Source organism: Adelges cooleyi, unplaced genomic scaffold (assembly GCF_023614345.1).
Source record: "Adelges cooleyi isolate 19-005CV unplaced genomic scaffold, UGA_ACOO_1.1 ACOO_flye_CR_arks_rails_tigmint_CR_PRNA_574, whole genome shotgun sequence".
Classification (NCBI taxonomy): Eukaryota; Metazoa; Arthropoda; class Insecta; order Hemiptera; family Adelgidae; genus Adelges; species Adelges cooleyi.
Genome location: NW_026096268.1, coordinates 2,506,665 through 2,783,519, shown reverse-complemented (window position 1 = coordinate 2,783,519; position 276,855 = coordinate 2,506,665). Strand labels below are relative to the sequence as shown.

Below are 276,855 nucleotides of genomic sequence, written 5' to 3'. Positions count from 1 at the left end.
TGTGAAAAAGTTAAACGATTTCTAACAATATCTTACGTTTTTGCCCAAGTATAAAAACTAGATAAAAAAGAAATCATACTTCGCAAAGGCACAACAAGGGACTAAACATTTTTTTGGTTCTATACCTAGTGGGATGTGCCTGTCAAAAACACGTTAAGGACTCTAAATAAAAAAATTACGAGTCAAGTTTAGAGAATATATTATAGTTATTATAAATATAGATTACCCGTAGGTGTGATATATAGCTTAATAAGCTGCTGTATATGCCTACAATACGTCCCAAATAATGTTTAACGTTGTCATTTTTTTTTCTAAGAAACCCATTTTTTTTATATATATAAAGAGAAAGCTAACAATTTGTCCATTTTGCATAAAATCTATAAACGGTGTTCCAAAAATAACTACATTTCATTATCTTTTTTCATCATCTTTACGGAAGTATAGTAATTTCTTTTAATTTTATCTATGGCAATACTTAATACAATGGATTGGATTATGGGTATTTTCCAACTATATAAACACCGAAAATGGAAAAAAGTCAACACAGAAATAATATTTGAACAGAAAAAATCAATTTATAGACGTACTATCATCAATTTTGAATAGATATTTGTAACTAGCAGGAACCATTTCTGAACAAATATTCGTTACAGAGTTGTTAGGTAAGTCTAGAATCTATCTATAAATTACAGATCACTAAAACGCCCGCCAACAACGAGAGTCGCAATTGTATATATAACAAGTTCTAATTAAAAATGAGCATGGATATATTTATTTTAAAAAAAAAGTACTTACGTCTTTATCGTCAAATCTAAAAACCACAACGATTTTTTTGTGCTAAACTGTTAAGTATATACATAAATATCTGACAAGTTTTTTTTTAACAAGTTCTCTGTCGCAAACGAATGACCATTTAGTAACTCAATTTCACAGTCCGAAGGTTCTATCCATTAAAGTTCAAATAGTAATTCAATTATTCATCCCGTGTCGGTACACTCGTTGCCGAAAAATTCCGGTTTTGTTTTTTCCTAAGGCCAAATGTCCAATACAGCACTGGCGGTAACTGTCTCTTGTGAAAAGACTAATGCGATTACCAAGATAAGCAACCAACAGATAAGTCATGATGGAAAATTATTCTTTTGTATTTTTTTTTATCTTAAAATGAGTTTTTAGGTTTTTCCTTGCATTCTTAAATACATTAATAATAATGGGTTTTTTTTACGGTAATAAACATTTTTTTTTTATATTCTAGTAATCGTAGTAGAAAACTAATTAGTAGTAGATATTGACAATATGAAAATTGTAAAACTAATTTGAATAAACAATAATACCGTATATTTAATTCAATAGGGAAATTAAGTTGAAGATGATAGCTTATCGTAGAATAAACTTTTTTATAATATTCCATTAGCTTGCAAATGTTTTCATAATAATTTGCCTTTGCGGTATGTATCTTTTTGTAAAAAAAAATCCAGACAGGGGATTCAATGCGATCAATAAGTAAATTCTTTCAAAATGAATCAAATCACTTTTTAACAAAGGTTTTCATGTAACATGAAAAAATGAAGTACTTATCTGGACCAACCTAAATGCTAGACTTTTTTCTTTTGTGATAAGATATCAATGGTAACAGGATCTTGTAAAAAAACAAAAATGTTTTAAGATAAGGGGTAAAAACTTTTTTATCATATAGAGTACCAATCGCTTAACAATGTTGACTTGTTTTTTCTTTTGTGTAGCCTTACTACTTGTGTAGTCCTACTATTTACTTCACTATCGCATACAAGCTAGTATATGTTAGTTCATCTCTTTGTATTATTACTCTATGGGTAAAAGTGATAAAATGATTAAACTTGGTACATTACATTATTCATTTTAAAAAGTCGAACGAGTTAATTAAAAGTTGAATAATTAAATGCGGGTTTAATTCAGTTTTCGTGTGTTAGCCCACCGGACGCGTCGTACCCGAACTTGGGTTAGTCTTCTAAATTGACAAGAGCGTGTATAGGTTTAATGATGGAAGTACAAGTTTTTGTAGGAAAACAACATATAAATAACACTCGGTCATTACTAGACGGGCAAAATTATGAAAATTTCCACATGAGAAAACTATGTAGTCGACCGACGTGTACCTCGTTGTATAATGAAAACAGAGTAATAATACTGACTTAATACATTCTCGGGTTAAAACTGCCACTAGTTTTGACAGGGGTATCCCAGGCGTCTGGCTTACATGCACTTTAATATACAGGGCGTATCCCAAAGATTCATATTATTCTAATGACATTGATTAACAAGACTAGTTGCAATTAGACCACTGTGTTATAAGAAATCAGCTTCACCATTTAGAGTTATCAATCTCTGAATACAAGTGCGATGCTATTTTTTTCTTTCTTTTTGAAACTGAAGTCGTTTTATCCTAAAATATAACAAGAGCTATAAATGAGCAAAAAATTAATAAACTATTATACGCTGATATAGAATGCATTATGTTTTGTTACCAGTACGGGTAATGCTTATAAAGGTTGTCTCATAAAAGCATAGTCGTGTCACTAAAAAATTACCAAAAGCGTCTCTTTGAAATATTATAATCCATACTTTTCTCGGTGTGACTTAATAGAGGAAAAGTCTAATCATTAAACGATACATTACTAACAAAAGCACTTTAATGTTAACTACCGACAATCAATTTAGGAAAAATAACCATCTTCCGTGTCTTTAGTGAAAATGAGTTTGAAATAGTTATCGTCTGCACAATTTATAATGGAGTGATATGATTTTTTTTTAATAGAAATAAAACGTTTTATTTAAATGATTAAAAACTGGAACGTTAACTTATGAGCTACGGTGTATTTAATAGTAAGTAAAAAACATGTACCAGACATTGGTTCTTCAGACAATAAGTATTTAACCTTAGAAAATGACAATTACTTTACGACAATTCCTTTATTCTTCGTGTACTACAAAATGTGATGCAACAATCTCATCCAAAACCGAGTGGATACTTTTAAAATACTTATATGTAAAAAGTTTCTCTCCGCCAATACGTACAATTTGTTAATATGTGTTTTTATTATTTAATCAAATTATTATTTGTCTGTAAAAAAAATATGTGTGTACATCTTTAAATATTTTATCTTATAGCTTTCGTAAAGTAACATAAATAACAAATTATATTTATTTATTCATCCGTTAAAACATAATTTTCTTTGTGGTAAACTTTTAAGTTGTTTATTTTTACGTTTTTCTCGTTTTAATTAGTTCTCAAAAGTTGACAAATTATTCTTTTTCTTTTTATGTTTACTTCCGCATCTCTGTGCTTCAACGCTACTAAATTAAATGCATTCCAAATTGAATTATTTTTAGGTCAAAGTTTTTTTTTCTCCTATAAAACGTAATTAATGAAGTTGTTATTTTATGTAAATCACAAAGAAAAAACATTTTATCATAATTATTTCAAAGTTTTACCACATTTTTTTTTATTGACCTTGTGTTAACATATTTCGACTATAATTAGTGATTACTTTTTTTTTAAAAATGATTTTGTAACACAAATTAGATAATTTACTATAATTAATTATACAGTTTATTATATTACAATGAATTTAAACAACACTGCTTGTACATAGTATTATATTATGTACTATACCTTTGGATGTAAAATCAATAAAATGTATTTCATTAGCCGGAAAATGACTTGCTGGTCAAAAATAATTATAATTGTTATTTGTTATACGAAAAAAATATCATTAAACGCTAAGTATGCCTGTATTATATTAGTTTTCTTGGCTATGTTGAAGATAAGATATTGTATTCCGTAGTTATTACTTTTTTTGTCCTAGCAATACACACTATATAAACTACAATAGATTTATGATTTCAGATGATGAATTAGGATTCTTTTAATGCGAACCCCAGCATTGTTGAGACTGTATTATTAATAATATCATTTATTTTTTTAAATATATTAATGTCTCGTGGTTCATTTTTGGACTGGGCAAACATAAACTTTGAGCCAATGAAACATTTAGAATTCCATAATCCATTTTTTCTTTGAAACGTGATGTGAAAAATAAATATAAAACACTGGCTGAACTTAAGCTTCTAGCTAGGTAGTAAAAACGGTCATTTTTCCTACTTCACGGAAGTCTCAACTTTATTTTCGCAATTTTTTTTTATAATTTTTTGGCGCCTTGGCAATTTAACAAATAAACGACGTCATTACTTATTTCTATCGTCTCATCTCCATCCGTAAACAACCGCGAAATGATAGTAAATTAATAGCAGTTACATTTTGTTCTAAAAATGATATATTATCATCTCAGCGTAGGTATATTAAAGGGTAGATCGGTGTCTCCGTTCTGTATCCGGTCGACAGAACGATTATTAATGTACAGTGTACACATTCATCGTGGAAGACAATATCATATTGTACGGGAGATAATGATTGCAATCGTGTCGCTCAACGCTTTTAGTGTCGGTGCTCGAATGACCAGCTCAAATGACTGTCTTCTACAAAATGTATTACTTATCTCGAATTAAACTCTAGCACACCAAGTGTAACGGCCGCAAATAGAGCCTGTGCATATAAATTAAGAAACAAAAAAAAGTTTAACGCAACGTTCAGGGACCTAATGCGGCTAATATAAATTATACAGAACCACTCCGAAACACTTTTAGATATCTCCAGAAAATTCATTATGTATGAAATATACCTAACCTTTTAGGCTGGTGATCTTTTTCCCGGCCGTACACTTTAATATTAAACCCTCATAACCGCATAATCATTGAAGTCAGGATACTTCAACCGTAATGCTCTTGCATCTGTATTAAATATTTTAATACAACTAATGGCTCGGGCATTGAAGATTATAAAAATAATATAAATGTTTATCCTTGTCATAGTGTCTTGTGTCGCAGATGGTTTATGGAAGGATAAAACCGTGTGGATTAACCTCTGTATTATACGTATACTTTATTGTACCACCACAAATCATAATCGTAATGTTAATAATATCGCCCGGTTATAAATCACTATAAGTCGATATTGCATAAATATACAGAATGCCGGAAAATGTAGCCGTTATTAACATGATTTAATTTCAGACCTAAGGTAATGGAAGTAGAATTTTTAATACAACACCATTTTCCGGCGTGATTTAGTGTAGGGCCGTTAGGAAACAAACTACTCTTGGGGTTTAATTTCGGCCTTGGAGGCAATAGGGTTTTATTGCAGTATCGCATTATCCTGACAAGATACCGGCGTTATGTAGACAAATCTCGTTGATCGATTTTCCCGGCGAATAAACTATATATTTGTTGAGCTTGTAAAATGCCCGTTTGCCTAAGACAGCACCACACCGCACGGTCGTAATATATAGTGTCAGAAAAAATGGCTTTACACAACAAATGCGAGGTAATAACAAACCGCAGTTGATTTAACTTCTAACGCGGAGGCAAATATGTACCAGAATCTATCTATGTACGCTATTGTTCGAATTTTATGACCTTTCGTTAAAATTGCTTTAAGAAAACTATATCTTACGTTTAAAGCAACGCAGAACCGTTGCCGTTCTGGCTGCCAAAATATAACCCTTAAAATAAATCCACAAGAATGGATCTACCGAATTCGCTTATGACCATATGAAAAAAAAAATCAAAAATATGTTATGACTTAACATGGTTGTGTCATCAAGCAAGCTATTCAATAGATGCGCCAACACACAGTTATTACACAGAGTGTAACTACTACCCCTAAATAATTCACACATATTGTTGTCATACATTTATATATGGAACAACAAAAATAACAAATAAAAAAACAATAAATACTAGGTATGATAAATCTTTAGGGAAATAACCAAATAAATATAAATCACAAGATCGTAGTCAAACAAGAGGGGTTGACCACATGACCCTGATTTTACTAATTATAGCTACATAAATCTTAACACGATATTTCAATATCTTAATCTCTTATATTTATTCAAAAAATCCTAGAAATCTATTCTAGTCATAACACTAAAAGTAAAAGTTGGATAGCAATTATTGAAAGACATAGAACGTTTTGTAAAATAAAACATATTTTTATAACTTTAACTATTTAAGTTAATCAGAGTCAACCGAGTAATTAAACATATACTTACTAATTCATTCAAAAAAACTTAAGCACTACTTGTGGTTTTAAATAGTAAAGAAACTTATATTGTATTTACTAGTTACTACTGCTATTACAGTTTGCTCCAACTAATGTGTTTTGCACATCATAACATATGTAAGTATAACATATTATGATATATTTTGTGAAATATAATAACCAAATTCGAAAACAATATCACCCAAAATAGAACTTAAGCTAAAAAGTATTTTTTATTATTTCTGATTCGCCGGGATTTCTCATTGAATAAAAATCAACCATAAAACAAGAACTTTTTTAAATTGTCTGTGGGTAAATATTAACGATGCTTATCATGTTATTTGCAAGTCAAAGGTTTTTTATTTTATAGAAAGATAGCAAATTTAATGAGATTTCAGTAAGTAAACTTTGTCAAACAATTTTTTTTGTCAAAGAATACGAAAACACGACCGAAAAAGCTCACTTAATGATAAAAAAATCTAAATACGTTTATATATTATATATATAATTTCTTTTGACAAATGACCATAAGCATCACAACTCTAATTCTAAGTATATTTTTATATTTAATTGTCAAAAGATGAAGAGAGTACAAAAAATAATGTTTCACTTTTGGTACTTGGAGCTAAAATTCAACATTATTATTGTTATAAAAAGTAGAGTATTATTATATAAATTATTATTTTATAATACATAGGTATAATATAATAAAACATTTTTAAAAAAAAAACAATATAATAAATAAATAAATTGTAACTCAAAGAAAATGAGAAAAATCCCATTTATTGTACTGAATCGCACACGTGTTATTTTCATCTGATTATGATAAATTGTCTCTTTTAATCATCCAGGACAAGTCAGTTGAGACAATTTGATGACCATAACTGCTAGAGTGCTATAGTGCTACAGTAAATTTATTATTAGAAAAACAAGTGTCAACACACCTTTATATTTTCTAAATCTATATTAGAAGGAAAACCTGGATAGCTAGTTTAAATTTGTTTTTACACTTAAATAAACTGTTATTGTACTAAGTATTATTTTCATGATGACTTTTAATTTGTTAGGTAACGTTTAAACGAGCACAGATGTATAGTAATCCTAAATCAGCTACACAGCAAACGTTAAGACAAATATAACTGCATGAGATTTTGGCGTATTCTGTTTCAAAGCGAACAAAAATGAAACAACAGCATGACAATAATTAATGAGGAAAAGTTAAAGAGCTTTGAAAAAACTGTTACGCCAGATTTACAGTACAAAACGAGACCAAATTACAAATGTGTTTAAGGTAGCAAAAATGTAAGGTAGCATAAATAAAATGCTGGCCTCACAATTAGTAAAGTCTAACCATAAAATAGGAGAAAAATACTAAAAAACAAAATATAAATCTAATAACTTCGTCGTTGAAGCGTTAACTCCATAAAAAACAAAAATACAAAATATGTAAATAATTATATTATTATTTATTTATATATAAAGTGGAATCTTTGATACCTACCTTATAATCTACAACCATGTCATGCAATTTAACTTAATGCGAATTATTTATTCAAATGGATTACTCAAATATAATTAACTGCGCATACTCATATATGAACACAGCATGGTAAATATAGTAATATCAAAGATGTATGTATATTATGCACATCTTAATATGTTTTTTCCAACAGAATTAATATAAAACAATAATGTTAAAGCAATTGTTTACAAATTATAACATCCGAACTAATGTTCTTATTAAGTTTAATATTATTCACTACATAATACTGTATAATAACTGTATTGCATAAAAACCCGAAATACTTTCATTATCTTAAATATATTTTGTTCATACTGAATAATATTGGTTATTATGGTTTTAGGTGAATATTGTTTTTTCGTTTAATGGAACTTAAAGGATTAAAACTGTTGACCAACAGGGCGTAGGTACCGGTAAAAGTACATTAAGGGTTCAAGGTTAAGTAGAGAGTAGAGACCCAAACAATAATTATAATATTCTAGATAGATACTTTTTACGTAGCAACTTTGCATACCAGAATTGCCTCTTTGTAAAAAAAGTATAATATACATCATAGGGTAAGAGTATTCAAATTGCATGAGCTAGTCTATTTATTTAAACAAAAAAATGGCATGGAGAAAGTCTTTTGTTATTATGTTGACGCTAAAAATATTCTTGTAATAGTTATTTTCAAGAATAAGATGACTTTTAAAATTAAAATACTAATAACTTGTGTATTATACTTTGTTAGGTTTATGATGACTAATCGATTACAAAGTTTTGATAAATATATCCCGAGTTGAAGACATAAGCGAAGGAAACACTGAATATTGTAAGAATATTATTATCATACTTTCAAGTTTTAACCATATACGGGATACTCGTAAATGGACTATACAATACGGTAAAAAATAATGTATTCAATTATAGACCATAATAAAATCATAAGTACTTCTTAACAGTTTTTGTTAGAAACAAATGTACTTCAGAGTCTTTATTAAATCATTTATTTATTGAAACCCAAATCTTTAATTCATATTCTCGAAGAGCCATATATAATTGTTAACTGATGTTGTTAACAACATATTATATGCAATTATTTGTAGATGCTGTAATGCTGTTTTTCGTTTGATACTTAAAGGTATTTAATCTTCCAATGCCAATGTTCCTTTGAGATTCTCAATTTTAATTCAACTTGTTTTCATCAATCAAAGCTGTAGCAATAAGTCAACATTGCAACGGAAAGTCGGGTGGTACTTTTCAATACAGCAGTAATCTCATCCATCACAAAGTCCATGATTTTATCACCGTCTATAAAACCCATTTCTATGCACCTATATTTGTTTTACAAATACCCGTACTTACTCTACTTATTTGAACTCTACTTAAACTATTATTAGACATTTAACTAACTATTCTGTTACCGTTAATCAAAATCATAACATAAAATACATTTTGTTAGATAGTCGTAAAATTACCTAACTCAAAGTTCAAGAAAAACATTTCTTTAAATATACCTACTTCCTCAGCTTTATATTCTATATAATTTTTTCATTATTTTGTTAGATACATCAAAATTCATAAAAAAGTACTAAATTATGTATTTGTTTTTTGGTCATTAAGCAATTTTTTTGCATAGTAGTAGAAGAAAACTTCATAAAACATAAAATATTTATTTTTCCTAGCAAAAAATACCTAACAGTTATACAAACTAACTATACAAACAGTTTAGTTTTTTCCAATTTCATTTTAATTTCTAATTTACTTTAAATAATATTGACTAATAATAAAAAAAAATTAAATTTTAAATTTTGATATTGATTTGTTTTGTACATATAAGATAGCACAAGAGTTGAAAAGAGGTATTTTTACGATTACGTTGTAAGAAAATGTGTACCTTATTATCTTGTAAACATCTCATTGCCATTTTTATAATTTTTTTTATATTTATATTATATTAATGAATATTAATTGAATGAATTCAATACATTTTCAAGAAATAGGTAGGATAACACTGAAACATGTAAACGCAAATTACACTTTTTATTATTGTACTAATACTCATAAAAATCTATTTATTTGATCCTAAATTGATTTGCAGAGCGAATGCATGTAATCCATAATTGTACATCGCGTATCTTTACAAACAGTACAAGAATATATTAGTCTTTAAATGTAATTAAGTTTAAAAATGATTAGCTTGTTTTTTTTATAAAATTCTTAACTATTAATTTTTTTTAAATACATTAATTATATCCATAAAAAATGTACAAAATAAAAGATGTTTAACAATTTATTCTCTTCTCGGGTTTTGATTTATAAACGGCTAAACCTCATTTATTTTATTTAGCTGAATAACCTTTTTTTTTTAGCATGTAGTCAAAATAATTCAGTGCCAACTATATTAAATTTCAATTGTAATCGAACGTAAAGGGAAAAATACAGTGTTCTGGAATTCGGCAAACCCATGTAATTAGTAATTTTCAAACCGATATTTTTGCCGATAAACTCGAACACTTTTTCAAAGCCAAAAGACAGGGTAAAAAAACTGCCGTTTGGCAATACATTTTTGGCATATCTTTGCATTTAGATTTTGTTTTTTTATCGTAAATGGGTCGTATAAAGTAATTAACGCCTATAAAAAAGAATGACATTGTGTGACTTTAAATTCAGAAGCTCTTATTGAATCCTTTGAAAATATTAACGTCCAAAATATTATTGTAGATGTCTAAATAACTGTATAACCGCTCAATTAACAAAGAATCCGTCACTTACAAAGCCTATTATTTTTGTAAATTTTATATAAGGGATTACTTTTTATGCTGTCCAAGAAATTACCAAGAATTAAATACTATAATCAATAAACCAGAGCCGTAAATTGACGTGGATGTTTGGAAACTTCTTAAAAGACGTCCGAAAACTAAAGCTTATTTCACTTGTTTAAAAGAACTAAGAAGTATGTATGTACAGTTTGACATATTTTATTTTAATCTTTTCCATTAAAAGCTTCAACGGTTAAATTAATACAACTGCCTGTTGCCGAGTGCGGAAATTCAAAATTCAATGGAAAATTTAGTAAACTAAATTAGTAAGTACCAGAAAATATTTCTTCCACTATATAATTCATTTTAAACGACGGCTTCCTCGTTTAAATACATGTAAATTATAAACACTGTTATTATACCCTGTATACTGTGTATACTGTGTATAAGTGCTATATTGTCTTTTGCCAAAATGCAATAATAATAAAAAAAAATAGAACCAAAATGTACACATCAATATAATCTACTATAGTTGTTTACTTATAATACTTGGACTAGTTGAATTCGAATACAACCCTAGTATGTACAAAGATGTATGAAACAAATATCACACACTCGTTTATCCGTGTTCAAAATAAGTGAGGAGGATAAGAAACTGTGAAAAAAAGAGTGGCAGACCGTGAAAGCCTTGGTGCAAACGAAACATATTTAACTAATGTAATAGGAACTTTTCCTATCTGTACATCTGTGACAGAAACATAATCGCTAGAAAATCTTAAGGTTTTAAAAGATAACTTAATTAGAATCACCGTTAATAAATGAATGTAAATTAATTGATAACTCATGTCCCAAGTATTAATGTATTGGAAAATTAATTCTATAGCATAATCACAGAATAGATTAAATAGTCTATTCTATGGCATAATAGTAGAATAATAAAAAATAAAAATAAACTTATCAATAAGTAGGTACAAAGTAATAATGATATTCATGAAAAGTCGAGATAATTTATAAACTACATATTAAGCGAATGTCTTTTTGATTATCATATTATGGCGCATAATTTTTGAAAACATTTTTTAATTAGCAAAAAGTTTGTGCATAATAAAGTAAGTTCTGTCCATTGTGTTGCAAATTATATATTAGTCACATAAGATTCAATATCTTTATATACATTTACATTTTTTTTGTTTTTTTTTTTTTATTAAAAGTTAATTAAAAAGTTAATTAATGATGATAAACTCGAAAAACGTCAAAACGAAAGTACACTAGTACTATAGTATGATTAATTTATAATCTACTACGCAAAAGTATAAAATTATAACGCACATAGGATCATGTAAGCTGTTATCCATTAAGAAACATCCTAACCTTAAAAATCACATAACGCCCCCAAAATTGTTCCATAGTAAATTTTTCATACATCTCTATTTTAATGTATGTCTTCTATTAGTTCTTTATATACTATAACGCTTTGATACCTAGATTTTTTAACTTTATTTATTTATTCGATACTCATATGTGTAAAATAAGAATTTCGTGGTCGTTCCACTATTCTTTTATTCACTATTCATTCTAAAATATTCTGTATGATTCAACCTTTCCGGAGACCAAGAACATTAGGTATTGTTCAGCCATTTTCTGACTATAAATAGTATCCATAAACGTACGATTCACGATTCTCTTCGATGATGTCCAGCTCTTCCTAAAATAATATGTCGGTCTTTCACTGTCAACAATGTTTAACCATCATACGTCTCCAACACAACCTGACACATTACAAATGATTTTAAAGTAATAATATCCATTCCTTTAGAGACAATGATTTACAGCTGTTATAATGATATGCTACTTTGCTCCAATCGTAGGTTTTGACAAGTCAATTTTTTATGTCGAGGTTTAATTTTTTTTTAAGTGAACACTTTTTTTTCTTTATTGAAGAATGATATTATTGGACAACTATACATTGTATATAATCATTAACTATTTTACTTAACTATATCAATGTTACGATTTAGTTTTTAATAACTGAGGTCCAAAGTATATGTCAGCTTTGAATTACTGGTACAAACCATACAATCATTTACTTTCTGCTTTAATCTTAATTTTGGACGCATAAAAGTTATTGTCAACTTTGTTTTGTGTTATTTGTAGAAGTCTTGTCTATAATAGGTTTTTATTTTTAATAAATATAGCTAAAGTAGGAACCAGAGAACAAAGTAACCATGTCAGAGTACAAAAAAGGCTAGTATAAAACATCCCCAGCTCTTGGGCTTAAATAATAATAACCTAGAATTGTCTATCTCAGAAATAGTACTCCAAGGATGTGGACCATCTTACGTTTATTTTATTTCGTTAAGCTCCTCGGCGCTAATAAAAATTCTGTAATAAAATCTCTACACATAACATCCACAACATATTATAATTTTATAGTGACCGCGTGATATAGCCACCAAGTAAGATTAGACAGCAACGTTATTACACACATTGCTGATTCGACTCTTGGTCACTGTCAATTTTTTTTACCGAGGAAAGACGATTGACAACTGACGATAAAAAAAATGTCATATAACCATAGCAACGCATATTCTTTATTATTGGCTATCTAAGACATTTTTTTTTTACATATTTAATAAAGTGAAAACTCTATCTTAGTTCTCTAGTCGGCTTATTTTTAGGATTTACCCAACATTTACAATTTATATTTTAATTTTGATATTTTTTCACTTTTTTAAGTGCTTATATTTAAGTTTTCTAAAAAAAACCGACCAGATAACCTAGTTAAAGTTCTTCTCTTATTAACGGTATCAAATTTTCAGTAAACACTTTTTTAACATTATTTTTAAACGGTATAATGTTCTCTTAACGTGTAGCACGATGCAACGAATGAATGTGACAACCTCTCAAATACTCGAGGCCGATACTCTAAACCTGATGTTAAGTGATCACGTTAGGGTGAAATGACAGGAGAATTCTAATAGTTACATTCCGTGGTACAATAGCAATCGAATAGAACGCCTGTGGGAATAGAGACAAAGGGGGGAAAACAATATAGTATCTAGAACGCCAAAAAGGGGCGAAGTATGTCCACGTTTGACACGCGGTCATCGAACGACTAAAGCTGTTACAGACAAAGCGGCGTCAGTGAAATATGTTGGTCGCCAATTCAAACAGATTTCCATTAGCTGTCATCTATTTCGATTTTGCGGCCGAGTTTGAAATGTCTGACCGCTCATAAACTAATCAGAAATCCCTAAATAATTTTCGGATATTGTGAAACGGAATATTTGGAGCTTAAATGTAGGTAACCCTGTTAGCAAATCGTCTTTTTGAACGCAACATCCATTATTAATTCTATTTTTATACTTATTTTTTCCGATTGAAGCAAAGATGAATCGTTTATTTACCAAAGGCAATAAAGTCACAATTTTGTTGAAAATTACTTTTTCTAATAAATATGACGTTCTGTGTCTATAGATGGATCGTTTACTTTTAAAAGAGTCAAATTCGTATGATAGTTCATTTTTATTTTTTCTAGAAAAGAAAGAAAGAAAGAAAGAAAGAAAGAAAGAAAAGAACCTCTTTTGAAAGAGGTTCTTTCTTTCTTTCTTTCTCTCTCTCTCTTTCTCTCTCTCTTTCTTTCTTTCTTTCTTTCTTTCTTTCTTCTTCTTTCTTCTTCTGAAAACCGTGATACATAGCTCGATAAAAATATGATTTTACTATGCTTTACTATACCTAAAACGCTTGTAGCGATTTTAAATAACTCGGATATATGTTAATATATATATTAAATATATAATATATTTAATATATATAAAGACTACATTCGATTTTATTCATTGTACTTAGCTGTCCAAATATTGAAAAATGTATAATATCCAAATATATAAAAATATTTTATATAGGTCAAATATTATTATGTCATCACTTACCTGGCAATACGAAGTAAATAAAAAATATTAGGCTTTCTTCATTTAGTTGGGCTTAGTTTAACGTAGTTTCAGTAATCAGGGTCGAAGAAAACAGTTTTACTGGTTAATGGAATAAATTAATAGCATTTAAGAGAAAGGATTCTACATTAAATGTTAATTATCTATATAGCCCATAACCTATTATAATCTTACTAATTCGAACTCAAGACCTAATTTACCGTTATTTATTTGTTAGCTCGGGACGATTAAATTATTATACTAAACAATCAGATAAACAAAGTGACCCGAGAGGATATGATAAGCATTTTAATCCTACATCATAGAATTATAATCTTAATTATTAGTTGTAGGAGCGCACGAAAAAAAAATTAAGTTTTATTTTAGTTCTTTAAAAACACCGTTTTATATTTAATAATAATTCCTTTTTGTTTGTTTCCATTGAAACAATTTTCTCTGTAATTTTTCAACCAGTTATCAAAACTTTAACAATGAAAATAAAGATAATAATATAATAAAGATAAAATTCCTAATTCATTCGAAAAGTAAACGAATTTCCCTAAAACAAGGTTAGGTTAGACAATAAAAAAAAGGGATTTCATTTGTCTCTGAATTATAATACAATACTATATTATATTGGTTTTATTTTAAACCGTAAAAATCGTACAGCCGTCGGTGGTGGTAAATCGTGCATAATATAGGTCGTTGGCCCTAGTATAATATCTAGTGCTTTAAAAATATTAAATAAAGTCAACGATATTGAGCACGGCCAGCTCGACAACGACCGGCTAATGGACTAGGGTGGAGAATAAGATAAAACCAACTAAATACACAAATTTTCAGTCAAGTTGTCATCATGACAAACGCCCAACATTTTGAATTCATTTTCAAAATCGAAATACTGCTTTTGCGTTTCGGTTGCACCTATTTGGACGTGGCGTATTTATTTTTGGTTGATAGTTGGTACTACTAAGGTGGAATAATATTGGATTTAGAGATCTTCCTCGACTGTATACTTGCAAATTAAACCGTTACTGTTGTTTATGTTATTGTCTCGTGTTTTGCCTGTTAAACAGAGCTACTGGTGTACAAGCATAGTGTCCGTGAGCGGAAGGTCAATTCAATTAGGTCGGTCATACCTATAATGCTACCGTCACTAGCGAACAACAAAAACGGAGCTCATTTTAATATTAGTCTTATCTTATCGATGCTCGTGCAAATACGGTGGTCGTTCAGATTTTGAACATTTTCAACTCGCTATTGCAATTAAATATAACTGCTTTATACTTTTGTCGGGTAGTCCACATCGTCATGTTCGAAAGGGTATAATACAACTGACAGAGAAGCCGAGTGCCGTGCATACTTACAACGGTTCAATACTACTTGTATACAATACACTTAAAACTCAAGCTTTCGGTTGTAGTTTTATCGCAACACTCCGTGTAAGATAAGACAACAAAAAAAGGGATATTGTTTCCTCAGTATTGATTTATCAAAAAATATACTCCTTTATTCGCTTGAAATGATACTTGCCCATTGTATAATAAATATAATACAAAAGCTAACGAGACGAGTTTGCATAATTTTTTTGTTTTTCGCAGTAACTAGTAAGTTTTATAAAAAATATTGGTGGGTGGTGGTGATGGGGATGTTAAATTTTTTTAATTTATTCGGTACTTCAACGAGACATGAAAATGCTCTTTCGTGGTTGCAGCTCGTCTGAAAAATTGTCTTTTTATTTTTAATAAAAATTAAATACTAAATAATTCTATTTTATGTTGTTGCAACGAAAATGAGTAATAATCTAAACAATTTAGTCTTGTGCGTGTGGTATAAAATGCTAAAAACAGTTATGCCAGTCAATTTTTAACAAAAAAAATTGTATAAAATCTCGTGTGTGTCTTCGTGCATACGCGGATTATTGAAAAACGCAACCCAATAAAATATATTTTAAGATTTAACACAACTTAAATAAAAATCCTAAATTATGTGCATGAAATATTAAATAGCACTTACAAAAAAAAAAAAACGTTATCCAATTGTAAAAAACAGTAAACTTAAAATTATTTTATGTCGTTATCACGCTGTTTTTTTTTCTTGAATGGTTCTTGCTTTAACAGCTTATTTTGCACACCAGTCAGAATAAAAACAGAACCGCCAATTTAATGTTGACGTTCATTATGTATAATGTCGGACTGCAATGTCAATAAAAAATGTATTTATGTACAGAGTTCTTTGAAAGTTTTCGTTAAACGCGTGTCCCTCTGTATGATTGATTATTATTTTTTTTTTTTTTTAGATGACTATAATAATTTTTGTATTTATTGCATAACAAATAAATTTGATGCAATCGTCAAAAAAACAATTAATATTAGACCATACTCAATATTATTACATCACCTCGATATGCTGTTTTATTTGTTTCTCTTAATTTATTTAAAAATAAAATATGTATTCTGAGTTAACCTATATGTTTTGTAGTGAAAGGGTTTTCAAATAAACCGAAATCGCTTGTAACGTTTTACCAACAATTTTAATTGTTGTTAATTTTATTTGTTTCTCAAATTTTCCCTTGTCCAACTACATCGTAACATTGACGTGTTAATAAACATTAAGAAATATAATTTTAAAATTATACTGCAAGTACAAAACGACCCAAGTATTATCATAATTAAAAAAACCTATCGCCTAGGGCCTAATGTCACACATAAACGCTTCGTTTCTAACTCGACAGACATGACGAGTCAACAATATTTTACATTTCAAAACAACATAGTTCACAACATACTAAGTACACACATATTTAGACGAGTTTGTAAATTCAACTTAGATTGGTGTTAGCTTATACGAGCATATATTATACGCTGTTATTAACGACTATATCTGATAATCTAATTCATGTCATCGTACATCATGGTTGAAGGAACTCATCTGTGGCGCTTTCATAAGTGCAAACGTTCAAAATCATAACCATTTATAACAGATGTGCTCTTCCGCATGCGATAGTAACTTACATTTACTACCTGCTTGAGATTGTGTATAATAATAACGTTCTGTTAATTTTAGGACTAAATATGAATTGTTGTTTGTACAAGTTAACCATAAAATTCACTAATCTCAAAATGTTGTAATAATACACACTTGACGGACAAAATAAATAACGTACCACGGGCGGATCCAGGGGGGGGGGCACTGGGGGGCAAGTGCCACCCCCGTTGGCAAAAAATAATATTTAAAATATTAGTATACGCTTATGCTCAGCTATATGATATAATTTCTCCTATTAAGTGCCCAGACCGTAAACTGATGCTGAATCCGCCTTTGTAACGGATAGAATTAAGAATGACGATGAAAAATTAAGACTTATGTTAGATTTGGAAAAATAAACAAACTTATCTTACAATAGTATAGTGATCGGGAGTGGAATAAGATGCTGTTCTAGAAATATAAACACAAAAACTGATATATCCGCAAATGGAGATGATTGAAGTTAAATACAGTGTATAACATACAGCTAACTTTGCTCTGAATTTATTAAACTGTCCGTCCCAAACCGGAAAATATTTTTCATGTAAAGCTCATAATAACTGTCGCTTAAAAACATTAAGTATATGCAAGTATGGATATATCGTTTGCGCGGTAATCGTTTTAGCGAAACGAACTACTTTAATTCCGGTTACGGTATAATAAATTACACGATGGATGAAAAGGATCTATTTTTCCGTCAGATACGGTACATATTATAATATATGTATATACATTATTATTATATTATAACGACGACGTTTTCGCCGGACAGAATACAGACGATAGGTACATACATAGATACACACACAATACATGTTGTTGCATCTACACGGATTTCAGTCGTGTATTATTAGAAAAGGAAATTGCGTTTACAGACATCCTTTTATATACAAACACATATAATATATTATGAAAATATATATATTTTGTACCCTCGACGGTCCCGAAGCGCATATACTCATCGTTTAAAACATAATATACCGGTCCGGGAAAGGGTGAATCGCATAGCTTTAGGGCCAATCTTGCTAGAACAAATATATGGATGCGAACCGAGGTGGTAACGTTAAAAGATAAACGTCGGGCGCCGTAGAAATGTTCAAAGGTCAAGAACGTCGTTTGGTGGTGTCATCCTTTGGTGGGCCAAGCCTTTCGCTAAATGTACCGGAACGAAAACGGTTTCTAATCGGATCTCTAGGCCTATGTGTTCTCTATACTCTTGTTTTAGATTTCTATTTAAATATCCTTTGCCTGTCCTCCCTGTTTGAGCAAGTTATGTCCCCAAACCATTTTTTCATCTATAAATGTAGGTATTTTTCTACGTTAAAGAAGATAGTAAAGTCAGATTTAGTCGGTCAAACTAACTTTCAAAATTAATAAAACGCCATATTAGATACCTACTAAATTCAAGACGAATTATAGGCATTTTGGATAAAAAAAAAAACGGATTTTCTACGATCATAACAGAAATAATAATTTTTTTCCATGATAGTTGAGCGGTAACGTATTTTGCGATTGTTTTTTTGGGAGGTACTTGTTAATATTTAATTTTCTGGTAATAGCAATTATCAATTATTCCCAAAATTGTAACTACTAAAATAATTCAACGAGTACATGCAAATTGAGGGGAGACGTTTAACTCACATGACACCCTCCCCTCTAAATACGACAATGGTTTTGGGGGTTTGAAAGCGACCATGTTTAATTCGCTAAACAACGTAAAGCTACCTAAACACTACAATATGTATGTATACTATACCCAGCGGTACTATACACAGTTTTGACACGTTTATACGTTACATAAAAACCAATATATATCTAGTTTGCATAATAAAACGAAGAGCGCGGATCACTTGGATTCATAAATGGCACATAAAAGTATACAACCAAACAATACCTGCTCGTATCCGCTTTGGTAAACACCCGAGCGGACTCGATTTCAAAAGAATAAATCTCCAAGTCGTTACTTGTTCGTGTGTCTTAAAAAAAAAAAATTCGCTTTATCGCCATTTCGCATTGGTTTTTTATTCCGAGATTGCTCGTAAACTAAACAGAAAATATAAAATAATACACTAGTAGGTTGTCCTGCCTTGACAATACATAACTTTTTTTTTTATGTAGTCTCGTTTTATAACAATACACGCGGATTGTTTTATGTATTTTTGAATATGGAGTTTGAATTTGCTAGACAATCTAACAATGAGTATCTGAATGCATGAGTATATGAATTCAATAGACAATGATATATAAAAGTAAAATAAATGAATCAGAAAATCAAATAAAAATATACTTTATTAGCTAGAGTTTAAGTTTAAAAAAATATTTTGTACTTATTTTTTGAGTTGGATACACCTAATGAAGCCCAAGCAAACAACTGGCTCGGTCATTGTGATTTGTGACAACAATGAATTGGGCTCTCACAGACGAGACGGAATAATAGTTTACAAACGCCGGCAAATTCAATTATATATTTAGCTAAATTTTTTTTAAAAAATGCTACCTTTCATTTCAGAGGATAAATAAAAAAATACTGTATTTGTAATTGGTCTTTACTTTTATCGTTACTTAAAATATGTCTCACAGCTTATTAGATGTTATCGTCAACAGTTAACTAAATAAATGACAATATTTCATTTATAAACTCACATCGTTATTAAAAAAAACTAGTATCGAGCACAACTTGTTTAATATGTAAACATGAAATAGTAACAACAAAATATGGTATAGGTAAGTAATTTATTTCTTTTTCTTCTTGGTGAGTTTATTGATTTCATGTGCTTGATTTGCACCCCAACTGAAAATCTGTTTGACTTTCTTTCGTCTCTCCGTATCACTAGAAAAAAAAAGACCCAATCGTTTAAAACCAAAACAAAGTTTATAGAATAAAAAATATATATATATTGAACACAAACCTTTTAGCTTGTTCATGGTACTTCAATTTAGACAAGAAACTGTTATCCTTTCTTATTTCCCGAACGGCCGATTTCATCTCACGTTTATAACATTTTACTAGTTTGGTTCGCTCAGCCTTCTCCTTAGATTCTACTTTAAACGTTCGACCATCATACCTAAATAAACCATTATTTACATTTTAAAACAGTACTCAAACGATTTAACAAAAGCAAGTAAATACATACACTTTTTGAATTCTAGGTTCATAAAGTCGCAATGCTTTAGGCCTATCTGACAGAGTTTGAACTTTTTCTAATTTTTTATTGATTACCGTTTCCAAATCTTTTTTAACTCTATCAATTTGTTGATTTATAATATCTGATTGAATCTAAATAACAACAATTTAAATTTTCAAATAAAAAAAAAATTACCAACGCTAAACAAAAAAAAAAACAATAACTACTGTCAATTTTTTGTGTTAGTGTTACTGAAACATTTTTTAACTTTGATGCTGTTCTGTAGATATTGTTTTTATAACAATGTGTGCATTTTCACATTTTTTTCTTTCTAGACCATAATATCTTACATCTGAACCGATTTCTATATAGAGCAAGACTATAGATCAGAAATTGTGGCCAAAATAAAAATTAAAAAAGTTCACCTTTTATATTCTAAAATCGAGAAAATCCTACAAATGGAGGCATACTCTACTTAAAATTACTGTGCAATACAAATTTTAGAACATTTTTCGAATTTGTTTACAAACATGTATAGGTATTCTTTTAACACGATTCTGCCGATGTATAGTAAAAAAACCAAGAAAATATCATTAACTATTTTTCCTAGAAGGGCTAGTAACTTTACCTTCAATAATTTATAGACGATTTTTTTTACTAAGGAAATAATTCTTATAAAATATTATGTTTTTACCTGTCACATTTTTTAAATTTGTTTTATCTTATTTTTTTATGAGAAAAACTTAAAAAGTTAAACAACTTAATTGCACAATTTTTACAATCTACAGTTTCACATCAAAGTGATTTTGTCACTGTGCAAGCTTTTTGAAGTTGTAAAAATTCAAAATTAATAATTACTTTAAGATTGTTAATGGTTTTTAGATGTGGAGACCAAATTTCTCTGGTACTTTGTATGTTATCACACAATTGGCTAAATCTCCCAATCAAGTCTAATGTTACATATATTGCTGTAAGTTTAAATTCAGTGTCAATGTCGTTTTCATTATATATTTCTTTTATCGCCAATTTGGTTGGCCAGTTAGCCGGCAATACGGCATCACCAACTAGTAAATATTTCATATTTGGCTTAAACTGCTGTACATAACTAATTGGCTGTTCATCAATCACCGCCATTCCGACAACACCTCTTAATACATTAACAACTTCTGGAATAAACCTTTTTGATAGTTGAACATACTAAAAAAATCAAATGTAGTTATAAATATAGTTTTGTTAGATTTTACGGGCTTAAAAACAAAAATTATACACACTTCTAATAAAATTGTCGTTAGTAACAAGCTTGAAGAAATGTCAGATCGAGTCTTTATTCGGCAAAGAAACAGTAATTCACACGCTATCATTACGGCATAAGTACAAACGGGATGGTAGTAGTCTGACGATGGAAATAATAGAGGCACCAGTTTTAGAAAAATTAACTAAAATAAAATTTACATATTAAAAATAACACAGATTAATAAATACTAAACTATAATATGCAGATAAATATTACAGTGTCTGAATTTATCTGCTTTGGTTTCGATTCGATAAAATCAGTATGTTTTTCTTTTAATACATCGATAAAACATTTGGCAGCATATTCAGGGAAAAATTGAGTAAGATCATAAAAATGTGGTGCCAATGAATTAAGCAGTTTCCAACCTTCCTAAAAACATACAACACATTATATTTTGCAAAATAAATTATTAATTTGTAATTAGAAAATAAATACTTACAATTGAACACGACGTATCATTTAAATGTTGTAATAAATAAGGATAAAGTCTCTTTAAATTTGACGTATTATTGTTTCCTAAGCTCGGATGGTTGACTTTTATCATACGTTCAACAATAACAACTTGATCGACAATTGATTTGTTTTCTAACACTTCTTGGAAGCCGTCATATTCCTCTGGCACTAAAAACAACATAATAATAATAATTAATAAGGCAATAATACTCAATTATTGAATTATACTTGTGGACATGCTAAATGTTCTCATTAATTGCTGTAGCTAATAACTGTTTCCATATTTTATTTTTTATCAAACTTTATAATATACAGATATTTGACATGAAAAAAGAAATTCTAACTTTTTTTAAAATTAACAAAACTTTTTTTACATCATTATTTAAAAAAAAAATTAAGTAAATATAGTAATATCACAGTAAGAAAAAGTGTAATGGGGCCAAAGTAGTTAATAAATTGTTGGCAACCTTTAAAAGTAATACATTTATTAAAAAGCATGTTGATGTTGCTACTATGACTACTTAAGAATTAACAAATAAACAAATTTAGTGGGAATTGCTTAATTAATATTTTATTTTAAATTCAATTTTATCAAAACTATTGTCAGTGAAACAATTTTTAATTAGATTAGTTCGTTATTTTAGTTTCGATGCAAAGCTGTGAAGATTTTACTTTTTTAACTTCAAGCAATACATTTTTCATACTTTGCTTAATTATTAACATACATATAGATTAAACTAACCTATAACTAAGTTTGTAAATCATAAAAATAATGCATTACCATTAAATGTAAACGGTAGTTGTTTTCTTGCTTCATCCATTATAGCTTTTTTTTCTTTTAACTTTTCAACAAATTGTTTGGATGTTTTATTTTTATCATCAATAGTTTTAGAACCATTTATTTTCACTTCACAGTTTTCATCATCATCTTCTTTGAGATCACTCAAATCATTCAAATTACTTTCTTCTTCGTCTGACATTGCTTCTTCGCTAGACCCTTCCTCATCACCATCTTTACTTCCTTCTTCATCTACATTCTCATTGAGGTCATCATTTTCTTCATCTTCGTCAACATTTTCTGCAAGCAAAGAATAAATTAACATAACAATTGATAAAAATACATAAATATATTTTAATATTAATAACTATTAGTTACCTTCATTGTTTACACTGATAAGATCTCCACAGTTCAAAGGTTTACCTTCAGAATTATAAGCTAATGGCTTAACGTCATCATCACCAAAATCAAAACTATAATAATATTAAACTGGTTAAAACAAAGAATAAATAATAAATGCACTTTATTTTTTATTGCTTACCCATCATCTAAATCGTCCGCACTCTTGTGTTTAGCAACTTCGTTCTCATCAATACCTTTCATTCTCTTTAACCGATCAGCCTCTAATTTTTCTAATCGTTCTTTTTCTTCTTTAGCGATCACTTCTTCAGATTTCAATTTATCACTAGCCTAAAATAAATGTAAAAAGTGGTTAATTAATATCAAAATCCTTATTTTCTAGTATGTTTGTGTATGTCGGGTAAGAATGAAACGTGTGATAAAGGACAAGTGCCACTAAAATCCCAAGTTACCCATTCAGTAATTTTGTTTGCTACCAAAACTAGCATCTTTCACGGTTTATTGCGAAAAGTAATATTTAAGTTTAGAAGGCAAAACATACTACTTTTAAACAGCAAAATTTAAACTACATACTTGTACTACGTAATACGTCATACTACATAATTGTACTACGTCGTACGACAAAAACATACTGTTTTTTTGTATAGCCTCATCTACACTAGCAAGCTGAACCAATAACTGCAACAACACACAAGATGTGTTATAGCTAAATGTTATATGGCAATGCATTAAATGTCAGTATTTTGATAAACCTTTTTGAAAATTTTGCTGCAACATATAGTTGTAAAATATTTGTATTGCAGTTCGGGGCTTGGCTCGCTAGTATAGATGAAGCTTAAGGAAAATGAAAAGTAATACTTTTATAATATTTGTAATATTTTGAATAATAAAGTAATTTTTGTTTACCGTTCCTCTGGCATCAAACTTTAATGATCGCATAAGGACATCATAAGAGTTTTTATCAACTTTTTTCTTTGCAGGAGGTTCGTCTTCTGGATCTTGTTCTCCACGATTTTTAGTAGGAACAACTGGCATTAATTCTTTCCAGTCGTTATCCAACTGTTCAGTTAGCTCATTAGTTTCTTGTTTAAGTTGTTTCTTTTCATACTTGCGTAATTTTGATTCAGCTATCAGTTTGTCAATTAAATCACGATGACTAGATTCTCCATCACCAGCTCTACTCAAAACGCCTCCACCAAAATGAGCTTTATCGACAAAATCAGCTGAAAAACAATAGTTAACAAATGAGTATGATTTGTTAGTGGTGAAATTACCTAAATACCTATAACACTTTAGTTTATAAAATATTGTTTTAAATATTATGTTATGGCAAAGTGATAAATTCGAGCATTGTAAACAATATGACGTAAAATTCCACAACACTGACAAATTTGAAATACAATTGTAATTTAAGAATAATACTCTCAAAGTAGATGTATATACCTCCTAGTTTTCCTCCAGTACGATCATCGTCGGAATCGTCATCATCGTCACTTATTGGTTTTTCAAATTTTTCAATGCTAGAAAGTGATTGTCCATGATGAGTGAGGTCATCTTCTTCTCCCAAATTATATTTCATTTTCTGTGGAAACAAAAATTCAATTAACAAATGCAAGAAGACTAGAGTAGCATAAAAACATCATACCTTCTGCGCTTTAACTCTATTAGCAGTAAATCTTGCAATTACACGGTCTTCAGCTGTCATCGCACGATTCTTTTCGCCTATTCTACGATCGACAAATTTATTCGATTTTCCTTTAAGCTGATACTCAATGAGCAATGATTTTTTTCTCTGAAAGTCAAAATTATAATTTATAACTAAATTGAATACATTTATTAATAACTGTATCACATACCTTCTGAATAGCTTTTGATCTGGCAATACCAGGCTTGCCCACTTCATTTTTTGACTTACGACCAAGAACATTGAACTTTTTATTGTTTATGTGTAGTTCGAAAGGATTAAGTTCTTTCTCTTTATTCTTTTTCACTTTCATACTGAATTATTATCGTATTCAAAATAGAAAATAACAATCAAATGTTTTAATTCAAAACTAATGACTTCAAGCTGGAAATCATTGCCTATTCGCAGCTTATACTTCAAACGACTGCTCACTTCTATTTTCACGTGTTTTTGTTTTGTTTTGATTACAGATAACACCTTCATTGGCTAACGGTGATAAGACATAGATTGATAAGGACATCAAATCTCATGGAAGAGACGCAGTACAAAGTACTCAACGGAATAACAATAATAATATGCGCTATGGATAATAGATATTGTAATTTTAAATAGTAAAAATTAAAATAATACCATAATACTATGTATGTAATATAATTATAGTATAATGATATACTGAATATCATAATATAAATACAAAATCATAGTTATTAATATTATATATATATATATATATATATCATTGAATTTATGGAAGTCCTAAAAATTATTTTGAGTTGATAGTACTTATTAAATTATAACCAATTAAGTCATTGGAATAATCGCATAGACTGTGTAGGTAATCTACAATTTTAAACAAATATCCATTCACTAATCAAAATGTATTACAATGCAATATCAGTTACATATATTATTTATTTTATTATAATAAACCTAACACGCATGGTTTCACCGATTCTAACACAGAAAAAATAATATATAATTCACTTTACTGTTATTTTCAACGATTCGATTATCCATGAAAATATTTATTAGTTCTACGAAAAAAAAAACTAGTGTAATACATCAAGTAAAATTCAGTACTATAACCTCTATTATGTACTAGTTGTATAGCAAAATATTAAAAAATATTAAATACATTGTACACAACAAGACTTTGAATACAACAATTATACTTTTAAAAAGTATACAAAGGGAAGACTAAGAGTACAAGAGGACATAATATTAACATATTTTAAACAAATTTGGATGACACATATATAAATTGAAAATTATTTTATATGAGGTACATATAAATATATTTGTTTGAATTTCTAAAACTTTTTTAACGTTTCTGTAACAATGTTTTGTCTAACCACATTGTATAAATCTTTATAAATAAACAAATGGATTTATTTTTATCGCTATCAAGAGAAAATTGAAATGATTAATAGGTAAATTAGGTAAAATATTATTAGTATTGTTTGTATTCTAGAAATTGGAGTATAAAGATAATTTGGAATTACTTGTTAGTCGTTTGTGATTAGTACTCTTATATTTAATAGGTAGGTAAATACTAAACATGTACTTCTTCTGTAATAAAGACTATTTTTATATAAAGACATTATTTTATTTGCCTAAAATTTATTTTGAGATTTTTGTTAATTTTTTTGGTAATAAACTCAATGAAACCCGTATTTCCTGGCAAAAGCTAGAATACACTGAATGCGTATAAAACAATAAAAAACGTAATTAGTAGGCTAGTTAGAAATTGTAAAAAAAAATGTATATTATTTCTACCTTTTATTAGAAAATCTAAAAATATTGTAAAACGCAGCAAAGAATCCTTTAAATGTTGATAAAATACTTATTTAATTATTTTCGAACTAGTGAGAAAAATTTTCACTGGAGATTTAGATAGCCAAATATTTGTAATAATTGACCTAGGTGAATTATATTGGCCTGAATTTTGTTGTTACTCCGCTCTTGGTGTTTTATGTATATTTATACAGTTCAATATTATAATATTTATTTCCATGATATTGTCTTACAAAACCTGTAAAGTGTTCTCTGTTGAGATTCTGGAATCCAGTGACTTGAATTTTTTTGTTGGTCGTAAAATTATAATTAATTTAAATTAATTAATATATCTATATTTAGTGTAATTCTATATGATAGGTAATTATTTCCCTTTACTCGTTATCTGCCGAACTAACCCATCGCAATCGGCGTAGATCAGAAAGTAAACGCCAGCTTTAGGTTGTCTATAATTTACGGTTGACGCTTTCAACCCGATTGGCGATTAGTATTATTTCAATTTCAATTCTCTATTATCGTTGGTCTAAACACAGAATAACCAGAAGAGAAACTTTAAAAAAAATTAAATGGGTTCATATGAACCGTCGAAAAAAGGCAACTGCCATATTGTTTTTGCGGCTGGAGCCAGCTAATATAATAAATTGCCTATAAGATAAGTCTAGGAAAAATGGTGATAATTGTACTTAATCTGCAAAAACATCATGTCTGACACTTATCTGTCCCGGCTTAGGTTTCCCTTCTGGTTATTTCTGTGGTCTATAAATGGTTATTTTTTTTTTGTTATCGACCTTGAATTTATTTTGTAAATAATCTCCGAGTACGCGTTGACCTAATAATATCTAATAAGCGCACAGCTACCTGCTGTAACATAGTAATGTAATTATTATTGTGTGGACTAAATTTACACCAGGGAATTTTCCGTATAAACTACATACAGCTGGTGCGCTCGTGCTTGTGCGTTGTGCTCGGTCGACTTAACTCCCGACGCGATTAAGTCAAGAGGTAGAATAGGTATACTATAATATCAATAATTATACGGGTATTTAAAGAGTCGTTTGGTGGGCACATTATTAATTTGTTGTCTCCGTTTATTTATATTTTTATACTCCCGGCTCGAGTCAATTGTTATTATGACCAAACGCTTGCCACCGATCAGTTCCAATATAGCAGCTAAGCCGGTGTTGAAATTGGCGCGAACTTAAAGTGACGTGAACCAGTTTTCGATTTTACAATATTTGTTAATAATACGTAGTTTTGCGTGTGTATTTGTATTAAGAGGTTTTCAAATTAACGTTCACAATCAATACGACTAGTGTCTAGTATCTTTTCGGTTGTCGTCATTTCACAAGTCGGACGCGTTGTTCTCGGATGGGTGACCAACGCCCGTGTATATTTTAATACGCGTTACGCTGTACCGCTAACCGCAAACGCCGAATCTGGCGTGGACGAGTCAAAATGAGAACAAAAATTGCAAAACGCAACGGGGGGAGGTGCGGTGAAGTCGGTGGCGGTGGCGGCGGCGGCGGTGGAATATCGATACTTATTCTGTTATATGTATTTTACACGGTGCGGAACACTCGGTGGTATTTGGCGTGAGGCGAGTTTGCGCCTTGGCCGAGACCGTGTACTCGCGCGCATCGCACACTAAACGCAGTCGACCAACGGTGCTCGTATCCCTCTCTCCCGGCCTGTTCGCGTGCGATCCTCTTTAATTGAGTAAAAAAAAAAAAAATACAAAAATTTGGTAAAAAAAATTAAAATAAAATAATAACCGTCTTATTGTACCGCTACTCGTCGTCCGAGATAACCGGCGTCACCCGAAAAGCCGCGACAGTCGCAGCCGCATAGACATTTTCGGACGCAAGTCAAAAAGGTAAAAACAAATAAATAAGCAATATAATAATACTATCGATCGATAGCTTAAGTTTTTTTTTTTTTGTTATTCATAAATACCGTCGATTGTACGAAATCTCTTATGATCGTCGAGGGCTCTCGGCGTGGACCGATAAACGTCTCCGGCAGGGTAGTTTTTTGCCGTTGTTGTTGTTGGTTGTATGAACGCTTTAATTGGTTTGCACACCGTCTTCTCCGTTGCCGTCGCTGACAGGTGTCGGACCCTATTACGGGCCGGATGACGGTAAATGAAAGGAGCTTATTTCGCGCACGAAATTACCGGCAGTGCATAATAATAATATAGTCTCTCTCATTAACGAAGACAAACACGGTAATAAGCCTCTCGGATTTCTCTTTCGGGTTTTTTACCTCGACCTACCCGCCAACGGAGTCTGTACAATTATAATTCCTCTGGGATTATGTGCGCTTTTCGGCCAAAAACCAGCGTGTGTGTTAGCTGTGACCTCTCCTTCATCTCGCCCGTCCGACTTCCTGAACTTTCCGCCACAGCAGCTGTTGTGCCGTCGTCACGTTGTACAGTCGACGATTTTAATAACGCGATATTAATTAGTAATTACATAATAATATTGTTAATGATGTAGTACCGCTAATATTATAATATAATAGTAAACCTATTATACGAGTATGGGTTTATAGTATACGGTTGGTTGCTATAATGATTATCCGGCAAAAACAATACGGGCGGTGGCCACGCGAATCGGACAATAGGGGTGGGTCGACCTCGGCAGTGTTTTAGATCTGAATTAACGATAATATCGCCACGCTTAATTTTACCGTCGATATTGGCTTTTTTTCGCCCAATATTGGACCGCATAATAAACCACTGTCTGGTCGTCAGTATCGCGCTGATGGGTCTCGTTTTTTTTTTTTTTTAAAGTTAAGTAAAAACGCCTTGTGTACTGTGTGTACGCAATGACACTATTGGGTGATTATTACTGTTTAGTTAGATTTTAAAATTAAGAATTGGAGTGGAGTGCGGCTGAGAAATGTGCGCATATAAAAATAACTCTACTCTCCACCCTTTCTCCCATCCTAAATTTTAAACTCTAATAACTTTAAAACTATTCAAAAATGGTTATCGACCAGTCAACATTTTCAGCAAATTATTGTTTATTTAAAAACTTAAAAGTATATAAACGTTACCATTTAAATTAAAAAAGTTGATAAAGCTCGAGAAAATACTAAAAAATAAAAAATAAATAAATATTGTCTCACTAATATTTTAAAAAAGAAACACTACAAAATTGCAATTATTTTAAGAGTTAACTAGTGTAGGGCATTAAAATAATCACCCGGTAGATTTATATATATATATATTATATACATAAACAGAGTTTCTCTCATATATATATACAGAGGGAGAGAGAGAAAGAGAGAGAGATGGAGCAAAGTCGAGCGAGACAGTAGACACATATAGACAGTAGCGAATACAGTTGGAATCGATAAGAACTTTCGGAGGCGTATGTATACATATATATAAATATATATATACTTGTGTCTATATACATGGCCGTTAATAAAACCCTTGTCGCGGCTTAATTTTCAATCGTATTCGGGTTGGCTTACAAAAACTTAACAGAATAATATAATAAAATAGGTATTATACAACCGAAATGAACCGAGGACGGACCACTTTTATGTAGCCGACCGTTTCCATTAATAATTTAATTATTCGAAAACACTGTCGTTTAATTTTCTCACTCGCCTCTTCTCCCAAATGAGATCAACAACCTTAGTCCTCGACCTCACTCACTCCGTACCGCGTCCGTCACAATTTTAATATTCATCTTATTTAATAATTCTAATTTATACGTATTATTTATTATTCATTTTATAAAATATAATTAACGCGAACGATTTAAAAATATTACTATTAAAATATTCATTTAAAAATTATAAGAAACTGCTGCATTTCAAATGTATTCGGTAAACAAATGGTATCGTTCCTGTGCGGTTGTTGATTGCCGTATAATTTTATAAAATATTTAAAATTTCTTATAGAGATCGATATTGTGTTGTGTTCGTATTGTAATGCAGCTTATTAACAAAGGCAAATGGCTTGTCGATTAACTTGTTTCGTTAAATTCCCATACAACGTCTCAACCCTTGCAAATCGTATTATGTCAATAAAATTGTCGGAATGCTGAATACCACGAGGGTTATACGTGATTCCTATAAACCCCTTGTTATTTTTTATGCCAGTTCGGCGAATGGGCATTCTTTGGGCTTGTAAAATGTCAAGCGCGCTGCAGCAAACCGTACTATTAGTATGTTTCCTCACCCTGTCGAACAGCTAAAGAATGTCAAACGACTACGAGTTTTGTTAGAGAGCTTTAAATCGATGGAAGAAATAAATAATAAAATGCTATGTACAATAAAACTATACAGTCAAGTACCTATTATAGTGTTTAATCATATTCATCTCGTTATTTTAATAAAGCAATAGAAATAAACATTATACATGCGGATTCATATCTCTTGACGAACATAACTTGCTTTAAAATCTGTTATTTGTCCTAGTTATAATATAATGATTTATTTTCTTTATGATAGCATAATACGTTATCATTGATATTAATTTAATTCTGTGCGTAAGATTGATAGTCAATATAATAGAACAACATTATTCGTTAAATTACTATTGGAGGATCTAAAGAATGTATACCGACACAATTTTTAAAACAAAATTTGATTGACTTACAACTATTCATATTCAATTTTTTTTTTCATTTATGTGAGTTATGACTCTCTGTGTGATAGGCTATAACTGTTACTGATATGATAACGAAAATATTTCTAAATCTAAGTATACCGTTTGAGAAATAAACCGTTATTTCGGTTCGAAGAGATTGGCTAGAGGTGTAAAATTGTTCTATTATAATTGAAATGGTTATTTAATCAAGTAATACGGGTTTCACTAATTATTGGTTCACTAATTACAATCATTTAACAAATTGTCCCACGCCCCCTAAAAGTTTCCTGGGTGTTCTAATGAGTTTACAAGATAATTCGATAAAGTACTTTTGTTAATTCTGTTGAGTTTTCCCGTGGGTTCAAACCGCCTAAGCAATTTACGTTATGTTCACTTGTAAAAAGTTGTGTAACACTTTTTTGTTTTGTTATTTTGGTTTTGCAAGTCTGAATAGGTCAGTAGTATTAAATAGAAAATACATTTAGTATAAATTGCAATCTTTTATGACTTAGGATAAAAGTGCGCTAATGACGTAACCATTTATTTGGTCGATTGTTTTTTTAATTATAAAATAATAATTATAGCAAAACCGTTCTTTGCAAGAAATGTTTAAATTATTATAAATAAAGCCTCTACAACAAAGGTCATAAGTGTTTTGTAAGAAATAAACGTTAAGACGAATCCTTTGAAGTTAAACCTATTCAAACAGGTAAATTCTTGTATTTTAAAGGCTTCTCATAAATTACGATTTTTCTATTTTCTTTTACAATGCGTAATTTTAAAAACATCAAAGAAGTAAAACTTTGAATTTAGGTTTGAATACAAAATTCAATACATTAATACTTTGTCTTTTTTAGTAGTTGCTAAATACATGTTCCGTAAATCAGGTCATTATTTATTACCTTAATTATATTTTTACTTAACTCTGATTAGTGTAAGACTTTGTAAATTATTTGAAAAAGAATAATAAAACATTTTATTATGTTTTTATTGATTTCAGAGCACACTTATTTTTCGTCCTATGATTAGACAAAGGAGGCCCAGCAGATCATGTTCAATTCTACTATGGGGAGGGTTTCTGTTGCTGTATGCTGGACTTACCGCTATCATAGACTGCACTATGAGCACAGGACCTAGTGACAGTACCGTTCCGTTGTCCCAAGAAACACAATGGTCGTCATCGCCACTTCCCCAGTATTCAGATAGTCCTGCACCCGATGACCTGCAAGCAACCACAACGTCAAAAAAAGATATCTCGACATCACAATATACTACTCCGGTAATTTATCCTATAAAAATCTGCTTGTAAAATGTTTGGGAAATAATATACTGTAGACCATAGAACTGTGCAATTTTGGAGATATTTTTTAACCTTAGAGATTAAAAAATATACTTCAAAGTATAATTTTTTGGTGTACGGGGGCACCAAAGTAAAATATTTTACAAGTTAAAAGAGTATTTTTATATTTGGTTAAAGTATTAACTATTATCAACTGACAACTACCCACTATGTTCAATTGACACGTCAGTGTATGACGTCGATAAAACATAAAAATAAAATTGCTAATTGCTAATTGCATCATAACGATAATTTAATTTTATAGCGTTATAACATTTTAACGTGCCATTACTATACAAAATGTATAGGTCATACATTAAAAATCATACCTACCTATAATCATTTTTAGTTTATAATAAGTTTCATAACTTTCTGAAAATACATCCACAAGCAAGATATCATAAAAGTTTTATTATGTTATAATATTATATTTATAGTAGGTAATTTTATACCTTGAGCTAATGTGTTCGATTGGAATTAAAAACATTCCACCAAAAATGTATGCGAATAATAAATACATTTTTTATGAGTATACATTTTATTCTAAAAGCCATAATATTTTCTGAACAAAATTCAAAAAGTGAAATTTCCATTGATAAAATAATTTACATTACACAATAGCAATGTTTGAAAATGTCAATTCTCTTAAGGATTGATGAGTATATAAAAATGCTTGGTATTTAAATATACAAAAACTTTAATTGAAAAAGTAATTAAATCTTAAGTTTTAAATTATCCTTTTATTTTTAAAAACGCTTAAATATTTTCATGCACTCTTTTTATTAAGCTAATAATTCTACTGAACTATAATGGATTTGTATATAATATGTTGTTTATTGTTAAACAATACACAGCGTAATGCCGATTCAGTTAATTGCCCCCAAACTAGTCATAAGTTTTATATGGTGTCATTATTAACGACTGAAATAAAATATAATATTCTGTTTATTTACATGTACAAAATATTCAATACTAAGCTGACTTGACAGCTATTTTTTTTTAATGTAAAATATTATATTCTAATAAATAATAAACGAATGAAGTGTAATTGATAATTTATTTATATTATTTTTACCTTTTTAGGTGGGATCGACCCAGCTGATTGATACGACAACTGCCAATACCACTATCCCAGAGACTACTGAAAAATGCACACCACCTGCGATCAAACAGTTTCCACGACCGTTTATGAGACCTCACGTTAGACGACGAGGAGGCGTTCTACTTCACATCATTGTGTGCATCTATAGCTTCTTAGGTTTAGCGATTGTTTGCGATCATTACTTCGTCAAATCGTTGGACAGGATCTGCGAAGGTAATATATATTAAGCTGTACTGACATTTGAGAGAAATAACATTGTAATCCAAGAAAACAAAAATTATGAATACCTAAGAGTAGTCAAGTGCAAATTAGTTCGCCGCGTTTTCGGGCGGCGACCTGTATAGGCAATTCCGCTACACGCATGTTACATACTGAACATTAACGTTAGAAAAATGTAGTACTTATAGTATAAGTAAAACATATTATACTGATGATTACTAGACTTGGGCATTGTAGAAGTACAATTTTTATCTTAACTAAAGTATATTATTCGTATAGTTATTGGTATGAAAATTTGCCCAACACGTTTTTATATGGTTTATAATGGTTTTTACACGGTTATTATAGATTGGCCAAAATATAGACAGTGTTACGCCTTCGATGGGTTTTATTCATTAGTTCGTAAATCATCAGAGCAGTTCCGGTTTTTTCAGCACGCGTTTCAGGTCATAGACCTATCAGTGTTCCGTCGTTTCACATGCCCACATAGCGGTACGACCTTTAACGGCCGACGGTAACCCTTGGGGTTTAAAATGGGTCGTCAGAATATAATTGTGTTTGTTGCCAGTGGTTGTTAATCCAGGCGCAGTGTACGCAAACTATTTTCGGTTGACTGAATAAAGTCCTTTCCTATATTCGAGCACGTTCGATTCATACAGATTTATGTATACATTTTGGAAAAATACCGCGCCAAATAATGCTAACTTGCACTTGTATAATGTCCCGTTTCCGCTATAGCAATATAAATATATATATATATATGTACAATTTTTGTTTAAGAACTAAGAGTAAGTCCTGATGTGGCGGGTGCGACATTCATGGCGGCCGGAAGTTCTGCGCCAGAATTGGCTACGGTAATAATAGGCGTTTTCCTAGCCAAAGACGATATCGGCGTTAGTGGTGTCATCGGGTCTGCCGTATTCAACATAATGTTCGTCATAGCTGTTTGTGGTCTGGCCTCGTCCACCGTCACTTATCTCAACTGGTGGCCGCTATGCAGAGACTCTTTTTTCTATACCATCAGCATACTCATCATGTTGTTCGCCATCTACAACGAAACGATATCATGGTAATTGAACGTGATAGAATATTAGTAACAAAAACGAGTAGAACATGTTTAATTAGTTAATCGATTCATTGGTCGTTTGTAGGGTGGAGAGTTCTCTGTTGTTGCTGGCTTACGTGGTGTACTGTGTGGCTCTATATTACAATTTGTATTTGGAAGCCTGGGCTAACACTTGGAATTTACCGTTCCCGCCCAGAAATCATGGTCAGGTAAGTCATCATCTTAGCCTACAATTGTAGAAAAGTTAAACATTACACAACAAAATATAATGAGGGAACCGTTTGGTGTAGATCAACGATTTGTTCGCGGAAAAACAAATAGGAGAAGACGGACAAAAAATTCAAGAGCAAATCCAATTGACGGGTACCAAAAGTCCCACAGGATACGACTCGACAGGCGTGGACCAACAGGAATCGAACCAAGTACCGAAAACCAGGCAACAGAATCCCGACTATTACATTCCCAAAGAATATCAAGAGGGTGCCGAGGTGAATCAAGTTATTATTTAAATCGTCTATGCATGTTTATATTATGTGTGTGCATGCGTTACATGCACTTATTACATTTATGAAATCCTAAAAAAAAACACATGTAAATCATAATAAAAACAATTTGAAAATGTTCAATAGTGATATAAATAGTATTAATTATCGATATATTTATACAACATAACTGCAACATTTCGTTGTTTATACTTCAGAAGTATTGTAATTCATTTTAAGATTTAATTTCTCATCATACTAACACAAAAAAGCTGAAAAAGTTCTAGTAATAACTACATTTTGTTGAACATTTTTATAAATAATATTAATCTAGACGCTGTTTGTGTTGGATATAAACCTTTTGCTAATAAATTTAGTTTCGACGCAGGCGGTTTAAAAAAATGTTTAAATAGGAAACGTTTTCAAGAGAAGATTCCATTTTATAGCCAATAAAGAATAATAGAAATTATAAATGCATTTATTCATAGAAATAATTAATAACTTTTATTTTTATTAAACTTTGTAACACGCTAACATCACATAATTAAAATTCAAACGTTTTGATTTTTTCTTTAAAAAATATATATCCATCTGCTTTATTTTCATAAAACGATTGTAAAAAATTTGTTTATAAAGTTAAACGGGCGGGTATGACTTTATGACATAATGTATCAAATATATTTTATACACTCGCTATACTGTACCAAATTAAAAAAATAACGAGAATTGTTTTTACTTAAAATAATTAGACTGATCCACTGGTAAAACCGGAAAACGGAACCATCCTCGATCAAATCCAATGGGCCATAATGTTTCCTATATACTACACATGTCACTACACGATGCCAGATTGTCGCAAAGAACAATTCAAGAGTTGGTACGGTCTCACGTTTGTCATATCAATGCTTTGGATATCAGTGTATTCGTATATAATGGTTTGGATGATCACAGTTATAGGTCAGTAAAAATACATTTGTTTTTATTGTTTATCATTACAAAATCAAACTAAAGCAAATTCATTTTGTGTGCACAGGCAATACGCTTGGAATTCCTGATACAGTCATGGGTCTTACATTTGTCGCAGCCGGAGTGAGCGTGCCGGATGCGTTGTCAAGTCTCGCCGTCGTAAAAGAAGGTAATATAATGTTATGTGATTCACAATAAGTATTATATAGTGATATATTGTATTATTAAAATGTACTACAAACACTATAGAGGACTAATGTAGCGGGTGTTTTAACAATAATAATTGTTTATAGGCAAGCCCGTTCTCTAACTCATTTTGAAATAAGCGTAAATAAAACCATAATAGGGTCAGGTGGGTAATTACTTATTATAAACAAAAGGACAAATGTATCGTATTTTTTTTATAAAAACAACACATTTTTTTTATTATTACATGAAAAAAATTAAACCGTAAGATGTTAAGAGGATATGACATACCCTTTAAAAACGATCGTAAAAACGTGTTTACGAAAAAGCGTGTAAGTAAAAACGAAATGGTCATGGAAAAAACTCTTAACTAGGTGCTCTCGTCGGTTTTTTAGAAAACTTAAATTTTACCTTAAATACAAGCACATATTATAAAAGTGAAAAATGTCAGAATTCAAATATAAATTGCGAATGATGGGTTAATAATATAAAAAAAACGATGAGAGACCTTAAATAAAGTTCTCGGTTTATTAAATATGTAAAATAAAAATGTCTACGATAGATATTATTTAGTCAATAAATAATAATAAAAAATATGCGTACCTAGCTATGTTAAGATGTCATTTTTTTTTTAAATTGCTGTCAAGGATGCCGTGATAGTCCGAAAAATAAACTAACTAAAAAAAAAAATCATCCTAATTATTGAACTAATTATACATCATAGTTTACCTGTAAATTAAGATTTTGCTAAAAATTGCCTATACCTAACTCCTAAAAAAGGGGTGTTTGAGTCCTCTTAATGCATCGTGAAATTAAATTAAAAAAACTGTTGATTTTTGTCTGTAAAAAAATAAAATGATTTTACATTTGCTGCCCGATTTGTTAAAAAAAATCCCCACTTGACCTTACTCATTTTTTTCTAATAAAACAAAATAAAAATTTAGTTTGAAGCCACTTGTTGATGTATTTATAAAATAAAGTTCGCACAGAGAGAAAAAGGGCTAGTAATACATATTCCACTCTATTTCGTGGATTCGCGCATTGTTCAAAAAGGTCGAGGTTTCAAGAAGTAGTGAAGATATTATGACGTAATTATTCGGAGAAAATACCACTTGTGAATGATATCTAAACGACTCTAAACCCTTTGGTGAACAATACCAGGATTGAACGGTCTTTGTATTTTATCACTAAACCTAGCTTTCACGTAAACCGTACACTTACCCGGCTTAACATAATATCTAAATACCAATTCAATAACTACCGTCAATAGGAAAAAAATTCATCTATTAGTAAAATTAATTACGCATAACTTACTTGCGCTGATCTACATTATGGATGCGTTCTGTGGCGTAGCCAAAAAGTGGTCAAGGAGGGAGTTCGCCAATATATAAATTTGTGTGTACTTATAAAATAAATATATATGGGGTGATTCTTTTATCACGGACAACTCATTATCTCACTAGGTTTAATTAATAATTGAATTTTCTCTATTCATAGTGTTTTTATATGATGCGATCTCAATTTTCCACAAATTATTATGTTTCTACCCCCACCCAAACTAGTTTTTTTCATAGCAACTTTAACTTTATAAATTAGGAATATTTTAGTAACAATTTTGACTGGTTGATAACCAGATTTGGGTAATTATTTTTAAAGTTTATAAGAGTTTAAAAGTTAGGACGGAGGGGGGGGGAATGCGATTGGGAAGTGCGTGAAAATAAAAGTAATACTACATTCACCTTTCCACCAGCCCAAAACTAGAAACTTCAATAACTTCATAAATAATTTCCAAAAATGGTTATCAAGGGGAGGGGTTAAATCCTCAAATTCTCACTATAGTTCACTATAGCCACTGTTAACGTTTAACTATAGTGTTGGACTCATACCTATTACCCTAAAAGCAAAATCGTTTTGTGTTTTTTTTTAGGATATGGTGACATGGCTGTTTCGAATGCAGTGGGCAGCAACGTTTTTGACATATTAGTATGTTTGGGACTACCGTGGTTTTTGCAAACTGCAGTGTTTAATCCGGGCAGCACCGTAAAAGTATACAGCAAAGGTAAGGACGGGGTCTACTTTTTACTAAGATCTGTTTAGCTAAATCCGATGGCAAAACTAATTTCTTGCTATAGGAACTCGCAAATTGCAATTGAATTGTTCCCCTTGTAAAAGGGAATGCCTCTGCGGGTTTTATTTTTTAAATTTCGAGAGAGCTCCAGATAACTCATAGATGCTTTGCCCATCCACCTCCCTCTTCCAATTTTAATTAAACCACTGATAATGAAATCAATCGATCTTCAAAATTCTATACAGAATAATTCAATTATTCATGAGAATTGTTTCGTGTGGTTTTGCGAAATTGAATTCATGGTAAATCATAGTCTACTTGATACTTATCTATATAATTTCTATAAAACTCCAAGTACGACGAAAATACTTTATTGTTATCCGCTACATTATGTTAAGTCGTAGTAATGGACGTCTGCAAAAGTAACAAAAGCATAGAATATTTGAAAAAGATTACACATTAGCCGGAAACCTTAAAAAAAAAAATTCCCTGAACTATTTTGTTTAAATCCGAAACTGAAAAATATTTAAACATTTTAATCTATGAAACTGAAAAAATAGTTTTTGGCCATATTCAAAATTGTGTTTTTTTTAACAAGTTAACTTACAATATTATAACTATTTTAAAATGATTTCAGACTTTTTTTTTTGTTACAATATTATCATAATTTATCATTTACTTTTGGCATATTTTTCTCTAGGTTTGACGTATTGTACCCTCACACTTTTGTCGACCGTAGTGTTCTTGTTGGTGGCCACTCACATGAACGGATGGAAGTTGGACAGGAAATTCGGAGCAGTGCTCATGTTATGGTATTTGATTTTCATTGCGATTGCCAGCTTTTATGAACTGAACGGCACAATGAATCCGCCTAGTTGCTTAACCGATTACTAATATGTACCAAAGTTAGAATTCCCATAAAACATTTATAATAAAATCATAGTTACATAATTTTATTATTATTTATAACTGTTTTTTAATTTTTTATGAGTTTGTTTATTATGTTTTGTTCAAACTAACGTTATTCTCCTGTCGTGCCCGACAGTTCAGCAACCTGTGATTATTTGTATATTAAGTAATAATATTATAAACAAATATTGAAATTTAATAGCATTATATTATACATTACTTAGTACACGCACTTGAACAGTTGATATTTCCGACACTACTTTAAACCAAACGAATCGAGGTTTGTCATCAATGTTAGTACATAAAAATTAATAATGATAAAACCAAAATTAGCTACAATTTTTGTCAACAAATTTTGTCTAACTTTATTTAACCATAGCTATCGTCTTGTTAATTCTGTAATTTTTTTTTTCTAGTTTCATGCTTTATAATTCGCTCAAATCAATTGTGACGGGTTAGTGCAAATCAATATTAAAATTGAACAATTAACGCTACATTATTTTTTCGTTCTTAATAATTTAATAAGTTAGTTGAAACAATATCCTAAAATTATTTTTTTTATAATTGGAAACTAATTTTTCAGTTAAGAATTTCCAATAATAAAACGTATTAGATAAAATATTATTGTTTCGAGGTAAATTTTAAAACCAAATTGTTACTAAGTAAAATATACTTTATAAAACGTTCTTTTATAAATTTAACCTGTTGATAACATTATAAAAGAAAATATTTTCTATCTTTTGCTAAACTACGGTAAATAAGCTTTATTAATGAATTGCTGCCATTGTTGCACTTTATTGAATACCTCTACCGTTACAATTATTATATTAAATTATAGTACATGTTTACTAAATAATAAGCGAGACAATAATTAGCGCGGTAAGATATTAAAGTAATTTCATTTTTGTATATTAATTTATAATAATAAACTTAATTATAAGGTAACTTTTGATCTTAAATTAGGTATAATATTAAATTATCTAAAAACCATAATGTATGTTAAATACATAGATACAAAATACACAAATTAATACACTTGATCATTCAAAGCCCAATTTTTGAAACTATAAAACATAGTTAACCTTGTTGCGGAAATTGTTCATAAAGTCCTCTTTCTCAGTGTTGTCAGATATAATGTTTTTTTAAAATTTGTATGACCTATTATGTTATTATACATGTCATAAAAACCATATTAAGCGTTTGATTGTTTTTTGTCTTAATATGTGTATATATATATATATATATATAGTTAACGAAAGTGGTTATAAAACATAATAGGACGTCTTGCGTAAGGCTATAAAGCTCATAATTAAATAATTACAATTACAAAATAAAACTTGGTTATAAAATATAATATAAGTTAAATGATGTAACGATTGTTGTTTCTGAGGTTATCGGTCTATCATTGCTATATTGTAAATTATTTCGTTAATAACTAATGAAACCAATGATAAATTATATTATTATTTAGCCCAATTATATTAATATATTATACTTGGGTAATTATTAGTGACTGACACGCTTAGTAATTGATATACTGTATTATTATTATTATTATTGGTATTATAAGTTTATTATTCCTAACTGTATTTATATAAAACAATACACTGAACAATAATTTTAATGATAGTGGTGTTTACTTAATCGACTATGGCGTAGGATATTAATTTTAGTCAAAACGACATTCTAGTCAATTTAAAATTGTAGAAAACGCTATATACTAATAATTTAAAGTATATATTAGATATTATATAATATAAATATTAGTTATTATATACTATAAATATTAGATATTATATACTATAAATATTAAATACGAACAAAAATATTTATTTTACAATATATTATACATTTTTCGAATTGATCTTAATTGTAACTCTTTTACCTTGTCAAATTAAATATACACATATATATATATATATATATATATTATAAACGTATATCACAATTAATATTCCTTACTCTATGAAATATAATATGACTTGTTACGTTGATATGAAAATGTTTTTTGAATCCTACAATTATTGCTATCTTAAATTATTATAAATATTATTATTATTATATTATTATAGACACGTGTTGTTGTTATTACGAAAATAAAAACTTATATGTACGTTGAAAATATTTAATTAAATTGTTCGTCTTCGTCCTACAATTCGTATATTTAAGAGATAAACTCACGCTTACCTTGCGCTAACAGCAATGACGCTTTATTATAGAATAATAACCAATACTAGTTAAGTTCTAATCGGTTTATGATATTTTTGCTTTTTATAAAACAGAGAGACTTCTATATTTAGAACTATATTTAGCACCTTAAAAAGTGACTAAGTCTGTCGTTAGCGCTGAAGAAGACAACATTGTTGCCGAAATACGTATACTCATACAGTGAATTTTTTTTATGGGTAAGAGTTTAAATAATAATTTCTTAACTATAAAAAAAAAAATGTTTATCAAACTTAACATACATTCATACACCAAACTGACTAAATACTGATAAAATCAAGCTTGGTTTATTTTTATGGATGCTAGGGAAAAGTGACATCAACTTGTGTTGATAAACCACGGATATAATGAAATAATATGATGCTGAATAAAACTGATTAGGTTACAATATGATATTATGATGACTGTAAGTAATACTATGAGTAATACAGACTTCAACAAAAGCGTCACGTCGATGAGAAAAACTTGAGTGGGTGAGTGAGTGATTATATTGAATACTAGTGTATGGGTTCATAATTTTATATTAAAAATTTTCATTCATAAGACAAAATGTTAACTTTAATCATTTTTTGGCATCTCATTATAATAATTCACCTGTATCACAAGGTGCAAATGTATTAGTTTTTTTTTAAGAAACGATGTTAAAAAATTATAATTAATATTCTAAAAAAACAAAAGAATTAGTCGTTTTTAACATTTTTTATATATTTTTTATAGTCTTTATTGGGTAATTGTGATGGCTCGACAATTACATACTCATTTATTATATTTGGTTTCCCAATAAAACATAACCTCGAGTACGAAATATACATTTATTTAATTTTTAAATTTTACTTGTTACTTAAGATGTAATAGGTATGTATCCAAAACCATATTATGCTATTTAAATATTGACATTAATTAGTTATTGAATGACTTTATTTAAAGTAGTAAAAAATTATAATTTAATAGCTGTTTTGAACTATTATTATAAAATCGATAAGGCTATGTAGATAGATAGATAGATAGATAAGTTATATAGGTTTTTTTTACTAGAAAATGGTATTATTTGCATAATGTTTGATGTTTTCCGAACTATATATTTTAATGAGAATATCAGGTTCGAATTCGATTTTAATTAATTTCTATTAAATGAATTACGTATATATGTTCGCTAAAAACCCAATAGTTTTACACAATATAGTTCTATTAAAATTGTGTGTTTTAATTTCTACGAAGTCACAATAAATTTAAGTAAAGCGCGTGCATATACATATAACACGTGGTAAACTAATTATATTTGATAATTTAAAAAAAGCATTTGCCATTTCTTGTTTGAGATGACAAGGATGGTTTCGCCAAACACATGCAAAAATTAATATGTAGATTATCATGTAATCAATTATCATGAATATAAGGCAATTATCTATTTGACATGATTTGATTTTCAAGAATAATTACTGCATAATTTTGTTACAATTTCTTTTGTACATGTATTCGTTATCTAGAATTTTAGTGAGGTGTAATGTACTTATGACAAATTTTGAACGACATAATTTTTTTTTAAATAATACTCAAATAATTCTACAAGGCAATTTTTTAAATTTGCACGATGTCTTACAGTATCATTATTCATTACTATATACTCAATAGTCAATCACTTCTATTCTAGAAGTTTTCATTACATTGCAATTTTTGTACATTTAATATATTTTGTTGTTATTACAAGTTATGTTGTATTTTATATTTTATAAATATTAATATTATTTATAAATAATAATATTAACAGCAGTTATTTGTACTCAACAATTGATCAATCTTTAATATTAAGAAGAATACAATCTTTTAACTGTTAATTTTTAATATAAGTAACGTAATATTATAGTATAATATGCAGGTTCTTACATAAAGTGAGAAGTATTGATAGTTATTATTTCATCATTAATATTTTAAATAATAAACTTCCGTCCTAAATGTTTAAAAATGAATTTTCTGTATAAATACACTGGGACCTTCACAATAATAGTTTTGCGATGGTATATTATATGGCAATATAATTAAAACTCTGTGCTATTGTTATATGCAACGAGCAATTAATAACTATAGTGTTGTAAATACTAATAAGACATTTATAACTGCTTGCTAACTGAATAAATAAATCCAACCCAAGGGCGGATATCACGAAAATCAATGTACGACAACGTGATGTAAATTTAATTTCAAAGATCAGTTGGTTTGACTGTTGCTGGTGTTTTTTTTTTTTTTGAAAATTAAGTTGACAGACATTATTTATTAAATGTTTAGTGGTTCGTAAGACCGATTTGTATACGACTTACGAATGTCCCAGCTAATGCAAATATTTAATTTTGAATTTATATTGTATACCTACATTAAAGATTTATTCGCATACAAAAAGCTTTAGCTACGGATTTTTATTATTTTTTCGAGTCTTGAAACTTCCGTTATTTATAATATAGTGGTTGATTTTATTGACAATTTGATTTACATTATTATTCACATACAAATGTTTTTATATTTTTAACTTCTAAAATATAATCGAGGTTTACTGAATAAATATTTAAAAATGTGATCATGCAAAAAAAAAAGAGATTTATTTAGCTAACTATATTGTTGCGGTATTTAAGCCACGTAAAAGTGATAAAAGTACTTAGCTAGATGAAATTTGTTAATAAAATGTACAAATTTACCTAATAAAAACTGATAATGTATATTTAGCAAAATTTTTCAATAGAAAATTAACATTTTTTCTCGTATTTTAATGAATTTTATTCTTTAACAGTAGGTAATAATACCTACTTAAGTAAACTATGGTTTTAAATAACAAATGCTTAGTGTAATGTTTACACTTCGACAAAAGCTTGTCTTTTTCTTTCTTTTTAATTTAAATAATACTTATGTGTGCCATTAGTGGTTTAAAGAGTGGACACTAAGATATTTGAACTTTTAATTTTATTATATTCCAAATAGTCTAGATTGATCAACTTATAGTTAATATCCCGTAAATAGTACCACTTATAATTATTGTGCGTAGTTGTACATAATAATGTATATGTATCATGGGATTTTTAGGAAGTAATTATTTACAATGTTTTTCATACAGATTTCGAATCATGGGAACTATATCAATTTCGATTCAGCGAGCTGCGTATACCGTGTAATTTAGTAAGGCTTAATTTATTTCAGTAATTGGAAGGACCTGTTCATAGAAACTCGTTTTAGCGTGAAGGAACCTACTGCAGTTATGTTCAATGTTTTATGGAACGTTAACGTTTTTTTCGTTAGTTTTTTGTGAAATACAAAAGAAAAATACATTTTTTTTTAAAAATTTGTTTTAATACATTGCATGTACCAGCAGAAAAAAAAGAATTATCAATTATCTTTTTTTATTTTATTTTAAAATACTGTTTGGGGGGGGGGGGGTTGAATAAAGTTTAACTATTTTCTCGATGAATGAAATCGAATTTTGAATTTTAACATTTTAAGCAAACTGCTGTCACTGTATAACAAAATTTGACCTTTTTTTTCGATAAAACCCAAAATACATATTTTTTTTCGTTTTATGTATATATAATTTTAAAACGTTTATGAAATTATAATTAAAATATATTTATTTTGCTGCCATAGATTTTGTTTAGTAAGTAATAAGCTTAGGGTCCCGTTCTAAAACTAGGCCGTCGTGTCATCGGGAGGAAGTGGTAACGGTAAAATCTTGGTTGTTTTCTTACATATATACGACCATGTTTGAAAATTATTGTTATATATTTTTTAATATTTTCGACCATTCAAAATGCATGTAGTTCGTATCCGATGCAAGTGTAGATACTTTCTAGGTTCTTTTTGTACAGTTGGCTAAATCAAAATAAAATTTTGTTAATCATTGTTTATTATTTTTTTTTTTTGTATTACATATTATTAACTTTTACGTTTAAGTACATGGATTTCTATCATGGTATTATTTATATAATGTTATCAAATTAATAACAAAATAATATTGTTAGTATAATACTTATTTGTTTGTTTTACTTTCTTTAAAATAATATTTTTTTTTCCAGCCAGGTCCCTATTCAAATGTAATTTAATTAATTAAAGTTGTGGTAAGAGCGAGAAAATATTTATTTATAAAACTAAGCAATAAATGTAGGCCAAATGGCAAACAGTATAATAGAACCGAAAATTGTATTCCCGCGTCAGGCTTAACTGTGTGTGTTTACTGTGCGTATACTTGTACCTATCGGCTTACGGTTTCTGATGAATTTATTATAATAATCGAATTTACAAAACCCAGGATGTTGTGTTTGAAAATAGGTATGAATATCCAACTAATAATCTTTGTTTGAAAAATAGTCCATACTTTAATTAATTGTATGGCGTATGTTATAACAATGTTGCTTTTCATACGATTTATAGTTATTAATAACCGAATTATTAATCTCTGTTTTAAAAATTTGTATAATTTTACCAACTATATTGTTACGTTGTACAATAAAATATGTATGTTTTATAAATTATTATATTTGCAGCCTTTGAAATACTATAGTTTCATTGAACATTGAACAATTAACTGTTTTTCATCTATCAATTATATATTTTTATAATTATAGTGTTTTTTTATCGAACCAAAATTGATTCATGGGAGATACAATAAGGAAAATTGAATCGACAAGAATAAGCACAGTAAATATTATTGGAACATTGTTTTAAATTTAAACTATTATCGTAATAAATGATAATGATTGAATTGGATATGATTTTTCTTACTTGCTATCGACATATTTTTTTATTAGTAGTTTATTTTTTTTATATTTAAAGTTATACTATGTTCAGGGTGAGTGTATCCGATCAATATATTAAGATAACAAAAAAAATTTATAAAATATTATTTGTTATTACTTATTAGTTTTCTTCTTTTCCGCATAACCATGTGCATACCAATGGGCCAGCCATATCCTTTCGGCTTTCCACAGATTAATTGATCACACAAAGAAAATAAATTTAATAAGCTAGTCATTATTTCTGCTTTTCCGCACAATCGTATTTATACAAATGGCCGATTAGATAACAGCGGCTGCGGGCGGATGGGATATTTGCGGTTGCCCGGAGTGGCAACACTGCATCGACCAAGTGTAGCTGCTGTTGTTACCGTAGCCTCGGATTATTGATAAGTGGGGGATAGATAATAGGGTCCCGTCCTGACTCGGACGTCGTCGGGAGGAAGTGGCAACGGTAAAATCGTGATGGTTTTTTTACACGGACTACTTAGTTAATTATCGCGACCCATCTGGTGTTGGGTGTATTTGTTTGTGTACACCGTCGGCGGCGCGAGATAACGTTTGAAAATTATTGTTATACATTTTTATACATCAACACCGAGTGTTGTTTCAATCCATCGCATTCAACCGATCAACATGCATGTAGTTCTTATGCAAAGCGAGTGTAGATATTTCCTCGGTTCTTTTTGTTCAGTGGGCTAAATCAAAATACAATTTTAATTTTTTTATCTACCGTTTATTATTATTTTTATTTTTATATTCAATTCGGTTTAGCCAAGTCAATACGGAACTTGATGCATATTCAACGGTCAAAAAGTAGTTGACAATGGTTTATCGGACACTGCCCGTAGTTGTCAGAGCGTTGCGACTTACAGTCTTTGTTTTTGCTAGTATTCAATATACACTCTGTAAGTATTTTATAATATTTTATACTAGATGTAAGCTGCAGTGTGAATAACATAGGGATAGGGTCATTAAAACAATGAGACAAATAACTGCAGGTGCTAAACCGACTGGGGTGTGCGAGAGTGTTCGATCACCCTACAATCATTCCCCACGTTCAACTGCACTTAAGAAAATTAGTACGCTGTTCACCAATCCTCTAAATCTATACTGTTTATGCTTCACATAGCTACAAGTTGAAAAAATTAGTTATTTAATGTGTATTTTCTGTTTTTACCGGCTTGTTTGATAATTGTTATTATATAATTAGTTTGGCACCTATAATATTAAAACCTGAGAAGTGTCAGACATCAAACCTTAAACATTTCTGATGATATTTTTTGTTTAATGTACCCAGCCAATTTTGAATTTAGCACTTCAAGCATTTAAGTCACTTCCAATCATATAGTAGCGGCCAATTTTAACACCGTTGAATCTGCCGTTAGGGCAGACTTAAAATAATAGTAATTTATGCGTTTAAGCACATGGATTTCTATCATGGTATAATGATATCAAATGAATAATAAAATATGATTGTTAGTAGAGTAATTATTTTAATACAAACAATGATTTTACCACACATAATTATGTTTTATTTCAATTGTCATAATAACTTTTTACGAATGTTATTCATAATATGTTATTTACTCTGTAAAAAATGTAAATGATTGATGGCATACTGCCAACAAAACATATTTTTACTAATTTCTGATAATTTGTATATTACTCATTGATAACAGTTTTTGTTCTATTTAAAAAAAAAAATTTTAAATAGAAGATTTTTTTTTTAATTTACATTTTACACTGTAATACATAAAGTGTATTCGAGATCAGTAGGCTTAATATATGTAGTTACTACTTATTTTATTGGATTTATATGCATGCTCAAAAAACTTGACTGAATTAAGTTATAGCATTTTGAATATAAAAATGATTAAAATATAATTAATGGCAATGGGTAGAATAGTAAAAGTATAGCCAATTGCTATTTTTTTAAATTCAATAGTAAATAATTACCACTTGTTTTTAAACAGTTTTATCATTTGGTGTATCACTTGTAATTTCTTTGTTTTTAATGTTGACATTTTTTATTATTAAAATTAATTATGCAGAGAAAATAACATCATTTTTCACTGACACCTGACGGTACCTAGTTGGGAATTATCGCCCCATCTGCAAATGGGGCAGGTGAACGTTTTAAACGAGGACAGTTTTTAAAATAAAAATAAACATATAATACCTAAGTAAAAATTGCTAAAACTCGTTTGCCATGTGCTCGTTGTTATAATTGTGTATGCCATCTGCGAAATTATAAATTAATCTTAACTCGGTCGACATGTGGGCAGAGTCCAGCAGATGCATTTCTTCCAAAGCATTTGTTTTTTTTTTAAATTTTATTTTGTTTCCAATACCTCCTACACCGATCAGTTACACTGTGGAAACTCGTTTTCATTTAAGTTTGCACGAACCTACTCGTATTCCGTTTGTATTTGCTTATTAAAAATGTGTCTTTGTACAGTCGAAACCAGCGTGATAATATTGTCAAGGTATGGCACAAATAACAAACCTACATAATACATAATATCTTGTCGTGGCAACATAATGTATGCGTTGGCGATTTGCATAATTCTTTGTCAAGCAAAACGATCTGGTTGCACTTTCGATTTTCAGACTCAAACTTTATTTTCTGACCTGTCGAATAGTTACGGTTTGAGTATAATATATTCTTCGTCGATTATCGTTTATATTTTGCTTTTGCACAATATTCCTGCGCGTGTAGTGTGTCGCACGTTCTTTAGATGATAATGTTATATCCTCGACTTCTCGTATTTCAAAGAAAAAATAAATAACCAAGAGGGTTGTTTATAATCCGACTAAAAGACGACGGTTGTCCTATATGGATTACTCATCCCGCATTATCGTGTACAGGATATACAAAATGAACGCGATACACCTACGTAAGCAGTCGTTAGTAACTTAAATCTAAACAATTACAACATGTGGGTGCGTTAACCTTTTTTTTTTTTTAGTCGAACAATATTTTAAAAATATGATCGTGGATAAACGTCAAAGATTTTATAAAAAAAGTATTAGGACCACACGATAATAACGCACACTATAAATTACTCGTCGGCCGTTTGAAATCGAGTGATGATTAAAAATAAATCTTTTAATTGAAAAAAAAACTATTGGTGTGAACAAAGTTTGACGGAAACAAAAAAAAAACGCCGTTAACAAGTGTTCACTTAAATTTTCTCATCACTTTCTTTGGATTCAAGCACATGGTTATTACTTTTTTAATTCAATTTTTTTATTACTCGTATTCGTTGTCGCACTCTACATAATTACACTTCCTCCTACTCACATGTGAGATTCTCTATACGGTTTGTATTTATTTAACAATACTCAAAGAATAATAATAAAACCGCCGTCGCATTATTATGATTTAAACAAGTTGCTTTCTGAACATAATAATATTATAGTCTCATAATATTTATTTAGGTTATTTTAATTATTAAACATTTGTTTTTGAATCACGTCCCGCGACTTTAGTATTTTACTCGAATTATATTATTGTTTTTATTATGGTTAATTTTTTGTTAGCCGTGATGATCGCATAATAATTATGCCAGTAGTGTCAACCTCGTAATTATTTGATTAGCACATTAAATCTATATCGGTAAAACCGTTATGTTTTTTTTTAACAAACCTTATCATTAAAAATGATATCATTAATCTGGGTAATACTAATGTCGTTAATTTAAAATTACAAGTTAGATTACCTAAGTCGTAAAACTATATCCGACGGCGGATGGGATCGCATTACAAAATTTACCATCACAGAGCAACATACACGGTCGAGCCAATGTCGTTAAATAATTAAAGTTTGTATCGAACATATCGTATAACAAATGTAATGTAAAACTGCATTTATTTTTAACAATGTGACTAACTGTTATGAAAGTAGTGTCATATTAGATTTTACATCATTTTGCCACATTATTCGTTCCGTTCTGTTTATTTTTTAAAAACATCCAACATTAAATCTGTAATTGCAAACATGTCGTGGGCAAAACAATTTAGTATTTAGTAATAATATTATTACCCCTCTGGTAAATTATGTGTTTTTTAAATGTCCAAAACAATATAGAAATAGTATGTAAAATAGTCGTTGTACTTAAGTATACTAGGTTTCACATAAAAAGCGCTTTGTATTTTGTTCACCCCGGGGGTTTTTTTTACTGCAAAGAGCTATGAAGTATTCATATGGAAAACATATGCAACGTGTGCCCAAACTGTTAATAGCTTTTGTCGGTTAGTTGATATCACATAACAGTGCATTAATTATATCCCAACCGATAAGTGAATATCAGACGTGGTATTATATTGTGTTATGGTTTATGCACGAATAGGCTTTTATTATGACAGTTTAATTCTCTATTGTATTTGCGATAATTGATTGGTTCAGCATAAAAGAAAGAAGAAAGAGAGAGTTCGAAAAGTGTGATGTATATCAATTATATACGAACCTGAGAAGTGAGACGATATTGTTTTTTTTATCAACCGCGTCTGTAAGAGTTAGAGTTACAATAAATTTAGTTAAACTGAACCAAAAAAATTGTTAATTTTGAAGGATTTTTTCGCTAAATCCGAGTCTGGTCCCAAAATATATCTAGCATGTCTATTTGTTTTTTTAATCGCCTCCAAAGTTGTAAATAACTTAAAAAATTAGAAATTTCTTTTGTCAAAAAAAAATTGTCCATTAATCCTGAGACTAGTTTTGAATTCAGCAAAAAAAAATTGAATAGAAAACGGCTTTGTAAATGAATCGTAGAAAATTTTCAGCGAATATAGTTAATACATTTTTTGTATTTTGGTTCTTGTTCCTAAATCGTGTTATACAGTGTTATTTAATAATTAATTGTTTGGTACATTTCAACATACAAATGTTTCTGCGTTGCTCAGAACAATTTTTTACAGGAACCAAACGTATTTCTATGATGTTATTGTAGGAGATAAAATCCAAGACTCCTCTCTCTCATTCAACTTATTCGGAAATCAATTAGTCGCCACTGATATTGAGTTGGGTTTTTTTTTTACTCAGAATTTGTTTCTTGAAATATAATCATGTGTGCATTTTGAGTCGTACGTGTTGTATGTTGCTCTACGAAAGTCTTGTCCGGTTATGCGTAATAACAACAATAAATAATAATAGTGTATAATATAATATAAACCAACGCCTCAATGGATACTAGCCAGATTCGCTCGTATTTTATATACACACGGTTTTTGTATAATAATTGACTGATGATTTATGCGATGATTGTCAAATTGGATTTTCTAATCTCAGTACATCTTTCGCTAGGCTTAATTTTATGTTTCGTTAGGTTAAAGAAAAAAGTCTCACTAGTAGGCCGTCTTGTTCCAATCGGTGCGTTCTAATTTTAAAATAGCTGTCGCCTGAGTAATAGTAAAATATATTATGGCATATAGGTAGATACTATATAGTAATAAAATAATTATTATTCATCGACTATATTATTATACTGCGTGTCGGAAATTCGCGCGGTCTAATGACAAAACGGCATAATTATTCAAAAGTATTTTGTGAGTCATTTTATTCATTAGGTTAAATTATAAAATTTTAAAAATGTGTCATCGGATACTAAGCGCTGTAACAATAATTACGTGATTGGCCTTCCGTTTTTGTTTCTTACAGGGTTTTTCGGTAGCGTATACTGATTTGTATCATAGCCGTATAATAATATTAATTACTGATAATAATTTTTTATACTAGACCTTAATCGGTCGTAGGCTTTTGTCTGGGTCGTCACTACCGCATGACATCGATTGTTGGGTTAGCAGTAAACCTGTTTAAACAATTAATGTTGTTTACACTAATATATTATATGTGTGTTTTATTATTTTTTTTTTTGTGTAGTAATAATTATTTATATGTTCAAATAGTCTCGCGGCATTCAAATGTATACTTAATTTAAATTAGGTACGACTTAACCATAGCCGGGAGATGATTAATTGGATAACGTGTAGTCTGTCTGAAAAAAATCTATGTTATCACCTCCTTATTTATTAATATAAGTTAATAAACAAAACAAATTAAATTACTAAATAAAATGTAATTATAAATTAATAATAAACACAAATAGTTAAATTATCGTCACTAATAGTTTATTTTTAACTTTAATTAAAAAATATAATCATTTAATAAGTATAATTAAATCGTCAATAGGTAATTTAAAAATTTTAAACAATATAAGATATTCCTTTAAGAAAATGTATTTTATTTGCTTTTTTTGTTTTGTGACGCGTCTTAAGATAAGTTCGTTCTTGAGTTTTTCAAATGAATTTTCTGTTTTATTTTCAATTTTTTAATTTGCTAACAATATATTTTGATACTTTAACTGGTTTGGTAAAAATAGTATTTAATTAAAAGATTTGTTTTCGAATATTAATATTAATCAATCAAACACTTGTTTCCTATGTCTATTTTTTTCCCCAAAGAATAATAGAAAATAAAATAAATCGTTTAGCTTCTTCGGTTGTCTCGACACTTTTGGGACATGCTGTGTATGTATTATTATATTATAAAATATGTGAAACCCATCCGCCCGCAACGCGTTTCCTAAAACGCGGTTTTGTATATTTTGTGTTCGTTGTTTGTACCACGTTTGTTTTGGATTGTAAAAATAATCGCTTAATCGGCCTTATTGTTTATGGGTCGTTAACCATAGTGTTGTCCAAAAAATTAAAAAAAAAATCGGCTTAAACACGGTTTAAGGCCAAGTCGACTACCCGTTTGGGAACGTCGTATAATCATTTAAACGCGTAGTCCGCTTATAAACAAAATCAGCGCTGTGAAATCTAAACAAAGGTGTGTATGTGTATGTGTAGAGAGCACACACGGGTTGCATTTTGTCAAAGTGTTGTACCACGAGCCAAAGGGATATACTCTACTACGTGCGTTGTATTATTTAGGATTATGCTGTGCCATATGGGATTGCTATAAATAAAATGTGCCCTGTGCACCGTCGACATGTAAACATTCCGCGTGTCCCGGCCGAGGGCGATCCTTGTGTTTCACGCTAACACTTTTCGAAAATTAATTTCTTGTTAAAATTGTCTTTTCCCTACTGTCTTTAGACCGGGTTTGGAGGCGTTAGATAAATGGACGTGACCGCTTCTAGAAATGTTGCCAAAAGAAAAAAAAAACTCGTAGACCTTTGATCCTCTCGTGCGGACACCCAACAAATTGTTTTAAGAAGAAAAAAACAAAAAATGTTTTGTTTTCGTGTCGTTTGTTGCGAGCACGTCGTGTTGACCGGTTAAGGAGGGTACGCGAACTGTTGGCTCCAAAATAGTAAATAGGAAATAAAAAAACATCATACCTATTTACATGGAATCCCGCTCGGTGTATGCGCGATATTCTGAATTTCGACCTTGAACTGAACTTTAAAAAAAAAACCAGTTTCGTGTTGTCTGACTCGATTATAAAACATAACTAGAAATAAAATGTAATTACGTAACCCGCGGACTCCAAGCACTATTGTTATGTATTACAATCAGACTATTGTTTTACACACAGTCTGATGGAATAGTATTATCCCACAACTGTCCGAACACCTTGTTATTGTGACTTAAATGAATAATAATGAAAAATTAACTGTTCAAGACTCAATTCATGATTATAAGTTTTTTACCATGGAAGTCAAACATAATATTTATGATATGCCTGCACAAAGGAAATAGAACCCGTTTGTTATGTTTGAAAAAAAAAGAAGCGCATATCATCGACAATATAATATTTTATTCTAGCGCAGTTGGCGCCTGGTGTTAGTTGTATGACAATTGTTTAAATAAGTAGTTACAATTACGCATTTTTCCTTTTTAACATTAAAACGTAATAGAATATAATGCTGTTACATAAATAATGTTCGCTAGCTTTAAAAACGATTCTGTGTCATACTAGCGCTGTTGTAAATAAAATTACTAATGAACACGATGTGGCATGACGACTAATTAGCGTAATTAAAAGTTGTTCAATTCAAATCAGTCAACAGTTTGTTTTGTTTAAGCGTATGACTGATTTTATTGTTTTTTTTTCGCCCAGTGCGTATTATGCATAGAGTTAAACCCGCATACTTATTATTTAACCTAATTGTTTGTCATAATTTCAAATATATAATACTGTAAATTCCAGTGTGCAAATAGTTATTGATAAGCTGTTAAATTTGTATTTATTTGTACAATTAGTCACGTCTAAAAATATGTAATATATATTTTGCAAATTCCAGTGAAATTTCTAGTGTTCTCTCGGTGGGTCTAGACTCTAGAGTATCCATTTTATAAAAAAAGGAGAATCTTACTGAAAGAAACAGAAAGAGATTTTACAAAGAGGCATAAAATAAATACTATTTTTTTATGAGCTAAATGTCCGATTTTTGGTTTAGTTATAAGAAAAAATATATTCATATTATTATAAAATAGACGAATAGGGATACTATTAAAAAGTGTAATGTATACTATGATATGTATGCTATAACTTAATTTTAAATACATTTTGACTTTTTAACAGCAATAAAGAAGTATTAATACTTTTTGAACTTTTTTTTTTTTGAGGTTTGTAATTATAGCATTTATTTAAGGTTTTTGATTGTAAACCTGATTTGTAATTTTTGTTCTATTGACAGAACATTTTGCGATTCGCCATAAGACTAAAAATATGCATGGTTCCGTTAGTTAATTTTGTAGAGTTTTTATATCACAGAGCCATTGCTCACACTCGTACATACAAAGAAGACCTTTTAATAGTTCATTATAGTTTATAATATGTGCAATTCATTAAAACGAATTTGGTTTAATTTAAAAAACGACACGTCTGCCCGCTGCCGGCGTCAATGGTAGTATATATTGTTTTCTATCAATGGGAACGGTAGAAGTGGAATGACACATCTTCTTTAATTTCGACGCCGTTTAAGATCTGTACAGAAATAAAGCCTCTTGATAAACTGATAGGTATAATTGAAAACGGAAGTAGCCACTATTGACGTCGATGAGATGATTATACCTTATGGAAAGCAAGAATAATCAATGATAATTAGGCCACTAATTATGGTACGTGTACAATAGTACAATAGTATGCTAATGGATAGATTTATTAACATTACAGCTCTATCTATAAAAAATATTTAAATTATTTACGAATTCAGATCAACAACATGTTTTCCTCCATATTTACTACATTACTATATTTTATAATAAATTTATAATTGCTTATTTTGTTTTTTATCTATACATGATTCAGCACTAGGTAGTCCAAAATAATACATACAACTTGGAATGATAATTACATTGATTGCAAAATAATAATGTTTATGTATACACCTATAATAGTAAATAATTATTTATTATTATTCTGATAATACAATAATAATAACACATGTACTAATATTAAGATAACATTCTTTAGTTTATTTAACTTGTTCAATGTTATTTTTTTACTGAGAAAAATGATCGGTTCTACAATTATTATATTATTCTTGTATTAATGAAAAATTATTTATTTAAAAGCCAATTGCTGACACATGCTATGGAAAAATATACTCTACTTGAAACGGCAGCTGGATATATTTCCGGTACATTGAGATTTTTTTTCTTTTCTTTGTGGTCTGCATAATATTATACATTCATAATTTTTACTTATTACAATGCACGGTCATGTTTACTCTCATAAGTAATTTCTTTTTATTTTACTATAAAGATAACGTCAAACATATACCTATCGGTTAGCTGTTTCTTGTGAATTCAAAATAAGTACCTATAGTACCTATAGAATTACTATTTTTATTTTTTGCTGTTCCTTTCTATATGTCATTTTTTTATTTTTTATTTATTTCACAGTTATAATAAATTTATTCCGTTCTAAAAGGATTTTTAAAACCCGTTGTTATGTTTTAAAACATAATAACCGACAATAAATCTCTCTTTGTAAAAAAAAAACTATGTATTTTTGAAAAAATTCGATTTTTGTTAACCGTGTGCCAAACAAATTTTGCCATTGATTTGATTTATAACTATTAGTAGCTTAATTATGAACTACAATTTGTATTATTTTACTAGGTTGTTACACTATAAAATAAATATATGCTTTATAAATTATTATATTTGCAGCCTTTGAAACACCATAGTTTCATTGAACAATTAACTGTTTATTGTTCTTTTATTATACATTTTTGTAATTATTGTGTTTTTTGTATAGGCTTAAAAACTGATGAAATTGCTCCAGATTTCAATAGTCACACGTTTATCGAACCGAAATTGATTCATGCGAGACACAAAAGGGAAATTGAATCGACAAGAATAAGCTCGGTAAATATTATTGGAACATTGTTTTAAATTTGTACTATTTATAATGATACATGATAATGATTGAATGGTTATGATAGTTGTTACTTGTTATCAACATATTTTTTTTATTAGTATAAAACAAATATTGCAAATGTTCTTTATTACGCACGCTCAATTTACCGTTAATCGCAGTTATAATGTATAAAAAACCTTCATTTTGTTAATAACTTTATTTAATATTAGCAAAAAAAGTAGTAATAATAATAATAGTTAGCTTTGCTTGACGGTGCTTTACGACTCGGCTATTATATTATTATTGAATTATTTCAATTATTTCTAGGTATTATAAAATAAATACAATTACTTTCTTTGTACATTTATAGTTCGTTATGTTTAATTAGGTTACTAACAGTAGTATGTACTTGAACTAGAACTATAGTGCAGATATGTGGTGTTGTATGGAAAATATAGTATTTTGATCATTCTGGCTATTTTTTACAACAGTATAATTTTCATTTCACCTCCACCTGCAGGATGGATAATATACAACAATAGCATAGCACCACATGTATAACCTTACGGTCATGTAGGTGAAGGATATCTCTCCCGGTACAATATAGGTACACCACCTAGTCACTGCAATATAATGCGTTCAAATGATAATTTGATGATGAACCTCTATTATACTATTGCGGTATAAAATAACCGCCGTGAGTCATTTCCAGTTGAAGACTTGACTGTGATCACATATAAGTGTATTCGGCCTGTAGGTACATTCACATTTAAGTATCATGTATAGTAATATAATATTTATATACATATATGCCAAAACGTTGTATCGTGTTAAGCTGTTGGCGCGTTTAAGTCGATTGTATCAAGTGTTTTCTAAACTATATGCGTTTTGTATGGCGTTTTTTATCTAAAGAAAAAAAAGGATACTTGTGTGTGAGTTTACTGTTTAGGTACCTACAATACGTTATTAACATAATATTATTTTGTGCCTATGTGTGAGTGTGCGTTGTACGATCCCAGACGATTTTACCCTGGGTGCGGTTTCCGGTCCCCCATCCGAAACCCTTGTTCGGAATGTCTTAACAATATATAATTTAAACAAATACTGTAACATAAGATAATAGCATATTTTTTTGTAATCGTTGTGTATTTTTAAAATTTTGCCTATGAAATGTTAACCTTTCGATTAGTAGATTTGTTGACAAAAAGTAATTGATGATATTGTAAAAATCTAAAGTATACAAGTGGCTCTTATAGAATTTATTACAGGAGAGCAAAATAAAAATTGTACTCCCATTGTGTGTTGTTATGGCTCGCTGGTTTTTTCGCCAACTCTGTAAAGGTTTCGTTGACAAACAACGTTTGATCAAAAACTCGTTTAAAAAAAAAACCAACTTGTCCCCTCTCTTTTTAGTTAACATCACTTTAGTTAGTACCGCTCAATAAAAGAAGTTACGATGGTTTTGGCGGACTTTCATTGCTGTCGTTGTCAAAAATATATAAAATATTATACAATTTATGATGACGACGGCTTTTGATCTGGTTAATGAATAGATACATTAATTCTCTAGTAGATGCGCATAATCTGTGTTCTTTTATCCGTTTAGAAAATTCGTTGCTAATATCTTTTGTATCTCGACTTGGCGTTTTCTCTGCTGGCTCGGTGTTTTTATACACACATTAGGTACACACACTATATCTGTTTTTTTGTGCGTCCTGTGACGGTTCTAATAATAATATAAAGAACAAAGTAGCAAAAAAATTGCAAGGAAATATATAAAATATAATAATAGTACCTAATGATGAGGCAGATAAAACAAAGACAGTGATCTCATTCTCCCGTCAGTGACAAGTTAATTCTTAGTAAAAGAAACTTGGCAACATGTTTTTACATAATAAAATAAGTACACTTGACTAACATAAGTACGGACATTTATGTTATTGTTATTTAATATAAAAAAAAACGACCGTAGACAATACAAATAAAGTGTTAATGGGTAGTACCAAATGGCGATTTAAAGTATAAAAAAAAACCCTTGTTATTAAATCTGTTAGTGTGTCTGCTGTGAAGTGCTTAAATTAATGGTGATGAGATTTTTATACAATTTCGTGTCTCGTTAGCTTTTTGATCAGAGTTGTCAATGATAAGTTTTTTTTGGTATGCATCAGCTTTATAAAACCTATATTTGATGTGATCAAAACTAAAAGGGTGCAGATAACCATATTTTCAATAATGCGTTTTTGTTCACACATTCGTCAATGTGCATTATTTTTTCTACTTGTACTGGTTTTACAATTAGGCTTAAATTTCTGAAGGAGGTATTCGGAAGAGATAATAAACATTTTACCCGTAACAACAACATTTTCACTTTGCTCGCCTGCAAATTGTCATGAGAATTATTTGCACTCTATTTGTATTCTTAGCGCTTCATTTTTTGGTGAATATTAAACATTTGATGAGCTTAACTAGATTATTTTTTGCCGACTTGGGAGATTTGATTTCTTTTTGCACACTTTCAGAATATTGTTACAGGTTCAATTAAAAAGCAGTTTCGCGTCGAAGCTAAAAAACTAAATTTTTATTACGCGGTCGGCCGGGTTTTTTCTTCTCGTACTCGTATATACCTCATCCAAGGTCTTTGATCGTGTGTGTATTTGTGCATTATTAACAATGTATTAAACACAACACGATACGTCTCCTCTCCTGTACGTTCAAGGAAATCGTTGGCCGGCCATGCGTCATGCCTCGTGTCTTTCTTGTAGGCCGACGATTTTATTTCCTGAAATTGTAAACAAATTCTTCCAGGAGGACGCTCGTATAATGATTTCTCAATATACACGCTAACCGTTAGATTTTGGGATAACGCTATACAAGAGGGATTCCTATAAATATTGGAAATCTCTGCGCGTGCGGGACGTAAGAAGAATCACTCGAGATAATCTCGCGCTTGTCAAATGTTTTTTTTTTTTTTGTCATTAGTATTAAGTAATTTGCCTTCATTACCGCTTCTCTGTTCAATATTCGTCGCTGTTGTCCGTATAAAATTAACGGAATAACGCGAAAAAATGTGTCCCGCCGCCACAGACCGGATATCCCACAACTTGAATTTTGATTGCGCGAGGCCATTGTACTTTATTCTAACGTGAAATCATAATAATATATGATCCGCCATGTAATATTATAACAGCGCAGTAGCACACACCAGCCGTCATAGACGATAATGATAGTTATAATGTTACACAACGATTAAAAAAAAAAAAAAAATTGATATTTTCTTTCCCGTTTACATAATAACATTATATGTAATGTCATTGAAATTGTACTGCACGTGTGTCTGTGTCCGACCGAACCTACCTGTGCTGTTTAATTATGCGAATTTTGTACTTTAATTTACAATTTAACCCGGTGTAAATACATACAAGCACTAAGTCACGCGACAGAGCATGCTATTATAATGATGTTAATATTTGTCTCTGTGGTTTATTACGCGCGTTGAAACAAAACGAATAGTCATTAATCCTGATGGGCTCTTAACTTCTGTTATATTAAAATCATAACAAACAATAATCGTAGTTTATTATTATTTATTGTAGTTTCAGTTTAAATGATAATATCATATATAAACATATTATTATGTTTAGAAAATAATAGTCACACAACCACAAACTCGGGCATTATTGAATTAATGTTTCAGCATCAGTTATGTCCTATTGTTCATGATATTAAAATGCAGAATAATTATAATACGGAACTAGTACATAATCATCGAATGTTCCATAATTTGGAGCATTATGAAAGATAGGGTTGCAAGCATGCACTTAGTTATATTGCATCCGTATAAGTGCATTAATTGATAATAACTGGCAACACTTATAATATACTGCGATATCTATTATAGTACTATAATTATTTTCGGTGTTATTTATTTTTATTGTTATCTGTATTGATTGTGTATGCACTTATAATAATAATTATAAAACATTTTATTGCAGCTTTTGCTATCGGCTCTTATGTTCGAAACTACTTTAAACAAGTCCCCGATTAAGCTCCAACTTTGTGGAGACGATTTTTTATTAACCCGTCGACATTTATTTCTATGTAAAATAATACAACTATTGACTTACACAATAACGGTCGTCACTGGATATCGTTAGTTTTCACTTACCTTTTTTAGTATTTATGTGTTATGGTTAAGTTATTATTATTAAGCAGAAGTAGATGTAGGGCTGACTATATTATTATGTGGTTTTCTGTGCACTTTGTTTGAGAAATATATTGTGTCAACACGTTCAGTACTACTACTGTTATTATTATTATTATTATTATTCTATGAAATATATATTTTAATAATAATCGACCGAGTTTCACTACGCCTGTACTGTATTGTTTTGCTTTAAAGCACACAACCTAATTTTGTTTTGGTTTTACAGGATGGTCTGGAACATGTCCACGACATCACGTTGCATTTTGTTGACGACGGAAAAGACTATATTCTCGATCTCAGTCTCAACAGGTATAGTTTATACCGCTGTAAAAAAAAAATAATAATAATAATAATAATAAGAATTTTAAACACAAGCTATCATGTAAAACACATCGTGTCTTTCTAGTGATCTTATACCGGCCAAATATTTCGAAAAACACCAACACAACGGGACATACGTGGTGAACAAGCCGAACGCCAATGTAATGATGTGGTTCATATATTGTTACTGTCCACTTGAACGGAAGTCTGATTATTATATTTATTTTTTTATTTTGTCAATAGGAAATCGAGTTGTGTCACTACAATGGCAAAGTACGCGGTTTGCCCGACTCTTGGGCGGCCATTTCCACTTGCGACGGCATTAGGTGCGTGCTTTGAAATTAAAAAAAATAAACTTAATTGGTGGTGTTACAAAATCACTTTCGAAAAACGCCGCGATTTAAATCTGTACACTGGAAAACGATTAAATATCAATAAGCAAACTATTGTATACACATTAATTGTGTTTGTCACGGTGTTATTATCTGGCCACAAACTTGTCAAACAATTTTTCATTTAACAGACATTTAAGTCCAAAAACTAGTCGAAAAAATTGTCCACGGGTTTTTGACAGTAGTTTTATTTAAACCCATTTGGTACTATTTCGGAAAGTTCCATCGTGAAATTAAAACATATATCGTTATTGAGGTGTTTTATGGATTTTGAAACAAAGAAGTGAACTTTTTAAATGTTTAATGACAGTACTTTCTATAGAGTACTTATAATTTATAGACTGTAAATCTAAAAAGTTCTCAAGGATCCAGAGTTGGCAATATAAAAAAATCACCCGGATTTTTTTCGTTTTAGCCGGGAAAGTGGGTTTTTATCGGGCATGCGAGAAAAACTTAACAGTCGGTTAAAAAAAAAAATCCGGGTTATTGCCGACTCTGTCATTATTTTTTAAAACAACTACCTTCACTACTGCATATCGGAGCAACTAAATTATACTTATTTTTTGCTTTGTTTTTTAACTCTATTAATTTTGTTTTGTACAGAGGAATGTTTTCGGACGGGCAATCATTCCATTACATCGAAAACATTAGCCCAGATTTCGGTGATAAATATCACGTGCTGTACAAACACAACGATTACAACAGTAATCGTAATTGCGGTAAGACTTATAAAGATGACCGGCGTTACTCGATAATTGCTGCGAGGCGGCGCTGAGTTGAGACATGGTGGTATTGGGTAAGAGAAGGGAGGAGAGGGGGGGGGGTTAGCGCCACATACGAATTTGATTTTGCCCAATCTTGATTAAACGAATTAATTATCAACGGAAAAACACATCTATTTTTATACAATTATAGCCATGGTATTAAAAGTACAGTTATCATCGTAGTGACCGCGTATCGGGTAAAATTTCTGTACGACTTTGCCACGCACCGGTTATTGAAGAAAAAAAAATGCTTTGCGTCGCCAGTGCACTTAAGCGTCGTTTACGGTGACGGTATTTTTTTTTTTTAATTACACAGTTTTTGTTTTGGTTTAGGTTTTACGGATTCGCCGCAAGAAATCAATCAAAATACAACTAAACGCGTGAGTCTCGCACATTTTCGTATTGTCCTTAATGGAGTCTTATTTACACTTATTGACTGTTGTTTCGATTTGTTCAGTGGAAAAGAGACACCAAGAAGGCCGTTAGAGGACCGTACAACGAAAACGACAATTCGCGGTACATCGAGCTGGTGCTGGTCATCGACCAAGAGGAATACAAGGCGTATAACAGCAACTTGTCGGAAGTGCACAAGCACGCCAAAGACATTGCCAACATCATCAATTCGGTGAGTTCAGAGTTGACTCGCCGTTACTTACTCGGCACGCACTCGATTTCAGAAATATTACTATATGTATAACAATTACACGTTCTCGGGTAACCACCAATAATAACTGTGTTATTATTTTGTTTTACAGCTGTACATGCCGTTGAACCTGTTCGTCGCGTTGGTCGGCGTAGTCGTGTGGACCGATTACAACGAAATCACAGTGGCCCGAAACGGCGACACTACTCTGACCAACTTTTTGCACTATCGTCGCGAACACCTGGTCAAGGAACATCCCAACGACAACGCTCAACTGCTCACGTAATGACTTTTCCAGCGTTATCATATGTGTATAGCGGTTTCCCGAACAGAATTTCACCCCCCCCCCCTTCCAATTAGGTCACCCCGTGCCCCTGCCCCCGTCGTTCAATCTACTTAAACGACGACGGTTTAGCTCTACGCTCGGTAATATCTCGGTTGTTATTTCAGCAACGTACAATTCGAACACGGAATCGTCGGCAAAGGTTTAAAAGGACCGATTTGCACGTTCGAGTACAGCGGCGGCGTCAATAGCGACCATAGTTCCGTGGTGGGTCTAGTGGCCACCACGATAGCCCACGAAATGGGTCACAACTTGGGTATGGAACACGACACGGACACCTGCGACTGTCCGGACGAGCGATGCGTGATGGCACCGTCTTCGGGGTGAGTAGTGTTTTTTTAGGCAATATGTCTATTTAATAGCCGTTCTCGCAGATGTGATATAGACAAAAAGAAAATACTTAAAAAAATGGTTGAAACCTAGAGCACACTGTTTTTTTTTTTTATACTTATCATTTGTTATCATTCAACTAAACATTGCTTTATTTTTAATCTTGACGGAAACCCAGTTTATTTCGCACAACTCCCGTCGCCGTTCAGTTATCGCCCGCCGTCGTCGTAATAGAAATCAAATAAAATAGGTTTATATTAATTTCAATTCTCTTATCGCCCTTTATTGTAATTTTTATTTTATATTTTTCTGTATTTTTTTTTCTCAATTGGGGAAATGTTTAAAATTATTATTTATTAGTAGTAAATACTATTGGTTGAACACTTGCGCATATTTTCATGCTTTGAGTAACATACGTCATGTAGAAAAAGCGTACTGAGAAAAGAGCCTACCGGAATTTGCCTGGTGTAGGCTCATCTGCCTGTGAGCACATTATTATAACAGAACATATTTTTTTTCCTTTAGTTCCATGAGTCCGACGCATTGGAGCTCTTGCAGTATGGAATATCTGGCTTTTGCGTTCCAACGCGGCATGGACTATTGTTTGAGAAACAAACCGGAAAAGTAAAATTCATTTTTATTTGTTTTTCCATTGTTTTGTTATTAATCGTGTTCATCAATGTTATCCAGGCTGTTCGAAAGTCCGGTGTGCGGAAACAATTTCGTGGAACCCGGAGAGCAGTGCGATTGCGGTTTGAAGGAAAACTGTAAAAATCCTTGCTGTAACCCCGAAACGTGCATGCTTTTCGCTAACGCCACTTGCGCCACTGGAAAATGCTGTGATTTAAACGTGAGTTTCGGGCGCAAAACAGTTGTAAACCACGTTATGGCGTACTTACGGAGAACCGGGTTTTTTTTTTTAGACTTGCCGTCCGAGGCCTGCGGGCGTTGAATGTCGAGCGGCACCGCACGAATGTGATCTACCCGAATACTGCGACGGCGACTCCGAATACTGCCCGGACAACGTTTACAAAATCGACGGATCTACCTGTGACAATACAAATGTAATAGCCGTCGGAAAATCCGTTTGGATTTGTCGTTGATTGACACGGGTTTTGTTTCGTTCTAGGCGTACTGCTATCAGGGAACTTGTCGTTCGCACACGGACCAGTGTCGCCTACTGTGGGGTCCGACGGGATTGTCGTCGCCGATCCAGTGTTACAAGATGAATAACAAGGGGACGAAACAGGGTAACTGCGGTTACAACCGGTTGAACAAAACGTTTTCAAAATGCGAAAACAAGTACGTTGGTGACCAAAACGTAAACGCGTACACATTGGCGCAACTAGAGAGGGAGAAGGGGGGGAGCTACAGGAGTAAAAATCCTTTTAAACCGCTCCAGGCTCTTTAAAAAATGTCAGCATACAATCAGACGGAGCTTTCGAGTAACGTTTTTACTTTTTACCGACATTCTGGGCAGTTTTAAGAGTCTTTAAAAGGTTTGAACTTCCTGCCTCCCTCTAGTTTTGCAAATGTACCGGTTAGATATTTTTCTGTTAATCTATTGATTGGTTTTTTTTTTTGCCGTTCCCAGCGATATTTTTTGTGGCATGTTACACTGTATACACGCGAACGAGAAATTGGAATTTGGTATGGAAACGGTGGCTTTAATTTCGCATTCGTACATCAACAGCCCTACGGGAGGGCTTATACCCTGCAGGACGGCTATCGTCGACTTGGGACTCAACAATGTCGATCCCGGTCTGACGCCAGATGGTGCCAAATGTGGAGAAAATATGGTTTGTTTTCTTCAAACTTTTATGTAACTTGTTTAAATTTTAACCTAACCTAAATGATTATATGTTTTAAATGTTCTTCCTCGCTTTATCCCTTATAAACGGAGTCGTCTGGTAGAATGTTCTTTCTTTTTATAAAGTTTAACACTCTCACTGTCTTTTATTATATCTAGTATGTACCGGAAATTTTAAACTTCAATATTTTGTTTTTGTGTTGTAGATGTGTGTGAATCAAAAATGCATGGCCGTGGCTGACGTTAGAGCCCAGAACAAACAGTGTCCGTTCAATTGCCATGGAAACGGCATTTGCAACAGCAAAGGAAACTGCCATTGTAGGGCCGGATACGCTCCGCCTTATTGCGATCAACCCGGACCCGGAGGAAGCGATGACTCAGGCCCGGCGTCCAGTCCGAACAGTAAGTGACCGACTAGAATCCTGACCAAATGGTTTTTAATTCTTTTGTTTTTTAAATTTCAGCCTCAAAGGGAGTTGTGACGGGATTGTACGTGCTCACCTTAGGCACTATACCGCTATTGCTGGCCGTTGTGTTGTTCGCTTACTGTTCCAAACGACAGCGGGCCCCGATCGATTGGAATAAGAGTAGCCGGAAGAAGTTACCGTATGTATTTAGACACTTTGCGTTTGCACGACGTTTGCGACCTCTGGTCGGTGGTGGTAATGGAGGTGGTAGTATTAATGATGGTAGTAGCACCACTTGCACGGCTAGGTCGACCAGACCCTTGCACAGCGTAAACACAGTGTCGTCGTTGGTCTCGAATTACGACCAGGACGACATTTACGATGTGTACTCCATGCCTTCCGAAGCCAGTAGTTATTACCATTGCGCCGTACCCGAGCCCATTTACGACACCATTCCGGAAAACGCTTATGTCAACAGCGCATGCACCGAACCGCAGACGACTCCATATGCATCGGATACGATCAAGTCTAGGTTAACAAAGAGTGATATTGTCATTACCAACTTGGCGTACACCACCAATCCTCAAGTCAACAGTTATTTGCAAGACGGCGTCTGGGGATCCCAAAACCAATAATCTATCAAAGCCGGAGTCGTTTCTTTTACAATTCTTCCTTTAACGGATATCTGTCGTATTTTAATTTTACCTAAAGATCTTCTTGACTTTCGTATTCCCATTAAAAAAAAAAAATCTCACTCTGGGTTTCTCAAAACTTAATTGGTTCAGTTGTCCATTACCGGGTGAATGCAACCAATACAGTTCGGTCTATTGATGTTAATATTTTCTCTAGTTACTCGACTGTAAACGTACTCTTAACGGGAATCTAATAATACTGTTGCACATCGTTTTCTTGTCTTGTCAATCTTATTTTTGGTAAATTATGAAGTGTCATGGCGTACACCATAATAGTTTTCCGATGTCTAAATTCTAACTACAAAAACTAACAAAAAAATGGCTAGAGTTATGGGCAGCCGCATTTAATTTATGCCCGAGACAATCATAAACTATGGCATAGCCTCAGGGCCGTGCTAAGGGGGGGGGAGGCAAGTAACCTAGGGCCCCATTTTCTTCTTGATGGCGAAAACACGTAACCGAAGGGTAGGTTAGGTTAACAATAATGGTTAGAACGGCAATGGGCGTAGCTTTATTAACAGTGTAAAACTTTTTCTTTGTCTCATACTGAATTTATGGCTCAATTAACGTTACGCATAACACTATATATTTTGTTACAACACTATGTATTCCATCTTGGCGAAACGGTTGTCTTGATTTACACAGTTTGCATGAAACTAACATTAAATTATTATATGTAGACTAACAAGCATGGTGATTTTTACAGTGTTGTTTAATGTGCATATGCATTTTCATAGCTTTTCTGGGTACTGTTCATCTTAACTGCGGGTTCTTCATTTTGTAAACGTCTCTTTTTTCAATAGTACTGATCCGGAAGTTGGTAGCAAGAAGCCGAACGGAACAGTTTCGCCTTCGAGCACGCCACTCGTGAACGATCAATCGGTGTTCCGAAACGATTTTCTTGGAAACTACAAAGGTTTTACCATCAAACCGTTGGCGCCTCCTCCGCCAAAACCGATTATTACGCCTTCGCTGACGCCCGTCCGACCGGCACCGACAGCGCCTTCACTCAAGCCAGCGACGAGTGAAAAACTTCAAATTGGCCTTCCCGTGTTGGACGCCACCACTTCGTCGGCCGTACGCCAGTTGGTGTCTATGCCGTTGAAGCCGGCCCCGTCCGTTCCCAGTCCGGGCCGTAGGCCATCGTCGGCGGCTGCCGTACACGTGGACACCAAAGCGGCGGGCGGCAGTGGGGGTTACCCCACGTTGCGCAGGATCACGTCGTTCATGAAAAATCATAAACCTGACGAGAAAAAGTCGGCGCCGCCGGCGGTCAAAGCCAACGCCAAATTTAACAAGGAACTGTTGAAAAACTTAGAAATATCGCAGCCCATACTACAGAACGAAATCAACGTGCCCTCCGAATCACTGCCATTGGAGGCAGACCAGCATAAGGCGGTCGTCCTGAGAGCTCAGAGTTTGCGTTACAACGCCGCGAAGCAGAGACCGTCCATTCCCAACTTCGGGTCGATGCGGTCGTCGAAGAGGCCTGCCAGCGTGGTAACGGTTCGGCCCTCGGCGCCACCGCCCCAACCGCCTCCGGCCTCCAACGGCGAGTACCAGGTGCCATCCAACAGAACCTGCGCGGACGAAGGACACGGCGAGAACATCTACTCGGTAATCGACGAGACTGCGCTACCACCTACGCAGGCCGAAGAGAACGTGTACAAGGTCCCCAGACCGTTGGAGAGCTCGCTGCTTGGCGAAATCGTGTCGGCCATACAAGAACGCAACCAAGAGTCGATATACACCAGCAAGGCCGACGGCGACCATAACCAGCTGTACGAGAACACCAGACGGCCAGCGAAATCCAACTTCGTCGGTACCGTCAACCAACCGCCGAATGTCGTTTACAACCGACCGGATTTAGTAAAAAATTGCGACGACAACCGTTACGCGATAAACCGCTCACCGGACGTGCTGGACGCCAAGCCAGTGGACAAACCGGCCATAATCAAACCCAAACCCGTAGTGGCGGTGGCCGCTAAACCGACAACGGCCACGGCCACGGTCGGGCTGAAGAAAAAGCTCAACGAAAGGCCGTCGAAGGTGGCGAGCATGCAGCAGAAATTCGAAAACGGAAATGTCGCCAAAATGCAAAATGGCCCAAAAGCGCCTACTGCCAAAATTATCCGTACCGCTGGCAACAGGTAGCGAGCGTGCGCCCAATTAGTCAATTAGCTACTTGTTCACTGTTAGTTGTTACCGATGGTAGTTAATGTAAGTCCATTTGGTTCATAAAAAAAATATATATCTGTCCATATATTATGGTAAATACGACTGTTCATTAAGCGATCATTATTATGATTTTTTTTACATCTATGGAATTATTATACATAACATGTGGTGCTTATAATTATTATTTTCAATTTAATTTCGGAATATTATGTAACTATAGCGTGTGTTGTAAATAACTAGGTGTACATAATATTTATGGTATAATTTACACGTTTAAAAAAAAAAATTAATTGTTTTGACACGACAATATAATGTCAAAAAGAAAAAATGTGATAAAATTCAAAAATTTATTTTTTATTGTTTTGTGTTCAATATAAGTGTTAGTTCCTTCGACAAGTACGGTAAACATTGGCTTTACACTAACACGTTATTGTTTTATTTATTTTTATTTTTAAGTTCTAGTATTCTTTAGTCGTTTCAAATCCAACGACCGAACAGTAGTCTCATTATATATGTTTATCTCATAATCGCTTCATCGCTTTAATCTCGTATTCACTAAAACGCTTCCATAAATTTACTATAATACTAGTCATTATTTTTATTACGAAATTGCATTTATTTTAAATGTACCAAGTGTTCATTTTTTATACAAATATGATTTGATTTTTTATCACTTTCCTTGGACAGTTAAACCGGGGTACTTTTTTTGTACAATTTTACATGCTGTTTTATGCAATACTTTTTTAGATAAACATACATATTTGTACTTTTTGCAATGTTAACAAGACGTTCTGAGGGAAATGGAATTTTTTTAAAAAAGACACTTAAAGAATAGTTTTATTAATTACGCCAAACGCTCACGTTCCTTATAGTTTATTAATTATTATTTATTATGATTTTTATATTTGTACATTTTTTATAAATATTATTATTATTATTATTATTATGTATGTATAATTTTATTATACCAAGTAACCTAAAGATATTTATGTTATTTTATGTGTTATGAAATTTATAAAGACAACGTTGTTTGTGATATGAACAATATTCTTGTAATATAAATTGTACACTTTTATTGATACCTTTTGAATGCGTTTTTATTTTTGTTCAGGTTTTTAACAGTTAATATTACTTATGTATTTTCACTTTTTACCTAGTTTGTGTGTCCTGTATCAATGCCCTGCACTACTGATTTAAGTGACTCTCAATAATTCTAGTAGTCGACTTCGATAACTTATACAACAATGTCAGATGTTACTTATCAAAACCTTACACAGGTGCTTTTTTTGTCAAGATATTCTATTGCAATTCAACTGGCGGATCGTCGAAGATCAAAATTGAACGTTAAATTTGGTCAAGTGATGGGTCATAATATTTTGGTAGTAGTCAAGTGTAATATCTATTATTTATTAATATTATTTAACTATTTTTGTATCTTGTTTTGTATTAAGTAACATATTCATGTACTATCCACTTGTATACAAACTAATTAAAAATAGCGTGTTGACACATGTATAGTAAAATTTATATTTTCCTTAAATATCAACAATAGTTAATACTATTGGATAATGGTAGTATATTATTTAATTTTCACATTTTCGGTAAGATAACTTTTCAAAACTTAAAAAAAAAATTTTTTTTTAATCTTATCTTGTCAGTTATAACTGTTGATCAACAAAAATAAATAAATCGGCAGCAAATGTCTTTTATTGTTGGTAAATAAATATGTATGGATTTCATCAACTATAATCACTATTATTATAAACTATAGTTATCAAAAATAGACTATCGGTTTTTATGTTTAATCATTAAAATATATCGTTTGTCTCATCAGTATACAAAATATATCGCAGTGATCTTTGTCAAATCACCGTGATAAAAATATATATACATGAACTATACTATCAAATACAAATTAGGTAAACGTGTTCAAGAAAACATAAATTAAATTTTACAAATATTAAAAAAAAAAAAAAAAAAATATAAAGAACTTCCTAATACTAAATAATATAATATATCAAGTACAAACTTAAATAAAGGCACCAGTAACGCTTCATTTTCAAAGCAAATATTATTTGTTAATACAATATGGATTTAAATCACATGAAATTCAAATTTGTTGGCTCTCAATATAAAACAATCTATAAAAATTATACATACATAATATATCATTAATAATATTATTAAATCAGTACAATTATAAGACAAAAATAAATAAAATGTTTGTCATAAACTATATTGGTCCGCTAAACGCTGTACTTCCCACAGTTCGGGGATTAAAATTGTTTTTTCTGTTCTTAATCCTAATTAGTGATAATTATATAATACATGCGATATTTTGTTCACAACGCTACGTCGGCCGGGGCGGTTTTAAAGCTGTCCCTTCTCTTAGGGTTCCGCCGTAATGTCCCGAGCACGTTCATCATTTCGTTGACCACCGGAGGTTCTTGCTTCCTTACCGCAGTCTTCACCTGTAATCAAAACAAGAACGAAATCATTTAACACTGAAATCTCCATAGTCGCTCAACGCTCTTAACGCTCCTCCACTTACTTCTTTGTCGGTGGCTTTCAGAGTGAACCGCCCTCCTTTAATCTGATTTACAATTGCATCTATCGCTCCTGTAAACAACGACAGTAAATGCATATTGCATAGTTTTATTTTGACATAATGATGCTGTTACTGACCCGACTGCACTTGCGCCGGCTTGGGCGTTATCGGCAAGCCTAGGTAATTGCTCATCTCCTGGATGGCATCGGAGTCGCCGCCGCCGCCGCTGTTGTTGGTGTGGTTCAACGTGCTGGCGGTTTTCAACTTGATGGTCTGCAGGCTGTTGGACGTCAGTGCCATTGGTGGCGGGGGCGGCACGGGTGGCAAGAACATTGGGGGCGGAGGCGGTGGAGGTGGTGCACAAGGAGGCGCAGCGACCGCAGGTTTGGCGCATTCTAGTTTCTTTCTCAGGTCTGCGACTTTGGAGAGTGCAAAATACCAACGCGGTCAGTACAAAATTGCAGTAAAAAAAAATTGTTCACTACTTACTCTGAGATTCAGCGATTTCGGCTCTCTGCTGCGAGCACATCAATTCGGCTTCGGTCAGCTTCAGTTTCTCTTCGTAGAGTTCTATCTGTTCGGATTCCGTTTGGCACTCCAGTTTTTCCTGTAAGTGCACTACCGTTAAAAAGCGAGCGAACAATGTTTTGTACCGTGGCTTTTATCGAGGAAATACGATTTTCGGATTGGAAGGTATATGGGTTTTGGTTTGGAAACGCTCAACACTACACACGGCTACGGCTGTACTTACTTGTAGCTCACGTAACTGCTCATTGTGATCTTGCCGCTCTTGGCTCAGAGTCCTCTGTAATTGCTCCACCTCGAATAGCAGTTTCATTATTTTTTCATCGGATGCCGCGTCCATCATGAGCAGTTGACTTTGACGGGCAAGCACGTCTCTTTCGGACTTGACCTGTACAAAACCGATCGGAACGACTTATGGATTATTCAAATTGAGTTGACATCATGAAAACCATACCTTGTTGGCGTCGTTTCTGATTTTCACTCCTTGTTCTTTCTCTCGCTTGTATCTCTCGTGCAAATCCGTGGTCTCCTCCACGACTTTGCGGCTCACGCTCTCCAAGTTGTTGTGCTTCATGCTAAGCTCCTGTAAAATGTAATTAAACGCACCGATGTAGTAGAACCTTTGTCGGGTGTAACGTCAACGGTAGAGGGATAACCAAGATTATGCTAGCGTAGTACATACCTTGAGTTCTTGTTCGGCGCGTTTCCTCGCCCTCCGTTCTTCTTCCAGCTCGGAAGTCAAGTCCACCGTTTGCTCTTGAGCTTCGAACTCTTGAAGTTTGATTTTGTTTAGCTCAGCTTGTAGACGGGAAACTTCTTGGGTAAGCTCTGCAACATGATTCGGAAATTAAAACTGAGACTGGTAAAAAAAGAAAATTTAACCGCCGTAGTGGCAAGTTGATTTTACGTTCTAGCTTGCTCGAAAACACCAAATGGTGGACCTGACAAGCCCTCTCTGTCATCAATTAATGACGTTTCTCCTTCTATAATATTTCTCTTTTAATTCAATGGCACCTTTAGTCCAGCTTTTAGCTTATTTCTCAAAAAATGATTTTATAGCTATGATAAAATTTACCTTTGACGGTCTTTCGGAGTTCTTCGAATTCTGTGTCGTCATTGCCGTCAGTGTCATCTTCCAGATCTTCCAACGTGGCAGGTGCTACCGACATGACTTTTTGCATAAGAGCCGAACTCCTTCTCTTCAGTTCTCGGTTTTGTTTATACCACTATAAACAATCACCAGAAGCGTGCTCCAATTATTTACAACCATAATAATATATTTATAGGATATATTCCTTATTGGCACTTAGAACTGTTTAATTGTTTGTCCGGCTTGCTTACCTGCGAAGCTCGTTCTATTGCCTTGTTAAGCTGGCCCGTTTCGATTTCGTACTGTTGTTTTAATTGATCGTACTCCTTGTACACACCCTCGGACACTGTGTATCAGTATAATTGTTTTCTAATAAGAGTTGCACAATAAAAACCAACTAAACGAGTACTCACGTTTCCTTAGTTGGTCGAGCTGTGCCGTTCTCTGCGTTAGTTCGTTCTTGGTGGATTCGAGCTCCGTACTGATTTTGGCTATTTGCCGTTCCCCGTCTGATTTTTCTCTCAAAACTAAAAGAAAAAACATAAATTAAGCGACACTTAAATACGACGCCCGTAGCTCCTTTAAACAACTACACAAAGTCCAGAGGTTTGGCCAACTGATTCATACAGATATACATACGTCGTGTACATTGCCAGTGCTTAGGAAGGTGGTGTTGGGTGTATGGGAAGTGACAATGCAAAAATCTGCTGTCAATAACACTGATTTTGGGGGTTTACCGATTGAAAATGGAAGAAGCATGGTTTATTGTAAATTTGTTTGAATTTTATATCAGAACTTGAAATAGAGAAGGAGTGGTGACTGGAAAGTTTTCTGAAGGGCCTATGGCCGAATCTAGCACTACACCGTTTATCACGCTAAGGGACCTCTTCACTAGGGAGTGAAGTCCGCATACTTATATACTAACTTAACGGCTAGATCGAGTAGGATGTTAGTAGTGTACTACTAACATGCTAGTGTAGTCTACTACCAATACATAGTGAAATGAGTTGCTTAACACCATATAGGCATCGCAACAAATTAGCCTTCGGAATTGGGGAAATTGTTCAATTTTCTCCTCTAAAAGAAAGAGAATAAAGATGACCCGGGTGAAATATAAAGTTAATACCTCATATTGTTATACTCACGTTTTTGGGACTGCGTCAAGAGGTTCTTTCGTTTGGCTTCGGTTTCTTCGTACTTGGCTTTCCATCTGTCATCGTTACCGGGCGACGCGAGGTGTCCTACGCCATTCGACTTGGGAGAGAAGTCCGTTTTCGCGGGCGGCGGCGATTTGATTCCGTACTTGGACATCACGTCCGTCGGTATAGGCGGAGGCGGAGGTTTTATGATGTACTTGGAAGTCAAATTCGAGATGGTGTGTTTGCCGCCGTCGGCGGGTATGGAAGGTGGCGGAGACTTGTTGGCCAAAAGCTTAAAGTCGTTGTTATAGTCTTTTAGCGGCGCCGCAAGGCAACTCGTGGATGACGTCGAATTACTTTCTAAAACTGGCGATTTGGCCGGCAACTTGGGAAACGACTCGGTCGACGGTTTGGAAACGTATCTCGACACAACGGGTATGTTGGTCATGCCGTTGACCATGTTCGTGGGGGGGTTGCTCTTGGTCGTCTCGCCGGCTAAATAGTTTTGCAGGAAACTGTTGTTCTTGATCGCCGGTCTGTTTTCTATGTCCGGCTCCTCGCGAATGGTCTTGAACCGGCCGAAGCCGTTGTGCTGACCGTTCATAATGTTATTGTTGTTGTTGTTCAACGTCTGAGCCGACGGTTTGGCGTAGCTAAGTCCGGGCGGTTTGTAAGGTACCGACCCATTGTTCTGGCTGAATTTATTTCTAAGATTCTGCACGCTCATCGTGACCAACGGTGAATAATGTCATGAAATTAATTCTGAAACAGAAATCGTAACGTATAAATATTAGGAAAATGATTAAGTTAAATGTTTTTATCTTCAGCCGTCTAGCGTAATAAGCAAACGTACCTGTAGCGTGTATCGGTTTAAACCAAGTGCAGTCTAGACCATACACTACCTACTGTATACAACAATGCAAACACTTATGCTAATTTTATACACGTGTACACAATATATATATATATATATATGCTATAATATCATATCTAATCCAAACAAAGAATCGAACAGCTTTGAGAATTAATTTACAACGGGCAATGCGACGCTCGAATAAGTACGTGTAGACACAGTTGAATTCGCTAGAGACATCGATACATATATTTGTCATTATTGCCTGATGCCATAAATTAATGATTTTTCTTTTTTGGAAGATAAGTCCAATAACACGAGTGTATTAAGTTTTAACGACATTTATCAAACGAGTAAGTACAATACTTATGTGTGTACGTTTTTTTTTTTTTGTTACCATCATAACTAATAAATGAATAAGTTAAGCAAGTCATAAAAACATATATCTCGTGGAAATTTCAAATTCTAGGTGCTATTTCAGTTTAAATCGAAGAAATGTTGGTACGTTTACACTTCAACGTTACAACAGACATTACCGTTGTAAATAAGGTCACAGATTGCGAATGTTTTTAACCGTTTGTAAGCTGTTCTGTTCTATAGCCACCACAAAAATAGCTGTTGTCCGGAATTCAGTAAACAGTATATAAGTTTATACAAAGATTTCAATAACAATAGTATTGTAACATATAAAATACAATACAATATTAATATTGATCAATAGTTACAGTATTTTGATTTAAGGCAAAAACACACAATATATCGCGTCGTTTTATTAAAAGAGAAAAATAATAGAAATGGTTATGAGAATTTGTTTTCTTTAAGAATTTAGTCCGTGCGTATTTTGATTGGCCAACATCAAACAACTGAAAATTAAGCGAGAGTCGTTAATATATACATATGATCATTTTCCTTTACTCTCGAGCACAAAGAAGTGGAAGTGGGCAGATGAATAACGACATATTATACTTTTAAATGTATATTTTCAAAAACGAATTATACGCGGTGTTGTGTGTGTGTGTGTATTTATATTATATTTTACACAATATAATGTCTTATACAGGTACCTACCTCTTGTTCGATACTCGCATAAAAACACAAACGAGTCCTTTAGCGCTATTGATGCTGCGGCGGTCGTTTGCTATAAAGGAAAAGGCAAGTATTTTTTTTTTTTTTTTAATGTATCTGCCGTTGTCTCCGGCCCACGCGTCACGCAGTTCACAACAATAACCTTCGTGATTGCCAACAGGTTTTCCATTAGAGAAAAAGGACCCGGCCGTGCACGACCGCGTCAAGGGGCGAGTCAACGGAAGGTGTACAATTAAATACTATTTAACATATTATGGCCTATTATAGGAACAAATAGGTATGTTATAATGGTAGGATAGAGCACAACACACTGAAAACACCTGCGGCGTGAATATCTAGTGAAATACAAAGCTGACGTAGTGCCATTTTTCGGAAAAACAAAATTTAATACCCAACTGGTCGTTGTAACAACTCATAATAATAATTACAGGTGTAAATAGTTTAAGGTATTCATCATAGACTAGGTTACGTCGAAAGCATCAACAATTTGGAATAATACTACAATTACCTTGAGACGATTTGTACAAAATGTTAACCTGTCGGATAACGATTTGCTAGTCTGTTAAAAATAAATGCAAAGAACTGACCCGGAATGTAAAACATAATATAGTAGACTAATTGACAATCTAGCCACGTAACTCACGTTTAATACAAATACATAACACACAATTGTATTTGGCTACGACCGGCGTGATTTCGGTCTGGTAAAATATGTTAAGATCACGCCATTACCGGTAGTGACTGGCAGGCACGACAATAATTATCGTTATTACTGAAGACATGGTATTATCCAGAAGGACATCTCGGGGCGGTTCATAGAAACTATAATGTATGTATATGCCGTATGTGTTTTTATTATCGTTTTTAATTATCGTCTTGTGAGATGCAAATTACGATTTGCGCTCTAAAACGTTACCTTAAACGGAATCGGCTTGTTCGACAAACACACTCGAACTTAAGTCGCCAATAATATTGAGTATTTGCAACCTTGAAGAAGAACCGACTGACCGCGTTGCCAGGCTGGCCACAATATAAGTGTCGCAAAGGAATTGTTTTTCATCCATCGAACTAAGTCACTGTGAAGAGGGGGAGGGGGTTACTTACCTACCAGCGGGTGGTTATTGCAAAAAAGATTATTAATATTAAATATGATCATATTGTGCGAGGCGTACCGAGACAACGTGGGGTGGCGCCATATGTTTTATAGGGGCGTCGGATAAGATAGCGTGGATGAAATTGATCAGTGGGCGACCCGACGGTGTTCGAGGAAATAACGTAAGAAATAATAAAATGAACCGACGTGCATTATTAAAGCGAAGGCGACTCGGAAGAAAATTTAAATAAACCGCACATTATCCACCTATCCATTTGAATACTTACCGGGCCTGGCAGACTCTAAGCCGACATTGTTACCAAAAGCTAACATTGTTGCAACAATATTATACTTTATTAAAGCTGTTATACTATTGAATATAGGTACACTGCGAGCCACGACGATAGCGATTATAGTTTAGGACTTTCTAGTGAACCCTGTGGTGTACATTGTATACGACCGGCCTAGGCTATAATCTCATGCGTGGGTCATACTAATAATGACAACGTGAGTCATTGGAAAATAGCTGCCGATAAAATATAGGTATTTTATATTTATATTTTATGTTTTAATAAAACGAATGTTAAAAAAAATTCCCATTAAACACATCAAAAATTCAACTTATATGCATAGTTGGGCAAAATGTAATTCAATAGCGAAAAACAAATTGAAAAAAGTGTATTAGTTATTATATGAAAAAAAAAAAACAAATTTTTCGATAATTTTTAAAAAAAATTATTAGAAGAGTTGATATTGGTACCTGAGAAAATGTTGGTTTTAACTTTTACAATAATGTTTTATTTTTGTGTCCAACACTGCTTGTATACGTGATTTTAAAATGTAAAACCATTGTAACTATAAGCGTCAACGCGTTCCAACATATAATAATTTTATACTACCGACTTCCTTTAGACTGTAAACCGTGTAATTATTTTTAAATGTCTCTACAGACTAAAAATGTACGCGTGTAATGGAGCATAAGACCCGCAGAAAGGGTTTATGTCAAGCTTAGAAACTTGGTGTCATCGTAAAAAATGTTGACCTTTTAGTTTACCCTCAGGTGTGTTTGTCGTTAAATTGTTTTTAATAGGTCACATTATTATAGTGAAATTAACTCGAAAATACCGCACTCGTAGCTGTTTATATATAACAAAATATAATTATTTCAACTCCTGTAGTATGACATGAAAGGCAAAAAAAGTGCACTTAACCAACCTCGACGACGTTTGTCTATTATTATAATATTATATACCGTGTTAACCGCAGCAGTCGTTAATCGTTATTAACAGCTTTTCTAAATTGTGTTAAACGACATTGTTTTTTTTTTTTAGTCGCACTTTTACTAAGTGTACTTACTTATTGACAAAGCCGCGAAAGTGTTCAAAGCAATTACTCGAGTACATGATAATACAATTATTGTGGGCGATTTGCGGTCAAGCCGATTTGGTTTGTACAATACCTAATTAAAAATATAAGCACTACTTATATTAACACTAGTGTTATAATAACCGGATTGTCTTTTTATTTGTATTCTATTATTACCACACGATTCCGTACTTTTTTTTTTTATAATTTTATCTAAATCGTGATTCGAACCGACTTAAGTTGTGAACCGAACAAAGTAGTATTGATGCAAATCGATTCGGTTCAGTGTTCCGTAAGCTTCCGCACGAGGCAACCGTTTTTAGCCGCAAATGAACAGCTGAAATTGTAATGCCGGATTCGTTAAGTCGGCAGAACCAATTTAGACCTTAACCGAATTGCGAGAAACCTTTTGAGTTCATCGAGAAGATTATCGCACGTGTTTGAAATGTCTTTTATTATTGCCTGCCGAGTAGTAAAGGCAATATCGTTTGAAATTTAGATTAGACAGACGACGGACTTTCAATAATGAGTTTCGACAAACTTTTATGAAAATTAATGAACGATTTCAATTATTAATACAGTCGACACGGCGGTTCTTATTTTCTCCCAGCTGTCCTTATTTAAATCTTAACCTCTTGGCCGGACTAAATAACGTGAACCATATTTTTTTCCTTTGCTGTCTGCGTTCACTGTCTGTCAAGTTTCAATTGGAAAAAAATTAATTTTGTATCTATTTTTAAAAGTTTGAAGAAAAGAAACGTTTTCAAAAAAATGTGTTCGTTAGGTGAAAAAATAAACAATACAATTGAAGTTACTATTCTTTTATTATAAAAAATAGTATAATATAATAATTTACCTAATATTGTAACGAAATGATTTTTTTTTTTTGTTACATTTCGTACAAAACTTATATGATAACAAAAAAAGTTTTCTAATTTACAAAATATAGTTATGTATAATATATTTAAAAAAAAATAGTACTCTGGGTGTTGATATATTATCACCCTGATCGACCAATGCAAATAGCCACTAAAATAGAATAACGTATAAATTGATATAAAAAAAAAAATTATATTTTATTTAAAAAAATCTATTTATTCGAATAATGCGCAACTCTGACCGTGACTTTGTAATTTTGTACCGAGCCCGGTGCAACTGTCAAACGTCAACACGGTAGTTGAGCTCGGCTGGCGTTTGGCACAGCAAGCAAACCATTACATTTTTTTTTTTTTGTTCTTTATATTTTTTATTGTCGCCGTTTGGGTACTTAACGCAATGACGGGTATAAAATTACTGTTACCGATATACTCCACTGAATTGCCCGGATAAGCCTGTGCCGATCACACGTATTGGATACGCGCATTTTAGCTCTGCCGAGATGACTCAGAACGGAATAATTTATGGTTCACGTTTACTGCGGCGAGCACAACAACCGATAAAATATATTATTATTGGTATAATGTAATAATATATTCTGACCATAAGAACTCGTTTATTATTTACACGTTTCGAACACGTCTTTATCCCAAGTTTCAGCGCGCGCGACATGACAAATTGTTTATGAAATAAAAAAAATTAACCACAACCTTTGGTCGCTTTGAATTACAAAGAATCTATTGCGCATTTCGTAATAACGATTACGGCCAACACAAACGAATAATATGTAATTATTCGCCAACCGAAAAATAAATAATATAAAACTTCACAAAGTTCAATAAACATTGTTGACATTTCAATCGACCGCAACTGCAGCATTTCAATATTTTTTTACTGGGTTTTTTTTTTGGACATAAAAGTCAAGTGGAATCCTATCGCGCCGTTACTCGCCTGATCGTTTTTTAAATATTCTATTTACAAGTACGTAAAATTGAATATTTAAAAAGAAAATTCGAATTTCCAATACGTTTTGAAATAATTTAATGCGGTATTAAATATATTTTGAGGATAAAATATGAACGTTAGCACAATGAACGTCTACCTACCTCTGAGATGGTATAAACAAATGCTTAATAAATGTCAATGGTTTTATGTAAAATAGTATTAAGTTTTATTATTTTTGTATTTATAGCAATTTGAAATTGTTGGCTAAAATATTTAAATATTTTCATTATTTTGAAAAGTATAATTACCATGTTTGCAATTTAATCCATCGTTTCTTAAAAAGGTACTGCGATTGGCGACGGTAATTATCGCATGCTTATATTACATTTAAATCGTTTGCTGAACATATATAGCATACAAACGCAATAATAATAATAGTGATTTTTAATAGAAATTTAAATACACTATTATGACTTCATAGTTATCATACAGTATGTTCCAAAATGACAGTTGCAGTGTTGTTGTTAACAGCCATTGTTGTTGATTGAGGCATTTTTTAAGAATTTTAAGGAAATAAAAATGTCGATGCACCATTTTATACGAACGCCAGTCAGTTTATAATAGTTTAACTACGGTTTGATTTATAATTACCTATTCTTTATTATGGCAAACGGTCGGTCTGGGGAGCATACTGTATACCATTATGTAAATATCGTTACACGGTATACTGTACGACGGTACCTATAGTGTGTATACATACACTAATAATACAAACAAGTATTTATCTATATGGTATTGTTTCGTCGCGTTGTCCGATTGGCGAGACTTCATTTCTTCGTGTATATCCTTTCGACCTTGGTTCTATACAGCACCGCATTATTTTACAGTCAATAACTTCTGTCACGTATGAAGCAGTAGAAAAAAAAAACGCAATATATAATATTATAAACAGCTTTTCCTACTACAATGGTCTTTAAACAAAAGAATCGGTAGGTACTATAGGTATTGGCGAACAATAATTACAAACTATTAGCCCGTTTATACGTCTTATAGATAACGCTGTCGGTTTTATGCGATGGTGTATTAAAAAAATAAACAAATCAATTTCGGGCTATTTGAACGTTTAAGCTCCAGCCAAAAAAAAATGATTTAAAAATATGAACAAACTTTTTTGCAATATTAATCGTTCGGGTAAATAAAAAAACAACAGAACCTAATTCGTCAATGTCGTCATCGCCTGCTGGCAACTTTCGTTTAACGTGAAAGCCAAATAAGATACATTGCTATACCTATAGTATTTTTTTTAAAACGAGATCCCTACCAATTACGGAAGACAGAAGGCCGTCGTTGATTATTCTATGGGAATGAACGCCGACAAGGGAAGAAATGTCGTGAATCCGAGTATTAATATATTATGTTATATTCATTTAGGTCACGAACGCATACAAATTTATTATTATGAGTTATGACGTACTTGACCGTCAGTTTTTTTTTTTTAAGCACCATACCTAAAGTGTGCGATAATGCACAAACAAAAGCATCGCACGCGTTAAAAAACACACACATTTGTGAGAATACCTAGACACACACACTTGACATTATAATTATTATTTTAAAATTATTACATGTTATAATATATACTTTTGCCTTGGGTCTAGTAAAGCCAGTATGAATTTGTTTTGCATTTTAAGCAATAGCTACTTTTAAACGTGAGACTTGTTGAAGACAAATAGCATTTGATCTAAAGAATCAGTGCAATAGCGTTTCACTCTTCGAAAATTGAACCCTTTCAATATATTATTACAGCTACCAATGCCAATATTATTTGCCAATTCTGTAAAATATTATATTATTTTCCATCTCAGGGATCATTACCATTTTTGAACTACTCGGTTTTATAGCTTAGCGTTAACACTGTTTTTTATGCGTTCTACCGTGTGCGGTATGTATATCCGTTCGTGGAGTAATTCAACAACACACGAATTCCGCCAACGCGTTCCGGCTCAACCTAATACTATATGCATATAATATATTATAATAATATAATATTAATTTTTTTGTTTTGGACAATGCGAAGGAGACTGAATGTTTGTTTTTTGCGTTTTTTAAGAATACATTAATTAGTCGTAAACGTTCTAGGCACTAACAAGTTGTACAGACCAATTCTAAATACTAAATTTAAATGGTTTCGATTTGGCCAAAATGTCTATAAATTAATTTTTATTTTTTACCGACCGAGATTTATTGCTCCATTGGCTCATTGTTATTCAAACCATGTTATGTGTACTAATACATTTTGTGCGTTTAAATTACATTACATCATAAATCATAATCCTACGCACGTCGAATTCAACATGGTTCTTAGACGGTCTTTAGATGTCTTAACCAAGTGTTTGTTTACCCGTTCAATTAAACACATGTAACACAATACGGTAAGGAATATTGTAAACATACACTTTTCTTATACCGCTAAGACGGCTAAGACGACTACCGACGGTTATTTTAACGAATTACAATGGGTTACAAGTAAATTAAACGTATACTCGACACTCGAATAGGACTATAGTTGACTTTTTTTTTTAAATTATTATAAAATTACGTTGGTTTTGGTCATTAGTGTGATTGACGTATGATAGACCATAATTAAAGTTGAGCAAATTTTAATTTTATAACGAATAGCAACTAAAATAAATCAAATAACTTATAAACCAAAATAAAAGGATAATTTTTAAATAATATCTACCGTATAGATGCTTGAAAAATCAAGTAAAATATTTTACTATGTTTGGAAATAGTTATATTTTCATGTCGAACGAATTGTTCCATGTTTTGTACATAATACATATTATATAGTTGTACTTCAACAACTGCAGTGTGTCAACGCACTCGTTTTATTGTCGCAGTCGGCAAATAGAACCAGCCGCCTTCAATAGTAGTAATAATAATAAATACTTTAACTGCGCACAGATCCTCCGGGCCAAGATATTTTTCTAATTTCTATTTTCGGCCAACCTCCCCACATGTGCCAGTCTCATTGACTCGTTTCCGTTTTGCCGCCGTTGAAATAATGCTTTTCGCCGATCGCCTATAGGATTTAGTATTATTATTTAATACACTATTATTTTAGTTGTGCTACCTTCTGTTTATGTATTTCGTTTTTAACCGGTGAAAGCCATCTCGAGGTAGGTACCGGTTCCAGGGATATTTATCGTTTGCTATAACTCGACGGTATAGTGCGTCCCCATATATTATAAGAAGTATATTATTATTACTATTTTTATATGTGCTATGTTTAAGATAATCAATTACTCATATATTTGACGTTAACGCATACTCGGAGTAGCATCTTTCACCGACGATGCAAATTTCACCGATCAGACAACACGGGTTCTTGGGTTTAACGCATAATTAATTCCGGTAGCAATAATAGTCTAAAACTCCTTTGGCTAGTGTTATAGATTGACCGAATCAATTTTGAGAAAATTATATCTATAATAAAAACCGACAGTTAAACGACCATAATAATAATGTTATAAACACTTTTTATTATTTGAATACGGCAGTCGTTTCGAACGATTAAAATCAATTTAACCCATATTACGATTCATTAAATTGCGAGCGCATCATTTGTTAATTAGACCAAGTACAGGCGTTATAGTTCTGAAAAACAGACATTTTTTCGCGTATAGTTATCGTTGTGCACATTTGTTGTCATATTTTATCACAGTTTATAATATAATCAAAACTTTAAACAAAATAAAATATTGAAGCTAGACGAAAATCTCGCGATAACGTGTTCAATGTTTAAATGGAATACTCAACGAAATAATTATTGCCGATTGTCTGCTAAACAAAAAATGACGTATGGCTAATAGGTTTTTTTGCGTCAATGTTATTTCGCCTTCAGATTATAATCGTCCGGCGAAAAAACCGAGTTCGTATTATTTCCGGCTTTATTGTATAGCGTACACTACCAGCAACGATTTCAAATAAACTACCAACAAACGCCGCCACAAAAATATAATATGTATTCGAAGTAAACAACTAAAACTGCCACAATTTCCAGGAGCGAATATAATGGTGATTTTCTATTGTACTATTTAACTACAAGATAATATTAGATTTAAAATGTTTAACTTGTATGCAAATTTGAAAACGAATTTAAAACAATGCACGTTATTTTGAGGAAAGAATTTAGTAAAAAAAAATGGTACTAATAATAATTTCACCAAAAATTAAAATTATTGTCATTGTTGACAAACACACACAATATTATAATTGTTAAACAGCTTTAGTTTTTAAAGTGCTAACTGATCGCTTCAGTAAATGATAATTATGGACAGCTAATAATTTCATGTTCTAACTAGAAAATCTTCCACACAAGCGATCACTTTACTGCTGAACGTCAATTTTGAATTTACATTCTTCAATTTTCAAATCTGTCGTACAAGTAAACTGTAAACTGTAATATGCGTCTTATAAATGTTGTATAGACAATTAATATTCAATATAATGTAGTCTTAATAAGCCACGTCCACAACTAGTCCGTGATTTTAATACATTTCTCTTTATTATGGTTCAATAAATGTCAATGTCAGCTTAAACTTGAAGGGAACAACTCACTTTTATGATTAAATTCCAAAAAATAAATGTTCTATGGAAATATTGGCTAAGTACCTACAGTATTTTTTCGTAGATAGTAAAACATTTGAAATTTATTTGTCAAAAGTAGTTACCAAAAAATCATATGGCCGCAGTCTTGTACTAATACAACTGGCTTAAGGTTTATGTTTATTTCCTGTACGAGGCTACGACTCTGCACAAAAAAGTACCGACTTACAAAGAGAAAAAAAAATCGAAATTAGATTATGTCTGTCGCTAAATCATTTATTATCCTCGATACATACTGCGGTCCACTACACACAATACGAATGCTGCAGTAGAAATATATTTTTTTGTACTCCCAACAACAGTATAATATAATGTTTTTTATTCTGCGCATGCAACGTGCGATCAAAGCGCGTTTCATAACACAACCTCGGCAACCTATTTATATTGTTATAACTCTTAAGTAAGTATTATTCCATCGACGATAATTTTAATCGAATACCATGCACTTCGTACACTTCATAAAGACGGCAAAAAATAACACAATATAGGTAAAACACACGTATAGACATATTTAGACATGAGTTATATTTAGCAAAGGATTGATTGCCGTTACAATCATAATACACTCCGGCTATTAACTACGTTGAGCTGTCGCAGATTGACTTGGGTTTAATTGGAAAAAAAACCTAGTAGAATATTTTGTTGGAAATAATTTTGCATACTAGGAACGTCAACCACGACGGAGTTCTGGTCGTTACGCAATTATTATTATTTTTTTTGCTATTAACGTTTACACACCCAAACAGCCAACACGAATGCATTGAATGGGCGCCGCTACATTATTAAATCGGCACATTGAAAAGTGACCCGACACAAAAAAAGTATACAAATATAAATAAGGTTGGCCGGCCAAGTCTATTGACAACAAATAGTTGTATTTTTTTTAGCATTGTAACAACACAACACGAGCGATGCATTAGTTATGGACAAAATATTATGGCAACCAACTGTTGTTATTCTCGATGAGTTAAAGAAATGAAATCCCAGGAACCAGTCTGTAAACAATTTTTAACAAAACTTTTATAACTATGTTAACTTACTGTTTCCCGCCCCACTGTGTATATGCAACATATTTACTTGTAACATATTTATTTATTTTTTTTAGTTTTGACACGAATCTGAATAGGTATTTTATTATTGAAAGATTTTTAATTGCTAGGTACGTCCCGTTATAATATTAAACTATTAACTCGTACGGAGCTGGTAAAATTTCGAAATAAATTTAATACAGTTGGCCTCGTTAATTGTAACCATTTAAACGCGAGAGTACATAATTTTGTTTTTTTTATTATTAAATGTTTTCCAAGTAATTAATTAATAATGTATCTTTTTTTAATCTTATCCCATTCAAAAATGATAGGTCCGTCAAATTTTCTCTCTTCACGTTAATGTACGGATAAGAATGTAAATAAGGCACAGTCAAGTTGTTCAATGCAAAAACAAAACTGATCAAATTGTTTAAAAATTAAATAAATATTAAGAATTAAAATATTTAGATTAGGCCAATAAAAATTATATAATGATAAATTAAAAAAAAAATAAGAATGAAAAATCGACTTGTATTAATTTTACACTATTATAAGACTAATATTATTATATAAATGTCGATATCCGTATTTAAAAATTGTAAAAAGTAGTTTGTTAATCATATTTTAAAATCAACCGTGATTAACCGACCAAAAACAAATTCAACCATAAAATGTTGATTTGTTATTTATTTTAAACAAAATGAATCGAGAAAATTTGCATTTAAACGTTGACGAAAATATTCGAACAATCATCGTTTTCAATGGAATTTTGTTTGCTATGGCCTATGGTCAATCCATAATATTATTATCGCCATTAGAGCTTCAGGTGTTAAATACAACAGCGCACTATATTTTCACAGTTTTACCTACGCACCGACTAGACGTATCACATATAATGCAACATTGACACTTTAGCCGCGAGGCATTCACGCTTGTGTATACACACTATTTACATATTTGATACTATCATATAAAAGTCTTCCATAAAGTCTTTAGTGCATACAAAAAAAAATAATCGAGTGCCAGAGAATTGCATAATAATAAATTAAACAAAACTTGATTCGCTACAGCTAGAGTACACTTATACGTTTTAGATATGAGCAATAAGTTTGATTGTCTGTAAATCAGTACTTAAAAATGTCAAACGACATGTTTGACTAAACAATCCTTCAGAACAGTAGCACAAGTTTACATACCATCTCTTTCGTGTTGTTGTAGATATCAACCCGAGGCTAGTGTGCATAACATGTAATTTGGTAAAAATAATGAAACTTGTCTTTATTGAAAACCAGTAGCGATACACAATTCATCCAAGCTAGCCGAGGATTAATAATTAATCTTTCGAACGTGTTATCCGTTCACCAGATCTCTAACATTCTATACCCACTTGCTTATGTCGTCGAGACGCAAAAACAACAAATTATCGCAGACAATTTGGCGGTTAAAAAAAAAAAAAATTGTTTAGTCACAGAAATGACAAGATTATTGAACCATGTTGTGGAAAGGTAATATTCGGACGATGATAAATGCACCTGTAACACACATTTATTTGTGGCCAGTTATAAAACAATAATAACAGGTGTCGTTGCGCATGTTAAACGATATCCGAAAACGTGAGTCATTGGCGAATATTATCGCGCACGTTCGCGTGAGTCACAAGAGGAGAACTCTTTCTCGATTATACCGCAGAATTGTTGCTGGCTGATTTAACAACGTGCTTCCAACACAGAAACTACGTAGAAGAACATCTGATACCTTTTTGACATTCCAGAGTCCTATCCGGATCCTTCGTTCTTTGTAATTTGAACAATGGAAAATATTAATCATCCTTAATCAGAATTTGAATTGGGTTTTTTACTTTTTCAATGTTATGTTTTGATTTATTTACAAACAATATTAGAAAATACTGCTGAATACATCGCCAAGACAAGTTAAAACAATACACACGGGGTACTTGTTTGTAAACTGAAAAATGTGCATATAATATAAACCAAAGGTAGTCTATTACTATTTTTAAACGGAGAGAAAACTGGCGTACTTATGAATTTCCGGCCGATGAATTAAGGATTGTCCTATTGGATAGCGAGTATCGAATTAAACCCGCTGCTCCTCGTAATGTGCAGTTTCAAAAAAAAAAAAAAATTAACGAGTAGACACCTAATAACAAACATAGTTACTCGTTTAGATCTACCAAATCAGAAGTAATGGCTGATTCATTTTTCTTTGCAGCAAATTCCGCTAACCGTTGTGTGGACCAGACTGGCTTATATTTTACATTAGTTTAGGTTAAATCAAACTAGACTGAAGAGTGGATGAATAGTAGATGATGGTGCACGTCGGATTGTGGTGACCAAGATAACATTACCGACTTTTGTTATGAATTAGGAAATTAAATTTAGTCAACTGCCTATTTTGTAAAAATGTACAGACTGCTTATAATCGACATAATATGTAAGGTATACAAAATATTTAGAATGTTTTGATTTTACTTTTTTGTTTTTTTTTTGGTAGTCGCTGACCTTCTCACGTTAATATGATATTGTATTGTTTCCGTGTAGGGTATTAGTATTTGACATTAACATCATGCCTAATGTCACGGATGGCATTAAACGTTAAACTCGGGCGATTTTATTTTATTATTAACTAACAGATTTATTTTAATCGACTTGACAATGTTGTATTATGATAATATTATCTCAGTGGTGAAATTTCACCACAGGCAATCCCGTTTTTCGACGTTGAATCACTGATTAATCACAACAAAATGATTCACCGACAAATTATTGACAACGATAATTATTATTATGTGTGGTATCCCATTAGACAGAGAATCACCTAGCTTGGCCTGCAGTAAATATTATTGTGAGAGTATAAAAAATTTGAATAAGAACAGCTGTTGTTTTTTTTTTTGTACTTAATTTGTGTTAATTGAACTTGAAATGGTCATTATTTTTGAATTTACCTAATTAAAAGTGTTTTTAATTAATAAATACTAGAATAAAAAAAAGTAGAATTAATTATTTTATTATCTCAGATTGGTTGTGCATTTCCATTAGACAACTGAATACGACCCAACAAGATACAACGTAGTGTTATACAGGTGTTTTGTAGATGATTGACCCTCGACGACCTAGTTATTATCTAAAATCGGTTTTGAGGTTTTCCCTTTTTGTCCAATACGTTATGATACGCAAAAAGAAACCATAGATTACATTTCTTTTGTTTGATCAAATTCTTTTGTTTAATTTCACGTTTTTTTATACTTGCACGGCGGCCAGTAATGTTTTTGCCAAGTGTAAACTATATAATAATATTATCAACGTTCCGATTATTATAAAGACTACTATAGACCGTCACACAAAATGCACTCTTCACACCTATTCATTGTGTTGATCTATGTGTGTGTGTGTGTGTGGAGTATAATATAAATACGTATGTAAAAGATAATAGTTATTTAGATATGCCTCGCCTCATCGCGAAAACTATGGGTTAATGTTTTTTAATGCATTGTTTTTTTCTTATTAAATTAAAAAAAAACAATGTGTACCTTATGACTTTGTAAATTATATTTTGGTGTTAATTATAAAACTACAAAAACGCATGCTTTTCAATTGCAGTGCTCGGTGCACTTAAATAAATTATAACACTATTTTTAAGTATAATTTTGTCATTTTAAAATGCAGTCAACCGTAACATTAGCGCTTAAACATTTGGACAAATATACGGTGTATTAAATTAATAACTAAACTACTCACTATCAAAACTTTGGTTGATTGCGATTTATCTGTCGTGTAATAGTTATTTTGTTATCAAATGAAAATTATTCAGTGGTCGCTATACACAAAAATATTTTAATATAGGTTATAACCATTTCCAGATAACATAATATTTATAGCTACCGCGTATTTACCCAGTAGTCTCAGATAAAACGATCCGGTACTTGAGCAATATTTACATTTAAATATGTAGTACGTTTTTAAAATTCCCAAGTAATTAAAAACCTAATTTAACCGCAAAAATAACGTAGTGGCCTAATTTTTATTAGAAAATAACCTAAAGAGATACAGATTTCAAATTTATACTATGCACTAATGCAATAAAAATACTTGAAATTAAATCTTAACTACTACTACATTCAATGTCACAGGACTTTTGATGCATGCTATAGGTACATAATAATAGGTGCAGATTATCTCAAAAACAGTTGTTGTATTCATTTTACTCTCAAAATTACACACATTTCTTTAAAATTAAACTAAAACTAGAAGACAATATATTTTTACAATTTCATCAAATAATGATTTTGAGCCTTGTACACTGCGCCCTGACCAGTCATTCTCAGCGGTTAATAATAATTATTAAAAATTAATTTATCGGTACAAAATTTGACAGTGCATCATCTGATCGCCCGAAGAATACAAATATTTGTAAGTATTCATTTTAAAAAAGCCGACTTCGGTAAAATGTGCTTTAATATTTTTTTAGAATTGTAAAAATCGAATGTTGCAACCTTAAGATAAACATTTAACATTTCAATACGAATCTTTGATCTTGCCTTGCAACATCACAAACGAGCAAATAATAACATAGAAGACGTCAAATAGAAATCAAACAAACAACAACCTGTTTTTTACCTAAATATTGTATTTCACTCACTCGTGGTCTGTGTGTTATGGTGTATTTATTATAATATAATATAACGTATACTACATAGTAAATCTTATACAAACAGTAAACATCAGTTGGGTGTTAATCTTATTCCCCATAACCATATGGTCAAAATCGAAAACTGGTTTCCAATCGCGGATAAAAACGTGTTTTACTACCCCTTCATAAATTCCAATTACCATTTCTTTTTCAAAAGTATCAGGACTTGGCCTGGTCGTTTCATTCCATATACAAATATGTTTTTAAATTCGTGTCGATAATAATCGAAAGTATTATTTTTTTAACTGTATACAAATTATTAGCTTACAAATTATTATTACATAGTACATACCTATCCAATTCAACAGCGTTTTCGTTGTTTACCTGTGTTGGTATACAACGTTCTGTTCCCGAGGTTCATCGCATTCCACTGTCACTGGGAAAAAAACCGAATTCGTTTGTTTTCACGCAAAATATCACGATAACAACCACCTATGATAAGTTATTGTGGAAAATAATAATACACACCAAGTAAGTTATTGGTACTCGCACGAGTCAAAAAATACTTCGGTACACGGTTCCGTCACTCACGGTCTGTCACTTTACAACTACTGATAAAGAGTCATTAACGAAGGCCAGCCATACACACTGGTTGCTCCCACCACCACCACTGCAGTACAGCACCGCAACAGCACCAGCACGTACAAAAATATTTTTCCACAACTTGTTTTTTTATATATATATATATATATAATATATATATATATACGTATTATTACATTATACTCGTTGCCTTTCCTTGGGGCTCGACGACACCATGTGTATTGGAGGTGCTGGTGGACGCCCTACTCCACATATGACTCGACTCACCCGGCTAATAACGATCGTAACAATAATAATTTATTTAAATCGTTTTACTTTCATTCCACGAAGTTACCATAACGGTGCAGCCGTGTACTTACCTCGAACGCCTTATTCGTACAGATCGTACTTAATGGCAAATAGCGTAAAACACATATTATTATTTAAGAATAATAATAATATTGACAAACGACGTCCAAGGACTTTCAAGTCTACCGACTGTACGGGTATACGATTACAGACACCCGTCCTTACTGTGCTACTCCATAGGGAAATTTTGTCAATGGACGGTTGTTTTTGGCCCAGTGCTAGCAAAAATAAATCAAAACCAAAAATAACCAGCAGAATTTTTCTGTTCAGAAAATGTTTGGTGTTTACCCAAAAATAATTGGTTTCATTGGGTTTGTGGGTACTTGGAAAAACTTAACTGGGTCATTTAGATAAAAAAAAAATCCTGGTTATTGACAAATCTGTTTTGGTTAACTTGAATGTACTTTTGTCGGTTTGAAGTTAAAATGTATTTAATTTAATTCCATTCCCAAAATCAACAACTTCGGTTCATTGGAACGAGCAATAGCCGTTTTAGCGATTCTCGGAACCGATTGTTGATACTAAAATATATGGAATTTTGATTGGTATTAAATTATACAATTATTTTTCGCTTCTCGTTAATTGAAACGCGTTACTTGTTTGTGTTTCTTCGATACACAAAGTTGGCCTTGAAAAAAAAAAACATTTACAACTTTCCCCTCTTTCTTTTTTGTATTTCTAGTAAATCAAATCGGGTAAATTAGCAAAAGAAAAACTAAAGTTTAACTGCGTATTATTGTATATAATTATGTTTATTTTCGCTATACTATAATGTTTAAAGTACAATAATGTATTTTTTTAAAACGCTAAGTCTAAAGATTAGGGTAAAATATGGTTCAAGACAAAAAAATATCAATAAATAATTTCGCTGAATTTATAAGTTTACCTAGAATTACAATACAAACTGTTTTGAATAGGTAAACATGCGCCACGTTTATAAGTACATGATTTGTGTTAGTAAATAAGTAACATTTAAACCATATAGTCTTTAAATTGTTTTGTAAAATGTGAAGTACAAAGCTTATTTCCTAGAAGGATAAAATATAAACAATATAATTTTACATTAATAGTAATTAAATTTACCGCACTTAACTCTAATTATCTCCTTAGACATATTAATTAAAAATACTTACTAAATTTATATAATAATTTTACAATATCCAATTATTGTCTTAAGTTCAGTTTCAAACCGTATGTTTATTTAATACAAATAAATAGTATGAGATAATATATAGATTTGTAAAAAAAAAAGTGTTCATAGTATATAAATAAAAAATGTATATTAATAATATAACGTATGGTATATTCAATTAGGTATTATGGTTAAGACTAATAACTAAAGTATACTTATTAATATATTCTTAACACTTAAACAAAATTATTGTCTTTGTTTACAAGAAATTCAAGCCTTAATATGTATTGTAAGGTCACAGTAAACGTTAAAAAAACACTTACATAATATACTAATCTTAATAGCGAAAATTATTGTCGCAGAAAACACAGATCGTTTTATTTTTGTTCACACGTTGATCGAACATGTCTTATTTTCTAATTATTAGAAATTCGGACGACCGGCAAGCACATTTTTTTCTTTACCTCTGGTAAATTACTAAATCCCAGCTCTATATTTTTTTGTTCTACAGTTTTTCATGACAACTTAAAATAAGAATATATCCCTTTTTTATTTTAGTTATTCTTAACGAAAAACTATTAACACAAGTACACAATAGGTTTTTAAAATGTTTAACCGAAAACGATTACATCTTATCAAACTTTTTATCTTGCATATATATATTATTTATGTATGTATTATATACTTGCATGACGTCCGTTTTTCCTATTACTGGTAAAATTAGTGAGAGTATTTACATTTTATTAAATACTTAAAAATACACTTCTATAAAACAGTAATACATATATATATTCTAAAATGCATCGTTGTTGTATTTTTATTGTAACAAAAAAAGTATTTTACAAAAAAGATATCGTTTGGAAATTTATTCGTTTAAAGCTCTGAAATTGTTAATGAATTCAACAAACAAAACATTATATATATATTTTATTTTGTTTTTTTAATATCTAAAAACGAAAATAACCGCTTGAATTGATATTTATTAGTTACTCTATAACTCATTTAATAACGATTGTTAGGATGAAATTTGTAAAAAGAAAATCTAGTAATTTAGCAATGAAAAATAAATTAATAGGCAAAGATGGTTTTGCTTATCAAAAAATGCTTACCAACTCATTTCTTTGCAATATAACTGCACAACATAAAAGCTTTAACTTAAACAAAATAAGAATAAAAAACAAAATATTGTATAAACATAAAATTAACAAATCAAATCATTCAACGATCGTAATACAACAACGTTACTTATAAAACATGTAATTTTATACATTTAATTAGTTTTTTAAAAATATCATACAAAACACTTAACATTAAAAATAACCACGAAGAATATTTAAATATTATTGTCATTAGTTTTACTATCGTTGCCTTAAATCTATACGTCTTAAATTAAAATATATTATTGTCATTATTTTCATTAACATTCATTTATTTGTATTCCATTAAAAAAACGAATGTTTCCAATGAGTAATTATTGTCGGTTATATCATTAAAACTATTTTAAAAATACAATCTTTTTATTATTTGAGCAATTTGCAATTCCGTCAAAACTAAAATCAACAATATTAGTATACTATATATCTCTTGTTAATATCATGATGTTTAAAAATTTGGTACAGAGGTTAATTGCTGACATCAAATAGAAGTTCACGGTAAAAAACAGTGTTTAAAAAATTTTAATTGCATAATCACTTGGTTGGTATAATGAAAGGTATACTTGTTCATTATCTTGATGATTTTTTAGGAATATATAATTTATTTTATATTATATTCGATATACTTTTGTACTACTCAAATTAATTATGGGTATAAAATCGCTATTCAGACTAACAATTTTAACTGAAAACTTAGAAACTTTAGTTTTTTTTAAGGGGATTGAAAGCCAACGGGTTTTAAGGAGTTTTATAATGGCAATAGTTTTGTATCAGTGTTTTAAATTGTATTTTAACGTTAAGGTATCTATAAAATTTAAATTTATAACAAATACTTTTATATAGTATTGGATAAAATAATTTAACGACAAAGTGTGTTTTCAAAATATACTTATTTAAAAAATCAACGAGATAATGTTTGCTGACATTGGTTTTAATCTTGTTTATGAAATTTAAATCTCGTTTATCCATTTAATGAGCATAAACAAATTATCTTGTATAATATATTATCATATCTATATTTACGGTAAGGTAACGATTGTTTACAAGTTGTTTAAATATTTTTAGTTTTGACGGTGACTTGGTACAATTACGTATTACGTTGACGTCTAAAAGACCACAATGGTTTTCACGGACTTAAGTTTTTTTAAATTTTGCGCGTTGGTTTTGAATAGTATATCTTATGATCATATGGATTCGTTTTACTTGTTTAACATACTTAACGCTAGTTTATTATCTAAGCTTACCACTTAACATGCATATTTCTTAACACACGAATAGTGCTTTTATTCATAAGACTTAATTTACTATGTGCCATAACACCTTAAATATTTTTTACACAATATTATGATATGTTTTGTTTTTACTTGATATTCTTAATGTTGGGTATAGAACCTTAATTTTGTTTTTCAAGCAATGTGTTTCTGAAAGCCAGCATAGCAATATTATGTGCTTGTGATTTTACGCTATCTTTGAGAAAAAATCCATAATTTTTTTAGAGGAAAAAACTGAAAACTATTATTTTTAATTTTTATATTTACTGCTTTTATTTAAAAAATATCGGGTTGGCTAATATGTTAGTTAGCCAAAATTAAAACTCGTGTGTTTTAAATTAAGTTTATTTTATTTATTATTTTTTTTTTTGCATAAATTAACAAAAAGTGACTTTATTTGAATAAAATGTTTTACAGTAGGATGGTAATTGTAGAACTTAAATTTTCCTCAAACAAGCCTATGCTGGTCTCGTTACACAAACCAAATTAATCGATATACGGTTCATTAAGCCATTATAATATCAATTAAAAATTTAACGATGGTAGAAACTACTCGGAAATGATGACTAAAATATATATTTGCACAACAGCCGAGAATTGTTGGCAACATTTAAAACTGAAAACAGACATTTATTTATTTTAAGGAATTTTTTACTGATAGGTTTTTTTTGTTAACTGTTTGGAAATATTAATCCTTTTAATTATTTTTTGGTTTATTTCTTTAATTGTGTATTGTATTGTTATTTTTTTTTAAGAAATGAACATTCGTTTTGCATCATTGACATGAACTTCATCACAGCAAATTAAGTCTGTTCATCTGGTCGATAAGAAATATGCATATCAGTGGTAGGTTACTGATAATAATATTAACATTATTAATTAGTCCGGAGGCTGCGTTTTTGTCATCGTTCCACTTATAACCGGCGTCGACCACGTGGATTTTCCAGCCGACATTTGCCTGAGAATAGCTCTAAAATAATAATTTAATATGATTAACAAGATGCTCTTTGCTGTTCTGGAAAATATATTTACTACACCCGATCATTTTTAACTCTATCAGTGACATAATAAGTATTGTTTTCTAACAATTATAAATAAATCTTTAGACAGTTTTAGAAAATACATATTCAATTATAAGGATTAATGAATCTATAGGGAAAACGCATAGTTTTTAACAGAAATTTTGTGGTATATTTCAAGTATTTCAATGGATTGTTAACATTGTGTTTAAAAAGTGTTTCTATTGATAATAATTTTGTTTTTAACTTCCAAATATTCTAATATTCTAATATCAATTATGATCACTGTTATTGTACGTGGGTGGTACTTATTGAGTGTGTCCCAGCGGCCTCTATTCTATTACGCGTAGTTTTCAGATGTCAATGAACAATAAACGTGTAGAGATGAATTTATTTCAATTTGTGCGATAGTACGTTCCCACGTACACAATTGTTATTTTAAATTTTATATGAATTAATCACTTTAAAACATAGCCGAGACAATTTTGAAGACGACACAAAATGAAATACCATGACTCAATATAAATAAAACGTTTTAATCGACAACAATAATACAAATGTTGTAAGTATGTGCTAGCGGATTATTGATAAAAGGCTTTGACTGTATTTAGATTTTAATAGTTTCTTATATACTTATGATACCGTTTGAAATGTATCCAAATTCAATAAATAAAAGTTTTAGTAAGTTAATTAGCGAGAATTGAAAACTTAAATAATTAATTTAATTTTTTTAAATTTGTATTTTGTATCTTTCCGACAAGCTATTTTTAATGAGTTTAAAATCAACTATCTATGTCTTATAGTTTATTAAAAAATTAAAAATTAAATGTTATAAGATTGTAACATGCTGACTTTTTTCAAATTCAAATCATTATACCGCTTAGGTTACAATCCGATCTACATGTATATTATCTTATATTAAAGCAAGACAAATATCTATCGTCTCATTTTTAGTATGTAGCATTTTGTTTATGTTCCTATTCCCAACAAGCTCTTAAAGTTACAGAGGTTCGATTTGTCTTCATTTCAATTACCATAGTTACTAATTGATTTTTTTAAATCATTTTAATTTATTAAATGTAAAATTTGTTTCCTATTAAATGAGTATAGTCAGTTTTTTAGAATATCTTTTCAACTTACAATATATATTTTTTATTACTCATACATTACCAATAAACGTTTATTTTAAGGAGTCGCGTATAGGCAATTTTTTAACAAAATTGCTTAGAAACGTATTTTGATTTGTTGTTTATGTGTAAAAATTCCAAAATGATTTTTACTTCTTTTAAGTTAATTATATATTACGAAACTAATCAAATATCTATTTTTCAAGGGTTTTAAAATAGTACCATCTCTCTTTTTTTTGTAAATTAGAATTTCAGTGGTTCTACCACTTAGTTTGAACTTTGAGAGTGATTTTCTTTTCAACTTTTCTATATTTTAAAATTTTATAATTTATTGAATACATATATATATATATATATATATATATATATATATCATTGAGAGTTATCTGCCATCTGGTAATTACTAATATTAGGTACCTGATAGTATACAGTGTCTGGCGTTTCTTCAGCAACTGTCCAGTTTAGCACGCCAACTGCGCCTTCTTCGCAAGACAGTTTCAACGAGTCGAAAAACGCATTGAACGTTTCCATTTCGGACGAACGGTCGTACGACCTAAACTTATACTCGCAATACCGACCGGCTAAAACACATTACAATGCACGTTTTGGATAATTATAAAAGTGTTTGGGGTCCACACTACAGATCTGTCTTATACAATTACTGTCATACACACCTGCAGGTGCCAACGGATACCCTTCGGAATCGTAGTGGATCCCAGCAAACACCCTTTGCTTTTTCTGTTCCGAATCGTCAATATCTCCAAAGCCCCCTTCAGGGTTGTCCGTAATGTAAAACGGGTGATAGTGTCCTGGTTTATTCGGCTTGTCCCCTAATCATATAAAAAACGACCTTTAATTTTATCCACATCAACTTATATTCTACACTAATGTGAATAATGACAAAAGGACAATGACTAATGGCCACCGAAAGTACACTCATTTCTAATAGTAACACGATATTCATAGATTAGTCGAGATAATAACAATACTATGCGGATATAACTTCCGTATAGTAATCGATCAATAAGTGTGATATAATTTTTTTTAGTGGAGTCATCGAACGTATAAACTATTCCAACTACATTTGCATGTTTTAGCGTCCTATAAAGATTGATTAAATCGCAAAAATAAATGTATGCCATTTTAAGCTCGTTAGGATGATCAGCCACAAAGGTAGGGAGCCGCACGTTAAGAGCATTTGAAGCTCTCTCATACTTGTTTGAAGTATGATTTATGGTTTTGTACTTTAATGTCACTTATTATTGCAATGCAAATTTAAACTAATAAATTTACAATATTATAGTGTATATTTACTAATATAGTGTAGGTATATCTACTACTTATTAAGTGACAACGTTAATCATTAAATAAGAAAAATAATACCTACCTCCTTCGATGTAGAAAGTGTATGTTTGTTTTCTCTCCACGTAAATTTCTGGAATTAGCTTGTCGTTAATGTACCAGACAACGTCGCCGGTAGGAACGCCTAAATCAATTTTAGTAATAGTAATTCAAATGTTTAAAGTTGCATTAGGGGTGAGGGTTAAAAAATTAGAGATGTTACAAAAATCGTCTTTTAATAATTGCTTATTTTATAGTTACAGTTGTAGATATTTATATCTAAATAAAACATATTTGCTAAAAAATACACTAAAAAGTCAAAACTAAATAAAAAAAATAGTACCGTTATCTTTTTTGTAAATACAAATTTTCGAAACTCTACTCCTAGTTACATTATGAGAACTGATGTTAATTAAAAATTACTTGACGTACCTGTAATACCCATGTAACCCCTAACACCACCGGAAGGCCCTAGCCTGGCGGTAAACTTGTGTTCACCGATAATAACATTCGGAGGCCACGGCGATAATGACATTTCGTCGTCCATATTGAATAGGGACATGGCACATGTATAATCGTCTTTAGAGTTGAAATTTATTCGTATTTCCTCTGAAAAACAAACAATAATTATTAATTATAATTACAGCCAAATAATAATTGTTTTTTGTCTGATACAATTAGCTAAATCATTAGGTATATCAAATTGCAATTTTGTGTCTTTCGGTATCAGATTAATAAACAAGTAATAATAAACGAAATTATATATAATGTAAAAATGCAAGACGAAAAATAATTTTCACTTCTAAAAGATAAAGAAACTACATCAATCACTGTTACAAGTTAATTGGTGAAGAAATAAAAATAAATCAATAACTCGCACAACTTTTGTCGAGTTTCCTGACATCGTGGACATTATTTGCATATCTTTTAAAAGAACGCATATCGCTATGTATAACGTTACTAAAAAAGAACGAAATCTTATTATGCAAACACTTTTTCTTAATAACACGCAGAAATGATTAACGCAAGTATAAAACATTCCGTAAAACGTTTGAAATTATCTTACAAAAGTCCATACTGAGTATAAGTCTCATGATCATAATAACACAATATCAAAGTACTCCTTGAATAATTAAATATTATATTTTATCCAAGTAGGAATTAGCATTAATATCATTATAGTTATATTAAGTTTTCACACTATAATTGTTTCAATGGTTATAATCAATAGATAGAAAATCCATAAGATGTCATTGCAATGTTTCATTTCAAAGGGTAATCCTTCGTGCCTCACAATGTTGTCTTTACCTTATCCCACTCGAGTTGGATCGATCGCCCAAGCCCCTCTAGAGGCGAGGCCCTCTACTTTTCTCTATCCTACCCAATTTAATCCACTTCAAAAACCCCCGTATTTCCCTTAATAGCATTTTCCCACTTCTTTGATGTTTCCCTCCAGCCCTCCCATTTGGTCTTCTTTAAACTCTCATCCCTTTTCAATACCTATTTTCATTATTTTGTCCCTTTCATTCAACACATATTATAATGCGTAATTGTAATTGGTTTTTTTATTATTAATTGTTTAAATGCGACTAATTTTTTTTTTCAAGATTGAAAATATTCAAGTTTTACCGAAAGTTATATCCTTGGGCGCGTAAGCACTCAGCTGATCCGACTTTCCAAGTGGTCCAATGGCCGCCACAATTAAAGCTGGTGAATCCATCGGCATCGGTTGGTCGTTGATCGCTTCGTTTGTCTGAACTGGTCGACGATACACAACACACGTTATCCCATTCCTTCTGGTGCCTGTTACAAGAACCGCATCGTTCCTACCGCCAAGACGTTCGTCAGGGCACATCCCGCTGTTATCGTCGCATTCCATTGTGGCCGATACGTAATAGTCTTCTGCTTTGAAAGAATTTTTGACCTTGTCGTAAAACACCACCACCACGTCACTGCCCAACAGGGTAACGCTGAAAATCATAATTCATAAGCAAATTTTGTCAACGGGAAGCCCTTTTAATGTTGCCGTCGGATAAGTTGTCACCTATAGCCGATATACCAACCCAAGCGTCTATTATTTTTTTTTTGTACCAAACCCGAATATTTGATACAACAAAATAGTACTTATAATATGTGTACATCGTGGTAACTAAGTACTGAGCTAATAGTGCGCCAGTTTTATATTTCTAAAGAATTAACTAGTTATTCAATTTATGTAAGTTTTTGTTGAACATTTTAAAAGCCAATAAGAGCTGAATGGTCTAATAAAATAAATATATTGTGTAACGTGTTCTGAGAAATTATAACTTGGGTGAAAATAGCAATTTTACAGTAAGATAAAAAAATATGTTAAACTCTTAAAGTTTTCATTTTTGCGCTTTGAAAAAGTTTATAATGCTGCCCATTATAGCATTTGAGCTTAAAAATAAATATACCACAATATATGTTATATTGCGATACATTTGTCGAATATTCAATTTTTAATATTCATCTGTGTCTATGAGTTTAAAAAAAAGCAACGGTGATTACGTCATTTTATTCAGCATCAATTTTTTTGTTAAAAAATATGAAGAGAAACTTAAATAGTAAATTTTCCTTCGGGTATGATTTTTAAAAACGCGTCACACAAATCAACACAAAATAAGCTTTTCCACGTGTTTTGTAGATGTTACTCTAAAGATCTCTTTTCATAATACATAGAATACTACACTGTATTAAAATGTTTCAAAATCTATTCACGATATCTTTGGAATATATATATTTTATACTTTGCTGATACTGACCTGTCCGGATTACCACTAAGGCCAAACGCCATGTACTGATCATCGCGAATTTTGCCAGTCAGTTGCACTTGCACCCAATCGCCTTGGACTTCCCACTGCACTTGTAACCGAGCGGGTAGCAGCTCTCGGCAGTTGTTCATCTCCCAGTGACTTCCCGGATCCGACGTGGTGCTGCTTGTCTTTATATGGATATACAGACACACACACGTTACGCGTATTAATATTAACACTTGTACAACAGTTAAGAAAATTGTAGTAATAAACGTTCTCAGTCGTCGATAACTTAGCTTTGCGCAAAAATGTGGGTTTTTAATTTATCTAACAATCAGACAATGTTAACTCGACGTTACACTAAGTTAGCCCGACTTATCCCTTACTGCTGTATATTTACAATCATAACCAAATATTAAGAACAAAATGTGTTGTTACTCAATATAAATATGGGTATTAAATAAATAAAAGTTAACATAAGTAAACAACTCTTGAGGACGTTTTTCCAACAAAACCGCATAATTATATTTTTTTTTTTGTATAGATTCAAAATTAATAAGTATTATAGGATAACAGTATACTTACAGGGTTGTACCACCACGATGGCTGCAATTCCACGCAAAGCACAAACAATTAAGTATAACAAAACATTAACTGTAATAACTCTTATGTACGACTAATTAAACGTATATTATGTTATAATTAATCTTATATCCAATTATCAACTCTTAATAATAACTTTGTTTAATTATTTTATTCGGTTGTAAGGATTCATCAGTTTTCGTGTAATTATTTTTCTATGGAACTGACTTTCAGAAAAATAATTAGTTTCGAATACATAATGTTTGTCGGTATACGGCGAATAATTATGTATTACACTATTTCAAAGTTGTCCAATGAAGTCGGATTCGTTTAACAAAACGTATTAAATGTTAAAGAAAACATAGGATTTCAATAGAAACGAAACAATACAGTTCTATATAATTATTACAAGACACCGAACAAAAAACTACAACAACATATACAAAATAATGATAAAAAATAATATTAAAAATAAACAATAGTAAAATAAAATAAAAAAATAGAAAAAATATTTTTCTTGTTCAAATTTAGATTCCGTTTCAGTTCCACCGTAGGAACTGAAGGCTGAAAAACCACGGGAAACCGATGCCGAAATGCGGTATTTTTGGCTGTGTGGGTTTACTCACGGTCAGCTTGGTCTGCCCCAACGCCGGTGGCACGTCCAAGTCGTCCGGGATGTTGACATGGCCAAAATTGTGCGTATATTGCACACACCAAACAGCCAGCCAATCGATCGCGTGCACCGTTAGGCTTCCGGGCAATTGGATTTCTATGTCTTCTCCCTGGTAGCCCTTCAATGGTTCCAGACTGGAAATCGCAAAAAAAAAACAGTAAAAATTATATTAAAAAAAAAAAACTCCAAAGACATACTGCGCAGCTTGCGCGTTACCAAGGACTTTAGTTAATCGACGGGCTCGTTGCTAAGAGCATTAACAACTCGGGATATTTCATGTTACAAAAAGTATACACGCAACAATGGAACTGTTCCCAGCGATTTCATTGGCCAACGCGAATCATGTATCATACATGGAAAAGCACAGAGTGTACGAAATGTTCAACGTAAGTATACTCAACTTTTACACATAAGCAATTAAACCCAGATGAAAAAGCAGCATTATTTTTATCAAAGCTCTTTTATAAATTCAACGTCGACTTTTTGTATGGGTTTTTTCCTTCGAATTTACCAAGGACTATTATTCACAATTCTACTAATAATGTTAGACAGCTGACGACCACCGACTCAGTTACAACATCCTTTAAACTCTTACACACTCGAAATTATAACTTTATGGTTAGTTTTCGAACTACATCAAATATTGTGTGCAGCTGTTTAACATATACATTTTATTTTAACGTATCATTTGTTTTTCTACAAGTAAAAACACTGGGAAAAATTTAACAGCAACGTTATATTACTATCGTAAATTGTTGAATGAAGATAAGTTTGAAAAGCTCCATTTACGATTATAAAGAACATTCTTCTTAATAATATTTTTCATAATCGTGGTTCTATTCGAATCTATCGCGATTAACGAACCAGTACAATTATTTTACACAGAATATGGTTAAGATGCTCGTCATCCACCAGCCGGCTGATCATATGAAATTTTTACTGTGGTATTTGAAGAACAAATTACACGTGGATTTACCAAAAATAATATTCATCGCTCCACCGCAATACACGAGTAAGCTACGGGCCGGGGCTAAGTCGAGGACGGGAGTTCAAATATTGACTATTTGATTTCGTTTAGATAAAGTGTACATTGCTCTCAACATAGCCAAAAGCACCGGCGCAATAACCATCGATCGACAGAATGTATTACATAGACACTGGAGGAAAAAAGTAAACGCATACACCGTCTAATCGAAAATGCTCCTAATAACATATATTTCAGGGTACGTGCCCGGAGGACTTCCCAACTATGCTAGTCGATTACATGAAAGCCAAAGGCACTTGGAAAAAGGGATGGATACTCTTGGGTAAATAATAAAATACATATTACCGCTGTATTATTATAATATAGATGCGTATGTGATTTCGGGAGCTAGTAAAAGTTTTTGCGTAGATATACCTAAAAACAAGGACGAAGCCAACAAATTGATCGGAATGGGCATCATACCGACTCATACAATAGTTTTAGAAGGTAAACTATTGTTATTACGTTATTTTTCGCGTGATAATATAATATTATGCGCAATACAAGATGTTATAAACAACTGTTTGATAGATCATCATGGTTTCACAAATTGGTCCAAGTACGACGCGTTCGACAAACAATACAAGCAAATGGAATTTGAACTGAAAACAGTGTTTAGTAATTCATTGAAAGTTTGTATTTTAATAAATATCGGTAGCCGAGAAGTTTGTTTTAAATATCTGTAACGTAGTAATAACACAGAGATGACGAAATTAATATTTGTATAAGGATAGTAAACTAGTCAAATATGGCCTTTGCGTTTTTAGTTAGATGTGTCCGTTTTAATTTTATCCACTCTGTGCTGTTGTAAACCTATTACAGAGATATTGTTATTTTGTCAAACGGTAATAATGATAAACATAATAATAAATGATCATAATGTTTTCAATTGGCAGCTCATTGATATATTTGGCAAATCATTTGAAACCGTACTGGATCTGTGCCTCGAACAAGTTTTATATCAAAAACCATTGGCTGCGCCGTTTATTCCAAGAATAGTTCTCATAGGTCCAATTGGCTCTAGACGGTTTTCCATAGCTAAATCGTTATCCGAAAAGCTCAAAATCGTCCATAGTACGTAACCAATCGTGATGTGTACACGGCTAGGCAATAACTGGTGCACACGCTGTTATTTCATTATATTTATACATGTTTTCAGTCGACGCCAATCAAATTTCTTCGCAGAAAATACTCGGACACTCAAAAATGGATAGTGTATTTTCTCGTGACAGCATACCTATAGAAACCATTTACGGTTGGATTAAAGTAGGTGTATGGTCTAACAATGCTGCTTTCCGTTTATTTAATAGCTACTTCGTCCCCTGTGCAGTCAAAGATTACCACGAACAAAGCTTGTTTGACTAGAGGATATGTATTGACTGGATTCCCTCGTTCTAGAAATGACTTGGAGTGGCTGGACTCAATCGAATTTCCACCCAATCGGTGAGCTATATATATTTGTATTTGCCCGAAATCAACACTCAAGTAGTACTCGGTCTGATCAGTTGTTAGACTGTCTGCCATACATGACACATTATGTACATACCTTAACTACGCTTAATCGGAGGTTGTAAACATTTTCACGCGTTATTTATTTGCTTCTATTATTTCGGACATAAATATTTACCAGCGGAAATAAAACCTTCAATCGCAAATCTTCCAGAATTTTCAATAAAGTTTCTACCTATTGGTACTAGGAACTAGGAGATTTTACAATTAGTAAATATTTTTATGGGGTTTTAACACAAATATCTGTATTAGCTAATTTTTGAAAGAATAAATTATGAACTTGATAATGAAAAGGAATAATGTTTGTTTTTTAGACGTCTTTAATGTTGATGTAAAAGTTTTTAGTATAACGTTTTCAGAATTATATTTCTGGGGATAGATTTGAAACAGCTGTTCGACCATTTGGAGAATAGATGCATCGATAAAAACACCGGGACTTTTATGAGCTTAGAGAAGGCCGCTAGAGATGTAAAAAAAGGCATTCTGAAATTAGATCAGCTACAAAGGCAACCCATGCAATTGGTCAAGCTATTCAACGAGTACAAAATGTACGGTGAACAACTAAAAGTTAGTGAGCGCGGATGTGTACATTTGGGTAATTTACATATAATGAAATACACAATTTACAGGACATGTTACATTACTGCGGTGACGACTGTTTCATAGTGTATGGCGACGGATCGTTATACGACCGGATAGTGCATTGCGTGATGTCTGGCAGTCCTGCCACGAAACACAGACCTCAAAACCGATTTTCGTCTCGACTGACGATGAATTTGTTCAAGAAAATGGCCATGTCCTATCGGGATATTTGCGAGACAAGGCACTTGTCGGAGGAAGCTCATAAGTTAGCGTTAGCGTTAGGTCAAAACTGTACGCAAATTGAATAATAAAACGTGCAATTGCATAACGCCTGTGGTTATTTATATTACCTTCCGATTTCGTTGGGGACTTTGACGCCGTACGGCGATGGTTCTGAGCCGTTGCCCACGAAGAAGTAAGCATCGGGTCCTAATCCGTCGTAATGTAAATTCGGTATGTAGAAAGTCCGGGCGTCCAAAATACTGATGTTACCTGACCGCAGTCCGTGCGCAAAACGTTTGAACTCGGGCAAAAGCCGAGGTTTAGGTGGATCTATAGTGTTTGGTATGTACACTTCGCCAAAGTTTACCTGAAAATCACAAACGGAAAACGTTACAAACATGTTTATTGTATATATCGACCATATGGAAAATAACAAAACTATAATAGAATTTATTATTATTATTTTTACAATGAAAGCTGCGTGTATTCTCAGCGTCGTCGTTACAGCATATAATAACTGATCCCTACGATTGGACGAATGGACACATCGACTATCCATTTTATCCAATGAGGACGTGTCTGGATATTTTTTAATAGTTTTTTTAACGGGAGAAGAAACTGGAGTAGTAGCCCGGGTAAGGTACAGGGTCGTCGACGAAAAACCCTATCTAAGGTCATCTGCTGGTAGGGAAATGTGTTAAACGTGACGAATAATATAATATATTTCAAAAGAGGGATAATCATTTATTATTACATAAGCTCTTCTCTTCTCCAACACTCACAAATCACAATTAAGTGTTAATTAAATAACGCGATGATGGAAACATTTTAACAAAACTAAACACGATTGTGCAAACTTGTTTTGTTAACTTATTTCTGTTTTAAGCAATACGCTATAATAAGCAATGTATATATGGAACAGCTGTAGTAATAATAAATGTATATTTATTCTAACATCAAAATTATGAAATATCTGGCTCTGGTTAGGTATTGCTACAGATAACTCAATTTCTTAAAAATATATACTTATGCTCGTTGTTTTCCAACAAACGAAATCTTCGCCATCGTATTCTTATTATTTACACTGTACTTTAAAAGTTATATCCTTTTTTAGTGACAACTTTGCTGAATTGTACATCCTACGAGATAATTAACAGTACAATACGCGAGAGCTCGAAAACCCTTTTTGACGCTCAAAACTTTTGCGTATTTTATTATCATTATTATTATTTTTTATTTAAGCTTCACGTTTCCCCTTTTTAATTCCCCAGACTCTTTTATTTAATCTTAGTCGTTTCAAGAGTCCACAGGGAAAAACATTGATTTATGAATTAAGAACAGCACGAAGGAAAACTTATTTTTGTCTGAGGCTTGGCTACTATGAATATATGATAATAATAAAAACAATAAAATGTTATATTATATACAGCACGAGTCTAAAGATTTTTTTAGAGATTTAATTAATTCATTAAAATCGAACTTATCCAATGTGTTTTGATTTAAAGGAAGTTGTTTTTCTACTCTCAAATATTGTGTAAAACGGTGTTTTTTTCACAACAGAAATCTCATTTTCACCGTGTCACATTATTGAACGGGTAATATTTTGGCTAGTTTAGGGAAACGGCTTATAGGCGCTGTATCGGGTACACGATCGAACATAGTTGTTATATATAAATTCAAGTACGTTATACAACGGCGATTTGACTCTTTGGAAACGGTTAAAATCCGAGTTTAAAAGGTCTATAATATCCAAAACGTTTTTGGGCTAATGCAACGTTACGGTTTTTGTGGTATTTCGACGAATTCGGATGTCGTTTACGCGAAGCCGCTGATATACGACAATAACATATAGGCCTACCCTTCAGCTTTCCTATCTCCGTCCAGCGTAAGTTGCTCCGGTGCAAAGCTCACATAAAGCCGACGGTTTTAAGGAAACGACGAGCAATAAAAAAATATATACATACATTTATCTGTCTATGTAAAAAAGAAGATCCGCAAGTGTTTATGTACATTATCATTGCTTCACACTCGGTGGTGAGCTTTAAAACGCTATCGACCGATCTGAAGACGGCTGTCAGGTATAGCGGCAACATGGTTTTTCGCTTTTGTATAATATGTAATTATTCCTAATTGCATCTGTACAGTATCTTAGGCAAACGGACCGTACTTATTGACTTTGGAACGGCGACTGGCGAGTAATTGCATTTTATTCTTTACACTTTTTCGCGGCCAAAGAGGGAAATCCACTAGTTGCAAAATCGTTAACGTCCCGTGGGACGTAACCAGATGGCCGTTAACCGAGAAGCCTGTAACCGTGATCGATGACCACACAAGCTGCCACACTTGAATAGGTGCTCGTTTTCCGGTAGGCTGCATAACAATGTTACTGAATGTGTACATTGTGTTACGTGTGTACTTTAAAAAAAAAATCGTGTCATAAATTACTTATTGGCGTAGAGAATAGAGTGTAAAAAAAAAAAATACTACTTTATTTTACAAGAACATTAATCAATCTACAAACAATTTATTAGTGTAAATAACTGCTGGGCTTGAAAGAAAACTACAAAATAATTCGCATGTGCATAACAGTGTTGTTTAATCATTTATTTTTAATTCGAATTCCCTTATTTATAAAAATAATAAAATATAGTTTGTAACCCGATTAGGCACAATATGTTCGATTGTAATTAATTTAATATAATATGTACTAGATGAAAACAAATAAGAAATGATAACTATGGGTTTAGAAAATATATAGATATAAAAAAGATATTTAAATGTATTAGATGTTCATATTTTGTAATGCGATTTGGTATACTCGATGCAATCTCGTGTTATCTTCACTAAAATAAATATACAAATATCGCACACCTAGATCAAAACTGTAGCAACTCAAAAAACACCTTTAAAAGTTTTAAACGGTTTTGATAGTTAGAATTATGGGATTAGTCATTATTACAAAAGGTACCTAAAGCGTCATATTTTGGAGAGTAATGAAGATAAATTAAGGTTTGTTTTGTTGGTTCATGCAACTTCGTTTGTAGAATGCGAATATACAAATAACTAAAAATACCCACTTTTTGAGTTGTTACAGTTTTGATCTAGATATGTACATTGTACACTATACAGTTATTTTATTAGTAAAAAAATGTAGTAATGATAGTTTTTTCCCAATTTTTTTCTTTGGTAACTGAAAAGTACAAATTGTACAATTGTGCGTTAAATATTCATAATTTCGATATTGTATAAATGAATTATTATTTAGTATTTATTTATAAAATGTAAATTAATTATGAGAGGACTACTTTATTTTGTAGCAAGCCGTTGCGTTCACACTATACATTTAATTTCGTTTATTCATTATAATGTACAGGTAACAAAGTCAGACGAGCTACTGGTGGTTTGTTCGTTATACATAGTTCATATGTCAGGACAAGCGTTGGACGGGCATGCCGCCAACAAGTGATCATTTTACCAAACCTATAACTCAAGTTTTGCGCAATTATATATACTTAAGGTCATTCGTGATTATTTTATGCTACACTTGTCCGAGTCTTGGCGAATATGAAAACCAAAAAGGTCCTACACCGGAGTACGTTATTATCAGAATATATTATTGTATTTCACAACCAGCTGCCACGAAATAGCCCTGACACGGGATGTACGTTGCCTACATATTGTATGTCATAATGATTATAATAGATCCATCTTTATGCGAGCCGAGAGCCAGAAGGAAACCGGTGCTTTTGCCGGAATGTTATTTCGAGCCATTAAATCGAAATGAACTTAATATCCGGACGATGACGCACGCGCCCCTCGGGCTGGCACCCGTGAAAACGACGATAATAATATAATCCACGGTCGCGCACAATGTTTTTTAATAATATCTCACAGACTGCCGACCCTATATTACTATTGTTATTTTCATATATATATATATTGAAAACGAAAGCGGGACACGGAACGGGCGCATCGCTGATCCGAAGGGTTGGACGAGGGATAAACCCTCGTGAAATGCCTTTTGACCCGCCGCCGAACGGTTTCAGTTAATTAGAACCAACAAATTATTAGCATATACTATTTTATACGCATGTTTATATTATATATTTTGCATAGATAGGTATTTGCATGCATACACCGCGACCGACACGGTTTTGAAGCGGAAAACGGCGGTCGAGGGAAAACGTTTAACGTTTAAATTCAGTGTCGCAGTTGTTACAAATAACTCTATTCGAACAGAATACTTTAATTCGAATAGAACATGAGAATTGCATCTACTATAACATAGTAATGTAGGAAATAGAAAACAATAATTGGTAGTACAAAAATTGTTGGAAATATTACTTAAACTGTAATAATAATGATAATTTATTGTCGACCTATTGAAAGTTGTGTTAAGCCGTATTCATACAAAGAAAATTAATAATAAAGTGATAGTTGAACTTTTTTTTTGATTCCAATAAAAATATTGTTTAGAAAATTTACAAAAAAACACTATTTGAATAATATTATTAGTAGTTTATTCGAATAATGCCCAACTTTGCTTACTATTAATTATGTACTATTTATTAAGTCCAAATAGTATAAAAAAAACCTAGGTAATATTTAAAACAGTATTTAAAATGTTGTTCCTTTGCATAGTTATTATAATTATAAGCTCAACTGTATAATCAAAATTCTTTTGAATGTACTTCTCTTAGGAAAGACCAAATGTAGTTATGCGAAAAATTAATTAGGTCAAACGTCATTTATTTTTCATGGGAATTAATTTTGATTTCAACGGCACATCGCGTTTTGCTTGACTCGGTATTTTTCTTAAAAACCCCGTTTTTCTCGAGAACTTATGCGAACTAATTATAATCCTTTAAAACAATTCAAGCTTTATGTTTCTGAGATTCGTCGGATAGGTATTAAAATAATCATTACGGGTCTAAACAATTTGCATACCATGAATAATAATATTTGAGTTTCACTCGGCGTTATTTATTGCATTATTGCAAGTAGTTTCAAGAACTAAATTTCATATTGTATGTTTTTAAACATTTTTAGTAAAAATATGCGTGCACTAAAATTCCATTCCTTTTGTCGACGATCAATATCCATTAAATTAATTTTCATCCCTGCAAATTCCTACTAAACATTATTATTATTTTGTATAATAATATTATGTTTTAGTAATAATAGGTTAGCTTCTTTTCGATTTACAGTTTATCATTAACAATTTATTTTATAGCGCTAATAAAACTTATACTCTTAAAAGTTTCATATTTCTTCACGACACTTTTCAAACATTTGTTAGGAATACTTAAAAAAAAGTAAAGAGTTTTCCATTATTTAGTTCATACTTTGACTAGAGTACTATATAATGCCGTAAAAAAAGTAATAACTCATGTATTTAAGAAAGTTAAAATTAAAAATATTGTACTTAAAATGCATTTGTGTAACTAATTTACCACATAGGAAACTTTTTTTTTTAAATCTACTACTGTACTAAAAAATATGTTACATAAGGATTATAGAATTTGATTAGTTTTAATTATTGGACGATCCATCGCTATCTCAAGTTGCCCACACAGTACCAGATGAAATTACAAAGTTTGCACGTCAAATCGAGACAAAATCAATCTTCATGAACAAAGTCAGTTATCACGTCAATCCAACAAAACTTTTGGGTACTTCAATGACGCAAGGCGTTACAACCGTTAAAATTTCTAACAACCGGATATCAGGTAAAGGCATAATATAATTGGTGTTGTAAATACTTTTGGTCGATTAAAAAAAGAAGCTTTTAGAAAGTTGCAAAAAAAGAAGAAAAAGAGTCAAACACTTGAAGAATTTTACACATTTTTAAAAAAAATATAATAATTATTATTACTATAGGTACAAACGGAAAAACATAATGTTGATGTTTGGTTTCAACTGAAGTTTGTTTGCATCAACTAGATTTTATAATTTTATAGCTGAACAATGGTTATTTCCTAATAATAATAGTTCTTTCAATTAGTTAATCAAGTAAAATTAAAATGCTTTAAGTTATCTTTCTATCTAATGGATATTAGATAGAAATATTATTTAGCGAGTACACCTATAAACTATTAAATGTCTCTGTCACTGATGCAACCAACAGTTAATACAAAAACATATTTTTTGTTGTGTAAATATTTCGATAAAACTTTAAAGATATCATTGTATAGGTTTTTTTTTATCGGATTTCGAAAAAAAGTGGGTAATGTGTTTAGGTATAATTTGGGATAACTGCGAGTTTTTTAATTAAGGTCGTTTACAACATTAAGGAAATACTTAAATAAATACATCCGTTTATTCGGTTACACGTGGTGAGACTCATTTGTATATTGTGTATATATATATATATATATATTTATATTGCTCGTATTCAATTAAATTGGCGAATAACAAGTGAGCCACCGCACAAATCTCGGCACGCCCAGAAGATTTGAATTTTGAGATTTTTTTTTTTCGTCCCATGAATAACAACAACGCGATACTTTAAATATACAGCATACCGTTTTCCTGTACCCCTCGACGAGCTTATATCTTTTTGGTCACCGGACCGGATCGGAATACAAAACACAACAGCTATATTATTATATGAGAGCGTCTCGCCCTCACAACCCGAGCAAGTCGACAACTGCAACCGTACATATTAAGTAGCAAGGCGGCGGCAGTTTATATTGTGACTCTGTGCTGTGCGCGATCATGTCGGGAGGAGAGCAATAAATCCAACGGTCGTCCCTGCATGCACACGTTACTAACACACCCCCGAAAACATGCAGAGGGTGTCAATTTAATTTCATATACCCGATAACAAGCGCCACCGTACACGACGATGTAATAATGAACCGTCGCCACCCCAACGCGTTCGCTTTAAGGACCGAATTTATATCTATAAACTTATTTTTCGTTCTCCTTTTACCCACACGAAAAGCGTTCCAATACATATATATATATATATATATCAATAGAGCACTGCCGGATATAGTTTACTTCCGAATGCCATAGATTTTTATTGGCCGTGTTGCAAACACACGACGAACGCTTGCATTTTTGACGGTAGTTTCCGCCACCGTGCAACAGACGTCCCTTTTATAGTAACTTTATTATTCGTTTACGCCGACCTCTATATTATTACATTATTATCACATTACCTACTCGAAATCTGAACCTCGACACCAGGTCAAAATAATAGTGGTATTATGTTTGTCGCTTGTCTGTAAACCACAACAATATAGCCGATCGTTTGGAAACAGCGGATAAGTAATTAAAAACTCAAGCGTTATAAAATATATTAAATTTATCATCAAACAACCGCAGCCGTAGTGAACATATTATACTATGATAAATGTCACACAACAGTAGACTTTCCTAGTCTATGAACTATAGCGCGTTAAACAGCTGTTTAATTTTTATTTTTATGTAGTAAAGAATGAAAAAAGACTTGCTATATTTTTTTTTTTTAAACTTTTTTTAAAAAATGCAGAAAAGTATTTTATAACTATTTTATACAAATAGTTATAAAACTAGTACCTTCTCAGCTTCGCATTGAAACTAAAAACTTAAGAAGTATTATTAAATATTTCGAAAAAGTCACAAAGAAAAGTTTTTTCTTAACAAATCAAGTCCGATCTTTTTATGCTATTTTGTCAGCATTTTAATATAAATATATTATACTTTATCTATTTAACTACATGATTTAATTTTAAATTAAACGGTGTTCAGCAGTAAACCGATACGAATTTTATCCATATGACTTTTAGAAAAACTTTTTCATCATAATAACTACATATTTTATTCAAATGATCCAGATTTGAACTTTTAAGAGACGTAAAAATGTTTATATTTAAATATTTTTTAAAAAATAAAATAAATGACCCGGTTTAGTTTTTATCTGTACCATGCTATGTGTATAACATCCAGTTATTAGCTCACTCATAAAATAGTAAATACTTTGTATTTATTTTATAAATAAAGTATTATTTGTGGAATATTTCCATGATACTCAATATTACAGTCTAACTTATTTGATAAATAATATATAAAAAAATTGTTTTATACTATTTATTTTGTCATCAAAACCATTATTGTATTGAAGGAATAAAGGTCGTAGCTCGAGGTTACACGAAGTGGTAGATATAATAAATAAAAAAATAATATTGAAGCTAAAATATATCAACGGCCGCATATAATAAAACATACACATATATATTATATATATAATAAAAAGACCGGTGACTTTTTTTTCATAAGCCTCATACTTTTATACCGTTTGTTTTGAAAATGCCGCGGTGAAAAGTATAATATTGATTTTACGTCACTCGTGCACCGGATAGACGGCAGTTTTCAGTCCCAACCATTACAGGCGGTGTGTGCAAGAGAGCGAGTTTTGTCGTCTTCGTCAGATCTAAGGCCTTTACTTGGGTAAAACGAAACAAAAAAAAATTCCGTACACGAAAGGTAAATGTGTCTGTTTGTGGGCCGAGAGACGGAGCAAAAAGTTTGTTTTTTGACACGGAAAATATCCATAAATTAAAGCATACGTCACAAGGATTACCATTATTTATATTATATATAACGATGAAATAATAATACAACTACCAGTTGGGCTTTTCGTTTACTAATTTACTTTTTTTTTTTTTAACTCAACTCCAAACTTTGTTCAGAATACTATTATTACGGTTTGGCGTATATATTTTGCAACTCTACGCGTTTCTCCCAATAGAGGAGCATAATCTAATAGTCTGTCAGGGGTTAGCGCGAACCGGCAATTTTCAAAGACAACCTTTTACGGAAATTGTGCGCTTCTCAATAGCACAGAAGAAAAACACGTTGACCATAATTATCGGTAAAGATTTGCAAAGTCACAAAATCGATTCTTACCGTAAACCGCCTGCACCACACGGACAGCCATTTAATGTCTTTGATGTGTTTGTTGGGAGGCAGACGCAAGAGGACGTTGGTGTTGTTGTGCGTCTGCAAAGGCGGTGGTTCCCTGGAAAAAAATATATAGTGTAACATTTTTGTTTTCTAATAAAAAATATATACAATTTACCGTTAACTTTTTATGTAAAACAAACGTGTACAATTTTAGTCGCCAACGTTGTTTGTAAGTATCGAATTACAGGACGGTGCGCGCCAACAACGCCGAATGGAACAACTCGGAAGGTACAAGTTTAAAAAATGTAATAAAAAAACGGGCGGGAAGAAACGATAGAAGGTGTCCTGTTGACGGGTCGGGTGGGCAACATATCCTGCACGTCATAGCCACCAAATCGAAGCTAAGAGGTCAGATCAACGGTCGTGGACTCTAACCCTCCGCCTACATTTTCGCGCCCTCGTATCTATTTTCTCCGTACGCGACTTTCCCGAAATTGCTCCCACGAGGTTATAAATATCCCTTAACCGACCAGTGAAAAATGATTCTTTCCCCGTAGCCAAACCGCGAACTCAAAGAGTATAATATTATATATTGTATTTTTCGAATCGTATACCCACACCCAAATTCCGAGAAACATTTACATAACTAACATTAAATTGCTTTGATATTGTCTGTAGGCGGTGAACGATAATAACGAGAAATATGCAAATAACACAACGTTCGGAGAATAAAAATTGTTCCAATAGTCCATATAGTGAACAACTATACACGTGCTTCAATCGAGCTGTCTCCAAGACCCGAGTTATGATAAAATGTCTCTGGTTTGTTTCAAATTGTATATTTATTCTCTAAAGTCTGATTTAAAAATATACTAAAACAGTTACACAAGCTAGTTTCTCGGACGAGTACCGGGTTCACCTATACAAACATTTTTGTCAGAGTAATTTTATGGAAAACACTTAGATAGTTGATGACACATTTTAGAATGCACGAAGACAGTAACTTTTATTCGAGAAGTGTTTGTACCGAGAAGCTCACATATTTTATGTTTTATAACACCATAGTCGCTAATATACAAATACTGTACTTTTATCAGTACCGATTAATATTGAATAGTGTTATGCACTTACACTGCCGGATAGTCTTCTGGGTATGGAATGATAAATCCATCCGGAGATGGTCTTGATGTTTTTCCGGCCCAAAAATACGCCGCTGTCAAGAAAAAAAAAACAAAAATAAAACGCCATTCGATAAATGAAATGCAATTTATTGAAAAAAATAAATTGTTAACTTGACTTACTTGGACCAATACCATCATAGTGGAATCCACGGATGAATAGTGTGCTTTCGTCAACAGCGTACACAGAACCTCGGATGCCATGGGCGACGCCGATCAGTTGGCCTATGTACCTTCCGTAGTTTGCATCAGACGTCCTTGCTTCACCTATAAAACATAAAATCACCATAACAATTGATTAATATAATACCAAGTTAGAGAAACCTCGATTTTAATATTGTATAAACTATAACTATGTGATCGGCCGTTACTAGAGTAAAATAGGGTAAGTGAAAAAACGAGATAAAAAATATGATTTTCCAACAAGGTTTTTAATATACATTTTTTAATATTTATTAAAAACAAGTAAAAGGCAAACTATTGTGTATTTACATATTACAATAATATTGATAGGATTATCTGGATTACATAAATCCGAATTATTCTAATTTATCATTAAAAAAAAACCTTGTTTCATTTAATGATGAAAAATTGAGTAATCCAGATTATGGATATTAAAAAAAGATTTAGAAGACAGTTGGTTAAATTCTTAAAAAAAACACATCGGATTTCAAATCTAGATTTTTAAGTAAGAAATCCAAAATCTGATAACTTGAATAACTGACTTTATTTAGTTATTTGGTAAGAGTTTGTAGTTCTGAATAGTTTATACAATTACAATCAGTTTTTGTAATTAATACTCTTTGCCTGCTACTTAGATGTCAATATTGTATACTTGAAAAAGGCATATTTAAAAAAAAAAGTCTTCGATACACAAGTTATGATACTTATGCTTTGTAAAATGTCTCCGAGCTAGTGACCTATTTACAGGGGGGGGGTGTGGTATAAGGAATAAATTCCCCTCCTTGATTTGTTTTCTTTATGTATTTCTTAATATAATTTTATTCAACCATATTCTAAGCACGCCTTCGCTTTGAACGGCGTAAGATTAATTTATAATATTGTATAGTTTATATTTAGTATAAGTATATGTACTTTATTATCCCTGAGAAGTTGCAGAATTGTGTATACTATATACTGCTTTACATGTTCACGACACGATAAGGTAAGACTTTTTTTTTTGAAAAACTTTATCATTTCTTGGCATCTAAATAACAATTAGTTAAACGCGATGGGTTTCAATGCGTCTCCTTGAGTACATATGTGCGAATACGGTTGTGATTAGTATCGATGACGTTTCAAGGCAAATATTGTTAATCGTTTTGGAGTAGCTAATCTCGCCAAACATATTATTATTATTTTACTCAAACGTGTCCGTGGGGTGCGACCGGAGTGTCTAATTAGATGCACTCCGCTGCTGGTTTCATCTTCATTACTCCATCTCAATCCCTTTTCTCGGCTAAAACGGCAATCGACGGTGTAAATCACCCGAACGGCGACAGTTGTGCTGCGCGATAATAATACTGACTTTCATCTTTGCATAGGCGTATATAAAGCTTGAACCGCTCCCAAAAGCCGTTTTCCTATTGCCGTCTTATCACAGTTAAGGAATAAGTTTAGAAGTGAATTATTACCGTGGTCCCTCGCAGCTCATTAATGCGTTTATATTTTATACCGTTAAAAACGCGACACGACCGTCGAAGCCGCCACGACAAAAGAATTCGAGCGAACCTTAAACGCAATGTTGATTAATGGCTTTACCGAGTAGGTATGAATAAACGGCGCTAAAAACTTCATTTAACTTTTGCAATATAGTTTTAATAATGCCCATACAAACTATATTATAATACTTATTATGTATAGTTTTCGGGAATGAATTTTAGGGACGAATATAGCAAGTGGACGCCCCGCTGAATAATTTTGGAGTAAAATGGTCCTTTCTAAATACTTCGAAATACTTCGAATAATAAACATAGATAAGTAAAATATAATAGTGTAATTGTTGAAATATGGTAAGTTTTGTTGGAGACAGATTATTAAAAAAATATAGTGCTTATAGTACATTAATAAATATTAGCGAATTGACACTTTTCTATAATTTTTTTCTCCATTCAAAATTTTTTTTTAAATTATATTTTCGGCAATTAGTTTCGAACAAAAAATTAAGTTAAACTTACTGGCTTTCAAACGGAATTAAGTTGTTCTTATATTATGACTACTAACCAAAGTATACTATTCAATATTCAATAAATAAAAGTAAACTAAATACAATGTACATACTCAATAAAACACAATATACAACATAATGATTTATTATGTTACAATTTAAACGGTGCATTTTTCATTCTATTCAATGGCAAATTTATAAATAATACTACCGCTAATTTACAATCACGAAAGCTGAAGATATTCATTTTATATGATGTACCGTATTATTATTACTGGAATGTCTTATTTTTATAGCATACGAAATGAAGGCTTGTATCGAAGTGGAAGTCTAACCGAGACATATTCGCACCACAACGATCGTCACAGTTAATTGTATTACTTGATGTATGTTTGAGCTCATTACAGGGCGATCTTCCCCCAATCGTCTGTCTCCCACTCGTTTTATTATTACCAGAAGGTTATTGTTTGTTTCTCTTCCGCAATCCCTCGCATAACGTCCTACCCACACGATTACAGCGGTAGCTGTTCACTAATAATAATAATGAAACCCTGTATCCTCTTTCTCCATAAACCGCATGCATAACATAAGCCCTGGTTCATCATTATCCCTTTTCGATTATACAAGGCAGAAAACCGCAATGCCGTGGATCTCTGTAATATACTCAGTATTGTATCATACCGTTTTCGGCGTTTCCCGCGGCCGAACAAAATCAAAACTAGAACGAAGCAGCCCATTAAGGCGGTCCTCAGCTGTTTAACATATACTTGCCTGTATTATTATAAGTATAACTTTATTTTTGAAACGCATACCCCCTCCGCCACAATGTTGTTATTATCTTTAAAAAAAAATTAGGTACACCAATTTTAAGCTAAATTAAAAGAAGAGAATACTTGTCGCATCACATGCGAAATACTTATTGTTATTAAACTGCGTCACAAAATTATATAAGTTAAAAAAAGTTTTTACTACACTATTTTTTAAACTAAAATTATGTTATTAAGGAAACACAATTATTCCTATAATTATCGAAATCAGAATCTATATATTTTTGTAAAACACTATGCCGCTAGGTACCTATTTCCAAGATGACTACACGGTGACATACCTAAGGTAATATGAATCTCCCTACGGCGTATCGCATTTGAAGGGGTGGCTGGAGCAACGTTGCATATGACCTTTTTGACAAAGTCTTTTTTTGGTGGAGCGACGTTCTTTGAAAACAACTGGATTGGAATATGTAAGAGTTAGATATAAAATATACCGATAAATAATGCAGAATGTGGTTGAACAGCCTCGTATCCTTTATCAGTTTATGGAGCAAAATATGAATAAAAATGCTCCCTTGTACAATTTTGTAGTTACTCCAGCTACCCCTTTATATGTAAACTACTTAACTGCCTATGTCACTATCCTTAGGGATTTGTATAATATATTATACAATGTACAGTTTAATACTTGGCGTGATCGCCTCTGTCAGGTAAAACATATTTAAACGCGTTAAAATTGTCATTATACGAGACGAATACAAAATGATGCGTTTGTTTTTAACATACTATATTATCTAAATAATTACCGTTTTTCTGTTTGGTGCCGGATATTTTATTATACTATTATTATTTGTTACCGCCTTGTCGGCGTTTACGGTTTCCGGACGTTAGCTAAACAAAAACCGCCGTTCCGCGCTGCTCCACCACCCCTTGAAATAATAAACGCACCGAGGACATGAAAAACAATTTCGGCCAATGCCGTATAATGACGTAATGGCGTGTGTTCGGCCGATAACCGGGACCAGATAGGGTTTTGTGTCGGTTAGGGGAGGTGGTGCAAGCGTCGTCGTTGTCAACCCTCGCAGAGAGATACGAAGATAGCGCGATGTGTTTGCACGGTCGGTCGCTGGATAGGGAGAAGGGTTGGGCGACGGTGGAGGATTTCCTTCTTTTCATCTTGTGAGTACACACACACAGAAAGAGCCTACGTGAATCTGCGGTCGGATTTCGCGTACAAAACTGAAACCGCCAACCGTTTTACCGATTTAATACAATAAGACGTGATTCTCGTTATTGCGCAAAAATATCTCGGCAAAAACCTCTATACACGTTTTTGAAAAAAATGTTTCTCTACTCCCGTGATTTATATACCTCTCTCTAGATCTGTTACGTGAGTAAGAACGCTAAAAAAAAAATATAAAACAATTTCACGTCTAAAGTCGATTGCTCTCAATAAGACATTACTGTATCAAAATATTTATATAATTACAATACGTCATTTAGAGTATTGGACTAATTGCCGCAGACGGTGGGTGATCAAATAAGTATTGATCAAACCAACAACTAAAGTAGCTAGTGTATAAACCTTGACTAATGGTGAATCCTCTGCTGGACTCGCATACAACAGTTCAAATGCATAGTTTAAGTGTACTGATTGCGGATCGAATGCAAAAGTTATCAAATATCACTATGAATAAATTATTATATCGTACTCAATCGTTTAGGGGTAGTTCCGACGCTACGTCTGTCATATCTACCCACTCGCTCCCCCCAGTAATAAACAAACGTGTAGAGGAGGGTTTTTTATCACTCAATAATAATCATAGCCGACTTGACAATTACACGCCCATCAACGCGTTTAACAAGCGAATTGTTTAGCCAATTCGTTTCGGTCAGACATTAAATGCTCTAAAAATATATTAACATACAGCTACCCTAGCAAAGTCGGGTAATATCTTATTACTAGTATTCCATCCTTTTGTAGTTATTGCAATTCATTTATCAATTAACAGCTCACCTTTGTCAAATTATGTCACCGTTGTGTTGAGATCAAAGAACAAGAGCTGTTGATTGTATGAATATTATGCAAATAATTATTATTGTTTAAAAAATAGAGATCACAAAAATTCCAGCGACAAAAAATAACGTTATTTTTAATGGAATATTTTGAAAATTCTAGCATGTTTGACAATGCTACTCTAAATTAAATGATTTATGCCAAAATAAGATTTTTTTAAAAATCATTGCAAAAGATTAGTGATTGCTATAATAGTTTTATAAAAAAAAAAATATTTGTTCAATAATCATTCTTGATAAGTATACATAAACTAAAATTTAAGCTTTAATTAATTGTTTTGTCAAAAATTGCCTTAACGTAATCACTTCAAAATATTTTGTGGCCTCGGCTCTCATGATTGATCCGTTTAGTGTTAATGAACCGTTAAAATTGCCATTATTTTGCACCTTATACAAAGGTATGATATAACTTTTTGTTCAGTTCTAGGATTTTCCGCATATAATGCACGCTATTTTGTACTTTAGAGTTATATTGGTAGCGTTACTGATATATTGGCATTGACCTACTGCAGTCTATGGACTAAAACTCTATTCACCCGTATTGGGAGACAGATTTAGCACAGTTATTTGCACACCACAAGAGTAGCGAATACAATAGAGTCATATAGAATTTGATTTTCTAAAAAAATACAAATATTTAACAGCCATAGAACGTGACTAGATTTGAACACATTGTATTATTTGGACTTTAGTTTAATTTAAAAGTTCCTGCGGATATGCGGCGGAGTAAGGTGGCAACCGAAAAGTTATTTATTGTTGCTAGGATATCGACTTATGTGTCACCCATAAGATAAAATCCCTGAAGTATTTGCTTTAAATTTATATAGTGCGAAAAATAAAAATTATGCATTTTTGTTTGTTTTTTTATCAACAACATTTACTTTCAAAATAATTAATATCATATTATTGACACTTGGCGGAAAATAGGTAAACCTGTTACCTACCAACATATTATGTTACTTACTAAGAGGACTAGAATACTTTAAAACCTAAACTTTACGGAACAATAATTTTATGAGTTTTAATGTATACTTTTTTTTCCAACTTCAAATCTGTATCTCCTCTCCCCTAGATGCTCGTGGATTATATAGATAATAATTATTTTTTAGTTGTTTTTTTTTTAATGTCTTATATATATTTTTTCTTGGCGATTAAAGTGCTAATGAATTGCATTTCTTAGAGTCAAATTTTTATAGTATCTTTGGACATCAAAACAAATGATTAAAAATCAGTTTCTCATGTAAAATAATCCCAGATTTCAGAAAAATGTTTTTTTTTTTTCGAGTAACAGAAGTCATTAAAATCTATATAATAAAGATACGAATATTAAAAACAACAGACTGACTCAGTCAGACGCTTTCTAAGTGAAATTTGTTCTGCTTTGTGGTACTTAGGCCTACGTATGCGCAAACGATCGCAGCGACGATTAGCCTACAACCGGTGGCTTGCGTGTCTTCAGGTCCGACTTGGCGAACAAAAATCGGTTGGTTACCACTAGTTACACTCGGCAGGGCGCGTCTTTTCGCCCAAAAATGTGGTCACGATATCGATCATAAAACGGTACCGCCCCTGCGCCGTTCCCAGATATGCAACCCCCGAGCACAATGACTCCGCCCCCCTGGCCGCCGATAATCACTCCCCTGTACATATAATATACTTTATATTATTATATACACTGCATGTGCCGAGCACTCGACCGGCGAATCCGTTTCACTGCGGATTTCAAACTTGCTGACGCCGAGGTTTTATATTTTATTCCATATAATATGTTTTTTTTCTTCGCCTATAGGCCGGTAAAATAATTAATAATGTTTTCGATTCCACGCTCGATTACGCGTGTCGCACTGACACTACTAATAATTATCTCATCCAGGCGGCAAATGTATATAGATACAGCTGTTTTGTCGAACTGATAAATACCTATCAGACGGTGCATGTAACGTATTGTGCGCAATACGGCTATAGCTATTTGGATGGTGACCAGATTCCGCTCTAAACGTTTAGTAGACATTTTGTATTATTAAACTATCGCCAGTGAATTAGGAAAACGAGCGAAAGAGCGTTATGGATAATAATATGAAAGAAATAATTCGCCAGGCGAAAATCGACAGTACTTTCGATTGACATAATAATATTATAATAATATACACCGTGACTTCAATTAAAATCGCAGCTCGGTACACTCACTCCTAGTGTACGCCGCCGATGATGAGAAGCGTTTGATTATTTTGTAAAGCTACTGAGAGATTGGCCGGGCTATGATAATAAAATATGTTTTTACTCTTTTGATATAACCAAAAGCTTGCTTCACGAGTATTTGGTAAATACTTAAAATATTAATTATTTTTCGAAATATATTTAAATTGAAATGTTAATTATTATTTGCATTTAACATCCCACTCAGCCAAACTGTTGTATTAGTTATTGATTTTTTTTAAAAATCTAATAAAAGAGCTTTATATTTTATTACGAATTAATAATAATTGAAATATTTCTATAAAAAATCTACGACAGCACCATCGGCTTACAAGCGTTAATATATTAATTCAAGAAACCTAGTTGTTGAGTTACTTTTATTATCAAATTGCTAGTACATATTATAGGACTTGAATATAGAGTGTTTATTTTTGTTTATTTATTGAGTTTCATATGATGATTCAACAAAAATATAAATAATTATCCTAATCTTCTATGGTATATAAAAAAATATGAAGTACTTGTAAAGTTTAAAATTCATTGGAAATTATGTAAGAGTTATTTAATTTTTATTGCGTAACAATATTGCGCAGATCGATTTAGCTGTTAATAAAAAGTTCAACATAATAATAATATTATTTTATATCCGGCGATAAACAGAATTTTTTTTAGTTAAATGCACCTCATAATTTGTGTAGTGAGTAGATTGATTACAATAACATGAAGTTCACATGATGTTACTATAGAATCTAAACACAAAAAGTTATGATGAAATCAAATATTACCCAAGCATAATTTTGCTCATGACACGTTGCACATAAACGCAGTGTTGCGCGTCGAATCATCAAGAAAATTTTATTTTTCAGAAAGTAAGAAACTTTTGAAAAGTAATTTTCAGTTCATGTAACATAGAGTAATTGCGTGTAACAAATATAAATGAACTTTTTTTTTTTACTTCAATATATTACATCACTCGTTGTATATTGTTGTGAACAATGTAAATTATAATGCAGACGTTTTGCACAAAATACAGCATTAACTGTATTTAATTACTGCTGTTTTGTTATTTTATAATTTTAATATTTAACTGTGAACTTTTAACATTTAATAGCGGTATGAGTTACTCAAAAATAATTCAAAATAATAATATTACAGAAGTCACTTTTTTAACATAATGAAGAGTAACGGTTTTCACAAATACCTACTTACAAAATAATATTTCAAAAAACCCGTTTTATAAGGAGTATTTTATGATTTAAAAAAAAAATTGGCAACAACCGAGTTTACAATTTTTGATTTTTAATCGTTGGTTGTATTCATCTAGTAGCGATGTATTAAAAAAAATAATTTTGCCATTAATAAAGCCACAATCTATTATAGTTGTTAAACTTAACAGTGTTGTATTATACAGAGATAGTGAACATGTAGACTTAAGTGAAGAGTTATGTTCACAATATATTATATATACGAGGCGCAATAACCGACCAGACGAAATTGAATGATAGTAAGTTTTTTTTATCTCAATCTACAAAAGTGTGTGCTCTGTTCGTTTTATGGGTAACAACAAACCAGAAATAAATTATATTTAACCCGGTGATATATGTTATAACTTTTAACGTTTATAATAATTTAAGAAACACCGACCGCCGTAGGATAGAGTACAAAATAATAGAGGTAATGTGGAGACCATGACAAACGAGTTATGCTAAATGTAAAATACATTTTATTATGACACTGAATATTATAGCATTGGTACATACATAAAAACTAATAATAAAATTGCATTTCTATGAAATGAAAAAACTAACAATATTTTTATGCTAAAAAATAATAAATATATTGAACATTGCGTATTTACTTATCGTCTACTGACACTTTGGGTGTATTATTGTCAACATGCTTTCAAATAATATTGTTTGGAATTACACATGCGTAATTGAGGACTGTAGTTTGCATTTTATTAATTTAGATAACGAATTATAAGCGTATAATACCTACGTTATAGTTGATTTGCAATGTTTCTAAATGACATGTTTTATATTGATCATACCATAAACCTTTTAGGCTGTACAAAGTCAATTAAAAATCTACTGTAGTATTAAATCGCTGTATAAACGGGCGAGCCGTGTAATGAAAATAAATTGATTTAAAACTGCATTAATTCTCTGAAACATTTACGATAAAAATATACTTAAAATTACCTCTACTGAATGATCGTCAGGGAATTTTTTTAAAGATTGGTCAACTTAGATATTGCTTATGTCGTTCAAAACTCTTTCTTCTCGTTAAGACTACTCGTTATAAGCTTTTTTAAGCACTTTAAAAGTATCCCGTATCGATGCTATTTGCTCTACAGCAAAAAAAGTAATGTCTTGGCGAAAAAGTTTAACAGCTTTTTAAATGCTGTCACTGACCACTTAATGAACAAAAGTTGATGAAATTGACGCTACTAACAACAATTATAATGCTATTATAATTATAGCTATTTGACAAAAAAAAATTGTCCCTTTAATTTTCAGACAAACTGTATATTCGTTACAGGTTTAATCTAATGAACAAAGCCAGCAAGCGTCTATTAAAAACTTTTTTTTTTTAATACTTTAATACAGTTTAAAAATTATTAAAAGCCGATTACTGCGGTAGCAAATTATAACCATTAAATTAATCAAATGGGAATAGTTTACAGTTTATTTTTACTCGAAAATGATTTTTAAAAACTTTACGTTATGTATTGTTTTTATTTTTTTATTATAAACGGTTAGTAGATAAATAACAAGTTAATAAGAGTGAGGCGTTTAAGTACTATACATTTTATTCTTTTCTGCAAAATAACCACTTATTCAACCGTGTAAATATAATATAATATAATCGTATAATACGGTCTTTTATCGTATACATACACAGAAAAGCAATGAAAAAATGTAAGTGGAAAGTATAAATATTATGCAGCTGACGGACAAGTCGATAAAAGTTTTGGCAGACGCTTTTGCAAAAAGACAATAGGCACGACAATATTGGGTGTGTACTGCGAATAATGTAAATATAAACACTCAACCGAAAGCCTCGGTCGTGTAGTACACCCTATTGTTTTCAAAGTCAATTATTGTTCCGTCGTCTGCTAAAGACTTGAATAGGAAAAATAACTAGATTAACAAGCACTCAATACGGAATGCCGTTCCGTCTTAAATTTCTGACTGACAACTTTACAAGCATCGAGTCTCTGATAAACTTTCGGGTGGCGATTAATTCTAAGTATGCTAGTACATGCCATGAGTAATAAACTTCTATACATATTTTACTAATTTACACCGATATATTTGTATCTATAAAGTATGAAGTCGACCATTCGCCGTTAGCATGAAAAGGTTTTTTCGCATATAATAAAATTGAATATACCTACTCTATGATATCGGTAAGACTTACCAGTTGAATTAAGGCACGTTCCCGCGGTTGGCTTATTCGCCAACAACACTATTGTATCAACCCACAAGTCGCTTTATAAGAGCTATAAGTATATGTATGTATACATTTGACTTCCGGTAAAAATTACTAGTTAAATAAAACAATTGGCTTTGTCTTGAAAAACGATACACTAACAGTGCACATACACACTCAAAATACATTTACATGGGCGAATTCGGCGGGCATTTAACTAAAGATACTATCGGGTCGATGTACCGTTATAAGCTCATCGGAACTACATGCTGTTTCAGATATGTTTCTAATAGAAAAGGTTAGGAGTTGTTGGCGCAGAGTTTCCAAAAAATGCCATGTGTGTGGGACTTACCTGTATGTACGGTGGATACGGCTAAGCACAGGACGACCGCGACGATATTATTGTTGGCGGCAAACGACCGTGTCATAGTCATCCGGACTGCCGTTGCAGTTCCGTCGTCGGCGGTGATAGGAACGGAAGTGTTGCAGCACACGCATGTAGGGAAAACTAACCGGCCAGGGAACCTCTCTGAAACCAATGAAAATAATACAATTATTATAAGGTATAATATATTCGGTTTTGACACATCGCAGCCGCGTAAACCGGATATCCGTCTGTTTTTGGCACGCTAAGTCGGTCGGAGGTAAAAAAATTTCGAACACAGACACCGACAAAAATATCCACACTTGCCAACGCTCACACATCCAGTGTCCATAAAATCAATAGAATACTAAAATTTCACACAGTGCGGCATTTGTGTATGTGGTGTATGTGTATTGGTTCACCAGGGACCTGTGGATTACTATATTTCATTTTTGAAAATAGTTTGTTCATTCAAATCCAACGTACTCGTACTACTAGTTTATTGGACCTATGCACAAAGACAAAGACTCCAATGGCATATCGGTCATGCAATAATCTCAATATTTGCCTCTTGAAGATTGACTATAATATATGAAATGAAGAATAATTAAGTGTATTTGTATGTATAAATACTAAGTTATTAAAAACTATTTATTTTTTATTAGACTTGGTTTTGTACCCGCTACAAATAGCGCATGGGTACATTTACTAATTACCAATAATTAGTGGTGAAACAAAGACATTACCAATTCAAACCAAACCATTAAATGATAATATAGATTGGGAATTTGCCAAGTTCTTCATAACAGTTATTCGTTACTCAATCACCCTAATTCGTTACCCTAAAGACTTATCATAAGTAGGTATTTTATTAATATTATTATTAACAAATAACGATAAAAAAAACTACGCATTTGTTACACCAAAAGTCAAAATTGAGCAAACTTTCTAATTAGTTTTCGTCATGCTATAATATTTATAAAATATTACATGTTTAAATAATAATCAACGGACCTTAACCATGTATAGTGATGTAATACGTTTCCATATATTGTTTTATATTATGTATTGTTATACTATGTTTAAATTAGTAGGTACAGGAAAATTACAAAACTCATTTAAATTTTCAATTAATATTGTTATTGCCAAATTACTATTGAAAAACAAAGCAAACGTTAATTTATTTAAGCTTAATAATAAAATGAAATCAATTTGTGAGGTTGTTTTGCGTCACTATAATTACAAAAACTAATTACAAGACAGTCGAACCTTGTTCAAACTCGAGTCTCGACGACTTAGATGTGTTTTATATGTGGGTAACAACTTTATTGACGTTTAACGAGAAATATCAGTTGTATTTCAAATACTTGAGTAAGTGTTTTCAATTCATTAACAGTTCATAGTACTAAAATCAAGAAAATAAATGGTCTAATGGGTACCTAGATTTTAATTGTTTGAAATAATTTATAATACTGTTTGTTATTTTAAATAAAACCTAAAAAAATGGTCAGTCTTGAGTTAGAACTTAATAGTTATGGTTTTAAAAAAGTCTTTTTTTTTAAATATATTTTTATCGAAGCTTTAAGTTTTGTAATACAGTTTTATAAATGTTGAAGCATTAGATTAACTATTATTTATTTTTGTTGCAAATTAAGAACTATCACTGTAATTTGATAAAATTTTCAAGGTTTAATTGCAATGAAAACAATTAAAAAAATATAGTTTCTTAGTATTTTACAAGCCCGGTACTTTACCAGGCTTTGAATGAAACTTATGTTCTAACGTTTTACAAATTACTACCATAATACTATAACTTGTTAAATCTAATAAAACACAAATACAACCGTTATGTCATTACTGTTATTGCTCTATAAAGAGATAAGCGCAGGAACGCCGGAAAAATCTCCAAGCAAAATTCTTTCCAAAATTCGATTACAGCCGGTATTATATTTGAACGCTATTTGGACGTTTCCTTTAAGTGGATGAGACACCGCTAGCGGGCCAGCACCGTTATAATTGACATTAATCCTTTGGCGACAACCAAACAAGAGATACATTCGCGTAACGACTTTTACCTAACACACGCCACTAGATGTATTATGCATGTATCACAAAACTCGAAGGCTCGAGTAAATGTCATTGGACTATCGTATTACAGTGATTAGGTACAAAACAAGTTATGCGCAAATTCAAATGGGCCGTTTTTCAATTTGCTCACAACCGGGCTATTTCTCCGTGGTGTGTTTTTTAAATTCAGTTTCACTTTATACCAAAAATAGCACAGCAACAAATGCACGCCCAGCGACATCCTACTAAAAAGCATGACGCGTCCCACCCAACCCCCCCCCCCCCCAAAAAAAAACACGAGAAAGCGAGGATAATAATTATAGGTGAGGGTACGTTAAAGTTTTGTTTTGGGCCTTAAGCGTTGCGACGGGTATTTTTTAAACGTAAAGTGAACGTCGTCAGATATTACGGACGGTACGGAGAACAAAGTGAAGGGGAAACTTTGAGAGACGGGATAATGTTGTACTGTACGCGTTGACGACGGTAAAACGCTCGAATCAATCTGCTAATGGGGCAAATATTCGGTAGAGGGTGGCGAGGGTTGACTAGTATATATGTATATATATATATCAGCACTGCTCCGGTTTCATCTTCATTATTTAGTCTCGGTACCAGTGTCTGCGTGCAAATCTCCCTGACGACGAATTTTGACGGTGACGGAGGTGCGGTGTTCCTCCTCTGTTTGTGTGTACACCAGTACACCGATAGGTATATACATATATTAATATATATATATAGACTAAAAACACTTTCCACCCCTTACCTGCCCTTCCGGTACGCACGACATCGCCGCACCGTGTAATAATATATAATACTGTATTGTATGTACATGTATACACATAAATAAATATACAATTCCTGTTGGGTATGTATTGCTATCATCGCTTTGGGACATATCAACGTTCAGCCCCGTGTGCCGTCGAATAAAAGGGGTAACACTATATGGGCTTAGGATGAGGAGGCGGCGAATGGGGGGGGGGAGAAAAAACGTATTTTGCCAAATCGATTTTTACGCCCCGCCGACCGATTTCGCTTGTGCAATTCGACAATACCCTCGGCCGCTCATGAAATCGGTGTGGCAGAGATTTACTTTCTTTTGATGCCGGGAAGGGGAGACCGGCGGCGACAGAGGGGGCACGGAATGACCCAGAGTCTCCGTTTTCCGCCTTCGATTTAAGACCGCGGCCAGTATCCGATAATATACAGTAAACTCTCTCTCTATATATATATATAAAATCAATGAGCTTTGATTTAGCATGCCAGATAAAGAGAGCTTATATAAGGTGCAAAGTTATTTCCGGTCGAGTGAATTCTATCGATAATACCTATACACCTTGAAAGCCTTACTCGAATTAAAGAAAAAAAAACCGTTTAACCGTATATCCTAAATAAATATATACCCTATATAAAATACACATACTGTGTTATAATGTATAATTCAACCGATTACATCGAACCGAGTTCATCCTTTGCAATAGTAGATATTTATCGAAAAATCAGTTGGTTCTGGTAAAAATATATTATTATGTGTAAGGGCTCTAGTTGAAAATATGCAGAGTTGGAGTGCCAGTTAAGTTCATACCGGGAATTACTACACCATCCAGTCCATTAAAAAATGTTTGCTTAAATTTCAAAAATAAAAAAAATACAGAGCTGCTCTCAATGCTTTGGTTAGCTCATAACTAGTTGGTATGTTTAATATTTTAAAGGATTAGTGATTGTTGCATAATTATTTATTTTCTACTTTTTATCACGTTTCCAGTCTGTATGTTTGTACCGATTTCTAAAAAAATGAGTTTGATAATTCTTTTCATTTCTGATTTTGTATTACTTATATTTGTGTGCGTATCCTATTACACGATTTTAGACCAGAAATATGATATTTTCAAATAGAAATAAATCAAAACGTGTACACCAAACCATAATTTTTCATGAATTTAAAATCAGAAAAAAATAAACGCAACCTAACTACCGACTTTCTAAATAATTAACGCACTATAAAAAAAAAATTAAAAAAAAATACAGGCGCATAATTTTTTTTTAGAGCGTGTGTCGGACCTGCGACGAGTAACAACAGTGTGTGATTGACAACGTACGTTTATTCTTAATACGATTTTAAGCTGTTCCATTAAAAGTTTTTGTTTTTTGTGATCCCGTAAGCTCGGTGAACATAATAATAAACAGCCGACTGAATGGAGGGTGGTAGCTACTATACATGCTTGGGGCGTCAAGCCGTCTACCCTTTTCTGGTTGCTGTGTCAGTCTGTAACTATCGAATATGGGGTGAGTTCGACCCGTAATGCACTGGTTTTATTTATGTACACACTGAATAATAACCATAACGATAATAATAAAAATAAAATTTGATTAAAGATAATAGTGTCGAATTGGCCGACGATTGGTTCACGGCCGCTGAACACACACAAAAAGCGATTTAAGTTTTTAAAGTAGATAGTCGCAAACCATTTTCTTCGTAAAGCAAATTTATTTTTATTTTGGAGAGCCGATATTCCACGCAGAGGAGCTTTCCGCATTGTTCTACGGATTACAGTTATAAATACCTACTCGTTTTTCTTCGGGCTTTGTTCCATTTATAATATCCGTCCACAATATTAACATTTACTTTGAACGAGGAAATAATATTTTATTAAGACTAATATCTAATGCGGTAGAGGATTATATGTAGTTGTAAAATTAAAAATATAACAAAATAAAAGCGGAATTTTCTCAAAAATTATTTAATGCGCCGTCAAAGAGGCAAAATAAACCTGTGGGATGTTTAGGATTTTTATGAAACTCCAGTCTTCTCTCTTCTTTGTTCCTCAAAAAAAAAAAAATTAAAAACCTAACTCTTCAATTTAAAAATAACATTTTTTTATAAAACTCATATGATCTTCATTTTTTCAAAAAAATAAATAATAAAATACTAATTACTTTCTCTCTAAATATTCTCTTGATAAGAAATTGTGAATAATCTGAGAAACGCGTTAAACCACAGTAACAGGATACTTAGCGGGCACATAAAATGCACACCTATCTGTCTTTTTTTTAATTAAGTGCGGCGGCATGTTTTCAAACCGGAAGCAGATACATTGTTTTTTTTTTTTATATATATCTTTATGTTCCATAACTACCATCCTCGCCCTTAAAATAATTCCCATCATTGAACGTTCATCATAAATTAAAATTTTAATTATTATGTACTCACATTTATAATCTATGTTGACGTTACTTTTTACTAATTGGTCGTTTATAGATTCAGTAACATAACTATAAAATATTCACTTGTTATTTTTGTCAGTAACAAAACAATTACAATTTTTTAAAAAAATGTTATTATGAATTTTTAAATTAATGTTAGTTTTATTTTTAATCAATTTGCAATAACCACAAAATAATTAAAGTATACCTTCTTCTACTTTGACACTTTATTTAACTATTTTGGGCTGACCACTATAGTCCTCAACCGCCATTCAACACGATTTGTAGTAACTTTCACACACACATTGGCTATCTCGTGCAACTCTTAATTACGTCCAGCAGTCTCAATTTTCACTTCCTTGTTTTCTTCATTCTTTCTACACTCATTTTTATTACCACCTTGTTTACACACCTTATCTAATCTTTCCTTATAACGTACCCAAAAATATGAATAATAAATGTATATTGGTTTCTCACTAACTCTAGCACATCATTGATAGTTTGAAATCTTTCTTTCTAGCAAGACCTTGTTATTAACAGTTTGTTAAACTATTACTGAATACATTTAAATACTTTGCTAAAATATAACTACTACGTAATACGTACTCATTAATACAAATCAAGTCATTTTTAATGGAAGTTATTTATTAACAAGCTTATAACTCATTTTGTTTCTAAATCATGTAGTTAACTTGCAAGTGTTGATAATACAAATTTATCTCTGTTTACTTTGTCATTTGTCAATGTTATCCTTGGATTCAGTAAGTCAAATGTAACATCATTATTAAGTAACTAATAACCTATGTAGCTGAGTCATAATAATACATAGTATAAAAGCGTAGTGTTTTACTATTTAGTATGTAGTACAATATAGCCATAGGAAAATAAACTGCACAAATAAACGACACTTGCATTTGTAATATGTAAATTGTATCTTCGAAAGAACTTATTATTTATGAAACGGTTAAAGGTTGTACAGCGAGTGTGTTTTTTTAAAATTAGTTACAGGTTTTTCGGTTACATCTACATATTATATTCATTATGAACTTATTTATTTATTTTCTTACGTCGAACCCGTGACCATACTTGGATATTTTATGTGAATAATTGTATCTTATGACCAAAAATATGACATTATATAATTGAACAATTCAACATCATAAGCAACGTCTCGCTCTGAAACTCGAATTGATTATAGGTTCATTAGTGTCGGGCCGATGAACATAATTATTAGTTATTACTTGTAGTTGTCACATATTATTATATTAATGGTGGTTGCCTATTATATTTTTTTTATTACCTTCGGTATTATTATAGGATTGTATTAAATGTAATAATACAATCGAATTGGTCGTCGAGGGGCAATCAGCGTTTCTCAAAGTTCTCCCCGCCCCCACCCCGTTGACGCGTAGCGCGAGACCCCAGACGAATGTACAACATTGCAATAATAATGTATCACCTGTTGGCCTGATCAATGGCCGTTATCGCCCGCGCTTATGCTAAAAAACTAGTGTTGTTTGTGGAACAAAGTATAATATTTCAACGTCTCAAAGATGGGATTCGAATAAAAAAAAAAATATATTTTTGGCGAATTTATTCTTCGGTGCAGATAAAATTGGACTCACTTCAATTTTGTGCGGCGTTTCGGTCCAGCGCTGGTCGCACTACTCCACGGCGGCGGCGGCGGCGTTAACGTCGTCCGCGTTTCGTCGCGAGGCCGTCACACGAACTGAAGCGTTCCGGCAGACTCTCAGTCGGGTGTCCCGTCCACGCCACCACGTACACCGCCTCCTCCGCCTCTTCTCCGCTTCCTCCTCTTTTACCCCTCTGTCCGGGCACTTTCCTCGCGTGTGTATACCTGCCCGTAGCCGCCGAACATGCGCTATTCTCACTACGGTCTTTCACTCTATTACGTTTACTCTATACTATAACGTACAGTATACATATATATTTTACGTGCTTTTATATTATTATATCGTGTAGTTTTATACACACACACACACACACAGATGTCACATTGTGATCCGCGTGCGCGTAAGTCCGAACGTTTAAGTGTGCGGTCCAGAGTAGTACTACGGTAACGATGGAGGAGAGAGGGCACGAGTGGAGGCACGCGGCAACTCATTTATTGCCTCCCAGTTTCGGTGCTGCTACTGTTGCCGCCGACGAGGACGATGGGTCGCAGAAGCTTATTTCCGTTTTTGACTCCGAACAATGGCCGCCGTCACGCTGCTCTCGCCACCGTCGTTGTCCGTCCCAGACGCATAGTGCGTTTCTACGCGGACATCCCGAAGACGCTGTATAGTAATTTATATTGAGTAACAGTGCCATAAAACAATACCAAAACGTAATCCATAATTTGACACAGGACACAAAATATAGGTTTCCGCGGCGGCCTAAGCCAATGGAACGCGCTCCGTCTGGTCCCTCCGGTAAAACCGCGTTCGCATCCTTGTCCAGTGCGAAAGCTATAAGTTGTCGATTATTTTAATTATTGATAACTTGTTTATGTCATTATATTAATATTATGTCGGAACGACGACTTCATAAATGCGTCGCGCAATGCTGTATTTTATTAAGGGGCAACATATAGGCAATATTTATTATGTGGTTATTCTCTTAAAAGAGGCGTACATTTTTAATGATTATTAAACATTATAAACTACAGAAGTATAATATGTATACATTCAAATATGCGTTAAAAAAATATCTCAGTAAAAATCGTCAGGTTTTACATAATCCGACGTAAGTCAGGTGTCAGTATAGGAAATAAACTATAAAGCCAATATCTAAACAAATATAATTTTCAGTTATAATATTGTAACACTCAACAGAGAAACTGTTACTAAAATATAAGTAATAACAATTTGTTGACGTAGTATTTCGAGACACATAATACTAAAAAGTATAAATACTTTATATGATGCAATCTATTTTGATAATTTGACTCTATGATACAATACATATTATTTGTAACTAACTATTCGGCCAAGTGTGTCATTGCCGCACATACGTCGATGTTCTTGGATGGATGTTAATATTATCAAAGAAGATGGGTGCCCCATGGCCGTATTCAGGGGGGTTTCCGGGTTCACCCCCCCCCCCCGAAATTTCATCGAAAAATATTTGTATTACCTTTCCTTTATGTCTTTTGTTCAATTTTTTTTTAAGTATTCCTGAAAATGATGTAAAAAAAAGAAAAAATATTTTGATGTAAGTTTTCTTTTAACTTTAAAGCCTAAAATATAATTAAATAATAATAAATACGTGATATTATCGTTATCGCCTGCTTAGGCTTATGGACACGCCAATGAATTTTAGTTTTTTTCGAATTTCATTGGTGTACCTTATTGGAAGACGTCAATAAGGAGAAATACATTACTTATAGCAAATCAAGCACTAGAAAAATGTCTAGAATTAACGAACCAGTCATATAAAAAAAAAGTTTTTTCAATTATTTTATTTTGAATTTAATATGTAAGAATTTTACTGAGCAGAGAAACTTAAGTATATTTATTTCGTCTGTAGTTAATTCCGGACCCTTACAGCTGTATACAATTAAATTATTATTAATATTTAAAATAAATTACTACATGTTTTGCTTCGTCATAGGGATTGTATACTCGTTTCCAAACCACCTATGAGGTAGAGTATTTGGCTCGTTTTTTTTAATGTGGTATCTCCGTCTACGATGATGCTCAAATTGTATTTACTGTACAACCACCAGAAATGTGTGGTAGGGGCGTTTCAAGCAATTGTGGACTTACGCATAGATGTCGATCCGGGCATAACTTAAGACTAACTTATGACTAACTTAATGACTAAAATATCCCGGTATCGACAGACTGCGCGGCCACACAACAGACAATGGTGGACTTACGCATCGAAGCCGATCCGGGCATAACTTAAGACTAACTTAATGACTAAAATATCCCGGTATCGACAGACTGAGCGGCCACACAACAGACAATGGTGGACTTACGCATCAAAGCCGATCCGGGCATAACTTAAGACTAACTTAATGACTAACTTAATGACTAAAATAACCCGGTATCGACAGACTAGGCGGCCACACCACAGACAATGGTGGACTTACGCATCAAAGCCGATCCGGGCATAACTTAAGACTAACTTAATGACTAACTTAATGACTAAAATAACCCGGTATCGACAGACTAGGCGGCCACACCACAGACAATGGTGGACTTACGCATCAAAGCCGATCCGGGCATAACTTAAGACTAACTTAATGACTAACTTAATGACTAAAATATCCCGGTATCGACAGACTTTGCATATAAGAGAGTACGAAGGAGGTTATCCAGTAGGATCACGGGACAGATATTGGTAATTTGATTTACAAAAAAATCTTGTTGGTGTACAAAATGTTGTGACTTGATTAACTGGACGCAAATTTTAAAGTAGGTAATTAATTTTTACTGAGCAGAAAATGTGAGAGGTTTATGAACTATAACGAGAACGACCACAACGCGAAAGTGAAAAGTTACCAACGAAAAAATTGTTAAAGTAGTTTAGTTCAATTATCTGAAATGACAATAGTGCTAAAATGTGTAAATTTACTTAAAAAAATAAATTATAATTGTGCGGTTGTCCAAAATAATTTATAAAGGGAGAATTGAGAGTGAAATGGCATCATCGTACATAGACCTAATCCACACAGTACTTGACTTAGTAGAGGGGAGGGGAGGTAACTCAATTGTTTAGATATTTTAGCGTAGGTACCTACTAGGTATCTAATTTTACTTCCAAGTGAGACCAGAATATATTATTCAGAAATGTAGGTATTGATTTAGTTGAAAAAAATATTTCCAATAATTACACTCTCTTTTTATAAATTCGTCTGAGGAATACATTACTTATACTAAATCAAGCACTAGAAAAAGGTCTAGAATTAACAAACCAGTCATATAAAAAAAAAGTTTTTTCAATTATTTTATTTTGAATTTAATATGTAAGAATTTTACTGAGCAGAGAAACTTAAGTATATTTATTTCGTCTGTAGTTAATTCCGGACCCTTACAGCTGTATACAATTGAATTATTATTAATATTTAAAATAAATTACTACATGTTTTGCTTACGGGTTACTTCGTATTATTTATACTTATTAGTAAACGTATGATCGACTGCCACGTGTAAATAATTGCACTTGAATCTAAAAAAAAAAATTTAACATAATATTAGTAAATAGTATTTAGTAATAATTGGATTTGGACTTTAGATTTGGGATCTAAATTATTATATATTAAGAGATTTCTACACAGCATGCTGGGTTTTTGCATTACCTACTCTGAAGCCCAAATGTGAAATCGCCCTGTTAGACTCTCAAATGCTTAAATTAATTCACCAACTTTTAAAATTCCAAGTGTTCTTATAAAAGTTTTCTTTTTTTTTTAAACAGTTATTATAAATAACAATGATGAGAGAAGAACATATTGCTGTATTATGTTACATAATATAATAACTGTATGTGTTCCAAATACCTACCATCAAGTCTCCAGGCGTAACCCCTTTTGAGTTTTTGGTCGCCTTCGGATTTTTTTTTGAAATAGCTTGAAGTTACGTCCAAACTTATGGTAGAACATGACAGTAATGTTTAAGTCGTTCGAAAAAGTAATTGTTTTAACGTAAAATACAACTGCAGAACGCTTCGACACAATGCATATTGTTCGCTGAAAATATTAAAATCTAAGAATTTACTTTTAATTTACTTTCAGTATACAATTGCTACGTCTTGTTATTCAAACAACAAGCAGACGTTAACATAGAAACGAATTGTTTAGCAGTTAAAAACTCACATAGAGTCAGCAAAGGTTTGCAAATTTTGTGTTCAAGGAGATCCTATATTATATTATATTATAAATAATAAAGGATCTCTTTGAACACAAAATTTGCTTTACATTATTAATATTAATTTAGCATAGATTGAATTAATTGACAGAGTAATTGTGGTTGATAGAAGGGTGTATACTGTATATTGTAGCTCGCCCAGTATGCACATGCGTTTTATTCAAACAATAATTTATTATAAAAATAATTTTGATCAAATGAAAGATGTAAAACTTAATTAATTAAATATTAATGAAAATGGTTTGGAAATATTTTTAAATAATATGATATGTCATTGTTACTTTTTTTGACATTACACTGGTGCAGACTGCAGTCGACACAACGTCTTAATTAGTGAACAAAAATAAACTTTGTTTTTAATCTTAAATCATATGTATATTATTTCTTTAATTATTAGGATTTAGAAATGTGGTTTTACATTTGTTTTAATGCAATTTAAGAAGTATAGTTTAGAGGGACGGATAGTTTTATTAAGGCCACGATATGATTAGAGATGCCTACTGAAAGATCTTGACGTACTTTCCAACTTCTTAACGCATAGACACAGTGGCGTCATTTGGGGGGGGGGGGGCAGGCGGGGGCATTTGCCCCACACTTAATTTGTACGGGCTGGCCAAATTTTCGATACATAAGGCCGTAAATTATCTGTTTTTTATGTAACTACCTACATTTACTTACCCTATAATAAACCGTCTGAACTGACTACCAAGTATAATAGGTATGAAGGTTTATAATATTTGTATTATTACTGTTTTGTATCTAAGTGTTTTGGAAAAAATATTTATATTTGTAAATGAACAGTGGGCCGATAAAAATGTTGCCCCACCCTAAGAAAAACTGAAATGTCGCCCCTGCATAGACATGAGCCGTCTTCCCTTCTCTCATATCACCACTCACCGGACCCTATTTTCAAACATGCATCAATTTATTATATACTGTAAAAATAGTATAAGGTTTTTTTCAGATGTTGAGATAATAAGTAAATAGGGCTCATTTATATGGAATCCCAAATTGTTATGTCAAAAATGTCATCAGATTTCAGGACTTATATAGGTCTGTATTATACTTATTAAAGGCGTCATATTAAACCTAACTAAAATTAACATGTTGTTTATAAATTAATAATAATTGTAAATACTATCACTACACAAAATATCAACACCAGAACATAAAAATTGAATTTTCAGGTAAAATTTACATAGCAATAAATGCCTGTCTATCCAAGGCAACAATTTATTGTCAATACTCTTTTTGGTAGAAAAAAACAAAAAAAATATCAATAGGATCTATATATTATAGGTATTAATTAGCATTGATTATAAATATTATAGATGGCCCACCGAGACAAATTTTAATTCTGTATACTGACACATTTTTTTATGCTAATTTTATGATTTGTTTTTATTTATTCAAAAATCATTAACCGATACAATAATTATATTGCTTTAGGTGTAGATCATGCATTGACGGATAGTTTACTTTTTGTCATGCGTGCACACTGCATACATTACCGTCGACCTCGATTTATAGAGTTTACTGTTTACGGTTTTCTAGGTCAACTCAATGGTTAGTTGTTATAGTATACACTATGCAGTGCAAACTGCAATACTCACAATAAGTAGTTAATCAGTCTTGCTGTTGTGAACGACTTGTGTGTAGACGGTACAATAGTAGCTAGTTTTTTTTAAATTTATATACTTGGCAGAATTTAATATAAACAGTGTTTTTTTCTTAAAAATTTATACGTAATACACCTACTTGTTATAAGCGTATTCAAACACAATAATATATTATAATAATGAACCCGTGTCGAAAGGATGTGATTAATCTGTACAAGACTGTAAGTTTAAGGGAACAAATCAAATTAAAGTTTTCTGTCTGCTATGTTATCCACGAATCCTAATGTTAAATAAAATGAAATTTTTGTCTTAACAGTAGTTAATAGTATGTTTTTTATTCCTACGTATATTTATTGACCGTTAAATAATTAATATTAAGTAAATCATTCACACAAATCACAATGTCTGAATGCCTATAGTATATGTTAAAAATTATTAACTAACAAGAATATATTTTTGTAATGTATAACAAATAGGTACTTGTTTTTAATGATTTGTATTTTTTACTTGATGTTTATTAAAAACATGTTTACCACATCACATAATATAACAATTGTAATTCACATAAATTTACAAACGGCATTGATTGTTTTAAATTTTATTTATTATTACCACATGTTGCGCGTAGGTAGATACATTATCAATAACAAACATACGCCATGATTGTTTTTGTTTCCCAATTTTTTTTAAAAATTAATTAAGAAATAGCTGTTGTATTTTATTGCATAAACATATTATAATTATAAACAGGTTACAACTCGAAAATATTATATATAAGACTTACTAAAATCAAAGAGCGAAAATTAAAATTAAATGTTGATTACACTATTTTTCAAATACATAATTTAATTTCAAAATTTGACTTTTCAGATCTAATAATTTATTTGCGCAATCAATAGTAAAAATTGACAATTGATTAACTTTTATTTTTTTGTATTAACAATCGTCAGATAATTTGCAGTAATGATTGAAAGTTACAAACACCCAACGAGCCTACTTTTTTGTTAATATAAACATTTTTTAAATAAGACAGATTTTTAATTATTTCTTATTTTTTATTTCAGTTATTACACATGGGCCGTGACTACCCTCAAGGTTATGATTTCTTTAAGGAAAGATTGAAAAAAGCATTTCAACATAACAAAGATGTTGTTGATCCAAATCAAATAAGAACTTTAGTAAAACGCGGCGAGTTTGTCGTTAAAGAAATCGAAGCCTTATATATGCTTAAGAAGTATAGAACTTTAAAAGAAAGATATACACCAGAAGAGACACTGAAAGCAAAATAATTTTCTTTTTGTTTAATATTATTATTTTATTGTATATTTGTATAAAATCTATGTAATGTGTACTTAATATTTGTATTTATTATAGTTAAACCATGTGGAATAAATACATCAACTGATTCATTTATTACACTAGTCATTGCCATTCTTGGTTGAAAAATTATAAAATTAATACAATTTCATACCAACATAATAAACAAAAGAATGAAAATGGAATTAATGGATGTATCTAATATTTAAAGAAGAAAAAAAGGATAAAAAAATAATAAACAATAATTGTGTTACAAAATAAATAAATAATAAAAACAATATTTTTACAACTAGATTAAAGACAGTGGTAAAAAGCGATATATAAATTTAGTTTTGAAGTAAATACATTTTATCATATTTTAGTTATTAAATTACTTATTACAATATCAATAAGCTATTATATATTTAGCGGGAAACTATTTATATTTCCAAGCAAACATCTTTAAAATTTTAATTAAAACGCGTTTTATTAGTAGAGATATTTAAAATATAAATATTTGAAAAACTTAACAATAGATTGCATACTTAGTATTTTAGCTATTTAAACACATAATTTCACTCGTTAATTTCCCCCCCTAAATTTAAAAGAAAAAAGAAACCAACTAGAGAAAAGCTTTCCAAATAATATAGTAGAATAACTAATACCAGAAGAATTAGTAAAGTAATCTAAACTTTAGTCTAAAGCAATATACGTTTAAAAATTTAAAATCTTTGTATAATAAACAAAGAAACGTGTAGATGCTATTAATTTTTCTATTAAAATAAATATTCGTTTTTAATATAATATTGGTTTACAGTTAGTTCACAGTAGTCAACGACATTTTTTTGTTTATTAGAAATACTGTCCAGGTATATTTGTTAAAATTACGTTTAACTTTTTAACGCTTCTAAGCGATTTTTCATATCTTCCAAGTCATCATCATCTTCATCGACTGATTCTATTGTTGTCTTCTGTGGTTGAACTGATCCACCAGGTGTTTCCGTGACAGCCATCGGTGCCTCCCCTAATGCTCCGGCCGTAATTTCCCATAATACCTAACCATTTTTACATGTAAATGATTTAATGTTAGTTGAAAAACAGGTGTCTGATAAAACAATTTTTTTTTTTTTTTTTTGTTAACAAATGACTTTTGTTTGTTCCGAAAAGAATATCTGTCAACAATTTAAGTTTTTTAAATACTGATTTTGAAAAAAAAATCATTTTTGTAAATGCTTAATTAGAGAGTAAAATGTGAAGTTTGCATGGAAATTTATGTGGACTTCTGTTGAAAAGTACAACAATTTACCTTATCAATTTCTGATTGTGCTTCTTCCTCCATATCTTCGGGATCGTCCATTACACTTTCCATAGTGTCGTCTAACATTTCTTCAATTATTCCAGCCTAAAACAGATGAATATTAAAATGATTACTCTAATATGTTTAATTTGCTTAAAGCTAACCTTCGTCATTTCTTTAGACAATTCTCTCATGGTAGCTGCAACTTCGGGTACTTTAATCAAACTATGCATTGTTTGCATTACTTCTGTTGATTTTTGTATCGATCCAGCCATCCTTAAAACAGCTAAAAAACATATTTAAATAGTAATTAACAATTATTCATACAACAAGAGAAACATTTAAAGAGCTAGAAATTTTTCTACCATACAATATAATTGGATTCTATGATTTCGATCTTTTATTATATTAATTACACTTATAAAATCTGATATTTTTATAAAAATAAAAAAATATATAAAAATGTAATGTTTCTATGATTTATACAAATAAGACAATATCAGTCTTGGTAGGTTAATATTAGTTATTTTTTTTAACACATTAATACTTAACCCGTATCTGGTACAGTGATAAATGCGTCATTAGATTTACAATAACAGGTCTGTGAGACCGCATTGTACCAGTTGAGGGTTAATAGTCATTATAATTTAAAAGTAACTTACCCAACCCATTATATTTTGATTTGTACTCATCAAAAAGGTTTATTTATAAGTGTAATAAATATTTAACTAACATAATTGGTTTTCCATTTGCATTTGTATAGAATTCAGATGAGTTTTGGATGCAATTATTTTGTTAATGGTTTTACGAGATCTTAATACTTCTTTAGCAAGGATTACGCATACATCTTTGTTGCCTTTTTTAGCAGCTTCCTTCAGAGAACGTTTTATCTTTTCTTCTTCTCTTTGAATACCTTAAAAAAAAAATTGAATTTGCAATGTTGGTTAGTAAAATATTGTAGAAATAGTTAAACTATAAACATATTGCAAATCCTATTGAATTGATAACACCTAACGATGCACAAATAAAATGTCTGCGTAAAGATTTTCTAAAAACATACATACTATTTATGTATGTATTATATTTTATTAGACTTATAAACTTTGTTATATTGTTTCAATCCAAATTTCAAATAAAATAGTGATGGTAAGATAAAGAAACATATAGGTTTGCAACAACCTGTATTAACTTTCAATTTAATGTATAATGACAACGATGCAGCTGTGGAGCGTCATTGAAGAGAATAACCTTTAAGCTGGATCTGTCGAAATACATTGAAACAAACGAAAAACCTATGAACTACCTCTTATCTGTCTGTCCAACTTGTATCCTTCTTTGCGTACAGTCGACGTCCATTGTTTAACCTAAATACGAAATATATTGTCAATGTAGTCATAGGAAAAATACGCAAATTAAACAACTCACTTGATCTTTAGGATCGACGGTGGTGGATTTGCCAAATATACCCATCTTGTAGGTGGATAACAGAATTTATATAAAAGCAATTATTAACTTACACAACAAACGTTAAAATATTTCATCTCTGGTATACTCTAGATCGACTGTTAATTTTATTATTTCGAAAGCGGTAGTTACGACTTGCATTTAATATGGAAATAAAAAGGCCATATTATTGTTTACTCTTATAATTAATAATCACCTCAGTATTGCTCTTGAGCCATGACTGATGACTCATGAGCTTATCATAGCATAAGCAACCACATTGCACACACCTTATACCTACATGGCTACATCTGACATCACAGAATAGATAAAACAAAATAATAACATTTGTGACGCACATTTTAAAGTGTCCTATATGAAAGCCGGCGACTTGGAGCTGGCCGCAATATGTTATTTAAATGCCATACTTAACGTAAAAACGAGTCTACTCACTAGTGACTATAAAAAATAATAGTCACTACTGATTAATATATAGGGGTATTATCACGCATGTGAAAAAATAACAACGAATATTATTTTGATTAGTTTTTATTACGACAGTGGCCAAATATAATAAGTAAAATAGCTATTTATGCCAGTCACTTGGAAAGTTTTCGTTCTCTGAGATAGGCAGGTTTTTTTTTTAAATTTAGAATCTTATTTTTTATATTTTTAATATTGTGAATTGGAACCATAATTAATACACTATGTATCATTTAATGAAAAAAACCAGCAATTTGCCCGCAGCTTTACAAAGATGTTTTCTGAGTAATGCACCAAAAGCTGCAATACCCAATCCGGATATAAAATACACTGAGGTAGAGTTCAATAATTTTATATATATTATATTATAATACTATGTGTTGTTATAACTTATATCACTGTAGGTTAAGTACCCAATTATTAGAGAAAACATACTAGTGTTTAATGCAGTTGTATTAAAACAGTAAAATGTATTATTTAGTTATTTAAGTTAATGATCACTAAATTAAATTTAGAAAATGTACACATAAAATTTGAAGTCTTAAAAAATACAAGACGTGTTCTTGTTGTTAACTAACTTATAAACCTGTTAAGCCCTTATAGGGCTGTTAAGAGTAATTTTACAATACTTTTATTTTGTTATATGTTCTAGTAGTTTTATTTTAATTATCCAATATTTGAGTTATAACTTAATAATAGGTAGACTGGTTTATGCTAATTGCTTTTAAAATTTATCATTATTTAAATAAAAATTAAATATAACTCATATTTTGTGTTTAAGGATTATTAATTTTTTAATTTTTTGTTTTTTACAGTTGTTTATTAATAATGAATTTGTGAAGGCGACATCTGGTAAAACGTTTAAAACACTCAATCCAGCTAATGGCGAAATAATCGCTCAAGTGCAGAAAGGCAATAGTGTATGTTTAAATATTCTAAAATAAACATGCAAATTATTTAATTTAAATATCAAATTAGGTTGATGTTAATAATGCCGTTGAAGCTGCACAAGAAGCGTTCAAGTTGGGTAGCCCTTGGCGCACAATGGATGCTTCAAAACGTGGAGTTTTACTTAATAAATTAGCTGATTTAATGGAACGCGACATTGTTTATTTGGCAGTATGTATTTTATATTTTATAACCTATTATCAGCTTACAAAATGTGATTTGTCTATTATGTTATTGTAAATGTGTAATTTATATTCTATACTTATAGAGCCTGGAATCGTTGGATAACGGGAAGCCGTATAAAGTCTCATTATCGCATGACGTTCCTGGAAGTATTAATGCATTGCGCTACTATGCCGGCTGGGCTGACAAAAACCATGGTAAGGTGACGCCTATCGATGGCAATTATTTTGCATACACCAGACATGAGCCAGTCGGTGTATGTGGTCAAATTATTCCTTGGAATGTTCCATTGTTAATGTTATCTTGGAAGTTTGGACCAGCTTTAGCTATGGGTAAGAGGTAATAGGAAAAGGTTTAACGCGATTATATTTGTAATTTATGAAATAAAGTTTGTTGAATAGGTAACACCATAGTGCTTAAGCCTGCTGAGCAGACTCCTTTGACTGCTCTATACATTGCTAATCTTGTCAAAGAAGCGGGTTTTCCACCGGGCGTTATAAACATTGTCCCAGGTGACGGCCTAATCACAGGAAAAGCAATCGTTGATCATTTAGGTGTAGACAAAATTGCTTTTACAGGGTCCACAGAAGTAATTCAATTTATACTACATGTACCTATCAATGTATTGATTAATTCAACAATAATCGTATTATGACAGGCCGGTAAACTTATTGCAGAAGGTGCAGCTAAAACTAATTTAAAACGAATAACACTTGAACTTGGCGGAAAATCTCCCAACATCATATTCAACGATATAGACATTGATCAAGCTGTACAAGGAGCCCACTATGGTTTGTTTTATAATATGGTAATTTAAAAAATGTTAATCAAAATTTATTAAAAATATTGTTACTTCAGTAACATTTCATTTCAGGGGCAATGCTGTTGTGCCGGTTCACGAACATTTGTACAAGAGTCAATTTATGATGAGTTTGTCGAGAAAAGTGCAAAACTTGCTGAGAAACGCATTGTGGGCAATCAGTTTGATCCGAATACAGATCAAGGACCTCAAGTAATTTTTTTAATTGTCTGCCTATATGTATTAAGTTTATAATTCAGTATAAGTAATGTCAGTAGTATACGCTACACACAGCGTACATCCCATATGTCTTCACCGCTGGCATTAAGGTTCATAATGTTGTTACAGGTTGACCAAGAACAATTGACTAAGATTCTTAGTTTGATAGAAAGCGGTAAACAACAAGGTGCTCAGTTAGTCACTGGTGGGTCTCGTGTAGGAGATAAAGGATATTTTGTACAGCCAACTGTATTTGCAAATGTTAAAGATGACATGAAAATTGCAAAAGAAGAAGTAAAATCTTTAAACGGCTGCTATAGTTTATTCATTATTAGATTATTGTAACACATCATGGTGTTAAACATTTTAACTGTTGAATATTTTTTCTAGATTTTTGGACCGGTACAACAAATATTGAAGTTTAAAGATTTCGATGAGGTCATAAGTCGTGCAAATAACACCGATTATGGTTTGGCAGCAGCCGTGTTCTCGAAAAATATTGATACGGTCAACAAAGTAGTGCAAAGTGTTCGAGCTGGAACAGTTTGGTTAGTAGTCAAACTTATTTCATAAAATACATTAGCTGGGTCTAGTGTAGCCTAAATGTACTATAAAAGATTAGTCATTGTTACGAATATCTTACACATATATTATTATTATTCTTAACTAAATTATCAGAAAATATTATTTTCAATCAGGGTTAACTGTTATAATGTATTTGGAGCTCAAGTACCATTTGGCGGATTTAAAATGTCTGGTCTGGGACGTGAGATGGGGGAATATGGTCTCCAACCTTACACGGAAGTGAAAACTGTTATTGTGACTACACCTCAGAAAAACAATTGAACTGTGTAACATAAGTACCTTATTATTTTGTTATAACATATTAATATTATTTTGTGTCATACATTTTTATTTTATTTTTACTTAAAAATTACTGTTTAATTTTGTTACACACAATTGTAATAAAATATATTTTTTATTTTTTTATTAATTCAAACATTAATTTTCGTGATTTGTATTTAACTTTAAAAAAAAAAAAAAACTAGAAATAAGCTTTATATATATCAAATTTATATAAATGTTGTTTTTTTAATAAATAAACTATAAATTATAGTTTTTATATCCAATTATTTTTAAAAAAAACATTGAAAGTAACAATATGGATATATTTTTTGAAATATAATCTAAATAGGTGGTTAACGGAATTTATATAAAAGCAATTATTAATTACATAACAAACGTTAATATATTTCATCTCTGGTATACCTACTTAGTACTTAGTTGATTGTTAATTTTATTGATATTTATTAATTATCATCACACTTTTGACCGTGATTATCACATACAAATTTTAATTCAGCTTATCATAGCATAAACAATCGGTTTGCACACACCTTATACCTACATGGCTACATCACGGAATATAATATTATTATGTGGCGTAAAGTATTTTTATCAGTAAAAAATTATTAAATAATAATATTTGTGACGCACATTACAATGTCCAAACATATGTTTATATAAAACAATGTTTCTCGATTGATGTGACAGCGTGATACGGTCCTACACGAAAGCCCGAAGCCGGCGATTTGGCCTTGGAGCTGGCCGCAATATGTTATTTGAAAGCCATAATTAACGTTAAAACGAGTCTACTCTCTACTGAATAACATATAGGTATATTATCACGCATATGAAAAAATTTATCAACGTATGTTATTATGATAAATATTGGTACGCTTACGGCAGTGGCCAGATATAAAAAGTAAAGTAGTTGCTTATGCCAGTCACTTGTAAGTTTTCGTTCTCTCAGATAGTCAGGGTTTTTTTATTTTTATTTAGAATCTTATTTTTTATATTTTTAATATTGTGAATTGGAATCATAATTAATACGCTATGTATCGTTTAATGAACAAAACTAGCAAGTTGCCCGCAGCTTTACAAAGATGTTTTCTGAGTAATGCACCGAAAGCTGCGATACCCAATCCGGATATTAAATACACTGAGGTAGAGTTCAATAATTTTAATAACTATATTATATTATAATATTTATGTGTTCTTATATCACTGTAGGTTAAGTACCCAAGTATTAGAGAAAACATACTAGTGTTAGTTGCAGTTTTATTAAAACAGTATAATTTATTATGTAGAGTTATTTAAGTAAATGATTACTAAATTAAACCTAGAAAATGTATACATACAATTTGAAGTTTTAAAAAATACAAGACGGGTTCTTGTTAATTAAATTATAGTTTATTACACCACTTAAACCTAATGTTTTTAGAGTAGTTATACAATACTTATTTTTGTAAAATGTTCTAATAATTTTATTTTATTTTTTGGTAATGTATTATAAGGAAATTTATGATTCAGTGATTTGATATATTTTTGTTACAAAAAAAAAATATATTAATTGAATTTCTTAATTCAAAAACCCCCCTCTATATGTAATCAATATTCACATTAAACATTTTTTTTTTGTATTTTATCTAACTTTTACACTTACCATAGAAATCTTTTATATTTATATTAATTATTAGTTAATATTTTTATTGGTAGAATGTATAATAATTGGACTGGTTAATTTTTTGTTATTAACAGTTGTTCATCAACAATGAATTTGTAAAAGCATCATCTGGTAAGACGTTTGAAACACTCAATCCGGCTACTGGCGAAGCAATTGCTCAAGTGCAGGAAGGCAATAGTGTATGTTTCAGTATTTTAAAATAGTCATGCAAATTTTTTTATTAATTTTTTCAATTATCAAATTAGGTTGATGTTAATAATGCCGTTGAAGCTGCACAAGAAGCGTTCAAGTTGGGTAGCCCATGGCGCACAATGGATGCTTCAAAACGTGGAGTTTTACTTAATAAATTAGCTGATTTAATGGAACGCGACATTGTTTATTTGGCAGTATGTATTTTATATTTTATAACCTATTATCAGCTTACAAAATGTGATATGTCTATTATGTTATTGTAAAGGTGTAATTTATATATTATATTTATAGAGCCTGGAATCGTTGGATAACGGGAAGCCGTATAAAGTCTCATTATCAGATGACATTCCTGGAAGTATTAATGTGTTGCGCTACTATGCCGGCTGGGCTGACAAAAACCATGGTAAAGTGACGCCTATCGATGGAAATTATTTTGCATACACCAGACACGAGCCAGTCGGTGTTTGTGGCCAAATTATTCCATGGAACTTTCCATTGTTAATGTTATCTTGGAAGTTTGGACCAGCTTTAGCTATGGGTAAGAGGTTATAGGAAAAGGTTTAACGCGATTATATTTGTAATTTATGGTATAATGTTTGTTGAATAGGTAACACCATTGTGCTTAAGCCTGCTGAGCAGACTCCTTTGACCGCTCTATACATTGCTAGTCTTGCTAAAGAAGCAGGTTTTCCACCGGGTGTTATAAATGTTGTCCCAGGTGACGGCCCAGCAACAGGAAAATCAATTGTTGATCATTTAGGTGTAGACAAAGTTGCTTTTACTGGGTCCACAGAAGTAATACAATTTATACAACATGTACTATTTATGCATTGATTAATTCTACAACAATCAAATTATTACAGGTTGGAAAACTTATTGCTGAAGGTGCAGCTAAAACTAATTTAAAACGAATAACACTTGAACTTGGAGGAAAATCTCCCAACATTATATTCAATGATTCAGACATTGATCAAGCTGTACAAGGAGCCCACTATGGTTTGTTTTACAATATGGTAATTTAAAAAAAGTTACTCCAATTATATAAAATATATCGTTACTTCAATAAAACTTCATTTCAGGGGCAATGCTGTTGTGCCGGTTCACGAACATTTGTACAAGAGTCAATTTATGATGAGTTTGTTGAGAAAAGTGCAAAACTTGCTGAGAAACGCATTGTGGGCAATCAGTTTGATCCTAATACAGTTCAAGGACCTCAGGTAAATTTTTCAAATGTGTGCTTATATGTATGAACTTTAAAATTCAGTATAAGTAATGTCAGTAGTATACGCTACACACAGCGTACATCCCATATGTCTTCACCGTTGGCATTAAGGTTCATTATTTTTTTACAGGTTGACCAAGAACAATTGACTAAGATTCTTAGTTTGATAGAGAGTGGTAAACAACAAGGTGCTCAGTTAGTCACTGGTGGGTCTCGTGTAGGAGATAAAGGATATTTTGTACAACCAACTGTATTTGCAAATGTTAAAGATGACATGAAAATTGCAAAAGAAGAAGTAAAATTTTAAACGGCTGCTAAAGTTTATTCATTATTAGATTATCGTAACACATCATGGTGTTAAACATTTTAAATGTTGATATTTTTTCTAGATTTTTGGACCGGTACAACAAATATTGAAGTTTAAAGATTTCGATGAGGTCATAAGTCGTGCAAATAACACCGATTATGGTTTGGCAGCAGCCGTGTTCTCGAAAAATATTGATACGGTCAACAAAGTAGTGCAAAGTGTTCGAGCTGGAACAGTTTGGTTAGTAGTCAAACTTATTTCATAAAATACATTAGCTGGGTTTAGTGTAGCCTAAATGTACTATAAAAGATAAGTCATTGATAAGAATATCTGAAAATATATGTTATTATTCTTAACTAAATTATCAGAAAATATTATTTTCAATCAGGGTTAACTGTTACAATGTATTTGGAGCTCAAGCACCATTTGGCGGATTTAAAATGTCTGGTCAGGGACGTGAGATGGCTGAATATGGTCTCCAACCTTACACTGAAGTGAAAACTGTTATTGTGGCTACACCTCAGAAAAACAATTGAACGGTGTTAAAGAAGTACTTCTTAAACTTTTACTTAATAATTTTATTATAATATATTAATATTATTTTGTGTCATACATTTTTATTTTATTTTTACTTAAAAATTACTGTTTAATTTTGTTTCACACAATTATAATTAAATATGTTTGTAATTTTTTATTAATTCAATCATTCATTTTCGTGATTTGTATTGAACTTTAAAAAAATAAAAAACTATAGTTAAGCTTTATAAGAATTTTGTTTTCCATTTTAATTTATTATTTTAAAAACATTGAGAATAACAAAATGGATTATTATTGTCTGAAATATAATCTAACATGTTTCAGATATAACTACTTTAAGATGTTTTTACTACTGATGAGTCATGATTATTGATAATTCATATAATTAGCTAAAATTAGAAGATAACAAATGAAGTATTGAAAAACAATTATTTATATAGACCACAAAACTCATTTTGAAATTCTTTTTAGTTTAGCCTATGCTGAAATAAGTATACAAATACAATGGCGAATTATTTATAATTATACACTGATAATATGGTGTATAAATATTCTTAAATACTGTACACTTTTTTTAAATTTTTATTATTTTTTTTTTATAGCTTTTATTTAAAATATTGTAGCCCAACGATTATAAGAATAACATTAATAATACAGACTAAAATTAAAACAGAAAAAACAAACTATGTACATGATTACATAGAAATATAACATAAAATTATTTACTTAAATATGAAACCCAGCATCGAGGATGAATTTGAGGAAGGATTGGATGATAGGAACAGAGTACTGTACACTTTGAAAAGGTATATTAATTAGTGCAGTTCACCATTTTCACAAACTTGACACAAAAGTAAATTACTCTTTCCTCAAAGACATGATTAGGTTAGGTTAGCCAGGCAGTTTGAAATGCCTGCCATGACGCGTCTCGACGAAAATTCTTTATTTCTAGTTTGCATATTTGTTTGGTTTGCTAAAATATGACTTTTATGAGTGTAACATTACTCTTTAATTCCATGGCGATTTACGTAGTATAGAAAGTTCATCACATTTTACTTATTAGTTATTAGTTTACTTGACCTTATAGTTTACTTGACCGCTACTATCTACCTACTTTTTTTTTATTATAATATATAGAGAGAAACGACTTTTATTCAAAGTGAGCTGACCATCGTGTTGGTTGCTAAAAGACACAGCATTCTATTAAATATACAAATACTGAAATACATAAGACAATTTTAAATTTATAATACAAATAAATAGATGAGAAATATCATAGATGATATACCAACTTAATATACTTTATCAAAATCAGAATCAAAGTTATTTCGGTCGTGTTTAGAATATTAATATACTATATGAAGGTGAAATCGAATAAATACGGTACGTTCAAATATTCGTGTGATAGCCTAGGAATTATAAATGTCTATAAAATTATAAGACGACAAATGAATAGTTTACTACATGTTTTCATTGTTTCTAAATGTTCAATTTGTCATAAACGGTTGAGCCGATTTCTACAGCGTTTGCCGTTGAGTCGGATGACCTAAATTTTTGAGCTTCAAATAGCTCTCGAGTCTCGTTGATAGAATATTTTTAACTTAGCTTCTTTTTATTTTGATATGTTAACATTGAAAAAGTACTGGAAAGAAACTCGCTTTTAATTGATTTATCTAAAATTTTCAGAACAAATGGAGAATTCCTTTTTTTTTGTAACAGAGCATACTGAAATTCTGCCCAATTTTTTATATAACTAGGAACATAAACACTTTTTCGTTCATTCCTTCATTCATATTGCATAAAATGCAAAAAAAGAAGTACAACTATCATTTTAGACATAGTTTTTGAAATAATAGGGCGCCACATCACCTATTTATTTAAGAATTAAATATAGGAATTTTTAAAATAAAACTTAATTAGCTATAAATCAATTTAGCTAAGACTTTTAAAGTGATATATTAATATAATTTTAGACATAATGACTAGGGAGTAGGGGCACACATTATTAGAAATACACAGTTTTAGTAAATTGTAATGTCCACTCATAGTCATAGGTGTTACAAATAACAGCTAAAACATAGTAAAACATGTGTTTAAAATCAAATAATATAAAAGTAATGACATAAATATTTTCACACTACTTACAGAAACATATCAGGAAGTCATATAATCATAACATATGGTATGAACGTAAGCCCAGGAAAATACTTAAAATACTTTAAATTATTACTGTCAATTTTATTTTATACAATTAAATAAATTATATTAAAAATCAGAAAAACAAGTTGTCATGTTTCACATTGTAAACTAATTCATGTTAAATTAAAATAGTATTTACAACATTTCGGAGAGTATTTAAAATTATGTCTTTGTTTTTACTTATATAGGTAGGTAACTACTGCATTCTCTAAGATAAATGTAAAAAAAAATTATATATATACATATATATCTGATGTCCGCATCATGCTAATTAGGTAAAAGGATAGATTTTTTATTTTTATAGTGCGTCGACAAATCAAGTCCCGGAATAACTTGAATGTAAATTAAATTAACTATGCTCTTATCCAAAAATGCAATTATAGCTGTCTTAATAATGTTAGGAACCCGGAACCTTCAAACTATAATAGTTCGACGAGGAAATGCAATGCAAACCCAATGTCTTTTACTAGTATTGGATTGCTTGATTAATAAATCATGTATAATTTATAAATTAAAATGTGTTGGCCTCTTTCAATATAGGTACTCTCTAATAGCACAACGGTAAGTTTATGTCTAGCCCAGGACGTATCGCTCAGTGGTAGGCACGCACGCACGTCTAATTTTAGTTAACATAATTAATGGACTCGGAAAGATGCTGAGACTTTGTTTTTGTTTAATTAGTGTTAACGATTCTATCAATCAATAGACACTTTATTAAGTTGTCATAATAAGATATATCTATAGTCTAATCGCTTACAAAACTTGTCGCGCATTTGGCGTGTAACAGATACGTTTACACGAGTGTATTTGTGTATAGAGAAATATTAAACAAATCCTTACACAAAAGAAGTATTGTTGTATTAGTGTCTTTGAAAATATTTGTGAAAATTTCACTGTCGTTTTTACTAACGACATATTATTATGGGTTTTAACCGAATTGAATAAAGATGTTATACGATATATAATTATCTCAAACTGTGGATATAAATGACAAAACATAAACTATTCACCAAGCTAATCCAGCTTTAATTACGCTGCATTCAAATATAATTGTCTATTTCGTTCGATGCGAAGCTGAGAAGTTATTGTTTTTACAAATAGTTATAATTATATAATGATGTATATTTTCTTATGTCGCTTAATTATCTACTGTACCGATTTCTATAATTACCCATAAGCACATCAATCGATTAGAAATCATATGTTAGTAATACAGTAGAATGATAATTATATTAAATTGAGGAGACGCCTCGTAACTAATATTTGGTGTGAAAACGGACTATTATTTATTGTAAAACGTCACACAGCGAGTTCAGAGCCAAAATATATGTTTTACAGTCAAAAAAGATAATATTTTGCTGGTACACACTATTCTTTTACGCACGGTTAACAGAAGCGTTTTGAAAAATTTACAAAGATGTTTGTATGAATTGAGAAATTACATTTATATTTTACATACCTCTATACACAGACAAATAATTTATTCTTATTATATTGACTTTACTAATAAGTGTAGTTGTTTTAATTAGGTAGTCTATTAATTGAATATTTAATGTATGGCACTAATGTGTTACATTTTATAGCCTACACATTGTGGGTCAGAAGCTGATTTGCATTTTTAAGTATAAATCTGTCAAATTCTTGTGACCCACAATGTGTAGGCGAAGAAAATGCAGTGAAAACTGAAGAATTAATATAATTATATTTAACTAGATAAAATAGAGTAACTTCAACGAGTCTAACGAGTCTTCTTGCCGTTGAGTGCCAATTGAAAATCAAGCTGTAGTTGAAATATATGTTTTTAGATTAAATTAAAAATAATTACAAATATATACACAGACGGATGAATAAATTTTAACTATGTATTATTGGTTTTAATTTGTTAAAATATATAAATAAAAATACCGTGAAAGTGTTTCAAGTGAATCGGGTCTGTTACTTTAATTCAAAGTTGGAAATTTTTCAAATAATTTTTTTTAAAATGATTTTTTAAATAAGAAATTATTTGAATATATTATTATTTGATGGAAAAAATAATAGTTTCATTGTAGAATAAAGAATAATGTTTATATTTTTATTTGAACAATAATACAATTTAATAACATCATATTTAATAAAAAGGTCATAGTAGTTTTCAGTGATGTTTTAAAATGCACCTATATTGAAGTTTGTTTCTTTACCTGAAATTAATTTGTGATTTTTACCATCAACACTAATAGTCGCAATTTGAGATTATTCGTTAGATAGGCTAAACAAAAACTCTTACCATACATTTTTTTTTCGGATAATGGTATATTTATGATATTTATAATTTATTAGAATGAAAATATATTCGGAAATTTTGTTTGTTCATTTGAATAAATTGTTGTTTGAAAATAACCGAGAACAAAATTATGGTCAGTTTAGCGAAATTTTTAATTAGTAATATTATTTACCTTTATAAATTGTTATCGGCCGATAACCTCCTAACCGGTCTAGTGTAGTCCGACAATGCTCGTTTACCACTCACCTGACCCATCTTTGTATGCTTATAACATATAAATTAGATCGAAATACAGTCCACTTATTTTAAGTACATAAAAATAAATTGGTGTTAACTGATAAATCAGTTTAATTACTACTTAATACGTTATTAGATTTGTTTTGGGTTGTTATTTGTATTTAATTAAATTTTGCCCAACTCTGCTTACATTTCGGTCTGCTGAGCATTTAACCGTTAAGGTAAACACGTTGCGTAGGTATAAATACTTAGTATTCTTAACCTAATTTGATGATAGCATACATCGTATTACAGACGCGCCTGCTAATAATAATTTATAAACGATTTTTCAAGCTCTTAATATCTTAATGTCTTCGCATCTGTAACGAGGGTGACGGGATTGGAATATTTCAATATATATTTTAGAATTAATGTGGGCATATAAGAAGTGCTTCAAGACAGCCTAGCATACAGAAAACTAGTTTCGGGAACATGTTTATTTGTTCTGTTGGATTTCGGTCAAGACAAGCGGTTTGACTGTTATTAGGCAGTTTTCTTCTTTTCCGGGTTGTACTCTAGAAACCAACGTTAAGCCCATTATTACATGTGATATTGTAATCGTACCAAGAAGTTTAAATAAAACTCGAATGGACGTTTAAAAATATTACTACTGATCGATGACGGTACTTGCAATGGTGTTTGGATTAGCCGCGGCCCGCGAGACGCAGTGTAAGTGCATGTATACTATATAGATGATAGGTAATAATAATAATAATAATAATAATAATAATAATAGAATTGAAAAAGAAAACTGGGCCACCCTAGCAACCCACTGCACAACTTAGCCCTATTGACTGGGTACAAATGATTCCAATAACAACAATAATATAATTATACAATCAAAATCCTATTGCACCATAGCCCTGAGCGCGCGTTGATCAAACAATTATTATTTTTATTGTTGTTTGAGAAAAATAATACTGCTGAATCACGAATTAGAGACACTGCACGTCATGTATTACTCTTGACTTTTATTATTCGATTGTTTATATTGAATTACTACTTATATATATATGTTATATGCTTTTATACTGCTATAATTGAAGCAGTTGTCATCGTAGTAGATACTAGGTATAGAACTAAATGTATTTCATCCGCAGGCGAACCCCAATCGTCGCAGGACTTGCACTTTCGATTTGGGATATTATGAGTGTATACAGTATATACACATAAAACGGTCCCATTACTGCTTTATTGTAGTATACTTAATTTTTTTTTATTTCTTTGTAAACATTATACTCGGATATAAATTTTAAAGATAGGTTTATTATCGTTACAACGACGTTTATAAACAATGACGATAATGATAATTATTGTACGTGTAAAAAAGAAAATCCCATGATGGCGGCGTAAATGATCCGACCATAATATATTATATTTTCATTGTATTTCAGCATGACCGTGGTCCACAGCCACGCTTTGGCGGTGCTACTAAAGTAAGCTAACATATTAATTTATTTTCAAGCCTTCGAGTACGACGTGTGAACATTTATCTTGCAATCAAAATTCATCAGTTAATAATGTGTCCCACGGTGTAGTTATTTTAATTGTTACATGCATTAGCTTTCATATCTTTACTTGAAATTATAGGAGGGCGTGCTAATCATGTCGAGGAAATGCATTTTTCTAAAGAACTGAGCAGTTTAAACGTAAAAGTAAACCAATTTGAAGTTACAGTGCAAGATCAAAAATAATGATTCAGTTATAGTGGAGAAATAGGCTTCATTTTTTTTTGTGGGGTGGGGGAAGACTCAAGCCCTTCTAAACTTACTTAAAACTTACCCGCAGGGTAATCGACATTATTTATTCTTCAGTTGATCTTATTGCTAATGCTGTAATATATAATGAATTATTTTCTCAGAAGTAATTATTAATATCATATTCACTATTTTTCAGCACACACTTAATAGTCATAATTTCACATTAAAAAAAATCATATTCAAAACGTTAAGTACCTATCTAAAGAAAAAATTGGAGCTATAAATTATGTGTCGACAATATCGACTCGACACTGTTTGTTAGGTTAGGTCCTGTTGTGAATGTACATTGTGTTATGAATACAAACTGTGTTTAAAACGAAAAAAAAATTAGTATTCACATTTTTTACTTCGATAGATTAGAGTATCATGTTATTTATATTTCTGTTTACGAGCGGTGAAAGTTTTTAAAATATAACTGTTTGTATAAATAATGTATTCGATACAACAATCAATCAATTCCACTTTTAAACATTTGTTTTAGGATATAGAAGAAAATATGTTTACGTTGTGACGCTATATAGTATTTAAATCGAATTAACTATGTAGCCTTTAGGTTTTAATTATAAAAAAAGTAGTTAGCTTGAAAATAACAAACAACTCGCCGAAGCCAAAAAGTGTGTGCTCTTAAATACTGACAAGAACTCATTTTATAAATAAGTACCTACTTAAAATCGTTCATAGTGATCTTGCTATACGCATTAAAAAAACGTCCCTATAATGTATAGTTTCACTTGTTTGAGGTAATTTTTACTCGTGAAACGTTTAAGGTGTTGCAAATGGCTTTTGTGTTAATTTTTAAGATTAAGTCTCAGCCGCGTTCCAAGGCAGCTCGAACGCAGACGGCCTGCCGCATCCTGTTTTGACGCGATTCGTTGTACCGCATCAACTATTATAATATGGTTACTGGTAAGGTTACCTGTCCTCGGTGCAAACGTACTCATTAAAAAGCGTTAAAGTCTCCTTGGTTAGGCTACAAGTCCCCTCTAAGGAGCACATGCACTAATTGGCAACCCGTGGCGGTGACGGGGCGCGAAGAGAGGAGAACGCCGACATAGGTACGACCACTATCGCCGGTCTGCCGATGGTTTCACCCGTAGATGCCGGTCAGTCGCCAACCGCTCCGCACGTTCAGTGGACAGTTTATATTTTTCTTCGCCTTTACCAAGTAACATTGTTTAACGTACTTCGCGTGGTCGGTATCGCGTTTTCTCACAATTGATAGCTGTTGAAATTTGTGCGAGTGTAGTACATCATTTTAACAGTGTTATTAACAATACCGTGTGCCTAGTGCGATCGTGCAAAAGTGCTGACCGTCAACCGCCGACTGCGTTAAGGTGAGTCTCGTCAAAGTTCAAAATCCACAAACATTGCAAAGGGGAGGAAGCGATGACTTGTTTACAGAAAAAAAAAAAGGATGCGGATGAATGATTTCATAGACCGTACTTACAAACATTTTTGCTCCTTCGTCCTCTTCCGTCACTTTTTGTAGTCGCTTAATTCCTTAATAACTTAAGTCAAAGCACCGTCATTAAAAATTAAAGTTACTTCATTCGAAACAATTAAAAACTATTGATATATTATACTAAACATATTAATTATTTTATAATAATAACATGATAAATAGGTTTCAGTGTACTAAATTTGATAATCTAGTTTCTATAATACACATTAGAATATATTAAAAAACACAGGCGGTAAAAAACTCTTGCGTTATAATATTAGATATAAAACAATCATTAACCGCTATTTCGTCAGTTTTCAGAGTGGGTAGGAAGAGCAAACAGTCTTACTCTTCAGAAAGTTTTTCTGAAAAGCAATTGCATCCCCGTATTCCTCTAAACGATGCGTGGACAAGTACATTTTGATTAGCAATAATTATTTTACAATTGTAACTGTTACTATACCTACCCAAATTCTTATTTGTTTATTCCTTAAAAAAACATTTTCATTTTTTTTTTATCCAAACTCAACGCAGCCTTCATTTCCATACTTTATTTACCTATTATCATCCCTTTAATTAAAACTTTAATGCTCTTGTATTATACACATATGTAAAGTGTGATCTATTTTGTTACCTGTACCTAATAAATCAGTTAATGGTTAGTATTATTTAATTATAACCATGTACCAATAAAAAAATACTGTTGCAATTAAAATCGATTTACTAAAAGTTACCATTGTAGGCAGTATGTTCATGTTCATACTATATAGATATTATAACATTCATACCCTAGTAAAACGGTTTTAGTCAATAACCCTTACACATAACCCTAATCTTACTGACCACATGTGAATAACAGTATTGTGAGTCCTATCTGTTAGATGTTCGTTGGTGGTTGGTACAGATTAATGACTAGTTTAATGGCAGATTAATGGAAGTTTCAATGTGTTGCCTTAGTGTTGACCGAGGGTAACGTATTTTTAATAAATAAGCGGTGTTCAATTTATATAAAAATTCCCTTTTGGAAAATAGCTTTAGGTTGTTTTAACAGTTTTGTACACGATAACGTCGCGTACAAAATTTGCCATTATAACTCGTGATGAGGATCGGTTTAGTTTACAAAAAAGGTAAATCGGTTACCTTGTTTTCCAACGTGAACTTTCAGATTTGAAAATAACGATCCATGTCTATTTAACGGCGAGTGATTCGTGATTCATCAGCGGTCATGATGATTGCCATACGGAATTTATCCGGGTAACAAAATTCGATCGTGTATCTAGTAATTTAGAGTTCACTATAGTAGAATAACACCTATCATTAAGTCTATCAGACGCTATATGATATGATATTATCATTATCATCGCGTAATCGAATTAGATACCGGAGAGAGCGCTTAAGAACGATTTTTTTTCTTTCTATGTCGGCGTTTCCGATAAACGCGATGGGAGTTTCGGGATGTGAAAAATATTATACCAGTGTTTATGTTCAAACTAATAAACGGGCATCGTGTGACGAATTAAAATTACAAAACGATATCTAATTAAGGTATTGCACGAAGGTCCATCGTGAGGCTTTGCAGCGACACACGCTGGGTCGAGGAAGGAATCGATAATATTACTATGAAAATCATACTCTCATTTTATCATCGCCGCTAATATTATTATAATACCTCGTTGTTTATGTCGACGGCATTATTATTACAAACGATGATTGTGGTAACCGGTCCGTGCGATCGAGGCTCATCAACAGACAATAAAGTGCCTGTATAATAGATATTAATAATAATAGGTAATACTTAGGCAAACAGCGGATATATAGTGGGCGGTAGTAGTTTTCAACTGCGGCCATACGCTTGGCACTATAGGCATATCATGTTATTAGTATAAAATAAATCGTTCACCCTAATTAACGTCGTTAGAGTAAAGAAAGAAGAAGAATTTTATTTCAAGCGTTGTTAATTATTCCGTTTTATGCTGATGGCCATGACTTTCTACGCATCCGTTTCCGCAACGCTTGCGCTCCAAATGGTCATTTTTAACATGTATGTGTGTGTGTATGAGCTATAGCTCCACCTCAACGGGTACTTATCCGTACGAATGACCCACAAAACGTTATTGTGCAACGTATAGAATGATGTGTTTGTCGAATAAAAAAACTGAATATCAAAAAACAAATTTCACTATAAAATCTATCCATGGACGAGGATGATTCATGTTATGCATACATAGTTAATATTGTAAAAAAGAAGGTTTCATTTTATAATTCATCTAGTTTAACTTGTCCGCACGTAAGAGTTTAAAAGCATAATAATTGATATTATATAGCTACCGTTAAACACGTTTGCCTTTAAATAAATCAATATAATGTATTTGTATTTGAAATGTTAACCGTCTACCGGAATATTATGAGGATAATAAAATATATTATATTTCGAATAAAATTACATAATAATATTGCCTACAAGTCTGTGTGCCGACCATTTAATTGACCTCTAATATTTGTAATTTGAAAATGTAACGGTCGCCCTAGGGTCAAGATGTATCGGACGGGCTGTAATATTATAAGCATCTCGTGCCAAGACAAATTTAAATGCATTGCAGCTGATCAGATCTTTATTTCCGTTATAAAACTTGCCCATAAAACTACCGTAATGATAATAATATCTATGAGATGTATTTTCGAATAAAAAATACATCTTTAAAAAAAAGATACGAGATCGAACCAGTTTTGAACGAACCGCGGACGACGTAACGTTATGGCCTTTACAATATTAATCAGTTCAACGCACACAGAGGGTATTAGATAATGTCAACTTACGTTAGATTATGAAATTCGCGTAACGGTTTATCACCAAATCCCGTTGATCTGTCAAAAATAATTCATCTTAAGAATCCGGCCCGAAGGACCATATAGCCGTATACCCGTAACGATTGGCAGAGGTTAACGACGACCTGTCTTGTGTTTAACGGGTCGACCGGTAAACGTGTGTTGATATTTTTATGAGAAAATCTTCCATCGCTGTAGCACATTATATATATATATATACAATATTAGCTATTATTATATCATGACAAGTACAAGTATATTACACTACAATACGCCGCACATGCTATACAGCAACGTCACTCAGATAGTTCAATCGTGAATCGCGTACCTACATAAACACGCATTTATACGGGCGATTTAGGCGTTTTTTTCCTTTTGTTTTTTGTCGTGTAATGAACAAATCAATGTCGAAGCATTAAAAAAACAACGCCGAGCGCCGGTGTAATTATCCTTTCGGCGCTTCTGCAATCCGGACTCAACCGGCCGTATTTACTCGACTAATTGACATATTGAATTGGCGCTTTCGACCCTTTTTTTCTCATAAAACATACAACCGAACCAATAACCGGACAACGTTGGGCAATCCGTCGATTAGCACTTAAAAGTGTTCAACTATTTCAGAGTCCCGCCTGGATAATAGCGCCCACATGCCTTAATGACGCGACTCTCCGGAGACATAAACGATTTGCGATCTAGGCTTAGTGTAACAACGGTGTATTATTATATCCAAGCGTACTACGGAGAAATGGAAAACACCTAATAAAGATGACGATAATGAAAATGGTCAAACGAATCATGGTCGCATCGGCAAAACGTTTCCGATGAAAGCTGTACGAGTATTACTATTATTATGGCGACGAGTATCCGTAATGCCAATGTCGAGCTTATTTATTACATTTTTGTTTTACCTCTACTACTACAACTGAGGATTATCGCGCGAGTCGATAAATGAAAAAAAAAACACTGTCTGAGGTTAGATTTTTTTTTTTTTTTACTGCGGTAACCGCGAGCGATGGAAAACGACTTAATATATCCATTATTGATGACCTGAAAACGGCCGCCGACCGGATTACACACACACACACACACACACTACACAAGTTTAATTTGTATTTTATTATTCCAACGTGCCCGTCACAATAATACATACAAACGAAACGTCTTCGGTCGCTGCAAAGTCATCTCGCCGGAAGTCTTGCCGTTGTAGACGGGTTAACGCAGTCACGAAAACTGGTTCGTCCGGCGTTTACCGATTTTCTTCCGGAGTCGGTCGCCGATTCCCTAGGTCGTCGGACTGGTTTCTCGCAGCGTTTTCTCCCACGGCTGCCCAATATCAACGTTGTATGTGTCTTGACACATGAGTACCTATAGCACCGCCATTGCATAGAAACACCAGAGTTCAAACACGCGGTATAGTTTGAGTTGACCGAACGCAAACAATTTCCCAAAAACACTTCCAAATACAAAAAATTTTACAGCAGTATATTATATATGCAAACCGCGAAGGAAATTCCTTATAAGCTCGCCGGCCGTACCGCTTTCACCGTACGCACCATCGTCATCGGTCGATTATTATTTTGTATATATATTGGACGACATTTTTTGTGTGCTCGTCCTGTGCTCATATTATTGTAACAAAATCCGTTTCCCACTTCACCAAATTCGTAGTGGCGCCCAATAGGAAATTTCCAAAACGGGATGTGCCTGAGGTGTTTCCACGAATGTGTTGTGGAAATTGCGAATGTAAATTCACACCAGAACATTGGGAGACATGCTATAATATATGGTACATGACCCGGAAATTTGCGGTCGCACAACATGCACTAAACCGCGACAAATTTTATGAATCATAATTGCTAATGATTTTCAATTAACGAAGTCATTATACTGACATACAGAAATTCGGGATCTTCCCGTACCGTCGGCACCCCGCAGACCGCGTTCTTGTAGGCAGTACTTATATTTTTTAATGGCTAAATTATTTAGTGACTCGACTCGTTTGCTTGACGCGTAGGAGCTTCCTATACAGAGACACATTAGTCTTCATTCGATCTTGAGACTTGATACATAAATAGCACCTACCAGACTTCCGGACAGATGACTTTTAATTATGCTAATATATTATTTTTGAACGTTTTTTATTAGGTCTTAAAAGAGGACGTTTGACCTCATGCGATAAAAGTAGACCGCGATTTTTGTCATTTCGAGATCATCGCTCTTAGTTAAACGATACAGTCGAACCGAACACACATTATTATTTATTATACATTGTCTACTAATTAGGACATACTCCTACGTTAAATTGTTAACGAGTCAACACACACTCTCTGTACAGTGTACACGGTCTTGTGTACCTCCGCCGCCGTCCGTGTCTAGAGTCGGTAATCTAAGAATTATTTCATCGACCACGTGTATTTATATTTTGATTTCTAGTTTCTACATTCTTGTGTAGTTCACGTTTTTTCGCGTGTAATTATTCGGAATTAATAGTGACCGACAATGTATGAATGCGGTGTTTCGTGCACTCACTTTAGACAAAATAAGGAAAATGCGTTAGTCGGGTAAAGTTCCAGGAATGGATTAGCCAGAATACGTTATTTGTTTGCTATACAATATAATCATAGTATTGACTGTCTTAATCTAATAATTATTGTAAGATGAATAAGTAACATCTACTGACTATATATGTACGTAGTTCAAAGGTAACTCCAAAATGTATCTATTTGTTTAATAAAAATACAAACAATAACACTTACAACAAAAAATATACGATTTTTCACTATTTTATTTACAGTCATAGTTATGATGCACACAAAACAGTTTCACTAAGTACTGTTCAGTCGTAATTTACTTTTACTTATTAATCTATAAGACTGCGGGTTAAACGCTTAACGACGATCGGTGTAAATAGTGTTAGCGCCGCTTAGTATAATGTAAGTTTCTATTAGTGATGGGAATCCGAAAATCCGGATTTTTCAAAAAAACGCTTTTTAAGTCATTTGAAAATCATATAATTGTTAAATACTATTACAATATAAAGATGTGTACCTAAGTAAAATTTTTTGATAAATATGTGAAAATAAAACAAAACACCAAAGAAATAAAATGCTTTCGGATTTCGGATTTCAACAAATCCGAAATTCAAAAGCAGTTTATCTCTTTGGTGTTTTGTTTTATTTTCACATATTTATCAAAAAAGTGTTACTTAGATATAGAGCTTTATATTGTAAAATTATTTAATTTATATGATTTTTAAGTAGCTTAAATAGCGTTTTTTTGTGAAAATCCGGATTTTCCGATTCCCATCACTAGTTTCTATGTTGTGTACTAATTAAACGGTGCTATGTGAACTATTTAAAAAACTTATAAAAAATAATTTTTTTAACTTTTCGATTTTATATAGACAACTAGAATACCGGCTCGATTTGTATCATAAATATTAAAAAACGCGTTACTTGTAAAATAATGTAAGTAATTAATTTAAACAAAATAGTAGTTTATAAATATCATACTTGGTATCAGAAACCAGACATTCTCGTGTACCGTTATAGTTTCTTATTGACCAAATATTTAGCAGTTGCAAATAAGCGTTAACATTTAAACGTTATTAATTCAGATTGTTTTATTAAGTACTTTGGCTCACCCGAATCACCTGCTATAGATCCCTTCAAAATGTCTAATAAGGCGTTACGTTTACATCAAGTTTCAATCCCCAATTGTAAATAATTTTTACGTTAATTTTTTTTTTATCAGAACTTTTACCCAAGTACAGATTGTTAAATCAACAAAATATTTATAGCAGTCAGTGAAAGGTCTTGACCTAGACTTAGTTTTGACCTAGACCTTACCTTGAACAATGAGAAAGTAACGTGCACAATCGCATGCATCGCTTAGATAAAACTTTTCAATTTAGAGACGTCACTCAGGTTTTAATAATACCTATTTTAATTATATTCATACTAATAATATTTTTTTAATTAAACACAACGTATCTAGTATTCCTGTATGTTACCGTTTAGTAATAATATTTTTGTTTTTTAAATAATTATCAAAGAAATCCAACAACATTGTTCATACAGCTTTATGTTATTATCATAAACTCTATATTTTGTTCTTTTACTTACTTATCATATATATCCCACATAATTTGGGTTGGCCAGCCAATCCTCTCTCTACATTTTTCTATCTACTCTACCCACCACCATGTTTTTATTCATAATATTCACCCACTAATAATTGTTCGGTCCACTTCTCCATTCCACTAAATTTTTCTATACACTAATCTCTTGCCCGTTTTACTATTTCATTTCCTTTCTTTGTTTTTCATCATGCTCGAAATATAATCGCAGTTTATTATCGTTTACTCTGCTATTGGCTTGGCGCCACTACTCACTAATCACTTTATGTATACAATGTGACATTCGAATTTAACATATTACTGAAAAAGGGTAGTAGTATGACGTGTAGTTTCATCCCTCTATTAAAATTAACTAAATATTCTACGATTATAATCTATTATTTGTAAAAATGGATATCAAATCCATTATAGATAAAGCTAATAGGAATTTAATCGGGTAAAATTTTAATAAGAAATAATTTAATTCTGATCGTCAGGTTAGGTATTAGTTATTAGTTAGTAAAACTGTCTCTCGATATAAAGAAGAAGGGGGGGGGGGGTTATAGTGTCACAGCCCTTTGCTAAGCAATATATATGCATAAAACGAACCAAACCAATAAACTGTTTTGCTAGGAAACAAAAATTTGCCATTACTGTAGTATTTCCCCCGTTACAGATATTATCAAATGGTCGCTCAAATAATAACCTTCGCATACAATATAGGTACAATTATGGTAAAGTGGTAATCGAGGTACGGATATTATTAGTCTGGCATTACCACGTGCCGGCGACCGTACTAAGTGTTAGGTACCGTCCATTAACGAATCGTCATGCGACCTCTATCCATTGGGTTAACGACTATGTTGTGTATTTTATGATCGTTGATCCATTTTTTTCGTCATAATTACATATATTTATGTACATTGACGTTTTGTCGTTACAGTCGAATCGCGGGTGCCGCCGTTATGACTGCCGTGTGACACCGAAAACGGACACGCGCGTCTAGAGCCACATACGCACTCATTGCGATCAGTCATCCGCTCCGCCTGTCACCAAGTCATGCTGCGGACAACATGCGTGGCCACGTTGGTGGTCACCGCCGTTGTCGTGTGCGCGGCCACCGAGCTCAACAGCACGGCGTCCATGGACAACGACGTCGGACGGCTGATGAACGTCGTCGACCGGGTGCTAGACTCGGCAGACCACTACGAATTCGGCGCCGGCGTCCGGATAAAGCGCGTAGACGCCGCCTGGACGAAAAAGGCTTCCGCCGACCGGACATCGAATCCGGAACAGTATTTGATGGACAGCCTAATCAAGTTCGCCGGTTCGCACGTTCTGGACGTCAACTTTGCTGAAATGGTTAAGAGTTCCGGACGGACTATGATAAGCTTACGTGAGTGTTCCATGGATTTTTTTTTAATCCATTTCATAACCCGAGAACCAAAGTTGGCAAAAATAACCCCATTATTTTTGTATTCACAAGCCCAATAAAATCGAATTTTGTCAGTAAACGCCAAACATTTACTTTGCTTAAACGTTTTTTTGGGTTCGGTTTTTCGCTATCTACCGTTAAACACAGCATAAACAGTATCATTAGGACGGAGAACCGATATTTTTGGATTTTGAAACGGTAACATAAAATAAATGATTTGAGAGTAAACAGTGTTAAAGCGTTTGTTTTCGCTGCAGTGTTTATTGAAATGGCTCTAATATATTAATACAATTTGTTTTAAATATGAATATTAAAAAACTATTAATAGACTCAACATTTTTAAATTAATTACCATAAAAAATAAAAAATAAATCTACAATATTACTATAATTGCTTAGTAATATCCAAAAATTAGTTTATTTGCGGCTTTTACTTGACGTCTATTATTTTAGTTTTAATTTGTGATTGTAAAATAATTTTTAGGCTGTAACTAAAACGCTATTAAATTTGTATCAAAATTATTAAAAAATGATTTTGCGGGTATTTAATTATTTTCTATATTTTTTGCCATTTGACAAATTTAGAATAGAATAAGTAATTTTCAACGGACTTTATAAACAAATAAAGATTTAAAAAATTTTCGCTGCAATTGCCAATAGAAATGTTTGTTCGAATTTATTAGGCTATAATATTAAAAAAATTTATCTAAAACCAATTCAAAACTAAACATGCTGAAAAAAAATAGTTTTGTTGTTTACTAATTGAGGGTTAGCAAAGTGGTATGAGCTATGAATCAAAATTATAATAATAATGGTTAACACTAAACTGCGGTAGGAAGATGTTCACAGTATGTGTTTGGCGGCGTCAGGTACACCTAATGGATAAATAAACATTCTATGGGAAAGTATGGTTAGATATTATTATTATAGTTAACGTGATTTTCTTTTCACTCGATAGTACAATAGATCAACTTTGGTAGAAAAGTGGTCTAGTCATTCTGACGATTAGGTGGAGTTACGCTGAAATGATTGACACACATAAAAAAAAACTAAGAAAAACCTTTGATTATGTTTTTTAACTTTTTATCCACGGAAACAAATGAAGTTATTACATTAGTTATTAAGCATTTACGATATAAAATACTTACTATTCTTACTACTATTACTAACTATTGAATATTTGTATATATTATTTTATAACAATATTACAGCTAGGTTAAACTTTGGAAAAAACTCGTTCCTAACCGGCTTTGGACTGGGATTTTTGGCGTTCGGACTGAAAAAACTATTATTGCCGTTCATTATAGGCGCACAAATCCTCAAGTCGATAATGTTGGCTGCACTTTTACCCACGTTATTGGGAAGTTTCGGCAAAGTATTGACGAAAGGTGAGTGAGGGCCATTAATATTTATCCATCATGATCTCATTATCATACCTTAAAATATTGTCTGCATGACGTTTGATAATTTTTGTGTTTATTAATTTAAAAAAATATGTATCTTATTTATCGGTTTTATATTTTATTAATAATGACACACATCGAAGCTGAAATTATTTTTGTTTAATGTTAAATGCCAAAAATTGTACAGCAATATTTTACTATGTTAAAATAAATTAACGGTGGTTTGAAATTTTACGATAGTCACCTATTTATTTAAGTACCAAACAGTCTTTTACGTGCAGTATTTGTGTGTAAAGTTGTTTTTAAATGTCTCCACGCTAATAAATTACACCGATGGTGTTAAAAGGAGATAAAAGAAGTGCCCCGACCGGTAGGTCTTCTTTTACTTGCCGTATGTGTACAGGCATAGTGGCTCAGTGTGACTGCCAGCCACATGTGTCTACTTCAAGCGTAAATCAGGCAATTGCATTATAAGGAAAACTTCTCCAGTGACAATTCTTGTGTTTTAAAAGAATATTTTTAATTGAAGTTTTTGTTATACTAATATAAAATGCAATATTACACTATAGATAATTTCGTTGAAAGTAGGTTTAAAGGCACGTGATCTAAAAAAAAAATCAGCAGCTAAGATCAACTAAGAGCTACTCTAAATATCTCTATTTTGGATAATTTCCAAGATTATATGACTAAATATGTTTTCTTTAAAGGGACACGCTATAAAATTTATGGTAGAGCTTATATGGATCAAAACTGACAGACATCTAGATTTTTGAATAATAATTTTCTTTTCGGTGTGACAGGTGTGACAAATTTCGCTTCGAGTTCGTCCAACTTTGGCCACGGTGGAGTTGGTGCGTCGGACGGTCTAAACGACTTCGAATTTAAAGATTCACAATACAGCAACGGCCTGGCGACTGGATACGACGCCGCGGCCGCAGCAGATACATCTGGTTCGGAAACAGGATACCAGGGTATATGGACTTATCCGCCGGACAATACGGTTCAATCGAACACCATCAATTCGGCGTACGGCAACAATAGGTAACGTTCAACACTTGCACAATAATTCCGCTTTCGGCCGGCTTCCGGGTCTCGATTTCCTGCATTTACATTAAGCGCCAAACGATGGACGTTTCCACTGTAAAACTCATCTAGTCCACGGGTTCATAACACTCCGCGTATTTGCGACAGACTACTTTTTAAAAATAAATATTGAGGTCCCGCGTTGATGTTGAAAAGATGCAATCAACAGTTCAATTTTAAAATCAGCCCTAAGCCAAAATAACAAAAAAAATACAGTTGTCATCGTTTATTATTAACCCGCGAATCGGTTCCTCCGACCACCTCCGGAATGTTACAAATTGGTCCACGAATTACTTTTGGACAAAGAGAAAAATAAAAACCTACCTCGATTGGTCTGCTTTTCAGAGACAATTAACGCGACTTGTAGGTAGCTAATAACTATTAAAATTGGCCCGAAAGAAACGCAAATGGCAGTAAACAATATGTGATTAGCAGTGTCCATTTGTGGAGTTTAATGTACACACAATAAATTATTATGCACAATATTTTTATAGCTGGTAGGGTACTTTTATTTTTAACGGAATCTCACGGCATCTTTACAACGACCTAACCTAGTCGTATAACATTACTGATGGTAGTTATGACCGACTGCACAGCTGATGTCGCTTTTGTCGTTATTGTGATCATCAGTCGGGACACCTAAAGCAGTATTTTCATTTTATACCTACCTGGTAGGCGCTGAACGAATGTCGAATTCTAAGTTTATATCGCCACTATCCGTCTTAAAGGAAAGGTTGAATTGAAAAAAAATTATTTTCAACTCACGCATGGACGAAGATACTGAAACTAGGTCGCAGTGTATGAAATACATCATAATATATTTATGTTATTATTACATGGAAATCCAGGAAAATTTCTCTGAGAGTCTCAGTGCGTCATAAGGTTAGGACGGGTCAGTGTTTGCAGGCGATACCGAATGTCACGTTATTTGTTTTTAGAGTTATTTCTCTCATTGTTTTTTTTTTTCGATTGACCAAATCATAGTCCGTGACACGGTTTTCGATTTTACATCCTTCGATTGGACAAAAGTGAACGCGGTTCTAAAATTTGTTCTTATTTTTCTATCAGAAAAATAAAATTCATTTTCCGGAAAAATCAAACTTGGGCGGAGCAAAACCGATGTATAATAATAATAATAATAATATATTTTCGGGATGCACGCGACCAATTTTTCGTGTTTGGCACGTGTTCGTCTGAGAACTGCGGGCACGCGACCGTCGTCTGTTGTTGCAGTGGTACATGCGAATATTATTTTCAATAAAACTATTGTTTTCGTTAGAATGCCATTGACATTTGCGTCGAACGTCGGCGAAACGAGGCGGTCGATTGTGACTTCTTCTTCTTATTCTATACCACTCCACTGCACTCTCCAAAAAATAACACAAAAGAAAGGGGGTGTGTGTGTGTGTGTGTAAGAGAGAGAGAGTCCTCGATCACGGATGAACTAGTGTATGTGTGTGTGTGTCTAAAACCAGTTTTTGGTTTCGTACGTGACCAAAGTGACCGACGGCGGCGGCGTATGAATTCCTCAGAGTTGTCGTCGGCGTAATAAATATATATAAAAAATACGAAATAAATATAAGGAATAAAAGAAAGAAACTGAAGTTATTTTAACCTAAATATTCCGGCCAACAACCTAGTTGGTGTGTTCTTCGTCGTGGTATCCTAATGAGAGCGAAATCGCAAAAGTTTCCACCCGACGAGTCGAAATAACAACATTATTATCTCAGACTTCGCTTCACGCATCCCCCGTGACATTGAAGTTTTCATACTTCTTTCAGTTACAGCCAAAGACGTATTTAGAGAAAATCTTCAGTTTTGACACCTCTCAGTAAAAAAAAAAAATACCCTGGGAAGAACTATAGTTGAACGAAATACATTCTGATACGTTTGTATCCTGGTCGTCAGGATAATAAGAATTTAAAATTAGCCAATCTTGATGCTTTTTTGGTGTTAAATCTAATTGACGATCAGTTACGGAAGTACATTTTCCCACCTGTGATCAAACCTTGGTCATTCTTTGAAAAATTGTTCAAAATACGCCACTGATTATCGCTTAGGATATTGCAACTGCAATTTTATAATATTTGTATAACCGGACGGTTGGCTGAATACTAGTAAAGTGACCTAACAGGTAAAACGTAACGAACTCATTTAAGCATTAAACATTACAAAAATCCGTTTTGTGTGTGTCTTTTATGATAAAAACCATAACAATTATCTTAATATTTAAATGTCATGTGGAGTAATATCGAATCATGCATTCTCTATTCTTACAATTTACTTTAGTACTACGATCGTTATCGTTCATCAACATAATACTTTTATTATTGTCGTTTGTATGTCAATTGTTGTTGATGACGTTCGTTAAAGTCTCCTCTATAAATGGGTACGTCGGGAACGAGTGCGCTTAAGCCGATTGATAAACTAGAAATACAAATTATAATGACAATAAGAATAAAACATGAGAAAGCAAAAGGAGGGTCTCCTCAGAAGTTAGAATATGTATATGTAAACATGAATATGTGTATATTCCTTGATTGTACTTCCGTGACGATTGTTGAACTGTCAAGGTCGCGTTTTCAGGTTTAGGTCCGACTCGGCCAGCGGCCAAATGATGTTTCCGAAAGAGAAACTCATTAGATATGCGATGGAATGTATGTCAGACATATGGTTTATAATTGGTGCGTTGTCAGTGAGTGTGTGGAGTGTGCGGTTGACTATTATCTGACCCCGCTCAGAGTAGGACGGAAACATAATATAATAAAGTTGAAGATAGCGAAAACGATTTTGTATCCTGTCAAACAATATAATACATATAAAAAATACAAATTCGTTAAAATGCAAAAAAAGTTCGGTGATACGCGGCAGTCTTCCCTCGTAAACTCTATTTTACGGTTTACACATTAGTTTGGGAAAAGAACAGGCAAAACATATTGTATGCATCTATCCTGCAGAGGCCGTGAAAGTGTTAAGTAGCGTTTTGGCTTCCGCTGTAGTAATTGTCACTAATTACTCACTTTCCGATCGTACCATACCCATATATTTGTGTTAGAACAAGTCGACCCATTTATTTCTTCGGACGTATTTTAGGACATGAGTAGACAACAGTATGTACCACTCTAAGGATGTAAATAATACATTTTAACCACGAGATTCAAAAGTGCCCCCAATCGATTCTCCGAAGGTGTTTGCAGTGTACTTTACAGAACTATACATATTGGGTTTGCCGAGCAACGAGTACTTATTAAATACGCATGTGTAAAATATATACACCTATGCACACATACACATATATAAATATATATAGATGTATCGTTATGACTAACGACAGTGTGCCAATTCAATTGAAATGAGTCATATTGAAGTGATTCTAATGAAAAGCATAACCACGACAATTGTACCGGGATCTTCGTTTCTCTATTCTTCTAAACCACGTCCAATTATATTTTACTGTAACAGTATACGTTTTCAAATAAAATACTGCACGTGTCGTCGTTGGATTTTCTATAGGTTCTCATTTTGTGCAATGAAAATTGCAAGAAACAAATTTAGATTAGAAAATTGTTGTAGCTATAGTCTATAGCTATATAAAGAAAGAAGGTTGGAAAAAAGAGAATAAATTTAATTTAATTAATTTAAATTTTAATAATATAAGAGATTTAAAAAATTGTGAACGAAATATTATTTTCTGAAATCAAAATAACCGCTTAACTTTAAAATCTTACTTTCTAATTTGCCTTGTGTACTAATTAATTTTTGTTTGTCGCAATAAAAATTAATATTTAAAAAAATTTGAATACTTGCTCTGCAACACCTATATATTTATAACATGTTGGTAAAAATGGGCAATTTTAGTACTACTCTTTTAAATAAAAAAAACATGTCAAATATCTGATATTTTCCATTCAAAATTATCATAACTAGTTTGAAAAAAAATTGTTTTCAAAAAAATGTATTTTCTTTTACATATGTACTAGTTAAATAAAAAAAAATATTAAAGGGTAAAAAAATAAAAAAAATATTATTTTCTGAAATCAAAGTAACCGTCAAACGCTGTAATAACTAAATTTTAAATAGCAATAAAAAAAGTCCAGGTTCAAATATGAACTTGAAATTTGATATTATGTCTAAGAAACATATTAAAATTAATAATTCATAAATGTTTTGATAATTTTTGCATATTTAATAATTGGACTTTTGAGCGCCTAGAATTCACTCTCGGACCACTGTGCGACGTCCTAAAAACCTTTAAATATAAAATTCTTTTCCCGCATTGTTGTTGCCAACAACTACAATATAATTCTAACTATTTTTAACCTATTTAGTGGGAATGAATAATGATAAACAGTATTTGAAAAAACAGAGCTATGATTATTATACCTATCGTTTTAGTGTATAAAACAGCTTTAACTGCAAAATGTTTGCTGCCAATAACGGGTACTTGACTCCATCAGTTACCGCGCCTATAGCGACCGGTTGTTATAACCGCAAATAAATACAGGCAAACAACGGAGCAAAAAATATTTCAAGAATCCGGCTCGACTTTACTAGATTTACAGTTTTTGGCTTGAAATCCAAAAAAAACCCGTTTGAATAATGAAACAAAACGTATTTTCCAACTATATGGACAAATACACAATATTTGTCTTGTATTAAAAAAGGGGAATACAGTAAAACTGTGTAAGAATAAACGTAAACCAGAAAACTGTAAGAAAGAATTTGTGTATGGTCCCGCCAAACCTCTGCATGCAAATTTCCTGCTACGGAATTTTCTTCCGTCCTCGTGCTGTATTTCATCTTGAATAAGTTTTTCTGTGTTTGTATTCGCTTTAAATATATGAGACTTTAGTATGAAGAATATATGCTCAATTTAGCGGGACAGTGTATTATCACATAAAACCCACTACCTACATCCTACACTGTAAACGAGATCGTCATTATACATTAACTTTTTTGGTAAATTTGAGATATGTTTAAAATAATATACGTCTATACACCTGCCCTTTCTCAAAAAAAAAAAATATATTTATAATTATAAATCAGGTTACTGGCTTGTAGCGTCGGAGCTGTATAATATAATAAAATATATGTTTTTTCCAGGCATCCGGTGAAGTACGGCGCGCCAGCGTCGAGCACCAAGTTGCAGTCGGGCAACTACTACACCAAGGACAAGACTGAAGACTTTAAAGTATTCCACAACATTCCGGCAAGTTCGCACCTGTTGGCCAACTACGATCCGTTCTACAGTCCTCTTTTGTCCCGGATCGACACGGTGTTCAAGCAGCTCTCGTACACGACGGAACCTTGCCGGGAACGACTCGTGTGTCAGATGTACAAATTCCCGGCCAAGTTCGCGCCCTACAGCAACCTGGTGTCGGCGCAGTTGAGCAGGTCGGCATTAATACAATTTTTTAATAATAAAAAAATAGTTATTTCAAACAAAATTTGCATTCTTGAGGCACAGTAAGACGAAGGTTTCTACCGGGACTGTTGCGTGGAACTTTCAGTGACACATGCCCTCTGTCGTTCCGGCTGATAGTGTATTGTCATAAGCAATTGTCCGACACAGCCGTTGTTTTTAATAGATTTTTGGACGGCGGACAACGCTAATCGGAAATTGGATATTAAATTACTATACCTACCATGCAACGTGGGCGCACGCACACGTCGGCGACTGTTGTCGGTGTAACGTGCGCGTTTGTTCCTTTCACTTGTTCCATATGTATCGTTTGTTTTAAAGTGCCATAATCGCCTATTGTTTTGGCAGCGCCATTGCCGATGTAGGTCATCGTGAAAACGAGCTTCTTGTTAGTTCTATTAGGTAAACGCGCCGGTGCGTTATTGGCCGGCAGAAGACGCAAACGGAAGTTTTTGTTTTTCCTTACTGTCAACAAACTATTATTATAAACGTGATCCGTCACTGTCCGTGAATCGTGATCATAGCGAGAACAAAATAATATGTATGTCGTAATTAACCGTTTAGTCGGTTTCAATGGATTCGTGTACCGAAAAGTGGTAATGACGTGCACTCGAAGCAAACCTATTAATTTTCTAATGTCCCAAGTTTCCGAGTATATGGGGTTTAGAATTTAGATGTCATCACATAAATGTACGCAAGTATTACGATTTGGCTAGAGTAACACTTACACCTTAAAAGTAACTTTTGTCTTTAAGGTTTGACGACTAAAACGACTACTAAAAATGCATTATTCCCATGTAGAACATTATATTAATAATAGAAATGAGAAAAAAGAAAAAAAAAATCTTTGTTTGACTAAGTAATATGTAATTTGCTGTTTCAAATACCTGGTCGTTCCACAATGTAGTCGTTATTGTGATGGTCCAATTATTGTAAGTGATCGTGTAATATTGCAATTGAATATTCAAAATAATACTTAAGCAGCGTTAAATAATAAACTCCCGTAATAAACTGCTTATTGTAATAACGATAAAATAATAATATTCAGTTTTGTATTTATTATTGAGCTTTCTTGGGGGATTATTACTGCGCATAACGAAATAAATTGATTGACAATTACTATCGGTAAGTACTGAAACGATAAGAGGAGATACAATACTTTTGTAATTATACGTTTAAATGCATTACACTCATAAAACAAAATATCGTATCCACTTATATTTTTATGAATTATAGGTAGGTACATGTAGAAAGTGTTTTAATTAAATTATAATTTTATTTACCATATTTAAGCGTACAATGGTAAACAGTTATTATTCAATTTTGTACCTACTTCTGTGGTACCATATTTTTTTTGTAGAAATCTTGTTTCGAAAAAACAAAGTAATAAATGGATAAAAAATATTCTTGGTTTTTTTCGACTGTATAAAGATATTTAAAATGTTTATTAGAAATCCATTGTGTTATAGCAAATTAAATTACAATTACAATAGTATATAATATTATAATGTAATATAGATCTATATAAATGCGCGCGTTATTGATGTCTATTTGAATGAGGCTAAATGTGAAAGTTTGATAACAAGTGCCTACACTTGTTCTGACGGAAATGATCATTTGTCGCATTGTGTTTGAGATGTATGATTTATGATTTTTTATTTATGTTATCATAGAAAAGTTACATTTAATTGTTGTTGTTATAACATAATATGAGTTAATTTAGAACTCAACAGTTCAATCTGTAAATGTAGATTAGGTTACTTTTGAATTGTAATGGAAGCGAAACAGGCTATTAAGGGGCATAGGATAGGCAATATTTATAATAAATATTGATCTATAAGCCATTTAAAATGTGCCAACTACTTTTTATAGTAAATTAATATTAAGTTTTTCTAGCTGAAAAACTCAGATTATTTTTCTCTTAGTATTGTAAAAGTTTGATAAAAAAACTACTTTCGTATTAGTCACGTTGTAGTGACTAATAGTCGTTTGCGTGTATATATATATATATATAATTTAAATCATAATTAATAGAACTAGGTTATTGATTGAAAAAATATTTATACACGGAAAAAAATACCTAGTTAGTCCAATTAAAATTATGGTTAATATAGGGACACAATCAATTTCTAGTTGTAATAACTAAATAAATATTTCGCCCAACTAAATTTTTAGTTATTCCAACTAGAAATTTATTGTGGTCCTATATTCACCATAATTTTAGTTGGACCAACTAGATATTTGTTTTATCCAAATGGGATCTCCTCATACCATAAGCCTGATTCACTCTTATCAGAAGTACAATTTGGTTCTACAGTCAGACTTGAGACTTTACCTAAAAAGAAATGTACTTAGACTTTATTTTACCCCACCCGATAAATGAATTTTATTTTAAGCCTAACACTTCAAGTAAGGATAGATACATTTTAAAACCTCAGAAGGGCATAGCCTAATAAAAATGACTTGAAGCCGGTATAATTTTCATATTTTTGGACCTATTCTATTAGTTCTCTGTCCATATTATCGTCAATTAAATTAATATAAAGGGACTGTGTCGAAAAATATAGAACAGCTATGAATAACATCTACCTATTTTTTGTCTAATAAAATATTATTGCATCTATATATTGTTAGTAGCAGATAGTTATAGTAATAAAATCTAATTGGTATAAACTTTCTCATCATTATTAAATTACCGTCAATATAATTAATTATTCTGGTTAAGACCCAATTAAGAATATGATATAGGTGTATTATTAATTAATTAAATTTACATTTACAATTCTATAATTTCTACAATTAATTTGTTGAAAAATATAACCAATCGTGTTGCTACCATTTATTAGAGAATTTCAATAGAAATGGCTTGTTTTAATTTATGGAAAAATCAAATAAATAATTAAACAAGTATAAAAAATAATACGTTGTATTTACTACTAAATTATAACACATCTATATTCAACACTCAAAGTTCGGGAAGACTTTCTCATTTAAAAATAAAAAATTGATCATCTTTTAATATCATTAATTTAAAAACCAGACAAGAACCTATCGATGTTGGTTTTTTATTTATTTGGCTATAATATGCTGCACATGATCTAATTTGTGTTGTTATTTGGGCGTCCACTATGATAATACCTCATTATCACTATTATTCTGCAAAGGAACCATGTATTTCGGCTAGCTCCAGTAATTGTCATGACATCTCATATATGATAAGAAATAATATGATTTATGTTTATTACGCTTGTACAGTATAAACTAACAGAGAACGACTATTAAAAACGTTTTGTTGAATATTTATGAAGGTTTCAAATATTTCAGGGAATTAAATGAACTCCGAAAACCATCTTCGGAGAACCCGGAGATACTGAGGTTCTTCAAGTACATGAAAGCGGCCAAAGACGGACAAGACGGGCAAAACTGCGAAATAGTGTTTTCGAATTGTGCGTCACAAAGATCGCCGGATGAATCTGTGCCAATGATGACCACCTACAATGAAATCAACAAGCTAGTCCAAGCCAGACACGCCAAACAGATGATGTTAGAACAGTCGACAGCCCGTGTTGAACATCCCACTGTTTCGAGCACGAGGTACGGCTAGACCATACGTTTTATAAAATACTACCAACATTATTATATTGAAAACAAATGCATTATCCAAAACATGGCATTATTCCGCTATTTTACTTACTTCCTATTAGATGTTAAGTTTATTTGACAAATTTAAATCATATACCAGGCAAGGGGTCGGATATTCGAGAATTATGAATTTATTATTGTAGTAACAATAATAATTAATAAACATGCGATCAAGGAAATATTTTAAGAGCAATATTGTGTATAATTTGAATTTTTAAATACCTATTTTATTATTTTTGTTCTTTATTTATAAGTAATAATAAAATGTTTTGCTTAAGTAGAGCGTTAACGGAAATAGAGATACACCAAAAAAGAAGTTGGTGGAAATAATAAATAAATAAGTATATATTAGAGATGTGTAGAATGAATGAAGGGCGGTAAAGTAATGTAGAGAATGGCTTGGCTAGCCAACCCTATTTGTTTACCTTCTAGGAAAAATAATGAAATATAATTATACTGAAGTATAGTTGTATTGTGGAGAGGGAAATTCTACAATACTATTGATTTGAATTACATTGTTAATGTGCTTTAAATGTTTTTGTAAATCCTCAACAGATATTGAACATTTTTTTGTTTCAGGTGAAATCTAGGAGTGCGAGAACCGTGATTAAAGCTCGCAGTTAAAGACAGTACATAACGTAAGCGATACCTCGTCAAGCTCAATCTAGCGTGTAGTTACTAGTTAGATTATAGTACAATAATAATATATTTATATATAATGTATAATAATATGTATAAGTATGTTATAAGCATAATAAGTACTATCACGTGTATGTTATGTTAACATAATTATAATATTAATAATATTGTTTTTAGGAATATTAAATTGTATTTTTACAAGCCATTTTCGGTACCTATACCGTTGGTAGGCGCTGCGCGCGCTTGATCGGATCAAATTGAACGTTTTTAATATTAAGTATATTTAATTATGTTTACAATTATTATTATCGTTTGTACAGTCGTCGTGTATACTTTAGCCGTAGTAGTACTTAGATGTTGTAGTCGCCTGAATAAAGCTCGGTTAGGATAAGCGTTTCTATATAATTTGAGTCTGTTTTGGGAACATAACAGGATTTATGGCGGTTTCTGCTCTGTGGGGATGTGATCCTTTGCCATCCGTAAATTACATCATTTAATATAAAATACACAATATATTTCAATGTGACAAAAAAAAAAATGCGAACTCAAAGTAATTTATGCTACCTAAACTGTGTTGTAGATAAAACGATTATCCCAACGTTAGTTAACTATAATCGAAGCAAAATATACCAAGTAATATTAACGTAATGGGGTTTAAAAAAAACGTGTAATATTATTAATATTATTGAGATCATATGTATACGCAATTATTATGTATTGCCCCTATATTGTATCCAATTGAAAATCTTATTTGATGTAAATCTGCAAAACATGTTCGGATGGCAACTTGTTGACCGAATACTAATGTGTCCATATTATTTATATATTATTTATTCTATACTTTAACTTAAGGTAGTTCGACAAGTATTATGTTCGTACCGTGCTAAGCACGAACATACATAATATGTGGTTTAAAGCTTTGTAAACACTATATCATCACTGTATTTATATAAATATATATTTATTAATTTATTCTCTATTAATTATTTGTTAATGTAAATAGATAATCTATTAAAAAAATTGGTTTAATTTCAATTTATTTATTATATGATATTTTGTGATTTGATAAATTGTTATTAAAAAAGTTGTTTTCTCCCTGACGTCTTAATAAAACTATTATTTTATTTTTATTATTTAAATTATTATTTTTTCTTAAACAAAAACATATTTTAAAATTATTATTTACTTATGTATTGAATGGTTTAAAAGTGATTTACAGTAAATCCTATTGCTAATAACAATAACAATATAAAATACATTTAATATATTTTATGATGGCATCGTTTATTTAATTATATACATATATAAATTGTAACGACAATAATTTGTTTACGCCATTATGTTTTCTTATAAATTAGATTATTTTATTATATAATATATCAATATTAGTTTTAAACCCGTAAATATAGTCTTGTGATATTTGAAAACAATAACCATACACTGAATTGTAAAACCAAAAAGATAATTTATGTTATTTATTTAACAAATAAATTGTCACTTGTTGTAGTTAAAATTTGAATTTATTTATATCAAATATTGTACCTATAGTGGCTAGGGCCTATAGGGTAAACTAATAATTTTTCATTCGTTTTTTTTTATGTATTTGATTTGTACTTATCGCAAGAGTTGTCCTTAAAGATTTGTTGGGATACATTATGAAGCTATACAGCAATGGGGATACTTCTTTGATTGTTACTTTTTATGTCAGACTATCTCAGTCATTTCTTTAGAATAAATTACAATTTTTTTTCCACCAAAACTGGTTTGCGCGGGACAAGTATGTGAGGCCAGTATTAACAGTAGATTTGCCAAATTTTTACAACGTGTAGAGAGTAACTTTATTTTTGGGGTAGGTATAAATATTAGTGTTTACTCAATAGTTTCTTAAAAAAAGAGGAAAAAATGATACTTCATGAATGAATAATTTTGATTGTGCTTTTGAATTAAAGCTAGAAACGCTACCCCATAGATAAAGTTCTTCTCTATATATTGTACAAATTGTATACAGTTACTGTAAATACCGCCCTCACATTCTTGTCTCCCGCAAAACCATTTTGTTACGAGTGGGTAGCGTCCTCTCAAAATGTCCTTTCACCAAAAACCAGGAAAAAATAATGAAATTGAAAAAATAACTCCTCGATTGGGATAGTACAAGATTCTTTTTATTCAATAGTGGTAAACTCATTTTAATATAATAAGAGTTCTAATTCATTTTTATGGCAATCAACCATGTTGACCATGTTTTTGTTACATTTTGTAACTGTACATTTCTTTGTTACATTAAGTTACATTTTATATTAGGTGAATAATTTATAATTTGCATACATACTTGGTTTTATATAATATTAGTACTGTCTAATAACATATGCATACATTTTAGTACAAAAAATGTGTCGTATTCTTACAACATACGAATTTATTTTATAGACACGTAATTAGATGTGGAGACTGAGTATTTTCTGACATGCGTTCTACAAGTTTAGCAGAGAAAAACAACGTCTCCAGTTAGAGAGTACTTTCATTGGCAATAGCCTATTTTAGATTCACATCTTTAACTGCACCTTGATGGCTGTTTACAGTTACATTATCCCCTCTAAAGTTGTCGGCGACAAATCAAAAACATAATTGATAAATTGAACAACTTTTTTGGTTTTCGTTCTTTAATATAATATTATTGAAATTTAATTTTGTTATTATTCATACTAAAACTAAAACAAACAACGATTTTTGATGTTTATTTCCAAAACGGAAAACCTTAACTTAGGAAGGAAATCGAAATCGTCGCTTTTAAGGAGTTTTATGTATGCAATACTTCTAACGCGGGTGAGCTGAATTCAAAACGCCGGCTTGTCTTTAACTAAACAATTGCTCAAGTCTATTCTGAAAAAATATGTCGAGGTGTTTAAATTTGTTTTAGTTTACTAATCGCACTATTAGACCAATCGATATATGTTTTAATGGAAATCGTAAATGGTTCATTCCCGTTTTTTGCCCCAAAGTCAGACTGTTTCCTTATTAATTTAAATTTTATTACTTCTAAAAAATGTAGCTTTAACGTTGTTTTTATAAATTCTAGTTTCATCATACATAAATAAAAGTCGTTACGAACAGCTTATAGTATAGCATTAATAGCGTTTTAAAGGCTTTCTTTTCAAATTTGTCATCATCTAGGAATGGAAAATATTGTTTTTTTTAAATTCTTATGTAATTCTTGTATCTCTTAAACAAATATGGCGTCATTAATGGAGTCAATATAACCTATCAATATTTATCTAGTATTTACGAAAAAGTTTCATATGGGCAACTTTTTGTAAAACTCAATGATTCAGTACGTTTTTATTAAGTCCATTAAATCTACAAATAAAATGTTTTAAACATTAATTTAGCTAATATATTAAAATTATGGAAGTGTGACGTTTACTGAGAAATAAGATAATAGTAATAAGTAATAACAGTACAAGTATATGAGTTCCTCGACCTACTTTGAGTTAAGATTTACCATTTTAGTGATTGTTTCTGAAGTGATTCAATTCATTCTTAGCAGGGTTTATGTAGAATGAGTCAATTATAGTTGACAATATTCGTAAAGAACTTATGAAGAAATCAGTATTTTGTAAATAATAACACTTGCGATGACACGTTAAATTGCGGTTGACTAATTAGATAAAATGTGATTATTGCAGAATTTATGCGAACTACAAATGCAATTACGCAGGCACGCATAGAAATTAACAAAGTTTTTGCATAAATATATATAATTAAACGTCTTTATATTTAGATTTTCTCGCAAATATGCAACATACTAATAAACGTGCTAATAATTAATATACAAATCATTTGGTTTTTTGTTAGCTTAAATGAATCTCAAAGTTGAGCGATTTGCCGAAAATCATCAACTTTATAAACTTAAAGTTTGGGCTTGCCATTTTTTTTTCTAAGTATACTTTTGCGATTTGAAACAGACCGAGTCGTATGCGTTTTTATACAACCGAAATCACGATGACCAAACGATTCGGTGACAACACTGGTTTTCACAATCATTCGTTTATGACATTTGTAGACTCGGTTGTGCAATGTGGGCCTATATAGTTAGAGGGTCGACTCTAAAATATGATTTACAAGATATTCTAGACCCGGATCTACAGTAAAAGCCCGAGTACCGCAGTGAGTCATTCGGATTTATTGTTATGAAACCGACAGTGTTTTTTATATTTTTTTCTTGCACACAAAGATGTGGACTGTGTTATATGCCATCACGTCCGACTCCGGGATCTCCAAAAAGTGACTCACCGGTAAGAAAAAACAAAAAACACATAACATAACATAACATATTATAATGACATTATGCAACGGCGATGATCCGGACCGGAGATGCAGGGGGCAGAGGGTGTTCGCTTTCACGCTACGGTGCTGTAGTCGGGCGCGTGGGCGTTTCCACGTTCTTCCGTCAACAACGTTCAAGTAGTACAATAAAAATTGAAAATTAAAAAAAAAAAACACGTCCGACCGGTGCTCTTGTTCGTCGTGCAGTGCCGTGTTTCACTTTTCACCGAGTTCTAATAGCATAATAAGTTTTAATTTACTATAGAGTGTTGATAATGCTCAGGTTTTACCGAGATTGCAGTAAAAGGCAGTGTCGTAACTATGGATTTTAAGATGCCCGTGGCAAAATAAACCGATGCACAGTGTGTCGGGCACAATAGGATTGAGGACAAAAATAAGAAACTATGTTTTACGTTATTATAATTTTTATTTTATTCAAATTTAAGTAAGGTTAAATAAAGAAACCTTGGAGTAGTTTTTACCTATTGGTATATTATTATTAATTTAGATGGATCTTAGATATTTAAATTTGTTCAGTTTATTTAGCTGACTAAATTCGACATGTGTTAAATATGTCGGCTCTATAGCTCAATAATTGTAAAATCTCTGACTGTTATTGTGTTATTAGCCGAGCTTAACTTTTAGACCACGATACGAGATTTTTTACGTATGTTAGTATGAAAACAAAAAATCTGATAAATATTGAAATTTCAGAAAAAATATTAAAAGAGTTATGTAACAATGATTTAGCATAGGTTTTTGTTACATTCTTAAACTACTAAACAATAACAGGATTTTAATGTATAGGTCAACTACGTATGTAGCTTAGTGCATAATATGATTTTTTGAAACTACAGTTGAAAAGTTTTTATATTCTCCCCATTTTAGCTATGATTCGATATATGACAGATAACGTTGCAGTAAGCTAATCATCAGTACGTTTTTAAAATAATTTTGAATTGTCAAAAATTATTCCAATTTCGAGCAGTATAACCGTTAGTCCAATCAAATTCCGTTTTAGGTTCATCAACTAGTAATCCCATTTTTTATTTAAATTATACCAGCATTTTCTTTTGGTGTTTTCAAATAGGCTTTATTAGCTTTGTATCTTACTAGTCAAATCTTAAGAGGATTTATACTCCTGGTTAAAAAGCATAAGCATATGTCTACTCAGAGAGCGTTTTACAAGTTCTATTACAAGTTTAGACTAAGAACTCCGAAAAACCGAAATATGGTAACATTTTAGAAGGAATGTCATACCGTTTTGTTAAATATGCTCTAGGGAAACAGCTTTTATTGTTATAAAAAAGCAAAAAATACATTTTTTCAATATGAAATATTAAACTAAATACTTAACATTATTGTAAACAGTTATAACAGTTATATGACAAGTATCAAGGTTGTTTTATAGTAAGCACTTGACAACTTAAAATTTGTATATTAAGCGATGGGCTCTAAGTGGTCGTAGTGCCATGGGCCTGTCCCCGTCATGGCACCCTAACGTTACGCCACTATGGAAAAAGGGTGTTGATGCTGCTGTTGGCGGTTACCCAACAGACTGTGGTGGCGGCGGCGGCGGTTACGTGTACACGGCAATAACGCTGCGTTTGATCCGGTGCGGTTTATAAAACGACCGACGGCCGACCCACAGACGGTTAGTGACATCCGAGCGGTCAACGGACGAGGTTCGGCTGACGCACGCGCATTACTAACGGTTCAAGTCGACCGCAACTGAAGTGGCCCGTCTACGTGACCGGGTCCATACTATTCTGTTTACTTGTCGGTCTATCCGCGCTATGAACTACATTCTTGTGTTCGGATGCGCGACCTGCGTATGCCTGGCGACAATGGCCCGCGGCCAGTCCATGTCGTTTCCGGACAACGAAGGCACTGTCAACGGCACTGACGCCGGAACAGGTCCGGGCGGAAACAGAAACGGCAAGAATCTATTCAACTGGCTGGGCAGTTTCGCCGATGAAGACGCCGATCCTTACCTTTCGTCGGCCAATGGCGCGTGTCTGCAGGGCGACATGACCGAATGTTTCAAGGCCAGGTCGCTGTCCGGGCTCGACGAGTTCTTTGTCAAGGACTCGTACCGTCTCAACGAAAACGTTCGCGTAATCCGCATGCCGCCCGAGGACAACGAATACCGGTCGTCCAGAGGATTCGAATTCTCCACCGAGCAGCGGGCCGAAGACAGCGAATGGGACAGGCTGGTCAAGTTCGCCATGCGAAAGGTCGAAAAGTTCCTCAGATCGACCGCCGTCGAAGTGCACGTGCCCGACGAGCTCACCGAAGGCGGCCGATACTCGCCCAGGTTCATCGACGAGATATCGTCCGAACTGGACGCCCTCGAAGATAAAAAGGCCAGCGTCATAAGTGAGTTCCAGTAAAACATTACACGGGTTTCCACCTAGCCTAAAGCATCGCTAATGGTGCAACACCGTATAAAATAATATTCAACACGCAATACACTGTTTTACATATTTAACCGTGTCTAATACTATTCTATAGCGTTCTGATAATAATACCTTATTATATTATGTTTTGTGGGATCACCGGGTCTGGTCGGTCGGTATATTTAATAAAAAAAAAAAAATTGGGCCAGTGACTCACGCCGATATAGTAACCAAATCGAACATATTGTTTACTGTAACGGGACCGATTCGATAAATCATAACTCTGTGGTTATTCGACCTGGTTGATGTAGGTATGTACTTTGAGAAAAGAATCGGTTAAATCGGTTTGAGATGAAGTCACTTATTTTCATCGCGTTATGGTTAATATGGTATTTTTTTTGTATAACATGTTACAACAGTAGACAGCAACTAGATAGTAGATGGAACTAAGTTAAATTTTCGTTTGGTTTACCTGGCGGGAAACAGAGGCTATTCCAGTTGAATCATTCTTATTCATTTAGAAGCCAAACGGTATCCGATCAAGTAGTTTCCCAGTCAAATTCGATATTTGTAATTGAGGGGAAGCAAGGAGGGTCTGATAAGTGATATTTAAAATTCGTTCCATTGCCGAGAAATGTGTCGACGCCAATGTTTGCGAAAAGTTTATAAATAACGATTATATTAATTTTATTATTCGGCTATATTGCAGTGTCTCCGGCCAGACTACTTTCTCTGGGCCAATCATCCAGAATTTTCTATGAAGCACATGTATTTGTTTGATTGTTTTTTCCCTCCCAGCGTGCGCACATGTCCGTAAGCTCGATCGACATGTGATTTCTCTAATCCGTTATTGTTGGCCGGTCGCAAAACTGGTTAACGAATTATTTTCATAAAAACGCGTAAAAGTGTAGTATAGGTCTTTCACTTTTTTAAAGTCTGTTGTGGTATAAAATTCACGCAGGTTGTGCTCATCGGCATTTACAAAAACCTGCTGTGTTTGCATTCCCATAAACGGTTGCCAGCTGAATGACGATACTAATAATGATACATACTAATAATTAATATTGCACGTCATGCTTAACCTAAAGCTAGGTGCTTATAATTTGTTATTGTATAATTATTATTCCTGTCGCGTTTGTTGGACGACTCGCTTAGTCCGAGAATTCATTTGAATTGCATGCGGTTTACCGAGTACTTAACAGTTGATGACAGCTGACTTTCTAATTGTAGTTCGCTACAAATACCCCAAACAAACCGAAGTCAATACTCGATAATAATATATTATAATATTACAAGCATTGCTAACGGTTAGGCTTGCAAGGGTTTACTTCCGTGGAGCGCATAACGCCAATAATGATTTCCGAGTTAAATTATCATCATTATTATTATTATAACATTAATAATAATATTAATATACTATTTTATATAATGGTTAGGTCTTAAGGAGCAGTGGAAGTCATTTGTGTTTATGGCGTTTTTGTCGTAACGTAACGAATGTAAGCGGAAATAAAACGATTAAATTTAATTTCCGGACGCTATTACGTTAATGTTTTTATAATCATAATAAAAGATGTAATACCTATACATTGACCGCATTGACAAATTGCCGTCGACGAGATGGTTTTGAATTATTTGAAACGCTGGAAGACACCAAAAACTAATTTTCTTCTTCGGTTTCGAGTTAAAGCTATATGTATAATTTTGCATTGCGATAAATGGTAAAATAATTACCACTCCGTGTAGGTATGACTTATGAGCAAGGATTGAGATCATTACCAAACTGCGCGGTGAAACCGTTTTCCAAGTTTAATCGAAATAATTTTCTGTTATTTTGTATTTCAACATAATATTATTTTTTTTGTTCAATACAGTTAATGTGTTGTTCGGTTAAATTAAATTTTTATTCCTTGTGTAATTTATTTTAGTTTAACTCTGATCTCAGCTCATAAGATACATATTAAAAAGGACTATACAACTTAGAAATTACTCCTCATTTTCTGTTAAGCAGTTATTTATGTACATTTTTTTTTGTTACGCAGCCAAGAAAAAAGTCAAAAAGCTCTTGGTGCCACTGTTGATCGTATTGAAGCTGTTCAAGTTGAAGTTGCTGTTGTTTTTGCCGCTCATCCTCGGGTTGGCGTCGTTCAAAAAGTTCTTGGGATTCTTGGCCATTGTCGTACCCGGCATGATCGGGTTCTTTAAACTGTGCAAACCGGATCTGCAGCATAACTACGGCACGTTCGGGCATAGTAGCTTTTACAAAAGGCCAAGCAGCGGGGGCCCACCGCCGCCACCTCCGGGTCCGATCTACACGCCGTACCGCGAACACGTGCCAGAGCAGCCGGAGTACCTACAGGAAGCCTTAGACTCGCCGCCGTACGGCCACCCGTACAGCAGGCCTGCCCGCGCTCAAGAACCCAAGGAACCCAACGGTTTCCGGCCGTCGGGATCTGTGTCGTTTAGGGACGAGGCCAACGACAAGGCTTATAGCGCGTATAATCGACAACAATAACATTAACCATCAAACTTACGCGTTTACGTTCGACGTGCAGTTGGATTAATGAATTATTGTATTCGATTAATTACTAATGTATTAAGTTAAACGGGATTTGACCACCCGTTTTATCCTCTGTTTAATGACTAAATAGCTATTTGTTTAAAAAGACTGTTCATACTCTTAATTGTTTTCGGGAGAAACAAACTAATTGTTGAAATAACGAAAACGATAACATTTTTATATTTTCTTATGTAAATTAAAATAATGCCGTGATCTTGAATCAAAAGACAGTATCAACAGTTTCTTTGTTTCTCTTAAATCATAAATGTATACATGTAATGTCACACCACACATAGCATATTTTCGGTATGTAAGTATTTTTGGAAAAAAACATTTTATTTGGAGTACATTTATCACTTATGTCTAAAAAGCAAAAACGTATATATCGTGTTATAGTATTTAAATATTTCAAAACTATTGAAATGTCTGATGGCTGTACTTTAACTAAAATGATTTATTCCAAAGGTGGATTTTTTTTTAGAAAAATATTCAAAATGCTTAAATTTAATTTGTATGTAAAAATTGCCTATACACATCCCCTTAAAACTTAAAAGTATATTTTTTTTGTGCCCTCTTCAACATTTGTTTGCTATAATATAATATGGGAACCCTAGAAGTTAAGAACAACTGAACTAAACATTTAAACACGATTTTATTAAGTTATTTAAATCAACGAGCAAATGTGACTTCTCGGGTCCTCATACTATTTTGATGACACAGCGTACAGATGTGATAAGTGTTTTTTTTTTTTTTAATAATTTTACACGAATAACGTTGATTGGTAATAATTTATAATGTGATTTTACCATTCTATATGTTTTAATGAATTGACATGTCCTCTAGTAGTAAAATCTAGAATATTTGTCTTCCAATGTTTGTACTAACTCGGTGTTTCTTTGTCAAAAAATCCACTTAGCACACCCGTAAACTATACCTTAGATATTATATAATCAGTTACCGTAAAACAATATCAATTAATAGGGTTGTGGTTTTTTTTTTTTTTTTAAAGAGATAATAGCTGAAAATGTCTTCTCGTTACAAGAACAGTAAACTTTTTGTAAATAAACTATAATATCATACGTTTTAGGTTAATGCAATGACTTGTAAACCCTTGTCATAAGGACAATGATCGTGTACAAAGTTCCTCGTCATAGTAATAATATATAAATATATATGTATCAATTTTTGTACACATAATATGTTAACGTCCACTGACAATTTTTATAATATTGATTTATTGATTATAACTTCTTAAGCATAATAATTGATTGTAAAAAATGTACACAATAATATATTTTTTTAATTTTATGAATTTATTTTAACTATAGTAATTATTTTGATGTATGTATGTGTAAAAACTGTCCAATCTCATAATATTATACGCCTTGTTTGATACCTCGACTGTGTGGTAATATTAATATATTGTGAGATGAATCATTTAAACATGTCTTGTAATATATTATGCGATATTTTATAAGTATTTGTTATGTTCGTGATAACTGAAAAGTTTTCCCTTGGACCGTAGAACTACTCAACTGTAAACAAGTTTACACGTAGAATATTTTTTTGTAATTTATCATATTTTGTATGAACGAGTTGATGAACTTAATTTTATGCCAACAAATGCAAATTAGTACCTACCTATTTGGAATCATATTCTGTAAAATGAACTTAATTAGGTAAGAGTGGTTGGTTTTTTTTTATTAGTAAACAAATTACAAGATAATACTTTTAAAACGAGTAATCTTAGTATGTATCGAAGTTATAACGGCTAATTACATTATGCATTTTATGTGATTTATAATAATGTTTACAAAATTAACGATGGGTGAGTTTGCTTTAAGCAAAATAATATATTCCAGTTATATAAATACGATTTATTGAAATATTTTTATAAACGAAATCATTAACTGTTACTACGTAGTCAACATCGTTTATTAAGTTTTAATTCATTTTTATCTTTATACTTCATTGTTGTAAGTGCAAAACTTGTTAACATTTTACACAGTAATTACTATTCTCTAAAAAATATGTAATACAAATATACTTAAAAACTAAATAATGGATTGGTTTCAAGCACATGAAACGCCACAAAAATCAGTTTTTCTTATTATTTTTGATAATATAGCTATAATAGAACCTATATTAACAAGTATACAGTTGGCGTCAATTTTCGTTGTAAATATGAATGTGGTGTAATAAACAACAATAACAAAAAATATTAATAAAGAAATATTTCTCTCGAGTAAGATATGTGTTCTGCATCTAAACGATATTCGTAGTACGAGTATTATATTAGAGGAACTATTTATTTTTTTATATAGACAAAAAAAAACTAATTTTGACGCAGGTGCTATAACATTTTAAGTTAAATATTAACTGCATTGTTCTGAAAACTATAGTTCGTATTGCTCAAGGATCTAGGGCCAACGAACGTTCCACCCTGTTAAAGTATAAGTATTTTCTAAGCCGTTAATCACTCTAGCTCTATAGTTAGGTATATATTAATTACAAGCTATATTCATCGGCCAAGGCCCATGTGAATTTTGAAACCATTAAGACATCCCTTTTAAGCGTTGTTAACCAACAAACATTTATACAAAATATTATTGTATAGTAGATAATGCGCAATTTATCTGGGATGTATTAAATATAACGGCTGTTAGTTTTTAATTTCTAAAATAACAAGTAACAACGCGCCATCAGCTAGATCTACCTGGAAGGATAAAGACAAGTTCTTTCTGAATATTTGTGTTCAGATGAGAAAAAGTTGTTGTTGTTGAATCTCTGCAAGACCATTTTTAAGTTAAAAAGCAAGCCAAGTAAAAATATTTCATCTTATGTTAGAAAAAAATTAAATGTATTGAATAGTGATTGTCATTTGCAAATTTATATAACTTAATTGCGTTAACTTCTTTCGATAGTTCATTTGTGTTTAAATTTAATTATTTTTAAAAGTTTTTAAATTTATAGAGTGTAAATCTTGGGTTTGAAAAGGAAAATTTTAATTGTGAAATAAAAAACTATAGTATTAGTTAAGAGCACATTGACCAGAAATGTAGTAAGGGACAAAATGTAGGCAATATTAAACGAATATTTTTTGAAAAACTATTTCGATTATTCTAATGCGATTCTTTTTATTTTGAAAGTTAGTATTTCATTATTTCATTTGCTAACATAAGTGAATTTTAACGCTATAATTTAACAAAACAGTTGCGTGTTTAGTTTGATGTGTTGATGGGCAAGACTCATGGGTAGGTAACTATACAAACCCATGTCTGACAATTTTAGTCAGCAACAAAAATATAATATATGAATTGTATATATTTTTCTATTTAATACGTTTACATGTGTATCTTTTCTACTTAATCGTCACTTTACAATGCGAATAATATAATATATATATACATGTAGGTATAATTTGTAATAAATAAATAAATAAAAATAAATTAATAAAGTTCGTGTAGAGGCACCAGTGGCCGATTAAGTGTTGTTTGTCGGTATGTAAGTGATGGGTGACAACGGGTAAGGCTGTTGTGGTGAGTCTTCGGTGTCCTGAAGCGGTTGAATGGGCCCAGCCGAGTCGGCGTGGACAACGCTGATATGTTGAGGCGCTCCGACTGATCGTCCACCGTCGCCGTCGTCCATGTTGAGGTGTCTGGCATAACTGTATGGTGCAGATGAGTAGCTGGCACCGTGCACCAGGTGATCGTGATCGTAGATGGCCGGTTTGGTGATGATCTCATAGTGCGACGTCTTACCGCTACCGCCGCCTCCTCCGCCTCCACCATGGCCCCTAAGGGCGCAAATGGCGGCCAACACTAACGCCAGCATTGCGGTCATCAGCGCTTTGCCCGACATGGCTGCAAGAGCGGCGAAACCGATAGCGGCCAAGGTGCCAGCTGACCATAGAGCGGCGTGCATACCATGCTTTTTGCCTCGTCCTTAAAAAAAATATATTTTTTAAATTAATCTTCAGAATCAACGTTAAAACAACAGTTCAAAAAAAAAATTATTGAAAGGTCAACCAATGTGAATTCGAAGTGATTATAGTAATATTTTCACGAAATAAAATAACTACCTGTTTGTAATAAGTTGCTTGGTAGTATGTTCGCGAGCACTTGACTGCTTAGTTTTCGAATGTTATCCATTATCGAAGAGTCAACCAGCTTGACGCTTATGGACAATGTATTTAGGTAGCCGTCCGCCTTTTCCATGAGAAACCCGTCGAGTTCTTCGTTGGACTCGTTGCCGCGTACCAACGACCTAATCACTTCTGGTGGAATAAGTTGATGATGGTGGTGATGATGGGTCTGATGACCATTGGTTTGATTAGCGTCGGTCGAACGTACAATAGAAATGCCAGGCACCAGCTGATAGGCTCGTGCCGTTCCCAGCCGGTCGATCAATCTGACCAGATCCAGCTTTAGACAGGTCATCGTATAATGGTGCAAACATTTTTTTGATAAAACCTGTAATTAATGCAACAACTATTACCATGACATAGTCAGCATGTGTTCGCTATAAAACGTTGTCAGATTTGAACACTGATTTTAATGGCTAACATGGCCGTTCCTTGGGAATTAAATGCAATTTTCAAAATGCAGTGGTCCATATCGTGCCTTATATCTTAATATAGCGATCCGTGATTAGAAATTACATTTAAATAGACTGTTAAACATATCTCTCTCTCAAAAAAAAAAAAAAAACGTTTTAGTTACATTGCAAAATTTTGTTTTAGAAGAAATGCATGCAATGTTGATATTTTATGCAAATCGAGCTGCGAAGACCTTTTTTTCTCTTTATGTCAGTTTCGCTTAAATACATAATTGCCAATTGGTATTTTAAAACCCAAACATAATTTACTACAGGTGAAAGTGTAAACGTGACGAGGTAGAATATTAAATTAGCATAATGAAACCCTAGATTAAATTACTCAAAGAATATATTAAATTAACAATTTGTCAAGTTTCATTGTCAAACGTAACTTAAAGAGTTATGACGTTTAGTCAAAGCCGGAAAGGTGAGAATTGATTTGATCTACGTTTACATATTCTATATCTTGATGTTTAGTGAATGTACAATTATGTGAAAAGTTTTATTTTGCAATAATATATCACAATACATTATTTATCTCAAGTTAATTTAATTGCTTAATTTCATACTATATATAATTTATAGTGTATTGGTTTGTAAATTATACGATTTTTTTTTCATTTAACACACACAGCTATATGTTATGGGCAATTACCAACTCTTAACAGTTTAATTTAATAGTTTTATAGTTTAGTCTGTAATTTTAGTGTAGTCGGTGAAACCGGATTTTCATTAGAAATTGACCAATTTATATAAATTGTTAATGACTTTGTATTTACTCGGCTAAGTAAATTTAATGCAATTTTGTCGTGTAGTTAAACTGAAGTTTTGAGAACCAAAAAGAGTAAAAGTGATTTTTTCCCAAAAACCCGTTTTTGGTCATAAAGTATATTTTTTCAGTAAGCCAATTTTTTTATCTGTATTTGTTTTTTTTTAAAGAGACTTTGAATCAAAACTTAACTAATAAACATCTTAAAAATATCATTGCCATTGTTCTTTCATGTGAAATTATGTTGAAATATAATCAATAGTTTGTTAAATTAAAATGTATAGCTTAGTCAATGATTAAAATAATATCGAACCAATTGAATCTTAATTTGATTGAATTAATTAAAAATGTATAACAAGATAATTTAATAAATAAAATTAACTAGTTATTTATATTTACAAATATAGTTCAATATAACTACTGTAACATGTTGACGTATTATTGACTTGATAAAATACAAATTTTCAAATTAAATCATTGTGAAATCTATCGAGGGCACATTTTAAATGCATCTATAGTACTTAATCATACAAGTGGAATTTACAATACTTGCGATTTTGAAACAATGTAAAACCTATAAATACCCGGCTGTGGAATATATTTTATAATTTGGAGTCTATATGTTATACCCATTACAATCTAGTTAACTTTGTAAGCTAATCGTTTTGTTTTCAATATTTGAATTATATCATTTGACATGTTACCCAATGCAGTGGAAATTATTATGACCACAGCTTCGATTGTTAAGTAGTATTAGCCAGATTAGATAAAATCTAATCTGTGGTATTGGGAGGCAAGCGATTTCAACAAAATATTATAAAGAACTTTTTTTTTTATAATATATTTCCGTACGACCCTAAATAATGTAAACATATATGCGATTGAAACAGTGATGCGGCGATCAGTCAATTATGTTTGTCAATCGACGCTGCTTTATACTGTTAACAGTTGCAGCGTATGGCAAAGGAAGCGCACAGTGCGACGACACGTTAACGGTGTACAGGTTCTTGTTGATGGTTTTCCGTATATAAAAAATATATATATATATATATATATGAATCGAATAATGACAAAACGATAGCGCATTATTTTTAATAGCATCGAGAGGATTCAACAGAATCCAGAATCCATTTCGAAATTACTCTAAGTTATACATTTTTGTGTGTCGATTTCCAAAAAAACAAAATCCGTATTCACCTGTTTTAGTATGTCCGAGCCAACCGTGTCGTTTCTCGAACCGGCGTTTGGCCTTTGAGTGGCACCGATTTTGTCTTCAAAAGCTGTTGCCGTGGTCGTTGGCGATTCCGGTTGTCCCGCGACAGCCGTCGGTCGACGACACAAAGCGCACAAAGCCGCGATGAACAAGAAATCCCGCATAAGACACCACATGGTAGTGTGTCTTAACGTTGTTAGCTGTTCTGTTCGCCGAAACGCAATAGAAAATATTATGCCGTTGTCGTGCCGGAACGTTGTCAAAAACTGAAGTTGTCCGGTGGCGCGTGGGCAGTTTTTATATGGCCGTATGACGAAACGATTAAAAACGGTGGGTCGGCAACGCGAAAATGAGAGAGAAAATCCCCAGTGTAAAAGAGATGTAAATTGTAGATTAAAAAAAAAACCCAATCGACTCGTGGAAATCGCTTAGTAGGTAAAAGTAAATGAAAAGTGATTCGGCATAATCTGATGTGTGTCATGGGGGCGGCGAAGGGGGTGTAGAGATCACTGCGGAAAATTAATTGTCACGGCCTCGTCGATGGTTTTCAACGAGTTCGGCGGCGCACCGTTTTTTTTGTTTTTGTTTTTTATCTATTCCTCTCTTTTGTTTTTTACTCATTAGACTCGTGTCGACCGCCGCCGTTGCCAATACACGTGTAACTAATAGTAATTATACAGATATATACTTTATCTATTATCGCATAGCCGGTCCGATTCGATTTCTACCTTAGACGTGTGTTGTCGTATAATAGTAAGCAAAAAAAAAAAAAAACCAAAATAAAACAATGCCAAACGCTCGTTTTGACCGTTGTTTTCACTATTTTTTAATTCCTCGGCCGATGACCATTCCGAACCGACACGATAATTACCGTCCGTTCAAATTAGATTGTTTTCGAAATCGTCCGATCGATTATGGGCCGTAGCGGATAGCCACCGGAATCTTTGAAATTTCATTGGATTTTCTTGTGTATGGTGACGTTCGCGTGCTACTGGTGGTGGTGGTGGTGGTGGTAGTGGTAGGGCGACGGGGTTTTCATGGTCTTCTATACATAACAATAATAATTAACAGACGAAGGCGTAAAAAATAAATTAGCACTGGCGGCGGGGGCGAGAGACGAGGTGAAAAAAAGGTACATCGCTATAGCAGTTTTATGGAAACGTTTTTAATCACTCTATCGCTATTGTTTAACGGTTCACTTGATGTCAGTTTTTCGCCGATTCACGTGACGTCTCCACGAGCACCCTACATACGAACAGTATCCGTCGTCATTAACCTCTCGTGCATTCCACCGACAAGTCTGCAATGGATCCACGACCTCTATCGCCGTCGCTGTCCTTTTACCATCGCCTGTTGCTGTTGTGCTTGTGGCCGTTGTTGCTAGAACCATGTGCCGCGGTTGACCGTCCGGCCAACACGTCGCTAACGAAGGTACTATGTTTGTAATATTTGTACAAGTTCTACTGTCATAGAATAGCTTTTAGCTGAGTACATTCTTTAATGGGAATACAACTTAAACAATTACGCCAACTCCTGCTACCCTTGAAATACTTGTAGACAGTTGTTGTACACTTTTGGATCATCTTCGAGCATGAGTGCGAAATATTTTGTTGAATGTCGTACGTGAAATGAAACATTTACTAAGCATTCCGAGGTCCTTAAGAAGATCAAGATCGTATTGTAAATATTAACCCAAAATGCCCTAGGGGTACTCCCAGTTTCTAGATCGTCAACTCATCCTTAATTATTTGATTTTAATCTTTAAGAAAGCTTCGTAATTTGTGACCAATTTCTGCCCTGGATAAATTATGTCATCCGTTAATTTGTATGGTTACCTTCTATATGACATAGTGTGATGTTGGTTAACTAGCTAACGGGTATAACAGAACCAGCAGTCCGCCATACATAAATTTACAATTTCATTAAAAATAAATCAGTCCAGCGATGTAACGCGTCGTATCGATTTTAAACATAGCGGTATCAGATTATATAAAAAAATCGTTTAATTCAAACAGAATATAAAAAGTTAATCGATCGAATTTTGTCTTTTCAATAGATTAGTACAATAGAACAAAGTAATCCATTATTTTATAAAATAAGATTTCACAGATCTTGTTTTGCATTTTTTTAGAACGTTCTAAAAATAAAAAATTCAAATATAATACTGTAACAATGGTGTCTGACACCAATTACTTTATAACTGATGTCTTTTGTTTAAGCCGACGAACGCGATACTTTACATTTTTTTTATGATTTGAACGAGAAAAACTGTATCAAGCTATTGTAATATCTAAGACTCGAGTTAATATCATTGACTCAAACAACTTTGTATAAAACTGTTACTGTATTTAGCTTCTGTAAGCCGATAACTATTTCCCTGTACTTAATAGGTTTAGAAATTGGATTAAAAATTAGAAAATTCATGATGCCATATCATTACATGTATTTTACTAACTTCTATATCGCCTGACATTAAAGCTAGCGAAATCTGTGTCTTTTAATAATTTTGCACAATGGAAGCTATTAAGTATCTCTATAGCTATACAAAACTCAATGATTCCAAGTATACAGCTATGAAATCTTCACCCTTTTAACTTAAAATTTTCATAACTTTGAAAATAGAAATGTTTCTTAAATAAACAAATTTTTTCACAACAGCTGACATATTATTGTTTATACAATTTGAATTATTTGGTGTAAAATCAATACAACAAATTTTACAATCATATCTTAAACATGCTTTAAATTTTAATTATTTATTCTAAAACTAAAAAAAAATATTTACACAATTTTGGACATAAAAAAAGTTACATTTTTGTATTGCGTACAATATACTCATTTTCCAATTTGATTATTTTAAAAGTAAAAGAATAAAACATTTATTAAGTGGTAATATCTATGCAAATTAATTAAATTGTGCCAGAGACTAAATACGTTTAACGCATATTATACATTTTACATTTATTTTTGTGTGAGTTATGACAAAAGCGGATAATTGCAGCTATTTTTTACTTATTTAAGTATTAATTTTAACAAAGCTGTATAAACTTTTCTAATTTAAATGGTAACGTTCAAAGTCGGAAAAATTAGCTGCAATTGTTTGCTCATTGATAATCAGTTTTGGATAATTATTTTAAGAGTTATTAGAATTTTGACTAATGTGTGTAGATAAAAAAAAATCGACATGCTACACCTCCCGTTTAAACTATAACTCAAAAAATATTTATTAAAAACTGGTTATCGACCATTCAGTATTTTCAGTAAATATTATAGGTAATAAACGCGGTACCGTTTAGTTTTCTAAAGTTAACTCAGCTCTGAAAATGACTAAAAGATGTAAATGTTTAGAAATTCAATTATATTGTAAAGTAACGTCATGAAAATGTTTTCCTAAAGCAACGTTTTCATGAGAATTGAGCATCTTACGTTAAATTAATCAACCTTTATATAAAATTACATCATGTCTATGGCTTAGGTGAAGAAAGGCCAATATGACTTTTTGTCAATAGTTATTTATAAAAGTCATTTATAGAAATAAATTATAGATTTAACTGTTCTTGTTTTTCAAGTATAGTTTTAAACGGCATTTGGGCGTTTTAATTAAAACAATAATAATATGTTTTACGAAAATGTTATTTCCAGGACATAAAGTGAAAAGGTTGAAAAGTTTTGTAAAATAATTAACTACAGAGTTACGGACAATTATTAAAGCTTTGAAGAGCTCATTTGCCAAAAGTTACAAAAGTGAGAACGGTCCTTTTTAACCCAAGCCAAAGATATCTAATATTTGTTTTTACAGTAGATGTAAAATTGGTCATTTAGACAATCATTAACGTTAAAGATTATTAAGAAAACGAAAAAAGCAAAATCAAATTTCATTTTCGTGTAAAATTAAATATGAAACATTGTTTTTATAATTTATTCTCTCATTGGAGTAAAAAAAAAAAATACACAGTTTTCCCTTTTTACGTGACAATGCACACATTGTATAAATCATATTATATCTGCAAATTAATGTTATGCACATTAGCGCCGGATCGGACGTGCTCCACATCTTCTACGGCTATACAAATATGTTATCTCTCTCGATCGTCTTCTTCTCCTATCTCATTATTTTCCACCGATTACACGGTGATTCTGTCATTTCAGTTTACCGGCAATCGTTGATGTTGTCTGATATCACACTCGTTTTTGTATTTTATCGCGTTAGAATAATTAAAGTCGTGATGCTTCCACAGGCACAATACATATCTTGTACACTTTGGTAACGTTGACAGACACGTGGAAACGTTGTAACAGTACTCAAACTTAGTGACTTAACCGTGGCTGTTTTTGCAGGACGTCCCGCGGTGTTCCAACAACTACACCATGGCGTGCGTGAAGAGGGACATGCTTATGTTTTTGGATACGCTGGACGGCGATAGGAGCTACGAACTGTTCCCGGGATTCACGATATACCAGAGCCGTGTCAAGACGGCTATGGTGTCGAACGACTTGCGCTTGGACCAAGCCAACTCCACCGAGCTGGACTTGTTGATCAGCAAAAGACTCAGCGATTACATGGAGAGCGTCGACATCAGAGTGAAACTGATCAGCCCGGGCAACTCGACGGCCAGGTCGATCGGCACCAGCATGCTCGAAAGGGTGTTGCCGTTTCTCAGAATGAGTATGGCCAAACAATTAATGTTATTCCTAACCATGAAATCATTGCATTACGTTCTGCCGAAGTTGTTAAAGGCGAAACTCAAATATTTAATATAAACCACAAAGTCGACAACATTAACCGCACATCGTTATATATTATTACATAGTTTAACAACACTTACCGTGACCGACACACTTTATTTAATACTTCCTTTGCTTATTTTGAAAAGAAGTACATGAATTATGAGTAACCTATATGATATGGGTTTTTCTGCAAACACTTTTGTTTGACATTTTGTCATTGTATCGTAATAACGTTATTGCAAAAAATCTAAATTAAAAAAACATATATATATTATCTATGCTCTTGGGATGGATACCTTGTAACGTGTGTTCCAGTGAAACTAAAAACAACCCCTGAAAAGAAAAACGCTTGTTTTTTTTTTACAGAAACGACGTTTGAAAATGTTTAAGACTACATCATTGCATGTATTCAAAGAACTTGACACGCAGAAACTTTTTTAATATTTTGGTTCCTACATAATATATTTGTTCACAATGCGTCAAAGGCCATTAGGTTTTGTATGAATAAATTTATCTATCACATATGTAAACTATATCGACATTGATATTATATTTGAAAACTCGTTACTGTCTAGCGTTATAATTAAGTGTAGCGAGGACGCAACATGCCCGTTCTTTTTTATGTAAACCCAACTATCTATCGAACTGTTCTATTTTGATTGTAGCTGACCTAAAGTTTTGAATAATTAAAACAATATAAAACACCTATATCGTTGGTTTATGTTGATATCTCTAAAGGTTTTTTTTGCTATAAATCGTTTAAAGAACACTTTTTTTCTGTTAACTACTTAAAAAAATAATAATATGTATAATATTTTAATACCCATCAAACTCTATGACCACGTTAGGCATACTAGGACAGTTAATAGGTGACCAATAGTAATAGAGAAAAATACTGAAAGAAGTTAGAAACAGAAGCTACAACAGGCTAACAAAAAAATAATTACCAAAAGAACTCCGGCCTCATTACTATATTAATAAGAGTACACTCATTAGTTTTGTTTTTAAATTGTGATATTGACGAAATTAACATCGATACCCAACCGTTTAATAAATCGAAAAATTTGACAGTTGTTCTTTAAGAGTTGCACTTCAATTCTGATTTCTGTTTATATTCTTTCGTATTTTGTTTGTTTTTGTAATTCGAGTATTTTATGTTGTAAAGGTAGGAAAAAGAAAGACTACCACGGTCTGTACTGGGCAGCCGCCACAATGGCCACTGTCGGCGCGAGCGCCCTGATGGCTTTGTCCAGTAAAGCCCTGATGACCGCTGGTGCCGCCCTGGCCGTGGCCATTTACAGTTGCATGAAAGGAGGAGGCGGTGGCGGAGGTGGCGGTGGCGGCAAAGGCGGTGGCAGCCATTTAACGGCCACGTTGATGGAGGAGAGCACGCTGATCCCGCACAGGCAATGCGCGGAAGCCGTGGTCGACATATCTTCGGGACACGGTTTCCCGGACACAGAACGGTATCCCGGATCCAGGAAAACCGTAGAGATAGTGTCGCCAGCCATGCCGGTTTACAGGATCCAAGCGGATGACTACTCTTCGTCGTACAACAACGCACCGTCCTCGTCTTATCCGTAAAGCCAACCCGGAAATGAAAACTTAAATAACGCTTTTTTCTCCTCTAGTACAGTATATGGGACGAGACACGGTATCGTAAGATTGCTACTTATCAGTTAAGTTCACCATCTGTCCTCTTCATTTAGACATTGCACGGTTTCTTAGATGTTTGTATAAGTCTCTTTAGTCGTATTGTGTTTTTGTAAGCCAATAAAGTTATTCAGGGGTGATGGAATCCACAGACGTGATTGAAAATTGTTCGTATAATATTCTTAATATAACCATATAAACGAATAGGAGAGTCAACAAACAACACTGTACGTTTCAAACATTTGTAATTCAAATATTTATATAAATTATCAGAAATTATTTCTTAAAAAAAATATACTAATTACAAATTAATTATCATAATATTAGTATCTTGTTTACTTAAAAATGTATTGAAATTAATAAAGTTACAAAGAATTTTTTTAAATTGATACTTATAGAATAATAAGCAAACAAAATTACAATCGTAACAATACATAAGTAAATTGTTATGTTTTATTAGTGTAATAAAATTAAATACCGAATTTCATGTTAGCGGATGAGAGCACGTAGCTCTTATTTAAATAATTAGTTTAATGTTGCCGTTTTTATTATGTAATTATTTGTATTTATACAAAAAAGACAAATCATTTTTTGTAATAGTTTATTATTATTAAAACACAATAACCAAACTTCCCGTTAAGAATGTAAAATTTTGCACCTGAAAAAATATATGAATGCAACAAAACGCACATTTTTGTTCTGTGTCTTGCAGTCAGCCTGCCCTTGTTTGGATAAAATAATTAAGATTCATAACAGTATTATACTATAAAACTAACTTACAGCTTAAATTAATGTTACTCAGATAGAACTTAATCAATTATTTTTTATGAACACATAAATTCAACTATGAAACTATCAATTCAACCTTTCAAATCTATATTATTGGAATTCTCCTGATCATTTTTCTTTTATATAAGTTTTCTACTTTAACTCACGTCTAATTTACGATGAAAAAACATTTTAAAACAAATTTTTATTGAAAAAGTATATATTTAAATTTAATAATTATTAATACTTACATGATTATATATTTTCGGTAGGCGTTCGATAACTGTTCGGTTTTAGATGATAAAGGCTTCACAGGGTTCACAGGCTATTTGAATAATAATTATTATTATACACTATATTATATTATAAACTAAGTGTGATTCGTAACAATTTAATATATTATTTAATTCAGATTATAATTTAGTTTAAATACAATCTTGAAAACGTGGTATCATAATGACGATGTGTTTGCCTAATTAGAATAAAAACGGGCCAAGTAATATTTTTCAGTTAAGCAGTTAATAAAAATAAATGTATTTTTGTTCATAATTTAATTTTTAGCTTGTAACACATGTTTAAACGATTTTAACTGTAACCTCTTTCAAAATTGGTAGATTAGGATATTGCTTACTTTTTTTTTGCAATTATATTATCATTGTCTCTTAGAACATAATATACATTTAATTTTATACTTTTTCCCTGTTGTTGTCATTTAGATTCCGTTTAACTTTATTGCCTCGTCATGTCTTGTAGATTGTAAGAAAGAACTGAAAATGGAATGGCACATCACTGTAAACGAATATTAGCGCTCGCGTTTTCAGAAGAGGAAAGTATCTGTCATCTTCTAGTGGAAGCTTAGACAACTAAAACATATTTTACTGTTCATAAGAGTACAATGAACATGGTACATACATTTTAGATTTTTTAACCAAAATCGTACGCCAATTTTTCGTCTGAGTGTAATAAGATAAGTAATAAATTATTATAGCTGTAGCATAGAGAATAACAATTAATCGCGCTCTATAGGACGGGCTTCGTCTTACAAACATTAAAAAATCTAATATAGTCAAATATATATTTATTTATATATCATGTATACAAATATTTATCTGTTTTACTAAATATAGATATTTTTTACTAATTTTTTTTAAGAATAAAATAACACTATTTGGGCATTATGTGCTTATTATAAGTACATTTTTCAAAAGTTTCTAAAATGTTAATAGAATTCTGAAATTCTTAAAATAATATCTAAAATTCCGCCCAAAAATAAAAAATTCTTAAACAAAATAGTCGTTGGTAAACTCAATAAACTTTTAGGCTAAAAGAGCATACCTCTAAATATAATTTTACCAAATCGATAATATGTTGTTTAATAATCTAGATAAAAAATTTACCTTGAAGAATGTACACCTTCCCGTAATACAGTTCACGATAACACACAACTTCTACTGACTATGCTATAACTTTAGTCAAAAACCTTAAAAAGAATTTTATTTGTCTAATCGATAAGTTTTTTAATTGCTATTAACGGTGGCAAACAAATTGTATTATAATTATTTTTATTTCTTTAAATAAATATTGTTAATTGCGTTCTACATTAAAGTATTTTATGTTCGCAAACTATTATTTTATCGTCTCTGTGTAGCGAATAGTCTGGCTTAATCGAAATAGCATTACATTTTCGTAGCCTGTTAATTTGTATTATTATCTTAGAAAATGTTGTTAGGTTTTCATTAGTTGCAATACGCTCTACCGAAGTTTTAAGATGAAACTTAAATATAATTTAATATAAATCACAAAATCGACATTAACCGCATCGTAATGTTATTACATATTTAGTTTTTAAACACTTATCGTGGCCGCCACAATTTATTTAACACTTCTTTGCCTTTTAAAAAAAAAACTACATAAATTATGAGTAACCTATCTGCTATGGGTTTTGTTGCAAACAATTTTATTTCAAATTTTCTTATTGTAAAGTAACAACGTAATTGCAAAAATCTAAATTAAAATTAATAAATAATATTATCTATGCTCTTGGGATCTGTGTGTGAAGGAGTTTTGTACAGGTAATATTTAAGGAAAAAGTAGTTTTAATAAATTTTGATCATGTCAATTAATTTACTGGTTAATTTGTATATTAAGCTTAAAGATATTTTTTTTAAATTTTAATTAGTTTTTATAAGTAAAAGCAATTTTGGTTTGTTTAAGACCAAAAGTCAGACAAAATGTCGACTACATAAGATGGTCTACTTCAAGTCTGTAAAGAGATTCGAGTTCTTTGGCTACTTTACTATGTTATGTAGGAAGCCGATTTTCATTTAAAAATTCAGTTTCTTATGTAATTAAATAAATTTAATTTGCAATTTTTTCAATAATATGTAAAGGGGACATAAAGCTTTTTTTACCTAAAAAATTTAAAAAATCTGTTTTCTACATAACCTACTAAAGTTGCCAAATACATCGTACGTCTTTAGAGAATCAAAATCGGAGATCATCCTAAGTAGTCGATATTTTGTCTGGTTTTTTAGTCTAAAACATAAAAATAACAGACCAAATACAATCCGCCCTTGACGCTGTTTTTCAATACCGTCTATTTTTTTTCGAATTTTGCCTACGTTTGTAATTCTAGTATTTTGTGTTGTAAAGGTAGGGAAAAAAAGAAAACTACTGTCTGTATAGGGCAGTCGCCACATCAGCCTCTGTTGGTGCAAGCGCCCTCATGGCTTTGTCCAGTAAGCCCTGATTATCGCTGTATAATATTTACTAATTTTATAAGTAATTTAAAAAAAGTTGATTTATTTATTTATTGAAATGTGTTTTTGTTTCATAAAAATAATCTCATGTCGGACGAACCAATACTCACAAATAATACCACTACACATATATCGTACATACATTATTTTTAGTAAAAATTAACTATAACATTGTCGTTCACGGTGATTTGAAACATTTTCAAAACAAACATATTTTATGATTTATATAAGGTTAAAAAATAAATCAATATCAGACATTTATAGCAAAATGAATATTTTGCAATATTTGTGATCTTCGATCGTCCTTCACTTTCGAAATGGTGTCTGTGGTCTTGACAAAAGATTCATACTCTGTTAAAAAGGGAGTCAATTCTCCACAGTTGTAGTTTACGTTTAGCCATACAGATCAATTGGATTTCATCCACGATGTGAGGATTGGTATAAATACACGTGAACGTGGCATCGACCTCGTGACATACGCCATTTTCATATATTTCGTCATAGATATCTATTCTTTGACCTCTTTGGAGTTCGTTGAATTTATACTAAAAAAAAAAAAATACAAAACTGTTAAATTTAACGATCAACGAAGACGACTGCCGGATAAATTCACGCAATACGTTATCCTTAATATGTACTTAACGCATTATATTATATAACAAATGGTTCTAAACATTAGATTATAACAAAAATAATATGAATAATACAAATTGTTGACGTTATAGTCAATTATGTTGTACTTAATAGCGTATTGGTGGTTCTTATCGATATTTTTGTACGAAAAAAACACATAACAAAGTGATCAAGTAAAGAACATTTTGATGGTAAAAGTTGTCCAATAGTATAGAATTTTATAATCTATTTCGATTCAGCATTAATTTAATAACAATGAACAACTCTTGTTTAATAGAATTTTCTGTATTACCGTATGAGTTAATATTTACAACCGCATGCAGTTAGACCAATTCTATAAAATTACCTGGCTTAGAAAATTGTAGTCGAGAGGGTGATTTTCAACGTAAAAGGTGCACTGTTTGAAGCCTTGTTCAGAACACTTTGTTGGTTTTTCATAACACTTGAAAGCAAACACGTTACTTGGTGCTTCCGCTATGCAGATAGCCACCAATGCCCAAAGTACAATAAGTACTCCTTTCATTTTCGATTCTACAGCATGCATATTATACAAAAACATTAACACTTGCAAGTTTATTATAATCGTGTCCTAGTTTAAAAAAAAAAAAACGATTACCGAAAATGTTTTGTTTAAAACCAACTGTGTTGTTAAAATATAAAATAAAATGTTACAAAACAAATTATCGTTGGTCCAAACTTAATAGTCAATAAACTTCAACGCTAATAGTGCATACCTCTAAATTAGATTTTACCGAACAGATAATATGTTGTTTATTAATCCAGATAATAACTTTACGTTTTAGAACGTTTACCATCTCCTAGTACAGTTCGCGATAATACACAGCTTCTACTGACTATGCTATAACTTTAGTCAAAACCTTATAAAGAATTTTATTTGTCTTATCGATTCGTTTTTTAATTGCTAATAATGGCGGTGAACTAAATGTAATTTTTTTTCATTTCATTAAATAAATATTTTTAATTGCGTTTTACATTAAAGTATTTTAGGTTCGCAAACTATTATTTTATCGTCTCTTTGTAGTAAACAGTCTGGCTTAATCGAAATAGCATTACATTTTCGTAGCCTGTTCATTGTTACTATTACCTTAATAAGTTTTGTTATTTTTGCAATGTTTTTTGATTTCACGATATGATGTTTATATCTTTTGTTTTAATTTCAGTCCAAACGTAAGGAATAACAGAGTTAAAGCCGCCGTAAGGCAAATTAACTTTTCTAACCCTTTTCCTGTAAAGGATAAAACAAAGACATTGGAACAAAAGAAATACTGAGATTAGCAAAGAACTCACACTCAATACACAGAGTTGTTAAACTGAGCAGAACATATGGCGTGATAGAGTACGTTAAAATATAGGAATACGGTGAGAGGGTGCGCACAATTGACCTACAGGTCTGAGTGCATGGGCACGTCCTGGGCCCATCCACTAACAAACAAAAACTAAGTGCAAACGCTATAATATATTCTTAAATTTCAATTCAAGTTCTTCTGGTAAACGCTTTACCTTCGTATGTCCACTACGTATGTAAACTAAAAAATTCCGGGCGTCGTGCTATAGCTAAAACGTCTAGCCTAAAATGAAATATGTAGACATATGTATGGATGTTAGGCGTTCGCTGAAAAATAGTATGGCACATATTTTCCAACATTCTAAATAAATGTGAATGTATTACATATGTATACAAGGAAGGCCGACTACAATATTATACTACGTTTGAACGATTCAAATAAAAATCAAAACTATTTTATTCTTGGGCGAACCGTGAAATTACTCTTGTTCGTGTACGTTGCGATGGCTCCACATGAGTAACCGTTAATCTTCTAAATGGACGAACACCGCAAACAATAATTAATACTAACACTTTAAAAGTGCCACAATTTTACACGTGTAATAATGTTCATAGGCCAAATGTAGGTTGATCTTGTACCAGGGCTGTTATCAAATAATGCGAGGCCCAGTTTTTCAACATAATTATTAGGTCGTTGTATTTAAAACGTTTAGAAGGTGAAAATAACGTAAACTATGTGCTTTTACACATAACAATGTAGTGCCTATATTATTAAAAACAAAGCGTTGATACGCATTACGGATATAAAACTAAACATATTCCTATTAGACATTAAAATTAATTATAAATTAATAATTAGTAGTTTTAACGAACTGTTTGTTCTCAAATTACTACTAAAACAGTTTTAATGTTACAGGCTAATAGAGACCAATAAGTTTTTAATTGTCGATTTTTGTACACACATGCAAAACAAATTTTATTAATACTTTAAAAATCCATTTATTCCTAAAAATAAAATAAATAACTTTAATTATAAATAATTCATTTTTATAATTATAATGATATTGTTGATTTATATTTATTTTTAAATAAAACAACTTTTATAATATTTTTCAAAACCGTTTTTTTTTTTGCAATAATACTACAACAATTATTATTCTGACCACTGTACAAAAGTGGTCTTGAGGTTCTCTACACAGTACTTCAACAAAAAATTAAATATAAATATAATAATATATTTATACATTCATTTTTTCAATTTAATAAATAGGCATAACAAGTAATACTATTGTATTTTCACTATTGGAAACAAAATAACCATACATTTTTCGCAGGTCACAATTCATGTGGTTTACCAACAAGACTTACATGTCCAACAATAATATTGTTGTTTACGCCCTATAGTATATCAAAATGCATTTAAGAAAAGAAAAGCTCGTTAAGCTTTTTAGTTCAATAAATTCAATTCTGACTATTATGAACGAATGTTGTTGTACATTGTCGCCCAAAGAAAAAATAACAGGTTGACGTAGATGCAGTGATTAATCTCTTTGACCGTTTATATGAGATCGGCTTTATCCTTTTAAACTAACTTACACATGACTGATAACAAACTCTAGTGATGGTGTACTTTTTAACGTGAACTATATTATTATAATGCCGCAACTACAGCTACAATGGAAACATTGGGACTTCAACATATACCTAATATATATCATAACACCGGACGCCATCAAAGGACGTACGATATTGTACGTAGATTTACTGCGCGAGTTGTGTGACAACCGTTTGACGAATATTTCAGCGTGTGTCTTCTTTGGTTCACAATATGACTTTTGTCACGAGAAGACCTACATATGTGTGTCAGTAGGATTTCGGGTCCTCGTACGCACCACCGCCGTACTGTATCTACAAACAACAATCTAATAATGCGTAGTATATATATATATATATGTGATACACAAGTACTCCCATATAATATGTAATTATTATCATACAATATATACAATAATAATATGTCTATTATGATGGCGGTGAGATACGACGTTTGTGGCTGATGTGTTGTCAACGCATATTGTTTTTCCCGAAAACGAAATCGTCTCGACCGCGGCCGCAGTCGGTTGGGCAGGAGCAAATTACTCCTAGGCGGTTATTAAATATACACACATATATGTCTGCTGTGTATATACTATACATACATATATATTTATTTATTATTATTGCCGGAAAGATTTCCTTTCATCCGCTAATGGCCGGCACAATATGGCATTTTCTAGCGATTCGTCTCGACCGGTACGGTTTAAACAGTTTTCCCACCGTGTCTGCAGTTCATTACGGTCGCCGCCGCACCGTGGTCTCCTCAAAGAGGAAGAATACACACAAACACACACACTCGGCAGTGTAGGTATGTTAGTATAATGTATATTTTCTTTTCTTTCTTTTTTTTTTATCTCTCACTCCTTCGCTCTCAGTTGCACACACGAACACTATAACACGTCCCTACAGTATACAGTACGCATAATGATAATAATATAGAGTTGTCGCACACACACACATATATATTCAACACGAACTCCAGTTTTCTTTCTTTCAAAACGGTCGCGGAGAAAAATAAATAAATATGTATTAGACGAATGGTTTTAATAATAATAATACAAATATATCATTATATTTGGGTCATAGCCGCCGACAACTGTGTCGTCTGATGCATAGTCGCAGATGATAAGAAATAGTATTGCACGTTCGTCTCGTGTACATAATATTATGTAGTCCCACATATGTTCACTAAGTACACGTCGTCGTGTTGGTTGTAATTTTGCACCCCTGATCCATAAACTGCACAAGGAGGAGAATGTGGCCGCCGTCGGGTATAGAACCGATGAGCTCTCGCCATGATTCGGCCGTTTCTTTTCAACATTATTATTGTTATTATAGTAAAATATGTTGTTTAGTTAGATATTATTGTTATTATATTTTTTCAACAATCATCCGCGTCATCTAGGTTGAATATTTAAACGTACAGCATTGTGGAGCTTTCTGTCAACACCGTTGACAGCGCGCGCTAAGAATATGGTCATTCTGTAAACGATTGTTGACAATACAAAAAAATCGATTATTTAACGTAAGAAAATATTTTTAATCAGAAATTTTTCGATGAAACGTGAATTCGCTACGAATTTAGTACGCTTTTGGACATTTTTACATATCTTATCTTGTATAGTATAATGTAATAACCATAGTTGGTTTATAATCGTTATTTGTCAATTTTCTTTAATGGTGAAACAAATAAAATTGGTGCTAACTATTTAAAGTCCGTATAATGACTTTGAAAAAAAGATGTCATCGCATTTATTAGAAACGATTGGAAATCACTTTGTTTTCAAACAAATTTCATGGGAATAAATAAATTTATTTTTGCTTGGATGCAAAACTGTCAAATCAGAAAATATTGGTTTACAACGATATATTTATTTTTAGTGCTGGGACATGGGCCAAAGAGCCACGTGACCGTATTTTAATTTATATAACCTATAAAAATCGTAAACTAAAAATGCAAAAGTGCATCACTATCAAACGTAGAAAAATTAAGCTCTCCTCTTGAAAATCGAGAATTGATTTTACTCTGTAAGAATTTTTCTAATTTTACAATACATAACGCTATAACTAACCATTAAAAAAGACGATACAGATTCAAATTTTTCTGTAGTGTTCTTTCAGGTATACCACTAAATTTTCAAAAACATATTATTAGGGGTTGTTTTTTTTTTTACTTTGCTTTTTTTAGCGCAGTGTTTGCATAATAAGTCTGAAAATTAAACTAAAAGTTGATTTAATGTTTACTTATAATTAAAAAAAAAATGATTGTTGTACTCATATTGTATATATTTGTATTCTAACAGTATAACAAAAAAGCTTATATAAAAAAAAAACAAAGTTCTTACATCAATAGCAGTTAATTTCTTTCAAATAATGATACTTTTATCAAATAAAATCAATTTTCAAATTGTTTTATTGTTGTGCATAAATATAAAATTAAATGGATTCACAATTCAACAGAGAATTTTACAAACTCTATCATAGTTTCAATGACCAAAATAATAATTAAAAAAAGCATAGAAATAATTGTAAAACCAACACATCGAAACTAAAGTATGTACTTATTTTACTCTATTAGTTTGGCACACAGTGTTTTGTAAGAATATAATGATATTAGTTTTCAAATACGTCTCAAACGTTTTTAATAATAACTGCAGTGGTTTCGTGGTACAATACTTGACAGCTGTTTTAAAATGAAATGTAACTACTTTACTTTTGTTTTCCAATAAAATAATAAAATATACTTTATATGTGTATTGTACTAGGCGAGAAATTCTAGTGTCAACGAGAGAAATCTAATTTCCGTTTTAATGTGATACGGTTGTTTATTATTAGGTGAAGGTCTTCTTTTTTCGAACAAATAGGTGATATATAAAGAAATAAATCATTTCATAGAATAACTATTATCTTAAGCGTACTTTAAAAATAGTTTCATTTGAAGTCTATTATTATTGTTTCGATCTATGAAAACGAGAAAATCAACATAAATTTGGTTTGCTGTAGGATAATGATTTTTGGTTGACCATCGTTGATCACTCATGAAAGACAAACTAGTTTTCTGACTATACAAAAAAAAAGGATACCTCCGTAATAAGATCAACTTGTTCAATTGCAGTACCTAAATAAAAAAAATAATTTAATGTTTATCTATATCGAAACCCAATTTCAGAGATTTTATGACAAGCCCCACAGAGCGTCTCTAATGGGCAAATACAAATCAATTGCAATCAAATGTGCATTGCAATAATACTGTGAATTTAAATACACGTACTTGCTCCTAACAAATCAGTGGACGTCCTCGGGTGTCTCGGGTTTACATCCAAGCTAAACTTTGGTACATAAAACATGTTGATAACACCGTACGGATTTTTTCTTAGTACCTATTTAGCGGTTAAACAATGAATGCTTTGGGGGGAAAATGACAGTATAAAAGAGAAGCAGTACAACAATTTTGGCGCATCGGTTTAAAATGAAAATACAATATTGTGCATGGTCACACCGGTTGAAGCATAATATTATATACTTAACTTACTATGTAGATACGACGCGCTCATAACCCACATTTTAAATCCTCCAATTCCAACATGTCTATTGTCGTCTGAACTTATGCATGCATATAAGACTACACGCTGGAATACCATAAGCAGACAACCGTGTTATTAAACGCACCTATTGTAATTTTTTTTTTATTGTTATTTAAATGGGATTTTAGCGAACGGTAGGGCTTATAACGGGCGATACCTAGTTATTTTATAATTATTATAATAATATGTTAAGATATTGTTACTATACTACAGCATTTCAAATCAACGAGTGCTCACTTTAATAACATTTTATTTATACCGCTCACTTTAATACGTCTGGTAAGTCTAGTTGATAGACTTTTTATTACTCGACTGGTGGAGTACTCACGATATGTACAACATTTATGAACGGGATTTACCGAAGATGCGGGGTTTCTTTTCGGAAAAGCCTAGTCAAATGGAAAACAATTTTATAACCGGATTACTTTGTGTAAGAAAACAGAATATAATTGCAGTGATCGACCGTGGTCCGCATACGGATAGTGTTACACCGAGTGGACCAAATAATAATACAACATCATATGTATCTTTATACAATATTGGTATTTCTATCCGTGCATAATCAGACATGATCTAACTGTTTGACGGCTTCCGATGTCTGGATAAGGAAATAACTGTCTAAGTCAGACGTGGAAGGTTGTAAAATTTACACCTGCAGTACTTCTCTACGTAGTCTATACCTCTAAGTAATAATCGTTAAACAAATTCTAGACATAGTCAAATATTATATTTTCGTCTTGATTGTTTTTGATGAGACGAATTCGGTCTAATGAGAACACTCTACAAGAGTGGCGTAATGAACATAATTTATTTTATTATAGTCTATAGATGAACAACATGCACTAATATTAGCTGGGTTTGGTATTTTTACCAACTTTATAATTAATATGTATGGTATATTTGTTTTTATTTGTACTCACGACAGTCTTTATTTAACATATTAACAATTTACCTATTTTTATCGAGATAATGTCATATCGCAAAAATGTATTAATATGTTACCAATATTTGATGATTTCTTAACAATGCAAATCAGTGACCAAAATAAGTGGTCATCAGCACATTTTGTGCGATGGTCCTATCTTGAAATATTATTTTAATAGCACACCTAAGTGGCGACAAAGTGTTAATAAAATGGGAAGAAGTAATTTCTTAACAATGTAATGCAAATAATAATAAACATAATATTATTATGTTATAGTATTATAGATGGGGAGTGTGACCTTCGTTAGAATTTCGTTAAAATTCCATAGAACTTTTTTTACCAATCTATGGTTGGATGGCCAACAACAACAATCCTGCGTTTAATAACAGTGACTAATTGTAGAAACCATCATTGATACCTAAGTTAACCCATAGTCACGTCACATTACAGTTAGTGAATGTCAATATAATTATCTTGTCGAATGGCGAATACAATGTACAGTAGCCAATCGCCAACAATCGATCATAGGGTGCAACAAAACCATGGATCGTTAAGTTCTTTGTATTACATCTCTTGTTCAAATTTGTACAACCTACTTTCACCTTTGTCACCCGGCAAGTGTTGATTTATTCATAATGATAATAATATTAAATCTGTATCACGTTTTACAAATGCGAATGGATACGTGTGTTTGTTGAAAAAAAGACACAAGAAAACACTCTAACACCTTTGATTTTGATGAATTCTCGAATTCATTGTTACAATGAAAACGTGAAAGAGTAATTAAATTTTAAACAATACTTGGGTTATAATAAATTAAACAAATACATTGAGGCAATTAACGCAGCGGTATGATTCATTTTCTTTAGCTAGTCTGATCCTATTTTTCCAAAAGTCAACTACAAAAGAGTTCTACTTCACATGCGTTGCTTATGTGCATAATGTATAATATTTAACTTATACGATTACAAGATCTAGATTGACGATTAAAATAATAAACCGCATTATGAGTCCAAATTAAAAGACATATTCGCTTTTAACAAATACTAGTTGAGCATTTAATAATGTAAGAGTAGTCTAAACGATTAGTAAAATAAGATGAAAGTTTTGGCATTAAAGGTGGAATGAGATTGTAAAAGAATAAATAATGTAAACGTTTATAGGGAAAAAAAATTGTCCAGAGAAATCCTGAACCTCTTATACTATTCTAATTTAAAGCGTAAGTTTACTTATAAAGCCCCTAGCAACTTTTTGTGGTTATATATTCTGTTGTATTTCTTGTTGGAAAAGGGTTCTGTTATTTACTAATTAGAATAAACTTTTTAAGCAAATTTATCACGCCTATTGTCAAAACTATTCAACGTAAACTATTATTGGAAAGGAACTTAACTGGAATGATTTTATCTCATAATCACAGTTATATAAATGGACATTTTGCACCCCATGACAATCGGCTTATAACAATAAATAAAAAAATTAAATGTTAATTTGCTTTAACTAAAATATTTTATTTGAACAAACTGATGTAAATTAATTTTTGAAATCGATATCCCGAGTACTCCTTTTATAATTTGTTGGTTTAGTTCACTTATGTCCGGTTGCACCAAACATGTCGTTATCTATTGGTAAATTATTTACCACCGTAATAAATTAACTTTTGTTAAACTTTATCTTTTGTTAAATTAACGAGTGTCGCTCAATCGATTAAAATGGTATCAGCAGTAGGAGTTAATATTATTATCACATAGGGTTTTTTACACAGCGATAAATGACCCTGTAATTTAACTCGTAAAGTACATTTTTAACAACTTGTAAAATTTAAAACATGGTGTATGCAACAGAGTTAATTTGAACCCCAGTTAAACTAGTTTATCTCTGGGTAAATATTTGGTGCAACCCGGCAATAATGTTCTTAACATGTATATTTGTTTGGAATGTGTTAATTGCCGTGCAGTCTAGCTGATGACTTTGATATGTGCCCTAAACAGTTTCAAGTGTAACATTTTCAGACGGAAACGACCTCTTGGGCACCACCACCGGTTGATCTAGGAAATACCTGAACCGGGCACTGTCGGGAGACCGCGGCGCGACGGCGGTGGTGGAAGGAGATTCGCGAGCGGTGGTAGGCGTCGACGGCGGTGGACGCCGTATAAAACGGACAGGTGCCTGGTCCATCGTGGTTCTTCTCTGATAACACTCGTTTTCCGCACCCGCGTTCTTTGAGTTTTCCTTCCGTCCAACATATTATGGCGTTGTCCGCGGCGTCGTGTTTTCTAACCGCGGTGGCGTTTGCGTGGTGCGTGTCCGCCGGCGATCCCGTCAACACCAACAACAACAACAACGGCAACAACATCAACATAGTATTGCCCTCCAACGACGGCATCAACGACAGCGGAAGTGCCGATGGTATCGTCAACAACGACACGGCCGGACTTCCGGCCACCATCACGGTATTCAACAGCAGCTCGACCGACAGGGACTCGAGGTTCCTGAGCTTCGCGCCTGGTTCCGGGGACGCCAATACTCTGCAAGAAAAACAGGACGACACGGCCAGCGATCCGGGCGCCCACCTGGTAGGCATCTACACGGACTGCCTGTTCCAGCTGTCGTTCCCGTGCGTTCAACGCAAGCTGTTGTTGTTCCTCGACAAACTGGGCAGGATGAAAGGTAAGATCGAGCACGACAAGAACACATAAGTCTTTTTTCCATCCCTTTTTAGAATTATTTTAGGAAGTAAATCGCATCTATACTAGTGTATACTGAAATCAACGAACCAAATTTGAATTCAGTGTAACAAATGATAAAAAAAAAAAAATCACTATCACTAATTTGGGCCATTTAAAATTTTTTTTTTACATCTTTGTATGTGATAATTTTAAAAGATTGTACACCAAGGTTTTTTTTACCAATACACGGACATACGGTTTACCTACGATTTATTTAATTGTACGTATAAATGGTGCGCAATGCACCATTGGTAGTGCATTACTATAATATGGTACCATGTTTACGGTGTACTCGGATATTGTGCCGTTTGTGCAAACCCGGTGGATCCAAAAAACTACCTTGCCGTTTTCGCCGAGACCATAATAGATCAGTATAATTCATATTCGTGGAACGTTACCTTACAATGACACACGCACAGCTTGTGGTAGTCGATCTAGATCTATTGCTATAGGCGTGTTATACCGTGAAAATACAGATTTACATGCGGCCAAATTACGGGCTCCCGTGAAATCCGTCCTTTAGTTTTTCGAACCGACCGGGTTTTGCCGAGAACCCACGAAAAAATGCCGCTTTAAGTAAACGACGTTTGTTTTTCCGGCCAATTGTCTATGCCCGATCGACTTGGAGCGGCGTTAACGATTTGTTACAGTGCAGCCGTAATAATAGTCAAGCCTAGTTAATTTAAAAAAAAAAAAATAAACACACCCAAAAATGAACGTACACGCGTGAAAGTAAAAAAAAAAAAATGTTAAATCGTAAAACTTGTTATTGTTATTATGATAAAAACACGTTTGCAGATAATCGGGTTGAGTTAGGATGGCTAAACGGTCGGGTTCTTATATATTGTAGCCAGATATATTTATTTTAATTTCTAGGTCCCCCCGACCGGGCTTCCAGTACGCGGTAAACCGCATTTGATTTTTGTTCTATTTGGACATAGTTATTGGGATTATTTTCTATTAACCCCCCAAAAAAATAAAAGAGCAAGTGTATAAATAATAATGTGTAGTCAACATAACATTAATCAGTTGATTTGATTTCACAACAGTGGTTGACACTTAACTCAGGTTGTTTGTATTTAAATGTCTTAAAAAGATAGCATTTACCACACACATTCGGTATAATACTTTAATTAAAACGATTCAAAACACATCTGCCATCACTAAAAGGATAATGTTGTGTTTTGAGTACTTTATTTATATCAATCAAACATTAACTGAACTATGTTGCTGATTTTATAGTAATTTAAAGACCTTTTTAATCGCTTTTTATGACATTAATTAAAAAGCTATCGGAATTTTATTTTTATTTTTTTTTACTGTACTTTTTATTTATCTATAATAGTTTGAGTATATTTTTTCCTACATCTTTCAAAAAAAAAAAAATCCTTAAGACTTGTATTACAAGTAAGATTTTTCAAAGTAAATAATCTATTAAACTGAAATTAAAAATAAATAAGAAACACTAGGGCAATTGTTTTAAGTATGTTACTCAATTAAACATTTTCTTTCGACGTTAAAAATATACAATTAAAATTAAATAAGTTTAATCAAAAAAAAATTGTATTTTAAAAGGTTCTGTTTTGCTTAACCGTTTGAAGTATTAATAACACTACTCAGTACTGAAATATATTGCAGTAAAAGTCTATTAAATTATAGAGAAATAACCTATGCTTTACCACAATATATTGTGCAACGGAGTATAAGAGCTATTAAAAGCTCGTTTTTTTATTGTGAATAATTATTATTAAAAAGATCAAATACATTCTGGGTATCTATATTTTAGTTGAGTAACAATTATTATTTTATTTATCATACTTCACAAAAGTGTAGTACTATTCAATGAATGCGAGACTCAAAAACATTGCTCGGTTCACTTTAAAATTCAAATGACCACTATTGCTTTTGTGCTAAGCCCTATACTTATTACAATACAAGTGAACATAAAACATTGATAAAACATAATCGCACAAATTTATCATGCTTTTAAAAAATGAAAAAAAAATGTAATTCTCGAAAAACATTTTTTTTATAATAAATACTACTATTCGCGTTTTATGAATTTTCGAATGCAGTTATTGATGATGTACTTTTCATAAATCAAAAGAAAGTTACACACAACCCAGTTGTTTGGTGTTAATAGTAATTTGCTATTTAGAAATCTATATCATTTTCAAATTGGTATTTCATTTTGGATAGTGTTACTTTTCTTTATGTTATTGTTGTTATTATTATTATTGTGATTACAGTATGTACCTACATCAAAATCGACATGAATAGACAAGTGTTTACGATAGATATTTGGGATTCACCCAATCATTTCTGTGCATAGCGTATTGTACCGTTCAAAAATATATTCGGATATCACTGACACCGACAACAGCATGTCAAATAGACAAAAAATTATGTTTTCTAGCACTACTAGTATTATACTGGGAAAGGCATATTCGTATGTATTTTTTCACGTCCTACGTTTGAGTTTACATTTCTTATAGAAACTAGTTTTTCATTCTTTCAACGTGGAATAATAGGAAAACAGGGAAAATGTGCCTACCATTATAGTGTCATCGCGAAAACACACGGACGTGACAAACTATGGACAAACATAAAAATATAGTATAATATATTTTTTATAGATATATAATAAGCCGAGTGAAACGTACCATCATTGATAAAATATTGCAGTCAAACGGTTGATAAATTCTATAAACGTTTAATCTGTGACGGATCAGAAAATCCACGCATCCAGTTCCAATTGTGTGTTTGTTGTTAAACGTACTTCTTTATCTATTTGTGTTTCAAAAAGAAAAAAAAAATAGAAAGTCATCATAATAATATAGTGGCAAACGCGACGCATTGAAAATTACTCGGCTAATAATTTAGCTAACGTGAAATATAATTGAATCAAACTAATATTTTGCAATTTGTAACGTGTTCGTTCCACATTGTTCTTCTACGATCAAAACAATATTATCATGTTACTATTATTCATCGCCAGACCTTAAAGGTTTTTGTTATACTTATATTATTTTTTTATTTTTATTCGAGAAGTAAAAAAAAATGCGTTGGAATATTGTGTAACCCGGACAAACAATTTAATATCATTTGTACAGAGGGTCCGGTCGACACCTACTTTCCGGTGCGAATTCAATGTATTTCTGTGATCGCCAAACACAATGGCCAATTCGATATTCAAACAATCGGTGGCTGGTAGTCGAGTTCCCGTGTCAAACGCCAAGAAGAAAACTAACAAGAATAGTACACCCAGTGAAATCGACCTTGGTTTTCATTTTCAGGCGAGTCCCCAAAATAAAAACCGTCGCCCGATTCCATACTTTCGGGCAAAATAATTTGCTCTTTAAATACTTACACAAATTATTATCGTTATGGTTTCCATTTGATAACGATTAGATAGGCCACCCGATGCAATTAACCTGACGTGCTCGCGGTATCTTCTTCGGTATTAAATTTCCCCGAAACATAACGTCCAACCCTAAGTACCTATACCCAGATAAGTGGCCAGGAGTAGAAACGTGCCTTCGCGGCGCTCGAAATGACGATTTCCCAATTACAAGTAAAAACAAGTAGTTTCCACAACGATTTTCTGCGTTTAATTTAATAATCAACAAGTGAATGCGCGCAAAACGTCTTTACTCTTCTTTTCTAAAAGAAAACCCGTTTGCGCCGTTAATGGGTTCTAAGTATCTTCTTCAATCCATCGACCCGAGCAACAACCGCCGTGTTCCTCTCTCCAGCAGATTTTCCATCAATTAGACACTGGCCAAACACAAGGAAACGACGACAATAAGTAGCTTTGCTAGCTCTAGTTTGTCCATACCGGACACGATTACTCGAATTCAATTATTGCATTAGACAGTTTTTTTTGTTTTTTGTTTGGTTTTAAATACCGGTCTGCTAATTTTCACGTCCGGAAAAACTATAGCCGGTCGTCCTGAATACTAAAGACCGTCACAGACCGATTGTCCGGTGTTTGCTTTTGCGGCAGAGTTAAATATTTTTGACAATTATCATTATTGTTGTTGACGATACTGACAATGTCGGCCGGCATTCGAGACGGTCTCTTTTTAGCGCGGACGCCCTGCTGGCACTTGGGACGAAACATCTTGGCGAAAGAAAAACTCGGTAACCCACATCCGCGGACAGATAAAAAAAAAAATACTATAGTACCTACCTCATCAGTCCACATGTATCACTATTACCATTATTTTATTGTATCACTTTATATCTCTATATATTATTATTATTATTATAATTTTCATATTTATATCGGCCAGACGCCTACGACCGTTTGCCGTTCATTTGTGCGTTATTATAACTATCATCATCATCATCTTCTTCTTCGCCGCCGCTTGTTTATACAACCATTAATATAGGTCACGGGAGAATAGTGCTATACGCTCTATTGTGTTACTCCTGTTTGACCATTCTCACATGCCAACGTTAACGTACACTTATGTGTGTGTGTGTACTTGAACGAAACACATTGTAACCGCATGATTTTTTTTTTATACTTCTATTCCCGCATAAAACCATTCAAGTACACCTTCGGGCGGCCCAAATTTGCAAATTCTCCGGTGACAACGATGACTGGTCTCGCCCAACCATCGTCCCACGTCACTCTACTAGTGTCTAGTCGATTTCACCCCGTGTTGCTATTGAAATAAGTTATTGACCGTGTTAAGACAATTACAAACATTCAAACGTCGAACGCTTTCGCAGCGGTTTTCATTCCAAACCGCGTCTCGACGATCGCTATAAGCGTTGATTTTGGCACCGAGTCTATAAAACAGCGGTGTTTGCTTAGGACATTTAACCAAAACGATAAGAGCGTATTTAAATTACAATTATAAATATGAACGAGTACGGAGCATCCTAAGATATTCCCCATATCAAGGACGAGGTTAATGTTTATACGCGAACTTAACCTGACCTAAACGATGCCTTAGTTTGTATTAGTTAAGTACAGTGCAACAATGAGCAGAACATGTGCCCCTCGATCACTCGCACTTGGGATTTTAGGTCCCAGCAAGCCAATTATTTTAAAGCCTGTTTAGTTAGTAGACAGAACGTTCCCAAAGATCTATTTGCAAAATACAGTCTTCGAAAATATTACCAGCACTGAATAAAAAATATCAAATATCAACTAAAAAAAAAAAAAAATACTAAAACATAGTAACTAATTTAAATAATCGTTTTATGAAATTAACTTAACAAACCCAACCTAACCCCAGAGAGATGGGAGAGCAAAGCTGTTCAAACTGTATTTTAATAAAATTTGAAAGTCTTTACATTACTTATAAAACTAATAGACACACTTATGTTTACAATTTGTCTTGTTTGCTGATTGGTGTATTTGCAAGTACTGTAATAATATAAACAAACTCTATACAAGTTTTAGTCGTAATTTAAAGTGGGGTGAAATCGATCCATCCGAAGTCTACAAAATATTGCGCCAACTCAGTTATTATTGTGTACTTGACACCCATTTGTAGAGCCGTATTTATTTCTTGACTCAACGGATTTCAAAGACATGTGATAAATTTAAATTTTATAAAAGTATAGTTTTTTTTAACGTCAAACGGCGTTGCATTTTTACATTACTTACACGTTTTGAATTTTTTTCACCGACCTCTCAACACGATCCTCGGTTTTTTTTTGTTTTTCGCTTGAATAAAAATATAATATGATAATAATAATTTGATTATTAGGTAAACTTATTTTTTATAATATATAAAAAAAAATACGTGTACACACAAAACTGAACGTTATTGACAGGTAGAATAACAAAAAAAAAGTTATAATAAAGAAAAATATGACAAGAAGAAGCGCTAAAAAAAATAATGACAAAAAAAAGTACCTAACAACAATATACAGACTAATTTAATTAAATCGCCGTGTCGAATCGCCTGCAGTAGGACATGGTATTAACACAATAATTTTTCATAAGCGACGACCGTCCTCTGTAGGTCGATTGGATATTTTCTCCTGCTGCGAGTGGCACGCAATCGGTACCGCGACGATATCTATATAGATGATCTTTAATTGTCGCCACTCGGATTGATTGTATTGTATATTATTATTATTATTATTATTTAGATCATTGCAATTTGCCGTCCGTAAAATCGATGCACTAAGAACAAACGATTTGTCGCTAAAGTTATTATTGCTATTATCGTTGTAGTACAGCTGCAGTTGTACAGCAGTGTTCCCAATATATTTATATTATTATCATTATAGTGGTTTAATGTTGTGCAGGATTCAGCGTTTTGGGCGACATCCTGTCGGTGGTCAGAATCAAGCGCGACATAAAGCCACCGCTCAACGAGACCGACCTGATGGCCAGGTTGAACAACGTTGACGAACAGAGCGCCGTGTCGGCCCTGATGGAGCACACGATGGATCGGTTCATCGGCAACCACGTACTCCGGATAGCGCTACCGGCCGGGATCACTGCGGCGCTCAAAGGCAAAGGTCGCGCCATGCCCGGCAACACGTTGGACATCAACTTGTCCAGAGCCCTGGGAGAAGGTAACAGTGTGTGACCGATGACGGTCAGGCGACGCGTTTTTCGCTTTCCAATTATAAAAAAAATCCCTCGTTAAATAAACATATCGTAATAACGCGTCGGCGGCGATTTCGTTTTTCACCGTGAAAAAGAGTGTGAAAGTCGAAAATTGTTATAAGAAAATAATATGGGTGATAATATTACTATAATAGTGGCCTCGCCGAAGCCTTTCGGACGCATTGTATATTTTTCCATAACGTTTCCTTATTATAAAGCAATTACGCATCGGCGTCCGTGGTACCTGACCTGAATGCGACTTTTACAGGCCACCGGTCACATAAATTATCATCAAACAGTAATGATCATTTTCGACTTCTGTTTGATCGGGGCCTTGGGTTTTGTTTTCCGGGTAAACCTCGCCCTAACGAATCGACTCCCGTCGGTGTTATACACCTGCAACGCGATACGCGCACACCGTGTTTGTGTTGTTATTCTAATCCGGTGCGATTATGGGAAGAAAAGCCGTTTAAGTCCACTATGCCGTGCACCGGCGGAAAAATCGGTACCACAGTGTCCATACACCACAATGGAAGATACTCACTTTTATAAGAAGGGCAATTAGATTCGGATTATTATCATGTGAAAACCTGTACCGCACGAATTACTTCTACTTTTCGGTTCGTTTAATTGGTAATCGCCGACCGACTCCGCGATTTATGCCAGTTCGTTATATGTTTGGGTAGGGCGCATAGTATTATTGTTGTTGTATTTTATTTGCCACAATTATTATTGTTACATTGAATTATCGTTCCGAAACCAGGCCGGGGAAAAAAGAAGCAGCACAAGAAGATGATGCAAATGTTAATGATGGGTTTGATGGCCAAGATGGCGCTCATGGGTCCGTTGATGATGTTGCTGATCAAGGTGAAAGCCATCAAAGCGCTGTTGCTCAGCAAATTGGCGCTTTTGCTCAGTCTGGGAAGCATGATGAAGGGCAAAAAGAGCGGCGGCGGCTCGGCCGGTTAGTATCACATACCTATTATTATGCCTACATTTGCACGGTTAAGTACTGCCAGGGGAGGAGACCCCGTCTACGGCGAGTAGAGCTGTTACGCCCTACGGCCATCTATACTCAATCCTAAATTTGATCATAGCACGAAGTGGCCGTAGATGGGAAAATATAAAGTTCCTATAGCGGCCGTAGAAGGGGTCTTCTTTTTGTGTACTTTAAAGGAGACGAAACAAAATGAAATTAGAATTCAATATCGTTCTTCAGGCAAAGAAGTGATCATTGTGCACGATAACCACGGTGCAGGCGCGGAATACGGTGCCGGTACCGCGGCCGGATGGGTGTCGGGTCACACGGCGACAGGATGGTCGACCGGCGGGGGAGCTGACAGTTACTCGGCGGGAAGTCATCTCGGTGGAGGAGACAACACTTACGGCGGCGGAGCAGCCGACTCGTATTCGTCCGGTACATTAATACAGAGCGATTAGAATAGTTATCTACTTAACGGTATGTTTTGATGGGATTTTTTTAATTTTCTTCTAAAAACAATTTCCAGGTGCCGGAGCGGCCAGCGGCTGGGGAGGAGTGAACAGTCACAGCGCCGGATGGGGCAGAAAGGCGGCCATGGTGCACGAACCACATTGGGTGGCGTACAGAGCTTACATACCAACGGCCGAAGACGACCACACCACCGAGAAATGACAACGCCAGATGCGCAGCTATTTATTATTATGAAAAAAAAAAATACTAATATAATGTTACATTGTTAATTTATTTATTTTCGACTGCCGAGTACGATATAACCGGAGTAAATCTATATATTTGGACATTCTCGACGCTGATCTTCGCAGCTTGAATCGTGCAAACTATTTATTACTATTTATTTATATTTATATTATACTCTGTGAAGTTAGAACGGCGCTGACTCGTGCCTGCAAGCCCAAAGTGTGTGTTTGATTTGTAAATATTAATTTATTTTTTCCGTATTTATTTATAATAAATTATTTGTCGCCAAACTCTGTTTTGTAATCGCTCTTTATCCCGTTTCTCTTTCTTTACAATATCCGATAACCCAGTTACGACTATTATTCTGTTCTTCGTTTAAATCAAACACGTCCCATCACTCAAATAACACGTTAAACATATTATTATATTCTGATCAATAATAACAATAACGTAGAAACATATTGTATTATCTGACGGCCACAAAAAAAAACACAAGCCGGATATAGCAGTAGTCGAGTATGTACTTAAGAAACGTGAGTCGTGCAGTAGTAAATGCTAATGTAATGACGGATGTGATCTGTTCAACAGTTGCTAAACGGCCCATCAATCTGAACGAAACCGATATAATATTGTTATTGTTATGGTTGTAAGAAATGTTAATGATGTACAATTCCACTCAGAGTAGACCACTGCCCAATCTCTTACAATATTTATTTATTTTTATTATTATTAATACCCGCAGCATCTGAGGCTATTGGGTCACAGATTTAATTACATTTATAATAATTAGTTAACGTTTCAGAGAGTTTTTTCAACAACTTTGTCAATATTTTCTAATAATGTTGTAGTAACAATAGACGAATTAATACAAAAACGATTCTCAGCGATTAGTTGTTTTTGGATAAAACAGTAAAAATGTTTAAAACAACAGTCACTATACGATTGAGCATATTATCGAGAACATTGTGCGCTTGTTATCGTTTTACAACTGCATGTCATTTTCACATCGTTCCTTAAACAATTGTTTTTATACACCTTGCTTTATCTTCGAGTATAAAGAGTAAGCTAAGTGCATAAACGTTACAGACAATTTCCAGGTCAAAAACTAACATCGTGACCACTCATATTATGTACCAAAGAAACATTTGTGTTGGTTCAAAATAATTATTCGATGTTTATTTAAAACATGTCGGTATAGAAGCCAATTATTAAATTATTATTATTTAAAAGATATAGTAGTATTGTTTGTATAAAAATCTAAATTTACTCATTTATAATAATTTAAGTTTCAAGCTTTAACTAAAAATCAGAGAAAAAAATGCATACTCCATACTATATCTACTTTATATCCCTGCTACCTCTCAATAAATAATTCATCATAGATCTAATAGTATAAGTTATAAGTAAAACAACAAATAATATATTCAATAATTTTAAGATTTAAGCAAAATAGAAAAACGCATTTAATTTGGTTATAAACGCAACTGCGTACAAAAAAAAAAACAGTTGTATTTCATTCTACAGTGGAAGCAGATTAATGTCTGTGGATAGTATTATAGACTATAGTAGTAAAATAAGTAAGGCGTTATGAACTGCATCCGAAAAGGATTTGTTAAAAACCGCAAACTTCAAGAGCTGAGAATGAAACGAATGAGATAAATCACCCTGACGCCTAAAAATGAATAAATTGTGTTGACTATCTAAATCACTCAACTGAATATTATGTATAATACTTTTTAAAAAACCTTGCTTCGAGCTACTTTTACTTAAATAAAAATATTATTTACTGATCTTTATAAATTGTAGTTGTTTATTTTATATAAAATAATATAAGACCAGTTTTAATTATTTAAAATCATTCAAAATTTAGTAAAAAAGCAAACATAATATTACTTGTGTAAACTAAATTTTCTATAATATCGTTTAACTATATTATAATTGATAATTGTTCATATTTTTATAGTAAAACATAGTCTTTGACGTGTGACCAGCTTGAGTGTGATTAACTCGGACAGCAACCAGACATTTTCTAATGACTTACACACATGCTATTGTGTATTTGTTAATGGAGTTCTACAATGAAATTAGCATACCTAATTATAACTAAACCATTGGTTATGCCAATATTATTTGATACTCCATTCAATGACTACCATAAGAAGACATACTACTATAGTAGTTTAGATTAAAAAAAAATGTCTATAGTATAATACAGTACCTTTATGATAGTAAATATTAAATGGATCACGATACGCGTTTTGAACCGTGTTGATGTATTACACTACAGTACTTAATTTGAGATATTCATGCAAAGCCTATTTTGTTACCTACTCACATAAAAAGCGTGTGCACGTAAGGCTTAAGTTATAACCCCTTTTACCCCTCAGCCCATTATTGCGCATTATATAGACGGAATTGCTCCCTAGCTACAGTGGCCACTGTGTAAACTACCAGCGTTAAACAAAGACTAGGGTTTGATTATAACACTGTGTTCTTTTTTTTTTTCAAAACAACAACAAATTTAAAGTTAAACCACACTAATTGTGTTAAAAAATTTGTTCAATATCATGTTATTTCATTCGTTAGAAAAAAATGGTACGATATAATTTCAAGATTCAAAATGCAACTGCCATTGAAAAACTACAAGTAAGATTATTTATTATTGATAATTTTAACCGATGATAAAATATATACAATCTTAGTAGTTTTCTCAACCTTACCGGCCAACCGGCCAAATCCAATCTCTCCATAAATCCTAATTTGTCATCATTATTTATTCGCTCCATGCATTAATGATGCTTTATATTCACTTGTAATCTTTATCATTTCAATTTATTCCCTTAATTTATCCACTGTTGACGCCACTTTGAACTGCATAAGTAACTGTAAATATATACGATAGCTTTCTAATCTTTAGTATTGTTAGCTATGTAATTGTATTATCGCGTTAACGACATCGAACAAATATCAGATTTCAAACTAACTTGAAGATTTTCGCTTTTCACAAAATCATTTAAATTTATATTTTAGATTGGCTACAACGTTATGACAGTTCATGGACCACAACTTTAAAGTGTTATGAAATAATCATGAACGTTCGAGGAGCTGCAGCATCGAGTAGCACGCAATACGAGTACAGTAGTGGCGAAACTTGTATTCCTCTTACTCAGTTGGAATTCAACAGAACTTTGGCTGTCCTTAGTGGACGTAGATCGATAAGAACTGGTCCTTCGCCGGTTGCCAACAACGGCAGGCATTGGACTCCCAGCAGAAGTCGGGAAAACGCGGAGACGGTGAAATACATCCAACAGGTGGTACAGGCGTGCAAAATCGTCAAACCATGGACCGGAGAGGAAACGGCTCAAACGCAACCGTTGAGATCGTCGGTTAAGATAAAAATGAACCAATTGCCTAGAATTATGCAAAAAGTATGTATTCCGAGAAAGTCTAAGTGGTTTAAACTTGGATTATTGACTATTTAAACACTATTTCACTATTCTCGAATAGTATAGCACTCACTTCTTGGAGATGAATAGTTTTCTTGTTTTTTATTTTGCCACAATTTTAGAATACAGAGCTGAAAATTAGGTGTTACCGGTGTGTGCATAGTCAGCTCTTATTTATTAATTTTCAGCCAACCGTTTAATTCAAGCAAATGTTTTACCTCCATCATGCTCGTAATTTGTTTGACCCCCGCAGTACTGAGTTTTTATGGCGCGAATTTTTGTTTTATTCAATTTTTTAAGCTCACACACAACTGAAATAGTTTACTAATCAATCAGACCGTGTTTTATTATTTACAGTGTAAGCTTTACACGAATATATGTGTAGCATATTTTATTTCATGTTTATAAATAGAATGTATCTTAATTCTCAATTAAATGTCACACTGTATAAGAGGTCATGTTTATTTCAATCAAATAATATTTACATATTTGCTGAATCAATATTGATGGTTATTGCTAAAATATTATATCCTCATAGTCAAAATTTAAGAAGGGGTGAAAATGCATACAACTAGTAAATTTCCAATTATTTTTTAAACAATTTCAACCTGCTTAACGAAATTAAGAACAAAATAGGGGAAAATATTTAATATAACACTTTTATAAATAAAAGTTTATGCCGCATAGTAGTTTAAGGAACTGTTTGCACACTACTTCCTCCATACACTCAGAATACCTAGAATCTGGTTAAATTAAATTTTGTAGTAGCGCTTATCAGTTAAGATTTATTACAATTTCCTCATAATATTATCATATTATTTATATTTATAAAAAAATAATAGTTTAACCATGCAAATATGTCTACTAATTTAATTAATTTCAAGGTGAAGTGACTACAAAAACGACCTTTTTACATAATAATTATTGTTTATACAAATAATATTTTAATATTAAGTAGGAAATTTTTAAAGATAATTTAAAATCATGCATTTATTATTTGCGAACTAAAACGTGTCGGTATCGCATAATATTTACGATCGGTACACAGCTACAACGATGAGTACAAAAAAATATATCAATAATAATTTAGTTTTATTATGATCTGGGTCTTGAATTAATATTAATAAATTATACAACGCGCCTTTTGACGGGTAATTAGTTTGGTGGACGTTAGTGTTACATAGCGTGCCCCAACGTAGACGGTTTTATTTTTTAAATGAGCATAAATCCAAGGCCCCTGAATAATATATAGTAGGTCTCATGTTTGTAATTACCGGAGTCGGTAAGCTGTTTTCGAGTATTCTTGCTTCGAAATGGTCACGAGCCGCGAATGAGTTTTACATTTTGCATGATGTCTAGTCGTTACAAAGTAGCGTGCTGGGTGCCGTCTTTTCGCGTACAACTTGTATCTTATCTTTTCCTGTTAACGTGCAGTGCACTACGTCCAATAGTACACCGGTACAAAGTCGACGATCCATCACAACACTTGGTCATTTGGGGATAATTAATATCATAGACGTTCATGACCTAAAGTGACTACTATAGTGACTACCACCGAGTACAACTGATCCACCACAATTACCATGAAACCAATACCTATGTTTAAAATATAATATACAGAGATGTAGCTACACAGATACATGGATACAGCTGTTAATTATATACCTACCGTATAATTTACATTGTAACCCGTTCTCTTCTGTTGTAGTATTTACACTTACACCTAGAAATTATATGAATATTTAGTTTTCGATACAACATATTATGCTTTATTGTGTAATGGATTTATTTTAATTCTAGTGCTGATATTGCAGTTAGAGTAGGTGTGAAGAAGTAGTTTTAAAGACAATAACTAAAATAATGCAATATGAGATAGTTATATCGTATGCTATTAATTTTTTTGTGTGTTTTTAGATCCTCAGTAATAGAATACGAAATAGCAAAGAGCAAAGGGAGACAGACTGTTGGACACCGAGCGAGTTTGTTAATGATTCTTTATTTTGGCATAATTTTTACAGACGTTTTCATCGTTCAACTGATTTAATTTTGAGTGCAAGTGTAAGTTCAGTTTATTTACATAAAAAAAAATTAAGTTTTTTATTTCAAAAATATTGTATTGACTGTTGTAGATATAATTACTTTTTTTAGAAAAAAATAACACTTTCTATGTAAGAAAATCATATTTTTTAAAATAAATTGTAGCTCTGTTTACAAAAATATCGTATGATAGAAAATTAATTTTTATGCTTTAAAGTATCTAAAGTAGTAAGGTAAAGTTAAAAAATAATTAATTTCTATCATTGTAAAATAATTGCTTAAGAGGGCGTCGCACCGGTGGTTTCAGTGGTAAAAACATGTTTACGCTAACTGAAAATAACTCGCTTAATTTTGGTTTTAGAGTAAAAGCACCCATTATAAAATTAAAAGAAAACAATATTCCGGAGGGTAAGACGGTGCGTTTTTTTAAAAAAAATTCATTTTTTGAAAAGTTACAGTCAATTAAAAATGTTAAAATAGTCGTTATTTCTAAACTATATGTTGAGCGTTATACTTGGAATAATGAAAAAAACGTACCGTTTTGCCCTCTGGAATATTGTTTTCTTTTAATTATATAATGAGTGCTTTTACTCTAAAACTAAAATCAAGCGAGTTATTTTCAGTCTGCCTAAACATGTAAAGATGAAAAAACATTTTTAAATTGCTGTGCTAATCCAAAAAATAAATTAAGTACCAAAATAGAGTCCTAGTTATTGAAATAATAATTATACATCACAATTTAACCTTATAATTAGGATTTTGTAAAAAATTGCCTATACTTTACTCCTTAAAAATGGGCGGTGCGACGTCTTCTTAATATAATTTTGTTTTTTTATTGTTTAGCTATGCCAAGAAGCACAGAACTGGGCCAACTATTTAGCACACACAGACACGTTCGCTTATCAAAACAAAACAGTGTACGGCCAGAATTTGTTTTGCAGAAAGCTGACCGATAAAGCCAATAATTTAAATGGTATTTATAATGTTTAACGCGTGTAAAGTGTTCAAACAGTTTATTTTTTGAAAATAATCATGTTATGCGATTTTTTTTAGTTATAGAAGTACAAATTACAATATAATCATTAAATGATCGTAAAATATTGTTTTGTTAACTTATTAGTTATCATATTATAAATAATATCAATGAACTATTCAATTTTAGGAAAAGAAGCCGTCCGTGAATGGTATTCAACTTCAAAAGTGTTTAAACCTAGAAATAATTCCAAAATGTTTTCTGCCAATATTAATTCCGGCATGTAACGCGTTTTTTTCTTTTTTCTAATTTATTATTAAGTCAACGTAACATTACTTTTGATTACAGGTCCTTTTACACAACTTATATGGGCAGACACTAAACAGCTGGGAGTAGGAAAATCGATTAGCCGGTCTGGAAGATTGTTTGTCGTAGCAAATTATTATCCAAAAGGAAATATCAACGGACAGTATTCAAATAACATACATGTGAATAAGTACTTCGAGTGTTTTAAAACCAGCAAATTGGATTTAATGCAATAATTGTTTTTAAATAAAAAACCTGTAATAATAATAAAATTACATATATAAAATAAAAAGAGATAGTTATTTAGTGTATTCCTGTGGCATGGGTTAAAAAGCGTCAATGTTACTTTTAGATAAATCGACTTAAAAAACTAAACATGTCTAAATTAAAATAATGCATTACGCTCCCATTTTATTAAATTTAAAACAATTTTTTTTATTTTTCTAAAAAAAAAACATTAAAGCTTCCCAAAAGTTATAAGGGTTCTTAACTTAAGCTACAGATTTTAAGTATCCGAGTTTGTAAAAATATATGAAGTCGTTCTATAATTTCATATTATATTATATTTATTATTATTTAATATTATAATAATGTGTAAAAACTATGTGTTCAGTTTTCAAACTTAGCTTTTCTTTATTGATACACTATAATTATTCCGTTCAAGATAATTTAACTATTTAATTTTTAATTTAACAATTAATGACTATAGAGCCTGAGATATTGAGACACGATGTAAACATAATTTAAGTTATAACTTAATAAAATCATAGCGTCAATGTTGTATATTTATTTTGTTATCTATTTAAATAAAAACGAATTATTTAATATTAAGTACTAAAATAATAGTATCTACAAATGATCGCAATACAAAATCTAAATACATATTTTTAATCCTTCATATTTGTATCTTACAGGGCGTTTTGGCTAGGCAACCATAAATACACCAAACTTAATTAGAAAAGAATCACGATTTTCATCAGAATATTATCAATACATTTACTAGTAAGATATAAATAGCTTAAATACTTTGTTGTTTATCTATAAACATGTAAACCATATCTATATAATATTATAAAATAAATGAATTTACAAAAAAAAATGCACGTCTATTCTAGAAATCTTGTAATGTTTTCATGAATAGTTTAATCTTTTATCGGTAAATTTTTAACTCGCCATTCAACCACTAAATTTTAATCGCACTAATATGAATGTAAAGAACGCTCAACTACGACATCATAGCTATTACGTTAGCTAAACGAAAGTTACATATTAAATATATATTATACCCTTTTGTGTTTCTGTAATTTAACCCGTCATCGGTCAAGTCAAGTAAGACGCATCACACTGTGACTCAGATAAGGAATTTACGCCGGTCAAACTTTATTTAAGCGTGACCGAAAATCCCGTGATTGACACTGGGTTAAATAATCATACTTTCACGTGTGTGAAGTTGGCCCCCCTACATTGTCCGATCAACTCCGGATCTCCGCCAATATTTAGCAACCTATTTGCAGCTTACTGCAACCGACTAGAAAACTCATGCATGTGCTATAATTTCTTTGTATAAGAGACAAGTAGTGTATTGTTGAGTAAGGATCATCCTCCCTTATCAGTGATGATCCTCCCTTATCAAAAAGAGGATTGTTATCAATGTTATCAGTGATAAGAATTTTTTTTTAGCATCAAGAAATGGTTGATTGTGAGTATCTACATGGTATGACAGATAGTTATCAGTGATAAGAAAAACGAATTTTTAATTTTTGGTGTACCTGTGGCTGAGGATACAACTCGCTACTTATACAAACAGCTGTTAATCAAAACAAAACCATTTGGCGCCATTTTCAACGTCTGTGGTCGCATCCATCTGCCGTTATCGTACTTAGTTTCCTGGCGTCTTCATGCTTCAATTATTGTTAATTGTTATTACTTATTTATTTTAATTTTTAAGAGCTGTAGCAGGTGGGTAGTGGGTACCAAGTGCTCCCCCAGACATTTTTTTTTCTGATACATACCTATAACAATATGTACTTGTCGGGCACGCAACCGAAAAATGGTCGATTGTTGTAAAATATACAGGGTGCGGCGTAATGGACTCCCACATTTCCAAGGTGAATTTTAAAAAAACTATACAAGATATGAAAAAAACATTTGTATTTATAGAAACTAAATTATATAAGGTTTTTTTAAAAAATTATGTCGTCCAAATGATTGCCTTGACGAGCGACGCACATTTGGAGCCGGTTCTCGAAAGTTTTCCATCACTCTCGCCAGCATATCGAGTGGAATCCCAGAGATTTCTTGACGGATAGCTTCCTTTAGTTCTTTAATGGTTCTAGGTCGACGTTTGAAAACTTCAGCTTTGAGGCATCCCCATAAGAAATAGGAGAACAGGCGACCAGGAAACATTTCTTGCAAAACAACCCGAGAACGACGGGACGTATGAGCTGTGGCTCCACCAATTGAAATAAAGAAAACATTTCTATCTCTTCTAGGGGAAAGGGTTTATGATATTATTTTTTGGCTTGTCAATGTTTATCGGTACTATCTACTGTGTTTAGAGAATATTCCATAAATATTTCTAACTAATTCGACTATTTAAAAAATAATTAAGTTGGAATATATTTAATTGTTTTTCTCGATTTTGAAGGGGAAGGAGAAATTTTTTTTTTTGATATATTTTTCCCAATATAGTTACCATTTCAGGTACGATTTCTGTACTAGAGAGCTGCTAAAAAAATAAAAGCCATCATTGTAAAAACAAATCTAGTAAACACAACGTACAATTTTAATTATTAAGTGTTTAATTCGGGTACAATAATTACACGATTTACAATTCATTTACAATAAAATATTTTTTATAACACAGTATTAGGTACACAATACACATCAACATAAATTGTATGAAAACTTTTCATCTTCTATCTTTTCATTGAAAAGATAGAAGAAATAATACATAACAAAACAAGAATACAAGAATACATTAGGTACATTACAAAAACATTATAAACATTAAACAGATATACATTACATAAACAACAATGTAGTTTATGTGAAATTATTTTTAAACGTAGTTTATTAGCGCAGGTACTGAATATACTTTTCGTCATCGTCACTATCGTCTTCATTAATTCTCTGATCGGTTAGTTCCGTATAGGTCGCCTCCCAACTGGTCGAAGGGACCCGGTCGTCCCACTGACTCAGGTGGTATTCTTGGTCGATGACTTCTTGCTTGATAATTGGACAGGTAATTTCGGTTTCCGAGTCGTCCGAGTCGGTAGTCCATTGACTCAAGTACTGGTTGTACACGTTTTCATATTCGTCGTCTATTACTTCCTGTTTAATAGTTTGTACGTTAATCAACCCAGCATTGGTTTCTTCACTTGGCACATGTTCAGCCGACTCGGTTGACACATCACAAATTACATCGTCGACACTGCCGTTACTGTTCATAAATAAGAGGGGATGGGAATGGTGTATACGTGTATTTGAACAGGTTCTATATTTCATACAGCCCCCCCCCCCTAGGAAATTATATTAATTGATTACTTGTTGAAATCGATGATATTTTCATCAATTGGGATTAACGATTGATCGACGATAACCATACTGGGCGCTTCGTTTTCGTTTTCCGACGTACCATCACTATTTGTAAAATTATAAACATCTTATTAAGACTAATAGACGATATTCTGTTTATTTATTTACTCGATTTATAATATTAACAATAACTTCCTGTCCTGACCAAAATATTGTCAAATACTAGGGAAAAACACAGTATGTACATTTATGTAGCATGACCTAGGGAATAAAGCAGTATATTATACAATGGAGATACTGCTTATTTTATTAGTAATCGAATTTCTCAATGCATATACTGCATATTTACCAAGTAATCTTAGCTAAAACGGCTTTGCAGTATGTACACTATATTTGATCTAGAAATGGTCGTGGTACTAGTCAGACACGACAATATGTACCAAACATTTATTGAGATTTTTCAGATACCTTGGTACTAACTATAACCATTATGTGTTTATCATTCTACATTATTATACTAAAAAATATCTTTATGGAGATACTGCATTTTGTTAAGTTTATTTTGTTTTTAATACACAATAATACTAGAAAATAATGCAGTACCTCCTTAAAAATTAAAAAAAGCAAAAATAATAAACCAAAGTACCAAAAAAATCTTTCGAAAAATTAAGGATGCCTAAGACTAATAATTAATGCAAAAACTAGTGAGTAAAAATAATAATTTTATGGTGAAAAAACAGAAAAATCAAAAAACTAATTTTCCCGACAGTTCAATTATTGGAGATAATGCTGAATAGAAGTATTTTTGTTGTAAAATTAATACTTTTGATGATAATTAAAAAAAAAACAAAATGGCGAACACTTTCGGTCTTCGGAGGGGTGGCGAATTTTTTTTGGCCATTCAGAAGTCATAAAGAAAATTTCTGACAAGTTTCAAAACTTTCCTAATTTTTTTCCAGGTAAAATCGTTTATTGACAGCTATTTAGGGTTACCTGACTCGCTTGGACGCCGGCTGATCGCCTTCACATGGCCTCTTCGATCCGCGTCCACGACCGGAGTCCACTATGCAACGGTTGTCTACTAATTGTAATTACAGACTAGGTTAGGTTAGGTTAAGGCTACACGTACCAACTTAACGACAACTTAACCTAGAATAAGTTACCAACCTTGTCCGGCGGCCGAAGTGCTGGCGGTTGTACAAAATCCAGTATTTTCATCTGCCATTTTCATAGCGAAACAAAAGTACAAAACAAAACAAAATTGGTTTGGTATAAATACAAAATTAAAGTTAACACAAAACAATTATGGGTATACAAAAGAATAATAGTTCAAAGTTAGAGACAATTCAATTACACTCGTAAACAAAAAACACAAGACAAAACAAAATTGGTTTGGTATAAATACAAAGTTAAAGTGAAGACAAAACAATTATAGGTTTTCAGAAGACCAAGTTCAAAATTACACAACAAAATATTTATATTATAAATAATTATATAGTAACAGTACCGGATTCACGTTACCAAGGCCCAACTATCAATATAAATGTCATTTCATTATTAACTGGCCAACCATTTTAACACTTTTCATCCGTTTTTAGATCTAACGTGTGTACTGACAAAAATCATACAATATATTTTTTTATAGTTTTTTTTATCTTACTTAAGTGTTTCTGTACAAAAAAAAAAATTATTTATAATCTATTTCGATTTGTATGTAATTTCCACATACATTTTTGAACCTTTATTTGGTTTTACTTCATTGAAGTATGAAAGTTTTTCGATGGCAAGATAGTTTTGATACTTGTCAATAGACATTTTTATTTTAACTGAGATTAAGTAAATAAATTTAAATTATTATTATTATTGAAATAAAATTCAAAATTGGATTTAAGTAACAGAAACGTCGTTGGTATTAGTATCAAGTGAACTCATAAATTGTGTAAAAGCTAAATAAAAAACGCAAAACCGGGCGGTAAGTCAATTTTTTTTTTTATATAAACAGTAATGAATTTTTATTCTATGCTATACAGAGGAGATACCGGCTTTGGTTCAAGTTGATTGGGACGTCCACTCGACACAGGCACAAGGCGAACCAGACAGCACCCCATCCACAGAATAATTTTCACCGCTGACCATAATCATATTTTTAATTTTGCACACTAGTATTATACTCTCATTTTTTTTTATAAACTAATTATTATTATTATTATAACCTCTTATTCTAATCATTTTTATATTTTCTTTTTTTCACCTTTTTTTATTGGGCTGTGTGTAGACAAGTACAGTGTAAGCATTTGCGTGGTTGAAGTATGTTTATATCTTCCATAATTAATAAATGCTCCTCTATGATCCTTCTCCTAATCTTCTAAATTCTCCTCCATTATCTCTCCATAAACCCTCCACGATCCTCCTCCATAATTCTCCTTCATAATTCTCCTCCGTAGTAATCCATCCTTAATTCTCCATATTCCTGCATAATCCTCTTCTAATTCCCTCCATGATTCTCCTCCATAATCCCTCCATACCAAACATAACCAAATCTAAACCTATACCAAGCTTAAACAAAACCTAAGTCAAGCTTAAACTAAGCCTAAACCAAACCTATGTTAAGCCATCAAAACATAACCAAGCTCAAACCAAACCTATGCCAATCTTGTATCAAGCCTAAACTAAACCTATGTCAAACCGAACCAAATCTAAACTAAACATAAACAAACCTAAACCAAATCTAAGTCGAGCCTAAAACAAAACTTAACTAAACTCATACCTCATTACCTCCCCTGTACTCCTCCATAAACCCTCCATGATCCTTTTCTATACCTCTTCATGGTCCTCCTCCATAAATCTCTTCTATAATCCCTCTATAATATGTTAAAAATATATTATTTTATGCTGCAATATCTTTTTAGATACAATATTTTAGGCACAATGCTACCGGTACGCCCGCTAGTATGTAGTATAATCTACCTAGAATGCCTTAATTTAATGTACGCGGAATAAATTTTATGGGGATTGTTAAAATAATATAAAAATATTTTTTATAGCATAAAAATAAACTTTAATAACGCAGACTTGTTATTAGTTCAAATTGTTCAAACTTGTGGTCATTCAATTTTTTAGGATATTATTTAACTAATAGATTTATGATTATAAAAAATAAAACATTACATCTAGTAGGAAATTAATTTTAAGTATATTTTAGTAATATTTGTATCATATGAATTATATTCATAAAATGTACTCAACACTGTACAATATAATAATTTGATATTGCCATAGTAAACTTATATCTTATTGATTTTATTTAATAAACATTTCTATCAATTTTAGCTTCTATGTTGTTTTTTTATTTGTTAAGAGACTTTTACATCATCATTTATTAAGGCGCATTGTATAGTCAATTTTTTAATAAAACTTAACATTAAGCTACAATTTTTAAACATATATATTACCATAGGAAAGACTCTATTTTTATACTAATTTTTTTTTAATATTTTTTTAACGCATGTAGGATGACTACTAAGAATAATTTTAGACATAAAATTTGAAAAAAACATTTGAATTATTTATGAACTTTTCAAGTCATCGATTGTGACACCATTTTAAAATTATTTTTAATTAATTAATTATTTCAATGTATAAACCAGAAATATTTAACTTTTTTTAAATTAAATAATTAATTAACAAAAATAAATTAAATAGTATGCCACGATCGATGCCTTATCTATGTTCAATGCATTGAAAATTTTATAAAAAATTTAAATATCCTTTTAAAACATAAATCGGAGTATTCTCAGGCGCAGGGCGTTTAAATTGGAATGAGTTGATTTGGACCAATAATACTCAGGTGTAGGTACTCCTTAATTGTAATTTATTAAAACGTTGAGGATCAACACATTTTTAATAGGGATATTATTGATTCATCTAACATTATTTTAGTGAACCTCTATGTAATTAGACAAAAACATACAAGCAATTCAAATTTTGTTTTAATAATAATGATAAACAAATATAAATAAAGACAAATAATTAAAATAAATTATTTATTTAATTAGATTTGGAATCTTTATCGGTGACGCTGGTGCATTATAGAATTATACACGTGCAGTTATGTGACGAAAACTGATCAATTTATATGCAATTTGTTAACTATTTATTACTAAAAAGTTTGGATGACGAGATGTTAATGCATCGCAAATGTGAACTCCTAAACTTTTGGATTTAGCAAAGGTACCGATTTCAACCATACCACCGATAATGGGTAGAATAGGTTGGCACACAATCACAAAAAAAATACGGTTAGTTTGAATACAGAATTACGCTTTTCAGAAATAACGTCGAGTTCGCTTGGAAACATTAAATCAGTTTTAAAACCACCCATGGTTTTTACTATTTTGCCCTTTTAGGTAATTTGATATTAATATAATAATATATTCATTATTCATATACAAATTAACACAAGGGAGATTAAAAATGTATATGTGTCAGAATTAAACATTTTTTTTTTCAATTTCTTTATTTTTTATAATTCGTCGAGCAACATTAAATACATATTTAAGAACATTTTTTCGTATTTTTTTATTTATTATTTATCCTTAGTTTATAAATCGAATTATTTTAAATAACTTTTTTTATAATTGCGATCAACCTTTTTAAATATATTATGCGAACCTTGAGTAAGTATAAAGCTGAGTCAAAATCGGCAGGAAACAGTTGCATTTTAATTATTGTTATTAAGTAATAAAATATATTTGATCATAAAAAATACTTTCTTTTTTTAGTCATAAAAACAAATTTATGTTTTTTTTTTTATAAACGCTTTAAGGTTCATATCTTTTAATATGAGTCGATTTTTTCAACTACCACTTTAAAGAGCTCGGAAAGGAGGTTAGCCGGTTGGTATGGCATAGGCGTAATGTGCGGACCGTGGTTGGGACGATTATCTGATGGCGGAAAATACCCCTTATTCAGCATGAGTTGCAAAGAATAGAACTACTTTCAAAACGATCAAATACCAGTTACAGTTACGGGTGTTATTTCACTACCGGGTAGATCAAGTCCAAAAAGGACAACAAAGTATGGCAGGGAACGTAGAAGGTCCATCGATAAGGATAGGAGGAGAGATTCCAGATTACATCGTATCGCAACTAATGTGGCAATGACTACAATTTTTTTCCGAAAATTACATTTTGCCAAAATATTGTCTATGGCGATAACACTATACGTGCACTAAGGTAAAAATATTTAAAACGTATTTCAATTTTAATCATAAGTATTTATTTAGCGATAGTTTTAAATAAATATTAACAAGAAATTGAAAATAATAATAAATAAATTGAATAAATAATTGTTTCATTCTCTAATGAAGAGTCGATCAAAGGGGAGGGGGGGGGGGGTATAATGTGTTTGGCATTTTTTCTTTTTCTTTCGGTAATCAACGACGGCGGCGACGTCTTTCGATGGGTATGTAAATGGGGGTCTTGTCGGACGTATGAATGCGGTACACGATGTGGTCGGCCTCGTCGGAGGAGGACGTGGCTTGTTGAGAATTTCCTATGGACCTGCGGTACGTGGGGTTGTTCTGGGAAGCCGCGGCGTGGGCGTCGTGGTCACTTGTGTGGGAATGGCTGTACACCGGTTTGGTGACTATCTCGTAAGTCGTACTTTTCGGTTCGGAGTGGCCTCCTTTGAACGACGACAGACCGGACAGCAGCAACGACAGCAACGCCGTCATCAGAGCTTTGCCTGCCAACACGGCTATTGCTTTCATGCCGATCACCAACAGAGTGGCGCCGGTCACCCATCCGGCCAGTAAAATGGCGTGAGCGTACTTTTGTTTCTTACCTCTTCCTGCAAAAAGTTAAAATAAAAATGGTTTTTATTATAGTATTTAATAGTATAATAATATGATATTTTCCATATTTCTGCGGGTTAGTTCACAAATCTATGAAAGTCATATTTAATGAATACAATCCGCACAGCTGTCCAATCTAGAATAATATGTGGAAATTAAAAATCTGTTCATGGGGAATTCTCATTGGGACATTGAGGTATAATGGCCACTGACCTACGTTTTACCACTTACAAAACGCCCGGGTGCAGTTACCGAAATACAATGGCAGCTATGAGGTATTTAATAAAAAAAAGTAAAACTATAACAAGTATTATACAACGCTATCGTAACTGTAAACGTTTTTTCGACACTCTTACTTTTCATAAAAAAGTGCATTTTGGTAAAGAAACCCACAAAAAGGACAATGGCCGTTGATCCGAAACTAGATTTTTGATAATGTGTATAATAGCGATGACCTACAAGATAAATGAGTGTGCATTTCCACGAATCCGACATTATACAGCAGCTAATAGAAAAGTAGAAAAAAATGCACACGTAATATAATAATATTTGTATTACCAGTCTCGTCAAGCGTATAACCCGAAAAATACTATGTAAATAATGATGATAATAACAGCTTAACGAGTATAATAATATACAGAGTCACAAAAAACTAATATATTGTAGTGAAATCTAATCGCAGTAAAAAGTGAAATCAATAAACTATAATGTTTACAAATACAAAATAAGTGGAAGTACTTAATTTTTAACACAACATTTTCACGTGAAAATGTTTATAATTTTGCTTAAAATAGATATTTTTCTTAATATGTTATTATTAGTGTAATAGTATAATATATATCTCTATAAATCCAACTATTTGACTTCGGTTGTTTAGTTGTAGATAATTTGACAGAAACTTGTCCAATTAAATTTCCTCGAGCGTGGATCAAAATCGAAAAAAAATGAAACGTGGTTTTATGTTGTACATAATTTATTTTGAAAAAGTTAACAAATAGATTTTTGTTAACCTCTTTCAAAATAGTTATAATTTTAAAAAGATTTTTATTAAAGTACAATTTTGTATCTCAACCATATTTAAGTAAAGTATAAAAAAATATGAATTTGCTTGCATTAATATGTAACTATTTTAACTTGTCAACATTAAACTAAACTATTGGTGATTTTGAGGTAAAACAAGTTGGTTAACCAAATTATTCGGTCCCCGTTTTCAACGAATCATTTTGCGCAAAGTTCGATTTCTTGTTAACCCATCCCGCTTTCTACGTGTCAGTTGCTTCTGGTCAAATATTATTGTGATAAATTAAAAATAACTATAAACATAATAAATCAAAACTTTCCGTAGCAAATGGGTACCTATTTTAAGAAAGCCGGTTAGGTACAAAATCATCAACGTCTTGCTCACTCGGTTTTGTTCTACTCGAGGCATGCATCTCTAAGTCATTCTTGGATTTATTAAAATAAATAATGATGCTTTTTTTACTATCATTAACATTTCAGTGTCATTACCAGTTTGCATAGACGCGTCGGTTGCGGCTTCGCCGAACTTGCGCACGGTTTGCACGGTGTCGTCGTCCAAAAGTTTAACGTTGAGCGTCAGACTGTTGAAATAATGACTTATCTTGTTAGCTAAATATCCGTCCAACGTGTCCGACGATTCGCGGCCTGTAGTCTGAGACGTTACAGGTATACCCGCATCGGCCGCTCCGTCTTTCAGATTGGTCACGGTAATGCCAGGAACCAGCGAGTAACTTCCGTTGACGGTATCCAGTCGGTCGACCAAGTGTACTAACGCTAACTTAACGCAGGTAACGTAGTTTTTGGTCATACACCGCTTCCACATCATCTTGAACAAACAAAGTTTAACCATTAGAACATATTGTGTTGACTGTTATCCAAAAAACAACATATAAAGTTGCACTCATGTTAATAGACATGGTATGACTGACAGTTAATACAAAAACAATTGATTTGTCTACGGTAGAATAGTATGAAATGAATGGAAGGGGATAAAAAAATGTGATAAATTATTTTTATTTTTATTGACTAAAACACCATACATTTTAGTACTATCATATTTTTCAATCTGAATTGAAATAATTAGAACCCAAAAGGTAAGTAAACCCAAAGGGTAAAATTCAACACTGCATTGAAAAACTAACTTTTGACCATCCAGTGTCCAAATATTAGAACAGATATTATAATTTATTATTTGTGATTTTTTACAAAATATTATAATTTAAAAATAATCAATTTTTTTAGAGTACAAGATTTAGCTTTAATTATAATAATATATTGTAGCAAGCTGCTTAGACCTAACATTTTTGTTTACGAATATTATTATGCGTTTTTTCCTTTCTATTACATTAAACAATTAACTTCGTGGTTCACTGCGTAATTTTTATTTTCTCTATAAAATCTGCAAACAATTATTTTAAATAATTTTTTTTATATTTAATATAAAATTACGGACTAACGTATCTAGCTAATGTGTTTTATTTATTTTATTTTTTCGATTGATTTTTTGACTGATCAATTGACCAATTCAACGTTTGTCGACAATACAAATTTGAAATTATTAGAGTGGAATTGTAGGCATGATACGACGTTCGAAATCGTCACAAAAATATAACGTTCTATCATTTTTTTCGGACATTCGCGGTCGTTCAAAGTAAAACGATTATAATAATAATATATTATATTATATTATACCGTTTCGCAGCGAAGACAACAATGATGATTTTTTACTCGTCCGTGCTCGCTGGGCTAGTAGGCTAAATAATATGCGAATATTCGTGTGAAATCGGAAAACTGTCGTTGTTAGGCATTATTATTGCTATTATAAATCACATCTCCACCGACAACCGTCGTTCGGATCGAACAATGTTCTTGTAATATACAAGAAGAAGACGTATTATAATGTTGTTCACGCGGACATGGGTTTATTGGAAATTTGCTCATGGGACACACGCGCACGGACATAATAATATTATATTTTACAAGTATCGTTCCAATTTCCACCAAGTTTATTGGGAAATCGAACAACCTTCGCACGACACGCGTTATTAGATACGTGACAGTTGGTCCACTCACACGGATCATATATAATAACAACATCACATTCAGATGACGCTAATTTTTGTCAATTTTATTTTGCTTTTTTTTTTTTTGCCTATGAACGTGTTGATAACTCACAGGCGGTCAAATGTTTCTCACTTTCGTAAAAAAAAAAAAAATAAACTTCTCAAGTACTATTATAGTATTGTATACTCCCTGTTTTCCAAAAGAACTGATAATTATATATATGTGTGTGTATGTGTGTCCGATTAAACGACGGATGATCCGAGAGAAACCGTTTCGGCCACTCAACAACTGAAACGAACCGTGAAAATGCGAATCCGAAGACAACAAAAAATACTGAGTGCCAAAGCATTGTGATAATAATAATATAATAACGCATGTACTTTTTGTCATTGGTATAACTGGGTCGATTGCCGGTCTAAAAAGCTAACATTCGACGAGGTAATGTTTAAATTATTGCAAGTTTCATATTTTACTTTCTTTATGTTATCATAACATTTGTCCTATGACAAGCCACTGTTAATAAGCCAATTTCATATGTTGGCTGAACATATCCATAAAAACGAAAACAGCTATACCTATATGATAGATTATAGTTAGGAATAATTATAATTAGACGTGCGTTTATGATTTTTTTTTTTACCATAATTCAAACGATCGAAATACTTTGCCTATGATTCTGATTGTGAACACGAAATCGACTCAAACCTGCAGCAAAATCGAACAACGCAGTGTACTGTATCGAAGGAAAGCTAATAGATATATAATTGGAATTGAATGACACAAAACATGAAAGTTTATTTTTTAGAATATGAATATCCAATATCATGTTGTATTAAATGAAAGTAATTAATTGCATAATGTATTTAATAATTATATTTAAAAAAAGTACATCTTGGTTGGCTTATACTTAATTCTAGAGGAAAATCTTTTCTAATTATTTACAACTACCCTGTGTAATATTTTCCAAAATTTTGAAGTTTGTAATCAGAGAGAGAGACGGGATGCGGCTGGCCAACACCGTTTGTAGAGAAAAATAATATTTTCTAAACGGTTTGTCGAGGTTTAATGGACAAAATCATAATTTTATTATATGTTTGATGATTTGAAAATAAAACAGTTTACTGTATCATTGTGAACTTTATACTATTTAGAAATTATTATTGACAAAGTTCTTCCTCCGAAAAATATACTTGTTTTTCAATAAATTACTGTATATTATGCAATAGTTAAATTTTTATTTTAAAAGTAGTTTGTTTCTTTAATAACTCGTTAACATCAGTTTATCGGCTATGTAACTAGTACTCGTTGTTGTACCATAATAAACGTCATATACTCATTAAACTACGAATTGGAAACGCTTGTGTACAATGTTGTTGATGTTCCGCGGACCTGTGTATAAATTAGGTTTATGCGCGACAAGTTGTTATGTATTATTATTTTGTGTATAATAATTCTATGACGTGTGACTGACGGGATGCGATTCCGACGTGTGCGGTATGTGCGGACGACAAGAATCATCGGTGAGAATCGCAGGACAGAGAGAAATTCAATTGCCGTGTCCGTCGAGCTGTGGGCCGGTCTCCTCCGGCCTTAAGGGAAAAGCGCATGTCGAGTAAGAATCTCGAAAAATAAAAGACACGTCCGTGTGGGCATATAATAATTGAATACCGGACGGCGCGTACAATCGTACCATGGTCACGTATATCATAATAATAACAATAATAATAATAATAATGATATATTTTTGACTTTCCAACCCAGATTTTGCGACTACCGCCGCCGTTTAATGGCTGTAAATGTTCGTTTAAAAAATCGTCCTGTAGTTTTCGCCGACCTCAACAGCCGCCGCCGATAGTTGTCGCAGCCATAATAATAATATATTTTAAGGGCGACAGCGTCAGATTTACCTGGTGGTGGTCGACGCCATGCTTAATATACACGTTTCTCTATATTACTATATTTACAGGACTCGAGAAGAAAATATGTTTGGCGAAGGACTAGCGCACGTTAATTGGACGTCATCGCGATATAGTCGAATACAAAACACAGACAAAGTAAAATGCTAAGATGATAGTCGGAGATAACGAATGGAGCGCGCACTTGAATACATTTAAATATTCTCCAATTATATTTCTGAAAAACGAGAACATGAACAACGATCGATCAAGCATAGAAGAGTAGTTTACAAAAGCCTGTAAGCCACCCAATTACCAAATAAATCCTACGGGATATTGGTCAAGTACAATTAATACAGGAACACGCTATCGAAAACCCTAGTGAAGAATTCAATTCAAACAGGGCTGTATATAACATGGGTAATATGTGATTTTTAAATGTTTTATTTTAATATTTTTGAAAGTTTCATTTCACAGTTTGTGCCTCCGCGCTAATTCTCTGAGTGAGGCCCAATACTACCTGTTTGTAAAAAATAAATTACTCAATTCGCTGTTTCTCTACACACATTTCAAATTCACTGGTAATGAAGAATGAAATATTTAAGAAAGCTCTGAAAACAAATCCACTCATTCAGGCAACCGTTTTGAGAACATTGCTTGGATAACATAATATTGTCCACTTAGTTGTCAGTTATAGTATACTCGTGTAATCGTCCATCCATAAGTTCTATAGTTTTATGACCACTTAATAAACCGTTTTTTCGTTTTCGAGTATGATTTTTTTCGTCGTGTTTCAAAAAAATATTAAAAAAGAATAAAGTAAAAAAAAAAACACAAGAAAGATTTACGTTGTTGCGTTCCGCAGGATTAAAATTTGCTCTTCGTGAGTCGACAGTAAAACGTGTTAAACGGTAGTCATTGGTCTAACCATCTAAGTTATTAATATGATATGTTTATTTTTTTGCGAAAACGTATGATTCAGCTGTGGCGTCTTTAAAAACTATTGAAACAATCAAAAACTATTTAAGTGCCATATTTTATCAAAATTATAATATTTAACTAATATTGTACGCCGATAAACAGTTATTTTTTCATCACCGCTAATAATCGAATTTGAACAAAAGACAGTTTCATAACAAACGTTTGCAAGAATAACAACAACACACACTCGTGTAATTCCTCACAATGTCCCTCGCGCGCACACACAAATGTAATTATCGTTAGAGCTGTAATAATTTTCTTATTGTTGCGCTAAACCCAAGTCGGTACGTGAGGAAAAATTGGCTTCTCCTCGATCTAGAAGTGCTGGTACAACAACAGTAATACGAATATTATTTTCACTTTAAAATGACTAGGCACGATAGCACAACATTAACCTGTTTTTCACCCGGTGCGATTTGGAGGAACCTCTACATTGCATATCCGAACCTATACCATATGTGCTCTGCTGTACCTATAATCTACCCGTGTGTTATACTAATAGCTGATTAGTGCCCGGTAATGCACGTAATAGATTCCCTACGGTTCTCGCACAGTTGTTGTAATGCAGACACACGAACAATGGCATATAGTCATACTTGTGGGTACAAATAGATACTTCTTGGCATAAGTATAGATTTTGAACAACGCGGCTATTATTTCAGATCCACGGTAGTGAATAGTAAAATATAATGTAATATTATTTTCTTTTGCGTAGTAGGTACACACAATGATAAGACGTTTTCACTGTCTTGGTTGTCTTGTAATTTGCAAACACTTTATTAAGATACAAGACATTGACCACAATTAGCATATTGTTATAACTATTATTGTCATTAATCGTTTTAACCTATCGAGCTACCCAGGGAGTTAGTATATATTCTGCAACCTGCAGAGGCTGAATTCGTTTCATACTTTATAATAACACTGAGGTATACTGATATCACAGATTGGGAAATCTACGACCAATAAAACTGTTGAAAAAAGCACCATTGAAAGAATATAATCACTTTTTACAAATTCAATAGAACTATAAATAAAATATAACTTTTATTGTTGTGCTGTATATGAAGGTTAATCTTGTTCCGCATTCGATCAATAGATCGTATTGTTAGTATATTGACAGTACTTCTAAAAATACCTACACTTCGAGTTATACATGTTCTAGTTTTATGATTGATTTGTTATCGTCAACGATTTGTTGATTTTGAATAGTACAATTCGGTCAAAAAATACCAGGACATTTTCTCGCGTTAAGAACACTTTTTTTCTTGATCCACACATCATCAATATTTGTCAGAGTATGTATAATTATTAGCATTGTATTTATATAAAAATGATAAAATGTGTATTTATAAATAATAATTTTTGACAGACAGATAATTAACAGTTCACAACTCAAAATATATCTTAAACGGATTTTTTATTTAATTATTACTTGTAGTTTCTTATTCACTTAATAAACTATTGTAAGTTTTAATGTATGTTTATCAATTGTAACAATGAAAACTAAGACGGTACAACTATAACAAGTACATTTTAGAATACTGTCACGACAAGAGAATGCAATTAATGCAATTGAATTAAATATTATATTCTTACATTATTTTTTCTTTTTTTACTGTAAAATTCGCTTAAGAAATAATTGATTATTCAAAATATGTTTACCTGACATATTTATTAGATTTTATGACTAATTTTTGATAAACACGTTCATTAACTTCTTTGGGTTCTCTTCATCAAATACTCTTGCCCTGACTTGTCTAGTTTATTATTAACACTATCCACAGGTACTCTTTATACTTACATTTTTTATGAAAACTTGTAATACCGCTATATTTGTAAACGATTTTAATCAGCGGGTACCCAAAAGAAAGACAATATGGGGGATGTCATTTTCCTAGTCCAACAATTACAATTCTTTCAAACTTTAAAATAAACAAATAAATGTATTTAGATTTAAATTACATTTCCAATAGCTGTAGAGCAAAATAGAACCATATAGAGATTATTCTTTTGTTTTCTATTAGATACATTATAGTAATGTAATATCGAATTCACAACTTTAAAAAGTATCAATGGCCAATGTTTCTGGGTCTAAATCGAAAATTGATGAACGCCGAAGGGTTAGCGTCACATCATGTTCACTAATTACCTTTGACACCATGATACATTGATACGTATGTCAATAGATACCCGATACTATTATTACTTGATATCGTTTGTACGTACCCATCTCTGGGGTTAGCGCCAGAGGTTGACATTGATCGATACAATATAAAAAATCTTGATGATACATTTCGGTGTTGTTTTAAATTAAATTTACAATGACAACGTATGTTATTATTATTTAGACAAACGTTCAACCTAACGGAATGAGGGGGTTATATTGATACATTTTGCCCATCTCTGATCAACGCACTTTACACTAAACATTTTCCCCACAAAATAACATACTTTTTTCATGTTGTCCGCCGATCCGTTGTTGGTGCGGGTTAAAGAGTCGGCCAGGTCGTCGTCCGAACTTGTGGCAGCAAAACTCTGAGATGCTGTTGCCGACGGTTGGTGCTGGGCTGCTGCCAGACATACGCAGAGCAGGGCGCAACACGCGAAGACCACGCCGGTCGAGCGCATAGCTTTGTACGAAGACATGGAGTCGGAGTACGTCAGTGTGGTGTATACGGGTACACTGGACTTAAGTGCAAGTATAGGTTAGGTATAATATAAGTATAGCGACAAGTTTGAAAACTACGACGGTTTGCGCGAGACCCGCGGCCGAACACTGTGTGAGACGTGGTGGGACAATGTGAGATCAGTTATAGGAGCGCGAGGCGTCGGCCTATTTGGGTCGCCATCCCCCCGGCGACGACGGCTTGGCTCCTGTGGCTCGGCGCGTGTACCGCGGTAGGGAAAATAATAAAAATATTATAATAATAATAATAATAATAGTAATATTATTGAGCTTAGGCACATGACAATGCACGGCTGCCATTAACGCGCGGCCGTAGTGCATCGTATTGTAATTCGGTGTAGGTACATCGGATAGCTGTAGGTATGTCGATTTTCACGGCCGACAATTTTCCACGTATGAGCCGCACACGTTCCCGCGTCTTTTCCAGAGCAATTTACAATACAATATAATCGTTTTGCTTAATTTAATAGTATTGCATGTATCTACCGACCTATCTGCTGCTTGTCTGTCGCGATGGCTCGCGAGAAGACCCGCCAGACCGCCGGCCCGCAGACGGTCGACCGGAATCGTTCACGGCCCGTCGTCTATCGACAGCTTAATCGCTTTTATACATAGTATGGTATCAACCGAATTAGCATATTACTATAACCCACAACACGTTAACGGGTTGCACGGCAACACTGTTGAGTTAACGCTGGATAGGCGACTAACTCGAAGAGACCACCACGTGCGAACTATAGTTTAAAAGTCTAACTATATTTAGCAGCATCTAACTAGCGTTGTGTATTATCTAGATAAAAATTTTATTTTTTACCTTATCTAGATCAATATTATATTGATCGTCTTTTCATTTTGACTAGATTATAACATCGAATGCCGCAGCGAAGAAAGTTTTAACTTGATTTTTGTTGCTTTTGAAGAGAGCAAAAATAAAATTACAATTTTGATTACTTACACTAATATAGTTTATATATTCTTACACGAGTTTTCTATACGTCCACATCTATTTTTTAAAATACATTTTACAAACGAAAGAACTATTTTTTATCAAATTCAAATTTATAAAAATCAAGTTACGACTTTCTACGCTGCAGTCGTCGATAGTATGTTATCAAGAAAATTACATAATCAAATAACAAGTAAAAACTGGGGATCTTTTTTTTATTGTAAATTAATATAATGTCACGACGAAAATACAGATAGTTTTTTTCATTTATGACTTTAAGATAATACTTTTTTAAAGAATTGACTTATTTAGAGGGGACAACTTCGATAACTATTTGCTACTAATGTAAACAAAAACAATATATATTATATATGAACAATAAACTTTATCTAACAATTACTGAAATAAACACTTTACTTTAATGACTTTCTATTTGTATTCACACTCCAATGGATAGATGTAACTTTGCAAAAATGTTTAAGAGAGATCAGACTAAAACTAGTAAGTATAGATTATAAACATTCAACTTGTTTTATTATAACAAACACTTGCTGTCAATAAAGTCACTTAATCAACACCATAAAAGAGTATATTTTATAAAGTTTGGAGAATTTAAAACTTGGATTAACCCTTGTTAAAAAAGTGTTGCACCCTTTTTTTTTTTTGTTTCAACAATTAATTTGGTAATAAATTATGAAACTTTAAACAATCTTACCGTAATACTAAATTATTACCAAATTATTTATCTATAAATGTGTGTATAAAAAGCTGAAAACGTGTTTTTCAAGTATCGGAAACAGTCTTTAGTATTAAAAAAAATGTTTTGGCGTGAAATAAGTTATTTGTGAATACTGTACAATGAATTTGGCTATAAGTCTGATTTCGTAGAAAAATTGTCTATACCCATTATATACTTATGTATATTTTTACTTAGGTATTACTTAATAGTAATCAATGACGTGTACTTAAATAAAGTTTGGTATTGCTCAAGTATTCCATTGAGCAAAATATCTAAACCCTAAAGTTGGATCGACTATGTATTTAGTAATTCCAATTAGAAATGTATTGTATCCCTATATTAACCATAATTTTAGTTGGACTAACTATGTATTTTTTTTCAGTGTAAGAAATAACCTAATTCCAGTAACTGCAATAAACAACAATTAATGTGTACATTACAAATTTAAATTATCATAGAGCTATTTAAATTTAAATTTTTACCTAGTCTATGAATGGTATTTAGAAACTATTTAGTTTTCCCATGTCTACGCAGATAGACATCATACAAATATGTAAGTAACCATTGACCGTTCAATGGCACATCGATAGTTGTCATTATTTTCATTTTTATGTTTATTTCCATGATAAGAATACGTCGTTTATTTTTTTACAATTAGAAAACATACCGAGGCCGCACTAACTAAAATACAATAAATATATTACATTTTCATTTACAATGAAGCGAGAAATCTCCTTGTAAATTACTACGATAGAGTTTGTTACATTACTAGTCAATTTAATAGGTGAAATATGCTTGTTTACTAGCTGAGTGGAGTGTTGCTTGTCACGTTTCTACAATTATTTTCTTAGACTATATCAACGACGGTTATAATACAATTATTATACTTTTAAAAGGTGTTAAATGTGAAGTATCAGTTTACACAGTACAAAACTGGTCAAAGAGTTATGATACATCAGAACATTTCGCCTAGTTCACCATCTATATCTTAAAGATATTACCGGAACTCGGTTTTTTTTTTACATAGTTTCTAAACCATTGTATTTTTATAACAATGTAATTTTAGAGGCGCTCAGTTTTGATATTACACCACTTAAAGTTATCTAGGCAAAATTGTATAAGTCAATTACTGCACCGAAAAAAATCCATAGTTAGTACAACTAAAATTATGGTTAATATAGGAACACAATACATTTCTAGTTGGAATAACTAAATAAATAGTTGGGTCAACTAAATGTTAGTTTATTTACTTTCATTTATTAACCATAATTTTATTTGAACCCACTAGATATTTTTTTTCGTGTGTTTATAAACATTATCTTGAGGTGGTTATTCGTCGATTTGAGTACAAATATCAAATACCAAATGAGATAATTTATATTGAAAATTTCCAAACTAAAAATATGTTTATAAAAAGTTAGGGGAAAGTTGGGGTTGCATTAGTTATTAAACATATTAAATACAATAAAAGTTGTTAAGAATCATTTCAACAAACCGTGGAGAGAGAGAAAACATGTATAATATTGAGGTTACGTTTAAAAAAAACGCGAAAACAATAATCCGTCACGTACCTCTAAGCATTAAAAAATAATATTAACGGAAGTTTTTTAACATTTCTTTAATTGCTGTTAGCCGGATGTCTAAACAAAATGATGATATTTAAAATACTATAGATACTCCCGTTTGCTAAATGACCTTTGGCGTTGGGAAATATTGCTGTTATAAAGTTTTAATTTATACTTAAATGGTCATCATTTAATTGTATTGATTTGATTTGAAACCAACTGGTGCGAAATTGTGTTCCACAAAAAAGAACAGACTATAATGATTGGACAATATTAGACTTGAGAATTGTTCTTAAAAATATACAATAATGGGGTTGATGTTTGTTTGAGGCTATAAGTGAATATATGTATAAACTGTTTGAATGATTCAATTATAAACTCCAAAGCATAGGCTCACCGGGATTCTGGGCAAATTCCGGTAGGCTCTTTATCGTAGGGCCTTAACTCGGTATAGTTTTTCAAAAATACTATATACAGTGTTTACTACTCAACACATAAATTTGAAATTATTTACAAAGAACCAACTAACTTTAATACCTGCTAAAAATAAAAATTTTAAAAATGTTTTCCAATTAAAAAAACTAGATAGTTAAAGACTAATATTAACAATAGCTACAGTAGTCTAAAAATTATTATTATTTAAAAAATTATTCGTGAAAATGTACGTTTATATTTATAATTACAGGATTTACACTTTTTACATTTATTTTAATAATGAATACATTTTCTGTGGTTCAACAAAAAAAATGTATTGTTATTTAAATTTTTTTTTTAAATTTATTTTAAAAAAATGTATTAATCGCGGCTTTGTTTTCTGTGGATTACATTAATTTTCCGTGCCTGTTATTAGTTTAATATTTTGGCGACTCCGACTAAATCATATTGTCCTCTTTTTAAAAAAAATGTACCCATCCAAAACGAACATAACACTTATGCTGGCACTTACATTCAAAGATGAAATAATATGTTAAAAATATATTGTTTTCCACATAGTGAAATCAATAGTGGCAACAACATTTTATAGTTGACAAATATAATTTCCATCTAAAATTTAGTTTAGTTAATTTAATGTCTAATGGGGTTGGTAAACTAAAAAATATCTGTTGTCATTATATTCAAAACATTTTTTAAAATGCCACCAATTTAGAAGTGTAGAAAAAATTATTTTTCTAAATGCATTTTTTAGTTTTTGTAAAAAATATTGTAATTATAACAGACCACGAGATTTAACAGCTGTCTTACTATCGTTAGTCGCGTGCCCTAAGTTTTCTGTTGAGGCCTAGGCGCTGTGCCTGGAAGAACCGGCAGTCTAATAAAGTAAATAATAATAATATTAATATTTAATAACATTGTTTACATATTCGAATATGCAGACGAATATTAGTCGGTCACGCCGCAGCGGTGTATTGTAATAATGATAATACACAGCTGCTACTATTATTGCTGAACTACACATAATGCTCGGCGAATCATTGCCGTTTAGTGACCCGGATGGATCGTGCTGTTCGACGGGCACTGTTGGTTATAATATGCACACCTGACTATTCGTTCTAAACAACCACTGTGCAACGCCTAATGGATCGTTTATCTCTCCAATGCGATTTTCGCAGTCCCGCCGAGCAACTATAAACGAAGAGCGCGGTCAAGTCCGAAATTGTTTTTTCTTTCAAAGTCGGACAAACCGAAAACGCGAAATCCGACCCGTCGAGCGGTCATGATCAGGCGTGATGATATTTGCTGCGACACAAAACACAATAGATTGCGTTTTATATTCGTGGGGAATGCGCTAAAAAAAAGATAGATACGTTTAACGACCGATTGATCCGGTATTTTTATTATTATTCTAAAATAAATTATTAGTATTATATTGTTATAAATATATATATATATATAGGCGACAATGTGCGTATGGGACCGTCGCGCGTCCGAAGTACAAAACGGTCGTCGAGCATTGTCGTTTTGACCGACAGACGATTATAAAATATGTATTATCGTGTATTTTTTACATTAAATAGTCATTTGTAAGCCAAACGATTGTCAATAGCCACCGCTGTAGTTATTGTTGTACGGGTCCTGCGGGTCCTGTGCGGATGTCGGCGATGTCGGCGAGTACGGTTCGTGGTGTACTTCGGCCGAATAACTGTGGCCGTGCGACACGTACGGCTTGGCTATCACTTCGTAGACGGTGCTGGAGCTTGCTTTGTGGTCACCGCCGTGTGTCAACCAGCCCGTACTGAGCAACGTCATGACTATCGCGCCGACGGCCAACATGAAAGCTTTGCCCGCCATGGCGATTAGCGCGAAAGTGCCTAGCGATAACAGAGTGCCGCCGGACATGAGGGTAGCGCCCATAATATCTCCGAAGAAACCGTCGTCGTCCTTACCTGCGAACACGGTAAAAGCAGATATTGATATGGAATGTCAAAGTATATTATTATAATATTTGTTTCGAGAGATCAAACCCCACGCCTTAACCGAAACGGTCATTATTCAACCCTTCGATGTCGCAGAAAAACACAGCAATAGGTGTACTATCGACAAATACGAATTTGACATTGCTTATTCGTTATACTGTTGGAAATTACCGGTGGAAATCTAATAATTAATTTTGTTAATAATTAGTGAAAACCTATGTTTTATGATCGTTCTATAGTTAATTATAAAAGTTCAAAAATAATCAAAATAATATAATATCAAGAAACATTTAAATATATTATAACAATAAGGCTAGTGGCTATTTTACAAATAAACATAAAGTCATTAAGAAAATTAATATTGATAGTGATAACTAATAAAATGTATAATTATCATATTTTATACTACAGAATAATATACTAAGCTCCAACCCCAAGTATCTTACTATCTTATCAACGTTTTATGTAACAATTATGAAGTTTATCATTCAAGTGGTTACTCGACTTTTGAGGGGTGAAAACCCACTACACAAAAAGAATGGGGTGGAAGGGGAGAAGAGTCTATAGGTAGGGAAGGAAACGACAGGACGGATGAAGCCATTGGCGTTGAACGACAATAACAACCCGTAACCAGCACACAACACAGCCCTGAAGATGGAAGATGAAAAGCTTCCGAAACGTTAGCAAAGACAATTTATAAATATAGGTGTAACTGTAATCCATGTAAGCATGTTAAACAATCCTTATACAAACTTCATTCAATTTAATACTTATTTTTCCAGATCCGGGTAAGGATTATTAGCCTGTGCAGTAGTATCTGGCGATCATGCCAGTTTATTCAGTCACGATGACTACTTCAGAATTGTTTAAATAAAAATGTATTCTGGACAATTATGTAAACAATACTCTGAGTTCACATAAAGTATTATATTTATCCTTATATTATTATTCTGCGAAACTTGGACACCCGATACAAATATTGGTAGCTTATAAAAATAATAATGTTGCCACAATATATACTTATTGTAAAATGTTTTAATATTCAGTAATGTTTGGAATATCTGGATTTATCAGATACTAATTTGACGGACAATTAAAATTTTCAAATTTGATATTTTTTTTTTAAATAAGTTAAATTATGAAATTATTATTTTAACTAATATCGTAAATGTAAGATAGGTAAAAAACTTTTGTAATGTTATTATAGTTATACAGTTCTACATTTATTCATTTGAATTATTTTAAAAATATTTATAATGTATTTTAATAGAAATAAAAGGGTTACCAATTACTATAATATTTAATTGCATACTTTAAAGTGCTCACTTTTTTTTTTGTTGTTATTAGTTTTTTTTTATAACTAATCATTTAATTGATAATTAATTGCAACATAATAGTCGATAAAACATTATACAGATTTAGTACACATCCATGGTAGATTCTGTATCCTTAATTTTTATCCTATAGCTATCATATTTTAGCAAAAAACAAACCTATTAAGATCGTTACCGTAAAAATAATAGTGGATTGCCTATGCGAAACGCCGTATTTAAAATATGTAATGCTTTCTCTCACATTAAAAATACATTTTTTGCTTGGTTAAATTATGTTTCATAATTTATAGAACCTAGAGAATAGTATCAGCCAAACATTAAACGTAATCGTATTTTCTGAAAAACGTATAATAGTTTTTATAAATAAAAAATGTCCATGGATGTCTACTAAATGTAGTGTCTAAACATAGTTAACCAAAAAATAAAATTTCTTTACCCTGAAATGGCGAAAGTTAACTACTTACTTCTTTAAGGAGACAGTGAGGAATGATGACCTTAAATTGCCAGTTGACTAAAATAAATGTAGCTATAGCTGTATTATATACTATAGCTTTCATAGAAAAATAATTTTATTACTTTTAGTTTTATGGTGTACTGCAATTAATTTTAAAAAACATAGTGGTCATCTGATATTAACTACAAGTTTAGTTATTCTGAGCTCACAATAACTCATACCTAATATTTTTTTTAGTTCTTTTAATAAATGCATTATGTCATTTTAGGGTATTTTAAGTGTAACGTGTATGTATTTTATTAAAATGATAGCTTTACCAAAATGATTAAACAGAGAGACATTACGTGCTATGTGTGTAATAATGGGATATCAAAATTGTGTGGTATGTGGCCCAAACAATTTTATTTGATTGAGAATAAATATTTAAAAACATCTATGAATAAAAATTGAGTGTTAGGTTAGTGGATTCTAAATAGTCTAAAAAAATAATGTTAATGCTGTCTTACAATAAAATATCCAAAACCAGAGTAGATAAACAACAGTTTAATTAATCCTAATTTTATAAGAGATTGTATCGTTAAAATATCTAATTGCTTATGTAGTAATAATCGGGACATACTGGATACGGACCAGCCTAAGCTTTATTTCTTGTTTTCCATATTTATTTACTATTAAAATATGAAAATTAATTTTTAATACCGGGCTTTTTTATTTTGTAGCTTTCCACTGGTTGTAGCTGTTTTATAGGTACGCTGTACATTAACTGTGCAGTGTTCTTAACAGGTTGAGTACTCTGAGCTTCTGAAGTTCCCGGGGAACTTAAACTTTCTGGAAGTGGCATACCGTCAAATTCATCTGAAACAATTTGGAAAGTAGAAAATGAACAATATTTAACTGAACTAAAAAACTAATATTATTATACTCATAAAAATTATACTAGTATTAGTTTAAATATAACGATTAATACTTTCTAATAATAACAGTCAAATACAAAACGATAAGTTTATTCACCTAAAGTTGGTAAAAATAAATTACAGTGAGCTAAATGACTTGTATACTAGGAACCAGCTTAATTACTGTGTTGTACGCTAGAAAGCGCTCAAGGTATAGTTTCAACTATTTAATATTTTTAAACTTGTCTTAAACCAATGACGTAAAACCAATACGTAGGCAACATAAGACGCTCGTGTGTATTTCAGTAAAAGGGTATACATTTTAGGGGCTTAGTATCCTGTACAATTTTTATAAAATAATAAGATACTAAATATTTACAGCTCGTGTATAAAATATACCTAATGAACAAAATATAAGTTAGCTAAAATATTTAATTTTACCAAATAAGTATATTAAGGGGAACGGAAAGAGTCAAATGTTATACAAATGAAGACTAAAACATTCTGAAGTGTCTACAGAACCGATTTCAAAACACATATTTTGTTATAAAGTTTGACATCTTCTCTATAAGGGCTAAAAGACCGATTTTTTTATTTCTGATTTTTTAATTTTATTATAAACGTTTATATTTTTACTTTTTATAGTTTTTTTCTAATAAATCTAATTTATTTTCTAATAGCTAAATAAAAAATCGGTCTTTTACCCCCATAGAGAAAATAATAAGCTTCTCATAAACAAAATAAAAATTGAAATCAACCCAATAGATACGCTGGAAAATGACTTCTACAAAAGCAATTTTTTATCAAACTTTCGTCAACTCAGAGAAAAATAACTTTGAAAGTTTTATAAATAGAAAAAAATGTGTTGTTGCACTAAATTAAAAAAATTCGGAAGATTTAAAAAAACGTGATTAAACTAATTAAAATGAATGATCGTGTAATTAAATATTTATATTTTTAAATAAATAATATTATGAAAATAGTTTGAAATGAACAAAGAATGTACTACTCTAATTCAATTTCCAAAAATTATGCATTCAATTATAAATTTATTAGGAATAATTTTCTAAAAACGTATGTTGATTTATCAACTTTTAACGCCTTAAAAATATCATAATTTAATGGATTATTTTTATTTAACGGGTTAAGTAAGAAAATTGATTACCTTCTAATAAGCCTTTTGGTTTAACCTTAGTGGAGTTTGTCACAGTCTTTCCGTTAATGTGATGAACGAGTACAGATGTTAAAATTAAAGCAGTTTCAACACAAACTATTTTGTTAGCCATAATTCAAAATTACATGACCACTGAGTAAAATCTCAACGAAGACTGAACAGAATATTTACATGTCTTTTATTAATAAATCGTAACAAATGCCTAGTCAGCTCGTGTGTGAACTATTAGGTTTTTTATTTTTGTTTTCGCAGACAATTGAATCAAATGTCGATTCCAGAACAATACCGAGACGTCTTCCCCTTAAAACAGTCATCTTCGATACCTAAGAAGTTGTGTACCCATTTGTTTTTTTTTTTATCTTCGTGTCTTGTTGACTGAATCGTACAAAAGATTTCAGAACCGATTTATGAGTTTTTATTTTTCTAATGTAAATGTGCATGTTTTTTTAGTTCATTCATAAGTCACAACATTTGGACAGTATTGTCATTCATTACCACCGTGTGCTCAATTATTGTTTCGAAACCTCTCAAAATACACGTACTTGGTAGTATGTATATGTGTTTTGTTTTTCAGTAAACAGTTTCCTTTTCATTCAGTATACACTTATTGTTTGTTTTATTTTAGTTGTATGAGCTTGGTGTTAAGCGATTATAAAACAATTTAAATAACTAAAAACAACCGAGTTGAAATGGAACAATACAAATATTACAAATGTATTGTATAATTGCAGATTAACGCAAGTTAAACAGGTTTTAAAAAAACTGTTTTATAAAAAAATTGTATAATCAAAAATTTAAAACAAGGTTTATTGTTTCACATAAATGATAATATTTTGTTCCCTTAATTATAAAAAAACTCTCTATTGTTTAATTTGGTTTTCATCACTTAAATTTATTCTCGTGCCGAGTTCATATTTTGTATGCTTTTATTTACCACAATTAGTAATTTTCTTAAATAATAGTTCTATGCGTACATCTACACCTATACATATGAGGATTATATTTTGTGAATTTCTTTTGTAAATGTTTGTTTTCTATTTTGCTTAAATGTCGATAAAAAAAAAATAATTGTATTATCTAATTTTATAAAATAGTAAGACAATGGTATATGTGATGTTGGACGATATTTGCCAAATAAGACTTATCGAGTATCGTACAACACAGGTACTCTAGTCGTTAATTATTACAATAGTCTTTTGACTGGTGTACAACACGGTTTACATAGTATATAAGTATAATAAACATAACCAAGTTCATCTGGATCCGATCCGGGCTATTTAAAGAAAATATTTTAATATTCCTGATTTCTATGTTGTTGTTGTTGTACTTTGCCACGGCCAACGGAGGCTGTGTGTTATTAATATAGACACACAATGTACAATGTACTGCAGTATAGGTGCCTGTAGAAATTACATACGGACCGGGCGTGGAACTACATTTCGTGGTGGGCGCGCACAGGTGCGATGGCCGCGCATCAGTGTCGGTAAAGTTTTTATACGGCCGCGGTTTATAGACGGTTGTAGAGAAGAAAGTGCGCCGGCATCGATGGAAAGTAGTCTGGAGGCCGCCGCGGATCATTTCCCCCCCCTGACAGAGCAACCGGTGGACGGGAGAGGAGCAGGAGAGATTGGTGACCATACACGGGCAACGCAGTCGTTGTTCTCATTGTGGGTCAACACAACCTTGGCCGTAGCATTCCGACGGTCGTATCCATTCACACACACGAGCGCATCAAGGACACGAATTCTGGTCAAACTTGTAATTACACGGACCAAGCCCTAAAAGTTCTTGATGGATTGTCTTAACCGATGTATTCAGCCTAATTTACAGTTTAGACGGTCCAAATAGTGTGGCCGTGTCTCGACTAAAATAATAATAATAATAACACAAACACCGCCTCATGTAATATATTATTACAATCGACGAGTACCTATAAAATAAAAACTTAAAAACCGCTCCGCGTGAGAGGATCGAAAAAACTATTAAAACAGTTAACACAAGTTCTGACATAATATTATTACAGACAACCCCTTTTAAAATACAAAAAGAAAACTACATAAATTCGATTTTGAAGTTACCAATCATATGAACGCATAAAAAACCGTTTTGTATATAATTTTTTTTTTTTTTTCATTTTTAATATCTTTATATGTACACAGAGTTTGTTCACTTATTTTTAATTCTAACGTTCCACACAAAATTTTATCGTTAATAACTACTTTGTAATGTAACGTTTATTTTGTTCGGTAACGTTACAATAATTATTGTAAATCACCAACAATAATAAATACACAAATACATGTATAGATAATAAATACAATAGTTATTGTTCTTTTTGAAAAATTTGTTCGATCAGTATAAATATTAAAATTGTTTTTTTATCGATAATAATAATTTATGGCCGTTCTCAACAGTTGAGCTTCAAAATAAAGTATAATTATTACATTTATAGGCTACAATTTACTTAAATGTTAACCCAGGCAAATAAGAACGATCATAGAAGAATGTAGTTAGTTTTAAACAAAAACAAATATTTTTATCTACAATATTATTAAATTGTTATTGGTAAAAAAATATATTTTATACAGGAATATAAATAGTAATATAGCCGTATTAGTATAGTAGTATAGCCTTATTCTTTCGTGTACTAGTTTAATTGATAAAAACTACCAAGTTCAACAATTTTACAAAATGCTTTAATTTTTTTGTTGGTGACCTATTTTTTTAAACTTAATCTAGTATTTCTGTATTCTCAAAAATATAACCACTGTATACAATCTATTTGTATATATTATATAATTAATATAGTGGTAATTGTAAGTCACAGGTTTTCCAATCAACAAATCGAATACGTTTGAAAATATGAAAGTCGGAGCTGGTATAGCGAAGAAACGGAATATTTTTTGTAAATACGACGGACCCGGATCTGTGTTTCACTCGACAAGGAGGAAAAGAAAGAGAAAGTTTTCCAGCTAGAAAAGTGAATTATAATTTTATTAAAGATACCACGCACAGTCCGTTTCCATTATAGAATACAAAATGTAACGTTACTGTGAAGTTGATGCTTGGTACATAAGCACATAAGTGTTTGTATTAAAACTAAATTACAATGCTGCACTGCATATACCTACGTAAGAGGTGATGAGTAATAATATTTAATTATTGAATAAAAAAAAAAAACATAAATGAGCGAAGATATATCTGAAGATTATTTTTTCTCATCAGGATAAAAATAATGATTACACATTAGTAAATGTTATATTATACGAGTGTCATAAAATGATACCACTCTATTACACTTTTTAACATTATAAAGAGATGTTTTTTTTTTTTAATGTTTTTTAATCCCTAACTTTTTGTCTAGAATAACATACTATAGAATAAGCGGTAAAAAATTGTTTATTTAATTTTGATTTAATGTACATCTGTCCTACTAATTGCTAACTAACTTTGTAAATATCTAACGCGTAACATATTTTTTTATTAAGTTTTTACACTCTTAACCCGATTGGTTAACCTATTAGAAGCGTGGTAAATATTTTTTTCTGTTTGACGTGAGGCTGAAAATGTATAGCGTTTTACAATGATGTGTTTTTTTATATGTTATGCGTAACAAAAACAAATTGCTTTGATGTTTTCTTGGGCATGTAAGAATATGACAAGTCAGTGATAGGAAAAAAATGCATTTTCTTTGATATCAATGTGAAATACATTTTCCATATTAACTATTTGTCTTTGTCTTTTTCTATTAAAATTAACAAACTCTAAATACTAATATATATTTATGTATTAGTTGCAAATAAATAAATAAATACTGGGCCTCAATGAGGAATCTCGTATAGAAAGAAATAATTATTTTTCATTGGAGAAATGTGTATGTTTGTAAATCTGCCTGTTGTACTTTTAAGGAAAAATAACTCGATTTTTTAAACAACTGTGAACACCTATCCGGTGCAACAAAAACATAATATTACTTTGAAAATACTTGAAAAAATTGTTGTCTATGGACTCAAAGTAAAATGTTACATTCAGACACCAAAATGTATTTGATTTTACCTCGAAAACAAATCAATACGATTCATTAACGGCGGTGTTTGTTGAACAGCTCGAATTGGCCGTGTGAAACGGTTTATGATTCACGCAGCTAATTCGAGTATGATTTTTTTGTAAATATGTTTTGCCAATATAATTTTTTTGTCAAGTTAGACGTTTAATTGAGAGAATTTTTTTTCTCGTTTGTGACTAATTTATACAGCATTATAGTAGTGTTATTACTGTTTTTTTTTTTAATTCTTTTGCGAACACTGGACCTTCTGATATAGCTCTTAAATGTGGATTTTCGTCGATACGAAAACAAAATCTTGAAATGCCCATCGAGTTTACACTGTATTAAGGAGATTCAAAGTTGGAGAGAAAGCGGATTAGAGTGGAATGTGTCCGGAGAAATTCTACGTGAGGCTGTTTACGTGTGTAACCATCCAACCACACGATATTAACGGAACTCGATGGTCACGTGACCCACATTATGCGTTCCCCACGTTCTCCGTAAAAAAACAGCCATACAGTATAAAATACCAGACCTAACAATGCCACTGATCACTGCTCTCCGACATATTGGAGTTCTCACGTTAAAATAGACAAATGTCTATTATTATTCGTAATAATAATATAGTATTTTATACTGTACGGTTCAAAATATCACTCGTAAAAAAACTCTATAACCATAAACGTAACAGTAAATAATATTAGCTATTCTTAATTGTTTCACTTTTTAATATGATATGTGTATCTACTACAACATACAACAACATGACAAATATTTCACTCAGCTTGTTGAGTTTTAATCACTGTATTAATAATGACCAATGGCATTATTAAACTATTGATTTATTAATGCTGACTCGTATGGATGCGATACTCTGTAACCATTGTAATAATATAGTAACCAGCAGTTATTACTTTTATCGTTATAAAAATACAATGTACCCCGGAATTTACAATTGTTTTTACTTGAAAACTTCAAAAAGTTTTAAAAAAAAATAGAATTGGTAAAAAAACTAAATCTCCATGTATAATAATATTTATGTAGCTATATTATGCATGCATAAAAAATATGACATTAGTTATTAAAGATCGCGAAACAGTAGTTGGCTAACAAAATACATTACAAATGAATACTACCTATAAATTAAATAACTACATAAACTGTCAATTTTTCATCATTATCGTATATTATAATGTCACAATTAAACTTCTTCTATTAATTTTTAGGCTTTGATTTAAGAAAATTAAATAAAAGCAAATTATAATTTTATTTATATAAATTCATACTACTTTCATACCATTATGCGTGGTATTAATTTTAAGTTATTATCATTATAAAAATATTAAATAAACATTTATTTGGGTTGCAACAAATATTAATTTTTATTTTAGACATGGCAGGAAAATGTCTTTAATTTTTTTAACAAATTGTTTGTAACGCTTATTTTTTAAAAGTTATCAATATTTCGAAAATATTGTTTAAAAAAAAAACATAAACAAAACCAGAAATTTCACAAAACGGTTTATTATTAAAACTGGACAATTTTTTTAAAATAATAGTTAATAGTTTTTATTATATCTTCTATTATAGCTGTAAGATAACATACAAATTATAGATTATTGGCCTATCAAACTAAATTTAAAAGAAATATTTGTTTATCCCACCCTCTAGCTAAATTATAAGTAGTGCTCGTTATTTTAAGTTATTGATGAATTCTTTATATTGATAAGACGATATAGTTCATTTTTAAAGTAACTAATAGTTTAACAGTAACAATATACAGATTTCAACATGAAACCAGATTTTATAAAAGTGAAATTATCAAAATATACTTTCTTTCATCCACTTAAATTACTTTTTCATGTCAATTTTATATAACAACCAATGAATTATAATTAATAATACCGTATAATTAACATTTTTACAATATAAAAAAACATTTTTTATTTTTAACAAACAGTAACTTAAGTTTACTATAAACAGGCATTTTGTTAAATCAGGTAATGTTCTCTGTCAAAAAAAATTAACCTTCAAACCAAATTGATGAAAATAATAGGATTTTAATAAATTATAGTATAATAAGATATATAAGATAATACATAATATTGTATAAGAATAATTATATTCCCCTTTTATGCGATTCTCAAGTAATAGAATATGTTTACAAGCACATTATATTATCTACATAAATAAAAATAAGGCGCGGCTTATAAATTGCATTTCTGACTAAATAATATTTTAACAGAATGCGGGCATTGAAAATATCTATTATACGATGTATGTTTTTTTGCAGTCACTTGATTTGAAGGCATAATTTTGCTTCCGTCAAATACATAAATATTACCATTACATAATATAATAATGTTTTATATATATATATATATATATATATATATATATATATATATATCTTAATAGAAATAATATCACAGTATAATTGCTATAATACGTATTGTTTAAAAATAATTCAATATATTTAAAAAAAACTATATTGTTTGAAATATATATAGTTCATCAAGTAATAATGCTATAAACATATTTTTTTAAAGTTGAAAAGTTAATAGAAAACAATTATTAGGATAAAGCGACACGATGACTAATCAAAAAATTAAAACACAACCCTTTTTTGCGTACAATATCTTATAAAAGGAGTAAAATAGAGGCAATTTTTTGCAAAACTTTAATTTATAACTCAAACTACAGTGTATACTTACAAACTTATTAATACAGTAATTAGGATTCTTTATTGAATGTAAGACTATCACAGTAATTCTATAGGATAACTAAGATTTACTTTTGTTCCCAATTCGACTACAATACAAACCAAAAAAACCTTGTCATTTGTACATTTTCATATGTTGTTGTCAAAACAACTTTTTTTTCGTTCAATTTATGTTGTACCCAATTATTTCTTGTACTACTATTTTGTTGCATAAAAAAAAACAGAATTACTAATATGATATAACAATAACTTTATACATTGTTTTGGTATCGAAACAAAACCATCTAATAGGAATTTTATGAAACTCTTGATTTTGTTTGATTTCATTAGTTTGTTTCAATAGAATATAACTACCTATAATTATTTTAAAGAAATCGTTCCGAAAAATATTTTTTTCGGACAACTCGATGTCTAAATTACTCTTAATTGAGCTACGTTCGTTTTAAGCACGTCTCAATCAAGTATCTATTAACAATGCTTATTATGGACTTATAGTATTTTGGCAAAAACATAATGTAATTAATTAAAATATAATACTTTTCGTATGAAATGTTTTTGTAACAAACGACATTATCATAATGTTTTATGTTATTAATTATTTTACGTAATTTAGAAAAATGTCAGTAAATATTTATCCAAAAATGAACTTCGTTGCACCTTTTCTCCGTTACATAAGTTTTACCCTGCAATTTGTAATTTGACTATTCGGGTGATTTTTTTTTCTCGAAGTCACTGTCAAATATATAACTAGACACCAAGAAAAGAAACTAGACCCTCCAATTTCATCTCCACTTTTACTGGTCATTAGAAGGTTTGCTTAATATTCTTTCTCACACTTTTTATTAATTCTAACATATGTGGAGAAAAATTATATTATTCTGGTTATTTTAATACTTAACGCCGTATCCTTTTAAACTTTTTTTTTTGCAATAAGTTTAAAATCACCAACATAGTGTCGTTAGTGCTTCGAAACTTTTTAAAATTAGATTCATTTTGAATTAATAGCAACATTTTAAACAATCCTAATTAGCATAACGTGTAAAATAATTTATTTTCAGAACATCTGTAAATGAAATGTGAAAATCGATAGAAAATTAATAAATATCTTTATTGAAGCTTTATTTACTTTCTTCAGCAAAAGAATACACACTAAGCTGTTGGCAGGGACTGTTTTAACTAACACGTGAGCCGCTACGCTTGGTTGCTGACTCACACTACCATCCACAATCGAACTCTCTTATTCTAAAATAGTTTTTTTTAGTATTTAGAGTATATTTTATGTTGAGATACCGATGAAAATTATCATCATTATTACTTCAATGTAATGTGCATTTCTTCTTCTTAATAGTTTGGTGGACCTTGAAATCCCATCGCTGCCACCACTACTATATTTTTATATTTCCATCACAGACATCAGACATTCAGTCCCTGTTATTTGCCTCCTCCATTTAAACATCCTCCAGAATCTTTCTAAATCATTCCATCTCGTTAAGGATCTTCCTAGGGATCTTTTACTGATAATTTTTTTTTGTATAAATTGTTTGATTGGTTTTTCACATGTCTTCTAGACATGGCTGTGCCATTCCATCATGTTACTTCTGCTAAACCAAAGGATACTTGGCTTCCCGTTTTCTATACTATAAACTGAACCAAATATTTTTCCAAACACTTTTCTTTCTATTTTACTAAGTTTAGTGTGGTCGTCCTTGAGGTGTAAAAAAAAATATAAATTAAATTTGTAATATTATACAGGAAATAATAGATAAAAATAATGTATTTTCTGAAGAAATATGGTATAAAAATACTATGACAATTATTATGAAATATCATCGTGGTTAATTAATTTAAATAATTAATTTAATTAATTCCTTTTATTTAAGTTCTGACATATAATGTTCTCGAAAAAGTTAAACAACAATCTTTATTCGGTTACAACACATTATACCCTATAAAATATAATATCTGTGTTATTCAAAATTTTAAATGAAATTCATGTCCATGTACTATTATGTTAAACTATAGTAATTATACCAAAGACTATAGTTTGTTAGCTTCGTAACTTTTACTTGCCATTTATATGTGCGTTGGTAAAACGTTTTGTACAATCCGAGTTATTATCATGACTTGCGTTGTGTCGAGAGAGAATAATATTAACGATTTTTATTTTATTTATTGATATTTCTCCAAGACGTTGAAACGGAATGACACGTTGGTTGGGAAAATACAAACGCTCTTTGAAAAATTGAAAGTAGACTATGGTTAGTTCGGTTCGGATATAATAATGTTGTATAAACATTCAAATGTTCCTAAAACGTAATTTGATTTAGTCCAGTGTGACCCGGACGTCGATCGAACGGGAACGCTCGTTCATATTGGCAATGTAGCAAAAAAAAAAAACAAAAATATTGTTGAATGAAATATTAAAATAGGTATAACAATATACGTTGCGTTAGTGACAATATTGAATGTCATGCGGCAGTATAGATGATGATAATAATAATAATGATAATGATAATTTTAGGTAGCACATAAAGCGACTTTCTGTTGTATTGTTCTACTATCTGTATAGGACGAGGAATCCGAAAAACGACTTCCAGCGGCGGTGGAGGTCGGTTCACTGAATTAACATTGTTACAATATTGTTATCGTCGTGCGTACACAGTGCGTTGCGGCAGCTAATGAGTCGAAAACTCTTTTTTGGATATGGAAAGCGTTTTTGGTCGTTTCCAATTTGAATTATTATTCCCTGAAACGTATTTCGTCCAAACGACTGCAACGGTGCATACAGTAGCTGGCAGCGTACTTCCACAGTCTGTACTGTGTCCGGTAGCGGGAGAACACCTTCCCGGGGTGCTTGTTCACCTCAATTAACCGCACTAATTTGTTTCTTAACGTTATTCACAACAAAACGGTCTCGAGAACAAGCGGAAAATGAAAAAAACCAGCTCAGACAACGCTGACAATATGTACCTATGCAAACAACAAAGGAACATAGGCTTTCCAAACAAAGAGTACATTATTATTATGTTATTTTTCACCGAGTCACATTTTGACTACCTCGAGTACCTACGCCGTCGTATGGGTGTTGTGCAGCCAAGTCGTCGAGTCACTCTTTCCACGTTAAAACGATAATAATCTGAATAACGATAATAATAAAAAAGATATTGAATAAAAAAAAATTAATATTATATTAGCTATATTGTACTTGACTGTGCACGACGAAATCGAAACGAATCGAAAGTGTTGAGCCAGCCGCGATTACATCCAAAAAGTCATGCAGTTATAATAATAGTACTTGGTAGATTAAGTGAAAATGTCTCACCTTGGAGATTTACAAGTACAGTAATTTACAGTAACCGATCGTAATAATAATATTATAACAATGCGACATTATCATAATACTTTGAGCGTTCTTCAATTATTATTAGAAATGTCGTTGTTAATAATTTTCATTTTCGCAAAATGAATAACGGTAAATTACAATTTTTTTTTTATACGCATAATTAATTTAGTCGGTTCAAACCGAAACTATCTATTATTTGAATGATAATAATTATGTAGTAAATTTTATTCAATAACCGTTCGTCGTGAATTTGTATTTCAAAATAAAAAAACTGTGCAGACACATCCCATTATGCATTTCTATAATGTATACCTTATTGTAATATCAAATATAAATTAATTTTCATTGTTAGAAAAAAGTCGGTACGGTGGAGTCCAGTGAAGACAGAGCGGTCACAGGTCTGTACTATGACTGAAAATCATATAGTGTGAATACAAACCGAAAAAAACGCGTCGATGCGGATCTTTTAAATGATAAATAATTATATTAAATATATAAAAACATCACTGTACAGACTAGACTAGACAAGACTAGAGTTCTTCTACTAATAAAGCATTTAAAAATATCAAAATAACAATAGTTTTCAATACAAATGATAAATGATAAAATGTTGATGGACTTATGTTAGTTTTTGCCATAACCAAAATAGGAAATTACTGAGTGTCTTTTTTTAAAGTAGAAATATGTTTAAATTGTTCTAGATTTTAGAGAGAAAGGAATAACTTTTCTACTTTTGGCCTTCTAGCCTAACCTTTGGTATACGATTTCTTATCTATAGACATACCACATAAAGAAATCGTTCCAGTGAGTTAAAGTGATCACACTCCAATGTAAAACCAATATCTCTTTCGTTCCGCATCAAACAAATAACAAAAACTTAATATGTTTAAATAGGTTCTAACACTTTTGCTATTGAACACCACTGATTTAAATGTTCCAATAAACTTATTGATAAAATAAAAATTACTATTTATAAGACATTAAGTTCAATCACGCACAGATGTTATAGAGATGCATTTTGTTATAATGAGATGTATTATACATGTCCATGCATACTTTATGCCTGGAGTAACTTCTGACTAAATACAGAAATAAAACAATTATTATACTTATAATCAGTTATAATAGTCAATCAGAATAATTAGTTATTATAACTACGGACATACACCTACATAATACTGATATATGTACATTCCTGTTGTATAGGAAGTAGTTTTTACTGTCCAGTTATTTCCTTCGTCGATTACAATATCCTAAGATTCTTTAGATTTCGAATCGCAGATCTGTATGAATAATAAAGGTTCATGAACTGAGCCACAGCTGTCAGCTTTGGTGTAAAACGTGACAATGGAAATTAACTGAACGATTGCTTCACGATGCAGATGAAACACCTCGTTCGTGACGTGCAACTGTCATGTGCAATATGCATAGGAGTAGATTAATTGATCAAATAACACAGTAATATGTAGAAAGTGACTTCAGACACAATAGTAATCAAAATCCGGTCGTCTTCCCTTTCTCTAATGTTTACCATAAGTAGCCATCGTTTGTTTTTAATTGTTTCAAAGCTTCGGAGAATAATAATATATATATATATATATCGACCTATTTTTATTAAAAACATGATGGAAAAAAAATTGTAATATATATTTAAAAGAGTATTGTATATTATGCTGTGCTACCGATATAAGTAACCACATCTAAGATCATAATATCGGTTCATATTATTGCCGCCAATAGTTGTTTAAGACATTATTTAACTATAGGTAAATTATATACGGTTATCTGACATGTTATAAAATATACATTTTTGCTATAGGTAAAGATTATAAGTAATTAGTTGAATACTTTAACATATACAAAAATATCTTAATTTCTTATCGCTATAAAAAACAATTATGTTTTGCATAATAGCGTTACGTTTTTTAATTAGATTTCATATATTATCTATTTTATCAATAGAAATTATTAGAAAGTGATATGCGTTGTAATCTATTGTCGGGTATGTATAATTTACATAACGAATGCGTCTGTTCTATAGATTTATTATTATGTATTGTCCGTGTAAGCAAATTTGATAATTCGGTGAATTATAAAAGAACGCCTATAAATTCGTCAAACCGTCTCCAGCTCATATAGTCAATGCAAAATTGCATAGCAAGACCACGAAACTATTGTCTTCTAGTTCAAATAATACAAATTAAACAATAAAAAAAAAACAATACACGCTTGTCATACTTACGAAAATTCACTTAAATGCGAATGAAAAAGAATTGTTTCGCATATTTAATTAAAAAAGAAATTATTTGTTTATTTAGTATTATTTCTCCTGTCCACTACAGACCAAATTAAATTATTTGTATTCCCTCTTAAAACTATTTTTTATGATGCGATTGGTGACAGTATATTGTCAATTGTACTAGGCCAATCACAGGAATATGAATTACTTCGTTTTTATGTACTTAGTTTATTAAAAATGTAGCTTTATATTGTATATTAAGGTTTTAACTTATACTGTAATTTAATAAAAATATAAGCTTTTAAGGTAGAAAATATTTTTGTTTGACAGACGTTGATTTACATAATTTTACCGTACCACGATATAATAAAAATATTATAAGAAGTGTAGTCGTTTTTAGTTTAAGTTTCCCTAATGGTTGCTATTTGAATACAATAGACAAACAATAATATTTGGTTGCTGCTTATGATTATGGTTATTTATAGTCTATGCCGCTGTCACCATAATAACATTTTAATTTCTCTAAACGTCTCGATGTTCGGCCTTTTGTTTTAAAAATAATATTGGAAACAATTCTATGTAAATACTGACTTCGTGCCTAGGTACAAGATAATTATTCTTTTGTGGGCCAGTAACATACTATATTAAAAACCGGTTGATAATCGTTTAAACACACCTCCGGACTACAATATCTTTTTATATTATATTATCATTGTACCTATACAGCTGCCGGAATGAACAAGACATAGCGTCATAGCTGTTCATCAATTATTGTTTTTTTTTAATGTTCCTCGTTAAACGTCCACCGCCTAGCAGTCACAACACCGTCGACCATTGCCGTATGGGCATAATAAAACCAACAGGGCTTGTGTAAAAAAAAAAAAAAATAATAATAATTTCACGAATTCCCTATTGATACCGAACGGTCGGAAGTTTCTCTTGACAAAAGACGTTTTCTTCTACAAAGTCAATTATCAAAAAATCCAAACAATGAATTCGTAACTCGTACATGACATACGGGACGTGTCGCTTTTGTGCGCAATCGACCACTCTCACCGGTTATTGTTTTTAGCACACCACGAAACAAACATACCTATAAGAGTAATTATATATATATATATATATATATATATATATATGATGTGGGTATAAATATTTATGTACTGCTGCTTCCGACGTGATTCGAAACACATTCGTGTATAACAAGTTCGATTTGTCAATAGTAATAATTTAATAATAATACATTTATTATTGTTATTATATATATATATATCAATATTATTGTTTATTTTCTTTTATCAATATATTTTAATAAAAAATATAATAATATGTAAATATTTACAATATTGGTTTTTTTTAAATCGATTGGCAATTTTTATTCGAACGTTCTTATTACAATAATAATAATAATAATAAATAAAACTAAAAATAATTTATAAAATTAACTCGTAGAGTTTACATGTAATAATCTAATTATTTTTGTGTTGGAAATCAATCGGCCACGATGGCCAAAAACGAGCCGATAACTTTTTGTCAGATGTCTTTAGTCCGTATGGTAATTTTAGTTACATAAAAAAGTCTTTTACGTTGTATAGTGGTAAACAACTAAACGCTAATATGGCAAAAAGTTACCCGGCCCTTGTAGAGCGAAAAACGTCAAGTCCTATCGCGATGATATAAGACCGCGTTTGGGGTTGACCTCCTATATTATTGTCTATATACTATCCGCTCTACTCTTACATAATATTATATCGTCGACAGGGATTACAATAATACGTCATAAAAATAACTTATAAATTAAAAGAAAAAAGTTTAAAAAAAAAAAATGGATTGAAATAAAAACCTAATTAAGGGGCAGGGTTGGAAATGGAATTGGCTATTTTTTTACTGTGTTGGCGGTCACCGGTCACGCGGTAGTCGGGGACACGACGGACGGTTGCATCTGTCCGTTGTAGGCCAACTGTTGGGCTTCCATGCTGCGTCTGTAGTAGCCTCCGGTGCTCGGGGAACCGGAAGACGGCCAGGAAGAAGCAGCGCTGGCGCCGCTCCAGCCCTCGGTGATCTTACCGATGCCTCCCGAAGATCCGGCGAATTTTTGCAGGGCCAATATTCCGGCAATGATCAGAGCCAACTTGCCGAACACCAGAGCCTTCAACGCGAAGAACCCGATGATTCCCAACAGCACGGGCAGGACGGCGAAGATTTTCACGGCCAACAGTCCCAAGATGGGCAACACCTTCTTCTTCAGCTTGCCGCGACCTAGAGGCGATAAAAAAAAAACGATCCGCTATAATATGACCACTAATGACAAATAATATTGTATAAACGAAAAACAATAAAAACGAGAGTCTATGTTTTCTTATTTTCCGCGATTTACTACTCTTAAAAATGTTTAGGTATTCTACTGAATTCGAAAATATAGTTTTAATGCACGTTTCTCACCTTCTTCGATGGCTCTGGACAGTTCTTCGGAGTTGGTCTGGGGGAACTGCAACTGGAGGGTCCTGGACTGGAGGAAACGGAGGGCCGAGTTGACGACCATGCCGGTCACCTTGGATGTCTTCTCGTCGGCGTCAGCAGGCAATTGACCGCGGAGCTCGTCCTCGGTGGGCAGAGCACGGGAATCGCGCTGAGACGCATCGTCGGCGGCGTTTTTGCTGAGCGTCACTCCAGGCAACACTTGCAAGTCTCCCATACGGGCGGCCCGTTCGAAGGCGGCGGCAGCCTTGACGGCCAGACAGGCGGTGGCGTCCGCGTCCTTTGCGCACTCCTCGGCCACGCGGGTCACCACGGCCCAGTTACCGTCGCCGGTGGATCGGCCTGCCCGGTCGCCTTCGATCTGGTTCTGCCGGCCAGACATGACGGCGGCGTGCATGCAATACGGTAAGACGGCCACGGCCAACACGACACTACACGAGAAACGCATGTTTGGTAGTTTTTAGTATATTTTTCTTTTACACAACGGAAACGAAACAAACACACAACCAACGACAAAACAACAAAGTAAAATGTAATTTTATAGTCGACGACGCACGGTGGATCCGAATGAATGATCGGTAACGCAATGGGGCGAAACGGAGACGGCGGTCCCTATATATCGCCCCGCAGCGGTCTTCGGCGGCGTGCGTCGTCGCGTCCCGGGCCCGCCCCACCACGACCTCACCGAGGCGGCCGAAGCCTCGCCCCGCCGCCGCCGGTAGAAAGTGAATAATATAATATAATAATATATTACCATTATTATTGTTTGTATATACGCGTGTGTATTTATTTATTATTCTACGCGGACGGTGACGCCTATCCCGGACCGGGTGGTCGAGCTGTGTGTCACTGCGTTATCTGTGTTGGGGTACGCACATCGCATTCCTCGGTCGCTGAGACTTGGCCGGATCGCGCGTCCACCGCCGGTTGTCGTTCGTCGTTCGTCAACGCAAGTTTCCTCACTTGTATTCGCTGTTCAATATTAACTTAGCCATAACGTCGGTTGTCAGAAGTTACCCAACTAAACCGTTTTTTTACTAAATATAGCTCTAATAAAAAATACACTATATTATAGTCATTGCTCTGTAAAAAGAATATTACCATAATATGATTTGTACGCGGCAAGTATGTTCTTGAATAATGTAATACATTATTACTTTGTGTTATTTTTCAAAGCCGCCAATGTCTGCTTGTAGTTTACTCGATTTCTTTGCCACAAGTGTTGTTCGCCTAAATCCAACAGGATCCCGAAATTAGTAATGGTAACAGTTTTTCGATTTTAAACCGCTATACAATGGCTTCATATTGCAACAACGGCATATTCCTAAAAATCGTTATATTAAATATGGGTGGGACTACTAAAATTGCAATGTTTTCAAAAAAAAAAATCTATTTAAGCCATATTAAAATCGTATTATTATTAATTTTACATTTTAATGTATCTAAAATAAATGCATTTGTTGAAAAAGTTCAAAGTCGAAAAGAAATAGGAAAATTTTAAAAATGTAAAAACTTATAACAATTTAAATTTTCAGTAATTTTCTTGTTTTGTATTGTTTTTAAACATTTTTTTTCTATATTTCTTTTTAAATGATTGTTTATTGATAACGAATTTTTTTAAGGTTTAAAAATAGTAGTAGGTATCTATCGTTTTTTGTAAACCTGGATTTTAAAAGTCCCGCCTCTGATTAAAATAATATTATTAAATAATATATATTTTTTTTTATTCGTGTCAGGCGCATAGTATAACAGTAATAATAGTATAACATAAATAAATAATATTAATAAACAATACATAATAAAAATAAATACCTAATAAAATAATATAATATTTAATATGATATGATAATATTGTTGAGTGTTTTAAGACGTTATTAGTGGATTTATATTGTTTCGGGCCAGATGCGGGCCACGTTAATTCCTTGGCTTGTGCCTTTTTGGATGTCTTCTGAGGTGCAAGTGTGGGAGCAAGCTGTGCATGTGATGATGTGTTGCATTGTCTGTTCTTCTCCGCATAGGCACAAGGTGTCTGCGCTATCTAGCAGCCCCCATTTTATTAGATTATCTTTCGTTCGTCTTATTCCTGTCCTAAGTCTGTTTAATGAATAATATTTTATAAAGAATATATTTTTTTTTAAATGATAAAACTTGTTTTTTTTTAGCACGCTTAGGTATAATAATAACTATTATAAATCGTACAAACAATTAATCATTTGAAAAATCTGAACAACCCAAATGAAAACAACTAATTAATTTTAATATTAAGTACAACCTCGTGTATTTAAATTGTACCTATAAACTTAATAATGCAATTTTTTGATGTGTCATTAATCATAAATCAAGAAACGATTATTCTTAGTCCGACGTACCACATGTATATATAAATATATAATGTATTTTTATTAATAAAGAGGTTGTCGTCCACGCGTATTTGATTATTGTCTAAGCTTATAGGAATTATTTGCGGAATTTATGATGGTCATAAATGGTTTTGTTCCATTTCCAGCATAGTTTAGACAATAGAACTTGAAATGTACCGGTGCGGTATGGTAATTTGAGGTATAATCATAGGTAATAATAATAATAATTTGTTTTCACCATTAAACGAAATTTGTATATTATTATTGTTACTAGTATTATTAGAATAAAATCGTTGTACAATTTCATTTTTAAGAACGTTGTTAACAACAATGTATTTTGTATTG

The 276,855-nt window shown here is 32.0% G+C and overlaps 20 protein-coding genes across 24 annotated transcripts; 11 read left to right on the top strand and 9 right to left on the bottom strand.

The window, feature by feature from the left end:
- Positions 1-20,019: 20,019 nt before the first annotated feature.
- On the bottom strand, positions 20,020-25,513 carry LOC126842729 (nucleolar protein 14). The gene is made up of 14 exons (XM_050579846.1): positions 25,222-25,513; positions 25,011-25,157; positions 24,809-24,947; positions 24,272-24,588; positions 23,547-23,695; positions 23,384-23,478; positions 23,009-23,305; positions 22,214-22,395; positions 21,991-22,143; positions 21,752-21,916; positions 21,339-21,677; positions 20,490-20,632; positions 20,265-20,420; positions 20,020-20,185 (listed from the first exon to the last, which is right to left on the bottom strand). The coding sequence occupies exons 1-14, from the start codon at positions 25,360-25,362 to the stop codon at positions 20,089-20,091; spliced, it is 2,520 nt and encodes an 839-aa protein (XP_050435803.1). The 5' UTR covers positions 25,363-25,513; the 3' UTR covers positions 20,020-20,088.
- Positions 25,514-28,435: 2,922 nt separating this feature from the next.
- LOC126842731 (probable sodium/potassium/calcium exchanger CG1090) lies at positions 28,436-41,519 on the top strand. The gene is made up of 10 exons (XM_050579850.1): positions 28,436-28,716; positions 32,450-32,728; positions 33,872-34,103; positions 34,890-35,178; positions 35,261-35,384; positions 35,466-35,663; positions 36,407-36,614; positions 36,691-36,792; positions 38,737-38,868; positions 39,578-41,519. The coding sequence occupies exons 2-10, from the start codon at positions 32,471-32,473 to the stop codon at positions 39,769-39,771; spliced, it is 1,737 nt and encodes a 578-aa protein (XP_050435807.1). The 5' UTR covers positions 28,436-28,716; positions 32,450-32,470; the 3' UTR covers positions 39,772-41,519.
- Positions 41,520-47,224: 5,705 nt separating this feature from the next.
- LOC126842728 (disintegrin and metalloproteinase domain-containing protein 28) lies at positions 47,225-70,201 on the top strand. Its single transcript, XM_050579845.1, has 18 exons — positions 47,225-47,689; positions 57,001-57,110; positions 61,533-61,615; positions 61,713-61,788; positions 61,871-61,953; positions 62,623-62,738; positions 63,117-63,163; positions 63,241-63,408; positions 63,539-63,708; positions 63,877-64,092; positions 64,625-64,723; positions 64,790-64,949; positions 65,023-65,163; positions 65,229-65,401; positions 65,694-65,898; positions 66,116-66,311; positions 66,374-66,515; positions 67,812-70,201. The coding sequence occupies exons 1-18, from the start codon at positions 47,608-47,610 to the stop codon at positions 69,160-69,162; spliced, it is 3,618 nt and encodes a 1,205-aa protein (XP_050435802.1). The 5' UTR covers positions 47,225-47,607; the 3' UTR covers positions 69,163-70,201.
- A 681-nt stretch (positions 70,202-70,882) lies between these two features.
- Positions 70,883-91,678, bottom strand: LOC126842730 (shootin-1-like). 2 transcript variants are annotated; one of them, XM_050579848.1, is made up of 12 exons: positions 91,405-91,678; positions 74,495-75,250; positions 73,763-73,876; positions 73,601-73,695; positions 73,335-73,485; positions 72,942-73,087; positions 72,714-72,842; positions 72,486-72,647; positions 72,224-72,341; positions 71,872-72,153; positions 71,738-71,805; positions 70,883-71,657 (listed from the first exon to the last, which is right to left on the bottom strand). In XM_050579848.1, the coding sequence occupies exons 2-12, from the start codon at positions 75,213-75,215 to the stop codon at positions 71,529-71,531; spliced, it is 2,115 nt and encodes a 704-aa protein (XP_050435805.1). In that variant the 5' UTR covers positions 75,216-75,250; positions 91,405-91,678; the 3' UTR covers positions 70,883-71,528. The 2 variants fall into 2 exon arrangements, with proteins under 2 accessions (XP_050435805.1, XP_050435806.1); XM_050579849.1 differs by having other exon boundaries at positions 91,437-91,678.
- A 2,849-nt stretch (positions 91,679-94,527) lies between these two features.
- Positions 94,528-134,522, bottom strand: LOC126842879 (protein Skeletor, isoforms B/C). The gene is made up of 15 exons (XM_050580090.1): positions 134,385-134,522; positions 127,480-127,656; positions 116,607-116,750; positions 116,437-116,518; positions 115,309-115,420; positions 106,542-106,780; positions 103,030-103,210; positions 102,407-102,427; positions 101,831-102,009; positions 100,677-101,017; positions 99,480-99,656; positions 99,094-99,192; positions 98,381-98,536; positions 98,124-98,287; positions 94,528-96,530 (listed from the first exon to the last, which is right to left on the bottom strand). Exons 2-15 carry the CDS (start codon positions 127,559-127,561, stop codon positions 96,354-96,356), a joined length of 2,154 nt encoding a protein of 717 aa, XP_050436047.1. The 5' UTR covers positions 127,562-127,656; positions 134,385-134,522; the 3' UTR covers positions 94,528-96,353.
- LOC126842880 (adenylate kinase 8-like) lies at positions 103,325-106,529 on the top strand. Of its 2 annotated transcripts, XM_050580091.1 has the most exons (11): positions 103,325-103,462; positions 103,962-104,088; positions 104,155-104,246; positions 104,299-104,383; positions 104,470-104,547; positions 104,632-104,732; positions 104,997-105,174; positions 105,260-105,366; positions 105,431-105,543; positions 105,969-106,176; positions 106,239-106,529. In XM_050580091.1, the coding sequence occupies exons 1-11, from the start codon at positions 103,379-103,381 to the stop codon at positions 106,497-106,499; spliced, it is 1,434 nt and encodes a 477-aa protein (XP_050436048.1). In that variant the 5' UTR covers positions 103,325-103,378; the 3' UTR covers positions 106,500-106,529. The 2 variants fall into 2 exon arrangements, with proteins under 2 accessions (XP_050436048.1, XP_050436049.1); XM_050580092.1 differs by lacking the exon at positions 106,239-106,529 and having other exon boundaries at positions 105,955-106,083.
- A 5,663-nt stretch (positions 134,523-140,185) lies between the features above and the next one.
- Positions 140,186-141,664, top strand: LOC126843427 (LYR motif-containing protein 5B). The gene is made up of 2 exons (XM_050580970.1): positions 140,186-140,469; positions 141,313-141,664. The coding sequence occupies exons 1-2, from the start codon at positions 140,428-140,430 to the stop codon at positions 141,535-141,537; spliced, it is 267 nt and encodes an 88-aa protein (XP_050436927.1). The 5' UTR covers positions 140,186-140,427; the 3' UTR covers positions 141,538-141,664.
- Positions 141,170-144,559, bottom strand: LOC126843426 (charged multivesicular body protein 3-like). The gene is made up of 6 exons (XM_050580969.1): positions 144,267-144,559; positions 144,145-144,205; positions 143,575-143,754; positions 143,006-143,127; positions 142,851-142,946; positions 141,170-142,599 (listed from the first exon to the last, which is right to left on the bottom strand). The coding sequence occupies exons 1-6, from the start codon at positions 144,309-144,311 to the stop codon at positions 142,435-142,437; spliced, it is 669 nt and encodes a 222-aa protein (XP_050436926.1). The 5' UTR covers positions 144,312-144,559; the 3' UTR covers positions 141,170-142,434.
- Positions 144,560-144,684: 125 nt separating this feature from the next.
- Positions 144,685-147,908, top strand: LOC126843425 (aldehyde dehydrogenase, mitochondrial-like). The gene is made up of 10 exons (XM_050580968.1): positions 144,685-145,102; positions 145,583-145,687; positions 145,746-145,886; positions 145,984-146,230; positions 146,300-146,487; positions 146,557-146,706; positions 146,773-146,910; positions 147,046-147,210; positions 147,307-147,464; positions 147,615-147,908. Exons 1-10 carry the CDS (start codon positions 144,992-144,994, stop codon positions 147,760-147,762), a joined length of 1,551 nt encoding a protein of 516 aa, XP_050436925.1. The 5' UTR covers positions 144,685-144,991; the 3' UTR covers positions 147,763-147,908.
- A 624-nt stretch (positions 147,909-148,532) lies between these two features.
- On the top strand, positions 148,533-151,862 carry LOC126843424 (aldehyde dehydrogenase, mitochondrial-like). The gene is made up of 10 exons (XM_050580966.1): positions 148,533-148,923; positions 149,518-149,622; positions 149,689-149,829; positions 149,927-150,173; positions 150,243-150,430; positions 150,499-150,648; positions 150,715-150,852; positions 150,988-151,152; positions 151,247-151,404; positions 151,553-151,862. The coding sequence occupies exons 1-10, from the start codon at positions 148,813-148,815 to the stop codon at positions 151,698-151,700; spliced, it is 1,551 nt and encodes a 516-aa protein (XP_050436923.1). The 5' UTR covers positions 148,533-148,812; the 3' UTR covers positions 151,701-151,862.
- Positions 151,863-159,271: 7,409 nt separating this feature from the next.
- On the top strand, positions 159,272-181,712 carry LOC126843549 (uncharacterized). Its single transcript, XM_050581139.1, has 7 exons — positions 159,272-159,533; positions 167,527-167,979; positions 169,229-169,405; positions 170,221-170,461; positions 175,607-175,897; positions 179,250-179,519; positions 180,147-181,712. Exons 2-7 carry the CDS (start codon positions 167,643-167,645, stop codon positions 180,148-180,150), a joined length of 1,320 nt encoding a protein of 439 aa, XP_050437096.1. The 5' UTR covers positions 159,272-159,533; positions 167,527-167,642; the 3' UTR covers positions 180,151-181,712.
- Positions 181,713-186,180: 4,468 nt separating this feature from the next.
- On the top strand, positions 186,181-190,801 carry LOC126843556 (uncharacterized). The gene is made up of 2 exons (XM_050581153.1): positions 186,181-186,908; positions 188,968-190,801. The coding sequence occupies exons 1-2, from the start codon at positions 186,326-186,328 to the stop codon at positions 189,438-189,440; spliced, it is 1,056 nt and encodes a 351-aa protein (XP_050437110.1). The 5' UTR covers positions 186,181-186,325; the 3' UTR covers positions 189,441-190,801.
- Positions 190,802-192,881: 2,080 nt separating this feature from the next.
- Positions 192,882-196,303, bottom strand: LOC126843557 (uncharacterized). Its single transcript, XM_050581155.1, has 3 exons — positions 196,048-196,303; positions 193,567-193,957; positions 192,882-193,429 (listed from the first exon to the last, which is right to left on the bottom strand). Exons 1-3 carry the CDS (start codon positions 196,237-196,239, stop codon positions 192,969-192,971), a joined length of 1,044 nt encoding a protein of 347 aa, XP_050437112.1. The 5' UTR covers positions 196,240-196,303; the 3' UTR covers positions 192,882-192,968.
- Positions 196,304-197,349: 1,046 nt separating this feature from the next.
- Positions 197,350-202,662, top strand: LOC126843577 (uncharacterized). The gene is made up of 3 exons (XM_050581184.1): positions 197,350-197,494; positions 200,402-200,729; positions 201,957-202,662. Exons 1-3 carry the CDS (start codon positions 197,369-197,371, stop codon positions 202,373-202,375), a joined length of 873 nt encoding a protein of 290 aa, XP_050437141.1. The 5' UTR covers positions 197,350-197,368; the 3' UTR covers positions 202,376-202,662.
- Positions 202,663-216,185: 13,523 nt separating this feature from the next.
- Positions 216,186-225,282, top strand: LOC126843550 (uncharacterized). Its single transcript, XM_050581141.1, has 5 exons — positions 216,186-216,682; positions 223,018-223,290; positions 224,088-224,288; positions 224,544-224,741; positions 224,833-225,282. Exons 1-5 carry the CDS (start codon positions 216,262-216,264, stop codon positions 224,976-224,978), a joined length of 1,239 nt encoding a protein of 412 aa, XP_050437098.1. The 5' UTR covers positions 216,186-216,261; the 3' UTR covers positions 224,979-225,282.
- A 2,178-nt stretch (positions 225,283-227,460) lies between these two features.
- On the top strand, positions 227,461-232,012 carry LOC126843573 (uncharacterized). 3 transcript variants are annotated; one of them, XM_050581177.1, is made up of 6 exons: positions 227,461-227,648; positions 228,033-228,430; positions 230,363-230,506; positions 231,329-231,458; positions 231,648-231,737; positions 231,807-232,012. In XM_050581177.1, exons 2-6 carry the CDS (start codon positions 228,092-228,094, stop codon positions 231,998-232,000), a joined length of 897 nt encoding a protein of 298 aa, XP_050437134.1. In that variant the 5' UTR covers positions 227,461-227,648; positions 228,033-228,091; the 3' UTR covers positions 232,001-232,012. The 3 variants fall into 3 exon arrangements, with proteins under 3 accessions (XP_050437134.1, XP_050437137.1, XP_050437135.1); XM_050581180.1 differs by having other exon boundaries at positions 231,648-231,741; positions 231,807-231,938; XM_050581178.1 differs by lacking the exon at positions 231,648-231,737.
- Positions 232,013-234,754: 2,742 nt separating this feature from the next.
- LOC126843590 (uncharacterized) lies at positions 234,755-235,389 on the bottom strand. The gene is made up of 2 exons (XM_050581202.1): positions 235,311-235,389; positions 234,755-235,206 (listed from the first exon to the last, which is right to left on the bottom strand). The coding sequence occupies exons 1-2, from the start codon at positions 235,367-235,369 to the stop codon at positions 234,840-234,842; spliced, it is 426 nt and encodes a 141-aa protein (XP_050437159.1). The 5' UTR covers positions 235,370-235,389; the 3' UTR covers positions 234,755-234,839.
- A 5,274-nt stretch (positions 235,390-240,663) lies between these two features.
- LOC126843570 (uncharacterized) lies at positions 240,664-249,897 on the bottom strand. Its single transcript, XM_050581174.1, has 3 exons — positions 249,570-249,897; positions 242,665-243,001; positions 240,664-241,151 (listed from the first exon to the last, which is right to left on the bottom strand). The coding sequence occupies exons 1-3, from the start codon at positions 249,762-249,764 to the stop codon at positions 240,736-240,738; spliced, it is 948 nt and encodes a 315-aa protein (XP_050437131.1). The 5' UTR covers positions 249,765-249,897; the 3' UTR covers positions 240,664-240,735.
- Positions 249,898-255,066: 5,169 nt separating this feature from the next.
- On the bottom strand, positions 255,067-259,460 carry LOC126843588 (uncharacterized). Its single transcript, XM_050581200.1, has 3 exons — positions 259,315-259,460; positions 257,956-258,111; positions 255,067-255,438 (listed from the first exon to the last, which is right to left on the bottom strand). The coding sequence occupies exons 1-3, from the start codon at positions 259,433-259,435 to the stop codon at positions 255,092-255,094; spliced, it is 624 nt and encodes a 207-aa protein (XP_050437157.1). The 5' UTR covers positions 259,436-259,460; the 3' UTR covers positions 255,067-255,091.
- Positions 259,461-273,004: 13,544 nt separating this feature from the next.
- LOC126843581 (uncharacterized) lies at positions 273,005-274,736 on the bottom strand. The gene is made up of 2 exons (XM_050581191.1): positions 274,115-274,736; positions 273,005-273,931 (listed from the first exon to the last, which is right to left on the bottom strand). Exons 1-2 carry the CDS (start codon positions 274,596-274,598, stop codon positions 273,579-273,581), a joined length of 837 nt encoding a protein of 278 aa, XP_050437148.1. The 5' UTR covers positions 274,599-274,736; the 3' UTR covers positions 273,005-273,578.
- Positions 274,737-276,855: the final 2,119 nt, after the last annotated feature.

Coding starts and splice junctions, on each gene's coding strand:
- LOC126842729 (XM_050579846.1), bottom strand. CDS start 25,362: ATGAAAGTGAAAAAGAATAAAGAGAAAGAACTTAATCCTTTCGAACTA. Junction 25,158..25,221: donor GATCAAAAGCTATTCAGAAG/GTATGTGATACA, acceptor TTTGACTTTCAG/AGAAAAAAATCATTGCTCAT. Junction 21,917..21,990: donor AGCAGATAAATTCAGACACT/GTAATATTTATC, acceptor ATTTTATTTTAG/TTAATTTTTCTAAAACTGGT.
- LOC126842731 (XM_050579850.1), top strand. CDS start 32,471: ATGATTAGACAAAGGAGGCCCAGCAGATCATGTTCAATTCTACTATGG. Junction 35,179..35,260: donor TACAACGAAACGATATCATG/GTAATTGAACGT, acceptor GGTCGTTTGTAG/GGTGGAGAGTTCTCTGTTGT. Junction 35,385..35,465: donor CGCCCAGAAATCATGGTCAG/GTAAGTCATCAT, acceptor CGTTTGGTGTAG/ATCAACGATTTGTTCGCGGA.
- LOC126842728 (XM_050579845.1), top strand. CDS start 47,608: ATGGTTTATCGGACACTGCCCGTAGTTGTCAGAGCGTTGCGACTTACA. Junction 47,690..57,000: donor TAGTATTCAATATACACTCT/GTAAGTATTTTA, acceptor TTTTTTGTATAG/GCTTAAAAACTGATGAAATT. Junction 65,402..65,693: donor TTTTCAAAATGCGAAAACAA/GTACGTTGGTGA, acceptor TGCCGTTCCCAG/CGATATTTTTTGTGGCATGT.
- LOC126842730 (XM_050579848.1), bottom strand. CDS start 75,215: ATGAGCGTGCAGAATCTTAGAAATAAATTCAGCCAGAACAATGGGTCG. Junction 73,088..73,334: donor ACTCCGAAAGACCGTCAAAG/GTAAATTTTATC, acceptor ATCATGTTGCAG/AGCTTACCCAAGAAGTTTCC. Junction 71,658..71,737: donor TGAAAGCCACCGACAAAGAA/GTAAGTGGAGGA, acceptor TTTTGATTACAG/GTGAAGACTGCGGTAAGGAA.
- LOC126842880 (XM_050580091.1), top strand. CDS start 103,379: ATGGAACTGTTCCCAGCGATTTCATTGGCCAACGCGAATCATGTATCA. Junction 103,463..103,961: donor GAGTGTACGAAATGTTCAAC/GTAAGTATACTC, acceptor TATTTTACACAG/AATATGGTTAAGATGCTCGT. Junction 104,247..104,298: donor ATAGACACTGGAGGAAAAAA/GTAAACGCATAC, acceptor CATATATTTCAG/GGTACGTGCCCGGAGGACTT.
- LOC126842879 (XM_050580090.1), bottom strand. CDS start 127,561: ATGACTATGACACGGTCGTTTGCCGCCAACAATAATATCGTCGCGGTC. Junction 102,010..102,406: donor CATCGTGGTGGTACAACCCT/GTAAGTATACTG, acceptor ATCCATATAAAG/ACAAGCAGCACCACGTCGGA. Junction 101,018..101,830: donor CTTAGTGGTAATCCGGACAG/GTCAGTATCAGC, acceptor TATGATTTTCAG/CGTTACCCTGTTGGGCAGTG.
- LOC126843427 (XM_050580970.1), top strand. CDS start 140,428: ATGAACCCGTGTCGAAAGGATGTGATTAATCTGTACAAGACT. Junction 140,470..141,312: donor TGATTAATCTGTACAAGACT/GTAAGTTTAAGG, acceptor TTTTTATTTCAG/TTATTACACATGGGCCGTGA.
- LOC126843426 (XM_050580969.1), bottom strand. CDS start 144,311: ATGGGTATATTTGGCAAATCCACCACCGTCGATCCTAAAGATCAA. Junction 142,947..143,005: donor TGTCTAAAGAAATGACGAAG/GTTAGCTTTAAG, acceptor CATCTGTTTTAG/GCTGGAATAATTGAAGAAAT. Junction 142,600..142,850: donor CACAATCAGAAATTGATAAG/GTAAATTGTTGT, acceptor AAAAATGGTTAG/GTATTATGGGAAATTACGGC.
- LOC126843425 (XM_050580968.1), top strand. CDS start 144,992: ATGTATCATTTAATGAAAAAAACCAGCAATTTGCCCGCAGCTTTACAA. Junction 146,488..146,556: donor CTTTTACAGGGTCCACAGAA/GTAATTCAATTT, acceptor GTATTATGACAG/GCCGGTAAACTTATTGCAGA. Junction 146,911..147,045: donor ATACAGATCAAGGACCTCAA/GTAATTTTTTTA, acceptor ATGTTGTTACAG/GTTGACCAAGAACAATTGAC.
- LOC126843424 (XM_050580966.1), top strand. CDS start 148,813: ATGTATCGTTTAATGAACAAAACTAGCAAGTTGCCCGCAGCTTTACAA. Junction 150,174..150,242: donor TGGACCAGCTTTAGCTATGG/GTAAGAGGTTAT, acceptor TTTGTTGAATAG/GTAACACCATTGTGCTTAAG. Junction 151,405..151,552: donor GTTCGAGCTGGAACAGTTTG/GTTAGTAGTCAA, acceptor ATTTTCAATCAG/GGTTAACTGTTACAATGTAT.
- LOC126843549 (XM_050581139.1), top strand. CDS start 167,643: ATGCTGCGGACAACATGCGTGGCCACGTTGGTGGTCACCGCCGTTGTC. Junction 167,980..169,228: donor ACGGACTATGATAAGCTTAC/GTGAGTGTTCCA, acceptor ACAATATTACAG/CTAGGTTAAACTTTGGAAAA. Junction 169,406..170,220: donor CGGCAAAGTATTGACGAAAG/GTGAGTGAGGGC, acceptor TCGGTGTGACAG/GTGTGACAAATTTCGCTTCG.
- LOC126843556 (XM_050581153.1), top strand. CDS start 186,326: ATGAACTACATTCTTGTGTTCGGATGCGCGACCTGCGTATGCCTGGCG. Junction 186,909..188,967: donor TAAAAAGGCCAGCGTCATAA/GTGAGTTCCAGT, acceptor TTTGTTACGCAG/CCAAGAAAAAAGTCAAAAAG.
- LOC126843557 (XM_050581155.1), bottom strand. CDS start 196,239: ATGTGGTGTCTTATGCGGGATTTCTTGTTCATCGCGGCTTTGTGCGCT. Junction 193,958..196,047: donor GCTCGGACATACTAAAACAG/GTGAATACGGAT, acceptor CATTAATTACAG/GTTTTATCAAAAAAATGTTT. Junction 193,430..193,566: donor AAGCAACTTATTACAAACAG/GTAGTTATTTTA, acceptor ATTTTTTTTAAG/GACGAGGCAAAAAGCATGGT.
- LOC126843577 (XM_050581184.1), top strand. CDS start 197,369: ATGGATCCACGACCTCTATCGCCGTCGCTGTCCTTTTACCATCGCCTG. Junction 197,495..200,401: donor CCAACACGTCGCTAACGAAG/GTACTATGTTTG, acceptor CTGTTTTTGCAG/GACGTCCCGCGGTGTTCCAA. Junction 200,730..201,956: donor GTTGCCGTTTCTCAGAATGA/GTATGGCCAAAC, acceptor TATGTTGTAAAG/GTAGGAAAAAGAAAGACTAC.
- LOC126843550 (XM_050581141.1), top strand. CDS start 216,262: ATGGCGTTGTCCGCGGCGTCGTGTTTTCTAACCGCGGTGGCGTTTGCG. Junction 224,289..224,543: donor GAGCGGCGGCGGCTCGGCCG/GTTAGTATCACA, acceptor ATCGTTCTTCAG/GCAAAGAAGTGATCATTGTG. Junction 224,742..224,832: donor AGCCGACTCGTATTCGTCCG/GTACATTAATAC, acceptor AACAATTTCCAG/GTGCCGGAGCGGCCAGCGGC.
- LOC126843573 (XM_050581177.1), top strand. CDS start 228,092: ATGAACGTTCGAGGAGCTGCAGCATCGAGTAGCACGCAATACGAGTAC. Junction 230,507..231,328: donor ATTTAATTTTGAGTGCAAGT/GTAAGTTCAGTT, acceptor TTTATTGTTTAG/CTATGCCAAGAAGCACAGAA. Junction 231,459..231,647: donor TAAAGCCAATAATTTAAATG/GTATTTATAATG, acceptor ATTCAATTTTAG/GAAAAGAAGCCGTCCGTGAA.
- LOC126843590 (XM_050581202.1), bottom strand. CDS start 235,369: ATGGTTATCGTCGATCAATCGTTAATCCCAATTGATGAAAATATCATC. Junction 235,207..235,310: donor AATATCATCGATTTCAACAA/GTAATCAATTAA, acceptor ATTTATGAACAG/TAACGGCAGTGTCGACGATG.
- LOC126843570 (XM_050581174.1), bottom strand. CDS start 249,764: ATGTCTTCGTACAAAGCTATGCGCTCGACCGGCGTGGTCTTCGCGTGT. Junction 243,002..249,569: donor CGGCGGACAACATGAAAAAA/GTATGTTATTTT, acceptor TGTTTGTTCAAG/ATGATGTGGAAGCGGTGTAT. Junction 241,152..242,664: donor CGACGCGTCTATGCAAACTG/GTAATGACACTG, acceptor AACTTTTTGCAG/GAAGAGGTAAGAAACAAAAG.
- LOC126843588 (XM_050581200.1), bottom strand. CDS start 259,435: ATGGCTAACAAAATAGTTTGTGTTGAAACTGCTTTAATTTTAACATCT. Junction 258,112..259,314: donor ACCAAAAGGCTTATTAGAAG/GTAATCAATTTT, acceptor AAATTGTTTCAG/ATGAATTTGACGGTATGCCA. Junction 255,439..257,955: donor CTACAAAATAAAAAAGCCCG/GTATTAAAAATT, acceptor CCGTGTTCGCAG/GTAAGGACGACGACGGTTTC.
- LOC126843581 (XM_050581191.1), bottom strand. CDS start 274,598: ATGCGTTTCTCGTGTAGTGTCGTGTTGGCCGTGGCCGTCTTACCGTAT. Junction 273,932..274,114: donor GTCCAGAGCCATCGAAGAAG/GTGAGAAACGTG, acceptor TATCGCCTCTAG/GTCGCGGCAAGCTGAAGAAG.